The 288,358-nt window shown below is 39.6% G+C and overlaps 10 protein-coding genes, 1 long non-coding RNA gene and 1 pseudogene across 14 annotated transcripts; 6 read left to right on the forward strand and 6 right to left on the reverse strand.

The window, feature by feature from the left end:
• Nucleotides 1–1,758: 1,758 nt before the first annotated feature.
• Nucleotides 1,759–9,026, forward strand: mtdha (metadherin a). Its single transcript, XM_088328739.1, has 10 exons — nucleotides 1,759–2,169; nucleotides 3,671–3,778; nucleotides 3,837–3,948; nucleotides 4,040–4,180; nucleotides 5,372–5,566; nucleotides 5,641–5,706; nucleotides 5,934–6,052; nucleotides 6,123–6,203; nucleotides 7,138–7,213; nucleotides 7,292–9,026. The coding sequence occupies exons 1-10, from the start codon at nucleotides 1,843–1,845 to the stop codon at nucleotides 7,369–7,371; spliced, it is 1,305 nt and encodes a 434-aa protein (XP_088184865.1). The 5' UTR covers nucleotides 1,759–1,842; the 3' UTR covers nucleotides 7,372–9,026.
• Nucleotides 9,027–24,846: 15,820 nt separating this feature from the next.
• On the reverse strand, nucleotides 24,847–26,975 carry fabp4a (fatty acid binding protein 4a). Its single transcript, XM_088328741.1, has 4 exons — nucleotides 26,825–26,975; nucleotides 26,483–26,658; nucleotides 26,302–26,403; nucleotides 24,847–25,025 (listed from the first exon to the last, which is right to left on the reverse strand). Exons 1-4 carry the CDS (start codon nucleotides 26,895–26,897, stop codon nucleotides 24,972–24,974), a joined length of 405 nt encoding a protein of 134 aa, XP_088184867.1. The 5' UTR covers nucleotides 26,898–26,975; the 3' UTR covers nucleotides 24,847–24,971.
• Nucleotides 26,976–28,150: 1,175 nt separating this feature from the next.
• mrpl53 (mitochondrial ribosomal protein L53) lies at nucleotides 28,151–30,456 on the reverse strand. The gene is made up of 3 exons (XM_088328742.1): nucleotides 30,291–30,456; nucleotides 29,840–29,952; nucleotides 28,151–28,323 (listed from the first exon to the last, which is right to left on the reverse strand). The coding sequence occupies exons 1-3, from the start codon at nucleotides 30,383–30,385 to the stop codon at nucleotides 28,208–28,210; spliced, it is 324 nt and encodes a 107-aa protein (XP_088184868.1). The 5' UTR covers nucleotides 30,386–30,456; the 3' UTR covers nucleotides 28,151–28,207.
• A 6,282-nt stretch (nucleotides 30,457–36,738) lies between these two features.
• On the forward strand, nucleotides 36,739–86,304 carry pag1 (phosphoprotein membrane anchor with glycosphingolipid microdomains 1). The gene is made up of 7 exons (XM_088328743.1): nucleotides 36,739–36,948; nucleotides 66,214–66,471; nucleotides 66,538–66,595; nucleotides 69,108–69,204; nucleotides 69,270–69,442; nucleotides 69,583–69,990; nucleotides 83,790–86,304. Exons 2-7 carry the CDS (start codon nucleotides 66,251–66,253, stop codon nucleotides 84,108–84,110), a joined length of 1,278 nt encoding a protein of 425 aa, XP_088184869.1. The 5' UTR covers nucleotides 36,739–36,948; nucleotides 66,214–66,250; the 3' UTR covers nucleotides 84,111–86,304.
• A 4,467-nt stretch (nucleotides 86,305–90,771) lies between these two features.
• znf704 (zinc finger protein 704) lies at nucleotides 90,772–140,935 on the forward strand. The gene is made up of 9 exons (XM_088328744.1): nucleotides 90,772–91,367; nucleotides 95,836–96,005; nucleotides 131,415–131,518; nucleotides 131,599–131,867; nucleotides 133,235–133,335; nucleotides 133,403–133,670; nucleotides 134,570–134,701; nucleotides 136,132–136,223; nucleotides 136,284–140,935. The coding sequence occupies exons 1-9, from the start codon at nucleotides 91,086–91,088 to the stop codon at nucleotides 136,396–136,398; spliced, it is 1,533 nt and encodes a 510-aa protein (XP_088184870.1). The 5' UTR covers nucleotides 90,772–91,085; the 3' UTR covers nucleotides 136,399–140,935.
• On the reverse strand, nucleotides 134,444–138,731 carry LOC148370931 (uncharacterized). The gene is made up of 2 exons (XR_015849739.1): nucleotides 138,692–138,731; nucleotides 134,444–134,797 (listed from the first exon to the last, which is right to left on the reverse strand). It is a non-coding gene; the product is annotated as an uncharacterized LOC148370931 (long non-coding RNA).
• Nucleotides 140,936–144,658: 3,723 nt separating the features above from the next.
• tpd52 (tumor protein D52) lies at nucleotides 144,659–162,212 on the reverse strand. Of its 3 annotated transcripts, none has more exons than XM_088328749.1 (7): nucleotides 162,055–162,212; nucleotides 152,048–152,175; nucleotides 151,829–151,977; nucleotides 150,464–150,565; nucleotides 147,264–147,305; nucleotides 145,161–145,209; nucleotides 144,659–145,092 (listed from the first exon to the last, which is right to left on the reverse strand). In XM_088328749.1, exons 1-7 carry the CDS (start codon nucleotides 162,071–162,073, stop codon nucleotides 144,985–144,987), a joined length of 597 nt encoding a protein of 198 aa, XP_088184875.1. In that variant the 5' UTR covers nucleotides 162,074–162,212; the 3' UTR covers nucleotides 144,659–144,984. The 3 variants fall into 3 exon arrangements, with proteins under 3 accessions (XP_088184875.1, XP_088184873.1, XP_088184874.1); XM_088328747.1 differs by lacking the exon at nucleotides 162,055–162,212 and adding an exon at nucleotides 158,731–158,962; XM_088328748.1 differs by lacking the exons at nucleotides 147,264–147,305; nucleotides 162,055–162,212 and adding an exon at nucleotides 158,731–158,950.
• A 3,719-nt stretch (nucleotides 162,213–165,931) lies between these two features.
• On the forward strand, nucleotides 165,932–201,128 carry zbtb10 (zinc finger and BTB domain containing 10). 2 transcript variants are annotated; one of them, XM_088328745.1, is made up of 5 exons: nucleotides 165,935–166,621; nucleotides 185,087–186,068; nucleotides 189,695–189,751; nucleotides 195,092–195,267; nucleotides 196,350–201,128. In XM_088328745.1, the coding sequence occupies exons 1-5, from the start codon at nucleotides 166,001–166,003 to the stop codon at nucleotides 196,644–196,646; spliced, it is 2,133 nt and encodes a 710-aa protein (XP_088184871.1). In that variant the 5' UTR covers nucleotides 165,935–166,000; the 3' UTR covers nucleotides 196,647–201,128. The 2 variants fall into 2 exon arrangements, with proteins under 2 accessions (XP_088184872.1, XP_088184871.1); XM_088328746.1 differs by lacking the exon at nucleotides 189,695–189,751 and having other exon boundaries at nucleotides 165,932–166,621.
• A 36,805-nt stretch (nucleotides 201,129–237,933) lies between these two features.
• hey1 (hes-related family bHLH transcription factor with YRPW motif 1) lies at nucleotides 237,934–245,090 on the forward strand. The gene is made up of 5 exons (XM_088328750.1): nucleotides 237,934–238,189; nucleotides 240,524–240,599; nucleotides 240,672–240,755; nucleotides 240,835–240,916; nucleotides 242,194–245,090. The coding sequence occupies exons 1-5, from the start codon at nucleotides 237,966–237,968 to the stop codon at nucleotides 242,802–242,804; spliced, it is 1,077 nt and encodes a 358-aa protein (XP_088184876.1). The 5' UTR covers nucleotides 237,934–237,965; the 3' UTR covers nucleotides 242,805–245,090.
• A 2,613-nt stretch (nucleotides 245,091–247,703) lies between these two features.
• stmn2b (stathmin 2b) lies at nucleotides 247,704–265,153 on the reverse strand. The gene is made up of 6 exons (XM_088328754.1): nucleotides 265,133–265,153; nucleotides 258,146–258,277; nucleotides 253,639–253,734; nucleotides 253,397–253,569; nucleotides 251,696–251,887; nucleotides 247,704–248,454 (listed from the first exon to the last, which is right to left on the reverse strand). Exons 2-6 carry the CDS (start codon nucleotides 258,162–258,164, stop codon nucleotides 248,395–248,397), a joined length of 540 nt encoding a protein of 179 aa, XP_088184880.1. The 5' UTR covers nucleotides 258,165–258,277; nucleotides 265,133–265,153; the 3' UTR covers nucleotides 247,704–248,394.
• LOC148370936 (U2 spliceosomal RNA) lies at nucleotides 250,342–250,431 on the reverse strand (annotated as a pseudogene).
• On the forward strand, nucleotides 264,974–282,116 carry LOC148370937 (Y+L amino acid transporter 2). The gene is made up of 12 exons (XM_088328753.1): nucleotides 264,974–265,228; nucleotides 268,423–268,570; nucleotides 269,398–269,573; nucleotides 269,661–269,803; nucleotides 274,306–274,431; nucleotides 274,601–274,745; nucleotides 274,819–274,942; nucleotides 276,116–276,219; nucleotides 276,608–276,704; nucleotides 276,954–277,103; nucleotides 277,181–277,364; nucleotides 280,578–282,116. The coding sequence occupies exons 2-12, from the start codon at nucleotides 268,439–268,441 to the stop codon at nucleotides 280,670–280,672; spliced, it is 1,476 nt and encodes a 491-aa protein (XP_088184879.1). The 5' UTR covers nucleotides 264,974–265,228; nucleotides 268,423–268,438; the 3' UTR covers nucleotides 280,673–282,116.
• Nucleotides 282,117–288,358: the final 6,242 nt, after the last annotated feature.

A 288,358-nucleotide genomic window follows, 5' to 3' on the forward strand; every position in this document is an offset into this window, starting at 1 on the left:
CGCATCCTCAGTACAGGCGGCGCAGTGGTTAGCGCTTGTGCGGCATAGTTCATGTCATGGGAACCTGTCGTGGGTTCAAATCCAGCTCCAGACTTCCTGTGTGGAGTTTGTATGTTCTCCCCGTGCTTGCGTGGGTTTCCTCCGGGCACTCCGGTTTCCTCCCACGTTCCAAAAACATTGGCCGGTCCAAATTGTCCCTAGGTGTGACTGAGCGAGTGAGTTGTCTGTCCCTGTGTGCCCTGCGATTGGCTGGCAACCAGTTCAGGGTGTCCCCTGCCCACTGCCCGGAGATGGCTGGGACTGGCTCCAGTCCCCCCGCTACCCTAATGAGGATAAACGGTACGGCTAATGAGATGAGATATGTGTATGTATGTCATTATTACCACATTTTCTTTCTTAAAATTTAGTAAGATTTAATCAAAAGAAACTTACAAAATAAAATTTTGATCAAATATTTTTGGGAAAATTTTAGCTTATTTCAAAGGAAAACATTCAATTTCTTCCCCTCTTATCGAACCCAAATATAGTTTTTTTATTCTAAATAAATAAAATGAAAACTCCTTTTTTATATTATGAACACATTTTATTATTATTCTTATATAAATCTACAAATACTTAGTTTTTGAGTGTTTTTAGCAGCAGCAAGGGTAGGGGTGATTGTTACTGTGAAGCATGGGGTGGTAGCATATTGCTTCGGGGGTGTTTTTCTGCATGTGGAACAGGACAAGTGCACTGCATTAAAGAGAGGATGACTGGGGCTGTGTGTTGTGAGATTTTGGGGACCAATTTCCTTCCCTCAGTCAGTGCATTGAATATGGGTCGCGGCTGGGTCTTCCAACATGACAACAACCTGAAGCACACAGCCAGGAAAACCAAGGAGCAGCTCCGTAAGAAGCATATCAAGGTTCTAGCATGACCCAGCCAGTCTCCCGCCCTGAACCCAATCGAAAATCTTTGGAGGGAGCTCAAACTCTGTGTTGCTCAGCGACAGCCCAGAAACATTACTGATCTAGAGAGGATCTGTGTGGAGGAGTAGGCTAAGATCCCTCCTGCAGTGTGCGCAAACCTGGTGAAAGACTACAGGAAACGTTTGACCTCCGTAATAGCAAACATGGGCTACTGTACCAAATATTAACATTCATTTTCTCAAGTGTTCACATACTTTTTTTGCAGCTATATCTCACAAATACATTGTTAAAAAATCATGCATTGTGATTTCTGGATTTTTTTCTTTTTAGTTTATTTCTCTCACAATGGACATACAACTATGATGAAAGTATCAGACTCCTCCATGATTTCTAATTGGGAGAAATACTAGGTGGATGTACAGATACTTATTTTCTTCATCGTTTTTACTATTTTTCCAGAAAAAAATATTCCTAAAGATTTGAGTTGTTTTTGGCAGGGGCCAGCGTTCTTGAGCATATCGTTTTGTACAGCCTCCACTGTGAATATGCAGATATTGTGTTTATTTAATATGTTTTGTAACGCATTTATGATTTGTTGTTGTTTTTTTACCTGTTTGCTTTATTTGCACTTCAAGAAGAAGCCTTCAAATGTTGTTATACTTCTAGCATGACAACGAAAGGTGATCCATCCATTCTTTCATTCATTCATTTTTATGTATTGTTCCTTTTGAATTAAGTCATTTATGTGATGCCTCAAAAGTGCCATACAAATACATTTTGATTAAACATTTCAGTAACGCACACACTAATACCACAGAAGAAAAAAAGGAAGTAGGCAGAGTCCTGACGTCATCTTCCAGTTAGCATGCCGTTGCTAATGGGTTAGCCGCAAACTAGCTTAGCCTAGCCGCTCCGGTCCTCCGCTTCATTTGCCATGGCTGGAGGAGACTGGCAAGGCTTTATGTTGGAGGAAGCCGAGCTTCTTTCCGGCCGCCTGAAGCTCCTTCTTTCCTCCGGCCAAGCATACGTCCGGAGCCACCTAGGTTTGGCTTTGGGACTCGAACCGGAGCGGTACTCGACCTGGCTTATGCTGACGACGGTGGCCGTCGGCGTGCTGCTGCTGCTGCTGCTTGTTGTTGTCTCTTGGGTCGCCGTCGTCGGTAAGAGGAAGCGGAGCATCCCGGCGGGTACCCCCAGAAACAAACCCCCGCTGAATAAAGCTGTCAAGCCAGAAGAGACGAAGAAAAGAAATGCTAAAAAAGTGAGGGAGAAGGTTTCGACGTTTATTTATTTTATTTGCGGTATTTATTTTTCTTTGAGGTGTTTACAAGTTCAATTAAGATGGTAACAATACTGGGTCGCCATTTTGTCTTTATTAAGCCAATCGTTGAGCTAAGCTAATGACATGTCGTTTAGGGAGTTTTTTTTTAAATACCCGCAAAAATATTTGTAGATCCTCAACATAAGTGTTTTATATGACTTATCCCTGATACAAATCTTTTTCCTTGCTATGTATGACCAATAAACTCAAAACGTTATATAAACATGTACTGTATTGTTTTTTATTACTTTTGAATCGAAATCTTGATTTAACACGGACTAAAACACAATAAAACATCATACCAATACCAGCTAAGATTTTATCTGAATTCATTAAAAAAATTATCTTTTTTGTGTTTGCTTTTTCCTTTATTTAGAAATTAAAACATGACGTGGGTAGATCATTATGCTATTTTATATATTGTCCACATTGCAATAAGTTTAATTACAAAATGGAAGAGTGAATAAAATATTAATCCAATAAAAGCTGGTGATTTTGAAGCATATTTCTAATTTTACAATTCCAGTGTTTTATTTAAAGTTAAATTAGCAAAAGTTTCTGATAGCATAAATATAGTATTTTATAAATTGTTTATATAATATGGCAGCACGGCGGATGAGTGGTCCACAGCACAGTTCTGATTTCATGGGATCAAATTCAGCTACAAGCCTTCCCGTGCGGAGTTTGCATGTTCTCCCCACGCTTGCGTGGGTTTCCTCCGGGCACTCCGGCTTCCTCCCACATTTCAAAAATATGCATTTCAGGTTAATTGGCCAGTCGAAATTGTCCCTAGGTGTTAATGAGCGAGTGAGTTGTCTGGCTGGTTCCGGGTGTCCCCTGCCCACTGCCAGAAGATAGCTGGGATGGGCTCCAGCACCCCTGCGACCCTACTGAGGATAAGCGATGAAGAAAAGGAATGGATGGATGGAAGTCTCTGGAGTCATGATGAGTAATGTACCTGTTTAAGAAATATATGTTGAAATTATAAATAATTATACACATATTATTGATTAGATAATTAGTAGTTATTCTATTGAAAATAATATTATTTATTAAACGCTATAAATTATACACTCTGAGTATAATATCCAATGGATGCACAGTACAGTGCACACATTTTATTAAAACAATTAGATGTTTTAATAACTTTCAGATCATGTTAATATATTTACTAGTATTCAACTAATTAAAAACCTTGTTCATATATTTCAATTATTATCTAAAAATGTATTAGAAAGTAATAGGATTTTGAATATAATATTTGACCAGTGTACAGTTCGAATATTTTCTTGAAACAATAACATTATTTAATGATTTTTCTTTGTTGTAGCTTATTATGAAGGGTTTTTGTCTATTAAATTTGGTTTTCGTCTTTCAAGAACCATTATGAATAATACCGAACTGTTTACTGTTTATTTATTGTTAAATTATTATTTTACAGAAGTCTCAGCCCAACGGGCAACCTGCCGCTGCAGTGATTGTTCAAAAGGAAGCCAAAATCTCAGCGCTGCATTCTAAGCCACACTTGCCACCGGTCAAAACCCGGAAGGTACGTCTGCCTCATCCACTTTTGGTTCCCGGAATAAAAAAATCGTATTTTATTTTAGACGCCTGAAGCAAAGCCCCCAGTCCTAGTGAAAAAAGAAAAGAGGAAAGGCAATACCAGTGTCAGAGCGTCACAGTTTGTCATCACCAATGATGGCAAAGAACCTGATGAAGGTAATAACGTGGCGAGGTGTCCAGACTGTGGCCCAGGGACTGATGATAACGATGGGAAACCTACTAAGGTGCTGGTTATCTTGGTTTCCAGGCGCTTGGGAAACCAAAGTCAGTAACCGTGAGAAAAAGCAGCAGCGACGGAAGGATAAGGGCCCAGAATCCTCCAGTAGCCCAGACCCGTCCAAAGGTCACGCGGAGTCCAACATGAAGAAGAAAAACAGAGCTGCGAATGGTATGTTACAGGGTTCCTGCGGATCTTTGAAAAGTCTTAAAAGCCATTGAATTCATTATTCTAAAAATTTGGCAATAAGATGTCTAAAATCCAATTGCGAAAGCCTTAAAAATGTAAACACAATAATAAGCTTTACATTTGTTCAACTAAAATATTTTGTAATTTTTATCAATTGTCCTTTATATGAATTCATTCATTTACTTTGGTCGCAACAATTTGGACCATGGGAAAGTGTCAATATAAACGTTTTTCCCCATGGTTAACAGTGTTGCCAGGTAGTGTGTATTGTCTGCAATAAATATTTTTGTTTTTTTGTCGACGTGGTCTTGAATTTGATTTCAAAGGCATGAAATTTTATTTAAAAATTCTTAAATTAAACTTGCTTTAAGCTGTAGGAATGATATTAGCATTAGGATTGTGTATATTGGGAAGAATACACAATTAAACATTTTCCCATCTTTGCAAAATTGCAAAGATTAGCCCAATGCTGTCCCTGTCTGATGCCGAAATTGTAAAATATGCGTTTAGTACCTCCTGTCTCAATTACTGTACTTTGCCATTATTTGGTCTCCTAATGTCTAGCATCAAAAGTTTGCAGCTGGTTAAAAATGTTTTGGCTAGGTATTTAACTAAGACAAGAAAGGTTTGCTCACATTGCCCAAATTTTAGCTGCCCTGAATGGCTCCCTTTCGGTTTAAGATGCAAATTTAGGGTTATGGGGCTAACATACAACATTTTGCATGGACTTGCCCTCTCTTATCTTTCTAATTTAATTGCTCCCTATGTTCCTCCGCAGATCCCTTTCCACATGCTTAGTTTTTTGAGTATTTGATGCCCTCATGTAGGTTTCAGAACAGGGAATGTTGTTATGATGGTCTGTGCAGCCTCTTGAGACTTTTTGTGATTAAGGGCTATACAAATAAATATTACTTGACAAGGAAAAAAATACCCTTTTCTTTCTCAGCGTGTTCATTTGCATCCGGGTTGTGAGTCTCGTAAAAGCATTTAATAATTCTTATACTAGGAGGGCGGGCTAACTTATAGAGGTTAGATAGGTAATGGAATTATTACTGCACCACAGCCCTTTGTCTAAACTTGTACTGATAATACTCGAGACCGTCTTCAAACTGGAAACTAAAAACACCTATTGAATCAAGAGTAAGTTAACCTAACCCAATTTCCTTATTTCAGAATCTCAGAACTCCAAATCCAGCCAAGGAGGTGACAGTGCCAAAACCCCTACCACCCAGTTACCTGAGACAGGCAAGCGGGTTCCCCACCACCGCTCCCGGACCGAACCCCAGAGTCGGACCAAGGAGTCGCAAAGCCCCACCCAGACCCGCATGGGAAAAATGAAAGCGGACCTGGACACCGTCACGATCACAGGTAGGCGAGACCAATGTTTTTCATGGTTCCGGTCTTAAGTCTTCAGGGAGTTTAATGGGTTTTGCGTCCTCCAGAACTGACGTCCAAGTCGGCAGAACTGCACTGGACGAGCCAAGCAGAGGATGAATGGGGCGGAACAAGTGAGTGTCTTCTATTTGTCCTTGTGAAGGAGTGGTTGGTAATTATCGTGCAAAAGCTTTTGATATCCGGCACCAATTCAACCAATTAACTCGGTTTATTACTGTCTATAGTTAAGCGCAGACTCTGAGTATCAGTATCGGTCTGGAAAAAAGTGGTATCATACATGGCTACTTTTAATGAAATAAACAATTCAATGCTACTGATTTCAATTGTGTCTCCAACACAGACTGTGCAGACCACAGCTCCGACTGGAGCGCCCCAGCTGAGTTCTGGGGCAACTACGATGACACCCCTGAGGTCACTAGGCCATTGACTCAGCTAAAAGAGCAGACCCCCGCCAACAAGGTCCGTTACTCAGTTTTAATCATGCCTACCAGATTTTTTTTTAAATTAAAATTTCCTTGTGGTTTCGTAGGTGTCTGAGGGCGAGGACCCTCCAGGGGGGCCAGGAAAGTCGAAAAAAAAGAGGAAAAAGAAGACGACCACTGAAGAGGAGGTAAGACATATTTTGATAACTATATTTGAGATATTGGGAATAAAATTTCACTTACGTGCCAGATAAATTTGTCGAATCAATGATTCACATTAACTGCCATTGGTAACTATAGACCTCAAAGATCCAAATGAAATTCAGTGCCATTGATGGCTTTGGACGTCAATCTTCTTTTTTCCATTTGAGTAGACTGGCAATGGGCTCTGGGCTCATTCTTTGCCATTGACGGATAAACACATCAAATGAATGTTTCCCATTCTCTGTCTTTGGCAACTACAGATGTCAAAGTTTTCCATTGGAAGTTCTTTAAAAAATTAATTAACTGGTCCCATTCAGTGTTTTTGTTAGATAAACACGTCAAATTGGTGTCAACTGTCAAGGACGGCTATATCAAAGATCCAATTTAAATCAGTGCCATTAATTGGTTTTGACTTAAATTCTCAATTTTCAGTTTAATAAAGTTTGGTTATGATTGAATTAAATTGATAGATTAAATAAATTAATGAACCGGGCTCATTCGGTGCCTTAGATTAATAAACAGGTCAAATCAATGTTAACCTATTCATTACCAATGTCAACTGTTGGCGTCTAAATTCGGATTTAAATTCTGTGCTTTTGACAGCTTTGGATGACAATCTTCCGTTCTTTTTAAGTGCACTGACAATATGTTAACTGGGCTCATTGATTGCCATTGAGGGATAAACATTTTAAATTCTATCCCATTCACTGCCAATGACAACTATAGAGGTCAAAGATCTCTTTTAAATTTAGTGCCATTGGCAGCTTTAGACATATTTTTTTTGTATTCCATTTAAGTTGGCTAGCAGTGAATAAATCTTTCTTAAAAAAACAATTACATTAGGTTAAAGATTTTTTCCTTTTTTCAGTGAGGTCAATTTGAAAGAGAATGTGTATGTGTCTCTTTAACTCAAATCAGGACGCCATTTTGGTCCCCAAATTGGAAGATCTTCCAGTCGCTGCTTCCAAAAAGCCGAGCATATCATCATCTCGGAGTAAGTCAGATTTGTTTTTTTCCAAAAAAAAGGATAAAAAGTTTCCAATGAGCTTACTGTCCATGCGGTGCTTGGCAGAGCGACCCGAGCAGAACCCGGCGCCGCCAAACATCGAGCAAGCAAAAAAGGAGAAGAAAAAAACCCGAAGGGAAACTTAAGTCACCTAATGACTCATTTTTATGCAAAAAAAAATCGTGGTAATTTGTGGTTTATGCAATAATGAGCAGCTTCTGTCCGGAATACGTTTTTTATCCAATTACCCATCAAGACGGCGAGGGAATGTGGCGAGATCCGAAGGACTTGTGTCTAATTTGCACTATTTTTGCTGCACACTGGAATTTTTTTTTATCATTTCGGTTTCTTTTTCTTTGCACTTAATTGTTTACACTTCTTTGGTGTCCTTAATAGTCCCAAATTCATCATCTTAACTTTATTTGCAGGATATTATGTGAAGTCAATTCCACTAACGGCCACAAGAGGTCACTAACGTTTAACAGAACAATTACCGGTTAAACAGTTCTGCGGTTACATTTGAAAACTGTATTTTTAAGCCTTAATTTTATAGTTAAAAGAATCATTTGGGACAGTTAATTGTTTGAATTGTATTGTGTATTTCATTTTAAAAACGCTTTAATGTCAATTTTTTTAAATTTCAAATTAAATCCCAACTCAATACAGTACATAAAAAGGGTAACTGGTGAAAGGTAATCTGAAAAAGATAGAATTACATTTGAATACCTAAAGATTAACTAGTGGAGGGTAATATTTGAGTAAATAAACTAGTTACTAAAAAATATTAAATACATTTTAATACTTTAACCTAGTGGAGCTTATATTAAAAATATATAATTTGATTCAATTTGAATACATTAAAATAAAAGATGAACTGGGTGAGAGTAATTTAAAAAAATATTGACATTTAATTTTTTTTAATGTAAAATAAAGAAACTAGTAATGGGTTGAAATAATGATTAAATGTTTATACCTGAAATAAAGATAAATTCGTGGAGGGCAATTTAAAAAGCCCAATAATTATTAAACAATAATTATTTTTTTATTTTAGCTCATAAAAATCAACAAATGCAGGGTTAATATTTGCATATAAATATATATTAAATATCAAATTTTAATATCCCAAATAAGGATAAACTATTTGAGGGAAATTAAAAAATATATATATTTAATTTTTCTCCCTAAAATAAAGAAACTAGTGAAGGGTAGTATTAAAAAAAATAAAACTAAACGGCACTTGAAAAAATATATATTTTTTAAAATTTAGCTTACCTCATGGTGTACCATCGAGTGTTGAGATATTTTTGTTTTCTTTCCCTTATTTTCTTGATTATCTTTATTTTTCTTGTTTTGTGCGAATGTAGAATGCCACCAACTTTATTTGGAACATTAAAAAAAACAACCAACCGAAAGCGGGAATTTGATTCCGTTGCCTTATTCTGTCGTTCGTTGTAAATACCAGCGACCTCTTTCTATTTTTTTCTTTTATTTTTCGGTGTTTTCCATCCAATTGGAAATGTTGATGTCAACTGCATGACTTTGAGAAAAGAGAATTGTCAAACTTGTGAATTGGAAGCGGCAGCTTTACCTGTTTGGCCACCTAGTGTGTAGAATACGTTTTTAAATTAATAAAAAACATGAATATTGATAGGAGGGGGAATTTTTACTGATAATAAAATATTTGTATTTGAATAATTTAATATCGTGTCTCAGAGAATTGTGGATGAATTTGTTTATTCAGGTGACACAAAAATATGTTTGTATGTTGAAAAAAAATCTGAAAATAAATTGCTTGATTTTACGGGTGGTGGTTCAAAATTATTAATGTGGTTTTATTTTGGAAACATTTCCGGTAATTTGCAGGTTTTTTTGGTCCTGTTTTTCCAAACATCGGTTTTGTTTGGGTGTACTTCCCTTTGTTGCCGTTGAAGGGCAGCAGTGGCAAGATAAAGCCGGTTGTGTGAAACGAAAACAAGTGATAAAACTGTAAAAACATGACTTAATTTATTTTTTATTATTTTTCTTTTCTTTCTTTATTTTTGTGGCATTGATCTCAAATTTGCTCAACAATGAATAACCCCTTGCTCACTTTTATTTCAAGACACTGAAGCCCTAATGCCCCAGCTGCTTTCGGTGTGTGAGTGTGTGTGTGAAGCAAATTGTAAAGCGCTTTGGGAGGTCTTCATTGACTTGAAAAGCTTTATATAAATGCAGACCATTTAAATGTAATGTGTTGTTGCTGACTGGGCTAGCGTTGCATTCAAGTGCTCGGTATGTCGGTGGTAAAAAAGGAATTTGCCCGATCATCCGGTGAATGGAGGCAGCGAGTCGGGAAATGCTGACCTCCGTAGAAAACGACATTACAGTGCGTTTTTTTTTTCTCCCCGGGGTCATTGTGTTTGCAAAGGGGGTCTGAGTTCACTCACAGAAACGGAATTGATATTTGCATATTTGATGGAGAAGTTTGATTTTGATGGGTTATCTTGACATCAATGCTTATTTCCTGTCAGCATCTGAATATTGTTGTCTATTGACTAGCATTAGCGCTAGGCTAAAGGTGTTTTGAATATGGATTTCGATTTGATATCCACAACCCGAAAAATAAATCATTTTCTTTTTTTCATTTCGGGGTAAAAGTGTGTTGATACTGTCAATCCTATGTTATCATTTTTATTACAAGGTTATCAAGAGTGTCGCTAATGAATTAGCTTACTGTGTATGCCATGGATAACCCGGATTTGAAAAGTTTGTGAACCTTGAATAACCTGCAGTTGAGAGGAAAAAATAGTTAATAATAATAATCTTTTTTGTGTAAAGGCCTACCAGTTTGATATACTTTTCTGAAAATAAATTATCGTGTTACTGTATTGCTATGTCGTTTGTTATTTCTTGGTTATCTGGAGTACCGCCAAGGAATTGACTTTGAGGAAAATTAAGCTAGGTAGCCTAGATGGTAGGGCGTCCGCTCCGAGACTGGGAGGTTGCTAAGATTTACAACATTGGTACTCATTGCCTCCCTGCTTGGTGCTCGGTATTAAGGGTTGGAATTGGGGGGTTTGGTCACCTAATGACTCCCAACACAGCAGTTGGGTCTAAAATGACGGTGCCCTGTTTGGCTGCGGCTGCATCGGCTCGCTACAGTTTAACTGTACGGGTCAGGTGTATCGACATTTTGTTCTGTGTGCATGGTTACAAAGAATGACTATAAAAGTAAATTCTATTCTATTCTAATAATGCTAACCCTTTTGTGCAAAGGGCTACCAGATTCATATACAGTACAGTCTTGAAAAAACGAATCCTGCTATTACTATGTCATTACTATGTTGTTATCAGGTTATCCGAAGTACCGGTAAGGAATTAGCTCAATTTATTAGCTATGGATAACTCAGATTTGTGAGAAAATCGAAACTAATAATGCCTTTTTTGTGTGAAGGATTACCGGTTTATATACTTTTCCATGAAAAATAAAATGTTTGTCATTACTATGTTACTACTATGGTATCCAGAGTGACGCTGAGGAATTAGCTTGATTGGTAAGCTATGGATAACCTGAATTTGAGAGGAAAATTAAGCTATTAATGCTAATCTTTTTGTGTGAAGGGCTACTAGTATAATTTTTCCGGAATTATTTTGTTAAATTGTGTTGTTATTACGTCATTACTAGGTTACAAGGTTTATTTCTTTGTTTATTGCGCTGGTTACGTTTTGATTGTTTCTAGTCCGAGTTACGGTTATCTCCTCTGGACTTTTGTCTGTGTTGTGCAAGGGTTCACTGCGTCCTAGCAAAGATTGCTGTGTCTAGGACCTTTGTTAGGTCTAGTCCTTTCAGAGACGTATGCTACCTGGAACAAGGACGCTAATCATATCTATTTTGTCTTCGTTTCCTTTTTACCGCAAATTTCAGTCCTTGAACGCTTTTTGGGCGCAGGCGGGGAATAATATAACCGACACGTGTCTGCTTAGAACGAACGGTGAGTGTTTTTTTAATCCCTTTGAAGGGACTTGTCGATAATTCAAGTAAAATGTTGAAAGTATCTAACTCTATGAGTTAGAGAGGCTAGTGTGAAGCTTAGTCTTCCAAAATGGAGTCAAACAAGCTAGCCAGGGGGGGAGCTAGCCCAAAAAAAACAAGCTTTTAGCTATTAGGTAGTTTAAGGCCAAGTCTTCAAAAACGGAGTCAAACAAGATAGCCAGCAGGTGGCTAGCTTAAAAGCTAACTAACCTTTAGTTTTTAGTAACTAGTGAAAAGTTAAGTCTTCCAAAACAAAGTCAAACATGCTAGCCAAATAACAGCTAGCACCAAAACAGAATATGCTTTTAGCTACTACCAGCTAGTAGAACACAAAGTATTCAAACAAGCTAGTCAGCTAACGTTATTAGCTTTTAGGTATCTGCAGATAGTAAAATGCCAAGTCTTCAAGAACAAGATCAAACAATCTAACCAGCCAGCACCTAGCACCAAAAGCTAATTTGCTTTTATTTATTAGCTGCAACTGAAAAGCTAAGTCTTAAAAAATGGAGTCAAACAAGCCAGTCAGCTTATAGCAGCTAATTATTATTACACCATCCCCTGATCTGAAACCAACATGAGGGCAAGGAAAAACTCAAAAACCTCAACATGAGGAAAATGAAGAAACCTTGAGAAGGGACCGCACATGAAGTAACCCCCCTTCCAGGATAACCAGACTGCAACGGATGTTGCAATAACAAATAATACACAGATACTGTCAACGTGCAATATAGGTCATTCATAAGCTAGAGAATAGAAATGTTTTTTAAGCCTTGATTTCAACAGTTCCATTGAGGTTGCAGATCGAATCTCAGGGGAAGAGCATTCCACAGCACCGTGGCCCGAATGAAGAACGCTCTCGAACCTAGAGATCTCTTCTTGGCTCTTGGGATCACTAGTAGACCAGCATTTTCATAGCAAAGGCTTTGGACCAGAACATTGGCTGAAATTAAATCTCAAAGGTATGAGAGAGCAAGTCCATTCATGATTTTGTATAATGCCAAGATAACCTTAGAATCACATCTTAAGCTAACAGACAGCCAATGCAGGTTATCTAAAATTGGGGTAATGTGACCAATACCTAACATTTCGGTCTTTTCAAAGTTAAGGCGCAAGAAGTTGAGTGACATCCACTCTTTTATCTCAGTGAGGCAAGCCTCCAAATTTCCACAATTTAGTGTAGCAGATTCCTCCAACGGAAGATATAGTTGAGTGTCATCTGCGTAGCAATGAAAACTGATATTATACTTGCGAATAATATCACCTAATGGAAGCATCTAAATGCTAAAAAGAAGGGGGTCCAAGTACTAAACCCTGCGGAACACCACAGGTAACACTAAAGGGCTCAGATGTCCTTTCGCAGTATTTAACACAGTGCGTCTTATCTGAGAGGTAGGATTTGAACCATAAGAGGACGGTTCCTGAGAGACCAATCCGTTTTTCCAACCGTTCTAGTAAGATATTATGGTCCACAGTGTCAAAAGCAGCAGCAAGAGAGATGAAGCGCCGGAGTCCATTACCAGTAGAAGATCATTGGTTACCTAATCAGGGCTGTCTCAGTAGAATGGTTAGCCCTGAATCCTGATTGCATGGATTCAAAAAGATTGTTCTCGAAAATATAAAATAATTCAACTGCTGTGCCACAACTTTTTCAAGTACTTTAGAAAGAAACGGTAGGTTTGACACAGGTCTATAATTACATAAGCTTTCTGGATCAAGGTTGGGTCGTTTCAGTGTAGGTTTAATAACAGCGGACTTAAAAGCCGCTGGATCTACACCTGAGAAGAGTGATATGATTATAATATTTAGAACTGAAGGTCCAAGGACCCCAAAAAGGCCTTTAATAAGCGAACCCAGAAGCGGGTCAAACAGGCAAGTCGTCGGTTTGCCCGTATTCACCACCTGTTTAAGATTATCGAGTGACAGATCATTAAATTGGGAAAAATTCCCTGGACAGCCACCATGTTACTCATCTATAGATTTTAGCCCTTTAATATGTGATGTATTAACACTGTCTTTAGAAATTTTTTCCCATATGCGTTGAATCTTCTTATTAAAGAAGACCATAGAGTCATGGGCTGAATGGGTACAACTATCTGGAATATCTATCGTTACAGTACAGTGTCGAAAAAGATTTGGGGATTATTCTTTTGTGCCGCAATCACCTTCGAAAAATAGGCTGATTTTTCAGAGGCTAGGTCTGCTTTATACTTTAATAAGTTGTCACACCAGGTTTGATGGAAAACCTCAAGCTTGTTAGGGCGCCATTTTCTTTCAGATCTCCTGCATTCTTGTTTAAGCGAGCTAGTTTCATCAGTAAACTAAGGCGTGCGTCTTTTAGGTCGTGATTTGAGCCGTATAGGCGATACTGAATCCAAGACACTAGCCAGGGTAGCATTAAACTCATCCACTCATTCAGAAGTGTGTTTTAAGCTTAGATTTAAACATTTCCACTGAGGTTGCAGATTGAATCTCAGGGGGAAGAGCATTCCACAACACTGGGGCCCGAATGAAGTACGCTCCGGAACCTGCGGTTCTCTTCTTGGCTCTTGGGATCACGAGTAGACCAGCGTTTTCAGAGCGAAGGCTCCGGACTGGAACATAGGGGGAAATTAAATCTGAAAGATATGAGGGAGCAAGTCCATGTATGATTTTGTAGAATACCAACAGAACCTTGAAATCACATCTGAAGCTAACGGGGAGCCAATGCAGGTTAGCTAAAATCGGGGTAATGTGATCAAACTTTCTTGTCTTAGTTAAAAGCCTCGCTGTAGAATTTGTACCAGCTGAAGGCTGTTGATTTTGGACTTCGGGAGACCGGAGAGTAGAGCATTACAGTAATCGAGACGGGAAGTAACAAACACATGAATTATAATCCCCACATCCGACTGAGATAGCATTGTGCGAAATTTAGCAATATTGCGAAGAAGGATAAAAGCTGTTTTAGTAATAGTCTTCACGTGTGTTTGAAGGGACAGATCGAGGTCAAATTTGACACCTACATTTTTGACTAAGTCACTCTGGGTGATATTACATTTTCCAATGTTCAGAACAGTTTTTGAAAACAAGTCACGGAATTTGGATGGTCCACTAACTAACATTTCCGTCTTTTCAGAGTTAAGGCGCAAGAAGTTGAGTGACATCCATTCGTTTATCTCAGTGAGGCAGGCCTCCAAATTTCCACAGTTTAGTGGGGCAGATTCCTCCATCGGAAGATATAGTTGAGTGTCATCTGCTCACTGACCTTTAGGTTTTAGTGACAGTCCACATCAAATCTTTATCTTTTTAGAAAATGTAAGCACAAGTGCAAAGTGTGTGGTTGCCAATGCCAGATACTAACTCAATATTTTACATCTATCTGAGTTATTGAGCAGAATTCGATAGAATTTCCCGACAATTAAATGTTTTGCTCATTTTGTTTAATATTAATGTAGAAATGATAATCAATTTTCACCTTTATAAATCAAAAGAGGCCATTATAGTACTTAAATTAGCATCAAAGTTGCCCAGGCTCAAATCAAAACCAATCATGTTTCAGTTGTCTTTTGGAGCAGGGTTTTGATCGGTTGAACAACCTTTGCTTCGTCATCATTTAACATTTTCAAAATGTCTGACTGAAATTCATAAAACAGGTGGATTTTGATGTTTAATTTTTAAATCAAAATATCTCAATAGTATAAATTATAGGCGGGCATAGGGCGCTATTTTAAAGGGGAAAAAAATTGGTTTGGCTTCTGCTTTAAAAAATGGTCAAGAAAGGCCCTACATCTATAAAGCCCTTAACAGGAAGTTGAAAGCTAACAAAATAAAAGCAGATGAGGCAACATTCTTCAAATTTTCCGTAACCAGTTTATTTTGGCCTCTTGTAGAAACAAAAAAAATGATTTGGCTTCACCCCAGGCTGCTTTTCTTGCCTCAAGGAATGTTGAGGAAGGGGGGGTCGTCCCTCCCGAGAGGGTCATGTGATTGTTAAAATCCAAATTGTCTGAATTCTTTCCTGTCTCAAAAATAATCCCTAGATGTCGCACTGAGATGAAACAACTTAATTTTTTTCTTTCATTTTACTCTGTAGTCCACCTTTTCACTTGCTTTAAAGGGACAGTGAATTATATTTAATGAGTCCTAGTGGTACAAAAAACCTTCATTCAGTAAAATTAAAACATTGATTTGAATAATAGGCAAAACTACATAAACCATCCTACTAACATCAATTTCTATTAATATTCATTGGTCGAGGATTTTTTACAAAGAGGAATCCATACCTTGCGGTCGCCGTTTGCCATTTTGCTGCTACGCTGTGCTCATTTGGCACTGGTTCTTGTACACATTGGACACTACAGTGCCATCCAGTGGTCAAATATCAAACAACATACCTTTAACTCTTTTAGTGCCAAAGATGGTTAATGACATCCATACATCGGCAAGATGGCCTTTCTCAGATTTTCCGTTTGTTTTTGTAACCCTCAGCTTTGCTCTCTCGGCAGTGCAGCTGGACGACGTCCCGCCGATTTTCACACGGGCGTCTCCGTCTTTCCTGCGGACTCCCCGCACCCAAAACCTCTTTATAATTCCCGAAGACGGCGAGAACTCTTAAGCGCTTTTTACGCGTTCAAAAACGTGTTTACCAGAACAAACAATCGCTCATCCGGTGTCCTAATGGCTTCTTGGGCTGCTTGTTATCTCCGAGAATAAAAAAAAAATGTGCTAGAGGTCAACCATCCTGACTGGCTATTGTTCGTTCGGGGGTCAAGGTCGCAGAGTCGTCTGCTGCGGGAAAGTTTGCTTTGTTTTTCCTGAGCGTGCCCGACAAGTTTCACGTTGCAAACAAAAACGGCGGGAGATGGCGGCGTCCCTGGAGAGGAAACTGGACTCTAATTTTTTGTTTTTGACATGATAACAAAGAGTAGAACATGACGCCCTTGACCAATTCGCTAATGCAGACTGTAAAGCAGGGGTCGGGAACCTTTTTGACCCAAAGAGCCATAAAAGCAAAAATACCCCCCGCCCCCAAAAAAAAAAAAATTAAGAGTGCTGCACCATACATTTAAAAACAAAATTCAACTAAACTAAGCTCTCCAGACTTAAGCTAATTCTTCAGCGCATTTTATCTCCCTGTGTGACATTTGATGATTTCATACCTATCAACCTGTACGTTTTTGTCGTACAAAGTACGTTTATTATTCATTTTAAGACGTGTACGACGTACGAGAAAATCTGTACGGAAAAACGCAAATTTGTCAATTATGGGTACTATCCGGTATACACCGACTATCACAAAACGGCAAATCAATCAAGTCAAGCGAGTTCGCCGGGGTAGTCTCTATCTCGGTATCGTTTTTTTCGTTGCAAACGAAGCGAGCGGTGTGATGTAGTGAAAGGAAGTCCGTTTCTTTTTAGAGAAGCAGCTTTTTCGGCTCAACTCTTTAAGGAGAGCCGGCTCTCAAATTGAGAAAATGAAATAAGACAAGTTTGTGGTTATCCCTTTAAACAGTATATTACCAACAATAATTGAATGCAAAAAAAATGAATTAATAATTTGAATAAGAAATTGTATTATTCTACTTAAGTATATTTGCATGTATTTTTTCGTTCTACAGTGAACGTCCAAGCTACTTAATTTTTGAACTTTTTTTATAATAAACCTCATTCATGTCAATCAACTCAGGATCTCACAACAAAATGTTAATTGACAATATATATGATATAACGAAACATAACATGTTAAACTACATAAATAAACACGTTTGAAAACAAAATATGGTGTAAGATCATTTGGTATTTTGTAAGGGAAAATACGACAGTTTGTAAGGGCATGGAGCCGTGGAGGTTGACAGGTATGTGATTTGATTGTTCAGTTGTTCAGTTCAGAAAATGTATTGTCATTATTAAAAAACAACGAAACTTTGTTTGGAGCGTCCAGTCCTCCGTTCACAGTTGAGAGAAAATACAAAGATCCATAAATATTCAGAATAAATATAACTAAAACCCAATACCCATAGATAACCCAATATGCACATTAAATGTCAAAGCTCAGACATGGTACCATAAAAACTCAATTGCAGCATATATAAATGAGTCAACGTTCAAGTGCAATTGTGTCCGACCGTCATCATTGTTCACTCAGGAATTATTGTGGAAAGAAGTGGTGCGTAGTGATTGAGTACTGCAGTAGTGCAACCAGTTCAGTTATTGTCAGTTAGTGGGTGTGATTGATGTCCTAAGTGTGTGTGTGTGTGTGTGTGTGTTGGTTGGGGGGGGGACTTTGGGGCAAAGAGGGAGGGCAGAGTTCAATAGCAATACAGCCTGTGTATAAAGACTGTTGGCCAGTCTAGATGTTCTGGCCTGTATTGACTGGTAACTTCTCTCTGAGGGCAGCGGGTGAAAGAGGTGGTGAGCAGGGTGGTGCTGGTCCCGCAGGATGTTGTGATGAAATAAGTTCAAATTTAAAATATAATGCCAGAGCCTGTGTGCCGTATCAATATAATTATACCACTACAAATTGGTCTCCTGCAGTTACTTAAGAGTGTTGAGGCTCAATTTCATGTCAATTTTGTCTTAAATAATGGTTTCAAAACCAGGTGCAAGCAGTTCTTTCGTTAAAATGTCATGAAATACTGCAAACAACGATACCAACACATTTACCTTAGATTAAGACGGCGCTGGACAATAAGGAGTGCATGCATCCTGTCCTGTGTATAGTTCCGCCCATCATTTATGCTCACCCAATCAAATTGCTCTAGTGAACAGTGAACATAGAATGCTTAGTAAGCTTCCATATACAGGATTATTTAGCGATTTACAGCCAAAATGAGGTCTGTGTCCTATATATACTGGACTGAACCCATCACAATAGTACCTCTACCTTTGAATGTCTCTACATATGAAAGTTTTAGGTTACGAAGTACCGGAACAGGAAAAGATTTATCCTAGTTACGAAAAGGTTTCGGAATATCAAAGCCATTAATACAGAAGTAGCCCCTCCCAGAGTTTCTTAAACGTAACCACATTGGCTACCGCTTAAAATTTGCCTGGCAATCTCATGCACATGCGTGCTCCCAGTGTGCTTTCCGTGTCACCGTCTCAGTTCAGAGTTCATAGACGACCAGGAGGAGAGCTTCCGACAAGATAAACTACTGTGCAAGTCGAATTTGATCTCAGAGCCATATAATGTATGCGAGATGTAGGTTCCCGACCCCTGCTCTAATGTGAGGTACCACAATGCAAAATGAGGAAAGTAGCGGTGAAACTTTTTTCTCAGTTTACCATTAAAAGCTTAATGGAAATCCTTTAAAACATTTTGGGGGGTGACTCAAATGGGAAGGCTAAAGGAACCCCTCAAGTAGTCGGTTTGATAAAATCGGGGTACCAGGATTCAAAATGTGAATCACTCGCTTTAGCTTTAGAGGATCAGTGGAATTCATTTGAGACATTTCATTGGTGTTGGTGACTGAAGTGGTATAGCTAATGTATCCTCTAAAGTAGTCAAAAGTGATGGAAGAGGGGTGTCCGTGTTCAAATTGAGGAAAGACATCAAAAGTAGCTGCTCGGTAGCCTAGATGGTAGGTCGCCCGCTCCGAGACTGGGAGGTCGCTGGTTCGAGTCATACCTAAGACTTACAACATTGGTAATTTGCGCTCCCTCCTTGGCGCTCGGTATTAAGGGTTGGAATTGGGGGCTTTGGTCACTTAAGGACTAAAATGGCTGCGCCCTGTTTGGCTGCGGCTGCATCGGCTTGCTACAGTTTAACTGTACAGGTCAGGTGTATCGACATTTCGTTCTGTGTGCATGGTTACAAAGAATGACAATAAAAGTAAATTCTATTCTATTCTATTAAACTTTTCACCTAGTTTAGCATTAGAAGCACAGTGGAATTCATTTTAGACATTTTTGGTCTTGGTGACAGAAGTGTGATGGATAAAGTATCCTCTAAAGTAGTAAAGTTGGGTACTAGGATTCAAAATGATGAAAAAAATCCAAAGTAGTGTTTACATTTTTCACTCGAATTTAATTTAGACATGTTTTTGGGTGTTGGTAACAGAAGTGAGACAGCTAATGTAGCTTTTAAAGTAGTTGAGGTGATAAAAGTGGGTACCAGTATTCAAATAGGAAGAACATCAAAGTAAGAAAAATTAGTATTAGAAGCTTGATAGAATTCATTTTACACAGTTTTTTTGTGTTGGTGACAGAAGTGGGATAGCTAACGTAGCCTCCAAAGTAGTCATGGTGATAGAAGTGTGGGGTGCCAGGATTCAAAATGAGGAAAAACGTCTGAATTAGCGGTTAAACCTTTTACCCAGTTAAGCATTAAAAGTGTTGCGGAATTCAATTTAGACGTTTTTTGACAGAAGGGGGAAAGCTATCGTTGCCTCTAAAGAGTGGTAGAAGTGCGGTACCAGCATTCAAAATAATGGAGAACATCCAAGTGACTGTGATACTTTTCACTCAGTTAATAATTAGAAGCTCGATGGGACTAATTTTATATATTTCTTAGTGTTGGTAACAGAAGTGCCAAAACAGTGCTCCTTTGCACACTGCAATGAAAAATAACACGGTTCTGACTTTGTATCCTAACTACACGAATTTACGAGTTTCAGAAATAGAATCCACATTATTTGTTGACAACAGTTTTGGTACAATTTAGTGATAGAAGAGGGGTACGAGACAAAGGTTCACAATGAAGCAGAACATCTATGAAATTTTCAATCATTTTAGATACCTTTATGTGTAAGAAGTGCGGTCCATCTGTTGTCAGTGCCTCACATGATTCCCGCCCTAATTTGTCAGTCAAGCAAATCAATTGATGAAACAATTAGTGTTGGTGATAGAAGCAGGATACCAAAACAAAATAATATAGGGAAAATAATTATTTTCTTACTTCAAACTAGGATCTAGATGATTTTGTATATCCTGGAAAAATAAGCTAACATAGCCTTTCAAGTAGATGTAAATTCGGTGATGGAAGGGGGGAACTAAAAACCAACATACAATAAGTCAAACAACTAATTGGATTTTTAACAAGCGTTGAAAGCTTTCATTTTAGCATAACAACTCAGCAGATCATAATTCAAAACATTTCCTGGTGTGAGAAGTTGGATCCACCTTTTGGAAGTTCCTCTTCCAGAATGTACTTTTGTGCTAGCTCCCTAATTTCTGATGTTTGCTAATGTCGTGAATTGTAAAAATGGTTGTTTGCTAGTTTAGTGACAAGTGGGGTATCAAAATAGCGGAAAGTCATTCTGTTCAGAAGTCAGAGGAGAAGATGTTTTTTTTTCTTTTATGTGTAAGATCCTTACCAGCGGATGTCCCGTCCCCTTTCACGCTGTGTCCATACAATAAGGACAAATAATCATCCTCATTCAAAGTGTCCGATTTTTCTCGCAGACGTGAACAGAACCCAGGGGCTATTGTTTTGCTTTTGTTTTCGTAGCCTCACTTAAAAGATTTCTATCGTCCTGTAGCCGGACTCAGTAGGGGGACCGGGTGGGCAACGGGACGTATGAGAAGGGGGGACGTTTTAATCGAGTTGAGACAGGAAGACGGGAAGAATGTTATTTGTGGCTGTGTTTTTTTCAGTTTGTGGTATCGGTAAAACCGATGTTAGGTATCAACACTCTGTGTTGATAAGTAATGAGGATTCAATATTGCTATCGGAAATAAAAGTGTTATCGAACATCCCTGATTGGAGATAAGTGAGTAGCAATACTAGGTCTATGGTATCCGCGCCTCGGTATCGGCTGTCTTGATTGTCTCGTGGGAGTCGGGACTCGAACTTGAGGACAAGCGGAGGAAGGGCGTCCTCGCTCACGCCCAAGTGGAGATTTCCAGATGTGGTGCCGAGGACGTGACGGGGAAGCATTGAAACAAAAATAATTGTCAGGATGTATGGAAAATTAATTATCGGTCATCACGCTTTTCAAAATAAAATCCAGAGCAAAAATGCTTTTCTACGAGTGGAAGATGATTATGGAACGACCTTGATGAGGATTTGAATGTCTAAAGTCTTGATTAATCTTTGTAATTGGTTAGGGATCATGTTAAAAGTTGGTTTAAAGTTTCATCCTGTGAAAATTATTTGTGTCATTTAATTTTTTTTGGTCTCTGTATTCTTTTAATGTTTTCACATGTTTTTTTCTGACGATCGGGAAAAAAAAGGCGTTTTTTTTCTCTTGCCTGCTCGGTTATCGATTCAGTTTGTTCTCTTGGTCGTTTGTTCTACCGTTTGGTTGTTTATTTGTTCAGCCATTTTTTCATTTGTTTAGTCATTTGTTAATGTGGTAGGTCGTTCAGTTTTTGTTTGGTCATTTGTTTGGTTGTTTATTCATTTCTTTCGGCAGTTTTTTGAAATCATTTGGTCGCTTGTTCAGTCATTTATTTTTGTTGGTTTATGTGCTGAAGTTGTTCAATCATTATTTTTCAGTTGTTCATTCGGTAATTTGTTCTTTTGGTTGGTTTTATGGTTATTCGTTTTTTTGTATGTATCGTTGGTCATTTGGTCCTTCGTTTGGAGGGTTGTTGCACAATCATTCGTTGGGGCATTTGTTTATTTCGTTGATATTTGTTCCCTCGTTTTTTTCGGTTCTTTGATTTTTATTCTTTCATTTTTTTAGTCACTCGTTTGTGAATTTGGTTGGTCATTCATTCGGTCTTGGTTCATTTGGATGCTTGTTCCGTCGTTTGTTCCCTTGTTCGGTCTATAGTTCATTTTTTTGTAAGGTCGGGTTTTTTTCGTTTAGTCATTGTTTGTTTGTTTGGTAGCTTGTTTGAATGGTTGATGCCATTTGTTGATTCCTTCATTCGTTTTTTTTATTTTTTTTATTCAGTCATTTGTTCTCTTGTTGGTTTGGTTGTTGGTTGTTGAGGATTTTGTTTTTATTCATTTGTTCATTCTTTCATTTGTTTTCTCATTTGTTAATTTGTTTGTTCGCTCACTCGTTTGGTCATTTCTTCGTTTGACCGTTCGTTCGTTCATTGATCATTGGTTTGTTTGGTTGCTTTTTGATTTAGTCTTTGTTTATTTTGTATGGTCTTTTTTTTCTGTCACTTTTCATCCGTTCGTCTGTTCATTTGTATGTTCATTCTACACACATAATACATCTTTAGTAATAAATGTTTGAGTCTTATAGAAAGCTGAACTCTTAATAGTTGATTGTCGATTTGGTCTAAGGCAGGGGTGGCGAACACGTGGCTCTAGAGCCGCATGTGGCTCTTGGCCAATAAGAATGGTGCTCTTTGCCTCATCTTATTTTCTATATACTGTGGCTCTTTGCCTTGTTTCATTTTGTGTTTTTTTTTTGTGTGTATTGAGGGTGGACACTTTCCTTGAAATCAACACAAGAACAATACTTGTTGTATTGTAAGGAGAGGAGTGTGTTATGGGAAATAATATGTTTTTAATTGTGTGTGTCTGTCTGTCATGGCAGGTCAGTGCGTGGTGTGGCTCTTTGACTCTCACAGTTAAAAATTTCGGCTCTTTGTGTCAAACTTGTTCGCCACCCCTGATCTAAGGGGTGGAACGCATATGGATTCACATGCTCGTGATGAATCCTCATAGTTAAGTGTTATTTTGTAGTCAATTTACATTGTTTGGAAAAGAGTAAGCCAGTTCTAATTTTTTATTTCTTTAATCCCAGGAAGGGGAGAGTCATAAAAAAAAGTGGCCTAGCTTGACACGGATAACACGAAACAGCTGTGTCAATCGGAACCTTCTCGCTATCGCTCGGCTTCCTGTGCAGCTTCCCTGTTTGCGTATCCGAACTTCCCAGAAAGTTCAAACGTGGGAAGGAAAACAAAAGCCAAAACATTAAGAACACCGCCGAGTCGAGATGTCAGATTTTGATGGCCCCCAAACGACGGGACTCCCCGGAGGAGGTCTCGACTCCTGCTGCACCTGCGAGTCGACACCCCTGCAGATGTGAACATTTGGAATTTTTTTCTCAGAAAAAAAAGGAAGAACACTTAAATCATTTTTTACATTTTATTTTCCATATTTATTATAGTTTTCAACAAGGACAAAGATTTGGTCTTGGCATTGGTGGGGATTTTATTTTAAGTGACACATAATATTGGTGGGGCCATAACAATGATTTCTCAATATTAGTAGGGACACATCTTCTTGGTCCATACCAATACTACTGTCTTTATTTTGTATGTATTCATTTATTTATTTTTGGTAAGAGAAGAAAAATAAATCATTTAAATTATCCCAATTATATGGCAGATGGAGAATATTTTCTGCTCATTTGACTATCTATCCATCCATCCATTGTCTGCACCGTTTATCCTCAGTAGGGTTGCGGGGTGCTGTAGCCCATTTCAGCTATCCTCAAGCAGTGGGTAGGGGACACCCTCAGTCGCAGGGCACAGAAACAGACAACTCACTCGCTCATTCACACCTAGACAATTTGGACCAACCAATTAACCTGACATGCATGTTTTTGGAATGTGGGAGGAAACTGGAGTGTCCGGAGGAAACCCACGCAAGTACGGGGAGAACATGCAAACTCCACACAGGAAAGTTCCATCTCATGATGTCAGAACTGTGCCATACACGCGCTAACCACTCAGCAGCCCAACTTTAACTATACTCTTAAAAATAGATTTTAAAAATGGTAGACTCCATATCAACGATTAAAGTAAGACAATTATTAAGAATTTCTTTGACATTAATGAGAAAAACAAGGGATACGATACCATCAAAAACAATTTAGATTATTTAAAGGCTTGGTTTTCAGACTCATTAAATATAAATGCAGTAAAAGAAACTACTAAATATTTTTTTTCATAAAAAAAATATTGCTAAAAAATTAAAATAAACAAAGAATACATTGAATTATCACAAGTGTCTTCAACTGCGCATCAAAATTATTTTAGGACATCTTCATTGACTTGAAAAGCGCTATATAAATGCAGACCATTTACCATTTTTGTCTGTTTTTTTAATTTTTTAACTAAAATAAAAAAAATTAGAGCCTAAGATGATCACATTTATCCGCTACTAAAAAAAGAATTTAGATTAGTTAAGGGGTTTGATTTCAGTATTTGATGGATTTAATCAAGGTATAATGAAATTAAGAAATTGATACATATTTTTTTATATTTATATACAGAAAAAAAATAATCAAAAGGAAAATAATAATACTAAAATTAAAAAATACTAGTGGTAGTGAATAAGTCAAAGGTTGAAATTAGTATAAAAAAGTGCCAGGGAAAAAAAGGATTTAATTGTTGTTAGTTTTCCAAGTTTGCTAGAGAGCAAATCCAAATTCATCCTGACATCTGTTTTGTGCATCAGAACCAATCAGTGCAAGAAAACTGCTTGTGAAAAAAAATCTTTTTGACTGCTTGCCAGTGAAGGGGGCCTTAAGAGGTGGTCTTCAACTTGCTTAACAAGTGCTATGGGAAATGTTTGACCTCCTGTGAGGAAAAGAAAATCAAAACCTTTCCTCCCGGGTGGACATTCCTTTTGCCAGAAAGAATCGTACATCAAGCGGGTAACCTTAATTCTTTTGTCTACCCCCCCTCCTGAACACCAGATCAAGCACTCCGAATCAAAGGCAGGAAGCCATTTTGTCCCCATTAGCATTGATCGCTATCAAGGATCCCTGACGACAACTTTGACAAATGAGCTTTATTGAAATTTGCACCATTTTCAGGAGAACACAGTTAAAAAAAAAGAAAATGTTATCTTGGGACGCTCATTAAACTGAGCCTGTCTTCGGATCGGCAGCGATCACGTCATTACGCCTCCTTCACGTATGTCCTCACAGCCACTACGTCTCCCATGATGCACCTCTGCAGGGAACAAACGGTGGGTGACATTAATAGGTACACCTGCATGCCGTTTTCAATGTTCTGAGTGAACAAAAATATTCAAATATTATTGTTGAGATTTTATATATCATTACAAAATTATTTTACATTATACAAGATATAATAAAGTTTAGAAGGTTTATGATTGTATAACTGTAGGTAAAAATGCTAAATTATCTTAAAAATATATAATCACAATGAGCAAAATGTGTAAGCTTAAAAAATAATGTTGGAGAAAATACGAATAGTGGAGCAAAAGATAGTTAAGTAATGATTATCAAAAACATTTAAAAATCAAAATAGGTTCTGGTCCTTTCATAAACATTGATTTTAAGTTATAATTACATTTATTTCACATCTGAAAATTAACATTGGGAATAAAGTATTTTTTTTTCCCAGTTAGAAAAAAAAATAATTAATTGGTTATTTTATCACTTTTTATATCCTACGTCAGTTTGAACGAGACGTGCTTAAAATTAAGAATGCATTTTAAAAAAATGAAAGTTTTCCTCATTTTTCATTTTAAAAAAATATATAGAGATTTTTTTCTCAATTAAAAATTATGTTTATCTACTGTGTCGATAATTTTTCTAAAACGGGTTATCACATTTTATTTCATATCTTAATTTGTAAATTGCATGCTTGAAACTTAGATTGCATTTTTAAAAACTATATATTTTTCCCATTTTTTCTTAAAAGTAATTGGAGAATATTTATCCCAATACTAATAACATTATATATATATATATATATATATATATATATATATATATATACTACATTTTTTCCACTAGGAAATATTTTTGGGCTTTTATTTTATTTGTAATTTGATTCGAAAATTGTACATATATTTTTTCCAACATAAATCACTTGACTTAAAACAACAATTTTAATAAAACAAAATTATAAACAATATTTATACATTATATAATTTTTCAATAAAAACAATAATACTAATGGATTATTTATCCGTACATTTGAACTGTACATGCTTAAAACTAATAATATATTTTCAAAGTTGCAGATCATTAATATATATATATATATATATATATATATATATATATATATATATATATATAAACATTTTATCAATGTGTGCTTCGGTTAATCAGATTTATTTACGGCGGAACATACAAAATATAAAACTTTATTTGCACATAAACTTTAAAAATAATTTTAAGAATATATAGCCTTTTGTTGACCAGTGGTTTTTTTCCCCTAAAAATTGGAATAAGCCATTATGAAAAATACTAACCGCTATTAATTTTCCGTCGCTGATTTCCCTCTCGATGCTGGTTTCTTTTCCGTCCCAGGTTTGTTTTTGCACGAGTTTGCCATTTTCCAAACTGAAGACGGTCTGCACACAAGGACGCGCATGCGCATGACAAACATGGCAATTTAATAAGCAATATAGTATGGGAGAGTGGGATTCGAACCCGCGTCTTTCTGTCGTCGGCCGTGGTCTCTTCGAAGGCTTCGTTGAGTTTGAATTTAATTTCAGACGTTTTGAAGGTGCTTTGCGTCTTCATGATGACGGTTCCGTGCTCGTCCACGGAAACGATCAAGTTGGGTTTGGTACGGTTGCCCACCTGCCGGATGGCAAAGCCCACGCCTGCGCAGCACCACCGGGAAGCGTCAACATACATTTGTGTTATTAGAAAGGAAGAAAAAAATGCCAATATAAGAATAATTAAATAGTGTTTCAATACAAATAATCTAAATGAATAGTAAATAAATCTGAATAATTCTACTGTAAATAATAAAGAAAAAATCCCTACCAATTGCTTTCATATAGTCGTCAAAGTTCTCGCTGGAAATCATCTTCCAAGTCCCAACAAATTTCTCAACCATGTTTGCAAAAGTATGTTTTCTTTTTTATCTTGATATTCCAAACTAAAGTTTTCAAGTGCACCAGAAAAGAGAAAGCCCGGTATTTATTAAGAGTGGTCGGCCAATAAGGAGGCGCAACGTCATAGATGGGGACGGGGCAAAAATACCGGTACGCTCCTTTGCCACTTAGCCTGCTATTGCCAGCATCTCTGGCTACATGATTTTGTTAAATGGCGTAAGTAAATATATACTTATATCAATATTTTTTTTTTTTACTTGAACTGGAGAAGGGTGAAAAATTGTTGCAACAGTTTTTTTTACAAAAGTAAACCCATTTTGACTAAGGTGATCAACAAAAATCATTTTATAAGTTGTATTTTTTTTCCAATTTTTTTACTTGTATACTTTTCACATATTTCATTTTTTTGCATACGAAAACATTTTCCTGTTAATCTTTTAATCGAGCAAATATTTTTATATTTTTTATAGAACATGTTGAATATAAAAATGTATTTTTCAAAGAACATTGAAATTTAAAACATTAATTTTTTTAGACTACTAAAATTATGAATGACTATTAAAAATATGAAAGTAACCCCATTTTTTTTACTAAAAAAATAAACATATTGTAAAATGTTCATCCTCCAAAAACATTATATATTTTAACATTTTTGGCTTGTTCAAATAAAAGCTGTTCATAAAGTGCATATTTTATTAACAATTCTATTTTAAAAAGGAGATATTCATCAAAGTTATTCCATATAAATTACAGCCTTACTTATATATATATGCATTACAATTATTTTTAGAATTATTGCATTTATATTCTAGTGCTTATTGCTTTTATATTCTAGTGATTGTCAAAAAAATACAGGAATGTCTTAAGTATGTAGTTTTACACAAGTGTGGTTAAATTGGCTTCGGAAAATCTATTGACAGATTATTTTTCCACTTTACATGATAAAAAAGCCATTGATTAAATTTTCTTTTCACGTATTCATAATTAGTTCTACATTGAATGTCTTAGAATCAGCCATTGATGATTATTTGCATTGAGGAATAACACAAAATTGTAGATTCTAATACAGTAAACATTGTCTATTTAAAGTGCACACATAGACTAGAGCGTAAGTCTGGGTGAAAGGTTTGTTTGGTCAGCTTTTCTAGTACTTAAAAAGACCCGTGTGTAAAGGTCACTGCTTGCAGAATCTACTCAAATTATTTGCAATGACCTCTCGGATTTACCCACATTAGGTAACCATGAAATGACCATATTATAGGAAACAACTCATACACATTTTATTATAAACATCCACTTATGTACAAGAATTTTATTTGGCTGCAGTCTTGGCCTGAGGGTCTTTTGCTGCGCATCGAGCCTGGAAGGCGACTAGCATCTCGTCGCTCGTCAGGTTGGCCGCTTTCATCAGCAACCTTTCGCCGTCCACTGAGGAACGACACAAAATAGGGAGGACGATGACAAAACAATGGCCGGACAAAGTTAAGTGTGAGTACAAGTCAAGCGGCGCGCGCACACAATAGTTGACCTATGGCAGAGATGCATGTTGTTACGATAATAAAAATGACTAATTAGGTCAAGTGGCACTGCTGTTTGTGCAAAAACAAATCCACTACAAATAGCCGAAAAGCCGAGACAATGGTACTTAACTCTCACTAATACAACGTAACCAATGTTGCAAGAATCAAAGATACATATTTAATTTTATAATGTACATTTGCGCTAAAAAATACTTTGACTTGTTAGTTTCTTGACCATACAATTGAAGCATTTTTTTATATCTTCAGGTTTTTTAATAATTGTTTATTAGAAGTGCAAAAATGATTCGAGTAGAACATTTTAATGATTATTAAAAATGTTTATCAACCCAATCACTGCCAGCTTTTCAGAAGGTGATTTAAATATAAAAATATACTTCCAACATTCATAATATATTCATAAATATAAAATATAACTAATGGAAAAATAGTCAAACCTGTGAGGCCTGAAATAAAATGAAAACAATTATTACGCGATTGGGAAAAGAACAAAACCACCGGTCAAGGCACATTTATTTGTATAGCCCTGTCTCACTGCACAGGACACAATTACATGATCCCCTGATCTGAAACCGGCAGGCAGGAAAGATAAAACTCAAAAACCTCAGCATGACGAAAACAAGAAACCTTGAGAAGGGGCCACATAAGAGGTACTCCCTCTTCCAGGATTACAAGGCTACAATAGATGTCGCATTGGGTAACAATATATACAACATAGTCAACATCAACAATAAACATAGGTAATATGTAAAATTGTTCAAGAAGTCCAAGAAATTATCTTTTTACATAATTAAGTTAATAACCAATGATTGATAAATCGTTAACATAAATCTTGGGTTAGATCAGGGGTGTCAAACAGGTGGCCCGCGGGCCAGATCAGGGTTTAAATCCGGCCCGCGAGACAACGCTCAGAAAAGGGGAAGAGAAAAAAAGAGCTGCGGGTTGAAATATGTCCACTTGATGTTGCCAAAGCCAGGTGCCTCTCACAAATGCTGTACTTGTTATTCTTTTTCTCTCTATCTCTTCCTCCCTATCTCTTTCAGTTGCTCAGTCTCTCTTTTTCTTTGTTCGACTTTGTCTTTTTACCTTATTTTGCTCTCTCTTCCTTTTCTCTCTCTTTTGCTTTCCCGTTCTTCCATTTTCTCTTCCTCTATTGCTCTTTGGATTTTGTTCTCTTTCTTTTCCCCCTTCCTCGCTATTGGTCTTTTTGTCTCTTGTTTCTCACACTCTTCATCTCTGTGCTGCCATCTAGTGGCCTCTTGATACTAAGCAAACCATGCCAAACTGCTGAGGAGCTCCACTTAAATAAAAGTTGTGCTTTGTTGCCATCTTTTGTAATCATTTTCATGTTTCTTTTTTTTCTGCTCGAGTTGAAGAAATCGGTCATTTATATTATCCGCACTTACCATAAGTGACATCCACAAGAGGTTCCGATTTATTGTGTTTTACTGTGGATGTCACCTCGCAGTTTAAATTGGTCGATCTGGCCTTCTCGGAGCCTACCCAGAAAAGGAATTCCCTACGGGAGGAAATCAAAACATATTTCAGACTCAAGCACATGATAATAGCACATTTAAACAAACGCGGTGTTTGATAAATGATTAATAAAGGTTTTCAGGCGGTAACTAAGCTCAATAGTTAGCAGATATTCAGCCAAACAAATCGGCGAGAAGTTTACACCCATTTAAAACGATTTAGTTTGCATATGCACTAAAATAGTGATAGATCGTTGTTAGGATATATGCGGCTAATTAGCAACATGCTAACACAGCAACTCCTTGGCGAAACGTTAAAGTTATCACTTACAATATTGAAACACGGCACAAGACGCAGTCAGTCCACTCACACACGTCTTACCGCGTGGACCGGACGTTGGATTCGAATGGACAAAAACTAACGGCAATTTTCTTCACAGCTTTCAGCACCACCGTTGTTTTTCTGCGGGCCGCCATGTTTGTTATGACCTCTCTCCTAATCGACGGAAGTGACGCATGACACTGCAATATTCCCAACTGACCATTGGGGAGCAATAGACGACAAATTGGTAGAGATAATACAGATTATTCTAGTACTGTATAGTTTAAAAAATTGAAAATCAATGATCGCTGTTTTTTTTTATTATATTATACATCATTAATAACTTTTTTTCAAATTCTTGAAACGTTTTGTAAATGTTTAATACACAAAAAATGAACCTGGGCTATATTTTATACAATAATCAGGTTATAACTCCCCTAAAATATTTAAATGTAAATATATTGAGGCTTGCACCTAAAAGATCAAAAAAATGTATTATTTTCCTAAAATATAAAAAGAAGTTTAAAAAATTTGTTTTACTTTTAAAATGAATGCATCTGCACATTTGCATTTGACATTTTCATGAATTTTAATTAGAATTATCATTTTTTTAATTTAAATGTGATCTAACAGAGAAGTAGATTATTTAAAATAAATTTTAATAGTTCAACTGGTTTAAAAAGTTAAAATGTAAATGATTCTACCATTCTGTGAAAATACATAAAAACCAGATCAATTATTTATTTATTTGAAAAGAAAATGTAATGCATGCCTATCATATTTTTTATGAATTTAAATTACTAGTAAGGTGTAAATTTAAATACAAATACTAAAAATGACTTGATTTTTAATTTACTTTCTCAAAATTATGAACAATATTATAGTCATCATTTTTCCATAATGTACTTAAAGGGACAGTGAGTGTAATTTGACCACTAGACGTCGTTGTATTGTGTCGTGCAACCGAAAATTAGTTCTACAAAGCACAAGGAAAAATACAAACTCGGATACTCAGTGACCAAAACACACCATTTTCTTCTAATTTGTTGCCCAGCCTTTTGCAAGGTTTTTGTTTATTTAGGGTACCCGTAGCAGTAAGATGGCCCACAATGATTTCAGGTCACTCTAGGTGAGGCTCATGTTGTGCCAAATACACACAAATTTCTCGATATGCCAATATTTTATGAAATTTTTGTTTATATTATGGTTTATGTATTTTGCTTATTTCTTAAATCAAGAAAGTTTTTTTTCTTTTAACCAAGGAATAAACAATACACTCTGTCCCTTTGAATTTAACTGTTATTGTCTAAATCCTTTACATTGTCTTCCACCCACATTTGACATTTTCAAAAGTATTCTATTGTGTCAACAAGTACCAACAGTTTATAATCTTTCTTAACCCCCTTGTTTAATTGAACAACACATAATGACCGTAATTTACCCGCAATGCGCCACTAACCTTTTAATTGGCCTGTTAGTCGGGCGGATGTCTCGAGTGGCGTCTGCAAGGCACTTTGTTCAACTCAGCCCTGAAACGTGTAATAGAAATAACCTGCTTTGAAGAGGCGTAACGCCCAAGTTGAACTTGGCATTGATTATGCAAAATAGGTTGTTTGCCTCACAACAGAGACATTTGAATATAACAGAAAACGGGTGGGGACCTCCTATGATAAACAAATCATCATAAAAATTCACACAGTGTTTCTGAATGTGATTTTGGCATATTGTTTTATCCGCACCTTATTTGGCATTAATCAGTAAAAATGGTGCCTGATTCAAGCAGACAGGACAGAGAGTCATTGACACAGCCCAGGAAATCATGGGCTGCCAACTGCCCAGGCTTGAACACATCACCAACAGGAGAAGCTTAAAGAGAGTCATCCATACAGCCCAGGAATTCATCGGCTTCTCTCTGCTCAGTCTGCAGGTTCATTCTGAAGAGAGAACCATTCAGGGAGTCATCAACAAAGTCGATAAAATCATGGGTTCCTGTCTGCCCAGTCTGCAGAATATTGCCAACAGCAGAACCTTACATAAAATCATCAATATAATACAGAAAGTCATTAGCTGCTCTTTGTCAAGTCTGGAGAACATTGCCCGACAAGAGAACCTTACAGAGAGTTATCAAAACAGCCCAGAAAACCATAGGCTGCCATCTTTCCACTCTGAAGGACATTTACTGACAAAAGAACCTTGCAAAGTCATCAACACAGCCCAGAACACCATGGGCTGCTCTCTGCCCAGCCTGGGGGACATCAGTAGAACCTTACTGAGAGTCACAACACAGGAATCATCGGCTTCTCTCAGCCTACAGGGAGTGCAGAATTATTAGGCAAGTTGTATTTTTGAGGATGAATTTTATTATTGAACAACAACCATGTTCTTAATGAACCCAAAAGTCTCATTAATATCAAAGCTGAATATTTTGGAAGTTGGAGTGGGGCTTTTTTAGTTTTAGCTATTTTAGGAGGATATCTGTGTGTGCAGGTGACTATTACTGTGCATAATTATTAGGCAACTTAACAAAAAACAAATGTATACCCATTTCAATTATTTATTTTCATCAGGGAAACCAATATAACAGCTCAACATTCACAAATATACATTTCTGACATTCAAAAACAAAACAAAAACAAATCAGTGACCAATATAGCCACCTTTCTTTGCAAGGACACTCAAAAGCCTGCCATCCATGGATTCTGTCAGTGCTTTGATCTGTTCACGATCAACATTGCGTGCAGCAACAACCACAGCCTCCCAGACACTGTTCAGAGAGGTGTACTGTTTTCCCTCCTTGTAAATCTCACATTTGATGAGGGACCACAGGTTCTCTATGGGGTTCAGATCAGGTGAACAAGGAGGCCATGTCATTAGTTTTTCTTCTTTTAGACCCTTTCTTGCCAGCCACGCTGTGGAGTACTTGGATGCGTGTGATGGAGCGTTTTCCTGCATGAAAATCATGTTTTTCTTGAAGGATGCGGACTTCTTCCTGTACCACTGCTTGAAGAAGGTGTCTTCCAGAAACTGGCAGTAGGACTGGGAGTTGAGCTTGAGTCCATCCTCAACCCGAAAAGGCCCCACAAGCTCATCTTTGATGATACCAGCCCATACCAGTACCCCACCTCCACCTTGCTGGCGTCTGAGGCGGACTGGAGCTCTCTGCCCTTTACCGATCCAGCCACGGGCCCATCCATCTGGCCCATCAAGACTCACTCTCATTTCATCAGTCCATAAAACCTTAGAAAAATCCGTCTTGAGATTTTTCCTGGCCCAGTCTTGACGTTTCAGCTTGTGTGTCTTGTTCAGTGGTGGTCGTTTTTCAGCCTTTCTTACCTTGGCCATGTCTCTGAGTATTGCACACCTTGTGCTTTTGGGCACTCCAGTGATGTTGCAGCTCTGAAATATGGCAAAACTGGTGGCAAGTGGCATCTTGGCAGCTGTACGCTTGACTTTTCTCAGTTCACGGGCAGTTATTTTGCGCCTTGGTTTTTCTACACGCTTCTTGCGACCCTGTTGACTATTTTGAATGTAACGCTTGATTGTTCGATGATCACGCTTCAGAAGCTTGGCAATTTTAAGAGTGCTGCATCCCTCTGCAAGATATCTCACTATTTTTGACTTTTCAGAGCCTGTCAAGTCCCTCTTCTGACCCATTTTGCCAAAGGAAAGGAAGTTGCCTAATAATTATGCACACCTGATATAGGGTGTTGATGTCATTAGACCACACCCCTTCTCATTACAGAGATGCACATCACCTGATATGCTTAATTGGTAGTAGGCTTTCGAGCCTATACAGCTTGGAGTAAGACAACATGCATAAAGAGGATGATGTGGTCAAAATACTCATTTGCCTAATAATTCTGCACTCCCTGTAGTTTGTAGTACATTGCTGACAGGAGAACATTACAGAGAGTCATCAAACTAGCCTGGGAAATGATGGGCTGCTCTCTCCTTAGTCTGGAGGACTTTGTCGACAGAAGAACCTTACCCAGCGTCATCCATACAGTCCAGAATATCATCACCTACTCACTGCCCAGTCTGAAGGACATTCATGACAGAAGAACCTTAGAGAGAGTCATCAACAAAGCCCAACAAATCATGGTATTCTCTCTGCCCAGTCTGGAAGACATTGTAGACAGGTAAATCTTACAGAAATGTATGAGCACAGCCCAGAAAATCATCCGCTACTTTCTGCCCTTTATGTAGTACATTGGCAACAGGAGAACCTTACAAAGAGTCATCAACACATCCCAGAAAGCATGGGCTGCTCTCTGCCCATTCTGTAGTACATTGCCAACGGGAAAACCTTACACTGTAAGGCTTACAGAGAGTCATCAACAAAGGCCAGGAAATCAGTGAATGTTGTCTGCCCAGTTTACATTATATTGCCAACAGGAGAACATTGCAGAAAGTCATCAACACATTCCACAAAATCATGGGCTGCTCTCTTCCCAGTCTGGAGGACATTACTCACGTGAAACCTCCCAGTGAGTCATCAGCACAGCCCTTAAAATAATGGGCTGCTTTTTACAGCTTTTTTAATACTTAACAACACAAGTAAATTAGTTTAGAAGTGACTATTCTTTATGCTTTGACATTTTCTGTATTAGTCATATTGGAATCTGGTATCGATATCAAGAATGCAGGATCGTAATCGGCATTTGCTTTTTATTCAGCTTTTTTAAAATAAACAACTACGGAAATGAAGCCGTCTTCAAATTACATCTGTTTGTGCTGTTATTACAGTAAAAAGTGATTATGTTTCCCTTATTTTATCCTGTAAAAACAAAAAACAATAGCCAGTCCATTCTTTCAGGTCATCCCACCCTTTTTAGCATTCATTGTTCACCACTGTCGCCACTCTCTTACAGAACCATGATAAAAAAGTCTCAAATATGCAAGGAAATGCTGGAGTCTCCGTCTAAATTTAGCCCCACAACATTTGTGTGCAACTGTCAGAGGCGGCGGTCCCATTTGTGTTTCAGGAAAGAGTCCAGAGGCACGATAACAGCACTCGCTTAGGGGAATGTGAAAACCTGTTAAAAAATTAGATATTTGTTGTATATATCAAGGGTATCCAACCTTTTTCAAGCTAAGAGCTACTTTTTGTAATTGATTCGCGCAAAGAGGACCTAGTTTGATGTGACTTTCCTAAAAGCAACGCACTACGTTATCAATATGTTGTAGTACGCTATTACCAGAGGAAGTAGGGTTACAGTAAACGGACTCAGTCAACCACTAAAACTTATTTTACTAGAAAATCACAATGACCCTCACCCAGCACTGGTGATCTATTTTCACAATAGGTCCACTGGCACCTCAGCTGCGCACCACGTTGGAGACGTATTTTCACAACTATAGGGCGCACAGTGTTAAAAGAAGCAGTCTCTGGTTCTATTTTGTATTTAACGCATACATAGGGCACACCACACGTTAGGGCGCGCCGCACAATTTATAGAAAATCTGAGACTTACGCCTTATGGTCGTGAAGTTACGGTAGATGTTTTCTCCTCACTTCAATCAAGAACATTTCGTATCTCAGGAACCATACTCTTGTGGTTTGGGTCCTACGTCTCAGGAAGGATGCAATGTGTTAACTACGGCAATATGACCACTGAACATTTTTAAGTTACCGTTGGTGTTCCACAGGGCTCTGCACTTGGCCCCCTTCTTTTTAGTATTCATATGTCGAAGTGTCCTTGGGAAAGACACTGAATCCCTAATGCCCCCAATAAGCAGGTCGGCGCCTTGCATTGCTGCATAGCTACTATTGGTGTGTGAGTGTGTGTGTGAATGGGTAAGTGTAAAGCACATTGTGAAGTGCTTTGGAAGGTCTTCGTTGACTTGAAAAGCGCTAGATAAATGCAGATCATTGACCATTCACCATTTTAAAATATTAATTTCGAATATTTATTTGATAACAAAATAAGATTTTCTTTTGCAGTTTAGCTATTGTTTAACCGAAAATTCTGTTCATGCTCTTTCTTATTCAGTGCTTTTGTTTATCCCATAACGTGTTTAGATTATTTGTTATACTTGATAACATGAAACAATGCTAATACATCTTTGGTAGATTGATTATAATGAAATTATTTATCAAGACAAATTCTGTGCATTATTTTAATCGATAAATAACAATAATAAACAATAAATAATTGTTTATTTTTCCCCAAAAAAGGTTGATTATATATTGAATACATTAAATACAACTATAATAACTTACATTTGCTCAATGATCTGTTTACATGAATCTTCTTAAACAATTATATGTCATTTGTATTCAATTATCCTGAACAACAAAATAATACCGACATATCATTCCTCTAGAATGTGGTAAGAACTAAACACTTAAAATGTCTTATGCTTACGATTGAACCGGGAGACTTTTTTTAAACAATCTTCCATTACCAGGTTTCTATTTTGTCTCGAGACTCAATTACCCACAGGGCCTTGCTCAGCCAATTCCTTCCCTGATTGGCTGCTTTGCTCCCCGGTGGAGGCAGCGCGATGCTGGCAGGACAGCAGTGGATCCCTCGACAGAAGCATCGGCAGCGGTACCGGCGGTGGACGAGAGACATTTTCCCTCCCACTTACATAATATTCACTTTTTACAACACCCATAGCTTCAATTCCGATACCGCATCACCTCTAATTCACTCCGGGAGACGACAACGGAGCGACACGAACGACGCGTTTGAACGGCGGGAAGCTTCTTGAGGTAAATACTTTTCCTTCTTTTATTTTTTAAAGTTAAATTAAGTTAATGTGTAAATATTTAAGCGTTGTTATGGATTATTCTACTGTTATACCTTTGTGACGACTTTTTGCCCCTTTTCCTCATTATGAATGCGAAAAGCACTGTCAATTTCAAGGGACAGTGAACGCATCTGTTTACATTTGCGCATGTATGTAGATGGTGGACATGTCAATCACACTGGACACTTATACGGTACTCTTAATAGTGACAATACAGCTTGACATTGTAGTAGTATTTTATATGAATCATTGAATGCTCCTCTGAAATGTCCTCAAGTCCCCCCCTTGTCATTCCAATGCATAGAGACACCTCCCCCCTCCTTGCTTTTTGGCAGCACATTTCCCCCTGCAGCACTATTGCAAAAAAAAAGCAACTCAAGCGTACACAATTTGGACTTTGTTGTCTTGGTTGGGTCGAGCAACTGAGTTTCCTTGTCCTGGTCAAAGACAAGAACGTTTTGGGGAATGTTGCAGGACGGCAAGCTCGACGGAATCCGGAACATGCTGGAATGGAAATTAATGGTTATTATTGCAGCTGTTGTATGTTAACAGGGAGTAAAGTTCCACGAATGTTCTAGCGAGAAAATATTTTGGTTTGGTGAAGTTTTAACGTGTGCATGAGTTTCTTAGCATTCAGCACAGTGACATAATTTTCATTCTTACTAATTCACTGCCAATGACGCCGTTAGTCACCCAATGGCAGTGAGTAAGTGTATGTCAAACACGATTTTACCTGTCAATGTCAGTGTACGCATCAAAGGAAGGATTCCTGCTCCATTTACGTTTAAAATCATTCCCGTTTCAAGGACACGCAACTTGTCACCTGATGGGCTTCCCTCGTTGGAACCAGTTTGCCATGAAAATTTTGGCGTGTTGTTGATGCAACTTATCTACTGTGGTGTTGCTAATGATGTGTACTGTGAGGTATGTTGGGTTTGACATGTAATGGAAAGAAGAGAGAGACGAGTTTCATTTAAAAGAATATATACTGTTTCCTGTATGTTCTGCATTCTAAGGTGCACCGGATTCTAAGGCGTACCTCAAAAAATAGTCCTTTGTAAAATATTTGCTCATATATAAGGCACATGGAATTAAAACTACTGTAAGAGCAAGGGTTGGGTGGAAAAAAAGTAATTTAAAAATGATTTTAAAAGGAAGTATTTCATAGAAGATAAGGTAACATTATGAAATCTAGTTTTACCACTCAATTGAATTTCTTCATACGTAAATGGTTACAGGTTACATAGTAATGATGCATTTCTAACTTTATCCACGGTATTTTTCTGGTCTATAAGGCACACCAGATTACTAGGCGCTCCTTCAAATTTCCTACCTCAGTTTTAAGTCCAGAACGTAAATGAATCAGTTTAGACAAGGGGTCACCAACCTTTTTGAAGCTGAGAGCTGCTTTTTTGTCACTATTTAGCGAAAAGGGCCACCAATTTGCTATGTATTCCTTAAAATAAGTTATCATGTTTTTACCATGTTGTTACTCTGTTATTATTATATAACTGATCCATGCACATTTATTTTTAACAAAAAAAAAAGACAAAAAATACAACAAAACAGAAAGATAAAATGATCATCTTTAAAAGTATGTGTACATTTCCAAAATATTTGCTTCGTAATTGTGGGCGTATTTTTATCACGTTATATTCTGGTTTCTACAGAGCAGAAGTCAATGGAAGGAGACCAAGAGGAAGGCCGCGATTGACGTGGATGGATGGTGTTATGAGTGCACTGCAGGAAAGAGATCTAAATAAAATGGAAGCTCGAGCTCTTGTTGGTGATAGGAAGGAGTGGAGAGGTGTTGTGAAAGGATAGTGGGATTGTGTATGCGTTCTTAAGGATGGGCTAGGCACCCGTATGATGCGGCCGGGGTAAACCAGTGAAAGGTCTCGGGCCCTGGTGTTGAACAAAAGAGTGTGTTGTGTCATCCTGACCCGAGTGACATGGCCGCTTTCTGGTGTCCCATTTCATCTGGAGGGACGAAAGCATGACCAACTTAGGTGCCGAGGTGCCTAACTTGTTTGGGTGTTTGGGCAATTGGGATGGCCATGGTCCAAAAATTTTTTGTGTGTGTGTTTTTTTTTTGCTATTTTTTTCCCCCTTTATTTTCTTTGTTATTGTATGTGTTTGTCTTGCTGTCAGTCACCCCTCTTGAGGGATATGACCAAGGTAGATAGATAGATAGATAGATAGATAGATAGATAGATAGATAGATAGATAGATAGATAGATAGATAGATAGATAGATAGATAGATAGATAGATAGATAGATAGATAGATGATAGATAATATGGTTTATTTCTAGAATTATATTTCTTAAATTCAGAGTAGTATATATTTTTTTCTAGTAATATAGGAACATAAATAAGAAAAAGGAGTCAAATTATCTGCCAATAAAACAGAAGATTTATATTTTTCTCTGCAGTGTATATATTAAATTAATACCACCATTGTTAGTCCACTTTAGAGGTCATGCTCATAATCTGTTTTAAAAAAGATTTTAAACTCCAAGGGAGAAAAGTTATAGTGTCAGATAATTTTACACATTCTTTTATGTATTTTCAATTTTACTTGAAAACATATAGTAAATACATTTTCTCTTCTTATTCTAATAAAAATTGTTCTTCAAACAATTTAGAATATAGCTTAAAATCACACAATGCAATAAAAATACAGTTTAAAATACAACAAAAATATTTAAAACTTGTAAAAATATCTGCTCACTGTACAAGAAATCATAAAGAGGATTAATCATTCCCTCAATGGGGTTTCAATTATTATATTTTTGGTATTATTTTTAACCTATACTCGGAAAGTTATTTATTTTAAAATTTAAGTCATTATATATGTATGTATTTGTACTTACAATTTCCTAAAACAATCGTTATTTACTGTAATTCTTTGTCTAAAGTATATGAAAAACCCCCACTGGATGTAAAACATGACTGATGCGAGTGTAATAATAAAAAGTGGATATTGATCTTCATCACTGGAGCCCGCTGACCTTCTAAGAATTGATTGGTCGTTAGCAAAGCGCGGCGGAAAGACCACTTGGCAAGCTTTTCCCATTTTATACCCGCAACCAAACGATCAGGAAGCGCTCCCGGCTGTGAAGCTGAGCTGAACCTTAGCAGCGCAGATGGCGGCTAGCCAAACATCAAAAAGCTTGGGCGGTGACCATGTTACCTTATTAAAAGCAGACGAGTTTGTCCTTAAGAACGCTGGTTGCATTCTTCTAAGCCAGGGATGTGCAACTATTTGGAGTCACGGGCCGCATTGGGTTAATACATTTGGCCAGGTAGCCAATCTTGGAGAACTCAATAAATTTTTGCATTTATGAAATAATTTACATGCCGAAATCTACATGTCATAATCCTTGATTTTTTATTTAAATCAAATAGTTCGCAGAATTGCTTTTAAAACGCTCAAAATTACAGCAAAATAATATATTATGTCCGTGTTTTACTCGGCAAATTTGATATTTATTTTTGTAGTATTGATGTACTTGTATTTTTGGGTATTCGTGTGGTATGTATGTCGTATACTTCATAGTATTTCCATTGCAGATGATTTTGTAGTATACATGTAGTATTTTTTCAGTATTACAGTAGTTGTGTTTTTGAAGTATTTCTGTCTTAATATTTCTTTAGTAGCCTTTCCGTAGTATTTCTGGCGTAATAATTCTGTTGTAGTATTTTTGTAGTTTTCATGAAGTGTTTGGTAGTATTGCAATTGTAGAATTTGGTAGCTTACCTTTAGTATTTTTTTGGTATTGCTGTTTTTGTATTTTTGTAGTATTTCTGTTATAATATGTTTATAGTAGCTTTTTTATAGTAGTTCTGTCAGCACATTTATGTTGTAATGTTTTTGTGGTATAGTATTACTGTAGTGGTATTTTGTTGTATTTCCATAGAAGGAATTTTGTAGTATAAATGTAATATTTTTGTAGTATTACGGTAGTTGTATTTTTGTAGTATTGCTGTCATAATATTTCTTTAGCAGTATTTTCATAGTATTTCTGTCATAATATTTCCATTAGTATAGTATTGATGTAGTTGTGTTTTGTAGTGTTTATATAGTAGTATTTTTGTGGTATTTATTTAGTATTTTTATTTACTGTAGTTGTATTTTTTGTAGACAACCAAAGGGACAATTGTGACAAAATTGGCACCCAAAATGGTGAATGGTCTGCATTTATATAGCGCTTTTCAAGTCAATGAAGACTTTCTAAAGCGCTTTACAATGTGCTTCACACTTACCCATTCACACACACACACTCACACACAAATAGCGGCCATGCAGCCATGCAAGGCGCCAACCTGCTTATTGGGGGCATTAGGGATTCAGTGCCTGCCCAAGGACACTTCCCAAAAACTTTTTTTGACAAGTACTACTTTGTGTACTGTTATATACATTGTCATTGTTATCTTGACCTTTTTCTTTTGGCGGGCTGGATAAAAAAGCCTGAAAGGCAGCATGTGGCCTGCGGGCCATAGTTTGCCCATCTCTGCTCTAAGCGCATTTTCAGATTCATACATGAATTGGGTTGCTTTGGGAATGCTCTTACTGTGTTTCTGATTTTAAAGTAGTGAATCATTTTATTTTAACATCAGTGTTTAGCTTCACGTACACATTTGCTACCCTTAACAAATAGCATGAAGACTAACATTACCACCTTTCATTTATTTACAGCAATATATTGGTTATCCCCACGTAATAAAGTTGTTTTTTCTTAAACATCAATGATTAGCTTTATGTAAAAGGTCTGCATTTAAATAGCATGTTATAAGTCAATGAAGACCTCCCAATGCAGTGTGATTCTTGTCTTGCCCAAGAACACTTCGACATATAACATGGAGAAGCCAGGAATCGAACCTGCAACCTCTTGATCCAAAGATGAGTGCTCTACCTCCTGAGCTAATGCTGCTTTTTATAAGTCTTGGCTAGCTTTTGTTGCTACCATAAGAACTAGCAATGGCAGCTCGCGCGCTCCACTAGGTATATGGCAACAAACTGTATGTTGATTAATCCTATTAAAAAATCAAATTCTCTTAAAAAAAAAAAATGTTTTAAAATGTTTCTTTTTTGTTGTTTCTGTAGTGCAGTGGTTAGCACATTCTCCTAACACGCAAAAGGTTTGCGGTTCTAGACCGGGTGGAAACATTTGAGGGATGGGCGCCACCAGGTTGATCTTGCCCTAGACACACCCCAGGAAATTGTGCCCCTACAACCTGTGTGGTTAAGGGAAACCCAACACCCAACAACATAGCTTCACTGACATGTTTGTTAGCTTTAGTGACTACCATGAAGACTAGAATTAGCAGCTATCACCCTTCAGTAGGCACAACTCTACTGTTCTGATTTATAGTCATACTGTATATTGATTATCCCAGCTAAAAATATCTGCTATCCTTGCTATGTTTTGTTATCCTCATCAAAAAGCCTGAAGACAAGCTTTAGCAGCTAACAACCTTCAGTAGGTGCAAATTAACTGTGCTGATATATGGCAATAAATTGATTATGCCCTTATCAAAAACTTGTAAATATTTTCTTACATTAGCAATTAGCTTCATGGACGTGTTGGCTAGCTTTAGCAGGCAGCCTGAAGACTAGCAAAAGCAGCTAGGTACAACTCAAGTCTGCTGATTTATGGCAATATATTGATAATCACCTCTTCAGAAATAGTAACTCTTTTTAGATTTTGAGATATATATTTTTTAACATTAGCAGTTGTTTTTTAGGGACTAGCATGAAGAAAAATATTACCAGCAAGCGCCATTTAGTTAGTACAACTCAACTGTGCAATATATTGATTAACCCTTCCCCCCAACCCTCTTAAGGAAAGTGTAAATCTTTTTTTTATGAAGATTTTTTTAAACGATCCTCTTTTCAGGTTGATTTTCTCAATGTATTTGTCCCACTGCCCGACATATGACCAATTGTGGCATTAGTTACCATGACAACATGGTTACAAGGCGACTACCATCTTGTCATCATTTTGTAAATGGAAAGGGGGCGGTGAGGAGAGAAATAAGCCTTGATCAAGACGAATTCCGAAGGTATTTTCTTCACTGTAGACAGCAGGAGCTAATGCTTATAAGCTTTGATATGTTCTCCAATGTAGTCTGGACATTGTCCATGCTTAAAAATAGTGAATCTCCCCCCCAAGGCCTGAGAACAAATAACAAAAAAACGGCACATTTGAGAAAATGTTTTGTTCTTGAGCCAATAAAAAGATTAGTTTTTAAAACTCACATTGATAATGACATGGGGTTAATTGTCCTTCATCGTCTTTCTGTAAGGTTTTGTTAAGAAAGAGTTAATGTTAGAGCATTATATTTCATGGTCTTAGTCATATTTGATTTGTTGCTCTGTTCATGTGTGGGAGAGTCCGTTGTGTCGTCTTTCTTTTATGATTTGTTCTGTCAGCACTAGTCAATTGTCCAGCATTATACTTTATTTCCTTGACTTGTAGTCACGACCCTCTAGTTCATGCGTCTCCAACATTTTTTCAGGCTGAGAGCTACTTTTTATAACTAGTTAGAGCTAATAACACCCAGCTTGATCTAATGAAAATATATCATGTTAAAATGATGTTATTACTGTGTTGTCACCAGCTTAATTGTTGGAAGTAGGGTAAGATAGACTCAGTCAGCCACTTAGAAAATCATTTTACCAGAAAATCACAATGAACAAAACCATGGGCATATTATCTGTCCTTAGGGGGGACCCTAATGCCTGTGGCCACAAAGTTGGAGACCCTCTAGTTCAGATTCAGATTCAGATTCAGATCTACTTTATTGTCATTCTAGTACACGTGTATACAGAACGAAATGTCGATACATCTGACCCGCACAGTTTCCTCGTATGTACAGATATAAGTAAAAGTTGTATTGTATTATGGCTACGTATAGTATTTTACCATAATGCCGATAGTGCAAGAGGAGTAGCTAACCAGATGTGCAAAATGGGCAGTCAGGTTAACAAGTCAGGTAAACAGTAACAGTAACACTGTAACAATAACGCTGTAAGTACAATAGTGCAGAGAGCAAATGTGCAAGGAGTGCAAGGAGTGGCAAGCTATAAAGAACTGCCAGTAGTGCAAAAAGTCAGATTAGCAGCCGTTTAGATTTAGGTTAACTATATGTTAGATTGACCATTTAACAGTCTAATGGCCAGGGGGACTAGACTACTGCGGAACCTGGTGGTCCTGCACCGCACACAACACTAGTTGATTCTCTGTTCACATGTGGGAAGGTTTCCAGTGTCGCCTTCTTTTCATGTTTTGTCCATTTATAACTAGTTAGTATCCCAACATATCCTGCATTGTTTTCTTCATATTTTGTTCAGTTAGAACTGTGTTTCTACATAGCGTATGTACCAATATCAGTGCTGCATCAGCACCCTCAGCCCAATGAGGGAAAGGAATATTCTGCTTTGTCACCCCCTGCACAATCTCATTGCCCCTCCAGAACCCCCCCTCTGAATTTTTTTCAGCCGAAAAAGAACGAAGAGGCAAATGTGATAAAACGCGTATGAAGCGTTTCAGGCATCTACGGAATGTCAACTTTGGCCAATTGGCTCAGGAGTTTGTCAAAAAAGTCAAACAGTAATCCTTAAGATTAACAAGCAAGTTGAGAAATAACAATTATGAGCTCGAGCTGGCCCGCAAAGTTACCCGACTACAGCACAATTGATGAATCGCCTGGAAAAATTCCAAAGTGTAATAAATATGCAGCTTAAGCGCTTGGCAAAATCTTCTTACAAGCCGTCGTAATAACAAAAGAAAAAGACCAAATAAATCAATCTTTGAGTAATGCTCAATAAAAGCAAGGAATTGGGAACGTTGCCATTTTCTCGCAGAGCATGTGAAAATATTCAATGTTTTTGTTTTACATTTTTATAAGACTCTCCACTCAAAAAATAAGTTACATTAGTGACAAAGTTTCCCTGTCTGTTAAGCTTCCAGTTTTGGGATGGTATTAGTGCAAATTCATCCTTGCTCACGCAAAAAAATATAAAAGTAGGCTTCTGAATTTGGTAAAGTTCGATACGTCGACCTCTTGTGAGGAGTTATCACACACTGTCACTTTAAAATGGAATTGTAGAGAGTGGTCTAAGAGTTCAGTACTTCAAATGGCACTTTTTTCTCTATAATAAATTAAAAATTGAAATTTTAGACTGTTTTCCTGAAAGTTGGCATGCAAAATGATTCAAGGAGAAATCATTCAGTTAACAATTTAATTCAGTTCGACTCTGTGGGATTCCAGAGAGTCGATTTGACATTGTACGTTTAAATTTGCATGGCCCTGATGAAGTTATTATTTTCAAAAACAAGTTCATGAGAGTTCCTTGATCAAGGCCATTGTAGTCTTTGTATAATCCAACACAGTCATTCAAACATTACCTATTTACTCTTGGCGGAGCATCAAAAATGCAGGTAAAAAAATTAGGTCAGGTTTTGTCAGGAGAGAGCGCAAGTGGACTTTTATAAGCATAACTTGCTGCTTGAAAGAATCTCAGCGGACAGGAAATAAGGAGATTGGTCTGTTTTGAGAAACTTCCCGCTGAGTTGACATTTCCTCCTCCTTCTCCAGGGACAGGGAAAGTGTTGTCCACCATCCACACCACAAGTGTCACGATTCATATTTTGTCCTCCTTTTATAAGTTTTGGGTATTTCATCTTATAAAGAGCCTTATTTTTCTGCAACACGTGGTTCTCAACGCCAACTCCAGAAGACACAAGAAGCATTTAAAATGAAATTGTCTCTTAACATTTAGTACAGATTAAAAAACTTGTTTTACCCTAAAATAATTGATTTTTTTTACTAAAAATTGGACAATTAAATTAGACCAAATCTCTCAGGTAAATGCTCTGCATTTATATAGCGCTTTTCAAATCAATGAAGACCACTCAAAGCGCTTTACAATGTGCTTCACACTTTTCCCTTTTACACACTAACTAACCGATAGCAGCGTCAGTCATGCAAGGAAATTACCTGCTATCAGGGGCATTAGGGATTCAGTGTCTTGCCCAAGAACACTTCGACATCTAACCCAAGACGAGCGCTCTTAGTTGTAGGTTCTGCCAGGGCAGCACAATGTCCTCCAGACTGAGCAGATAGCAGCCGAGGATTTTCAGGGCTGTGTTGATGACCCCCTGAAAGGTTCTCCTGTCAGCTGTTTAGCTCTAAACTAAAAAAGCTAAATATAGGCTGGTTTGGTCTAAGCTTGTCTCGGTCTTTTGGAATTTACAGTCCCATATTTACCATCAATTCCGGACTATAGAGCGCACCTGATTATAAGCCGCACCCAACACATTTTAAGAGGAAAAACGATGTTGTACTTACACAAGCCGCACCTGTATATAAGCCGCATGCACCCACATAAAAAAAATGTAACACAAACACAAAATTAACCCAAACCCGACTTTAAGTCCCGCGATTGAAACTGAATGTCCTTCATTGAAGGACACAGTCCAAAAATTACGGCCGGCAAAATGAACGAAAAATGATACCGGTATTTAAGGTTTGATGCAGACCTGAAGAGTCTGGGTCCCGTTGAAAGTAAGACAAGGAAAAAAGTGTATATTTCAAAAGGTAAGGGTGGGAAAAATATATATCCAGTATTGTCCGCCGCGTCCACAAACAGGTCTCACCTTTACCCCACTTCCGTCACCCCGCGTTTGTTCCGCCCCTTCTTTTTTATTCGCCCATGCAAAACATATCAGAATAAGTGTCTAAAATAAATGCATTACAAAAATATACAGTTGCAAATACATATTATACATGGTTACACATATTTACAAAGAAAGACTTTACACCGAGAGAGTTTTCAAAGCTTTAATAATAATAATAATATAACTTTCATTCGGGCAGTTAATGGTAGCAACACGCTCGCAACCTAGTAAACGGGTCCGGTAAAAAAACATACTGTACTTGTAAAAATCACGGTAAACCGTCCTCATCTTCCTCCTTAGAATTGAAGCCATCAAATTCGTCTTCCTCGGTGTCGGAAAGAAACTTTGTCATATAGATAGATAGATAGATAGATAGATAGATAGATAGATACTTTGTTCATCCCCGAAGGGAAATTCACATTTCCAGCAGCTCCCATATAGACGTCGTCCCACGCTCCCATCCACTCCTGATTCTGTGCCCTCCTCTCCGTCACGCAGCAGACTGGCTTTTCGGAACCCGTTGGTGATGGTGGATTTTTTTTGATGAGCCTTTCTTGTTGCATTTTGCATGATGGGGGTATGTTTACGCTATTTTAATTCATGCACAAGCCAAGAAGTTGCAGTCTTCCTCGGCGCATATATTCCACCGGTCTAAATCTTACCTTTTGTACTCGAGCGCCGCTGGTGGCCGTTAGAAAAATTACATATATTGGCCGCATCACTGAATAAGCCGCAGGGTTGAACGTTTGGGGAAAAAGTAGCGGCTTATAGTCCGGAATTTACGGTACTTTTAGTCAAAACAGCTGACTTTTGTCATCTCATCTCATCTCATTAGCCGTACCGCTTATCCTCAGTAGGGTCGCGGGGGGGCTGGAGCCTATCCCAGCAATCATCGGGCAGTGGGCAGGGGACACCCTGAACTGGTTGCCAGCCAATCGCAGGGCACACAGGGACAGACAACTCATTCGCTCATTCACACCTAGGGACAATTTGGACCGGCCAATTCACTTGAAATGCATGTCTTTGGAATGTGGGAGGAAACCGGAGTGCCCGGAGGAAACCCACGCAAGCACGGGGAGAACATACAAACTCCGCACAGAAAGTCTGGAGCTGGATTTGAACCCACGACAGGTTCCCATGACATGAACTGTGCCGCACAAGCGCTAACCACTGCGCCACCGTGCTGCCCCTGACTTTTGTTTTTGTCCTTTTGTTGTATTTAGATTTTTTTGTGTGTGTGCCCACAAAACTATTTTTTTCCATGGGAAAAAAATATTAGGATTAGGACTGGACAATTTTGCCAGAAACAAAACAAAATATACAATTTACAATATTTTTCCCTGATTTCTTTGCTTCTAAAATTATAGAGAAACTATTTACTGTGAATAATCTTATTCTTCTCTGAAAAATTGTAAATGACTATACATGGTAAAGGAAACAAATGTACACAGCTGTTTTGATACTATATTGATAATGTATATTTCTGTTGGTGGTCTTCTGGTATTTTTTATACCAGCTCGGTGGATACCAGCTCGGTGGATACCAGTTCGGTGGCCTTGGGGGTATGGCGCCCGCCCCGAGACTGGGAGGTTGTGGTTCAAGCCTCGGCCGAGTCATACCTAAGACTTAAACATTGGTACCCATTGCCTCCCTGCTTGGCGTTCAGCATTAGGGGTTGGAATTGAGGGGTTTGGTCACCTAATGACTACCAACACCTCAGTTGGGTTGAGCGAGGGGGCTGGGAAACCCCTCCTCTGAATCAATCTCCCAAAAAGAGTCAGAAATGACTCTAGCCACCTCCTACTAGGGGGATATGCTATATATATATATATATATATATATATATATATATATATATATATATATATATATATATATATATATATATCAGACATGGGACCAAGTCACACATGTGCAAGTCTCAAGTAAGTCCCAAGTATTTTTTTCTTGGGCAAGTCAAGTCAAGTCAAGTCACAGGCTGTGTCAAGTCAAGTCAAGTCAAGTCCTGTAATAGGTCAAGTCAAGTCCAAGTCAAGTCACCTTTGGCGTACTGTTGTAATTTTAGCTTCAGAATCTGATCTTAATAAAGTGAAAGGCAATATATAAGAAATCAAGTAATCATCCTTGGCTAATGTGCCTAACCTGTAATAAAATATTTGTATCCTAAATACTCATGTTCAGTAAAATACATCATAGACTCAAACAAACAGTGATATCGTCAGTATTTGGTATTTATTGACAGAAAAAGTGATCTGTAGATCGAAACCCAAACTTTTACTTTTTTTTTACTTTTACAAAGTAACAATAACAGCTAAAACAAATACTAACTTACAGAGGATTAAACTGTCACATTTCTCTTGCTCTTTTCTTTGCAGATTTCTCTCTCACACGCTTTCTGTCACTCACTCAAACAGTATATCCATAAGTCAATCCCTTTTTATGAGGAAACAAATAACAGCTAAAACAAATAGCTTATTATTATTAAACTTTGTTACATTTCTCCTCTCTCTCTCACTCACACACTCACACACACTCACACACTCTCACTCACTCACTCACTCACTCACTCACTCACTCACTCACTCACTCACTCACTCACTCACTCACTCACTCACTCACTCACTCACTCACAATGACACAAATTAACTCACTCACTCAGTCACTGTATATCCATCAGTCATTCCCTTTTTACAAGGTATTGCATTTGCAAAATAGAAGATTAGACAGGGTCTTATCTGCAAGCCGAGCTCGATGGGGTCTCATAATGATTCCACCATGGCTGAAGACTCTTTCCACTGGGGAACTTGAGGCTGGCACTGACAAAGCTTTCATTGCAACAGGAAAAAGGGCAGGGAGGACAGCCCTGTTTGCGTCCCAGAAGGACAGACAAGGCTGCCCACAACAAAGAGAAAAATAGTTATTTAGTTGTGTCTCTGGGTTGGTGGTTGGGTCCTGCTTGCGGCGTTTTTTGTAGCCTGAGAATAGGCCAGTGCTGTCTTCTTGCTGGCTTTCGCTTTCCTCCTCTAGGAATTCAGGACTCTGGGATGTTGTGTGAGGTTGCACCTCACGTAGAATCAGATCTAATTAAAACAAAGAAAAAAAAGGGCAAGCGTAAGATCTCATGAGCATTATTCAAAATTGAACATCCACAGTTTGATACGCTTGCAAAATCATCTCTAAAATGGATTATAATACTCATATAACTGTTTTGAATTACATTTCCATAATTTGATAATGGTGACACGCCTAAGTGTACATCACGTTAAAAAAAAAAAATCCACTGACCTTTTACCATGTCAACAATGTTATTCTTGACATCATCGGTGACAAGCACATCATGCTGAAGCCACATCATGGAGAAAGCCGGGTCCAGGACAGCTGACCTGATGTAGACTGGGTCTGCAAATGGCAGCTCTTCCCCTGATGCAGCTGACAACATCTTCACATTAACGAAGATTCCCCGGAACCGTTTCTTCAAAGAGAATTGCAGGCTATGGATCATGCTTCCCAGGAAGCGCACTTGCGGCTTGAGTCTTTCCAAGTGGTGGTTAAGAGACAATACACAGGGGAGGACAGAGCTAATCGTCACAATCTTCTCTCCCTGAGTAAGATCAGTGGCCTCTGCAAATGGCTGTAGCACATCACAAAGTTCCTTCATCAAGTTCCACTCCCTAATTGAGAAGACCAGCTCACTGTGTCCCGTGTTCTGAACAACACTGCACAAGTCCTGGTGACTGAATGAGAGCACTGCCTTGACTTGTCGGAAAGTTGAATTCCACCGTGTGTTTACAGCAGCGGGTATCCCTCGCTGATCAAACTTCTCCTCAAACGCATCTTTAAAGGTGCTGGATGTATGCAAGAGAGAGCTAAGCTTGGAGCATTTTGCAAAGGAACTGTTCATGATCCGTGCATCCTTGAGACCATCACCAACAGCTAACTGCAGAGTATGCGCAAAGCATTGCTGACGTTTAGGGCTTCCTCTGTTGATTGTGCGGTCCACAGTCTCCCAGTCACCTCTGGAGAGGTCTTCCCACAATTCTTCATCATCCAGATTGTCATCATCGGTTACTTCGTCATCTTGATCCTTCGGAAAACAGACTGAAAATGCTCGCTTCATATTCGCAGCATTATCACAGATTATGAAGTCGAGTTTTTTCCGAATGCCATAATCCTCACACAGGGAATCAAAGGCTTCAGCAATGCGCTCTCCTGTGTGAGATCCCTTGAATCTGCTGCATGCCAGCAGGTATGACTTCAGCATGACTCCTTCTGAGGTTGTTAAGACATGGCCAGTGACTCCCAAAAAGCCGCGCATCCTCCTATCTGACCAAATGTCTATGGTAACCGACACATGGTCTACACCAGCAAGAATCACTTTGATCTTTTCTTGCATGTCTGCAACAAGTGATTCTATTGTTGAAGTTATTGTTCTGCGGCAGATAGGCTGGTATTTGGAGTCGACCACAGACATGAAGTGCCTGAAATGTTTATTTTCCGTCATTGAAAGGGGCATGCTACATCCAATCACAAGATCTGTAACAATAGCATTGGTTATGGACTTCTGTTTGGGATGATTTGCTGAATATGCTTCCAGAGGACGAGACTGGATGAACTGTGATATTGCAGGCTGTGTAGTATCAGTGCAGGCGTTTCTTGTCCTTTCATACTCTGCATATCTGTGAAGCAGATGCAAAAACAAGAATGAGATGTCCTGTATGGTTGGGCAGACATGAAATCATGACATATGGTTAAAAAAACAGTTGTTTGAAACTTTCTGTATTTTTTTTTATCTATCTTCTGGATGATATTACTTAATATCAAATCAACTGTAACTGAAGCTTTTACCACATTTTTTTACTTTTTTATGCTCATAAAGCTGGTATATCTTAACCATGTGATAGTTAATAAATAAAACAATTTATTTAACATTTCCAACCATGAAATCAAAATTTTTAAAGAAAATAATGAGCTAATATTTATTTTTATACTAAAAAGTTACTAAAAAAAAACTACAAAAAAAACTTCCATAATTGTCGACTTAGTGGTCTTAATTATAAGATTGGATTAACATTATTGTCACTATTTGATTTGGAGACTACTGGCATAACTTTTGATCTAGCCTGCACGATTGAGGCGGTTTTAGCGTGATGACGTTGTAGTCTGATTGGTTGTAGCATAGTCCAGTAGTACACAGAGGCATTTGATCAACGCAGCCTCTCGGATGGTTGGCCAGACTAAACTCGTGTGATGAGTTTATCACACGTTTATCACAGTTTATTAATAGTCGCGATAGCCAGGCTTTATTGTTGCACTTTTATTGCACTTTATTGTTGTCAATGTCTACGCATAGGACAGTGTGGAACGTAATTTCGATTCCGTTTTATGTCAAGTACATTTGAAGGAACTGGCAAATAAAACTGACTTTGACTTGACTATGTACGATCAGCATGCCTGTGAAAAAGAGCGGATCCCCCTGCAGCTGCCGCCAACCCCACACTCTCCCCAATCGTGGAAGGTGCCCTTTTGCCAACACTTCCAAATTATATGCAGATTGAGACTATAACATTAAGGCAAAGACACATTTTTCAGGGATGTGATTTTTCCGCTAATTCGCGGAATTCCGCTTTCGCTCCAAAAATAAAATTTTAAAATTTCCGATTCTTTTAAATGGTAAAAAAAACGATTTCGTCTCGACAGCGTTCCATTTTAGTGTTTCCGTAACTGAAATGAAACGTACTTGCGATTGGTTGAAGTCTCCGTGTTGACCAATAAACGCGCTCCTTATAAAGGCGTAGGAGTATGCCATTGTTCATTTCTCACACGTTTTTGCCGAGTGTTTAAAGAAAGATGTCCGAGATCGAACGCAAAGATGCTCCGCGAGTTAAAGAAATTGCTAAGATCGTAAAAAAACAAGTTTCGATCGGACTGGTTAGAGAAGGAATTATCTACAAATGTTGGTGACCCCGACGTGATCCAATGTAGCGAGCAGAGACGGGAGTCGTAAGCGGAGTGTCAAACAAAGGTGCCAACGAAAGCTGCTTTAATGACATTTAAACTGGCGATAACAAAACAAACACGAGAGTGGCTAGAACCGGCCGAATTAAGAGTCCCCCTAGGAACTCGCTAACTAAACAATGGTTCCGTGGGTGAATTATGTACAACCCACTACAGTACTTTCATTTATAGATAACATCTTCTTCTATAACAAAGACATTTATGGTATGTTCTAATATGAGTTACTTTTCATTTGGTCATGATACAATTATTTGTTCATGAAATTTGAACTCTTCAACATGATTTATGTGTTAACTTAGTAATCACATGAGTTAGATATGATGATATTCTCAGTGATAGTTTTTAATAGCAAAGGCAGTCCAATGTTTTTTAATGTGACTGATTTTGAGTTGACTTAAACTGTAATTTTATATGGGATAGTTCAAAATACATTGAAAATGTATGCTGTTGTTTTGTCTATTTCTTTGTCATCTGAGTGCATTGAAAGTACTTAAAAACACGGAAAACCCATGACCTCCGGGGGGCTTCGCCCCACTTCTCCCCCCACCAGGGCACTGCCCTGGACCTAGCTGGGTGCCCGCGGCCCCCAGACCCCCGCCTAATTTTCAGATAATTTCACTTTGGTCAAATCACATCCCTGATTTTTGATCATGTACAGTGCACGTGTCCTTCTCAACTTCACCGCTTAGCCTACCCTATTTTCTCAATTAGACAGCCCGTTTATCCGTAGCTCCTAGCTCAATATGCCTGGCTTGTCTTTTGCGTTACCCGTTGTAGGATAGACGAGGCACTATGAGCACAAATGCATTCGTTTTACTCAAACATACTGCAATGTTTATAAAAGTAAATGAATGAAGCATCATTGACGCAGGTTACGATAACCTCTCGTCTCTGCATAAGAATGTCACAATGATAAACTGAAACCCCCCTGTGCAGCGGCTAAATCGCCCTGCCGCTCACTCTTAGCTAACAACCAAAGAGTAAGCAACTGGACTTTTTAGAGATTGAGCTGTAGATGTTCCTCATGGAAGTTCCTCAAGCTCAAATTAGAAGTCCAGTTGCCTACAACTAAACTGTATGGATAAAATGACCTGGGTGAATGACAATATTCACAGACATTAGCCAACATCCAACTCACCAGATATTAACACATTGACAAACAGATATTAACACTGACAAACACTTACTGGGCAGAATGGCTCTTCAAATGTCGGATGAAATTTGAGGTGGTGGTCTGGCTGTCCGAAATTTTCCCGTTGCAAAATTTGCACTGCGCTGTTCGCCGTTTACCTTCTTCACAGAAGTTTTTGAAGCCAAAAGTTACTACCCTCGGAGCAGACATGCTGACTTCAGGTGGTTGCCGTGGAGGTGTGTGGCGCATGGGCAGAGTGGGCGTGACATGAGAGCGTTTCTCAGCCCGCATCCCGTACTGTAATTGTCAACATTATTTAAATAATGAAATATATATATATATATGAACACGCAAGTCATTCAAGTCATCGTGGCTCAAGTCAAGTCAAGTCCCGAGTCTTAGATTGCCAAGTCCAAGTCAAGTCACAAGTCATAAAAACAGCGACTCGAGTCGACTCGAGTCCAAGTCACTAAGTCTCAAGTCCCCATGTCTGATATATATATATGATTTTTCTGTTGGTGTTGTTCTGGTATTTTTTTAAGTGCTGTTGACTAACAATAACAATCAATAGAGTAGCTATCAGATTTTTTTATTATTATATACAGTGGAACCTCGGTTTTTGAACGCCTCTCAGTTCGAACAAATTGGTTCTCGACCAAAAATTTCGAGAAATTCTTGCTTCGCTTTTCGTTCAAAAAATCGGAGTTCGAACGCCGGTACGCTAGGGGGGATGCTGAGCGGCGTACGAGTGTAGAATGCCCCCACCCCTCGTGAAGAACTGTTGTCACGGCAATGCGCACTCCTTCTCTGCTTTCGTTTTTCAAAAGCGGTGAAGGGAGTGATTTAACTTCTAATTATGCCTCGGAAGAAGGTTGGTGCAAGCAGCAAAGTTGCTACAGGTGAAAAAAGAGGAGTAGTGCGTACAACTATTGCATTTAAGAAAGAAATAATAGCAAAATATGAAGAAGGTGTGCGAGTTTCCCTTCTTTCAGGAATACAGCATGGCTTCTGCAGACAACCGCCAAGGTAAGAAATCCTACTCATAATTCTTTTCTTTATCCTTTAACTGCTCACCACTTGTTGTGGAGACCCGGGTGCTAAATGACGTGTAAACGACCTGATTTTTTAATTTTTACACGTTCATGTTAGCGTAATCTTTTGTACGGAAGATTACGCTAAAGCGAACGTACGATTAGCCTGGGTCAGCTTCATGTTTACTTTCGTGGTAAACATTTAGGGTGTTGGAACGGATTAAAACAATTTTACATTACTTTTAATGGGAAAAAACGACTTCGGTGATCGTACAAATCGGTTTTCGTACAAAGAAATGGAACGGATTATGGTCGAGAACCGAGGTTCCACTGTATAATAATTTGTAAATACAGTGGAAGTGAATAATTCACTTGCAAACGATAAACCTACTGGGTTTCATTCTTTATAATCCTATCAATCAGTTAGCCATCAATGCGAGCATCAATGGCATTAACCTTAGGGACCTTAGCCTAAGCACCAATTATAGCTTAGGCTAAGGTCGCAAAAAGGTTGCCTTTCTATTTTTTTTAAGGTAAACACTGTCACAATTTTGGGTTGGACCCAATACCTGAGAAAGCAGGACCTGTGGCCTGCATGCTCAAAAAAGAATGTTTGGTACCAAAACCCAAGAACGGAGTGGTCTCAAAACAATTACCAAATTGTCACAAACCAAAAACAAACTAACAAAACGACCCGACAACCTCTGCTGTCAGTTACAGTCAAAAAAAGTAAAAGTCTGGTGAGGAATTAAGTGTGGTGAGCGCTCTCTAGCCACTTCCCCCAGGTTGGCGCCCTCTAGGGGGAGAAGGCTGTTCCAGATTCTGACAAAACATAACTACCATGTTCATATTTCCAAGTAATAGAGACTCTGGGGAAGAATATACCAACAATCCTTTCACGCTGCCTGCTCAGGCCTTAATTAAAAGGATTAATGCAGGAGTAAAAGTGTGCATTGAAACAATGATTTGCTTGTGTTAATCACCGTCTTAGAGGCTTTATTTAACAAAACTGTATGCTTTGCCTTGACCCTGACACCTTCTTCCCTCGCACATTGCTTTTCAATCGGCGGCAGCTTTTCTGCTTCATTGTTCCTTTTGATTTGAATAAATGAGAAAATGTCTGGCACCCGCCCACAAAAAATGCTTGCGACGATATTCTCTTCCTTTGCCCCAGGAAGAGATGTTTGGGGAATTCCATGAAGGGTTCCCTTCTGTTTACAAGATATATATATAATATAGACACAGCAGATGTCTTTGTGGTTATAAACACTCCCAAATTTTATTTAAAAATAGCAACGTGATATTTGGTTAGCATGACGTTTAGTCAACAAAATCCCATATTTCAAAAATCTGTAATTCAGTTTTGAAGCAACCCATTTGTGGTCAATCTGGCAAACATCGCCGAGTATGGATTCATTTTGATAAAAAATAATCTTCAAAATCCAGTTCCACCTAATAAAACAAAATTTGCGCCATCTAGAATGCTGTCGTTTAACAGCAATTTTCCTAATTTTCAAGTATTTTTATAGCAAGTGTCGTGCACCGATAGACATGAGGTAGTGCTATTCCCTTTGCCACAAAGTTGGATCGACCTAATAAAATGAAATTAGATGTGCGTTTCTATACTGAGGAGTTAGACTATGAAAAAAGGATTTTATCACCTTTACTGCAGTTTTCATAATTTCCAGAGATCTTTATAAGAATGTGGCGCTATAGCTTCGCCCTTTTGGCAAAAAACACACAAAGCAGTTCAATGACTGACAGTCTTTGAGAAATGTTTCACTTTTAACCTTTATGAATGAATCTGCCTTTTTATTTGAAATTTAAAATTTGTTCACATAACATGAAAAAAATTCAACATTTTGATCCGTTGTAAACCAGATTATTGGGTCTTTAAACGGTAAATGGTAAATGGTCTGCATTTATATAGCGCTTTTCCAAGTCAATGAAGACCTCCTAAAGCGCTTTATAATGTGCTTCACACTTACCCATTCTCACTCACACTCACACACCAATAGGGAGTCAGCCATGCAAGGCGCCTAACTGCTTATTGGGGGCATTCGGGATTCAGTGTCTTGCCCAAGGACACTTCGACATATAACACGGAGGAGCTGGGAATCTAAACTGCGACCTCTTGATCCCAAGACGAGCGCTCTACCTCCTGAACTAATGCCGCCCTTTAACTAATCAATTAAGATAAATAAAATTAAGATAAATCATATTTAACCTTTGATTAAAAGAGTAACAAATCCTAATTTTATCGGATTTTAATCGTGTTGCGGAAGTAAATAAACAATGCTGTATTTAATTATTTTATTTAATCAGTAGAAATAATAAATAAATAAAAACAATTGAAATAAAAAACAAGCAAATAAATGTATCCAATAAACCTCAATTCATACAAACAAAAATTAATATTCATTTTGCCTTCTCTCGTCAAAACTCAAATAACCCTTTGAAAAAATTATTAATCCAAATAAAAAAACTGCAAACTTAATTTTATTACGATATCACTGTTCCTTTATGTAAAGTCAATTTAGTCTAAATAAGCCATAGGGTATTTGGTAACCTTTTTGATAACTGCACACAAAAACCTAATCTTTATACAAACGATCACTTTGTGCTGTTAACACACACACGCACCGAGTTCCGTGCCAACAGACGTTCCCAGTTGTTTCCAGCTGTTCATTCCTTTCATTCGTGCTGAAAAACAGAAGCAAAGAGGTGATTGTAACCCGCAGACATAGTCAAAACACCCACCCCGTGCCCCCCGCACACTGGCGGCATTGTGCCGCATTTGTCTCCAATGTTGTGCAATGCTGTCGACTATTATAGTAACAAAATAGTAACAACACAGTAATGGCATATGTTTTAAATACTGTATGTGTAATTCAAGGGGGTGTTTTTGCACATTTAGGATTTAGAAGCTGAATGAGCTAACAATTGTGTATTTTCCCTTCTTGACATTTTTTTCATTTTTTTTAAATCGATACGATTACGGATACCCAAATATTGTGTTGTTGGATTAGGCGTCTCAATAATTGTGTATTAGATTTAAGGAGATAAGATATTTCTGTTTTGCTGTTGAAATTCTAGGCCCCAAATGTTTGATACCAGTTTTTCTAAATAAATACTAATACTGATACCCACATTTTGAAGCATCTTCAAAGCCTCTCAGTAATTACACAATAGATTTGTGGAGATGGTATTTTTCTTTTTTGTTGATGGAAATTCTAAACCTCATTTGTTTGATAGCATATTTTTCTCTAATTGATACTGACCAGCCAATTTCAGTTTAATTGGTCGGTCCAAATTGTCCCGAGGTGTGAATGAGTCCCTGTGTGCCCTGCGACTGGCTGGCAACCGGTTCAGGGTGTCCCCTGCCCACTGCCTGAAGATAGCTGGGATGGTCTCCAGCACCCACGCGACCCTACTGAGGATAAGCGGTACAGATAATGGATGGATGGATGGATGATACTGACCAGGGTTCATACAAGTACTATAAATCCTTAAGAATTCCTGAATTTGAATGTTGTGTTTTCAAATATTACAAAGTGCTTGAATCTTGGGAAGGGTGCCTGTAAATATTTGAAATTGTTTTTCTCAACAAGTCGGGTTAAAAATGACATAGGCACTGCTCTCTCGTGGCTATGCTTTGCCATTGCATTTCCCTCCCTTTGTGATTAACGGCAGTTGGCATTAGTTTGTATGGCGTTGCCCCATGAAGCGTTCTCCCACAAGAGGACAGCTACTCTTAAGCAAACCACAATGAAATGTGTGTTAGTGCAAATATTACGTACCAATAATGGGCAATGCACGAAATGAAGGTAGCCGAGCTTTAAATTATAATGGGAAGAACTTCCTGCACCATTTTTTACCCCAAATATATACAGGCAGAGATTTTTCTTAAAAATTTACTCACGTATTGTTTAGATCCACAAATATATTCCCGACTTACTCAAGATCTAAAAATCAAATCCCTTGATGAATGCACACGCAATGTTAAAATAACGTATGTAAATGACAGATATATTTGTGGCTCCGTAAAATGTTAGATTCACACCGGATTTCTTCTTTTAATGATACTAGATACATTAGAAAATTGGCATTCAAATTCCTTAAAATTGCTTGAATTTGACCATGAAAAATATTCATGAACCCAACTAAGTGCAGATACCGATGCCACATTCTCTTCTCTTTTTAAGATTAAAGATGATCTTTTGGTCTACATGTTAACTCCAAATTGACAAATTGGAGGTCTTGCTGTGCAGCCCGCATTGCCACCTGTTCGAAAAATAACTTTCTGGGTCGTTGGGGGATTAACGCAAACCGGGTGGAGGGGGTGTCGGATTTGGGGTCCACAAATGGGTCAGACTTCAAATCAAAGTGGTGCTGAAAGTTCGAAGAGCTAGCTAAACAAAAACACATGTCGCCAGTGTAAGGAAACAAAACCGGTTAGCATTTGGTTTGCTTCCTTTTGCTAAACCCCATAAGCTTCACTTAAAACAGATAAATACTGATCCAAAAATGGCTTTGTATGTCCAAAAACAGCCTAAAATAATTTGACAATATGAATAAATCTCTGTTATTGTGATTGCTGGTCAAATTAGCCGTCTCCTTGCCAAAATGTTGCTAACCGCTAAATGTTAAGCCTATAAAGACGAAGATAATCCCCGCATTTTATGCTAGGATTAGGTTTTTATAAATAAGTGGTTAATTGATCAAGTTAATATGATGCCATGATATCATTACTAATACCAGTTTGACATGCTTGTTATACACTACAGTCCTCAAAGTGGCCGACATTAGGACTCATGGTATCGATCCAATCCAAGTAAATGCAGGGTAATATTGGACGATACCGATCCAATACTGATATTTCTGCTTAAAAACACTATGATCATTGAATAATAGAAAAATCTTCCACTGCCCTAACCGTAACCCTGCGCAGGGCCTTTAGATTTTGTTTCCACAGTGACAACGCATTTACAGTTTTTTGTTCAGAACCAGTACCATGTTTACACCTTTTGTGGCAGCTCGTTGCTCTCTGCAAAGTGAGCTTTTTCATGTTTTCATGTCAATTTGTGGTGTTGACACAGTAGCAGACCAAATTACCACACAAATTACACCTAACATTGTCTTTTTGTGTTGAAAAAGAGTCCACACCGTGCTAAAACGGACGTTTCTAAATAACATGTCAGACCTTTTTTGTTATTTTATGATAGGTTATCGCTTGAAACGTTTTGTGGGCTGATTAGAAAAATCTGTTGGCTGTAGCGGTGGGCGGAATTATCCAAATATTGATATTATCAATACTAAGCAAGTACTTGGATCCGATTGTTACTAAATCCCTAAGATTGATTTTTTTGCTCTTCCACCAACTTTTTGAAGGTGCACTGTGTAGATAGTTCAGCCCTTCTCTCTCTCTCTCTCTCTCTCTCTCTCTCTCTCTCTCTCTCTCTCTCTCTCTCTCTCTCTCTCTCGCTCTCTCCCCATCTAAATCTATGCCTGAGTAGGTAACTGACAGGCACACTACTTTATGACTATTTGACCAGACCCTCCCTACCTGGCCACTGGCTGTTCTTCTGCATCAATGGACAAAAAATAGTCTGTAAAAGCATTGCCTCAATAGTTGGTTTGAAATTTTACATTTTCCTTTAGATGTTTCCCACGACTAATTGCGCCAGCAGCAGCTAAGACGCAGCATTTTTCTCAACAACAGGACGAGACAGACATCCATTCACGGGGATTAAACAAGAGGGGGCTTAAAAGAAGAGATTAGGATGCAAGGCGACACATGAGGATGAGAATACCATCCTCTTCCATTCCCCTAGCAACCCCGTAACCCTCGGCGACAGCTGCCCGACGATGCGCAGACACAGCATTGCACTGATTACGATGCTCGTCACGATGCTGTTGCCTTGGAGATTTTTGAGCTTTGTACTCCTCCGGTCGTGAAAAAAAAACAATCCCTTGCAAAATCTCGGGATTTGTTCTCCCAGCTTTCAAGGAAATCCGTCATGGGAGGATTATGATTGAGAAAAAAATATATGTATGGTATTTTGTCATGGAGGCCCCTGCTGGACTGAATTTGAATCGCAGCGATTAGGCCTCATGAATATGATTTTTTTCGTCAGAGATCTAAAACGTGACGATTATTATCAATTAATGTCGAAATAGCATTGTCAAAATGTTCCGAAGCAGTGTCATTTTATACTTTATGTTATGTTCACTTATTGGCCACTAGGGGAAATTATTGTGGACATTTACACTTAAGGAAAGAAAATTCTAACAAATAGGTAGTTAAAAAATTAGTAGTATTTTTATTGACTTCAGAATAAAAGCATAATACGTTTGAATAAGTCATAAGATGTTAAACCTTGACCACTAGGGGACAGTATTGTGAAGCTTTACATAGTATACAAATATTTTTGCATCTGGGTGGTTGGATAGTTAAAGTATGATGACCAACTTCAGAATAAACAGGATATGTATTTTGCTTTGTATTTGTTTTTTAAATCCTTTTTTCCTTTGTCACGTTCCATTTAGAGTCTGAAGTCATCTGACCCATGAGATTGGAAACATAATTTTCCAAAAATGTGTCGCCCTAATGAATAATTAATGTCCGAAAAGGTCTCGATATTGATCAATTGATTTATTAATGGCTTTGTCTGCTAATGCCATCCCATAATGTAATAAGATCGTGGCCGTTATTGAGTTTCTTTCTTTTGGGAGTACAGCTCCATTTGTGAAATCAACAAAGCGGCTGCAAGGGCGACGTTGCCATGACAACACATGTTCCCAGCCGCTAGTATGACATGTGTGATGTTTACATTAGCCGGCGTCCTATTCCGACCCGCCCCCGCCCTGCCAAATAGCTTGGGGGGGTCTCGGACACAAGATGGCGACCAGCATGCATGGATCTGTTTTTTTTCTGCCCTGCCAGATTGGCTAGACGGTTATTTGGCAGGAGCACGCTGCGTTCGGTGCATCAAAAGGAATGTGTTGTTATCCAACAGGACACTGTGGGCGGTCTAGTTTTAACCAAATTCCAAACGGGAATCTCCGAAAGCTGCTTTGAAGGCATTTATTTTAATAAGAACGAGATGAAATTCTGTGGTTGTTTCTTGTCGAATCGTAGAGGAGATTAAGGGCAATCTGTGAACAGGGCAAAGTTTACAGACACATTTGTACTTAGTGTATGCTGCAAACTACAAGACAAGTATGAGGGGGACTGGGCAACTTCATCCGCACTGAATTACACAAAAAACAGGAACAAAACATGCTATGAAACCTCTTGTTAGTACTTTTACTAGAATGGTTGCAAGGTGCAGCATAGCGCAGATTACAGAGCATAATGTTGCAGTAAACAAATCTGTTCTTGCAGCTTAATCCCAGGTGTTCTGTCGAAACGTCCTATCGAATTGTTGCCATGGCAATGTTGTGTCATACTAGACAGTTTCAAGATTTCGTGACAATTGGGGCTGCTTCAGATTGTGACGTGAGCAGGTTAGTCATGGCTATGTTGAGTGGATGTAATATAATGATTTGTTATCCAATTGGAGACTGCGGGCAGTATAGTTTGAAATGAAAATGGAAATTTATGAAGGCTGGTTTAAACGCGATTATTTATACGCGAAATACCTGGAATTTTGTGCTTGTTTCTTGTTGAATTTAGATAGATAGATAGACAGATAGACAGACAGACAGACAGACAGACAGACAGACAGACAGACAGACAGACAGATAGATAGATAGATAGATAGATAGATAGATAGATAGATAGATAGATAGATAGATAGATAGATAGATAGATAGATAGATAGATAGATAGATAGATAGATAGATAGATAGATAGATAGATAGATAGATAGATAGACAGACAAGTTTGACCACCGCAACTCGTCCTCACCCCAGAGTACTGCAGCTGTCCCTCCCTCTCTGGACACCAGCATGGAGGAGGACATCCCCCCACTCAAGATAACTGCAGCCCAGGTGTGTGGAGAGCTGAGGAGGCTGCGAACCAGCAAGGCAGCTGGTCCAGATGGAGTATCCCCCTGACTGCTGAAGGCCTGTGCGTTGGAGCTGGGAGACCCTCTACAGCGCATCTTCAACCTGAGCCTGGAACAGGGGAGGGTCCCTCAGCTGTGAAAAACAATCTGCATCATCCCAGTCCCAAAGAAATCAAGACCTGAGGAACTCAACGACTTCAGGCCAGTCGCCCTGACATCACATGTGATGAAAACCATGCAGCAGTTGCTGCTGCACCACCTGAGGCCAAAGGTCCGCCACTCCATCGACCCTCTGCAATTTCCTTACCAGGAGAAGGTGGGAGTGGAGGATGCTATAGTCTACATGCTACACCGATTCCTCTCTCACCTGGATAGGGCTAAGAGGGCTGTGAGGATTACATTTTTGGACTTCAATACCCAGCAGCCTCTGCTACTTAGGAAACTGACAGAAATGGGAGTTAGCCTACACCTTGTAGAATGGATTACGGACTACCTGACAGGCAGACCCCAGTATGTGAAACAGGGGGGCTGTACATCGGACACTGTGGTTAGCAGCACACGATCTCCGCAGGGGACCGTGCTCTCTCCGTTCCTATTCACCCTGTATACATCGGACTTTCAGTACAACTCTGAGTCCTGCCACGTGCAGAAGTTTGCTGATGACACTGCTATCGTGGGATGTATCAGAAGTGGGCAGGAGGAGGATTATAGGAAATTGATTCAGGACTTTGTCCAATGGAGCAATGCAAACCACCTGCACCTGAACACCACCAAGACCAGGGAGATGGTGGTGGACTTCAGGAGAACTAGAACTCCTGTAACTATCAAAGGAGAATGTGTAGAATTTGTCCAGACCTACAAATGCCTGGATGTGCAGCTGGACAATAAACTGGACTGGACTGCCTACACAGAAGCTCTATGCAGGAAAGGTCAAAGCCGACTTTACTTCCTCAGAAGGCTGGCGTCCTTTAACATCTGCAAAAAGCTCCTGAAAATTTTCTATGAGACTGTTGTGGCAAGCGCCCTCTTCTATGGGGCAGCGTGTTGGGGAGGCAGCGTCAAGAAGAAGGATGCCTCTCGTCTCAATAAACTGGTGAGGAAAGCGAGCTCTGTTGTGGGAACAGAGCTGGACAGCCTGACAACAGTAGCTGAGAGACGGGCACTGGAAAAGCTGCGGTCAATCATGGACAATTCATCACATCCACTACACAACATTATCTCCAGACAGAAGAGCAGCTTCAGCGACATACAGCTTTCACAGTCTTGTACCACGGACAGACTGAGGAGATCTTTTCTTCCTCATACCATGAGGCTCTTTAACTCTATCCAACGGTGTAAAGGCCCACATTAAACCACACCCCCCACATTGCATATTACGTATTTTTATTGCAGTGTGTATTCTGTGTAGCACTATCTAGATACTCTATATAACACGCTACATTGGGTATTAACACGTCACATTTGGGTATTTGTTCTTTTTGCTTTATTATTGTTTTGTTCTCCAGTGCAGGGATGCTGCTGGAAGTGTGAATTTCCCTGCAGGGATAAATAAAGTATCTATCTATCTATCTATCTATCTATCTGTCTATCTATCTATCTATCTATCTATCTATCTATCTATCTATCTATCTATCTATCTATCTATCTATCTATCTATCTATCTATCTATCTATCTATCTATCTATCTATCTATCTATCTATCTATCTATCTATCTATCTATCTATCTATCTATCTATCTATCTATCTATCTATATTGATACTTTAGAATATAATACATAAATACCCAATGTAACATGTTGATATAGAGCAGGGGTGTCAAACTCGTTTTAGCTCGGGGGCCACACGATAGAACAAACATTCTGTCGGGGCCGGACTAGTATATTAGAGAGAAAGAAAAAGAGAGAAAGAAATAAGACAAAGCGGAGAGAAAAAGAGAGTGGGTGGGACAATGAAAGAGAAAAAGAGAGAGAGAGAAAAATGGAGGAAAAGAGAGAGAGCGAAAAGGGAGGAAAAGAGAGAGAGAGGAAAAGGGAGAGCGAGAGAGAGAGGAAAAGGGATAGCGAGAGAGCCAGGAAAAGAGAGGAAAAGGGAGGAAGAGAGAGAGGGAGAGAAACACATACAAGTACAGTGTCTTTGTTCGAGGCACCTGGCTTTGGCAACATCAAGTGGACATATTTCGACCTGCAGCTCGTCTTTCTCTTGCGCTTCTCTGAGCGTTGTCTCGCGGGCCGGATTCAACCCCTTAGTGGGCCTGATCTGGCCCCCGGGCCGCATGTTTGACACCCCTGATATAGAGTATTTAAATAGTGCTGCGTAAAATACACACTGTAATAAAATTAGGGTAATATGCAATGTGGGGGTTTGGGTTAATATGGGCTTTTACTCCCCCGGGTGGAGTTAAAGAGCCTCATGGCATGAGGAAGAAATGATTTCCTCAGTCTGTCCGTGGAACAAGACTGTGAGGAGATTAAGGGCAGTAAATGAAAATCCTGCTAATGGACATGTTTGTAATTTGTCTGCATAGTACTGCAAACTGCAGCAACAACGTGCACATGACTATTTCCATCTAAGTTGAACCATGGGATAGCTCCACCCACTCAAAGAACCACTGTTAACTCCTTTCCTAAACAATTTCAAGGCGCAACAAATCGTGCAAAGCATAGTGTAAACACAACTGTAACTGCAGCTTAATCCCAGAAAGTTGCCATGGCAATTTCATGTCATTATTCTCAAGAAAACTTCAATTTTCAAGGTTCTGTGACATTACGGGCAGTGGGGATGTGAGTAGGTTGCTGGAGATGAAATCTTTCTTGAACTGTGCAGCACAATAAAAGTTAGGGCAACTGCAACTTGCTCTCTGCTGCCCCCTGCTGCATTAAACACCAGCATGTAAAATGTAGTTTTTGTAAATACCAAGACGTTGATATTGTGGCTTTGTTTTAAGATGGACGGTCTAAATAATATACACCGCTCCTTACACACACACACACACACACACACACACACATATATATATATATATATATATATATATATATATATATATATATATATATATATATATATATGTGTGTGTGTATTATATATATATATATATATATATATATATATATATATATATATATATATATATATATATATATATATATGTGTGTGTGTATTATATATATATATATATATATATATATATATATATATATATATATATATATGTATATATATGTATATATATATATGTATATATATATATATATATATATTATTTTTATTTTTTTCTAAATTATTATTATATATTTTTTTGTATTTTCTTTTTTTTTTAATGATATACAGTAATGATTTTTTTCCACAGCTGGCGCCTCCCCGATGTGCTCTCCTGCCCTGGTGTGATGGCCCCGGTGCTGAACAGCGTGTGGTGGGGGCCAGAGGCGGCCGTGTTCGGGGCAGGGGCCCTTTCTGGGGGCCGGGCAGCAACCTGGCTTGTTGACAGCAGCGCCGGTGTGGGTGCGGGCGAGGGCGGCGCCCAGCTGGCCCTGGTGGTCACCCTCAGCACCTTGGCCGCCCTGTTGCTTGTGTCCTTCTTATTTTTGTTGTGCACTGGATGCAGGGGGTGAGTCCAATGCATGGTGGGAGATAGAGTATTGGTCAAAATAATCGATTTTGTTTGATTGCGCAGGCAAAAAAAAGGAGCTATCGGCCATCCAGGAGGGGACAGGGTTGACCTCATGGATGGAGTGAGTATATAGTATCATGATACATACATCATTTGTTGTGATATATTATATTTTAATCCATACAAACACACATGACATCACATTGAAATTAGCTAAGGGGTCTTAAACCTCTGGCCCGCGGGCCATTTACAGCCCTTAAGACGATAGCTTGCATTTTTTTTTTTTCCCCTGTTTTTCGTTTGACCATTTTGTTATTTTGCGCCCACTTTTTTTTTCTTGGTTCCTTGTATTTCCACTGCCACGCCAGGTTTATTTTCATTTGTTAGTTTTTTGTATGGACAATTTGTTCGTAGTTTAGTGCCCACTTGTTATTTTGCGCCCAGCGTTTTATTTCTTTTTTTTTTCTTGCTTTTCCATTTAGTTTTTTCTTTTTTGTTTGTATCATGTCAAGTTGCGTTTTGTTTGTCCATTTAGTTGTTTTTTGACCCCTTTTTTGTTTGTTACTTTGTTCATTGCATTTGTATTGCAGTTTTGATTTTTGTTTCTGTTTTGGACTTTGTCGAGTTTGATTTTGTTTAGACATGTTATTTTTTGTTTTTGTATACCCCTTGTTTGTTTTTTACTGTGTTCCCATTCTTAAAATCTTTTTTTAAAATCAAATACCTACCTTATTTAAGCATGCCTGCCTCAGTTCGTGATACCCCTTATTTTTTTTACGATACCAACGTTATCACGACAACCCTGTATGTATCATCCCACATGCCGACATTTCTTGTGTAAATAACATGTAAATTATAACTATAGCCTTATCCCCCTTGTCTTATAACATTATCTTCTCTGTTCCTTTATCTTCTTGCTCATACCTCACTATGAATGTGTAAAACTGGAGTGTCATGCCCAATTTCGTTGTCACAATATGTTAGCCCATTTGTAACAATGACAATAAAGGTATATTCTATTCTATTCTATTTGGGTCTACCCAAAAAGCATAACACCCCTGCCACAATATTAAAGCTTAACGTTAGTGCAGCCCACGTGAGGTTACTATGGATTCTAACTAATTAGGCACGGCTCACAATTTGGACCCTAATGTTTGAGATTCGATTTACGTCCGCCACACAATATGATTGGCTAGCTACCTCTAGGTTTGTCCCATGGTTGTCCGTACACATCACAGACTATAAATTTAAACAAATTAGCTGATTGGAGTAACCTTCTATTTTTTTTGCAAACTAATCATTAAAGATTTTATTTGAGTTGAGATACTGCTTGAGGAGGCTACTGGAGTAATCAAAGTAGATTGTCACTGCTGTTGAACTAAGGCTTAAAGGACATAGGAAGCATCTTACATGTAACGTTTGGTGAGTTTCTACCTGCCCAACCTTACTCAGAATTGAGTTCCGGCGTCCCACCAAGTAAACTGAGTTTGAAACTCCTGCACTAGATTAACCCCAAAAATGTTGTTTACCTTTACTGCACCAAAATCATGACATCATCTAGAACAATGCTGCAATGACAGTGTGCCTCCACTGAGTGTCGCTTTTGCAACAGTTTCTCAGCCATAGCGCGTCTGCAGAAGGTAAACAAGGACCAAAAAAAAGATCTCCCTCTTCGTCCTCGCATGAACCCCATGACGTCTGCCTTTCTCGTTGATGATGAGGCGGAGGATGAGGAGGACGTGTTGTTCGATTTCTTTTTAAGTCTGCAGTGGCTGAGATTTCTCACCTGTTTTGTTGAAGATGGGGGAAAAAGGAGGATGTCTGCCCCTGAGTGTCAGGGACGTGGATTTAATGCAATGCAGATTTCCGCTTGAGACATTTTTGCACTCTAAAAAGTCAACATTAATTAGTGTGCTGTGCAAAAGTATCTGAATAAAATGAAGGTCATTCTTAAAATTGACAAAAGGATTTGCTGTCTGCTATATAAGACAATGTTGCACGTTATTGGTTGCAAATTATGTTTTGCTATGAAATAATCTGCTACTAGTGCGTACATTTGGTGAGTCGTTTTGTTTTAAGAGGACCTTTAAGCCTACACAAAAAACTATTATTAGTTATTTTATTCATTCAGATTTGTTCTATTATTTTAAAAACAAAGAATAATAATAAAAGAGAATATACAGACATATACATTTAATTTAATACTTTTAATAAAACAACTTTAATTAAATAAATAGGCAAATCATTTTGCTCATTCCCCCCCCCCACTGCTTCCTTCTCTAGCCACTCATGCTAGCAACCTGGCTGCAGACCATGGCTCGCCATTATTGTTATTGCTAGCTTCCCCTGCTTTGTCCTAAAGTGTCACTTTTTTGTAACTTTTCCTGCTAGCTGCTAAAGCTGTCCACTTGCACTAGCTCTGACAAACTCAAGCTATTGGTTCTTTTAAGCTTCTCCAGGTGTATTCAGCTAGCTCTGTCTTCTTTTTCTCTTCTTTTTTTTTGTGACTGGCACGGATTACCACAAGCTTTCACACACACTTTCACTTTACTAAGTAGTATACTTATTTTTAAGTTTGCCTTCCTACCTAAAAACGCATTCATATGTGCAAACAATGTCTCTGTCCTTTCCAGACATCGGAGAAAGAAACCGTCAGCCAGTCTGCCGATAGCCCAGTGACAGACGTTGGTGTTAGCCACTCCCACAATGGACCTCTCACTGGCAATATAAGTATGTCCCAGCTTTCTCAAGCTCGACCAATCAGTGAAGCCGCTAGCTTAATTGCGTCCTCACAGTCCTTACAGACACGCAAGCCAGCAGCCCCCACCTGTCGGAAGACACGCCCATCAGCCAATCGGAGCACAGGTCCTCCAAATGTCCGCAGGGACGCGAGCTGCCCAGCATCCCGCCCAGTAGCTCTCTGGTCAGGGGGGTGGCCCCGCCCACTTCGGGGGACAGCATGTACGAGGTCGGTGAAAAGAAGGAATTTAACTCAATTTATATTACTTTATATTACTAGAGATGTATTTTTCAAATGGCTTCGTAATTTCTCCAAAATAATTGACTACTTTCTGGAATCGTACATATTTCAAAGTTTTCGATTCACAGGTGGTTAAAGACATGATGACGTCATCCCGCGATGTCAGCATGGAGGATTCCCTCTACGAGACGGTCAAGGACCTCAAAGACCCCCCGAAGAAGCCGGGCCTACTTAACGGTACCCTTGTCTCGACCGCCCCTTCTCCACCCCTCGTCAATGGCCACGACCCCGCCCGAAGCCCGGAAACACCCGAGTACGCCTCGGTGAACCGCAACAAAAAAATCCGCTACAGCGCTGAGCTGGAGGCCAAGCGCTGGTCCAAAGACCCCGGCGGTGTGGGGACACCGTCTCCCTGGCTCAGAGAGGAACCTGAGGACCTGCCACCGCCGCTACCCGAAAAAGTCTTGGATGAAAACGAAAACCAGCCGGCGCTGATGAACGGGCATGCCGGCCGGCCGAAGCTGCACACTGGAAAGGTAGGCTGTTGGCCTTTTACAAGGTGACAACTTATTGCTTTTACGACGCACTTTCAAACGCAAATAAAGTTTGGGCCAGGTGTTTCCTGTCCACGCTTACAGAGCTACTTGGGCGAATTAAGTTCCTAACATCATAAGAGCTAAGTCATATTACTTTGGATAGATCCTTGCCCAGAATTAGAATTGTCTTACTGTCATTATTAACAATAAGTGAACATTGTACACGATTACACACGGCACTCCAGTGTAAACACATAATAAATACCGTATATTCCGCACTATAAGGCGCACCTAAAAGCCTTTATTTTTTTCAAAAGCTGACCATGCGCCTTATAATACAGTGCGCCTTATTTATGGATCAATTTTAAAATTGCAAAGTTTTCCAACTAACTTGCAGCCGCCGACTAGATTTTCCCCCAGACGCCAAGTAGTACGCGGTGTATGCTGGGATTTATTTACCGGCGTTTCATTGGCTAACCAATGTGTCAATCATCATTTGAATCGATCACTATTGGCTAAAGTTATTCGGAGGTCAAGGGGCGGATCCTTTTTATCATTTACAGGCTAGCATTGGCTTGAACGGCAAACAAAGCCTGCAATTGGCCGAAAAAGATGTGTCAATCATCATTTGAATCGATCACTATTGGCTAAAGTTATTCGGAGGTCAAGGGGCGGATCCTTTTTATCATTTACAGGCTGGCATTGGCTTAAACGGCGAAACAAAGCCGCAATTGGCCGAAAAAGATGAATTTGTATAGCATGTGGCTGACGGCATAGAGAAAGCATTTTTTTCTATTCTGTATTTGTAAATATTGTATTCTCCTGGATTTACTACCCTCACGGATATAAGAGGACATTGGCTGCACATTATTATGAACACAACAACTTCGGTGAGCTACTCCGGATTTTATATTGTCCCTGTATCTTGTTTCAGACTGAACTCGATGTTTCTGTGATAAGCGGTGCAGATAATGGATGGAATGGAGTGACTATTTTTAAATTCAACTCAATTCCAAGTGTTTATTGTCATTTGCACAGTAAAGTTGCGAGCGAAAAAGAAAATAGATATTAAGGAATGGTTGGCATTTCTTGAATCCCAAGACTTTAACCTTCCGAATGATGGAACGATGCATTTGAGTGACATCGTACGGACACCGCATCCGCACGTGTTCTCGACACGTATTTGCGTCTTTGCAAGCTTTCGGAATGTTAAGGGGGTAATAAGTTGGACTGAACTATCCGACTGTTTTGTCCACGTTCCCATTGTAGCGCCTTATAATCCGGTGCGTCTTATGTATGTCAAAAATAGGACCAAAAACTATTTTTTCATGCGCCTTATAGTGCGGAAAATACGGTACTTAAAAGAGAAAAATAAGACAAAAGAATGTCAGGATACATAGGTAAAAAGGTAGTCACTAACATGGTGCCCCAAGAACCTCAGAATTGCCCGGACAGGTTCTGAAAATAGCTCACCAGTGATTCGTCATTGTGATTTTCCAAGTAATTGGATTTCTAACTGGCATGACGCTTTTGTGGTTGACTGAGCCTATTTTAACTCAACTTCTAGTAATTAAAAGCTGGTAATAAAATAGTAACAAAATAGTAGAAACATTCAGATTCAGATTCAGATTCAGATCTACTTTATTGTCATTCTAGTACACGTGTATACAGGGAGTGCAGAATTATTAGGCAAGTTGTATTTTTGAGGATTAATTTTATTATTGAACAACAACCATGTTCTTAATGAACCCAAAAGTCTCATTAATATCAAAGCTGAATATTTTGGAAGTTGGAGTGGGGCTTTTTTGGTTTTAGCTATTTTAGGAGGATATCTGTGTGTGCAGGTGACTATTACTGTGCATAATTATTAGGCAACTTAACAAAAAACAAATGTATACCCATTTCAATTATTTATTTTCATCAGGGAAACCAATATAACAGCTCAACATTCACAAATATAAATTTCTGACATTCAAAAACAAAACAAAAACAAATCAGTGACCAATATAGCCACCTTTCTTTGCAAGGACACTCAAAAGCCTGCCATCCATGGATTCTGTCAGTGCTTTGATCTGTTCACGATCAACATTGCGTGCAGCAGCAACCACAGCCTCCCAGACACTGTTCAGAGAGGTGTACTGTTTTCCCTCCTTGTAAATCTCACATTTGATGAGGGACCATAGATTCTCTATGGGGTTCAGATAAGGTGAACAAGGAGGCCATGTCATTAGTTTTTCTTCTTTTAGACCCTTTCTTGCCAGCCACGCTGTGGAGTACTTGGATGCGTGTGATGGAGCGTTGTCCTGCATGAAAATCATGTTTTTCTTGAAGGATGCGGACTTCTTCCTGTACCACTGCTTGAAGAAGGTGTCTTCCAGAAACTGGCAGTAGGACTGGGAGTTGAGCTTGAGTCCATCCTCAACCCGAAAAGGCCCCACAAGCTCATCTTTGATGAAACCAGCCCATACCAGTACCCCACCTCCACCTTGCTGGCGTCTGAGGCGGACTGGAGCTCTCTGCCCTTTACCGATCCAGCCACGGGCCCATCCATCTTGCCCATCAAGACTCACTCTCATTTCATCAGTCCATAAAACCTTAGAAAAATCCGTCTTGAGATTTTTCTTGGCCCAGTCTTGACGTTTCAGCTTGTGTGTCTTGTTCAGTGGTGGTTGTTTTTCAGCCTTTCTTACCTTGGCCATGTCTCTGAGTATTGCACACCTTGTGCTTTTGGGCACTCCAGTGATGTTGCAGCTCTGAAATATGGCAAAACTGGTGGCAAGTGGCATCTTGGCAGCTGTACGCTTGACTTTTCTCAGTTCACGGGCAGTTATTTTGCGCCTTGGTTTTTCTACACGCTTCTTGCGACCCTGTTGACTATTTTGAATGTAACGCTTGATTGTTCGATGATCACGCTTCAGAAGCTTGGCAATTTTAAGAGTGCTGCATCCCTCTGCAAGATATCTCACTATTTTTGACTTTTCAGAGCCTGTCAAGTCCCTCTTCTGACCCATTTTGCCAAAGGAAAGGAAGTTGCCTAATAATTATGCACACCTGATATAGGGTGTTGATGTCATTAGACCACACCCCTTCTCATTACAGAGATGCACATCACCTGATATGCTTAATTGGTAGTAGGCTTTCGAGCCTATACAGCTTGGAGTAAGACAACATGCATAAAGAGGATGATGTGGTCAAAATACTCATTTGCCTAATAATTCTGCACTCCCTGTACAGAACGAAATGTCGATACATCTGACCCGCACAGTTTCCTTGAATGTACAGATATAAATAAAATGTTGTATTGAGTTGGAGTATTGAGTACTAATAATATACTAAATAATTATGGCTATGTATAGTATTTTACAGTAGTGCAAATAGTGCAAGAGGAGCAGCTAACCAGATGTGCAAAATGGGCAGTCGGGTAAACAAGTCAGGTAAACAGTAACAATAACACTGTAACAATAACACTGTAAGTACAATAGTGCAGAGAAACAGATGTGCAAGGAGTGGCTAGCTATAATGAACTGCCAGTAGTGCAAAAAGTCAAACAAAACCAACAGATGTACAGATTAGCAGCAGTTTAGATTTACTATGTGTTTGATTGACCATTTAACAGTCATGATGTCAATTTGGAAATGCATATCACACTGGTGCCAATCAGAAACAAAAAGTAGGTCTTAACTTAAGAGTTAGAGACTCCTGGCCAATGTTGTAATAATAAAGGGTTACATTAATGTATTCAAATTAAATTAAAAAATATTCTGGAGCCTTCGCTCTGAAAACGCTGGTCTTCTAGTGATCCCAAGAGCCAAGAAGAGATCCGCAGGTTCGGGAGCGTTCTCCATCCGGGCCCGGTGCTGTGGAATGCTCTTCCCCCTGAGATTCCATCTGCAACCTCAGTGGAAATGTTTAAATCTAAGCTTAAAACACACCTCTACTCTATAGCATATGAATAACCTATATTTCATTTTGATAATATGTGGTTTATTTGCCCTCATGTAGGTTTTAGATGAGTGGACGGTGTCATAATAGTCTGTAATTTGCAATATTCTTTGATCTGTGCAGCCCTTTGAGACTCTTTGTGATTAAGGGCTATACAAATAAACAAGACTTGACTTGACACTTTTCCCGCAGAAAGTTGTGACTGAAAGTGCTGTGTAAATACATTGAATGTACTATAAAAATATATATAATAAAAAATAAATAAAAATAGTTCATTACACGGGCAGCACGGTGACTGAGTGGTTATTGCGTCCTCGGCACAGTTCTGAGGTCATGAGATTGAACCATCTTGTGTGGAGTTTGCATGTTCTCCCCGTGTCAAGTCAAGTCACATTTATTTATATAGCCCTTAATCACAAAAATGTCTCAAAGGACTGCACAGGATTACAATTACAAAATTACACAATTACCTGATCTCAAACCAGCATGCGGGCAAGGAACAACTCAAAAACCTCAGTGTGAGGAGAAAAGGGAAACCTTGAGAAAGGACCTCACATGTGGCAATCCCCCTTCCAGGATTGACTGTGCTTGCTTAGGTTTCCTCCAGGCACTCTGGTTTTCTCCCACATTCCAAAAACATGCATGTCATGTTAATTGGCCAGTCCAAATTGTCCCTAGGTGAGAATGAGCACGTGAGTTGTCCATCTCTGTGAGCCCTGCGACTGGTTGGCAACCAGTTTAGGGTGTCACCCGCCCACTGCCCGAGGATAGCTGGGATGGGCTCCAGCACCCCGCGGCGCTACTGAGGATAAGCAGATAATGGATGGATGGATTTCGTTCCACTTTGTGAAAAATGATCTTATTTAGGTCGAGAGTGGACTGAACCACTACTTAAGTTAAAGCCCCAATGTGTAATATTTGACCAGTAGATGGCAGTGTGTTGTCTGGTACAAACGAGGGCCATTGTTACACAGCAGAGCATAGCAAGGATACCGAACAAACATGGCACCGACCTAAATGGGGATATCACGGTGTAAAAGAAATTCAAATGTCCCAACTTGTGATATTTTTTTATAAAAAATAAGATTGGTATAATAGTTCATGCATTTTTGCTGAGTTGTTCAAATCAATGTTTTTTTAACTGGATGAGAGTTTTTTTCTCTACCAATAGGAGGCACTAAATATTACACACTTTCCCCTTAATCTGGCCTAGTTTTGTCTGTTGTTTTGCAACAATTACAAAAAATACATTATTTTGTTTATTTCGTATTTATTTTAAATCCAAACCAGGTAGTATGTTTAAAACAAATCCCAAAATGGTTTGTTCAGGGATCTGCACAGATATTTTTAGGGTTCATGTGCTCACAGGAAAAACATTGTGTGTATTTCGTTATAAACTTTTATTTGAGTACATACATTTTAATATGCATGGATTTCAAGTTGCAATTGAATTAGTGTTTAAATAATCTCTAAACATCTTTTTCATGTTTTATAAATTCAGTTTAGTATAGACCAAGTTGGGGCAGCAAGGCGGCGCAGTGGTTAGCGCATGTGCGGGAGTTTGTATTTTCTTGCGTGGGTTTCCTCCGGGCACTCCAATTTCCTCCCACATTCCAAAAACATGCATTTCAGGTTAATTGGCCGGTCCAAATTGTCCCTAGGTGTGAATGAGCGAGTGAGTTGTCTGTCCCCGTGTGCCCTGCGATTGGCTGGCAACCAGTTCAGGGTGTCCTCTGCCCACTGCCTGATGATTGCTGGGATGGGCTCCAGCACCCCCGTGACCCTACTGAGGATAAGCGGTGTAGCTAATGAGATGAGATAAACCAAGTTGTTTTTTTATTCTTCTATTTGAGTGTTTTTCAACCTTTTTTGAGCCAGGGCACGTTTTTTTACATTGGAAAAAATTCGCAGCACACCGCTAACCAAAAATGACACTGAACAGTATGTTTAAATACAATATAATTTATAATACCCCCAGTTTTTACAGCATAGACACTTGCCAATGACATAATATTTGCAGAAAATTATTCATAAATGTTTTATAAAATTTAAAATTTCAAAAAGTGACATTGGATAATTTCTCAAGGCACATCTGACGATCTCTCACGGCACAGCGGTTGAAAATCACTGTTCTATGTGACAAAAAAGACAATGTAGACATTTTCCATTTTTAAAAAGGGAGGGAGCTTTAGCACTGTGCATTCCAGTGTTTCATCATAACAACGTCAAAAGAATAACATCTGATTTTACAAAATAATACACGCCAAAAACTGTTTTATATTTTTAAAACAATAAAACCATTTTTAGGGTCATTTTGTACAAAGTAACGCAGACATTTATTTTCATGCGTTTTGGGTTCTTTTGACCCAAGTTTAGAAAAGATCTTCGACAGTGAATTTGGTTTCTTTTCATTTTACCCGATATAAACTAATAATGCGTAACCCTCTTGTTGTCCTTGGGTGAGAATGACCGCCACTGTGTTGCAAAATAAACATAAAACAATCCCCTGAATTGTATTTTATTTAACTTTAAATATTGTGACTTTTCCTAGATTGGTCCAACAATAGAAAAAGGAAATGTTGTTTTTATTCACATTTCTATGTAAGCTGTATTAAAAAGTAGAATTATCGTCCTTAAAATGAGGACAACACAAGCCTTGTGTATATAATATCGTATTTCATCAATCTTCAAATAATTTGATTTATTAAAATTGGCCCTATGCTGTCTCAGTCGGATGCAGAGATTATAATTCATCCGTTTGTTACCTCCCGTCTCGATTACTGTAATGCACTACTCTCCGGTCTCCTGAAGTCCAAAATCATGAGCCTTCAGCTAGTACAAAATGTTGCAGCGAGACTTTTAACTAAGACAAGAAAGTTTGATCACATTACTCCGATTTTAGCTAACCTGCATTGGCTCCCTATTATCTTTAGATGTGATTTTAAGGTTCTGTTGGTATTATACAAAATCATGCATGGACTTGCTCCCTCATATCTTTCAGATAAAAATGTTCCCCTATGTCCGGAGCCTTCGCTCTGAAAATGCTGGTCTACTAGTGATCCCAATAGCCAAGAAGAGATCCGCAGGTTCGAGAGCGTTCTCCATTCGGGCCCCGGTGTTGTGGAATGCTCTTCCCCCTGAGATTCGATCTGCAACCTCATTGGAAACATTTTAAAGGCTTAAAACACACTTCTATTCTATATCTTATGAGTGACCAATATTTCATGTTGACAATATCCGTGTATTATTTGTTATTGCAACATCCATTGCAGCCTGGTCATCCTGGAAGGGGGATTACCTCATATGCAGTCCCTTCTCAAAGTTTCTTCATTTTTCTGATGTTGAGGTTTTTGAGTTTTTCCTTTCCCTCTTGTAGGTTATAGATCAGGGGATGGTGTATTAATAGTCTGTAGTTTGCAATAATCTGTGATCTGTGCAGCCCTACGAGAGTCCTTGTGATTAAGCTATACAAATAAACATGGCTTGACTTGACATGTTTGACACCAATCTTACTACTAGGAAAGCCTGAATGACCATTTTGCGTAGCTAGCTCTTACCGGTAGTGCTATGTTCCGGTCCGGAGCCTTTGCTCTGAAAATGCTGGTCTACTAGTGATCCCAAGAGCCAAGAAGAGATCCGCAATGCTCTGTGGAATGCTCTTCCCCCTGAGATTCGATCTGCAACTTCAGTGGAAATGTTTAAATCTAAGCTTAAAACACACTTCTGTTCTATAGCATATGAATAACCTATATTTTATGTTGACAATATCTATGTATCTGTGTATTTTTTGCCCTCATGTAAGTTTTAGATCAGGTGATGGTGTCATAATAGTCTGTGGTTTGCAATAACCTTTGAGACTATTTTGTGATTAAGAGCTATACAAATAAACATGACTTGACTTGACTATCCTGTATTATTTTATCGCACAGTCAGTTATTTACGTTACTAATTTTGGGCAAAGTCACTGATTAGAATTCCTCACCAAACAAGCTTAAGTCCCCAAATTTGCTTATTTGCCCGACTACTTATCGTCATCTCTTTGTTTGGGTGTTCCTAATACTACGGCCTTCGCCCTTTGCGCCTACTCAGCAGGAATTCTGGCACTATACCAGTTTGCATATTATTTTTGCTGCATGTAGACCCCTCGGGGCCTGATTTAAGATTAACCCCGAGTAGTTCCGGTTCCCTATGGTTTACACTGGCGCACAACCAGCAGGTGATTTGTCTTGTCACGTCATTTGTGTGTCTGTGTGCGTTTCTGTATGTTTGTTGAGCGACAGAGGCAGCTGCTAGCCATCCCGGTGACAGTCATTCCGCCACTATGATGGATGGCAGTGCGTCCTGAGCTTATATGGCCGCGCCGTATGTAAATGCCCCTCGGGCGGCTGTACAGTAAACACACGCGTGTTCTCCGAATGTCGACTGACATCGAGACCTGGTCGCCGGCGTCTCCTGATGAGCCCCGAGGCCTTTTAAGAGATAAGTTCGGCTGCCGTCACGGCACGTGCCTCCCGTGTTCAACAACAGCGTTGTCATTGGTATGCTACGCTAGGCCACACAAGCTAAACGGGAAGTTTAGATAAGGAGCGTCAGCACGGACGACACCTGACGGCTTGTCAAGGTCGGTACGTGTAATCAGATTAGCGTCGTTCGCAGGGTGTCAACATGCCGTAATCCTACAGCGTAATCTATGTGCATACGTAGCACGTCTGCAAGATATGAAATCCATTCTGCAAATAAAAGCCGGTTATTTTGTGTTTTGGAAGTACACATTAAACAGCGAAAGTAACTGATTTTCAGGCATGTAAGCGGGCAGCCATTTTGCTACTTAATGTCCACTGACAATGACATTACAGTTGATCATTAGGCAACTTAGATGTATGTTTTTTTTAATTGAAATGATTTGTTTTGAATTAGTAATATTGTAAAAAAATCCTTTGTGTTGCACTTTAAAAGGTGGGGTGTGTAGAATTGAGCACCATCCATTGGTGAATTAATCATTCTGAACCTCACTATTCAATTGTATTTTTTAATTTATTCAAGTAAAATAAGAAAAGTCATTAAGAAATGAGCAAAATCTATCTTTTTACTATTACTTTCTGCTAAGATTAGATCCATACCATAATGACACGTATTTGTTCATTTTGATTATTTATTCTTATTTTAAATTATTTACAATTATTTTTTCCTTTTTCCATTGTATTTTTAGTTCATTAAACTAGAAAATATCTTAGAATATATTGAGTAAAATAAAACGTATGATATTTCTTTCCATCCATCCATTATCTGCACCGCTTATCCTCAGTTGGGTCGCAGGGGGTGCTGGAGCCCATCCCAGCCATTTCCGGGCTGTGGGCAGGGGACTCCCTGAACTAGTTTTCCAGCCAGTAACAGGGCCCACAGAGACAGACAATTCACTCGCTCATTCACACCTAGGGACAATTTGGACCGGCCAATCCACCTGAAATGCATGTTTTTGGAATGTGGGAGGAAACCGGAGTGCCTGGAGGAAACCCACGCAAGCACGGGGAGAACATGCAAACTCCACACAGGAAGGTTTGATCTTGTGACCTCAGAACTGTGCCGCACGAGCGCTAACCACTGAGCTGCCATGCTGCCCTGATATTTTCATAAACCAGTTAATAATATATGGTAAAATAAGGAAAACAATTAAATCCATTATCTGCACCGCTTATACTAACTAGGGTGCTGGAGCCCATCCCAGTCATCTTTGGGCAGTGGGCAGGGGACACCCTGAACTTGTTGCCAGCGAGCTGGGAAACACAGTACAGACGACCATTCACACGCTCATTTATACCTAGCAACAATTGACCCGCCACATGTGTTTTTGAAATGTTGGTGCAGGGAGACCATGCAAACTACGCACAGGAAGGCTTGTAGCTGATTTTGAACCCATGGCCCCAGAAGTATGCTGTTGATGTGCTAACCACTCCGCTGTCTAATTTAAATAAGGAAATAAGTTAAAAATATATAATTAAAATAATACTTGGATGTTTTTACTAAAGATAACTATAAAACAAGTTAAAAAGATAATGTAAATCAAAATAAGATAAATATAATTCAATATTTTACTAAAATAAGATACATAGTTTTAATAAAATAAGCTACAAGTTGAAATATTGTATATAACAAAATAAGAAAAATAATACTTAAATATTTTTACAAAAATGAGCCAGAAAGCAAGTTAGAAATGTATGGTAAAACAAGAAAAGTAATACCTAAAATGACAGGGTTTAGTATTTAGTGCCTCCTAGTGGTACCAAAAACTTGTATTCAGTCAAAAAAAAAAAACAACCACATTTATTTCAATAGTAGGCAGAAATACATGAAGAATTATCTATCTATCTATCTATCTACCTTGGTCATATCCCTCAAGAGGGGTGACCGACAGCAAGACACACACATACAATAAAGAAAATAAAAGGGAAATAAATAACAAAAAAAAAAACACACACAAAATGTTTTGGACCATGGCCAACCCAATTGCCCTAACACCCAAACAAGTTAGGCACCTCGGCACCCAAGTTGGTCATGCTTTCGTCCCTCCAGATGAAACGGGACACCAGAAAGCGGCCATGTCACTCGGGTCAGGGTGACACAACACACTCTTTTGTTCAACAGCAGGGCCCGACAGCTTTCACTGGTTTACCCCTGCCGCATCATACGGGTGCCCAGCCCATCCTTAAGAACGCGTCCACAATCCCACTATCCTTTCACAACACCCCTCCGCTCCTTCCTATCACCAACAAGAGCTCGAGCTTCCATTTTATTTAGATCTCTTTCCTGCAGTGCACTCATAACACCATCCATCCACGTTCATCGCGGCCTTCCTCTTGGTCTCCTTCCATTGACTTCTGCTCTGTAGATCCTCTTCAACATTCGCTCCTCATCCATCCTCTCCATGTGTCCAAATACCAACCGAGTACTCTCTTATCAACACGCTTGCTCAGTTCCACGACTACTCCAGTTCTGTCTCTCACAATTTCATTTCTCAGTCTATCCAATCTTGTCACTCCTAACATAGTCCTCAAACACTTCATCTCAAAAACATTCAACTTCCTTCTTAAATCTGCGTTCAGGCTCCAAGTCTCTGCACCATACAACACAGTCGGCACAATCACACTCTCATACAGTCCCCTCTTAACATCCATACTCATACTCTTGAAGTATTATACCAATGTTAATTTTGATAAAAAATAGTAGATCGAGAAATTTGTATTTCTTTTACAAAGTGGAATCCCTACCGAGAGGTGGCCGCCATGTTTGTCTGGGATCTTGATGCTACACTCATTTATTTTATTTATTTTTACTAAAATGAGTTTGAAAAACAAGTTAAGAATATTGAGTAAAATCATAAAAATACTGAAATAAGCTAGAAATTCAAGATATATAGGAAAATAACATGAGTAATTAAATAATTAATAGATCCGACAGCCCTGTTTTCAGCCAATCAAAATGCGAGGCCGACCACATAAATCACTCATGGAAAATGAGCTTTAAAAAAACATCAGCGATGTATGGTTAAAATTAAAGAAACAATCAAAATTCGGATAGGAGTCTGCCTTCTTGATAAATTGGAAAAATTCCTTTCTTGATTTTACAATTTCAGCAAAAATCCCCTTCCAATAAATATACTCCCCTTCCTCATATCTCATCTCATCTCATCAGCTGTACCGCTTATCCTTATTAGGGTCGCGGGGGGGCTGGAGCCCATCCCAGCCATCTCCGGGCAGTGGGCAGGGGACACCCTGAACTGGTTGCCAGCCAATCGCAGGGCACAGGGGACAGACAACTCTCGTTCAGTCACACCTAGGGACAATTTGGACCAGCCAATTCACCTGAAATGCATGTCTTTGGAATGTTGGAGGAAACTGAAGTGCCCGGAGGAAACCCACGCAAGCACGGGGAGAACATACAAACTCCGCACAGTAAGGCCGGTAGCTGGATTTTAACCCACGCAGGAGGTTCCCAAGGACCTCAGAACTGTGCCGCACACGCGCTAACCACTGCGCCGGTGAAATTTCCAATTAGGGTTTGGGGTCCCCGGCCTGCTAAATTGTCATTTACGCCTCATGGGTACAAGCCGTGTAGGAGGAGGTCACTCTGCCTAATTGTCAGGCCAATTAAAGGCAAATGGAAAAGCCTTTAGGAGCCGCGGATCGTACGGCCGATCTATAAAAGTAATCATGTGACCATAAGTGTATCGATTCGATTCCCCGCCTGAAGATGCCTTGACGGATGAGCGCCGTCGCTCTCCTAAAATGCCGATAAAACTTGTCACTCTTCATCACCTTCTCGTCCACCAGTGCAGAGAACAAGACGGTTAATAGGACATATTTAGTGAGAATTGGTCCCTGGAGATCCTTTACAAAACCATCCCCGATTCCCAGAACTCATTTCCTAAGTCGCGAGCACTTTGCTCACGGCGAGAACCCAAAAATGAGAACATCAGATGCCAGAAGCTCCGAAGTGGGGGAACCCACCATGGGTCTGCAGCACCCTTTTTGGTTTAAGGGTTTTCAAATTTTATTTTATTCTAAACTTTGTGGAACTACTTAAAGGACTACTCTTATCCCTCGATACTTTCGCTTGGTGCTTTGTGGCCTCAGTGCAGAGAATTATCCTTACTGTACTTGCGCCAAAAATGAACGGCACTCGTGTCACTGCGATCCGTTTTTTCCAGTCCTATATTGCTGAGAGAAAGGACTGGCAAAAAGCACTTTTAATAGGAGGTGTGACGTTCTGGCCTCGCCTAAATTGAAATGCACAGTTTTGGCAGAGATCCATTATCCTCAGAACTACCTTGGTACTTCCCTGTATCAAATATTTGGCGATACCTGATGGCATATTTCTGCGAGCAGGCGCTGGCAGAGAACAATTTTGTCAGGCGTGGTGGCTCTTTTTGTAATTATTTTTGCCTAAAATGAACTGCACTCGTGCCGCTGCTATCCATTAGCCCCGATCCCATGTTGGTACAATCGGGGACAGGCAGAAGGAACTTTTCTTGGGAGGTGTACTGTTCTAGACTGTGTATAATGAAATGCACGATTGTGACCCTTATCCAGTATCCCTGGTCGAATCTTGCTGAGAGTCGGAGTCGGCAAGGCGTTTTTTTTTTTCCTGGTTCCGGCCACTGAAGCGTGTTATTGTCGTCCACTTATAATGAACTGCACCCGTGTGGCGGCGATCTGTTATCTCCAATCCCATTCGATAAATTCTGTTTTGGCTGGGCTAACTAAAATCAACCATTTTCCCTGATCAACAATTGCCATGATCCAAAGTCGGCGGAGAGCTTTTTTGTCCGGTTCAGGCCGCTGAAGCATGACTTTCTAGCCCACCTGCACTGCTTTGGCCACGATCCATTATCCATGGTCAACCATTGCTGAGAGCACATGGATTCATGCTGCCGTGATCTTTAATCTCTGGTCAATGATTGCTGTGAGCAGGGGGAAACAGCGCATATTGAAAAAATAAGGAGAGTGGGCTACTATGGGGGGACGCGGACGTTCTGGCCCCCATTTGCTCTGAGAGATTAAAATAATTGGCCATAAATTAAGCCAAGTTGGGTCAAAAGTCGACCAGTCCACTATTTGTTCAATCACACTTTTATGTGTTTTCTACACTTTAAAAATTCTTTGGGTTTAAACAAAAGGACCAACCTAAATACTTGGGCAGATCTGACCCTTATTTCTATGCATCATTACACAAAACAACCAAGAAATATTGTGTGACCCCATTCAAAACTACACGAAAAGTGGGATCATACAGACCCCCTTTTGGCCCAATTTGGGTCATTTATCACCCAGGAGAGGTATCAATTGTTTCCTGTGTTTCAGTCGTACAAGCACTCCAACATGGACAGAACAACACCAGAGGACGGCGAAGTGACCCCCGGGGAAAAGGAGCACGACTACAGCAGCATTGCCGAGCTCAAAGGTTTGATCCCGGCCGGCTCCAACGGTGACCTCTACGCCACCGTCAAGGACGTTTACGCACAGCCTGTCAGGGACGGCGCCGACCCAGGTTACGAGAGCATCCGCATCCCAAAAATCGGAAGCGGCTCGGACCAGGAGCGCCGGGAGGGCGCCGATGCCTCGGAACCGGACTACGAAAGCGTGGGAGAGTTGGGCCTTGGTCGGGAAATGTCTCGTCTTTGAGCTAACGTGGTTAGCGTCCTCTTGTCCGTTCTTGGGGGGGATTAGCGTCGGTACTAGCGCCCGCCTGGTAGGACCATATACATATCATCCCACACATGCTGCATTTTAAAGGTGAAGAATCTTGACCAACTATGAATGTTTCAAAGGCAAGCTTTCATATCGAGGGTCTGGATTCCTTCTCAGAATCAGAGGCCACACCCCCTGAGCCCTGTTGCGATCTGAGTACCCTTTGGACTTCTACATTTAGGTTTCTTTGCACCCACCTTGCTAATTACGTGACTTCCTCGCCTTTCACAAGATTTCCTAGACATGGTTCCAAATGCTAGGTGACTGTACGATACCAGGGTTGTGCTATCACAAACTAGTACTTTGATCAAAATTGCCCTAAAAATCCTTGGGCAAAAAAAAGACCAAATTTAGGTCAAAACCAGACCAGTAGTCTCTTTGAAAACACTTTTCGGGTTCCAGAATTTGCGACTTCCTCGCGGATACAAGACATTTCGTTCTGTGTACATTGTTACAAAGAATGACAATACAAAGGAAATTATTATTATTTCTCAGACGCGGTTCAAGATGCTAAATGGCTACATGCTAGCAAGGTTATATTATCAGTAATTGACATTTTTATTAAATGCGCTTTTAAAGTCCTTGGGCAAAACAATGACCCAGACTCGGTCAAAACTGAACCAATACACTAGACTTCATAGATTCCAAAAACGTGACTTTCTCGCCGCTTTTAAGATTTCCTAGATGTAGTTCAAGGTGCTAAGAGGATACATGATAGCAAGCTTGTGTTATCACTAACTGGCAATTTGATCGTATGAGTGCTAAAAATTCTTGGGGAAAAAATGATTCAAATTGGGTCAAAAGTGGACCAGTACATTTGTTTGATTATACTTTTTTGAGTTCCCGAATTTGCGACTTTCTCGTTTTTCTCAAGATTTCTTAGACGTGGTTCAAGATTCTAGATGGATACATGCTAGCAACGTTATACTGTCACTAACTGGCAATTTTAGCAAACCTGCCCAAAAATCCTTGAGCAGAAAAATGACCAAAATTTGGTCAAAAACGGAGCAATACACAATGCGATCTCACTTTTTAGGTTCGTAAATACATGACCTCCCCGCCTTTTGCGGGATTTCCTAGATGTGGTTCTAGATTCTAGGTTGCTACATGCTAGCACTGTTTTGCCATCTCTAACTGGCAATTGTATCATCTGCGCTCTTAAAAAAATAATTACCCAACTTAAGTCGGAAGCAGACCAGGCTAGACATGGTTAAAGGCGCTAGGTGGCAACATGCTAGCAAGGTCATGCTATACTAGCTAGCGATTTATCTTAGCACCATTTAGACCTCCGCTTCTATGTTTCTTTGCATTGACCCTCCTAAATACGTGACTTATTCGCCTTTCTTGAGATTTCCTAGCCGTGGTTAAAGATGCTAGGTGGCTACATGGTAGCAATGTATTTTAGCGCTTCAGTAGCGTCATAGCTGCCTTTACATAGTTGTCCCTAGCGCCCTCTTGTGGGTTTTTCCTGTGAATTTGTTATTTATTTCCAACAACGTGCCAATGTGAATGTGTGCCTGCCTGCCAGAAGGTTTCTATAGCGCGTTTATAAGCGGGAAAAACGTTCGGTACACTTTTTGAACTTTTTAATCGGCTTTTTGCAAACTATCATCTGAGACGATTTATCCATCAGCTTGTGGTACGTTATATAATCTTCACTTTCTCGACAGCATCGAAGCACAACGTCTAAAATCGTGGTACAGTATTTCTGTTTTCTGCACAATTTCATTACATTAAAGCTTATGTGTATAGTAGCACAACACAGTACTTACTAGAAAGCACTAGTTTAACACCGCTTTACTTGCGGGAATATCGTGTTTGCTTTGTTTTGTTATTATTATATGAGCACTGATGTACAGTATGTACGCGTGTGCGGCAATGTTTTTGGAGAGTATTCTTTGAGTCAGTAGCCAATCAGGTGCACGGGAAGAAAAAATAAAGGTACAGAATTAGGTACACTTTGTTTTTGTGGTACTTTTATTTAAAAAAATGAATGATATATATTTGTTTGTATAAGATTGTCATTCTTTTGTATGTAAATGTTACGCAATCCCTGGAATATGTGTTGTTGTTTTTTTTTAACTTGTGGTTATTCATGTGAATAAAAATACATGCAGCCTGAGAGTAATTTTTTGTTGTTTTTGGAGGGTTCTGTGTCACATTTTTAGACAAGAGTTGGAGGTTTTTAACTACTTTTTGGGGCCATAGCTAATCATTTTCACCCTTCCGATCATTAATATTCAAAAGTTTTTTATTTAAATATAATTAGCTCATTTTAAGTATTATTTATTATTCTTATTTTATGATGTTTCTGGTCAGTGTTAGACATTATCTAGTCCAAAATGGACATGTAAAACTAGGCTGTGTTTAGTCCATCCAATGTGGACTTTTCTTACTTCATCCAAAATTAGCCCCATAACAGACGTCTTTTAAATGTCTTGAAAAATACGTTGTTTTCATTGAGTGGGTTATGATAAAAAAAAAAAAATATGAGATGGAGGTTTGTGCAGTAAACCCACAACTATGAAAAAACAATTACTACTTTCTTATTTGACTATTATACAAAAAGCATAAATGTTGTCTGTTTCAGACATGATTTTGTCTCAAAATAGATGTCTAGAATTGACTATGTTCTGTCCATTCAAAGTGAACAACATTTACTCTAAAAACAGTTAATTTGGTTCACTTTGTCCAAAATTAGCCCACAAAAACACGTCCTTTCAATGTCGTTTTCAACCTAAATAAAGACGTTGTTTTTCTTAGCTGGGTTCTGATGGGAAATGGAAGTATGAGATTAAGAACTGTAGATGCATCCCCCGTTCACTTACTATCAGACATTGATTAGTAGGGGTGGGCGGAGCAATCTGAATATTGATATTATCGATACTAAGCGATTAATTGGCAAATTGTCCCTAGGTGTGAATGAGCGAGTGAATTGTCTGTCCCTCTGTGCCCTGCGACTGGCTGGCAACCAGTTCAGGGTCTCACCTGCCCACTGCCCGAGGATGGCTGAAAAGGGCTCCAGCACCCCCGCGACCCTACTGAGGATAAGCGGTGCAGATAATGGATTGATGGATACAAAGCGAGTACTTGGATCAGATCAATACATTTTTCCTGAGATCGATGCTTCGCTCCTCCATCGATTTTCTCAATTTTCTCTGCGCAGATAGCTACTGTGGCAACACTTCCAATTCACATAAAAACCCGGAAAAAAAGCTCACCGTACATGGAGCAATGGTCTGCAGCCAAAAATAGTTTCAGTTCCTGAATAAAAACCTGTTAATCCGTTGTCACTACAGTAACAGAGGCAAAGGGTCCCTTCCTTTATTTTTCGAATTATTGTGCAATCGAAAGTATTTCAGATATCTTTTTGACATTGTTAAGAAGTCTTTGTATTTTTGTTGCATCGCTGTTGTTTTCGGAGTTTGCTTCTCTTGACTTTTTTTGAAACCATAGTAATAGAAATGTCTAAACTAATTATTGTTTATACTGTTGACATTTGCACTGTAGATTTTTAAGATTTACTTCTGTCCTATTTAACTAATAGATTTAGTATGACTTTTGGAGTTTTATTACTATACAGAAAGAGCAAAGAGTTTGGCATTCCGGGAGGGAGATCAAATTTACAAGAATGAAACCATCATGAATCGTCTACTTTGTTTACGCTTACGAAAACAAGACGACCCGGGGGCCTGTTGGGGGTAGGGGGGTACATCCTACCATCTCCAACTTATTAACTAGCAATTTAGTGAATCCCGTGACACATTCAAAGTAGGCTACACGTCTCCAAACTGGGTTAAAGCATAAAGTGTGTCTGTCTTCTCCATTTTTTGCCTTTTTTCTTCCCTTGCGTCATTGTTTTGAATGGAGAGAGAACGACAGAAGGCGAAGAGAGCGAGCGGGGAAGAGAACCGCGAGGGGCGGGGAAGGAGAGGAGTTCTGAGGCGGGAGGAGGCCTTGTGGAGGCGTGTGCTCTCTCAGCCAATCATAGAGCGTCTCAACCGCGGGACCGCACATGTTTACGGGCAGCATTCCGCCGGTTGAGGCTGGAGCGCAGTACGGACTGGATTTTAACGCAACGGAGCTGTAGTCTTGGAAATTGGATGTTTTCAGCTAAATGTACTTTTGGTAGGACCACAACAAACGGATAACGGAGAGTGGGGTTTTAAAAAACGACATTCTAAGGAAAATCGTCGACGCAAAGGTTTATTTGACCAAGTGGTCGCCATTTCGTGCGTTGGTGGAAATCTAACATGGCGTCAAAACAGCTCCGTGTTTTACCCCCGACTTCTCTCCGTGGCGAAGTAGGCTAGTGACGGGAATTCCAGCTCCATTTCAAGAAATGGCTTTTACGGCATGACTCAATTAAAAGAGAAGCTGCCTCTTTCAGCTCCAAAAACGGCTCTTCTGGTTGTTGCCTTAAAATACAGGTTTGTCTTGATTTCACTTATCAGCCAAGAGTATTTTTTGATACTGATATCATCTGATATTAGCACCAATTAGACATTAAATGGACAATGTGGATTTGGACGAGTCTGGTACTTTGATTCATACAGCTCTGTGTAAAACCAAACGTTTTTAATAAATAATACCTTTGTACTACAAAGAAAAATCCATATATTACCAAATATAATGTAACATTTTGTTCGAATTGACATAAAAACAGAGGGAAAAAATACATAAATGAAAAACAAACCAAAATAAGAAAACAATAAAAGGAAGGGGAGAGCCAGGAAACAAAATTGAAAAGAAGGAATAAGATAGACAAAGCATGAAAAAGGAAGTATACATTTGGGCAAAAGAAAGAAAAAAATAAAAATAAAACGGGAGAAGAATAAAGTGGCAAAATAAGAAGCAAAAAACTTGAGGAAAACGGAAACAAAAGAAGAAGAAAAAATGAAAGAAAATTTGAGAAATAAAGAAAAAAATTATCAAAAAAGCTAGAAAAGAAGTCATGCTTATTTTTATAGTCTCAAATGGCTATTATAATTACACCTCCCCTGATGTAAAACCTACTTGAATGCAAGGAAAAACTCAAAATCTCAAACATAAACAAAACAAAAATAGAAAAAAGAATGAAAAAGAAAAAGCAATGAAAAGATATATAAAAAGGGAAAAAGCTAGGAAAATAAGAAACAAGGAGAAAAAATACATGTAAATTCATACAGCGTTTTTCAAGTCACTCCCAAAGCGCTTTACAATGTGCTTCACACTTACCCATTAACACACACTCACACACCGATAGCAGCGTCAGCCATGCAAGGCAACTAACTGCTTATCGGCGATTCAGCATCTTGCCCAAGGACACTTCAACATAAAACACAGAGGAGCCAGGAGTCGAACCTGTGACCTCTTGTTCCCAAGACGAGCGCTTTAACTTTAAAACCAAGCAACACGGAAACCCTAAAACAACAAAACGTACATGAAAAATATGTCATTTTAAGTGCACTGACACATAAACTATGAAATAAGAACCATAAACTGAATGAAACGCATGCGCCCTGAAAAACACAGAAAACGTCAAATTAAATATATACACATCCACAAAAAATCAAAATACAAAACAATTTCTAAGTTTTACATACAGTAGTCAACAAATTTAAAGTCAACAACACAGGATTTGGGGATGAATGCATAAAACCAATCACAAGGAGTGTTGGGAATAACACTGTACTTTTTTCAGTAACGGGGTAAGCCAACGAATTATTTTTTTCGCCGTTACCATTGCTGAGGGTGGGTTACTTTGAATAAATGCTATGTAGTTCTTATGTTATTACGCACATAACATCACACAGATAAGGTTTGGATGCATCTCTTTATATTGTTTTACTGTTTACTTTGTTGTGAACAAAATATTTGAAGTGCAGTAACCTATTTCTACTTGCCCAGTGTTTCAGGTTGTGAATTTGATTTTATTTTATTTTACCCCGCAGTCTTAAACGCACATTTTGTTGTAGAACTGTTTACTCTTGTTGTGTAAAAATACTACAATATGGTAGCAAATGTCTACTGGAGGAAGTTATTTATTTTATAGAGTGAAACTCACTTTATATTGTTTTACAGTTGACTTTTGTTCTCAACAAAACTCTTTAAGTACATTGGGCTATGTCGACTTGACCAGTTGTCTTAGGTTGTGAGAGTTGGATTTAATTTTATTAAACTCACTTTATATTGTTTACTGTTTATTTTTGGTGCACTTCAAGTGTAGTATATGCCTTTGGCTGGTGAAGTTCAATTAATATTATAAGGTTTTATAACACAGCTACCTGCCTGTTCTTCTCTATTCAACTGATCGAATACTGCTTAGAAAATTACAAATTCTTTGACATACAACTTATTTTTAAAGTAACGGAATTAGTTACCTTCCCTGGTAACTAGTTGCTTTTACTATAGAGTAATTCAGATACTAACTTGGTTTACTTTTGCAACAAGTAGTCGGTAACTATAACTACTTTTGTAAAGTAACGTGCCCAACACCGATCACAAGGAAAAAAAACACGTCTCGAGAGGAGCCGGCTCTTAATTGGAGAGCAGTCGGCTCCCTTCGTTCAGTTCAAATAACAGTCTCATAAAGCCGTTTCGTTCGCAAACGACACATCACTAAAGTAGGCAGCGAAAACAAACTGGGAGGGAAAAAAACAGAAGGAGCAAAGATTGGCAGCCGGTTTTCGGACGTGGGGAGAATTGTTTGTCGTGTTTTTTCGCCGTGGAATGTCCACGAAGACGACGAAGAGTGTGGACACGGTCGAGAATGGTCGCACTTCCGGACATTTTGTCAGGGCTGCCGCCCCTTGACGTTGTTTACCAGGCGAACGGCTTCATGCTGTAAGGAGGGGAAAAAGAAGAAGAATACCACCCCCTCTCGCTTATTTTTATTTTTTTTAATTCTCCGGTGAATTCGCTTCGGATATGCACACCCGTCGCCTGGTGAAGCGCTCCGTCCTCGGCAGCCGAGTGTACGCGCCGAGCCCCACCGACGACGGAGCTCCGGTGACCGGGGTAGTCCAGGCTGTCAAGCAGGAAAACGGCGCGGGGGACGAAGCGGCCTCGGCGGCCAGACGCAGTGGTAATACCGGCAACGTTTACACGGTTCTCCTACCGGACGGTAGCCTCAAGGAGTTCGCCGAGGAAGAGATAGCCGCCGCCGGCTTGAACCATCACGCCAGGGGGCCGCTCAAGTCCAGCTTGAAGGTGTGTGTGTCGTCGTTGCGTTTTAACGCGTTAATTGTCGAGGGAGTGTGATTAACGACTTTAAAAACGAAAATGCGGGCTGTCAGGACGTTTTTGGTTCTAGTTTGAAATATGGGACAAAGGGCAAGACTGCTTTGGCTCAGGCAAACAAACAAACAGCGGTTATCTGGATCTTATTGTGGGCCCCTACTTTCCATTTTTGCTTTAAAACATCCACCACTTTTCTTATTGCACAAATAAATCACTTCCTGGATTTACTACCACTGTTTGGAATCCTCTCTCCAATGATTGAACATCATATATAACCCAAGTGTGTCCATTTCTTGATTAATCAATTCTAATGCCTGTCAACTGATGGGTTTCCCCCGTAACTTGCACGTATTTCTATCGTTCCAAATAATGTACGCGGTATTGATTTTTGTCCAGACTTTTAAAATATTGTGCTACGAAGAAAAAACGACACTGAATTTACTGCAATTGAGGGAAATAGATGCTGGGATAATAATTCGTGTTTATTTGGTTGATAAAATAAACTTCTTTACATGCATTTTTCTTGTTTCTTCTACAAAGCCTGTCTTGCTGTGAGTAAATAGATGTAAGGTTTATCATTGCTTCATAATGGGAACTGCAATCATTAGTAGGGGAGCAATTAATTGGCTGAGGTTAACAGGCATGGATTCGTCTCATGAAAAAAATAACATCAAACTAAAACATTAGGAAGTATTTGTGCAAATTATATGCAAGATGGCGACGCATGCGCGTGTTGTTGTTGTCACATGGCAGAATGTAAACAGCACACAATGGCACGAATGGCATTCAAGCTCCCCTTTCATGCAAGTTTTCTTCCAACCAATCCTTGTATATTAATGTAAACGGGCACCATTTTTGCGGTCTTTTGTTGCCTAGCAGGAGGAAAACAAAGCATCGCATTTGAATCATCTCTGCAGGTTTTGCTCCGTTTTATCATTATTAGTCAAGCAAATTTCAAAATCAGAGAACTGGGTGTTGTTGTTTTGTGTTATATTCGCCGTGTGGGACGGTGTCAACATTACTTCAGGATTTATTAGTTTGCTTGTTTGATTAAATTGTCAGACAAGAACACTAGCAGAGGAAATTCTCCTTTCCGTTTTACAGTATTTTAAAAAGTTCAGCAAAAATAAGGTGCTGCAGCAATACTGACCTCTAGTGACAATTATTTTAAATTTGTTTATGAAATGCTCAAATTATTTTCTATTGCATTTCTAGCATGGTGCTAATATGTAGCAAAGATCCATATTTACTGTTAAATTAAATGCATTTGTGCGACCAGTCTTTTTTTAAGTTGCCACGAGATAAATGACTCTTTCAATTTCCTTCTCTATTGTTATCCCATACAATGCCGCTTGCTCTGCTGAGCGCTCATCAGTTTCTGACAGTGATGTGTAAATAAGGCGCATATTTTTTTGCACGAAACCGCTAAATGTTCAACTTTAGCCTCATTGTGTTTACGTTCGTAACCTCAAGATATTAAATAGTCTGCAAGTGTGTGCTTGTGTGGTGTCCAAAGGAGTGCACAATGCTTACGAGTGTCCCTCCGAGATCGAAAACAAGCCGTAAAATGAGAAAGAGGCGTGTGCACGTGTGTCTTGACATCATGGGGGTTTGTTGTGCAGAAGATTGGTGGTACCCCCTATATGCAGCTGCATTGGCCAACAAAGCGGGCACCCTGAGGTCTGCAGCGGGTGGCATCCTCCGAAGAATCTGAGAGTTTGGCATCATGCCTGCGGCGCCAAACAAACCGGGGAGGGTGTGTGCATGAATGTGCGTAAATGCGGGTGTGTTAGTAGCCACTTGTTGACAGCGCGTTTGTGATTTGGCAAGAGGACAAAAGAGGCGTGGCTGCAGAGATGGGTGGCGGGAGATTGCCTTTGTTCAGGAGCAGGCATTGCTGATTAGTCGGGTGCAGAATGGATGCAGCCTCTTAGCTTGTTTTTGCTTCCTAAAGCTCATTAGAATAATTAATATGATGGAAAAATAGCCAAAAGTTCAATGTTCAAGACATTGGAAGTGAGTTTTGCCATCAGAGTTTCTGAGGTTTTGCACGCTCTAGTAAAAAGAAAATGTTGCACACAAATGGCGTGAAATGTAATTTCCTGCATGTGGAATGTCACAAGCCCCATGGAACAAAGAAGCCTGAGAATAATCCATCTTGTTGCTGCTGCTGTTTTTTTTTAATAGATTTTTCTCATGTGTGTGTAAAAATGATGTCTGGCTGCAGCAGGTGTGTCAAATATATGGCATGCAGGCCCGATCCAACCCATCAGGGAGTCCTGTGTGGCCCGTGAAAACAGAACACTTAAACTTATACTGCTTAATTAATATTCTAAAATCTAGCTGTTAATCATAATTCGGTGCAAGAGTTTATTTTTGTTGTTTTTGATTACTTAGCAAGTCGGAATTTTTAGATAAGAATTTAAAATAAAGAAACGAATTACATTCATTTCATTTCTGATTAATAATAATATTTTTTTAAAAACCGTATTCCATGTCTGTACAGTAATACCTTGTTTTTTTGTGGGGGTTGTGTTTTGAAAAGGACACACTATAGTCAAAATCCGCTAAGTAGAAATCTTTATTCATTCATGTAAATACTACATTATATATTAGCACCAAAGAACAAACCCTACTCACAGGCATTTGTTTAACAACTAAAAGTACTGTACCAACAATTTTTTCCCCCACAAATAATTTCTCTACTGTGTCAAATCATCCATCTACCTATCTACCCTGGTCATATCCCTCGAGAAGGGTGACCATATTGAACTCCAGATTCTAGAAAGAAGTGGGAATAAATTCAGGATGCCACTTTAATTTCAGATGATATTTTGTAGCCATCATGTGGACGTAATTGGGGAACAAAAATGTGGCGTAGAAAAGTTAACGTGAATAGAATCCAAACATCAAATAAAAGTAATATAGTAATATTTTTTTAACAAATGACTATGGTACCGTCACATTATATTACTAAAAATAATTTTGCTTTTTTGCACTACAGATTCCAAAAAAGGGTGGAAATGATTTCATGATGTTTTTTCTTCAGATGATACTTGGTTGCCATCATGTGGACATTTTATGGAAAACAAAAATGTGGTGTAAAATGTATTAACCTTCCTTTAGCACAGGGGTAGGGAACCTATGGCTCTTTTCATGAGTACATATGGCTCGGGAGCCATATATGGCTCTTTTCATGAGTACATATGGCTCCGAAATAAAATGTAACTATTGCATATCTCTCTGTGGCGTTCCAAAGTCAAGTGATTTCATCCCGATTTTGGTCCATATAAAGCCGAAGCAACTTAATGCAGAAGTTCGAAAAGAAACCATTTAAACTGACGTCTTTCCTCGGGCAGTGGGCAGGTGAGACCCTGAACTGGTTGCCAGCCAGCCAGTCGCAGGGCACAGAGGGACAGACAATTCACTCGCTCATTCACACCTAGGGACAATTTGCCAATTAATCGCTTAGTATCGATAATATCAATATTCAGATTGCTCCGCCCACCCCTACTAATCAATGTCTGATAGTAAGTGAACGGGGGATGCATCTACAGTTCTTAATCTCATACTTCCATTTCCCATCAGAACCCAGCTAAGAAAAACAACGTCTTTATTTAGGTTGAAAACGACATTGAAAGGACGTGTTTTTGTGGGCTAATTTTGGACAAAGTGAACCAAATTAACTGTTTTTAGAGTAAATGTTGTTCACTTTGAATGGACAGAACATAGTCAATTCTAGACATCTATTTTGAGACAAAATCATGTCTGAAACAGACAACATTTATGCTTTTTGTATAATAGTCAAATAAGAAAGTAGTAATTGTTTTTTCATAGTTGTGGGTTTACTGCACAAACCTCCATCTCATATTTTTTTTTTTTATCATAACCCACTCAATGAAAACAACGTATTTTTCAAGACATTTAAAAGACGTCTGTTACTAGAAATTGTAGTCTCATATGCCCTAATTTCCATGGTCCTTTAGCTATCTCTTGTGGTCTGTGGAAGAATCACATTTTTTTACAGTAGCTCAGTTACTCTTTACTTGTGTAAGTAGTACTTTCAAAACACTTCTAAGAGGAGAAAAGTGATGTGAAGCGTTTATGCTCAAACTGCATTCATCTCAGAATCCTTGACGAAAAATGAATCGCCTCAATTATTAAGAATGTTTTTTTCCAGGTCCTTTAACTTTCTTTGCATCCCTCTTCCAACGGTTTGCTTCTCATGCCAACAATTTGGTTTTCGCCTACACAAAATGCTCATATACAGCCCATCATTGAAAATGCATGGATCTGCCTCCACTGTATAATACCCAAGCGACCTTTTAAATGTGAGGCAGAATAATTTATGACTATTTGCTTTTTGAATGTTTACAAGTCTCCGGGGCCTTTTGGAAATCATTTGGTTCCGACCTATCGTGTTTTTCGTACCACTCAGACGTCCGTTAACGGAGGCCCGGACGGGATCAAGACAGACGCCGAGAAGGTAATGGCGGAGGGTGAAAAAAGCGAGATCAACGGCAGACGAATGGATGGCTGTCGGTCCATTTCCCTTCTGGAGCAGAAGCGAAAGGTGGTCTCCTCAAGCATCGACGTCCCCCACGCTAGGTAGGTCATCAAAACATTTCTTGACAGCATTTCAGTGATAATTTGGGTCACTGGCGAAGGTGCCCCGAGCACAAGTTTTGACTTTAGAGGAAGTTACCAGAGTCTAGCGCAGGGGTTTCCAGCATTTTTCTAGCTGAGAGCTGTTTTTTGTTACTAATTGGAGCAAAAGGCACCCAATTTGATTTATATTTCTAAAACAATAACTTTTGTTATTACTATTTTTTTACTATGTTATTACCAGGAAAATTATTGGAAGTAGGGTTAAAAAGACTCAGTCGAGCACTGAAAAAAGAATCTTACTAGAAAATCACAATGACCCAGCACTGATAGGCTATTTTCAAGTCTGCGGGCATCTCAGCTGTCCATAGAGGGCACTGGTCTAGCGTATGTTGTTGGCCACGTTCGCTTACCCTGGTAGCACTGAAGTTGGTGCTTGTATTCTTCTGCTGTTAGTATAACAAGCTAACAAGGACACAGTGCTTTTTTTGTAAAGCAGGTATGTAACTATTTATCTGAGCTCCAGTTGCTGTATTTCCCTGAAAATAAGACGCACCTAAAAACCCCAAATTAGCGAAAAATTTGAAAGTCGGCCTTACAACACAATGTGCCTTATATACTGCAAAATACAGTAAAAAAGATTGGCAATATATACAATGTTTATACGTGTGCATTATTAGACAAAGGTGTATGATATATCATATTTGTGCAATGATTGATCAATTAAAATCAATTGCTGACTTAATTTATGCAATGGGATTCGAACCCAGGTTGTTCTAGCGAGAACACTGACCCGTAAGCACTGGAGTGTCATTTAGACAAATGACATATGAAAATGCATTAGATCTTATTTCATTTTTACACTATTTCACTTATGGTGCCAGGAACTGATGTTGGGAATGGAGACAGCAGACAGACAAATTCCAATTCATCATCAGAAACATAGAGTTTGTTTCCTTTCGTCATGTTTTTTTGCGTTAAATTATATCTTACAGTCCATTTCTCTGTTTTCTCGGAACATTCATCCCTGGTACTATGACTAAAAATTGTGTGATAACTAGGTAAAATCAAATTCCTTTTCATAGACTGCTGTCACTGTCTTGTACTACGGACAGACTGAAGAGATCTTTTCTTCCTCATGCCATGAGGCTCTTTAACTCCACCCGGCAGAGTAAAGGCCCACATTAAACCACACCACCTACATTGGATATTACCGAATCTTACTGCAATATGTATTCTGTGTAGCACTATTTAGTTACTCTATATAACACGCTACAGTGGGCATTTGCACGTCACACTGGGTATTTGTATATTGTATTCTTTTGGCTTTATTATTGTGCTGTTCTCAGGGATGCTGCTGGAAATGTGAATTTCCCTTAGGGGATGAATAAAGTATCTATCTATCTAGTGGTCTAGTGGTTAGGACTTGGCGCTCTCATTGCAAAAACCTGGGTTTGGTTCCCGTTGCAACTAATGTCTAAGTGCACACTAAATACAAATCAAAAAAGGTAAATTTTGTGTTGATTTTATTCAAATCAATTTTAAATCAATTAATGTAAAGTTCTTGTGTTTTCAGACAAGAGTGGTATGGCTTTTTCTTTACCAATAAACAGAAAGTTAAAAAGATGTTCACATTAGAACAACTAAACTTATAAAAATGAATATCTGCATTTTGTCACCAATACAAACAGTAACCTTTTGTAAAAAATCAAGTAAAAATAAATAGATAATATAATACTGTAAATTTTTTAAATCAGAAATAAATACACTATGTTGAAAAGTCTTATTTTGAAACATCAGTGCCAATTTAAAGCCATTTCAAAGGATTATAAAATGTTTTTTTTAATGATTTATTGTTACATCCCTATTGTGTAAATAATACAATCATTGAGGGATTTGGATGGCTTGTGTTTCAAAAACTACATTTACAAGGTTTTCAATTGTGAACCATATTTGCTTTTATTTCTCTAACACCGTTTCATACTGTATATTGTCTGTGTCTGACACCTTGTAACAATTTTCTATACATTGTCTGTACGATACAAGTGTATCTTTTCATGCTGTTTTAATCAAACATCCAAGCTTGTCGGCTTCTCACAACATTGTATCTCTGGGAATGGGCGTTACCCTTAATTTCCCCGGTCAACTCCCAACACAGGCACAGTAGTTCCGCCTATGTGCTTATACCGATATTCCCACAATTTATCTTTACCCGATAACAAATATGGTTATAAAATCGTATATTTATCCACCAAAAATGTATCATTGACCCGGAGTGTGTTTCTGTTGCGCGTGTGTATTTGTTTGTTTACCAGGGTTGACAGCAAGTGTGATTTCCCACCAGGGGGGGGTCGAAAGGGGAGTTTATGGGAGCAAAGTTCAACAAAGGTTTATGGCACAGTTGTGTCACTGCAGACTGAAGCAATAGCTCGTGACATTCACTTTCATCATCGTCTGCTCCTGGTGGCCACAGCCGTTTGATGTGTCGGCATCATGATGTCACTGTCCCTCGAATAAATAATCATATGCTCGGTTTTGATCCACACTGTTCATAAAATATACTCCCTACATAAGCCAGCTGATAACCCAGTCAGTCCCAAGTGTTAACTGTACACCAGCATTCCAAAGGCCCCGGATGAGACGCGTCAGGCAGAAATGCCCGGCAGGAACACCACCACCCTGTATTTCCAATTTGAGAGGCCATTTGCTAACCAAAACAGCAGCATCTACCAGAATACCAAAAGCGTAAGGCAATAGAGTGCACCTAAAATCTGCATTTGAAAATTTAGGGAAGAAACCCAACTTTGTTTTTGTACGAGGCGCACCAAATTTTTAAGCCGTAGGCCTTAACATCTATACAAAGGAATTCATTCACGTCCATTTCTTAAATTAAAAAAAAAAAATCAGCGGGGAAATGTCTAGTTCAGAAAAGTAACGCATTGGGCCGCAATTAAGACACTCATTTGCAGACTCTGTCCGCAACTGTCAATCTCAATCAACTAGCGCAGCACGTGATTGAGATTGACAGTTGAATTAAAATGAATTAAAATGGCATTAACATATGCACAGGAGTGCAACAAAAGTTTTTTCAACAAATTCAATTAATTGTATTGACCAAAATTTAGAAGCCCGATTTGATTTTTTTATGTAGCGTCACATGATCTTAGAGCTTCTTTTTGTTATCAATTAGTTTGAAATGCATTTCTAAAATAGCAACTTGTGTTTTTGCTATGTTGTCACATTATTATTATGTTTTCATCAGATTGTAATTATAGATGTAGGGTAAAAATAAATACAGTTAACCACTGAAACATTGTTTCTAAAAAAAAAAAAACCTGATCATGTCAATGATTTATCATGCCAGTTAGAAATCAAATTTCCTAGAAAATCACTATGACCCATTATTGGTGAACTATTTTCAGAACCAATCTGTGGCCTACTCAAGTGCTCTTAGTGGGCTCAGGTACCCCTGTCTTAAACTCTCCCCTCCCTTGCGCACATGACAAAACATTTGAGAGGAGACCAAGTATTGCTACTACATTAAAAAATAGGCCTCTGGATTTTAGTCAGTGCAGCACATTGAGTTTTGATTTGAGAATATTTTTGTCACACTCATGAGTATATGTTGCCACTTTATTTCATATCGACTGACGCATTTGTTTGATTGAGATCGACAGCTGCGGACACAGTCTGCCAGCTAGTGTCATGATCGAGACACTATGTGTTACTTTTCTGTTCTTGACCTCAGCCATACTGCCAAGATCACGATCCTTCTCCATAGGGACAGTGAGAATCTCATTCATCCATTAATGCGCGTACCGAACTGAGTTATAGTAACTCCCGCAGTTTACCTGTGCCTCATTGATTTTTTCCACTAACATTCAAAGGACTTGGCAGAAATTACTTCGCTTCATCACCCACGGTGAGTCGGTGGTGGGCACAGTTCTAAGAAAGCTGCTAGGCGTCAGGCGAGAAATAAATTAGTGGCTTGTTGTACAGAATTTACGGTAATTAAAAAGTCAGTCTGCGTGAACTCTTAATGACAAACGTATTTTGCGCTGTGATAATACCGTTGGCGCAATTAACATAGCATGTGGCTGTTCCACATTGCGTTCTTCATTAATTGGCTTCTTAAAGTCACGGTGACGTTTTAATATCTTAAATAAAGCACGGCAATTTCCCCCCACTTAACACGCCATCATTTTCAAGAATCCAGCACTTCAAAGACTGGCCGCAGTAAATCCTAAAAGATCCAAATTCTTAAAAGAAAAAAAACCTGGGGGATGGCCATGTGGGGAAGAGAACCTAGAGCGCGGCCATTATTGCCCCAAGATTAAAGAGCTTGGGATCTCCGTCTATAATAGAAGAGACCGGGAAAGAGAACGAAAGGGGGTTGTTAACACGAAAAAAGGGTGAATGACAGAGGGTGAAATGCCATGGGAGTTTTCTCCCTCTTGTCATTTTTCACCAGTAGATCCCCTCGAGGATTCTGACCTTGAGGTAGTTAATTGCGCTTTTCCAATAAAAGTTTCTTGGCGATAATTTGGCGAGAAAAAATGTCAGGCCCTCCAGCGCCTTTGTTAGCCACATGCTAACTGTGCCAGAAATTTACTGGAAAACTGAAGGTAACATCCATCATTTTTATGTTACACTAGAATATGAGGAAACAATCCGGGCCCCTTTCACAATTTTTTCATTGTGCTAATCCGATCACAATTTCTTTTTTGATGGATTCTAATTTTAGGGGGGGGGGGGAATGAAAATATATATATATATATATAAAATATATATATATATATATATATATATATAGGGGCTGGCCAGGCGGGGAAGACCGGGGAGATGTATATATGAATATATGTATATATAAATATATATGTATATATATGTATATATATATATATGTAAATATATATATAAATTGGGGTTCAGAACTTGTATTATAGGTTTCTATCCCCTGCTATACCGGAATTACACTTTGCCATCTCAACCTTTAAACAGATTAATGTATTATCCCGGCGGGTCTACTTTATTTTTTATTTTTTTAAAGACAAAGGTAGGACCATGTAGCTAGCTAACCTTGTCAGATAGATAGCTAGATAGATAGATACTTTATTCATCCCTGTAGGGAAATTCATACTTCCAGCAGTATCCTTTTGTTGTTTATTAACAGATTAACAGGATGGCTTCGTAGTGCTGTGTTGTAGTCTAGCAACAGTGGAGTGGATGACGTCACGCGCTAGGCCAAAAGTTCAACATCCCTGCAGCAGATGGAAATCTTTGTACCCAGGGTTACACCACCTCGTGTTCACGTAGATAGCGAGTCCACCTCTTCTCCGCTTCCCGCAGGCTTTTGTGTCTCTGTCTGCCCTAACAGCGCTGAAGCCTGTTAGCGTTAGCGTTCGGGATGCTAGACGTGAGCCACGTTTCCGTAAAACACTCCCTGTATGCTTTGATGTTTTTCACCAGCACAGCCAGTTGTCGGTCTTATTTGGTAAAGAGTTCACATTTACCATGATTACGGACGGTACCGATGTGTGTATATATATATAATGTGTATATGTATTTTTATATATATATATATATATATATATATATATATATTACTGTTACGCTGGAGTTAATCACAGATGTCAACATTTTATAAAACTGGTATTTATTTACGATATATATTTTTCAAAAATCTTGAAATTTACTAGCAAATTATCAAATGGGTTGATCCAATGAAGATTTTACAAGCTTTCACTCAAATATTAGGACGTATTTAAACCAACCAATTTAAGTTGAATACTTGTGTATATGCCAGAAGTGCAAAAAAATAAAATGAAATCAACTACCATTTAAGTCTGCACATGAAAAAAAACTGTCTACCTCAGCCTACCTGCATCAATAGGTCTCGTCCTTTTCGATTGATCTGTTTTTCCTAATGGAACTCCAACACTGACCTTTTAGAAACATTTGTATAAAAAGAGCTTGCCCTGGTCATGTGGAAATTGCTCAATGTGGCAGATTTCTAAATCGTTTACAACACATTTATCAGCGTCCTCTCACCCCTTCCTCTGTGCTTCACGGAGAAGGAGCTCACTGTGTTTTCCTGACGTGCAGGAAGCAGCCAATTGTAACTGGAGCTGAGTGCTCTAGCTTTTTGATAAATAGCATTGCGGCCGCTAATTGCTAAAAAGTGGGAGGGAAGATGAACTAACCTCAAGTTGTGCGGGTTCAAAACAAAGACATTTAGGAGTGTTCCGGAACTTACTGGGCCTTTGATGCTTTATGGAAATTCTCAGTCTGACTTCATCTGCCAAAGAAAACGTTGCCATCGCTAGCTCCTACGTTTAATTATCCATTTCAGTGACGAGCTTGTTTTTCTTTCCCCTGAACTATTTACTCCACTTTTTCTGCATCCGATACCATCGGAGTATAGCTAAAAATAACCACAATGTGTTTTTCATTTCCCATTTTGCTAACCAGCTACCTTAGCAGACTTACTTGGGTAGAATATATATTTGTTGAGGCATCTGCCAGGGAAAGTACCTCAAAGAGGGAAAATTAAATCATGGCTCCTTGGAAGCGTTTTGTAGTTCAAGGCTGGAAAAGCACAATGGTCGTTAGCTAGCCTGCCAAATAACCGTCCGTTGAAAATTTACCGCCGTGCTGTGTCCGAAATAGTCCAGCGTGGAGCATAAAGTAAAGCCAAAAGGCTCCGGGTTATATCCGATGAAACCCAAGCCTTAAAAATATTTTGTCTTGGGGACTCCTGGAAAGACTGTCATAAATCTGACGTCGTCAACACATTTTCATGCTCCTTCCAATAAACGTTGCTATGATAATATTTCATTTAGTTTAGTGTTTTGAAAGACATGCGGTGCATTTTATAATTATCAGTCAAGTTCATGGCTAGTCTCGTAACGTGTGAAACATTTGAATAAAAGTTGCTGCGTCTCTATTTCTTATTGATTATGTTTTTAGAATGGACAATAGCAACTGCCATTTTCCTTTCTTTTAATTTGTCAGGAGAGGGGTGAAAGTAAACAAACTTTTAATTACAAAAAATTGTTTCCCACTGTAAAAAAAGATATGTCTGTTCCAAACTCCACCCAGTAGTTATTATATTGTAAAATAACTAATCACCACTAGATGGCCTCGTGCTTACATCAGGTCTTTAGCTTACTTATGATTAGGATGATTCCGTTTGATTTTGTTGTGAATTCGGAATTGCATTTATACACATAAAATTTAGAACTAAAATGAGTTGAATTCTTAAAAAAATGTTTTCATTTATTTATGTATAAATTCTATTATTTATATGCAGGAACGTTTTAAAATCACATCTTTACTACATCTAAAATGGCATTTTCCTCCAATCTGTCAACATTTAAATTGGCTTTCCATGTTCCGCATTAAAAAAAATCAACAGTAATTGAGCTCAAATTTCAAAACTTACTGTGTAGCAAGGGTAGTGCAAGAGGCAGCGAAAGACATGAAAGGGGGGAAAGCGCTTGGGTTGGATGGTTGTACTACTTAATGCTTGAAAAAAAGGTGGCACGGCTATGATTGACTGGATAGTACGCTTGTTGGATGTATGCTTTTAAGTAGTGTGGTTCCTGTTGATTGGTGTAGTGCATGTGTGGTGCCGTTGTATAAGGGTGAAGGTGATAAGTACGAATGCAATAATTCGAGAGGTATCAGTTTGTTGTCTGTGCCGAGTAAGCTGTATGGAAGAGTTGATTAAGAGAGTGAGTGGCAAAACGAATGAGGTGGTAATGGAGGAGCAGAGTGATTTCAGGAAAGGAAGAGGATGTGTGGATCAGGTGTTTGCAGTATAACAGGTGTGTGAAAAATATTTTGCAATAGGTAAGGATGTTTATTTGGCTTTCATGGACTTGGAAAAGGCGTATGACAGAGTTGAAAGAAAGGCGTTGTGGCAAGTGATGGTAATGTATGGAGTGGGTGGAAAGTTGTTGGAAGCATTGAAGCGTTTTTATGTGAACAGCTGAGCATGTGCAAGAGTAGGGAGTGAGACAAGTGAGTGGTTCCCTGTGTTGACTGGTGTGAGACAGGGGTGTGTGATGCCACCATGGCTGTTTAATGTGTACTTGCAGTGTTCTCGTTTGCCCGTGTACCTGCGTCCTAGAAGCATCATTTTTGCTGGGAACGCATAGTGTCACGTCAACGTTCGTCCCCGGGACGCAACTTTTTTGACACCAAATTGTCATTTTTACCCGATTACATTTTTTTTAAACAAAGATTTACCGCACTCCAAACTTTTTGTCAGGCAGATCCGCCATTGTTGTTTTGGTCTCGCGGTTCGGGTTTTTGTCTGCACGCCGATCTCTGCAAACGAGATCTCGTTGTTTCGAGATTACGTCATTGTTGTGGTGATTGTCGTCGAGGGAAGGTGACGGCTAAGTATGCCTCCGAAAAAAGTTAGTATTAGGTGAAAATCAACACAAAATTGGTAATTTCTTCAGTGTCAGTAATAAGTCGAAACATAATGCAGAAAGTGATAACAATGGCAATAATTCCGGCACGAAAAAACGGTGGAGAAATTCTTCATTTTTCACCAGTAGAGCCCCTCGAGGATTCTGACCTTGAGGTAGTTAATTGCGCTTTTCCAATAAAAGTTTCTTGGCGATAATTTGGCGAGAAAAAATGTCAGGCCCTCCAGTGCCTTTGTTAGCCACATGCTAACTGTGCCAGAAATTTACTGGAAAACTGAAGGTAACATCCATCATTTTTATGTTACACTAGAATATGAGGAAATAATCCAGGCCCCTTTCACAATTTTTTCATTGTGCTAATCCGATTACAATTTCTTTTTTGATGGATTCTAATTTTAGGGGGGGGGGAATGAAAAAATATATGTGTGTGTATACCAGCTCAGTAGCCTAGATGGTAAGGCGCCCGCTTTGAGACTGGGAGGTCGGTGGTTCGCGCCCCGGCCGAGTCATTCCTAAGACTTAAAAAGTGGTCGGCGGCGCCCTCTGTTGGCTGCGGCTGCATCGGCTCGCTACAACGGGTCAGGTGCAATCGACATTTCGTTCTGTGTACATTGTTACACAGAATGACAATACAAGGAAATTATTATTATTATTATTATTATATATGTGTGTACTGGACTGTCTCAGAAAATTAGAATATTGTGATAAAGTTCTTTATTTTCTGTAATGCAATTAAAAAAACAAAAATGTCATACATTCTGGATTCATTACACATCAACTGAACTATTTCAAGCCTTTTATTATTTGAATATTGCTGATTTTGGCTTACAGCTGAAAAAAACTCAAAAATCCTATCTAAAAATATTAGAATACTTCCTCAGACCAAGTAAAAAAAAATAATTTTATAACAGCAAAACTAAATCAAACATTTGAAAATGTCCATTAATGCACTCAGTACTTGGTTGGGAGTCCTTTTGCACGGATTACTGCATCAATCCGGCGTGGCATGGAGGCAATCAGCCTGTGGCATTGCTGAGGTGTTATTGATGCCCAGGATGCTTCGATAGCGGCCTTCAGCTCATTTGCATTTGTAGGTCTGGTGTCTTTCATCTTCTTCTTAACTATACCCCACAAATTCTCGATGGGGTTCAGGTCCGGGGAATTAGCAGGCCAATCAAGGACAGTGATGCCATGGTCAGTGCACCAGTTACTGGTGGTTTTGGCACTGTGGGCAGGTGCCAGATCATGCTGGAAAATGAAATCCTCATCTCCATAGAGCTTTTCAGCAGATGGAAGCATGTAGTGCTTTAAAATCTCTTGGTACACAGTTGCATTTACTCTGGACTTGATGAAACACAGTGGACCAACACCAGCAGCTGACATGGCTCCCCAAACCATTGCTGACTGTGGGAACTTCACACTGGATTTCAAGCAACTTGGATTTTGCTCTTCTCCAGCCTTTCGCCAGACTCTGGCGCCTTGACTTCCAAATGAAATGCAAAACTTGCTTTCGTCTGAAAAGAGGACTTTGGACCACTCTGCAACTGTCCAGTGCTTCTTCTCCATAGCCCAAGTCAGACGCTTCTTCCGTTGTCTTGAGTTCAGAAGTGGCTTGACCATGGGAATACGGCTATTGTAGCCCATTTCCCGGACACGTCTGTGAACTGTGGCTTTTGATACCTGGACTCCAGCTTCAGCCCACTGTCTTTGAAGCTCCCTCAAATTCTGGAAGCGGCTCTTCTTCACAATTTTGTTAAGGCTGCGGTCATCTCTCTTGGTTGTGCAGCGTTTCCGGCCACATTTTTCCCTTCCAACAGACTTTTTGTGGATATGCTTTGAAACTGCACTCTGTGAACAGCCTGCTCTTTGAGAAATTTCTTTTTGTGTCTTACCCTCCTGATGGAGGGTATCAATGATGGTCCTCTGGACAGCAGTCAGATCAGCAGTCTTCCCCATACTTGTGATTTAGTTTACTAAACCAAGCTGAGTGTTTTTAAGGCTCAGGAATCCCTCGCAAGGTGTTTCGAGTTATACTTTTTCATGATATTCTAATATTTTGAGATAGGATTTTTGAGTTTTCTTAAGCTGTAAGCCAAATTCAGCAATATTAAAATAATAAAAGGCTTGAAATAGTTCAGTTGATGTGTAATGAATCCAGAATGTATGACATTTTTTTTTTAATTGCATTACAGAAAATAAAGAACTTTATAACAATATTCTAATTTTCTGAGACAGTCCAGTATATATATAAATTGGGGTTCAGAACTTGTATTATAGGTTTCTATCCCCTGCTTCTTCGGAAGATCGCGGAGGCAAGGAAAACACGTATGTTGAAGCGAACGATTCGATGAAAGAAAATTAAAAAAAGAATACTCCTAGCAAGAAAAGGGACTTTTCTGCCAAAATGGTCTAAATGATATTCCTGGTGACGCAGAGGATGATAATGGATTGGACCTTGAGAAGGCATTACAACTGTGGTGGGACAGAAGAATATATGAATTGGAAAATCTGAAGTGATGACTTGCTTTGTATTACCAATTAACTGTGATGATTAAAACTGCACAAATATATAGGCTAATATTTCAGCAAAATTATTTTGTATAATGTTCAATATTTTTGTGAAGTGAAAAATCTGAAGTGATAGCTGCTTTGTATTACCAATTAACTGTGATGATTAAAACTGCATGAATATATAGATTCATATTTCAGCAATATTATTTTGTATAATGTACGATATTGTTGTGAACTAAAAAATAATGAAGTGATAAATGATTTGTATTACCAATAAACTGTGTTGATTAAAACTGAATGAATATATGGATTTATATTATATATTTGTCGCCGATTTACAATTTCAACCCCGATAACACTAAATTTTGGGGACCCATAGATCTCTGTTGGGACCCATAGATTTTTGAGCATGCGAGTCCCCGGGACCCCTCACTTTTCACAGGTAAAATGAACACTGTACATGGATGGTGTGGTAAGAGAGGTGAATGCAAGAGTATTTGGCAGAGGTGTAGAAATGATCGATAACAGTGGAACAGTGTGGCAGGTGAGTCAGTTGTTGTTTGCAGGTGACACAGCGCTTGTGGCTGATTCTGAGGAACATTGAGAAGGTTGGTAATGGAGTTTGGAAGAGTGTTTGATAGGCGTAAGTTATGTGTGAATGTTGGGAAGAGTAAGGTGATGAAGTGTTCACATGATGGAGTGGGCATGGCGTTAGAAATAATGTTGAATGGACAGGTGCTGGTAGAAGTTGAAAGCTTTATATACTTGGGTTGTGATGTGGCTGCAGTCGGTGGAATGGAGTGCGAGGTATCGTACAGAGTGAATCAAGGAAGCAAGGTTTTGGGTGCTCTGAGGAGAGTGATGAGCAACAAGAGTATGAGTATGGATGTTAAGACGGGACTGTATGAGAGTGTGATTGTGCTGACTCTGTTGAATGGTGCAGAGACTTGGAGCCTGAACGCAGATTTGAGAAGGAAATTAAATGTTTTTGAAATGAAGTGAGGAGTATGTTAGGAGTGACAAGATTGGATAGATTGAGAAATGAAAATGTGAGACACAGAACTGGAGTAGTCGTGGAACAGAGCAAGCGTGTGGATAAGAGAGTACTCTGTTGGTTTGGATTCATGGAGAGGATGGATGAGGAGCAAATGTTGAAGAGGATCCACAGAGCAGAAGTAAATTGAAGGAGACCAAGAGGAAGGCCGCGATCAATGTGGATGGATGGTGTTATGAGTGCACTGCAGGAAAGAGGTGTAAATATAGTGGAAGCTAGAGCTCTTGTTGGTGATAGGAATGAGTGGAGATGTGTTGTAAAAGGATAGGGGGATGTTTGGACACGTTCTAAGGGATGGGCAGGGCACCTGTATTATGCGGCAGGGGTAAACCGGTGAAAGCTGTCGGGCCCTGCTGTTGAACAGAAGAGTATGTTGTTTCACCCTGACCCGAAAGAGATTGCCGCTTTCTTGTGTCCCGTTTCATCTGGAGGGACGAAAGCATGACCAACTTGGTGCTTAACGAGGTGCCTAATTTGTTGGGTGTTTGGGCAATTGGGTTGGCCATGGTCCAACATTTTTGGGTGTGTGTGTTTTTTTTGTTTTGTTTTGTTTTTTTTTGCCTTTTTTATTTTCTATGTTATTGTATGTGTTTGTCTTGCTGTCGGTCACCCCTCTTGAGGGATATGACCAAGGTAGATAGATAGACTGTGTAGCAATGTAGCCGGACCCAGACCCCTCTGTTTTCGGGTGGGCTGGATCAGTAAAAAAATTTTGTCTCTAAATCTTTGTCTTTAGCGTTCGTTTTCGGTATTATGCTTTGTCATTCAGACTACTTTAAGAGCCTACGTTACATGTTATAATCACGGATGGCAAGGGATCTTAACTGTCATTCACAAACAATGGGCAAAACATAATTTTTATGTTTGGCACGGAATGTGTTAAGTGGTTTATTTTAACAGTTAAGTGAATGCAGTTTTACACCTGAACCAACTCACCACGCTGTACACACTTAAGTGTTAGCTATGAAAAAAAAGTATCCTTTTTTGCATTGATTGTCGTACAGGTTCAAAATAAATACAAAAGAAATACGACGCAAACGTTTTAGTTGTGCATGGGCAAAAATATTAGACTACATGAGATCAAACTACAAGGCTGGGCCTTCTAAAGCTGAGAGTATATCCTTTACTGCGCTCTAGCGGCCAGAGAGAGCATTTAGTGTTCATTTTAGGATAAAAATCATAACTTGTGATAAAAATGACCTGAAGGGTTGCTCCTTTATTATCATACTCAGAAATATATGGCCGGCCAGATTTAATCATCCATCGGGCCACATCCGTCCCGCGGACCGTATGTTTGACAAGGAAGCTATATACCATCAATGAGAAAAAAACAACTTCCAGCAATACGCTCATTCAGTTGCGGTGTCTTCTAGCAACGACCGCCTGTGATGCTGCCAGAATAAAATTAGAGGTTCAAATTTATATGCAAATTGACACTTTTAATTTGGCGCCTTAATTCTTGGCCAGCAAGGATTCGCCTTGTGAACCATAGGTCGTGCAGGACGGTGCTCAACTTTGTGTTAAATTTACTTAAACGTACTTACAGGACACAAATCAGAACCATTGTTGTAGCTTTAGCGATTGTAGCCATGATTACACATCACGTGATTCCGGGGAGACTGCTTAACCCTGCTCTTTTCTTTCCTGCATTATTTGCGTCCTGTCAACAGCGGTGACATGAATCAATCCAAGAAGAAAAACATCACCGATATGCTAATTTGTCCTCCTTGTGTTTGTAAGGGAGGAACCGCCTGTAATCATTGCCTGCTCGCTATCTATGATGCATTGCACATCAGGGCCTGCATCGAAGCGATACCGGGCCCCCTTGCGCTAATCCATAGTCCCGGGTTTTAATGGACCGCATTCAAAGCGCCGAAAAGGCTTTAATTGATTCCATCGCCAGGCGTATATTTATTTACACGGCTCGGCTAATTGACGGGCACCGCTGTGTCGCTTTGTGGTCGAAACAAGTGCTCTAATGACTTGACCTGAACTCATCAATCAAAAAAGGTAACTGGAACAACAACTGTTTTTCATTTTAGTTTAGAGGAAGTTTATCTCTTATAAAAATTTATATCTACACCCGCTCTTCGGTCAATGAAATCAAAGAACCGCCAACTCGAGCGACTCTATAAGAAAACCGGCCTCACCATCCATAAGGACATGTACATTACCCATACTGCTAAATACAAGGACCAAATTGCACAAACCAAATCCAGCTACTACTCCGGCCTCATCCTTTCCAACGAAGGAAATTCAAGAACTCTCTTCTCTGTCATGAACAAAATCCTCCAGCCACCAAATTCTCTCCCCCTCCACCTGTACTCCACAGGAACCTGCAACTCCATAATGGAGTACTTCAATCACAAAATCCTTAAGATTCATCACCAACTCCATCAAAACCTGTCTGCTGCCTCCCCATCTGAATTTCCTTCTCCTTGTCACTTCTTCTCCAGTTTTGCTCCACCCACGACTGCTGAATTATCCAACCTCATACTCAAATCCAAGCCCACCACTTGCCAGCTCGATCCCCTCCCTTCATCCCTTGTTAAATCCTGCCTCCCTTCCCTGCTTCCTCTCATATCTGCCATTATCCACTCCTCACTCTCTTCTGGTATTGTCCCATCACTTTTCAAAACCGCTGCTGTTACCCCTACACTGAAAAACATGGTGCTGACCCCAAGAACTTTGACAACCTCCGCCCCATCTCCAACCTTCCATTTATTTCGAAAATCCTTGAAAAAACTGTTGCTGCTCAACTCCACTCGCACCTGTCTCTCCACTCTCTCTATGAGCCCTTTCAGTCTGGTTTCCGCCCCCGCCACAGCACAGAGACTGCCCTAATCCGTATTGTGAATGATCTCCTCATAGCATCTGACTCCGGTCTAGTCTCCATCCTCATCCTCCTAGACTTGAGCGCCGCCTTCGACACAATCTCTCACCCTATCCTCCTCAATAGACTCTCCTCCATTGGTCTCACCCATACTCCCCTCAGTTTGTCCACTTGAAATCCTTCACCTCAAAGCCCTCCATAGTCACCACAGGTGTACCCCAGGGATCTGTCTTACGTCCTCTTCACTTCATCGTCTACCTCTTGCCTCTTGGTCATATCCTCCGCAAATTTAATATCCACTTTCACTGCTTTGCTGATGACACCCAACCCTACCTCTCCTGCAAACCAAACTCCATACTCCCACCTCCCTCCCTCACCTCTTGCCTTTCCGAACTCAAAACATGGTTCACAACAAACTTTCTTAAATTAAATGCCAATAAAACAGAATTCCTCCTTCTTGGCACCAAATCCACTTTATCCAAAGTAAACAATTTCTCTCTCAACATCGACAGCTCCTTAGTGTCTCCCTCCCCCCAGGTCAAGAGTCTGGGTGTCAACCTGGATAGCATGCTTACCTTCCACTCACATATCAACACAATCACCCGCACTGCTTATTTCCACCTCCGCAATATTACCAGACTCCGCCCTTCCCTCACCCCCCGCACCACTGCTATTCTCGTCCACAGTCTTGTCACATCCCGCCTTGACTACTGCAATGCTCTCCTCTTCGGCCTTCTTCAAAAGTCCCTCCATAAAATTCAGCTGGTTCAAAACGCCTCTGCTCGCATCATCACAAAAACATCTTCCCAGCAGCACATCACCCCCGTTCTCCAACAGCTACACTGGCTTCCTGTTCAGCATGGCATCAGCTACAAACTGATCCTATATACATATATGGCCATTCACAACCTGGCTCCTCCTTACCTGTCCGACCTTCTCCAGCTGCACGTCCCCACTCGCTCCCTCAGATCCTCGTCCTCCCTCCGACTGTCAGTGCCCCCTGCCCACCTGAACACCATGGGAGCCAGAGCCTTCAGTCGCGCTGCTCCCAAGCTTTGGAACAATCTACCTCCGGACCTCCAAAACTGCACACCTCTCTCCACTTTTAAGTCCCGTCTAAAAACACACCTGTTCAGGACTGCCTACAACACATAGCTTCTCCATTTCCTATGTTTTTATGATTTTATGTCTTGTTTTTATTTATTATTTCGCTTACAACTTTTTAAATTGTATTTTTTCATTGTCTGTACAGTGTCCTTGGGTGGCCTGAAAGGCGCTTTTAAATAAAATGCATTATCTAGTTTGGTTGAAAAAAACGTCCAAAAATGGCTTATGACTGATTGAAAATACTTTTTGGGCGGTTCCAAAGTCAATAACCTGATTTATTCGTGTCTAACACACATTATTTTTACCTTAAAAACATTCAAACGTTTGGGTGTGTGTTATACAGGGTGGTTTACGGCATGTATTTGTGGAATGATCGATTAGTCAAATTATATCACTGACCACATTCGCTAACATCAGATGCAAGAGGAATCAAACCCAGGTCGCCCGGTGAAAGCAACTAATCCACTAAACTGCAGTGTTCATTTTACCTGTGAAAAGTGATGGGTCCCGGGGACTCGCATGCTCAAAAATCTATGGGTCCCAACAGAGATCTATGGGTCCCCAAAATTTAGTGTGCTCCATGCCCTTACAAACTGTCGTATTTTCCCTTACAAAATTAAAAAAAAAAAATCTTTTTTTCAAACATGTTTATTTGTGTAGTTTAACATGTTATATTGTACATGTGTTTCCTTATATCATATATATTGTTAATGAACAATTTGTTGTGAGACACTGAGTTGCTCGACATGAATGAGGTTTATTATAAAAAAAAAAGTTCAAAAATGAAGTCGCTTGGACGTTCACTGTAGAAGGAAAAAATACATGCAAATATAATTAAGTAGAATAGTACATTTTCTTATTCAAATTATTAATTCATTTTCTGTATTAAATTATTGTTGGTAATATACTGATTAAAAGGGATCACCACAAACCTGTGTTTTTTCATTTTCTCCTTTTATACTTCCTTTTTTTTCGTAACCTCTTTATACAACAATAATGATTCGTAATATAATGCATCAAAGCAAGGAGCTGTTTGAGAGCCGGCTCGATTTAATGAGTTGAGCCGAAAAAAGCCGGTTCTCTAAAAAGAAATGGACGTTCACTACACAACTCGAACTGGAGATCAGCGTGCAGAGAAAAACTCGAACTGCGAGACCAAAACAACAATGGCGGAAAAGTTTGGAGTGTGGTAAATCTTTGTTAAAAATTATAATGACAATTTCGTGTCAAAAAAGTTGCATCCCGGGGACGCACGTTGATTTGACACGATGCGTCCCCAGCAAAAATAATGTGTCTAAGCGCAGGGCAAACGAGAACGCTGAGACTGCCAGTGATATAGATGATATGTAAAAAGGCATTTGATTATATCTCATTAGCCGACTCTCTTTATTCACAGTACAAAAGGTGAATCCTAGAGAAAAGAGAATACAGAAGGTTGTCCTGGAAGATATAACTAAACGCAAAAAAGCATGACGAGGGAAATGACTCTTTGGTGTATTAGATTGTAGATTTGATGTTGGTATTGTGTTCATAGTTCACGTTGTCAATAAATGATTTTGACCATGGCCGCACGTTTATCACAATGCTCAGTTCTAGCCAAGAATATGGTGAAACAAAATTTTATACCGATCAAAAATTAGGGGTGCGGGTTATACACAAATCGCGCATGATACATGAATTAATATGGTATGGTGTTTTCAGCCTATTGAGATAGTTTGCATTTCGAAGACTAAGTGGATTGAAGACTGTTACGTTGCCAATGTTCATATTATTCCTTTGCTTGTGGTATTAAAATTGCTTGGAAATACATAGGAGTTTATTTTGCATATTTTTGGTAACTACGCCTGCATTAATTGTAAGTCAGACTGCTATCATGTTCGATACGCTTGTTGACAAGTTTTGAGACCAATACAAAATTCAATCTGGATTTTGAGTACATTTGTAAAGAAAGAACTGGAAAAAACTTTACTTTAATTGTTTTTACTGAAAAGCAGTACAAAAGATTAAATAAATATAGAAGGAATTATTTCAATCATTGTTAATAGCTAATATAACCCAATGGCGGAAACCTTCTTTCGGGTAAAAAAAAAATATATATCAAATTTAAATGTATATTTTGTATTTGAAAAGTTTATATATTTTTGAACACATTTTAAATGGTTGTTCCCAATCTTTTTATTGGTTTAATCTCCTGAATTCACCTTCCAAATTTCTTCTGACCTCTTAGTTTCGTCACGATCGCAGAATAATTGACGGGAGTCTGCCCGGCAGTGCATATTAATTATAACGATATACTAATTAACGGCACGGCGCAGGGTGTCATCATTCCGGGACGTTTTTTTTAATTGAAGCGCCGCTCTTTGACATTCATTTTATCACAGCTTAGCAGGACAGAGTGCTGTTAGCGCCAGAATCCTGCTAATGTCCATCATTAGCTAGCTCACTTTTGAAATGGAATGTTAATTGCTAACGCTTTTTTTGGGGTGTTTAGTCCCATATAATAAGATATGGGTTAGATATTCATTTTATTTCCTGTGATCTGTCCAGTCTTCAGAATTAGGAGCATTCGGTCTTCAATGGTGCATTTAATTTCACCTAAGCAAACAATAAGGGAAGCATCGGCCCTTTTCTGAATCATAATCGCATCAGGTTTAATAATCGGATTTTCACGACCAGCGGTGCATAACGTGGAGTTAAAAGCATGCAACAGATGTCCTGGCAAGTGATTAATTGAAAGTTTGCCATTTGTTTGAGTTCACATCGAATGAGCATCTGGTCTGCTTCTCATCTCCATGAATATTTCCCTGAGAAGACAAGAGCCAGAATCTCCATTTACGTGGCAATCCAATAAGAGGCCGTCTTGGGTGTCTTACACGGTGTTTTCTTCGTGAGTGGGCGACGGACCAGAAATGTAAATAAAAGAAGAACTTTGAGGCTAATCCGCAGACTCGTTGCGCAGGGGTACTGAATTACGATCTTCCGGTGGATCCTAGACATAATACTGGTCGATCACGAGAAACTGTATTCATTGCTTCCTATTTGTAGAGGTACAGTATGCAACCATCTACCGTAGCAGTCAAATGCAACAGGTGAGTGGTACCGTGTTACTTATTATTTCTTTGCAACATCTTCTGCCTTGAAAATAAAGCAGATTTGACTTTCATTACAATGTGATCGTTGTTATTTTTGAGTATAGACATTTGATTTGTTCAGGTTTGCATTGAGAAACATTTTCAGTATTTAATCACACAAATTAGGACTTTATATTGGGCAGCACGGCGGCGCAGTGGTTAGCGCATGTGCAGCACAGTTCTGAGGTCATGAGACCGAACCTCCTGTGTGGAGTTTGCATGTTTTCCCCGTGCTTGCGTGGGTTTCCTCCAAGCACTCCGGTTACCTCCCACATCCCGAAAACATGCATGTCAGGTTAATTGGCCCGTCCAAATTGTCCCTAGGTGTGAATGAGCAAGTGAGTTGGCCGTCTTTTTGTGCCCTGCGACTGGCTGGCAACCAGTTCAGGGACATCGTGAAGACGCGACTTTGTTTACCAACATTCCTATGGCCTGTTAAGGGGTTAAAATCATTAATGTGGTAGCGCCCACAATTTACAACTACTTGTGGCAAAACATTCATAAAAGGCTGAGGTAATAATCGTGTCAACTTGAACAAAGAGTTTACATTAGCAACAGCTGGCCCCATATCACTTTTGTTCTCCCTTCAGCGCCAAACCAAATGGTTGCCTTGATGCATTGGCGCTTCCATCCCATTAACGCTTCTTCTATTGTTCCTCGCAGACATCCGTCATTAGCCTCGTCACCTTTACCTCTACCGAAGATAACCAGAGGTTAATTCCTCTCCACTGACACTTTCTTTTGTTTAGAGTTTTGCTAAAACCTGCCGGTGTTTCAGCCGTTTTCACTGTGTTTTCCTGTTCGGAAATTGTCGAAGTACTATGTTGATACTACTTTATTGAGTCAACACGACCAATGTTATATGCTCTTTTTCACTGTAACAAAAAAAAAACTAGAATATGTTTACAGGGTGGCTCAATGAAGTGATTACATTAGAACCCTGGGTTATGGCATCCCTAGCGTAAGATATTTTCACGTTAAAATGAGGAATAAGATGTTTTTGGCCCCTCATTATGAAATTTTTCCTACCATAAGACATTAAAATCAAATTCTTTTGCGTGCCCTAAAACATCTAAATTCAAACTTTGTTGTGTTCATGCAGGTAACATCTCTGCGATGCCTGCCAATTGTTTGTCGACGTAAATTACAATGACGGTCCGTTATTGGTTTATGTCGTGGCATCATTAAGATAATGATATGCTATTGGCTAAACAATGCTCAATCTCTCACTTTGTTCAGTTCAAAATATTGTGTAACAAACTTAAATTTGTTTGGAGCTCACGGGAGAAGCAAGAAGACAATAACCATGGAAACGAAGCTTGAGATAAAAAAATGAATCTGAAAAAGGCACACGCATCATTACCCTCGCTAACGAATATGGTCGTAACTAATTGGCAATCAGAACAATTATTGAGAACAAAGAGTCAATCAAAGCAAAGAAGTCTTTTACGGGAATGAAGTTCCTCGCAAGTGCACATTTTAAAATCAGTTTTAATTTAGCCTGCTTTATCCTTCCCTCTGCATCCATCCTCTAACTCTGCTGTACCAACTCATGTGAAATGAAATGAAATGAAAATGAAATGATCTGCATTTATATAGCGCTTTTCAAGTCAATGACTTCCCAAAGCGCTTTACATTGTGCTTCACATTTCCCAATAGCGGCCGTGATCTGTGCAGCCATGTAAGGCTGCTAACCTGCTTATTGGGGGTATTGGGGTTTCAGTGTCTTACCCAAGGACACTTCGGCATGTAACACGGACAAGCCGGGATTCGAACTGGGATCCCTTAATCCTAAAACGATCGCTCTACCTCCTGAGCTACTGTCATTCAAAAGGTAGATCAAATGTACATTTTTCTTTAGGCCTATATTTATTTCTAATGTTATTTGTATATTACACACAAAGAGTACTGACCATATAATATTTCATTGCTAGAGTTTAATAGGTATGTACAATTTTATGTTTATACCTGCTGTACCAGGGGTTTGAAACGCATTAGCTAATTACCATAGGTTTCCTTTCCCCGCCATGTGACAATTTCACCTCAGAATGGTTTAATGTCGTATCCCGGGGGTCTACTGTATAGGTGGTTATTGTGAAGTTAATTGGCACCATCTGGTGGTGGAGCACTTATGCTCTCCTTGCATCATACCTAAGAAAAGCGTGCTTGTACGTAAATCAAAATATCACTCTCTTAATTTCCCAAAAAAAGCAAACTTTGTCGTGCCACATTTTTCTTTCCGTCGCCTTTCAGCTCCGAGACCCTGGTCGGCTAATCAGCCGCCGCCAGGTTTGTTTTTGTTTTGATTCAGGCCGGGCCCGTTGAACTTGACTCCAGTTGGATCGGAACTGAGAGGGCTGAATGTTTTTCGGGGTTTGGATCAGGGAGGGGTGCCGCATCCTGCCAAAAGCTAGCACTCGTATCCACATTCGGTGTTCTCCACACGTGCACGTGCTGGCTCCGACAGGACCCAAATGATGTGTTTTACCATCCCTCCCTCTCGGCCCATCAAAGAGGCCTCTGTTTTTTTCTTTTCAGAGACGGAACACCGCCGTTAGCGGTTTGCATGGTGGATTCTGTTATTTTCTTTCGACTTTGCGTGCAGAGACGCATGTTATATTATCTTTTGATAAATCTTGCTAATGCAGTAGTTAACTCCTAAACGTGTTATGTATTTGTACGTAAAACACTGTTACGTTCTAATAAAAGAAACTGTATTTATAAACATCAATGGATTTTAAACTTGCAAGAAGACCAGGGGAAGAAGCCTTCAGATAAGAGAGTTCCATTCCCCACTCTGACGCCCTACCCTGAGCCCCCTCTTTTTAATCTTCAAGGTTACAAAAAACACATCAACTCTAAGGGGTGCAGGATTCAAAGAACAGCAACACAATTGGCCAATAGCGACAATGATGTAAAAACTCAAAACAACAATTGTGCGCAATAATCAGAATAAGGAACTGGCATCCAATGAAATTTTCTTTACATTTGTCCAACAGAATAAACTTATCATTTGTACAGTGCAAAATATAAGATTTGGGAAAAACAATTAGCTTGACTTAACTAAAGATTTAAATAAATATATTACAATGTTTTGAATTCTCAACTCTTTCAACAGAATCTAATTTAATCCGCTTGTTTTTTAACATTTTCTCCTGTATTACTCGTTTATATTCTCAGATAATTTTAAGGATTGTATAGGCATGATCATGGTTTTATTTGGTCATGCAGTGGTGTCCAAACGGTGGCCCAAGAGCCATTTGTGTACAGCCACCCATATCCAGGGGCCTGTGGCAAATACTAAAACTTATAGTCACTGCTAAAAAAAAAACATATTAGATGAATAGATAGATATTTTATTCATCCCCGTAGGGAAATTCACACTTCCAGCAGTCTCCTTTGTTGTTTATTAACAGATTTACAGGATGCCCTCGGGCTGCTTTGTTGTAGTTTAGCCACAGTGGGGTGGATGACGTCACACGCTAGTCCAAAAGTTCGACGTCCTTGCAGCAGATGGAAATCTTTGTGCCCAGGGTTACACCACCTCATGTTCACCTAGATTGCGAGTCCACCTCCTCTCCGCGTCCCGCAGGCTTTTGTGTCTCTGTCTAACAGCGCTGAAGCCGGATAGCTCCAGGTAGCTACACGTTAGCGTCCGGGATGCTAGACGTGAGCCATGTTTCTGTAAAACACAAACTTTGATGTTTTTCACCAGCAGAGCTAGTTAGTCTGTCTTATTTGGTAGAGAGTTCACATTTACCGTGATTACGGACAGTACCGAAGACTTATAACTCCACTTAGCTAGCTCCGGCTCTCCATCCACGGTTTCTTCAGGCATAGAATTGACTCCTTGAATATACGCATTTTTGTCCGTTAAAACCCATCACGATAGGATAGAAAGTAATCCAAAGTGTAGTTGTCAAACGGGATGAAAAACACCGAAGATGGAAGCAGACATTTAAAACAATAAATCACAAAAAGTGCGAAATAATGCGGAGCTGCTGGAAAGGCTGCCGCTTATTATATGCAGTCTGCATTTTTTTTATATAAATACTTTGTACATCCATAAAAAATCGCATGTAAAATCAAAGTACAAAAAAAAACCATCTTTAAGTTTGTTATCCAACTTTATGGAAAAGTTTTTAAGGTTATTTTTCTTTCCTTTCAAAAAATGATTTTGGTGGGCTTCTATTACAGTAACTAAAATTAAAGTGACCTCCATATCATTTTGTTGACGTGTATTCGGACCTCAGAAAAAGTTTGGCTGCTGTCTTAATACTGCATTAAAAAATTGTGTCAAAACTTTAAAGCTTCAATACCTCAGGATCAGAGTTAAAGGGACACTTCGTATTTTTTACCACTAGATGTCGCTGTATGGTGTCGTGCAAATATCAGTACCTGTTTAAGCTCTCGTTGCATAATTCATCGTCCACATTTTTACAATCTTTGTTTGCATCAGGGGACAAAGAGCAACAACCTTCTCTTTCTTTGCCACATCTTCCCATTTTTGGTCCCTCTCAAAAGCTCTTTATCATTTCTCTCTTCCGAACGACAACATCTTCCACCTCTGCGTTTCTCTCTCGCCCTCTCCTTCAATCTTCTCATCGCCGCTGAATAGCACAACCACCCCCCAACCCCTTCTCGCTGTCTCCAGTTCTTTGTCCTGTCTGGTGCGGCGGCACAGCGCACGTGATGGCGTACAATCCCGGCCACCGCCGCATCTTTTGCATACAATAACGCGCCGGTTGATGCTATGCGTTTGCATGCATCAATCGCAACATGGTTCCTCCCACGTGAGATGGGTTGCCATCGGCCACGCAAACCTGTCGATCGGAACGACGAGCGGAGATATAACCAGGGTTCGGGCAGGAGCTTGAAATCCTTGAAAAAGCTTGAATTTTAATGATGTGTTTTCAAGGGTTGAAAGGTGCTTGAATTTTGGGTGAAGTGCTTGTAAATCCGTGAAATCGTTGCCATTTTTGTCAACAAGTGTGCCGTAAAATGACGCCGACACTGATCTCTTGTGGCGCTGCTTTGCCGTTGCATTTCTTCTTACCTCGTGATTAACAGCAGCTGCCATAAGTTTGTATGGAATTGGCCTGTGAAGCTTCAACGCCCCCTACGGGTTGTACTTCAATACATTTTTGAAAGATGGATTTCGTTTTGATTTAAAACATTTTTTGATTCAACTCACTCCAATATCGATTGGTTTGAGACTGGGAGGTCGGTGGTTCGCGCCCCGGCCGAGTCATTCCTAAGACTTAAAAAGTGGTCGGCGGCGCCCTCTGTTGGCTGCGGCTGCATCGGCTCGCTGCAACGGGTCAGGTGCAATCGACATTTCGTTCTGTGTGCATTGTTACACAGAATGACAATACAAGGAAATTATTATTATTATTATTATTATTAAAATATACGTGTGGAAAATCCGTACTAAAGAAATATTAAGAACATGGTAAAACCTTTAATTCCAACTTAAACTAAGTGAAAAGTCAAATGATTGTTAAGTTTATAAATAGCAATTTAATGATTGTTTTCTATAATTGAATTGAATTGTCTTTACTGTCATTAATATCAAACTTGTGAAACATTGTATGCAACAAGATTAGATATGGCACTCCAGAGTAAACATTTGATAAAGACTTTAAAGCGATAACAAGATGAGACTATGAGGATAAAATGCGTATATACATACATGCATATATATATATATATATATATATATGTGTGTGTATATATATATATATATATATATATATATATATATACATAAAATGTAGTGCTTAGAGACTGGCCTAAGTTAATAATAAAAGTGCAATATTTGTGAATGAAAAAGATGTGTGCATCATAACAATAGTGCAATGAATGCGATGACATTTAGCAGCAACAAAAAAACAAAAAAAGTTCAAATTTATGAATGCAAAAAAAGACATCTGAAAATACTCGATACAAGGTACAATGAATTGATATTGGATACGTTCAACAAGGGGTGGCAAAACTTTTCAGGGAGCAGGCCAGATTTTGTAAGCTGAAACTATGTGAGGGCGATCGGATTTTCTCGACCGTTTTATGACACAGTCTTTAATAAATTCACCCTCCATAAAAGGTTTGCAGTGCTTGGCGATCAGTGTCCCAACCTTGTAGTTTGCCTTTGTAGCATTCTCATTTGACAAGCTGTGTCTGTTTTTTGTTTACCCCCACCGGAAGAGGTGCCAAAGAAGCAAAATCAGTGTTACAACTCTTGCTGTAATTTCCTTTACTGGATCCACCAACAGCATTCAGTCATTCAGACAGTCAGGTAGGTTATAAAGCTACAATACAATAAACACAATTTACTTCACTTTCATTTCAAGTACCAAATAAACAATAACGCAATTAAATGGTATATATTTTAAAGAAACATTCACTATCCTCCCTCCAACACAAACCTTTCAACAGAACAACTACAATACCCATAAATCCCGGTACCACCAAAGTGCGGTCATGTGAACTTTTCGAACCAGAACACTCAATTGAAATTGCGATCACAAAGACCGCGATATTAAAACAAACAACACGTTCTAACAGAAATATTAGCAATAACAGTCAAAATGGAGCAAAATGAAGGACGACTTACTAGTGGCGTTTCGCTTCACTTGACGCACGCTAACCTTTTAAATTCTCTTGACTCAACTCCGATAAACATTAACGTGCGCGCTCCCTTTTTAGATTCTGGATCGCCGTTTGTTTCTGATTTTAGTGAAGAGATACTCAAATTTCCCCTTGTCCTTTTTGCGGCGGCACTCACAATCAACTTTTGTTTTTTTATTTACAGTTGCCATGTCAGAAATGGGGACGGTGGCCAAAGGAATTTTTGGGGGGGACAAATTTATTTTATGCTGTGATCAACATTACTGGTCGCATATTATTTATTACATTTCGACAGATGCCACAGGCTAGTAAAAGTTTGATCTCGGTCCGTATCTGAGATCGCACTTTGGACATGTTGTGTCAAACCAATGGTCGGCAACCCCAAATTTTGAAAGAGTCATAACGAACCGAAAAACAAATATGTCTGGAGCCATAAAAAATCAATAGCCTTATAAAAACCTAGTATTAAATAGAAAGAAAGGGTGATTCAGACATAAAGGTCCTTTAATATTCAATATTTATTCTAAAGAAAGTTGTCAGACAAAAAAATACATATATATTTCCCTCCCCCTTCGCTTTCCTTTTCCGAACATTTCTGAAATATCTCTAGTAAGCACTGCTAAAGAACCACATTTGGCTAAAGAAAAGTAGGGAGAAAGGAAATACCGAAAAAGGGGGAAAATGCAATTTTCTATCATTTCATTTTTAATTTTTCTCTTTTTTTCTTTTTCTTTTCATTTTTCAGTTTTACTTTTTTGGCTTTTTTTCCATTGTTGTCTTTCCTCTTTTTAATTTTCTATTCTTTTCTTTTTTTTATTAAATTGGCTTTGTATTATCTTATTTCTCTTTTCAAAAGTACTAAGGTGCGTTTTGATCTCTTTGAGTCTCCATATTTTGTCTTCTTCCGTTGTGCTTTTAGCACTTGCTTTCGGTAGCAGGACAGAATACAGTGAAATTGTGTGGGTAATTTATACACACTTTAACTTTCATATTAAGGCGGGGGCCTATAGCTATCATCCTGGTTCCGCAATCGGCCCACGGGCCCCAAGTTTCAGACCCCTGATTTAGTGTTACATTGATTCAACGCTCCAGTGAAAGATTTGGCTTTTGCTTTTTGGGATTCTAGGAACTACTTGGAAGTGAAGCCGAGGAGCTTCACTTACCCACGCCATCAAAAAATGTATTCCTAGTTTTTATTTTTTTACTTATTGTGTATAATCTGTGACACAAGATGGAAACGTGCTTCCACTGTACATTCACATAGTAAGGCTTGTTTTCAGTGACAAAGGGCAACGTAAAACCCGCGCGAAATGACGCATTAGCGGGCGAATAAAGGTTAATAACGGCACATAAACCGGGGAGGGAAAGTAAAGCGAGGTGAAAATGGGGGTCACGAAAAAAGGGGCGGGGGGCGGTGTTAAGTCAGGGGCCTTTAGGTAAATGTTGAAGTGGCGGCTGGTGGATCCTTTGTCCTGCCCGGAGGCGATTGGAAGCCCTGATAGGCCTTTTATAACGCTCTCTATCACCGAAGGCTTTTGCTGAGCGCCGTGGGCAAATACACACACATCAGGAAGTGTAATTGGGAAGGGAAAAACCTTCCCCTCCTCCAGTCCTGTCACGATTCTCCTGGGAGATGAGCTCCTGGACTCTCCTGTGCGACGCCACGCTTAGCGTACGGCTTAAGTGTTTAAAATTGAGAGCGGCGGCCATAAAAGACTGAGTGTGTGTGGGTTTTGGTTAGGCTAGCGCTTTTCTCCGTCACAATGAGCGGCAAAGTCAACAGTCACGTAACGACCCTTCCCACGCAGTCATTTGGACGACAAATCTATTCTATTTAGTCGTGTTTGATGCACACTTTCATGAAAAATCTGTATACAATTTAGTTTCACTTTTTTCAGCTCAAACTAAGCGTCGTAGATCACAAACCTTGTGTCTAGAACAATCACGATGAGATTCGATTGTGGGTTGTAGCAGTGAGAGTACCTGTTCTTAACCACTAGACCACTAGGGTTATAGATGACACACAAAAATGCACTTTTTTTTCTCACGTCACAATATTTTACAATACCATGTTGCTGAAAACATGGGTCCATTACTAAAATCATTTATTGACACTAGAGGTAAGATCTTAAGCTTGAATTATGGGTCAGGCCCATAATTTCGATCATTACGTTCGGGTCGTGCTGGGCTTCTCTCCTGCTGACTTTTTTTTCTCTTATTTTTTTCCACCCGTCATTGTTCTTTGTTTCTTTTTTTCTTTGTGTCACGTGTTGGAGCAACCGCGCGATGGATTCAGTCCCCCTCAGTCAGCAAGGGAAGCGTGGCCCTCACAAACAAATGTGAAAATTGGTGTTTTCTTCTGGCTTGATCCTGCAAATCTATTTGATTGGTCGGGCTCGAGGTGGGTCAGGCTTTAATATCCAGGGCTCAGATTGATTTGACTGGATGTTTGAGGCCCGATCTTACCTCTAATTTATAGATCCGCCAGAGAGCCCTATGCCACGATGTCCAAAAATAACAAGCAGAGCAAGTATGGCGTCCGAACAACAACGAGCGACTCTTTAGTCGACATTCCTGATAGCATAGCCCTATAATTTCTTCCTATTTTACGCAAACTTATCTGAAACGTTCGGAGAAAAGAGTCTCGGTTATTATATACAGAGCTATATTCAGGAAGTCCGCCCCGTACCAACTCCACATAGAAATAGATTCAGATTTCTCAGCTCTGACAGACTCTTACTGCAAATGTAAAGCATAGTATGTACACCACATTGTTTTCCCAATGAGTTTTATATATATCACCTCACTCCTATTTCTTGGCGCATCTAATGCTATAAAAGAAGCAACCTTTTCTTTAGGCTGTCTTTGCAGATAACTTATAAGTTCATAACTGATGACAGAAAGAACCCATTCCGGGCATTTTTAAGGCGTGTCCAGGTTTATATTTCGTGGTAATATACTGAATTAACGTGGCAGGGAGGAGCTGCACTTCATGCTGTGATGCTGATAGGGAGCTGTCCTACATGGAATTAGTTAAAATTGTAACCAACTAATTTTCCCAGCATTTTACCGTGAATGTAGGAGTTAAAACGGGGGTTGTATGTTTAGGTACTCTTCTTGATGGTTGATTTCAAATATGATGACAATTGCGACAGGTCATTTCTGAGACTTTATATGAAAATTCAACAGCCAGTCAATCATAGGTGAGGCGGGACATGCGTTCAAGCCCATTGTCTTTCAGGGAACTTTAGTTTTAAGTGGTCTACATTACAAATGCCCAGACACATCGGCGAACCATTTTGATACAAAACACTCTAACCTACAAATGTTTCAGGTTACAAAGCTACTGCCAGAACGAAATCAATTTGTAAGTAGAGGTTCCACTGTACAAGTGGGTGGATCACTCGTGATGCAGAGATGGCGGACCTAAATCGGCAGCCACCGGCTGTGGTTTGCTTCACGTTCTGATTGGCTGAGAGCAAGAGCTGTCGGATCTATAAATCGACACTGAATCAGACTTTGAAAGACTATAGATACATTTTACATTTCATTTTGGTGTTGTGTGCATAGTTCACGTTGTCAATAAATTAATTTAAATTAGTTGAATCATGGTCCCATGTATTCAAAAATAGTGTGATGATAAAGCCTTTTCATATGTGGTCTTTAAACCCAGAGGTCTTGTAGTTAGGAATCCATGCTCTCACTGCAGCAATCCGAGTTCGAATCCCGTTTTTTGAGCAATTGTGGTCAGTGATATTTTTCGACCGATTTACTGTAATACAATATAGACTACCGGAAAGTCTTGTGTATAAGGCGCACCCAAACTTTGTTTGCTTTTTTGGGGTACAAAAAAATCCGCATTACACACCAATAAATACGGTTACAAGAATAGCCTATTAAGATATTTATACATAGAAAAATCATAAGATACGCCAAAGAGTTTTTTTCCTCCTGCTTTCTTGTGTTGACCTACTCTCGTACTGATCATTCCTTTACATCGAGCCATCCAGGACAAAGGACGTGAGAAAGCGTCTCGGGGGGGGGGGGGGGGGGGGGGCACTTCCTCTCATATTTACCTCAGAAGCCGAGCACGTTTAGCCTCTTCATTTACTCGCTTGGCTGAACCTCTCCTCTTTGTTTAGCTCGCCGCCGCATCGTATAGATCGAGCGTGCCTCGCCCTAAATGAAAGCCCGTTTACAGCATTAGGCAGGAGATATGGCCCAAAGAGGCGGGGGGACGGGTTATTTACCAATGATTTGTGCTAAAGGTCGTCGTGATTGTCATCAAAATGACGCCCGCTTGAAATTTCGCCCGGATTTGCTTGTTTCTCCTTATCACCTGCTGCTCTGGTGGACAAAGAGTAAAGCCTCTTATGTAGGGCTACATTTACCGGCTATTTTAATTGTCAAAACGTCAACGACTATAGAAAAGATTCGTCGAATAATCGGATAATTCTTTTTTTTCCTCTTCAATTTAGAATGAAGTTGATTTCATTATGTGGACAATGTCCGTACAGGTGCATGAAATCCTTAAACATTTAATCATTTTGGATGAAGAACTTGTAAAAGCTTAAAATTTTTGCATTCTGGTGGCCTTTTTTGCCATTGCATTTCTTTTTCCCTCATGATTAACCATAGCTGACCTTAATTTGTATTTCATTGACGTATCAAGGGTCATACCCCCAATGGGCCGCGCTTAATAGGACAGGTGCATGCTACACCTAAACAGGGCACTATAAAATGAGCAAGGAATACGCATCAATTATGGTCGTTCATTATGGGCAATGCAAAAAAATTAAAGGAGCATTTCCCAGCGGTAAAATGTAATGAAAAGAACTTCCTGCAACTGAAAATGTAAGCTAAATTCTACTATCATTTTTACCCAACACCTACAACATATGGAGATTTTTTTCTCAAACAAATATATCAGAAATTTACTCAAGATCTAAAAATCATGTGTCTTGGTAAATTGCATACATAAATCGCAGATATATTTGTGGCAGATATATTTCCTTCTCATTTCTGTCATCAATTTTAATCGTTGCAGTCCTATATTCCTCATCACATGCTGCTCCAGTGGACAAAGAGAAAACCCTCTTGTGGTATTTGTGTGTGCCAGAGGCAAGCCACCAAGGAAGACCTCCAACACGGCACATTTAGGGCATCCATGTGCTTTCATTGCACCCCCATAGGAAGTAGCATAAAGGCACCCCAATGTATAGTGGGAAATGTAGGGCACACGCCACTTCAGACGAGTGTGTGGTGTGTCAATCATCTCAAGGTAGAGTGCAACCAAGAGAGCAGATGATCATTTTTTTCCCCTTATCTAGCTCGCTCAAGGAGGGGTTCTCGCTGTGTGTCATAATAAAAAAGGTCCTATATGCAGTGCTCTATATCAAACTGTCATACTCAGGCACACACAACTGTATATTTACTCCCCCCAAAAACACAATTTATTGTGACATCTATGCTACACTATTTGTCGAAAAAATGCAAACACAATGAAAATTGTAGCCCGGTGATTTAAATTATGTTTGAAATTCAGCCCTGAAAACTGTCTCTGAGTAAACAGCCTAGGAAAAAACATTGGAAGAAAGCCATGCTGGGAAAAAGACATGGGTCATTTTTTTGGGCATGGCTCAAGATTTTGATATTAGTTTCACTGAGCTGCGAAAAATGCTTGTTTACAAAGGCGATACCTACAAAGGCATTAGAAGAAAGTCGTGCATTAAGTTGACAGGTATGAGATCGAGAGACTGAATGTACACTTAAAATTAAAGTTACTGTAACTTTAAATTAGCGCACACACATTTCGCTTGTTGTCTCCTCCATATGCAAACTGGACTAGCTGATGCTGGCAGTGAGCAGTCACAAGCTGTTAGGGGTCTCTAGCGGTAGCTTCTGGAAATGCTTGCGAACTGGATTTTCTTCGTTATAGCGAGAACGTTTTTTTGTTGCAAATAAAATTGTATACTGAAAGTCTCATGTTTAGAGGTGCTTGTATAAAGAGGTACCTTGAATTCTAATGTTGGGTTTTCAAGGATTGAAAAGTGTTTGAATTTTATGTGAAGTGGCTTTAAATGCTTGAAATTGTTGCCATGTTTCTCAACAAGTCTGCTTAAAAATGATGCCGTCACTGCTCCCTGGTGACTTCGCTTTGTCATTGCATTCCTTCTTCCCTTGCGATTAACGGCAGCTGGCATCAGTGTGTATGTCATTCGAAGTGTCATCGCCCCCTATGGGTCGCACCCAAAAGGACAGATGCTACACATAAACTTGGCACTATGATTGTGGACATATATTATTGGTCCTCAGCACGGCGGAGCAGTGGTTAGCGCATGTGCGGGACAGTTCTGAGGTCATGAGATCGAACCTTCCTGTGTGGAGTTTGCATGTTCTCCCGGTGCTTGCATGGGTTTCCTCCGGGCACTCCGGTTTCCTACCACATTCCAAAAACATGCATGTCAGGTTAATTGGCCGGTTCAAATTGTCCCTAGGTGTGAATGAGCGAGTGAGTTGTCTCTCTGTGTGCCCTGCGACTGGCTGGCAACCAGTTCAGGGTGTCCCCTGCATACTGCCCAAGGAGGGCTGGGATGGTCTCCAGCATCCCCGCAACCCTACTGAGGATAAGCGGTGCAGATAATGGATGGATGGATAATTGGTCATGCAAAAAATGAATGTAGCTCTTCCCAGTGGTTATTTGTAACGGGAAGAATTTCCTGCTACTGAAAATGTAAGCAACCTATTATCCAACACCTATATGGGGAGAGATTTGTCTCATAAATCAAATATATTTGCAATTTACAATAAAATCACACACAAGATTAAAAAACGCATACATGTAAATTGCAGATCTATTTGTGGCTCTGCAAAATACATGATTCACACCAGTTTTCTTCATTTAATGGCACAGGAGGAATTGGACAAAACCGCTTTGATAGTCTTTGAATTTGGCCATGAAAAAGGTTTTCGAACCCTGTTAATAAGCCAATGCAGCCCGGACTCAAAAAGCCCACCTCTGCATTAGTCCCCAAGATGTTATATGATGGGCGAGAATGTTAGAAGATGTTTTGGTGTGTTTCAGAGGGGAGGGGTATGGAGATGCGGGGGTGAATTCCTGTAATCCAGTGCGGCGTTTAGCATCGGCCTTGGTCCGAAATGATTGATGAGCGTCAGGCCTACTTGGAAAGCAAAGACACCTGGCTTCCTTGTTCTGTACCGAGATCGACCCCACTATGTTAAGTTGGGGCCACTTTTGGGGGGGGGTTGGCGGGCGCGTCAGGGAGTGGGAGTGTTCTGTGCTGATTTTATACGAGGTAACTAAATACAGAGGCCGGGTGGATTTCCACGCATGCGGTACGCTTTATTGTGGTTGAGTGATGGAGTCCTTTCATGTGACGTCGAGCATGCATGTGAACATTTTAAGGATGACGTTTTGTTTTGCTCCGCAACAACAGTTAAGTATTTTTCCAGCAGAGCACCCAAAACTCCCACCACCCCAAACTGGAACAAAGTTTTCCCATCTGCGGTTTATTTCGCTCAATATGTTTGTATTATATTTGTTACATATATTTGATTGTATTTTTTTAAATATGTTTCTAGTAAAAGCAGGAGAAATGCTACTTGAAATGGCCATTCTACTCTGCAAAGAAATAAACAAAAATAGTCATAAACATGAGAATATATATCTGATTACATTACTAATTTTTAGGATTAATCTTGAACATTAGTATTTTTATATAAAATATATATATATATATATATATATATATATATATATATATATATATATATATATGAGATAACTTCTTCGTCATGCCATGAGGCTCTGTAACTCCACCCGGGGGAGTAAAAGCCCACATTAAACCCCACCCCCACATTTGCATATTACCCTATTTTTATTACAGTGTGTATTTTACGTAGCACTATTTAAATACTCACATGTTATATTGGGTATTTTTGTATTCTATTTCTTTTATTTTATTAACTTATTTTTCAACACAAGGATACTGTTAGAAGTGTGAATTTCCCTACGGGGATCAATAAAGTGTCTGTTTGTCTGTCTGTATATTATATATATGTATATATATGTATATATAAGATATTGTATTTATTTATTTTCTTGTAAAATAATAATACTTTTAACATTTGAAAGTATTTCTGTTCTTGCTAATTCTAAGGATTATTTTTCTTGACAGATGATTTAAAAAATATAGTTGTTTCTAAAATATATTTTATTGTATTTTTTCTTGTAACATGAGAAAAGTAATTCTTTGGCCATTTTACGCAATAAAAAAAATACACAAATTAACAAAATACTAACAGATTATTTCAGTCAAATTCTAAGTTTATGAAAAGTTTTATGTTTTTGTTTTTCAAACACATTTTGATGTTTCATAAATTTAAGTACTAAAATAAATAATAAAGGTGCCCTAGTACTTGAATATTTGTGTATGTGGTTCTCAGAGGACAAATGTCAGTACAGGCCACACATCCATCAAACAACTCCTTCACTTCCTGGTCACCTTGGGAGGTGTCGTCATGACAACAGTGAGCCATCATAACAGCTTGACAGGCGAATACTCGTAATTAAGACGCGATATACGAGCTCGGGAGTTAGCCTCGGAGGGCTTCATTAACGACCAACTGCCTAACGGATCGTCAATCAACCCTGGTCAATGTTTGTACGACCAATTGTTTGGAGTGACCCACCCCAGAAGTCCCAAAGTAGCTTACAAGCACAAAAGTCATAACTCCAGCTAGCTTGTTGGCGGCTATTTATAAATGCTAAGAGAGCTGGTTTTTGGAGGCTGATAATGTCACTTACCTCATTCAGTGCCATAACGTACAAATGTGTTTTCGGAAGCTTCATCCCTCAGTGTCAAAAATACGTAAAAATCCCTTTTTTAATATAACTATTATTAAGGGTTTGGCAGAGCTCATCAGTAAGTTTCGAGGCTCTGGGAATTATTTCAGTATGATAAATCACCACTAGTTGACAGTAGTGGATTTCATTTGATTTTTGTCTACACATCACGGAAGCCCACACTTCCAAATGTTTTTTTTCTCGTAACTAGCGATGGAAGTGTGTAGGCGGCCTCATTTGGCATGTAGTTAGTGAAGCTGTGTATGAAAGAAGGCAACACATGGATAAATATCGACCAGAGTTTTTTTCTTTCTAAAAAAGATGACTAAGGCCCCTAGTCATCGTTTGGGCCAAGAGGGATGCCGTTTTTTGTGTGTCCGCAGGAAGGCGGTTGCCATGGTAACCGAAATCGTGAGATCACGTCACAGGAAACATATGGTGCTGAAAAGTTCTTGCATAGTTCATGAATAAGTTTAGTGTTCTTGCAATAAAATGTTATTCTGCAAACAAAGTACTCTTGTGCTTATGGAAAGCATTGTTAAGATATTGGATGTATCACTAATGCAACAAAACAAAAACACAGAAGTAGTATTTTCAAGGACCTAAGCAATGTTCAACTGTTGTTAACTAAACAATGATACAAGTCGATGCTTTCTTTTGATATGTTCTATGCCTATATTGATATATAACTATATTTTCTGTTTGCCTTCAAAAACGAATAAAAATGGCAGAAAATGGCTGGCAGCAGCTCTTCCTATCTGAGAGAAACATCTGGAATTGAATGAGTGGATTGGGGAGTTAGCATTTTAGCTATTAGCTTCATCATTGTTGCGTTTACTCAGGCGGTCGGAGGAGGAAGTAGACATGGATAAAGTGACGGCCGCCATGGTACTCACCAGCCTGTCCACAAGCCCGTTGGTCAGGAGTCCGCCCGTCAAAGTCAGCGGTAAGCCAACTCTATTTTTTGCCAACCAAAACAGTAGCGCAGCAAAAAAAAACAAAAAACGCATTGTTCTTCTGCATCAGAGACCCTGAACGGCTCATGGAAGGAGAACGGCTCCTCGGCTCCCTTTACCCCATCCAGCAACAGCTCATCTGGCGGCTACTGGAGCTGGTCGGCGCCCAGCGACCAATCCAACCCGTCCACGCCGTCACCGCCCCTCTCGGCTGACAGTTTCAAGCCCTTCCGGGTCCCAGGCGGAGGGCCCCCCAACGCGGGGCCCGAGGATCCCAGTTTGGAGGAGACAGACGGCAGCAGCCTGCTCTTTGACGAGCCCATTCCACGAAAGCGCAAGGTCGAGTAATGAGTATTAACATTACGGCATGCAATTCTAAGATAAATGAGTTATTAGGTAATTAGCTTACCTTTTCATCATCTAAAGAGCATAGAATTACAAGTTACCGTATACGCTGCACTATAAGGGGCACCTAAATATTGGGCACATTCTCAAAAAGATTTTTTTTTTTTGTGATACATTTTTCATATATAAGTCGCACAGGACTATGACGCGTGGAATTAAAACTTCAGTAAAAGTTAGGGTTGCATAAAAGATAGATACATTTGCATTGAAATAATGTATTTTTTAGAACATTAATTAATATTATGACGTCTGGTTTCACCACTAAAATTATTCATTCCCTCATAAAAAGTTACTGTGCTGTCCTCACTCCGAAGTATCCCCCTTTTCGCCAGCTAGACAACGAGTGAACATCGTTCCTTAAAGGCAGACTTATTTTCTTTAGTTGCTGTTATTCTGCCAATGGCCTCAGCCATTACCCTTTTTTTTACTTTTAGCAACAAACAACATGCTGACCACAAGATGGCACTCGAAGACTGCTTAATGTGTTCCCAAAGACAGAACAGTTACCGTATATGCAGTATAATTTAACAACAACTCAAGTACGTACCATATTTGTTCGTTTATAAGGCACACCCCTGAATATTTCTTAAAATTCGGTCTTTGCTCAGCTCAAATTAAGCATTGTAAGTGACAAACATTGTGGAATATGTGCAACCACAATTAAAATCTTTTATTGAAAATGTAAATTTTGAACACAATACCAACATAAAATTTACAATGTATTTATTTCCCTTCAAAATCCAATTCATCATCAGATACACCAAAGAGTAGTGCCTTTTTACATTATTTCTGTTTTTTCCATACTCTAACATTTGTTTCTGGCACAGTGAGTAAAAAATAGTGGGATAAGGAGATCAAATACACTGCCTTTTCGTATGTCATGTACAGTATATCACTTGTGGTTCGGATTCTGCGCTTTTACTCCCACGACCGGGGTGCAATTTCCGTTCCATCTAATGCAATATTTTTCAACTGATCAATTATTGCACAAATGCGAAAATATACTACATTGTGTAAAACGTGCCGCAGACCTTGAGTTTTTAAGTTGAAAAAAAAACATTTGCGTTATACATGAACAAATATACCCATTTTTACCCACTGTATTTTCTTGTATATAAACCGCACCGGATTATAAGGCGCACGTTCGAATTTTTGGGTAATTTGGGTTTTCTAAGCGCAGTTACGGTAAGTCACAAAAGACCCATTGACCAGTTCCATCTTTTAAAAATGTCATATCTTAGTGTTAGCTCAGCCACCTAGATCTTTCCTAGCATGCTAACCAAGCTCTATTTTTACTGCAGAACTCCATGAAGGTGATGTTCAAGTGTCTGTGGAAGAACTGCGGCAAAGTCCTGAGTACAGCCGCCGGCATCCAGAGGCACATCCGCACCATCCACCTCGGGTACGGATCTATTTCCTGCTCGGTAAGATAACTTCCTACTCACGCTTTTGTCACTTCCTGCTTCCAGGCGCAATTGCGACTCTGACTGCAGCGACGGCGAGGAAGACTTTTACTACACGGAGATCAAGCTCAACACGGACACGGTAGCCGAGGGCCTGAGCAGCCTATCGCCCGTGACGCCTTCCGTCCTGGCCACGCCCCCGGATCCCCACGGGGCCACACCCCCTAACCTGCCCCCACCCTGCACCAAGGAGCCTCACTCTGGCAGCGCTACGCCGCTCAGCCGCTCTGCGCCCAGCGCACTCTACCTCATCCATGCCGACCACGCCTACCAGGTGAGGAGACCGAGCCTTAGCTGTGTTTGTACAGGTGCTTGAAACCCTTGAAAATGCTTGAATTTTAATGTTGTGTTTTCAAGGTTTGAAAAGTGCCTGAATTTTGGGTGAATTGCTCGTCACTGTGCAATCGTTGGCGTGTTTCTCGGCAGTCTGACTTGATTGATTACTTTAAATGAAGCAAAATAAAATAGGTCTGCTTAAAATGGTACAGACACTGCTCTTTTGTGGTTTTGCTTTGCCATTGCATTTCTTCTTCCCTCGTGATGAACTGTGGCCGGCATTAGTTTGTATGGTGTTGTCAGTGAGTCGACATTGCGCCCAAGTGGACAGGTGAAAATACAGGGATGTCTCTAGGCTGCTGTTTAAATGAACAACGGCTAGAAAACGGAAAATACAAACTATGGCTAAAATGTTGCAAAAAAAAGAGGCTATAGACCCCATTTTATGTTTGTAAATAAGTGTGAGTAGCCAAGCTGCGCAGACATTGTTGAGGCAGAACGGCGGAATTCATGTCAGTTTATACAAGCTTTTGCAAGCAAGTGATTGACAGAAAAAGATCTTAAATGAGCATAAAGAATGTGCAAGAAGCAAAATAGCAACTTTATTTGAGTGCTCAAAGTCGGTCAGCACTACACAGCTTGTGTGTGACTTGCGCGCCTCATATACAATCCCAGTCTATATTGGGTGAGTAAAGAGTAAAATGTCTTTTTATAAAAATAGTGGCTCAGATGAACCAGTTCATATTAACAGTAGCTTAGTACACACATTAGTTTAACTTGAGAAGAGTTTACTTGAGGAATTGGGAAATCTGCTTTGAAATCCTATAAAAGTGCCATGAAAAAGCTGTATGAACCGTGTCTCAGCCCCATTCTAAACCACACCTTCTTCCCAATCAGGCAACAGCACCAGTGTCCATCCCGTCCAACGGCGCCACCAACCTGGCAGCCTCCTACAGCTTCACGCCTACCAACGGCTCGGGCTTCAGCATCTCGTGGCAGTCGCCGCCCGTCGCTTTCACCGGCAGCACGGTCAGGAAACACACACTTGAACTCCAAAGCATAGTGGTACCTCTTCATACAAGCTTAATTCGTTCTTTGATTGCGCTCGCAGCTCAAATTGTTTATCTAAAAAACAAATTTTCCTTAAATATTAAATACACATCTTCCCGATCATTAAAACGCATTCAAATAGTAAATGAATGTCCAAAAATACAGTACAGTGATCTCTCGCTGTGGTTTACATATAGCGGTTTTGCTTCTTTGAGGGCTTTCATCGCGCATTGTGTTCGGCATTCTGGTTGGCTAAACAGTCGCCCCGCCCCTTTTCAGCTTGTGTCTGCCTGCGCCTCAATGAGGTTGCAGTACGAGTTGTACACATAAACTACATTACATACGCACAAATCTTTTTCAATCTTTTTCACTTCTTTTGGCGCTTCCTAGTGGCTCCCTGGCGTTTAAAAAAAAAAAAAAAGGTTTGACAATGGAAAAACATTTAGTTCCTTTAAAAAAACAAACAGGACACATTGTTAGCGTTTTCCAATGAATATAGATACAGTATTTCTTTTGTGCATAAATAGGCAAGGCACGTTTATTTGTATAGCACAATTTATACACAAGGCAATTCAAAGTGCTTTACAGAAATGGCAGACAGGTTAAAACACACACAATAAAAGACATTCAATATTTAAAATGTGGTTTTACAGTATGTTGCCTTCCTTATAAGGCTTATGTAAAGCTTTAGACTTTTTTGGGGGGGTCCAATATGGATCTTTCAACATTTTGGATTGCTGACCGGAAAGTAAATGAGTTTTCTGTAATGTACACATGGTGGCGACAAAGTATCATGTAAAGTAAAGTGGATCGTGTCCCTTATCAATACAATTATGCAATAAAGCAGGAAGATATTTTTTTAGAATTACAATATGATATCTGCGATTGGCTGGCAACCAGTTCAGGGTGTCCCCTGCCCACTGCCCGATGATTGCTGGGATGGGCTCCAGCACCCCCGCGACCCTACTGAGGATAAGCGGTGCAGCTAATGAGATGAGACAATATGATGTATAAGTTACAGAATTTTTTTTTTCAACGTCAATAAAGTACAGTACTTTGATATGCCTATAAATCGGGTTTGTTCTTTGGTTTCAATGTATATAATATAGTATTTTTAAAAGAAATAGACAAAGGTGTCAATGCAAAGCACATTTTGACTATCGCGTGACCTTTTTGGAACGCAGCCCCCACGAAAAACAAGGGATACTGTAAGAAGAAAAAAACGAGAAATTTCTAGTGGTAGCCTCTGGAACAGCTTGTGATCTGGATTTTTCTTTGTAGAGCGCGCAAGAACTTTGTTGGCAAAAGTACTCGTATACCGAAATTCTTGTGTTTCAGAGGTGCACGTATAAATGGGTACCACTGTAGCACAGCATTTAAACACCAAAACGCTTATGCGCCCCCTGCAGATATCTCCCAGTAAGAGCCAGGGCTCCGCCGAGCAGCGTTCCCAGACAATTGCCGTCCTCTCGTCGCCACCCAGAGCTACGGCAGCTCTCAGGTGAGGACCACAACCCCCCCGTAAAATGCTATTTGCTCATCTCTTGTTTTGTTTTTGTAGTCGCAAAGTACGCGGCGAAGGCAAAAAGTGCCGCAAAGTATACGGGATGGAGAACCGCGACATGTGGTGCACCGCCTGCCGCTGGAAGAAAGCTTGCCAGAGATTCACCGACTAGGCGGATGCCGGACACGCCCACAACTGGCCACCAGCCTTCTTCTGCTTGCCTTCTCTATACGGATCGCAACTGTCCGTCAAGTTAGGCTCCGCCCCCCACACTCCCTCCGATCCGGCGGGTGGCGCCGATCCAGTCATTCCCACTTTATGGGAAAGTGCAGCTAAAAAAATAACGTGTGAAGGAAAAACCACACGCTTTTGTTGAGGAAGGTTGGGGGGTTGTTTTTGTTTGTTTTCTATGTTTTATAATGTTTTTAACCGAAACGTCCCAGAAAAGAAACTTTCGAATATTCCAAAAGAAGAAGAAAAGATCCTTTACTTGCAGTTTTGAGTCTAGAAGAACGCCTCAATGGATTTTTTCCCCCTATTAAGATACCACATTACGTCCTCTTTGGTTGTTTTTTCCTATACGATATTCTTAAAAAAAAAAAAAACTCGGCCCAAAAAATTACTGTTAGCTATCGCAAAAGTTTGACTTTTTTAAAAGGAACCTCCTCCAAAATGGAAGAACATCACAATTTTTCAAATTTCACTTCAATTTTGTCGTTTCCGAAAATGACCAAATGAACAAAGAAAATTCTCCGATTGCATCTCGCGCAAAGGTGGTCACACAGACGTGGAGGATTTTGTCTTCTTCATCTCGATGTTTTTTTTCATTTGTGCATATTTTTCCATGCTTTGAAGATGGTTTCTAACAAATGTTGTAAAAACACCAACGAAAAACATTTGAGGACCGACCGGCTTCCGAACAAACTCTCCAGCAACAATCGTGTAACAAAAGTCGTCGAGGAGCGACGTTAAACTGGCGGTTAAGTTTCCTGGCAACATCGAAACTATAAACATGGAACTGGATGTTTATCTGTTTTGTTTTTTCGTGTATAAACGTGGAACAAGCATCATTTTTTGTGAAAACTTTGTAACCAAAACCTTTTCCCAGTTATTAGCATGACATATTTTTATTTGTGTCGATGTTCCTTCCTACGGTGAAACCGAAACCAGTCAATGAAAACGTATAAATGTTAAAAACTACCCAAGCTTTCCTCCCTAAAAGCTTTTTTGTTGTGGTGATTTTGTTTAGCATTCAAATGCTAAACCTGAGGAGGACCTAAAACCAAAATGGAGGCACTTAAACGCAGCACTTGCTAAATCTTTGTTAGCACCTTAGCGTCACTCTCGTGTAATAAATACGATATATGTAAATGTGACTAACGGGAAGATTTTTTAACATTTTGTAGGTAGCTAAGAAAAAAAGCACTTAATTGGGTCGCTGTAGTTTACAGATTTTTAGGTGATACATTTTATTTGCTACGTAACTAATACCTGTGTATCCCTCCATATATACTTTTGATCCCTGAGATTGCGTTTATTTGCATCATGTTGCTAACATACAAATATTACGGTTTTCTCGCGTACGATGTCCTTAAACGCGAATTCAAAGTCGCTTCCGATATATACAAATTGTTAAAATCGTTTCTTCCGTGCGATTCTGCCAAACTAAATATTAGCTGTTTTGTTAGCGAGACATTGATATATCAAAACAAAAATTTTAATGCTTTCCATATAAATCTATCCCATTTTATTGATTCTTTTGTTAGCTAGTTTTCATGTTTTTGCTAGCTTTGGTTGACATCTCGAAGAACTCTGTGCTGCATTGTCCGCTAATCAGTTTGCGGCTCTGATCCGATTCCAATTTTTAAAAAGGCAAAACAACTGGACGCCATCTTGTTAAGATGGAAGTGCTATTCCCGTCATTGGCTGCCATCTTGTACGAATTGTTTGTAGTAAAACTGGAAAATATAACAAACACGTGATCTCAAGTTTATCAAGTCAAAAAAGGTGGACACTATTCTGTAATTTTATTTTTGTTTAGTAAGCTTTTTGAGGGCTTATTACGGTCTGTTAGCATCTAGGCTAATGCAGTAAAATCTGCTACTTTTGGGTTTGTTTGGTTTTTTTTGCTCGATAGCTCACAGGGTTAGGCGAAAACTACCTATCAGTTTCATTGATTTAGTTTAGTGAAGTTTAGTTTTTGGATGCTAGCTACACAAGCTAGTCGTTTCTTTAAAATGCGAGTGCAAAGATTAAGTCATTAAGTACAATAATAGCAAAGTTGGTTGCTGAAAACACCAAATGGTGTCGCACTTTGACAGTTCTATAAGCCGATTGTTTGATGAGCCGACACGCGAAACAGTGCAGCTAAGCTAATGTGCGTCAACAAATAGATTTCACTAATTGAACGGATCAAGATTTCTCTTTTCAAGTTCGTTTTGTTTTCTTCCCAAAAAGTTACTTACGATGATAGCTATGCTCATCTCCTTGGCAACTATGTTGACAGACAGCAAGGGGGCGGGGCTTGAACCGTCCTTTTCTTCGTAACGTTAGCGATTTTAGCTGACGCTATTTTGGGATTTTCCGAATGTGCCTTGATCGAACTTCCGGAAAGCGGTGGGAATGTTTCCAGATTTGGGTTTTTATTTTACGAAAGACATCGTGAGGTTTTTCTACGAGTTTTTCCTGTGTTATTTTACCAAAAATCTTTTTTTCCTGTCTTTCCCTTCTTGAAAAGGGCTTGTAAATAATACCCATGTCCGTGTCGCGGTGCTTTTTTTCCTAGAATTGTTCGGAGAAATCACAGAAAGCCTCACAGTCAAACAGCCAATTAGATCGTCCGATATATATCGTGAATTTCTTTTCTTGTGAATATGCAACCCGGATGATCTTATTGGCCAACTCTACAATCACGACCTCAAGAGTTTAACACATGTGGTGTAAATACGATCTTGATTCTTTTATGAGAATTTCCTATGTCGCATGTGCATGCTAACGCGTTGAAATTAGTTCAAAGACGTTGTGATGTGTCGTCCATGTTTCAGATTTGGGGAACACAAAATGTCACTCGGTCTTCTTTGTAAAATGCTTGACACATAAAGAACTTCCTTTGCAACCAGATCGCATTCGTACAGTTATAAATAACAAAAAATCGTTACATGAAGTTGATCGTTTTCTAAAATTTCTCTCCGATTTTTTTTCAAATCCATAATAATAGACACGTTAGCTTAGCCTAGCATGGAAATGGTCTTTTTTCTGTATTGCACATGATGCCAAATCTTTCATTGTTATTCATAGATAAAAAAATGATCATCTATTGTAGTTCTTTTAGCCTAGAATTATTTTGTCCATTTGTTGGTAAATAAGCTATAAACTTCAATATTTCACAACAGTTTGCGAACATAGTGCTAGCACAGTTTCTGATCATAAACTAAATAGTAACATAGTTTCTTTTCATATTAATGTCAACATATACCAGCTTACAACGTTCCAATTTTTTTCTGACCTAAAAACCAATTTAAGTTTGAACACGGGTTAGCATAGCATAGTATTGACCAACTCAAATTATTTGACAGACATAATACCCTTATTTATGAATAGATCGCATGGCAACAAAATAGTATTTTCAAGTTGAGCGCTTCCCGAAATTTACAATATTGTAACTCAAACAATAATTTTACATAGTTTAGCATTGCATAGAAATAGTTTTATCTTTGGTAGTGAGACGTAAAATTCCACATGACGACAAAATGATCAGATAATCTAGTTCATGGTAAAATTCTTAATTTGTTGGCAGAAAATGTAGAAATTTCAACACATATAAACAGTTTCAACTAGCTAACATAATGTTACGCAGCATAGAAATTTTTTGTAGGTTTTTTGAGGGGTTCGGGGCCATAGCCAAAATGTAAAATTCTACATAACAAAGTTATTAAGGATTATTATAGTGAATTTTAGCGTTTAATTTTTATTTATTTATTGGTAAATAGGCTATTAACTTCAAAAAATACCAACATTTTCAACTAGATAATATAGCTTAGCTTTTTACCGTAACCCAAATAGTAAGGATATTTAACTTATTTTCAAATTAATGGCAACATTTACCAGCTTTCAACCTGTTCAATTTCAGATCGTAGGTTAGCATAACATCGACAAGCTTCTTTTTTTTTTTTACATAAAACTCCGTCAATGACATTCCGACCAGACAAGACCACCAGCATGTTACTCTTATTTAAAATTCATATTCTTTCGATGCGAATTTCCCACGAAACTCGGCGGCATAGCTGTCGCTAAGAAAGCTAACACATCGTAGTCGGTTCCGAAGTTTTTTTTGTCGTTACAAAACCATCCACTGAAAGCACTTGCAATATAAACACAAAAAGATGTATATATCAAAGTATATATGATGTATCTCAAATAGTACTCTATTGCACCATTTTTTCCCCTTAGATTCAATATAAAGTTCAAACACACTGACTGTTATTTCCTGTCACGCTTTTAATTTTATATAAAAGATATAGACACACACAAACAGATGCTAAATGGTATTCTCTCTATATAAATGTGTTTGCTGACAATTGCGTTGGTTCTGGTGCTGTTGTTGATGTTTGTAACATTTGTTTTCTCTCCATGTGATGTCACAACTGTGGGGATTTTTTTCTTTTTTACAAAATTAAAAAAAGTTGTTTTCTTTGCTGGCAGCTGGTAAATCATGTGTCATCATGTGATTTTTTTTTTTAAATGATCATTTGATGTATTAATATTATTTTAGATAGAACAGGAAATTGCGTCTATTCCAACCTAAGCACTGCAGCTTAATTTGTTCACTTGTTAGACAGCATGCTAATAAACTTTACATTCTTTTTACCTCTAAAGAAAGCAAATTAACTTTTTTTCCAAGCCCTTTTTTTCTTTGAAGGTGGTTAGTTTAATTGCAACAATAAGAAATTACACTTAGGCTAACCTACGTGCTGCAGATTTATTTTTTACCCTTAAAACGCAAACTTACGAACTTTACAAGTACTTTACCTATGAAAAAAATGATGTTCTTAACACTTTTTTTTCTTTTTAAGATCTGTAACTGAATTACGACAACAAGAGAATGACACTTATGCTAACCTATGCTCTGCATCTTAAATCGTTCCCCTGCTAGCCCAACAAACTTTCCACATACTTTACCTGTAAAAACAAAAAGCTAATTAACTACATTTTTTAAATATTTAGGCTTTGCAATTTAACTACAATAATCATGAACTCTTAAAATGCTCTAAAATTCAAAATCAAAACAAATACGAAGTTAGATAACACTCACCGCACCTCTAATGCTAAGCTAATACACGACATGTTCAATAATAAAAACAAGGTAAATAAATCGCATTTTCAAGTTTCAAAACACATTTATTGGTCTCAACACAATTTTTTTTTTCATTTAGGCTGTGCAATTGAACATCAATGACCATGGCCCTGTTTTTAGTAACACGATAAAATAAAACCATTAATGTGAAGTTAGCTAAACCTTACCACACACTATTATGCTAAGCTAATACCTAACACGTTAAATACTAAAAATAAGGTAGATACATTTCACCATGTGGATGGCGGATGGTGTTATGAGTGCACTGCAGGAAAGAGGTCTAAATCTAGTGGAAGCTAGAGCTCTTGTCGGCGATAGGAAGGAGTAAAGAGGTGTTGTAAAAGGATAGTGGGATGTTTAGACGTGTTCTAAGGGAGGGGCAGGGCACCTGTATGATGCGGCAGGGGTAAACCAATGAAAGCTGTCGGGCCCTGCTGTTGAACAAAAGAGTGTGTTGTGTCACCCCTGACCCGAGTGACATGGCTGCTTTCTTATGTCCCGTTTCATCTGGAGGGACGAAAGCATGACCAACTTGGGTGCTAGTTTGGGCGATTGGTCCAAGAAAATCTTGTGGGTTTTTTGCTACTTTTTACCTTCATTATTTTTTTTGTCTGTGTTTGTCTTGTCGGTCAGCCCTCTCGGGGGATATGACCAGGGTAGATACATTTCATATTCAAGTTTTAAAGCAGATTATTTTTTAACCCCTTTTCTTTTAAGTTGTGCAAATGAACTACATTAACACTGCCCCTCTTTGGAATGCAGTAACACGGGAAAAATAAAACAATAAACATGAAATTAACTTACTCTTACCAACGTTAACTAACTAGTCTAATACCTGACACGTTAAAAATAAAATCAAGGAAAATTATGTTATATTGATGTTTCAATGCAAATTAGTTATGTTATAAATACTTTCTCCTAAGATGTCCAATTGAACTGCAATAACAACGTACCTCTTTTTGGTAACACAAAAAAAATAAAACAATAAATATGAAGTTAGCGAACCCTTATCATGAGCTCTTATGCTAAGCTAATACATGACTTGGTAAAACGTAAAAGTAATGTAAATAAATCACATATTTCATTTTCCATTCATAATAAAACGTATCCATTGAACATGATAATATAATGATTTAAAATGTTCTTATAAACGTTTCTTGTGAAGTTGTCGCTGTCGTCAGCCGGGTGTGGGATTTGTTTTTCAACATACGAAGCAACCACAGGAGGGCGCGCTAACGCTAGATACACAGTTTCTGTGTGCACTCCAACATGACAGTTTTGGTTTCAATCTCTTATGTTAACGGACATTCTGAATATTTAACACTGAGTGTCACAAGTCCTATTTAAAAAAGGGGGGAAAAAGATAAAGACAAAGATAAATTCTTTATTGTCCAGCGCGCTTTAAAGCAGCTCATAACACATCTCAGCACGCCCTCTACGGGAATATTTTTGCCACCGTCACCTACACTATTATTTGGTTAAACTTTTTACTTACATGTTTTTATAATAGTTAAAAAATTCGAGATTTCACACATTTAGGATGAAAAAAAAACTAAATTAATATATAAGAGTTATTTGAACAACTGTGTTGGGTCATCACGTCATTTCTCCGTATGTTCGGGAAGCTTCGTTTTTTTGTTGACAGAAAATAAAATATATCAATATCCACATAAATGTCCTAAAAAAACGATGCCTTATATTTTAGTATTATTTCCTCTTTTTTGAGTTAAAAAAACGAAGGTAGAAACGTTTGGAAATTGAGACGTGAGTGACGTCAGTCCCAGGTAAGGATTCGGTCTCGGGCTTCGATAGATTAAAAATGTCGAAATTGAACTTTTTAGAATTATTTCTGTCGGCTGAGTTCATCTACAACGCGACACCAGGTAAGTTGACAATTCGAAAATAACAACAAGCTGTTTTTGCTTATTGAGAATCAAAATCCACCTGCTATATCCTTCAAAAAGGTGGCTTTTTGAAAGTTGGTGTCGAGGGATGATTACGTCATTGTTGCCAACATCGTCTTCACGCGTTAACATTCGCAACACGGCTTGTTAGACATGGGTTAAAAGCTTTATTCGTATTTTATACTCTCAAGAAATGCTGAATTATTATTGTATATCATTTTGGAATCATTTCTGTTGATGTTGAAATGTTTCAATTCAAACTTGTAGGGAGGCACAAATCACTTTTTACACCTCATTCCAAACCACAAGATTTGCGGGTAAACGGTCAAAATATTTCAATAAAATTACATTTTGCATCTGAAGCTGATCATCTGAAAATTACAGTAGACACCCGGGATATTATATTAATTAGTGTGCAAAATTGAATTTTATTGCCCAATGATATACCATATAAAAAACATTAAACTAACAAAGTAGCATTTACATTTAAGATGTGTAATTAATCTTAACTAAACAGGAACCCCTTTAATGTTGTAAAATAAAACATGTGTAATAAACTTGTATAAAGTTAAAGAACAAATTTATTTGCCTTTTTTGTGATGTGACTTAAGCTGGTACAGTGGAGAAGCAGGTTGATGCAGAAGGGAGAGAAGACTGCAGATTCTAATTAAACCTGATTTTAAATATCCTTTTGTAAAGATTTTCACACCCTTAGAAGATTTCCTTGCTTTAATCGCCTCATTTTTTTTAATAATAACCCTGATCGTCGATTGGTTACGGCCACGCTCTAAGATCTCAAACTTCCCAGAGTATTCATAATTGTTTTGGCTTAGTTTTTCAGTATGATGCTTTATCCTTCAGCCTACATTAGTAACCAACCCTATACATATTTTAATCACGGGTGTTAAGGGATCTAATCGAAACAACACATTTTTCACAAACCAGGGGTTAAAAAAATATTGAACGCGTTATGTACTTTATTCTTTAAGTTAAGTAAATGCAGTTTTTCACCCGAACCAACCTTATAATGCTCTTTCAGCGCGGGAAAAGGCTTTATAGTCCGCTTTATAGTCAGCTTCTATGACATTTTCTCAGAATTCACCGTTTGATTACTAAATAATATCAAAAAACTGCTGCATTTCTTTAAATTAAAATGATATTAAACACAAAAAATGTCGAGCACAAATCTTTATTTATTCCTTCAACAAAATCTTTCATGAAGTGAGAGACTTATTAAAAAAATATCTTTAAGCGCACTGAGGAAGGAGTATTCTACTTTGAAAGTCAGGCTTGCGCCTCTTTTAAACAGGAAGTCTAACTTTACGGTGTAGTTAGTGATGAAGAGTTCAAACATTCACTTTAGCTTAACTACTGTGTTAGGTTAGCATAAATAAAGCTTATTCCCCCTCCCAAAAAATAGATTTAGCATGGGGGTTAAGCCGAGTGTGCATTTACCGCCAAAATAAAACGGTGTGGAAGTTTAAAGGTCAAGGTTCGGGAGTTAGTGCAAAGGGGTGTCGAGGGTGGCGGGCGTATCCTGGTGCGGAGCTTCTGCTTCGGGATCGATCATTTGCTCGCCGGCTTCAGTCTCTGAAAGACCCGTCTTATTCTGAAACAGGAATTAGGACCTGAAAGTGGGCCTATGTCATGTTAAAAACTTGTTTTTTTTAAAAGTACCTTCCAGGTTCCCATTTTCTCTTCAAATGACTTGAATGTGGGAGCGTTTCTGTAAAAATAAAATCAGTAATTGTGTGAATATCCATCCATCCATCCATTGTCTTCCGCTTATCCGAGGTCGGGTCGCGGGGGCAGCAGCGTTAAAAGGGAAGCCAAGACGTCCCTATCCCCAGCCACCTCCTCCAGCTCATCCGACGGGACCCCGAGGCGTTCCCAAGCCAGCCGAGAGACATAGTCTCTCCAACGTGTCCTGGGCCGCCCCCGGGGCCTCCTGCCGGTGGGACATGCCCGGAACACCTCCCGAGAGAGGCGTCCAGGAGGCATCCTTATTAGATGCCCGAGCCACCTCAACTGGCTCCTCTCAACGCGGAGGAGCAGTGGCTCTACACCGAGTCCCTCCCGGATGACTGAGCTTCTCACCTTATCTCTAAGGGAGAACCCAGCAACCCTGCGGAGGAAACTCATTTCGGCCACTTGTATCCGGGATCGAGTTCTTTCGGTCATGACCCAAAGTTCATGACCATAGGTGAGGGTAGGAACGTAGATCGACCGGTAGATCGAGAGCTTTGCCTTTTGGCTCAGCTCCCTCTTCACCACGACAGACAGGGTCCGAATGACGGCAGACGCTGCACCGACCCGTCTGTCGATCTCCCGTTCCATCCTACCCTCACTCGTGAACAAGATCCCAAGATACTTGAACTCCTCCACTTGGGGCAAGACCTCCTCCCCGACCCGGAGGGAGCATACCACCCTTTTCCGACTGAGAACCATGGCCTCGGACTTGGAGGTGCTGATCCCCATCCCGGCCGCTTCACACTGGGCTGCGAATCGCTCCAGCGAGAGCTGAAGATCACGGCCTGAGGAAGCAAACAGCACCACGTCATCTGCAAAAAGCAGTGACGCAATGCTGAGGCCCCCAAACCGGACTCCATCCCTGCCAAGGCTGCGCCTAGAAATTCTGTCCATAAAAGTTATGAACAGAATCGGTGACAAAGGGCAGCCCTGGCGGAGTCCAACCCTCACCGGGAACGAATCCGACTTACTGCCGGCAATGCGGACCAGACTCTGGCACCGGGCATACAGGGACCGCACAGCCCGGATAAGACTGTGCGGTACCCCATACTCCCGAAGCACAGGAACACGGTCGAATGCCTTCTCCAAGTCCACAAAACACATGTAGACCGGACAGGCAAACTCCCATGCACCCTCAAAGACCCTGAAGAGTGTATAGAGCTGTTCCACGGCCAGGACGAAAACCACACTGTTCCTCCTGAATCCGAGATTTTGTGTGAATATATTTCAACTTAATAAAAAATAAAATAAGATAACAAAATAAAAAAAAAATCTTGAAATACACTTTTGGGGCTTTTTTTTTTCAAAAAGGATATTTAGTATCAAAGGGACAGTGTGTAATATTTACTACATCCTAGTGGTATAAAAACCCCATTAAGTTAAAAAAAAAACATTGATTTGAATACTACGTAAAATTACTATCATACCAATGTTATTTTTTATTTATTTATTTTTTTTAAATCACAAGTGGAAAAATTTGCAATCCCTACCTAAAGGTTACTGCTATATTTGTCTGGGATCTTGCTGCTATGCTCTGCTCTGTGGCACTGGTTTTCATTCGCGTTAGACAATACAGTGCCATCTGGTGGTCAAATATTACACACTGGGGCTTTAAAAAAAGATTATGAAAGTTACCCGACACTAAAAATCTATGAATACAAATTACTCAGAGAATGAGAAAATGTTTTAGGTGCAAAAGGACACTTGGTTTAAATTGGATACAATAATACAATATAATTAAATATGATGAAAAAAATACATCGTAATTTATTTATTAGTAAAAATACTGTTATTTTCTGAATGTATGACTCCAAGCACAACATAAAATAACAAAACCAAAACAACAACAGACAAACAAAATAAAACAACCGTTTCAAAATCAAAAATATTTATTGTAGAATTTCTTAAAACAGTTTCTTTAAATCATTCGCAAAAAGTTTGGGTCGATAGTGACACGTTAGCATGTTGCATTTTGGCATATCACTTTCAGACAAGCCTGGCTCGCCCGAAAAAAAAAAATATCCTTCTTACCTGATGACAGGCATGCTAGCAGAGTGCTGCAAAGAGCGCTTGCTAGTCCGCAGCGTTAAGAAAAGAGGAGGGGGCGCAAGGGGGGATTAGTACTCATTTCAGAATGCTATTCGGCACACATTAACCACACAAACAAGCTACTGCTTCCCATTAAGACTGAGTGTTGATTCTAGTGTTTTGATGGGGCGGAAGACCCTCCTTGACAAGGGTTCATTACATAACAAAGAATTTGCAAAAAAAGCAGAAAAATCACACGCAAAAAGTATGCATGTAAAATTATTTGCACGTGCCCCTATCAAAGACCTTCCCTCCCTCGCTTACAGCCCCCCGGCCGCTCACATGAGGTTGCATTTCAGAGTAATCATCAGCTTTGAGGAGTCGGTTAATCTTGTTTGCTGCTCGCTAATCCACGGAGGAAGGATGACAGCGGAGAACTTGGATTAACGTTCTTGCTAAATGGGGGGGAGATACTGGGGGGTGGGGGTGTCGTGGTCACCATTCTCAGGGTTCAGGTTGTTGGATTAAGACCGGAACAATTAGCTTTAACAAATAACAACGAGTCCACGACATCCCACTAATTAATAGATGCCGTTGTAGCTCAAGACTTCAGTTGCTAACCAAAACAGCAACACCCATTCATGATACACTGTATTTTTCTTTGTAAGAAATCCAAGTTTCCTAATCAACTACAGGACTGTCTCAGAAAATTAGAATATTGTGATAAAGTTCTTTATTTTCTCTAATGCAATTAAAAAAACAAAAATGTCATACATTCTGGATTCATTACACATCAACTGAACTATTTCAAGCCTTTTATTATTTTAATATTGCTGAATTTGGCTTACAGCTTAAGAAAACTCAAAAATCCTATCTCAAAATATTAGAATATCATGAAAAAGTATACAAGTAGGCTATTCAACTAATCACATGAATCATCTAATTAACTCGAAACACCTTGCGAGGGTTTCCTGAGCCTTAAAAACACTCAGCTTGGTTCAGTAAACTAAATCACAAGTATGGGGAAGACTGCTGATCTGACTGCTGTCCAGAGGACCATCATTGATACCCTCCTGATGGAGGGTAAGACACAAAAAGACATTTCTCAAAGAGCAGGCTGTTCACAGAGTGCAGTTTCAAAGCATATCCACAAAAAGTCTGTTGGAAGGGAAAATGTGGCCGGAAACGCTGCACAACCAAGAGAGATGACCGCAGCCTTAACAAAATTGTGAAGAAGAGCCGCTTCCAGAATTTGGGGGAGCTTCAAAGACAGTGGGCTGAAGCTGGAGTCCAGGTATCAAAAGCCACAGTTCACAGACGTGTCCGGGAAATGGGCTACAATAGCCGTATTCCCATGGTCAAGACACTTCTGAACTCAAGACAACGGAAGAAGCGTCTGACTTGGGCTATGGAGAAGAAGCACTGGACAGTTGCAGAGTGGTCCAAAGTCCTCTTATCAGACGAAAGCAAGTTTTGCATTTCATTTGGAAGTCAAGGCGCCAGAGTCTGGAGAAAGACTGGAGAGGAGCAAAATCCAAGTTGCTTGAAATCCAGTGTGAAGTTCCCACAGTCAGCAATGGTTTGGGGAGCCATGTCAGCTGCTGGTGTTGGTCCACTGTGTTTCATCAAGTCCAGAGTAAATGCAACTGTGTACCAAGAGATTTTAGAGCACTACATGCTTCCATCTGCTGAAAAGCTCTATGGAGATGAGGATTTCATTTTCCAGCATGATCTGGCACCTGCCCACAGTGCCCAAACCACCAGTAACTGGTGCACTGACCATGGCATCACTGTCCTTGATTGGCCTGCTAATATCCCTTACCTGAACCCCATTGAGAATTTGTGGGGTATAGTTAAGAAGAAGATGAAAGACACCAGACCTACAAATGCAAATGAGCTGAAGGCCGCTATCGAAGCATCCTGGGCATCAATAACACCTCAGCAATGCCACAGGCTGATTGCCTCCATGCCACGCCGGATTGATGCAGTAATCCGTGCAAAAGGATTCCCAACCAAGTACTGAGTGCATCAATGGACATTTTCAAATGTTTGATTTAGTTTTGCTGTTATAAAATTATTTTTTACTTGGTCTGAGGAAGTATTCTAATATTTTGAGATAGGATTTTTGAGTTTTTTTCAGCTGTAAGCCAAAATCAGCAATCTTCAAATAATAAAAGGCTTGAAATAGTTCAGTTGATGTGTAATGAATCCAGAATGTATGACATTTTTGTTTTTTTAATTGCATTACAGAAAATAAAGAACTTTATCACAATATTCTAATTTTCTGAGACAGTCCAGTATTGACAATTCAAACATGATTTTTCTTGCTCGTGTAAAATCCTAAACTAACATTAAGGAGACGTATTTGCATTTGTTGGGTTACAAACAAAACCCTCCCAAATAAATGAAGGGAAAACAAATTAAACAAACAAAAAAACACAAAGGACTTTAATAAAAAAATCACAAAACCAAAGCAGCATAAAAAACAAATGACAAAAACAAACAGAAATTTCACCTAAAAAATAATAAAAAAATCACAAAAATCAGAAAACCAAATTAATCGCAAAAGGACAACAAAATAGACACAAAAAAATCACTGAAAAACAACACTAAAACCAAATATAGGTCAAATGACCAAAATCTAACAAAAAATTACCAGTACCCAAAAAAACCCACAAAATCCAAACAAATCAAATCAAATTACAAAAAAAACAAGACCAAAACTAATCAAATGACCACAAAGAAATATATTAAAAAAAGAAATTAAAAAATGTACCATAAGAATTAACTAAAAACAAATAATACAAACATCTACACCAAACAAAATAGAAAACCACTAACAACACACAAAAATACAAAAAAGACAAGACACAAAAACAACAAAACACAGAACAAGAATAAAATAAGGAAAACAAAAAATGACTGAAAAATAAAACAAATTCAGAAAAAAAAGACAAAAACAAATATTGAAAAAAAAAAGAAAACTAACATTAGCTTTTGACTCTAATCCTTAGGCCCTAACCCTTCCCCTATCATACCAACCAACTACCTGGATGTTACTACATGCCCTTGTCCCCCTGCATATTTTACCAGGGGAAAAGTTTTGGACACAAAATTGGACCTTCCTACCATCTCCAAATCTCAAGAACTGAGTCCATACCCCTATATGCAAACTCGTATCTGAAACTGTGCTAGTAACTCACCTGACGTCTTCCAGCTTGCGGCTGATGGCCAGGCTCATGTTGGAGAAGGCCGCTGTGGCCTTCAAGCCGGCGTGGGACAAAGTCTCCGAGGTCCTCCTGTACCTGGAAACCACAAACAAAGTACGATGAGGGTCTGCTTTTCATTTTTCAGAGATGCCTTGGAGCGCCAGACGGACTGACGGACGCTCATTTCCTGTGGCGGACGCTGAACAGGAAGTTGGATCAAAGACACGGATTGGAGATGCCACCATAACCTTTTTCGGGGTTAGTCCAAGTCCGTCTGCAGAGTCACTTGGTCCGTTTGCTGGTTTAAAGGTTGACAGATATTTTGGGTTGAGTTAATAATAACAACTTAGTGATTAAAATAGTCAAAAAATTAAACGTAAATGTACTTTCTTTTACAAGAATCCCTTCGGTGTACCGAAGTGCTTTGCAGTGATAACAGAGAAACGATAACTAAAAACCAAAACAAAAAATCAAAAAAATAAAAGACAATAAAAACAAATACAACAGTATCAAATAAGATAAAATAAAAGTGTCCTCGAACCACGGAGTATTGAAATAAATAACTGTCAGAACAGTAATAACTGGAAATTTTCTGTATATTCTATTAATCATGCAAACACTCTGTCCTTTTTAAATGTTTTTTTTGTTTGGCCTTGTTTCAGCCCCACTCCTATTCATTACAATTCAGTAATAACTGATCATTTTTTAGTGTATCCAAATAAAACCAAAAACATTCTATACATCCAAATAGATATGTCATCGCCAGTCCTCTTTTTTTAAAAGCAAGGTTTTTATGGTTAACTGGGCCTATTTTACCCCCACTCCTAATAATGAAAACTTTATAATATAGCATCAACATAATAGTAACAACAGAACATTTTCAGTGTATTCTATAAAATACGTAATCGCCCAGTCCTCTTTTAAAAGGAAGTTGTTTTTGTGGTTCGCTGGGCTTATTTCAGCTCCACGTCTAATAATGACAACTTAGTAATAACATAGAAGTAACATAGTAATAACAGAAAATACTTAGTATATTCAATTCAATATGTTATCACACAGTCCCCTTTTTAAAATAAGTTTTTTTTGTGGTACATAGGGCCTATTTCAACTCCATTCATAATTACAACTTAGTCCTAGCTTAGTAGTAACAAATTAATAATGTCGTAATAACAAGCCTTTCTTATATGTGTATCAACCCAGTAGACCTGAATGTTAACAAAGAAGCCCATTTTCATGTGGTGAAAGCAGCTCCAAGGAGCTTCCTTCTGTCTGGGGGGAGGGCCACAAATTCCATTCTTTGATACATTTGGAATATATCGCGTGACGGGAGTAAAGCATCGGAATAAGCGTAGTACGTACGCGTTTGAGGTGGTGACCTCCTGCCAGGTTTTGCTGAAGTTCTGCTTGAGCTCGTTGAGAGGCGTCACCCCCAACTTCCTCTTGATGTCCGCCAGTTGTCTCTCCTTCACCGCCAGGACCTGGGACAATGTCTGGATCTCGTCTTCCACCTGGTAAAAACACACAGTACATTTTGAATTTAGGACTTGGAATTTCATTTCGCCGGCGAAGAGGGCTTACCCGCAGCAATTCCACTTGCAGCTCCTGCCGTTCTTCTTCCGTCAAGGCGGGTATTGGTGACGGGGGTCCAACACTCATGGCCGCGTCCTGTCCCACCTCGGCCATTGGGTCCAGATGCTGCTGCGAGCCTGCAACACACAAATACTCATGCAATTATGGCCTACAGGTGGCGCTAAAGAGAGTACAGTAACCCCTCACTTGTTTCATTATCGCTGCTACATAGTTTTTTTGTTCTGCATTCTGATTGGCTAAACCGTCTTTAAGGAAGTAGGTATTGGTAAAGGATAAATACACTAGACCCAGGATAGTTCAACCATATTTTATGCTATTTTCACTTTACAGTGTGGAATAAGATTTTTTCCAGCCCCTCTTTATAGATAGATAGATAGATAGATAGATAGATGGCATTGTCCCCAGTATCTAACATCATCACAAAATAACAAACAAAAAATATATATATATATATATTACATATAGACGCATACATACATACATAATAAATATACATGACCAAAAATAATCACAATTGAAAAAGAAGGTTAAATTTTAATAAATACAATTTAAAAAGCAACAAATTAATAAATTAAAAAAATAAATACATTTGAAAAAAGATTAATATTACATAAATAAATAAATGTTAACAAATATACAAATGGGATAAATAGAAACTAACAGAATACATTTTAAAGATATTATAAAGTTGAATAAATGAACAAAATTCAACTAAATTCAAACAACATCAACAACAAATTACTTCGCGTGCCCAAAAACGTATAACTTTGTCGTGTTCATGCGTATGAAGAGTCACGTATGTAAGATGCCTGTTATTAGTTAGTCATATACAATGCTGGTTTTCTATTGGTCTACCATTAGCTAAACTACCTGCCACAATACCCTTTCTCTTCATTCAATTCAGAATCTCCTACTATATTTATTTACAATGGTTCCCAAGACTTGCAGTGACACACGAGGGAGAAGCAAAAACATGATAACCTTGGAAATGAAGCTTGCAATGATCAAGAACTATAAAAAAGCCACACAAATAGCTACTTTCGCTAAGTGGCATGGCCATAACTAATCGGCGATTGGGGCTATCACTACATATAAGGCGGCAGTTAAAGCAAGGAAATCTAATCCTCGCATCCACCCGCCAATTCCACTGCAACAGCTCGAATCAACTCACACCAACGGTAAATAAATTGTCATCTTTACTATAGATGTATATTTTAAAAATGTAATCACACATAGGTCAAGTTCTATATTTTCATTTTCTCATCAAGGGGTTTGAAATGCATTAAGTACACATTACTACTTAACTTTACTTAGTACACAAGATTTACTTAATGGATTTCACCCAACACGGTATTTTGGGGAACGTAACCCCCACAATGAAGGAAGGTTCACAGTGCCCAGGTGGCTATCGACCAGCATAATGGAAGCGTAACATTAATGGTGCCAACGATGCTTTCTGCCGATGTGTCCAAGCACTCGAACACAAATTGACGGCATTGAGAGCAGTAGTGCATCAATAATACAACATGGAGAAGTCTCCACTCCATCAAAACAAGGAGTGGCAAGACAACAAGTATCGAGTCACAAAATGAGAACCGGAAGTCTTCCACAAGGCAGAAAACTTGACCAAAAAAATCAACAACAGAAAAATACGAGTTGTAAGGAATCGGAGTAAACGATTTTGATCATAATTAGTAGGCATGGGCCGGTGCCGATACCAGTCTTTTATGAGGTATCAGTACTCCAGATGGTAGCTGATACAGATATTTCCTAGTGGCTCCTCAACAATCTATTTTTGTTTGTTTGATGGGGAATTGCCATCAACTTCTTGAGACTGGAGATCGTTAACCCAAATTGTGATGTACGTACACACATGTGTATGCCAGGTCTTAAAGGTACATGATGTCACGTCTGACCACTAGGCAACAGTCAATCGTCATAGTACGACCAAAAACAAGTCCTACAATGCAGAAAGAAGAACTAACTACGGAGAGTCTGGTGACCAAACAGTAGCCTTTTCCACCATCTACCAGGCTAGCCTTGTTAGCCTAGTCTTGTCGGGATGTTCTCCAGCACGCTCGCCTAATGTCGCACACGACTTCCAGTATATTCTCAAGTATTAAGAAGTAAGTCTATCTTATTTGTTACACATTTGTTCAGTGCTCATTCATCCCTATAGAAAGCGAGTTATATACGTTTAGCCCATTTTGATTTCAAGAAAAACACTATTGTTTTTAGCAACCACTCAAGAAAATTGGGTTATTGGCTATTAATACATTTAAAAGCCATCATTCTGATTCAGATTTTTAAAATGATTTGACATCATATTGAACAATTTGGTTTCAAGTGAATTAAAAGACAAGTTTACAACTTTGTCAATTTTGTAAGCAAACTTTTTTTGGGTTGGAAGTTCAAAAACTTCACTTGTGATTTATTTTAAAGTGTTTATAAATGGCTATTAGATATTTTTATTTTTCCTCTTGTTATAGGCTTAGGTTTGTTTGCTAAATCTTCATACAATTACTTTCTGGTAGACTCACCGTGGAAAGGACATCGAATGAAAACAAGACCAGCTAATCAGGGAACCTACGAGTTTTTAATGCCCTAACACAGATTTTTTCTGACCAGAAACATGACAATGCAACATTTTTCAATCTCAACAGACGTGACAACAAACATTATGAATGAATGAATAAATGAATGTACTATATTGTCATGATACAAGTACAGCAAAATTGGAGGGCTTCTCTTTTTAGTCCAATTAAAACAAACTGGAAAGGTAAAAAAGTGCAAAAGGATTAAAAAACATTAAAGACACAATATATCAATGATAAATAATATTAAAAAGGATGTGTTTAGTCACAGTGTCAGTTGTGTAGTACATTAGAATTAGAATTGTCTTATTGTCATTAAAAACAACAGTGAAGCATTGTATGCAACGACATTAGACAAAATATGTAACATAGACTTTGAAGAGAGAAGAGATAAAAGACTAGAAAAATAAAAATATATAATTACAACATAGTGCTTAGAAAACTGTCCCGAGTTATAATTATAATAATGCAACTCCACATTTCACTCACCCTCCAATATTTTCTAGGCCAATCAAAGAAAGTTTGTGGGAAGTACCATACCAAGACCAATGTAGTCACTCCACTATTTCACCAAGTTTTTAGCAAAAAGGTTTCACTTTTACAAATGCACCACTGTTTGGAATGGCGTAGTTATGCGATTCTCCACCAGCGATTATTCTTGTGCATCAAAAGCTTGGAAAGGAGGGTGATGACTCCATGATTTCAGACGCCCGTTCAGCTGATCCTGGGAACAACAAGAAGTAATTGTTCAAGTAAACATTATGCATTGACCGGGTTTCCTACATAATTTTGATCAATATCGAAAATAAACAATTGTTACCAAACGCTTATAGAAAAGAGCTGCAGTCTCATTGATGTTTACGTTTCACAGATCCCTTAACCGCATGGGTCTTCAGCGCACCAATGAGGACGCAACTCAGGACAGCTTTCTCCACTGTTGATGGTTCCTGGCCTGTTCTTGGGTCAGGGCAAAGTTGTCGACCTAGTCCTTTTTCGGTCTTCCTCTTCTCCTGCCCCTTGGACTGTGCCCTGACGATCTCGTGACATGACCATAGCACTGAAGTTTCCATCTGTGCACAGCTGACAACGTAGGACAGTTCTTCGTAGGATCCAATGTGCTCTCTGATGGTGTTGCGCACTGTTACGTTTGACCCATGGGCTAAGTAGCTTATGCCTACAAGTTTCCTGTAGCATTGCATCTCCAGGATAGCTCGAACCACAGCCGCACTTGCCAGACTTAAACCCATCTGGAGGAAGTAGAACATAGCGGTGAAATCAGAGATCAGACTCATGCAAGCGCTGGTTACCTCCTCTACGCTTGCAAGACATGGACAGAGTGTATATATAATATCTAAAATTAAGAATGCAGTCCATGTCACCACATGCACATCTTTCACTTAACACACGCGAACGAATGTCATACAAAAGATAAAAATGACGAGATTACCTTGCCCGAGGTATTCTGTTCATATAAGACAAAAGCAATATCAAAGATGGCACATTAAGGGTAAAGCTAACAATTAGCTCGAATAGTTGTTCAAAAGGAACAACTATTACAGAGAAAAAAAAATTGACTCCGAATAAAGTTGTATAAACTTTTCTTCCAAAACGCAAACAGACTTTCTACCAGCCTAGTAAAAAATACAAGAGTGGCTGTGGGTCCCGTTTATTGGAAACACGAAGCTGATAACATGTAAAAACTCATCCGGTCTTAACCAGGTTTCACAAAGACCAATCAGGTTAAGTTTGTGATCACGAATAAGATCACAAGTAGAGCTTTAGGAGAAAGCGATCTATTAGTTTCAGGAGCGAGCAGCAGCAAGTCAACTGCAGGAGAGAGAGTGGGAAAGGTGAGATGGCACAACATTCATTTGGACAGGTAACTTAAAATTACTTTTACCTGGTTATTTCAGTATGAGAAATTATTTTCCCCCCATTTTCCACTTATTGAAACATAAATATTTTGTTTGATTGTTTGTACATGATTCAAATTGAATCGTTTCTTCCGGCGCCGTCACGAATGGCAGCCACTCCAGCAGCTCCCGTGTTATTTTCGATTGTTCTCGATTGTTTGTTCTCAGCTCAGGGATGCTGCTGGAAATGTGAATTTCCCTTCGGGGATGAACAAAGTATCTATCTATCTATCTATAGCTGGCAATAGAAGACAGAAAACAATGCTTAAAAAAGTGGCATTATCTCATCTTCAAAACACAAACACAAAATATTCTTACCAGTGCGGAGACTCAATGCTTTGAGCGAGACCCCAAATATTTCTTCGTGGTAGTATCTCCATTTATCAGGCAAATAGAGAGCTTCACCAAACACACAGAGAGTTTGGTCGCTTTGGGTACCCGTAGCAGCGAGACCTGAGACAAACATGGCAGCGACTTCTGGACAGGGATTCCACGACTTAAAAGAAATAAAAATTTCTTGACCTATGATCTTTCATGAAAATTAACATTGGTATGAAAGTTTGTGTATTTTTGCTATACTCTCGCACCAACTCTCGCGATATTCGTCGCCCTATTGTACAAGAATGACAGTAAAGTATATCTGAATCTGAACTAGTCTTTGCACATTTGTGTGAATCCTAGTTTAATTAAAATATGAAGTATAAAATATCTTTTAATAACCTATTTTCCTTCAATCACAGCATATCGTTTAGCTCCTCAGTGGCTTTGCTTTGCCATTGCATTTTTGCTTGCATTAGTTTTGTCTAGATCAGGGGATGGTGTCATAAGAGACGGCTCAGCTAAAAAGTCTCTGTAGTGCGAAGTGGAAGGAGAACAGGACGACGAGGTGAGCGGAGAAGATGAGGTAAAATTTTGGACTATTTGATAAAGTTTCAGGAGCGAGCAGAGAGAGTGGGAAAGGTGAGATGGCACAACATTCATTTGGACAGGTAACTTAAAATTAGTTTTACCTGGTTATATCAGTATCAGAAATTATTTTCCCCCCATTTTATTAACACTCCACTTATTGAAACATAAATATTTTGTTTGTTTGTTGTACATGATTCAATTGTTTGTTTGTTTGAACATGATTCAGATTGAATCGTTTCTTGTACATGATTCAATTGTTTGTTTGTTTGTACATGATTCAAATTGAATCGTTTCTCCGGCGCCGTCACGAATGGCAGCCACTCCAGCAGCTCCCGTGTTATTTTCGATTGTTCTCAGTTATTTTCGATTGTTCTCAGCTTAGGGATGCTGCTGGAAAAGTGAATTTCCCTTCGGGGATGAATAAAGTATCTATCTATCTATCTATCTATCTATCTAGTATTCAAAGCAATATTTTTTTTAATATCATGAAAGAAAGTTTTTTTGTACCACTAGGGGGCACAAAATAGTACATACTGTCCCTTAAGAATGGAAATATTATCTAGTAGTGGTAATGGTAATGATGACCACTCTAGATTTGGAAGTCCCTAGTTAACACACTTCATATGAAAAACATTTGGAGTACTTTGTAAATACTTAAAATGTGCATATTTTGTTTACCAGCCGGAAGGCAATTTCATGTGCTGATGGGATTGGTAAGTGGTATTTATAATGCTGGAAAAAATGCCATGATAAAACTGACAAAACACTAAACAAGAAAATAACTATATAAAAACAAAAATGAATGAGAAAAACATACAAAAAACAAAAATAAAATGACCAAAAGATTGATACAAAAAAAACATCAACATGACCAAACTCTAAGCAAATAAATGATACAAAGAATAAAGTAAAAATATTTTAAAATTTAAACGACAAACAAATTGAATGACCAATAACAAAACAAAAAACAACAAATGAAAAAAACATCAAAAAACAAAACAAAAGACACAGAAAACTAAAGAAATCAAAGTTCAAACGACAAAACCAACACAAAAAAAAAAAAGAAAAAAAACAAGGCACACACATACAAAAAAACAAAAGAAAAAACAACCACTAGTGCTTGCCTTTGTACTGTACATGACAAAATTAATGTGATTAACTGCTCAGCCCTTGGTATTAAAAAATGCTTAACAATTACTCACAAGTAAGAAATTGTAAATGAATTCAAATTCATGAATCGGTCTAAATTGTTTACCGGGCTGCACTGGCGAGCTTGGCGGCGTGTCACAAAAATGGGGCGCCAGGTAGAGGTATCGAACGTTGACGCCTTGCTCCAAGTCGAAGGGTGAGCAGTACTCATCCGGGCCCTCCATGGTGTACCGCGACTCCTATTTTTCCCAGGATGGCGTGACCCTTCGTCCCACCCCGCTCTCCATTCCGGAGGTCCCGTTCACGCGTCACGTGAGACCAGTCAAAAGCGTAATCTGTCGTGTCCCAGATTACGGCCCGGACGGCCATAATCCGGGACGGGGCCTGTCCATGCTGGGGGGTGGAACAGACGCAGGAGGGGGGTGACAAGGGAATCGTGTTTTTTCATATTCGGGAACAAGATTTGAGGAATCGCAAAATTGCCTAAAATTCATTGCAATTTAAAATAGAAAATATTAGATTAGGATTGGGCAGCACGACAGCGGAGTGGTTAGCGCGTGTGCGGCACAGTTCTGAGGTCATGAGATCCAACCTTCCTGTGTGGAGTTTGCATATTCTCCCCATGCTTGCGGAGGTTTCTTCCAGGCTCTCGGGTTTCCTCCCACATTCCAAAAACATGTGTTTCAGGTTAATTGGCTGGTCCAAATTGTCACTGGGTGTGAATGAACAAGTGAGTTGTCTGTCTCTGTGTGCCTTGTGACTGACTGGCAACCAGTTCAGGTTGTCCCCTGCCCACTGCCCGAAGAGATGGGCTCCAGCACCCCTCCGACCCTACTGAGGATAAGCAGTGCAGATAATGGATGGATAGATTAGGATTTAAAGGGTAACTCTTCAAAATGTCAGACTTTTTATAAAATCAATATAAAAGAGATATCAGTACATAGGATCAATATAGAAGACTACTCAAAGTTTGAAAATCTATCAATGTCGGGCAGAAAATTATGTATTTGACATCCCTAGCTTTATAATGACATACTGAAAATGTATGTTAATGTATCAACAAAGTAAAAAAAAGTTTGCAATCTATTACATTTGAAAAACAATTGGATAAATAAATAAAATTCAATAAAATAAAAGTATAAGTTTAATATATAGTTTAAAATAAATTTAAAAAATAATTACATTTGAAAAAATAATTACATTTGTATGAATAGTTTTTTTTTAAATATATAAAGTAAAAGTGCAGTAAATATATTAAATCAACAAAACAAAATTCTACAGAAAAAAAATTAAATAAAATTCAACAACAAAAAAAAAAGGTTATATTTATGTCTCTCAAACAGGACAGTGGCCAGCTGCATGGACAGAATTGCAAGTAATTATGCCGAGGAATGGAAACCTTCAACTATGTTCCAACTACAGAACCGTTAGTCCCATCATCCATGCAAGTAAAGTTATGCTAAAGGTCCTACTGAACACACTTAAACCACAAGCTTAAAATATCCTAGCCGAAGAACAGGCATGTTTCAGCCTGGTCATCCTGGAAGGGGGAATACCTCATGTGTGGTCCCTTCAAGGTTTCTTCATTTTCCTCATGTTGAGGTTTTTGAGTTTTTCCTTGCCCTCATGTAGGTTATGGATCAGCCGATGGTGTAATGATAGTCTGTGGTTTGCAATAATCCGATCAAATTCAACAAAATAGAAAAATAAAAATACAATAATACAGAAAACTATCCAAACTACATAAAAAAATACAAAAATAAATAATTTAAAAACATGAAAGCAAAATGCAATGAATAAAATCAACAATAATCCTTAGTTCTCCTATTCCTCAGGCTTTGAGTTTTTGTTTGCCCATATAAAGTTTTCAGATCAGGGGACGTTGTAATGGTGGTCTGTGCAGCCCTTTGAGACATTTTGTGATCAACGGCCATACAAATATATGACTTGACAGTATTGCATTAATAATTATTGCTTTAAAAATCAATAAAAGCATTCTACTGAATATAAATATTTGTATGTAAAAATATATGTCCCGCTCAAAAAGGACACTGCCAGTTACATCAGCTCCGACCAAAAGGGGAACAAGTGTCCATTTGAGCGTCTTGATGGGTCGCAGCATCAAATCAATTAGCGTAATATTTGCCGCATAGCCTGTCACATGATGGGTCCTTAAACCTAAATCATGGGACAAAAGAGGCGGGGGCATAGCTCCACTGTAACCTTCACATCCTATGAGAAAAGGGTATGGGGTCTGATGGATAACCATGATAGAAAACTGCGGAAAAACACACAATAAACTCGTCAAAAATGATGTTCTGCAGTCTCGAGATGTTTTTCAAAAGTGCTTCAGTGGAAATCAAATCACGGCCAGTCCTCATGTTGCTCATGATCAATTGCATCCGGAAGATGCTTGGAGGGGAAAAACAAAGCTGGCAGGCTCGGTTTCCATGACTGGAGGGGGAAGTCTGTTGCCATGACGAGAAAGCGCCCATAAAAAGGGGAATGTACACTACGGGACATATAATGTTGTGCTAAGAGTAATCATTATATGCAAGTAGAGAAAACTTCTGAAAATAATCTGCCTGCAAGGCATGAAAAAAATGGAATTATGAATTATATTATGAATATTTCGTCTTTGGGGAGTTTTGATAGGTTTGTGCTACAGTACACAAAACTTTAATAATAATAATAATAATACAAAATACACATAATAAACAGCGCTTAGTATGCTCTACATACCACAATATACAAACAACTCACAAATTATTTTAAATGACACAAAATAAACAACACTAAGTATGCTAAACAAACACAGAATTCTCTCGATGCCATTCTACAGTCTAATCACACCAGTCACTGTTTTTCTATTTTAAAAAAATAGGATATTGTAATAAAAACTCAATTTGTAAACTGTTGAATACAAATATGCAACAAACGTAAACACACTAAAAAGAAAAGAAACCAAGTGTACTAATCCAACATACATAGACAGACATAAAAATAATTCTTCATGCAGTTAATAATAAACAAAATACAAATTGATCACACTTCACATATTTCACTTCCTGCTTTTACTCACGGACATGCGCACTAAAGCCCCCGTGGAAACTCAATGATATAGAGTCGAAATGTATCGATAAAATTGATAAGTGTTGTACACGTGGCGTTTAAAAGTATTTTTTTGATACTTTTTGTGGTCGGTTGCGTCAAACGAGTTCCTCGTTCACACTCACACGTCTACTTCCGTGTTAAAATTATTTCGGGACATTTTAAAATTAAGTACGTTTGGGTCAAATTTAACACGGAAACAACATACGGGAGGTGTGCACTTGCTTTTAAATTGAGTTTTGCAATCTTTGTTGTTTTGTGTGGTTTTAAAACAACAGTGAACCTCGGAGTAAACAAGATACGAAAAACAATTGATTACCTTTGTCGTTTTCGTCCATTATTATTATACTTGACTTCTTTAATGGAGGGAGGGCAGTCAGTCGGTCGCTTTTTAGACGTTGAAGCCTTAACTTCTCTTTCTACGTCGTCCACTTCTTCTCTTCCTGGTCTCTCCCTCCTTGTCGTTGATAGGTTGCTGTCGCTGCGTGAAAGGCAGGGTCTGGCGCTTGACGTCATCGCGCACAAGTGTAAACAGAAGCAAGCACGTGGGTGTCAAGTCGGTGCTGTCAACACTGCGCATGTGCAGTATAAAAGCCAAGTACATTTTCTTTCTCCCTAGACTGGATACATTACTTTGATTCTTTATAAAAATACATCATAAATGTTAAGTCACGTATTCTCGTATATATTACAAATGTCTTAATCCACATGATTGTTCTATTCTATTAATAAAAACCATGTAGAGTAAATGTATTACAATGAAAAAATGTTTTAAAGCTATATTTACTGTTTAACCTAAGCTACTCATGAAAAAAAATAACTTTAGAAGTGGTCCAAATATGTAAATAACTCAAACTCTTAGTTAGGCAATATTTACAAAGTAGTGCTTAGAATTTAAATGCAGCAACTAATCCGAACAATACTGCAATGAAAAATTGTTCAATGACCATAATTCCAACAATTTTTCAAAACACGAGTAGAGAAATAAAATATGAATACATATTTGTTTATTTGAACCTAGTCTAGTTGTTGTGATGAGAGGAGTCCTTAATAATGCTGTTAGGTCTGCTGTAGTGGTGCGAGCCTGAAATGTATTGCGGACTTGGAAGAGCCCATGATTTTCTGGTCTTTGTTGATCTCTTAAAATGTATTTAATTGTCCATTTTCTCATTGATAACAACATAGTGAAAGATTGTATGCAACGATGTTAGACCAGGGTACACACTTAACTTAATAAAGACTTTAAAGGGGAAAATGAGATAAAAGGCTTTCAGGAGAAATAGGCAAAAAAAATATATAACTGGCCTAAGTTATAATAATAGTACAATGAAAAAAAGTGCATCTTAACAGTAGTGCAATGCAACAACTATATATATATATATATATATATATATATATATATATATATACAGGGTTGGGTAGGGTTACTTTAACTTGATTACTTTCAATTACTTTTGGATTACTCCAATACCAAATATGCTAATAAAAGACAAAAGAAACTAAATATGAATACAACTACTACATTTTGTGCAGGCTTAGGGAGTAACAGAATACATGGAACGGCAAAAATGATGTTGGCAAGCTATTTGGATTTATTTTCATTTTGTTTCTGTCGCATTTTATGTTAGTTTTGCCTTAGATCAAAGAAATCAAAGCCAGGAGAGAAAGCTTACCACGTGTTGTGAGTCATAATTTTATTCATATTTAGTTTCTTTTGTCTTTTATTAGCATATTTGGTATTGGAGTAATCCAAAAGTAATTGAAAGTAATCAAGCTAAAGTAACCCTACCCAACCCTGTGTATGTATATATATATATATATATATATATATATATATATATATTAGGATGGTGTTGGCTGTGGGGAAACAAGTAAATATATTCTACACAAAGAGTGGTTTACGATAGTATTCTGTGTGTTTCTATGAATGTAGGAGTGAGGTGTGCCTGGCCTGTCAGTTAGCCATTGCAGTAGTTCGACACGTCCCCCAACCAGCCAACTTAATGTTGTCCAAGGCTGGGTTATGCCGCCGCTGCTGTTCACACGCTGTCTGCAAAGCCCTTAATTGGAGCCCTGTGAAACTTTACACCCGACTATGCAAACTATCACAAATGCACAAACACAAGAACACTCACACATACACGAACACACTAAGGGAGGTTCTCATGAATGACCGCATCTTGCAGAGCCTGCATAGAACTAACTGCAGGGAAGGCAAAGTGGACATTCTGTTCTGCATACTGTACAGAACAAATTACTTTAGGGATGTAGGGTATGGTCTTGTTTAAAGACTTTGAACTAAAATTGCATAAAATACATTGTCGTCTGAAAGGACTTTGCGGGAGTGGACACGATGTACTGTTCAGAACAAGACATTATGGATGGATGCTTGGCAGAGCTACGTTATACTGTATACTGACATTGCCTATTCAATCTTTTGAATTTAAAAAAAAAAAACATTTTCTAGTTTTAAGTCACAGATGCACACAATTACAAAAAAATAAAAAAATAAAAAAAACATAATTTACAAAAATCATAGTCTTTTGAAAGGTTATTTATTTCACAAAATGATGTTGTATCATGGTAAATTAAGTTTTGGGGAAGAAAAGATATAGTATAATTGTATGATGACTAACATATCGCCAATGCAAGTAGAATAGCCCAAGTTATATACAACTTCAAAAAAAAATTAAAGAAATATGATGATTTACGACTATATTTTCTCACTAAAATACTTTCCCCATTACATTTTGAACGATAGCAAGAACCACCAAGTAGAGGAAATACAAAAAAACTGTATAATTAATCAACTGCTTTATTTGTATTTAGTAATTGTCAGAAAAGACAAGTAAAACATTAGAGAATATATCTTTTTTAAAAGATTCAAAAATATGTTTACATTCAAGTGAAAAATCAATGGACCTTTTATTGATTATATTAGAGTATAATTTAATTGAAAAAAAATAATTATCATTGTATTTAATAATTTAGCTTGGTGTGTAAAAGTATTTTTACATATATTGTGGCTACGAGGCATCAGCATTGTGCCAATACTAGCCTTTTTCAAGTTATCGGTAACCACCAGGAATGGGTATACGTTTACATTTAACAAAATGGAGTATTGTGGACAAGTGTTAAGTTATGATTTTAAGGTTTTTAGAGAAGAGAATTTCAGGTCATTATGGTAGCTTTATTTGGTATCGATGCCTACTCAAGATTTGTGTATTGGTATTGTAATTTACATGAAAATGTAATTATTTATTCTAATGTATTATCAGTTGAGGTGAGTTTGTAAACTATATTTACATATTTTGATAAATATCTGCAGTGAATACAAACCAACCAAAACAAACAAAAAAAAGAATCAAAAATATATATCACATATATAGCTTTGATGCTATTGGGAATCATAAAGGCAAGGGTCTCCCTAAGAACACTTTAGTAGCCTGGGGGCTGGTTCTGAAAAATAGATCACCAGTACTGGGTCATTGTTATTTTCTAAGAATTTGATTCCCAACAGGCATGTTTTCTAGTTGCTTATTTTAACCCTACTTCCCATAGTTTTAATCTGGTAATAACATGGTAACATCATAGTAATATCACAGTAATAGCATGATAAGTTACTTTAGCAGGACATATGAAACCTGTACCTATTCGTGCTATTCAGTAACAAAAAAAACTACCTCTCAGCTTTAAAAAGGGAAGATGACCCCCTGATATAAATCACTTGATATTACATTATAGTTTGTACACGTCATAAAATGATGACGTCAGGTGATCAGATCTCCCCGGATTTATGGGTCTTCAGAAAGTGCCTTCATGCACTCTGAGCGAAGCCTGAAAACGCTTCAAGAGATAACAAAATAAGAGAAAAAAACGAGAGACGGAGAGATATGAGAAGCATGCGGAAAATGGGTGCAGCCTCGCACACACAAAAGCCCCCATTGGCGATCCACGGCACCCCCATCTCCCCGCCCCTCCCTCCTATGCCTCCACCACCAGTCGAGGTGCATTGTGGGGAAGAAAGTCGTTGCCATTCGACCTCTGCGGGGCCTGCGCGGACGCAGCGAGAACCCTGAAAAAAATGTCAAGTATGCGATTAAAAAAGACATTTATTTCCGCGTAACCGACACACTCTCACCAGGGGGGAAAACGAGCAGCAACGGCGGGTGGGACACGGCGGGGAGACGGAAAGGAATATTTTTTTTACCGTGGCGGGAGGGAGGGGGGCTCCTGGTGAGACATTTGTCATAAGCGCAAGAAAAATGTCCGGCGAGAGGAACCGCAGGTCGCTGGCGTTCCGAGGCGGCAGACTAGCTGGGCTAACAGGCTCCGGAGGTCCTGCCGGGGGGGCGAGCACCAACAGCTGGGAGGCCCCGGCCTGCCAAGACAGACATTTTAACGGCAAACGGTCGGACCAAGACGAAGACGGGGACCTGAGAACGACGCGACCAACGCGGAAGCGACCGGAGGGCGCCGGCTCGGTGAGCGACAGCACGGAGCCCGACGCGGAGGAGGAAGAGGACCCGGAGGCGAGTGCAGAGAACCGCGGTGTGGATCATTGTGCCACTGTCGACTCGGCGGCCAACGGCTACAAGGAAACGGGCAGCCAAGACCCGGTCAGGAAATGCGGCGTGGAGATGAGACCGCAGACGTTGCTCCAGAAGCCCTCGCTCTTCCACGCGTCGTGGCTCCACGAGTTCCCGTGGTTGCGCTTCTGTCAGCAGACGGGGCTCATGTCTTGTTCGTGGTGCCGCGACGTAGCCAACCGAAGCGGTGGCAGCGGCGGGGACGAACTCACCAAGGGCACCCGGAGCTACAAGCGGGCCCTGCTCCTCCGACATCACCTGTCGTCCGAGCACGGCAGGAACGACCCCGGAAAACAGGTAACCGCTGCGGGAGCGACTCCCGCCCCTTCGCTGCTGTCAAACTGACTTGGACCCTTATAAAACAAACTTTTGTTACTTTTTATGTACTTTTACGCCATTCTAAGGTTAACTTTATTCATCTTCCTAACATTTCAAGCGGAAAGTGAGCTTTGAAACCCCGTTGTTCGCTTTGTCGCTAATTAGCTTAGGAGCTAGCTTGAGGCTAAACTAGCACGTAGCTTCTTCGGTTTTTAGCCGGGATTGGGCGACGACTAATGTGGTTAAAGCCTGGGTGGATATACTTAAAATCTCGCTAGTATAATTTAAAAAAAAATCAATCGTTCCATACCTCATCTTTCACTTACCTCGACAGGATACAATAAATTGTAAAATTAATGCTTCAAATCGCCAACAGAACAAGGTCTTGTAATTTGTTCTAAACGCAGACATCTTAACATATATTTAAAGAGAATAGCCTTATAAACAATGCTATAACAAAAATCATACATCTTGAATTAATATACTATTATAAGAAATATTGGCAAATGAGTTAGTAAAGAATCATCTTACAAAGTCATTTTGTTGACTTCAGTAAACACAATTTTATGCATTCAATTCTTATACAGTGGAATAACAGTATTTACAGACAATTGATGGTGGCAACAATAATTATCGAGGTACCATTTTTAAAAATTACATGGTTTATGTGGTTTGCACTCCAATGTTTAAAGAGTGCAAGCGGTTTAATTTAATTTGGAACTGTACATAAACCCAGTTTCTCATCTTCTTGTTTTCTTTGCATCAGCATCTGTCTTGATTGCTATCTAGCCAGAGGTCACAATGACAAGGGTAGCCACAATCCCCCCACCTTGGGCCCTCTCAAGGTTCGCACTCTCTGGTGACCTCTGCTGCTTTTTACTCAACCTTCCCCCTCCTCCTCCTCTTGGGAGCTAAATTAGAGGCGTTGTGCCAGAATGACCCCCCAAAAAATCCATACTGGACCAGAGAGAGAGAAAAAATGTGTGGAGGGGAAGCTTGGTGAAATGGATGCCCCTAATACAACAGGAACATGACAAAAAGTGCAGGAATCTCACCAAGAAGCCAGTGTTCATTCAGTATGTTCTTGATTAGGTTTATTTGTGCACATTAAGAGAACAAAATGCAAATTCTCAATTCAAACAAAGATAGTTGACCATTTTCCATCACTTTTAGTTGCATTTTGCTCAGATTTGCTTTATTATGAGGGATTGTTTGACAATATTTTATACTTTAACTAAATATAATAGTTCTGTATTTAAATGTTTATTTTTCCACAAAAAATGGTCAGTAATTTGTAGAAAATATAAAGTTGTAGAAAAATATGCCCATTAAATAATGTAGCGGGTCGGATCTGGCATGCAGACCTCGAGTCTGACACTTAATAGAATGACATGGCATCACCTGACCCCCACTCCCCCCTTGTCATCCACATTTTTGCGAATTAACTGGACCTTCTGTTCACCCTTTGGGGCACATTATATGATTAGGGCGTGTAGGTCTCAAGCTGAGAAGATCCTCCAACTTAGGTAAACTGTTTAAGTTTTCCTGAAATCACCAAAAACATACGATTATTTGTGGTAAATAATCCGAGTAATACAGTGGAAATTGGTCAGTTCCATGACTTTTGGGTGCTTCTAAATTACATTTTCTTCAGGATATAGGCATATTATTTAGTTCTGTTGATTAGTGTTGAATAATTTTATACTAGTTCTCATCAATAAAGCCCTGCCCCCATACCGCTTCCCACCTGTCAATGAAATGTAATCACGGCATGAACAGTAACAACAGAGCCGAGTCACGCCTCTCCCTACATTGCCAAATAATTTTCCTTAATTTTGTTCTATGTCTGTCCCTTACCGCCTGTTTTAGACAGTTTTCCAGGGAAACTTTAGTTCATATGGTATTGATAGACTTTATGTATTGCTATGCAGTACAATATACCCCGGGATACGACATTTTGTTATGTGGGGATTAGGGAAGTGAAATTGTTGTATGGCGAGGAAGAGAAACCTATGATAATTGGTACCAAACCCTGGTACTCTAAATAAAACCATACAAATAAAATATTATACAGTAAGTACTACTTGTGTGTAATATATATGTATATGATTAGCTGGCATGTACATGTAAAAGAAAAATCAAATTGATCAAGTGGATGCAGATGGGGGAAGACGACAACAGATTAAATTGTACCTGGTTTCTAAACTCCCACTTTAAAAGATTGTCATGCCCTTAGAAGATTTTCATGCTTCAATTTTCTCCTTATTTTAAAAAAAAAACGTCCAGATCGTCAATTGGTTACAGCCACGCAAATTCGCGAGGGTAGCGAAGCTTAGTTGCCTTGGTTATTATATTTTAGATAGATAGATGGATAATTTATTCATCCCCGCAGCACTCCTTTAAGCAGCACTCCTTTAAGCATCACTGCAAGCTTTAAGACCCAAAGCGATTAATACAGTACAAAAAATACAGTATTGCCAAAATGCAACATTTTCACGAATCACTCGAGATTCAGAATTCAATGTTGAGAATAAGGCTTTGTGGTAGTTTAGCTAATAGCATATTGGCATTTTCATGATGCGGTAATGCAAACCAATTTCAGACCAGCAAAATATGATATTGACCAATGACAGGCATTTTGGAGACAACTTCTCATACTTAAAGTTTGAAATCATTTGTAGTTGATGTAATAAATGCTGTAAAGAAGGGCCTCAAAAAATCTCTTATTCCACACTATAAGGTAAAAACTGGGACGCCGTATCCCAGGGGTCTCTTGTATATGAAAGCTTTATGGCTTCTTGTCTGAACCTACACTTTTTAGATATATACATTTCAAGGTACAGTACTACAATATCAATTAGTATTTTATAATTTAATTGCTGTTGTCTTTATTCCTGTATGATCCTTTTGGGGGGGTGCATCATGCCCTAATATTTGACAGCAACGTAACTGTAAAGACTACGTGCATTTTTATCTTTTTTTATGGGTCCGAGATTTGCACGGCAGTTCTCAGATGCCATAAAGCCAGGGCGTGTTTCGCCGCCGATCGCAGTCGATCTCAATTTGGTGTCAAAGAGCGTTTCCTGCCGACGTCGAGCGATCTGTCATGGCCGACTGGCGAAGACTGTTTGACTCGCAAGAGGATTGGACAACCGCATTTAGTTCCGTCCTTTGCCACACGCAACGGCTAATCAGAATGACTTAACGTGATCCACTAACTTGTACACACGTCTAATTGGGAAGGAGAGTGCTGCCGGTGGATTAGGGGGGCAGATTCTTCCCGGCAACAAGAACCCCTGCACGTACGCCACACATGGCAAAGTGGTGTCCTGCTATCATTTTAGCTTGTGATGCTAATACTTAGCTGCGGTTTACTACCAAAATGAAGTTCGTGGGTTCAAATGTGAAAGGACGGATATTTTTCTTTGCATTGACAGAGAAATTCACAATTTTTTATACACCTCATCTCTCATCTCATCTCATTAGCCGTACCGCTTATCCTCAGTAGGGTCGCGGGGGGCTGGAGCCCATCCCAGCAATCATCGGGCAGTGGGCAGGGGACACCCTGAACTGGTTGCCAGCCAATCGCAGGGCACACAGGGACAGACAACGCATTCGCTCATTCACACTTAGGGACAATTTGGACCGGCCAATTCACCTGAAATGCATGTCTTTGGAATGTGGGAGGAAACCGGAGTGCCCGGAGGAAACCCACGCAAGCACGGGGAGAACATACAAACTCCGCACAGAAAGTCTGGAGCTGGATTTGAACCCACGACAGGTTCCCATGACATGAACTGTGCCGCACAAGCGCTAACCACTGCGCCGCCGTGCTGTTTTTTATACACATTCAGCAATTTATTTATCTGCATTTTTAGAAATTTAAATACCTTTAAATGTTCCAACATATTGAGTAATTTCCATGCTAGTTTGCCAAACAAGAATTTTCAATGATCTTTGAAACATTTGAGGCGTACTTAAAAGTTGAAAGTGTAATATTTTCTCTATTATGTCTGTGTGCCCATCTGAGTTCAAAGATCCTTTATATGCCCATCTGCTTTTATCTTTTAGCAAAGCTAATATTCGCTTCAAAAATTGAACTTAAAAATACATTTTTAGACATGTTAATTGATAACCGATTTTCAGGGCTATGTCCCAAATTAAAAGGCACACCGCCAAAAATAGTCTTATGCGAAATGTTTTTCATATATCGTCTGGAAAATACTCTTTGGTTTCTGTTTTAAGCATTTTACGTTAAGACTTAGGGCCGCAACGATTAGTTGACAATGTTGACAAAAATCGATAAAAGAAATAGTCGACAATGAAATTCATTGTTGATTATTGTGAGTGGGACGTCTCTTGCTCAATAGCCAATAGCATCTCTGGAGCGGTACCATGCATACTTGGCTGCATCAACATAAACTATTCATATCAAAATCTCAAGTTTGGGAGCATTTTATCCTGGAACCGGTGCAAAAAAACACTTGCATAGCAGACCTTGCGGTAGATTGGTGATGCATAAAGATTTTAAGTGTCCCGGCTTTATGGAATTCTAGTAATGTTCTAGCCATTATGGTTATGATGAAATGCTTTGTACATTTTTTTACACGATATTTCACTATAAACTAGAGCTTAGCTCTACGCCAGACTGCCTGACAGACGTATTTGAAATTAAATGCATGCAGTCCGAAGAATTGCTTTAATTTCAGTTTTGAATAAATCCGGAGTATGTTTAATGAAAGATGCATTTTTCAATGTACGGATGTTTCTTGTGGTTATTATCATGTGCCACATAATTAAAAAGACTGCATAATTTAGGAAAAAAATATCTAGATATGAGAAATATTTTACAACAAAACACTTTAGGAAAGAAACTTTTTCTTAAAGAAGAAACTGCTGATGTGTTTTATTTCTTATTTCATTTCTTATCTTATTTATTTATTTAATTTCTTACCCGCGTGTTGGTTTAAGATCAGGTAATGGTGTGATTGTAATCCTGTGCTGCCCTTTGAGACATTTTTGTGATTAAGGGCTATATAAATAAATTTGACTTGATTTGAATTTCTATTGCATTTGTCATCGCAAAGAAAACCCACTATGCTGCTGTTTCTGTTTGCAGGAATTTAGTTTCAGTTTTGGTTTTCAACAGGCACACCAACCTTTGTCCGCTTTGCAGTGTAGGTTGAAAACCCCCATTTTTTTAATTGGGGAGGGGAGTTGGAAGGATGTATTTTACCAACTAGTAAGGAAACCTCATGTTCACTCCTCAAAGCCAAAGTTTAGTCTGGAGCTTTTGGGATAAAAAGGTACCCCTCCCTTAAGGTCCACTTTGATGCCCCGCCCGTCTGGGTCAAAGACCGGATAACCAAAGTGATCCCCAAGGGCTGAAAATTGAGGGGGTCGTTTCACCCCTTTATTGTCCCTTTGACAAAGACGAGGCCTTCCCAAGTTTTGGTGGGAGTGGCTGTTTGCGGTCTGGCTAGATAGCGCTGCCGACGGGATGTTTATTGGGGCCTGCCTGTCAGTAAAATAGGGTGGGATGACGCCAGAGGGAGGATTCTTGCTGAATTTGCGACTCTGTGGACCCCCCTACACACTGCTCCCTCCTTGTCTACTTCTTCTCTAGTGGGACATTGTTGAGAGGCCAGGAGACACTCGGCGGTCCTCCCACACCTTGGGCAACATGCACACAGCTGTATTGTTCAAGAATGTGGGGACCGGCTGGTTGGCTGCGAGTTGAGAGGTGGGGCCTCTAACTGACTTTTTTTCTTTGAATTCACCACCACTGGCCCCAGGGGTCCGGTCATGAGACTGTGTAGATTTTTGGGTGGGGGCTTTAATTCCTATATGGCGACACTGCTGGATTACCATTATAAAGGTGTGTCATGTTTGTTCCAAATCCGCTAGGCACTCGAGGGGGCGGAGTTTGGGTTTGTTTAGGTCCCGTTTTATTTGTGTTGTGGCAAGTTCAACCTCTCCCTCACTGTTTGTTGTTTTCCACCTGTCATCCATCTGTACGCCATAGTTTTCAAATCACAATTTAATTGAATTTAGAGCACGGGTCTCCAACGGGGGGCCAGCACCAGGGTGCCCCTTAAGCACAACTATGGGCACCTTTTCTGTGTTACTTGCACTAATTAGTAACAAAGTACTCTGAGCATGAAAAGGTTGGAAAACCCTGCCTTAAAGGGCCCTGCAAGTGTTTTTGTTAGTCATAGGCCATTAGCGTGCTGTGCATTTCACACCTAGACTCTCAGTTGGCTGAATCAATCCAACTCTTTTAACGATTTTATGGCTATCAAACATATAAGGCAGCTACAGCTGCAAAACATAAAAACATTAATAGTAACCTAATACATTTGCAATTATAATTTTGGAAGACTATCTATCTACCTACCCACCTACCCACCTAGGAAAGCGATGATTTGACAACTCACCATCTGATTGGCTAAACCAACAGCTTTATTGTCACTTTTCATTCTTTAGGGCCCACAGGGCTGCTTGTGAAGGCTTCCAGGTAGATTTCTCACCCTGGCGACAAGTAATTGCAGAAATGTCATTGGTTAAATGCTTTAATATGAAAGAACACCTCTGAAAGCAGCACAACCAGGGGGAAAGCAATCAAAGGAAACTGACAATTTGTAATTATTTAATCAACATTCATGGACAAAATATAAATAACATCACATGATTCAGATACATTTTTAACCAGCAGAGAAGGCCTTCCAGGCCCTGATGGCCCACCACTGTATTTGCTATGTGTCCTGACCACATATTCTTAAATGTTATTCATTATATCATCTTGGAAAGTTATCATCCTTTTTTTGTGTAATATGTAAAATCTAGAAAGGAATTGGGAATTACTTTGGCAAAATGTAAATTCTGTAATGTTAAAGATTGGAATTGTTACACAGGAGGTGGTGCCCCAACAACCCAAATAGTTAAGGGAATTGTGAACCGTAAAGGGTGAAGCAAAAATATAACCATGCAAAGGCAACTTTTGACTTTAAAGGAAAATGAAAAATGCACAGGAATCAATCGCTAAGTTGCACAGCTGTAACTAATTGATGATTTTTAAAAAGTAGAAGTATTTTTTTTCCCCGTTTGAAACCTTTGAGATTTTTTTTATTCCAGAGTCCTAACTGCCCCATCCGGAAAAAGGATGCCTTAGAATTCAACTAACAAACACGTCCTGAACTCGTACAAATTTTCTTCATAGACTGGAGTGCAAATGACTGACATGGCTGCCTTGAGCTGAGTGGGTTGACTAATCATTAACAGGTTCAACAAATTCTCAGTACACGGTGCAACCTTTTTAAGTCCGACACAGTCGGTTCTGCCACACATGTGGGTCAAAATATAAGGGCTACGTTTGTAAAATTATACCATCTCCAGGACAACCTTAAAGTAACACTTATAGTTTATTGATGTTTTCATGTCGAGACATTTTGTGTCGAATGTTTGTATCCGTGTGATATTGCCTTACACCTACTTAAAAGAAACCCTTTTGTATAAAGGTAATGCTTAGAAAAGGCTTTGTCAGAAATTAGTGTTTGATTCTTTGCCCCGCCCATATCCCACCCCCAACAGCAGTGATTTAGGAATTCTGCCCCATTGAGAGCACAGAACATATGTTTTATATACAGGATGACGCGCAAATTCGCGAAGCGTTCCTCATTTTTGTCAGATATAACAAAATTGTGAATATGCTTAACTGCTGTTAAAACTGTCGCGAAAAATTGTTCAAACCTCACATTGTTTATTTGCTGTTAATAGTGTCAATAAAATGGTTCAAACCAAAACCATATATATATATATATATATATATATATATATATACATTATCTTCATAACAATTTGAACATGAGCTCTGTTGTTCAAAATAGGGGCAGGACTTGAATATAATTGAAATAAAATACATTGCCAATTGAAAATAACGTTTGAAAATGATCTTTTCCAAGCACATTATGGCCAACTTATCAACAGAATCCAAATAAATATCCGTCGAGTCCATTTTTTTAGGGGTTGGTGCTAATTTAATCTGCAATGGTGACTGGATTTTCATAGTTTGGTGCACAATTTAGTCATATTAGTTTGTATTTTTTGCTAATTTGGTGACTGTTTTAACGTCTTTAGAGGTTTAATCAGCTTTCTTTTTCCCTCGTCGTGGCCTGACTGGCCTTGTCGGTGGCATGGGCGCACCCCCTGGCTCCGTACTGTGCAGTAGGAGGGAGAAGAAATGATTTCACAAAAGGCCCACAGTGAGTGGACAATGAGCCTGGGGAAAAACGCAGGCCATTGTGAAGGCCACTCAAAAATGGGGTGACCCGTCGACTTAGGCACTCGCTGGCGTTCCATCCTCCGCCCGCCTTGCTTTTTCTCTTGAGGTCTGGCTCCTATCAGCCATTTCTTATCTGGCCATTGTAACTTTTCCTCCATTATGAGCCTTCTTTTCAGCCATTATAGGGAGCGTGTCGTCCAGCCTGCAAAAGCTTGTTCCCATTCGCTCTCTCAATCCCTCGGAACTCGCTCGCTCTTCCTCCCTCCAGCTGTGTGGCCGGGGATGGATGATAAACCCCAGCCCACCACCCCACCCGCTCATCTCTCCCCTTTATATGCCATCCTGTGTGCCCGGGCTGCTGTGCAAGAGAGTGGGGGCTGGGTGGGGACCTCAGAGAAATGGATTTAATCGGCTGAAACCCCAGCTGTAGGGGTGGGGGGCCGGGGCGGTTTTTACTTTCTGGTGTTAGGCGGGGGGGCAAAAATGCCAGAGAAATGTGAATTATTCTGGATTAGGACATCTGCTGAGCAATTTTGTTACCCAAAAAAATCATTAAACACCTCAGTATGTAGGCGTCTTCTTTATGGTGTTAGTGTAGTTGTGTCTGTGTAATAAACACACTGGTATTATATGTGTATGCGCTGGATGCATACTGCCCTTGCTCTTTAGTTTGCTGGAGCGGCCGTGAGGGGTGGATATGGGGGCAGCCGTTACAGGGTCAACTATTCTGCCAGCTCCCCTTCCCGTCATTCATCTTGGGATGGCCCTCCTCCTAGTCTTACTCTTTGTTTCACTCTACAAAAATGTCCACCATTAGAGATGATATAACTATATAAGAGCACCTTCAAAAAGGTAAGGGGCTCAGTCGAAGGGAATCTTTTGTCCCTCATTTATTACTGGATGGCTATATTATAATGAGGGAAATTTTAAACTTTTTATTTTTTTTCTTAAATTGTAATATTGCAGTATTCACCTACCTTTTTTGAAGCTGACAGCTACTTTTTGTTACTGATTACCTTGAAGGGCTACCATTGTGTGTGTGTGTGTGCGTGTGTGTGTGTGTGTGTGTGTGTACACATACATACTATAATTTTCGGGACTAAAGAGCGCACCTGATTATAAGCCGCACCTAATATTTTGTTTGTTTGTTTGTACATGATTCAATTGTTTGTTTGTTTGTACATGATTCAAATTGAATCGTTTCTTGTACATGATTCAATTGTTTGTTTGTACATGATTCAAATTGAATCGTTTCTCCGGCGCCGTCACGAATGGCAGCCACTCCAGCAGCTCCCGTGTTATTTTCGATTGTTCTCAGCTTAGGGATGCTGCTGGAAAAGTGAATTTCCCTTCGGGGATGAATAAAGTATCTATCTATCTATCTATCTATCTAGTGCATTTTTAAAGGAAAAAACATACCAGCTCAGTAGCCTAGATGGTAAGGCGCCCGCTTTGAGACTGGGAGGTCGGTGGTTCGCGCCCCGGCCGAGTCATTCCTAAGACTTAAAAAGTGGTCGGCGGCGCCCTCTGTTGGCTGCGGCTGCATCGGCTCGCTACAACGGGTCAGGTGTAATCGACATTTCGTTCTGTGTACATTGTTACACAGAATGACAATACAAGGAAATTATTATTATTATTATTATCTTTGTGTTGAACCACACCTGACTAGTGAGATTGAGAGATTTTTACTAAGAAATATTGTACACTGAAAGAGTTTTAATAATATACAGTATATATGTTGGCCTGGAGAGGGATGGGCACGACCAGGCTGTACTTGCCTAAGACATCCAACCAACCTTAACGTTCTGACAGCCTGCCGATGGGCCACTAGACTTTTGATATACAAATACGTGTCTATACTATGTCACCAGTCACTGAAATATGACATGCCACATATAATTGGAATCTCCAGCGCGCTAAGAATTTTGACATTTTTATTGTTTATCTCCTGCATCCATTCAATATGGTTGGTGTAAAGTGTAAAAAGAGGCCAGTCGTTTCTTTTGAAATGAAAGTGGAATAAGAAAGCTTGATGCGGTAAAGAAAATGGTGGGATCGCTTTTTTTTTCGTCCACTCTAAACCATGGAGGAGGACCTCTTGAAGCCCATCTTCAAAATGTTTTTTTGTTTGTTTTTTTTAATGAAATGGGTTTTTTATGTACAAAACAATTCAGTTTACTTATACAAGCCTTAAACATACTTGTATAAACCTTAAGCATACAAAATATAGCACTGAAGCAACTTACGAACGATCGTCCGGTACCCATCTTGTTCATAAGTAGGGCAGAGTCTGTATATTCATCAGAGAAAAATCATTATCAGTCTGAAACAAGATACCTGAAAACTATCAAGCCGACGTAACTCCCATTACGTCCCCTGGCCGTCGTCGACTTCTCTGAATGTCCAAAAATGGCTGCGTACATCCAGGACAATCCATAGAATCCAACCATGTAAAATATTTATTCGAAATCACACAATAATGCTGACTGGAAAATAGAAATCCACCTTAAACATTTCTGCTTTGTTGAATGTTGCTTCTTGTAGTCCGTTTCTTATGCCACTTTATTTCCGTTTACAAATAGACTCGTCACTTGTTACCACAATGTGGTAGTTAGCCTTACTCTTACGATTGACACCTTTTCCATGATGAGAGTCTGTTCATGCTTGTTTTATTCATTCACAAAGCGCTAAGTTACATTAAACTTGCGTCTTCCACTACACATATATTCCACCTGTCTCACTCTTACTGATCGGGCACCCCGACGGCCATTAGAAAAAAAATTGATTAATTAGCCGCAGCATTGCATAAGCCACAGAGCTCATAGCTTGGGGAAAAGTCTTGGTAATAGTCAGAATTTTACAGTATTATATCCATCCATCCATTCATTATCTGCACCGCTTATCCTCAGTAGGGTCGCGGGGGTGCTGGAGCCCATCCCAGCTATCTTCGGGCAGTGGGCAGGGGTAACCCTGAATTGGTTGCTAGGCTGTCGCAGTGGTATTATCTCATATGATATATACTGGACTGTCTCAGAAAATTAGAATATTGTGATAAAGTTCTTTATTTTCTGTAATGCAATTAAAAAAACAAAAATGTCATACATTCTGGATTCATTACACATCAACTGAACTATTTCAAGCCTTTTATTATTTTAATATTGCTGAATTTGGCTTACAGCTTAAGAAAACTCAAAAATCCTATCTCAAAATATTAGAATATCATGAAAAAGTATACAAGTAGGCTATTCAACTAATCACCTGAATCATCTAATTAACTCGAAACACCTTGCGAGGGTTTCCTGAGCCTTAAAAACACTCAGCTTGGTTCAGTAAACTAAATCACTGCTGATCTGACTGCTGTCCAGAGGACCATCATTGATACCCTCCATCAGGAGGGTAAGACACAAAAAGAAATTTCTCAAAGAGCAGGCTGTTCACAGAGTGCAGTTTCAAAGCATATCCACAAAAAGTCTGTTGGAAGGGAAAAATGTGGCCGGAAACGCTGCACAACCAAGAGAGATGACTGCAGCCTTAACAAAATTGTGACGAAGAGCCGCTTCCAGAATATATAAAACAACTTTTGTTATTATTATGTATTACTATGTTAGTACCATGTTATAATTTTTAGAAGCTTACTTCAACTGATAAAACATCTTTAGAAATCAAATCTACCTAGGATATCGCAATTACGCATTACTGGTGAGCTTTATTCGGAACATGTTCGCGGTTATTCAGGTGTTCAAAGGGAGTTACCTGGTGTTCGCGGGCACCACGTTTGAGACCCCTGCATTGTTGTGTTCTGATATAAAATGAAGTTTTGTCTCATTTTTCACATGGCAACAAGTATCTGCAGCTTTTCTTTTTCAGTCCATATTTAAAGCTCAAATCCAGAGTTAAAATAAAAAGGTAGACATTGATATCTTAATTGCATGCTGATACTTAACCTGACAAAATGTTCTTTATTTGAGATTGAGCAGAACATTTTGTTGAAATTAGGGTTAGGGTTGAAATTAGTTGGGCGTATGGTGCATAAGTCTATGCCAGTAGTTCAATCTGACATTGCTATAGTAGACGGGATCTTTAGTGGTACCATACAAATTCCCCTAACTGCCACCAACAGAAAGCTAAGCACTGTGACCCATTTTCATTGTGAGACTCACTTGTGCTCTCCTTCATTCATGCAGCAAGCTCAAAAGTGTGTCACTACCCTATTTTATTTTATCAAAATGTCGTAAGAATCTTGTCAAGAAATAACTACTTAAAAAAAACATTAATGCCCAAACCTCCTAGCGGTTAAGTGGAAATGAAAACATCATAAAGTAGCCAACATCCCAGGACTGCGCTGTTTATGTTTTGGGTGCGATATTTGACTTGTGCGTTTAAGAAAGAAAGATTTCATTTGATTGTTTAGTTCTTGAGCTGTCTTTTCTTTCAGATGTAACTTTGGGGAAAATGCAATCCTGTGAACTGATATCACGTTTGGTTTTGGTTGTCCAGATAATGTCAGATTTGTTTTTATTCAGGGATCCATTCTAAGTATTAGGTAGACCGTTATTTAACTGGTGATGGCCAAATATGATGTCACTGTTATAGGTCCCATAGAAAAAAGTAAAAAAAGTCGACTTTACTTGTGTATATATACTTTTTTCATACACAGTTTATACTTTTCTTCAAAGGTAGTCTAATAACTTGATCGTGTCCCCTCTCTACTGCTTCATAATTTAAGCGGGTCACTGGAAATGTCCGCAGAAACAGACTCATGGTTTGGGATGGTCCTCCTTACAATATATTTAGATTTTGTATAGAGGTAATTTTTGGGTGCCCTATCTTCCTCTTTCTAGGGTGCTCGACCATCACATGGTCCAGACTGTTGAGTGTTCGAGCTTCTAAACTTTAGTGAATGAAGGTTTTTTTCCTAAGTTTTTATCGTGGCACTATTTTGTGCGTCTTTGCATGAAGCCCATTTTCGGGAACAGTCGTTGGTTAAGAGTGACAGCTGCGCCTACCAAGTCCATGATCAAGAATCTTACAACACGAGTGTTGTATTCTGTAATACCCTTACCCCAAGTTTTGTAAATATTTTCACGTTTTGTACTTCTTTAGTAAGCATATTTTTAAGTGTTTTTACTTTTTACAGCTACTAATGTGTACAGCAAAGACGATACCTCTTGAGAAGAATGATCTATTTTTCTTAGCCATGGCATGTGTGTGACTAAGTATTGGAGCACTTGTATAATGTTTAGTAGTGATGTATTTTCTCATTATAAATACACTTTCGGCCAGTCATTATATGGTGCTCATAAAAATATTCTCAATATAACTGACAACAAAGTTTTATTTGATTGGTTGATAAAGTTTTGATCTGTCCAACACTAGATTCTTAAAGGTATGGTTATCAGTGTTCAGCACGTTGCTTTAAAAAATATTTAGAGTTACTCTAAAAATTTCTTTCTTCCAAAAATTAACTGATTCAGTAGCTGAATTGCTCTATAGTAAAAGTAACTACTTACCAGGGAAAGTAACTATTGCCCTTACTTAAAAAAGAAGTTGAGAGTCAAAGAATTTGAAATGTTTTGAGCTGTATTTGAGTCAGTTGAATAGACAAGGAACAGACAGGTAGTTGTGTTATAGACACTCGTAATATTTATTGCACATCACCAGCAACAGATGTATCATACACTTAAAGTGCCACAAAGGGAAACAGTAAACAATAATTAATAACAATCAGCAGTAAACAATATAAAGTGAGTTACATAAATTAAATCTTGTAGAGATGGGTATTGTGGTTTTTTGTTTTTTTTGTTTTTTTCAGAGAAATGGCTTTATTGGCTTGGCTCACTTAAAAGAGCCAGCTTTTTCGGCTCCCAAATGGCTCTTCAGGTTATTTTTGTGTTGAAAATGGGGAAAATAAAGCAATATCAGCACTTAAACATTAACACTGAAAAACGCAAGAAACATAAATTAAAATATTTATAAATATACAAAGAAAAACATCAAACACAAAATGTTTAACCTTTTTTTTATACTGAACAAATTTGAGGTAACAGAACCTTTTTCCTGAAAAATGCATATAGACCGATCACAAGAGAAAAATAGGGTCTCTAAGGGGACAGGCTCTTGATTGGTGGGTAAACAGCTCCCACTCCAATAGACGGCTCATAGAGCAGTTTCGTTCACAAACGACACAAGTCGGTTGCAGCATTCACCATTTTTTTTCATTACAGTAGATACTATATTCGTAATCGCTATCTAACTATATTTGTAGTTGCTATTTTGAAAGGTTGGGCCATGATCCCAAAACACATGACGAAATGAACTCAGAGGAAAGCAAAAACTGCGCCGCTGAAAAGAGTCAGGTGTGCCAAGGGGGGGCATGCTGCCATTGGCGTTCTGCAGCCAAAATAGTGCACCGCTTTTGACCGCCAGGAACGGTGACGGCGGAAAAAGTAATCAGTTAAATTACCCGTCGTTATGGTATTATCAACACTGATGGTTACCCAAGCTGTATAATATTATTTTATTTGTAAACAAAAAAAAGACACACTTAAAATTGATTTTTAGTGTGTTTTTATCTCATCAGTTATCAGGATCTGTTGGGGAAAAGCATTATCATGCATGTCTTTATTTTATTAAAAGTTGATGCTTTAAAGGGCTTTCCAATGCTGGAAAAGACCGAAGTGTGTAATTTGGCGAACATATATATTTTCTGAGAGGGCAGCACGGCGGCACAGTGGTTAGCGCGTATGCGGCACATTTCTGATGTCATGAGATCGAATCTCCTGTTTTGATTTTGCATGTTCTTCCTGTGCTTTCATGGGTTTCCTCCGGGCACTCCGGTTTCCTCCCACATTCCAAAGACATGCATCTTAGGTGGATTGGCCGGTCCAAATTGTCCCTAGGTGTGAATGAGCGAGCGAGTTGTCTGTCCCTGTGTGCCCTGCGATTGACTGGCAACCAGTTCAGGGTGTCCCCTGCCCACTGTCCGATGATTGCTGGAATGGGCTCCAGCACCCCCGCAACCCTACTGAGGATAAGCGGTGCTGATAACGGATGGATGGATGGATATTTTCTGAGCACGATCATCCCCTCTGAAAATCCCACTCCACCGCCTGAAGGGTTACATAAAATTATCACGTGACACCACTTTCTCTGAGCAACGTCAAATTTCATTGGCATATCTCTCACGACAGGACGTACAAAAAGTCTCACAGAACGGCCTCAAACGAGATGGAAGTTAGTCATATTCATCCGAGACTAATGCAATCTTCTGATTTAGAAGCGACTATTCCACCTCAAAACCTCAGTCTATATAATTGCTTCTAGTCCAGGCAGCCTATCCTTCCATTGTACCTCATTTGTATCCCTGCTCCCCTTTTGGAAGCCTGTCAGACCAGTTTCTCCCCCTCCAGAGGGCGTGTCAGGAACCCACGGGGTGTTTGCTGACGCTTTGGTGTTTAGTAATGTGGAGGCAACAGCCAGGGAAATTTCCTATTTGTATAAACATACAATTGTGCTTTTATTTTGTACATGTTGTACTCAAAACGGCCTTCGGCTAAGTTTCCTACAACAACGTTGGTGCCCTCAACCTGGCATTTATCGTTGAAATAACGGACAAAAAAAAAAAACGTAAAACAGGACTCGCATTTCTTTTCCATTGTGTACTTAAATAAAATAATGCAAGCATTGAGAACTATTTGTATGTTTTAGTCATTGTTATATTTTATGAAAATGTGTTTTAGGATAGAGTAATAAATACAACTTTGGGATGGGAGTCAATTCAAAGTTTTTTTGTTGTTGTTTTGTTTACTAGAATAACAGGTTAAAATGTAGTACAACTAATTAATTGTTGTGACTCAAATACTGTGTGTGTATATAAATATATATATATATATTTATATATATATATATAGAACATGGTAGATAGTTGTACCCATTTTATTTTTCTTATTTTACTAAAAACTTTCTTTACTGAATTTAAGTACAAATGTAGTATAATGAAAAATACTTAAAAAAGCAACTTTTTTGCCAATGGTTTAAAAAACTATTTCTTAATTATACTATATTTTAAACTTTATATTAATATAGGTAAAATAATGGTTCTAATATTCAAAATGATCTGACGTAGAAGATGGCAGAAATTTGCACCAATACTACGTTGTATTTTTCAGATTTTGTTAACATATTACTAATTTGAAATTAGTCTTATCTAATCTTGGTAAAATATATTTCTAAAAAGTGAAATTGTGTATTACTAGCTCTTACCTAGTGGTAAAAATGTGCGTTTTCTGTGCAAATTTTTTGTGAGTACTTATTAATGTTGACATACTTTTAACCTTCAGAAAATCGCGCCCTCCACTTGGGGAGCTTTGTTACGGTCTTCTCACACGAGGGTCACGCCAGGCTTTTTGTGTGTCATACTTGTACAAGCTGCTTACAAACTTTGCCTCGTCTTTATTGGCTAGTGTTGTTAAATCTTGCCTCTAATTGGCCGGTGGTGTTTAAACCCAAACTTTGACAATTCTGTTTGGCAAAACACACCATCACTCACAAACATGGAGCTATAAATCCTTGAAAATAAACGCAATTTCTTGTGATTACACAATGGCGTTATGTTACATCTCAATATTGATTAGATTTCGGATCATCGTGCAGACCTAACTTGGAATAATTACATACCTGTCAACCTCCACGGCTCCATGCCCGTACAAACTCGTATTTTCCCCTACAAAATACAATATAATCGTACACCATATATATGTTTTTTTTGTTCGGAATGATGCATGATGGGAAATCCCCAGGCGGCAGACTCATGTGCACAGTAGCATCAAACCACTCGCTTTGTTTGCAACAAAAAAAAAAAAGATACAGAGATAGAGGCTTCCGCGGCGAACTCCTTTGACTTGATTCATTTGCCGTTTCGTGATAGTCTGTGTCTACCGGATGGTACCCATCATTGACAAATTTGCGTTTTTCCATACAGATTTCCTTGTACGTCGTACTCGTCTTAAAATGCATAAAAAAAAACAACCTGTACGGCAAAAACCGTACAGGTTGACAGGTATGTAATTAATTCGGGGACCAGTTGGCAAAAGCAGACAGGTATGAGATTAAAGGACTGTGATACGTAAGCACTTACTTTACACATAAAAATAAAGTTAACGTATTTTTACGACCATAAGGCACACTTGAAAGTCAGATTTTCTCCAATTTATGCGGCGCACCTTATAGTGCAGTGTTCACTATTTCTCATGCAGAGCAGCAGACGCAGACCAACTTGGTAGCCTTAGGGTCAGATTCCCACTCCCGAGACTGAGATGTAACTGGTTTGAGCCTTTGCTAAATCAAGATCTACAATATTTTTGACTGAAATCCCATGTTTTTGTGAGAGCATTCACATTACCAACCAAATGCTCCTTCTATGCACTTTGAAGCATTTTTTGTTTGATTGCCATTATACCTTGCTTGCACGGAAGAGTACGCGCGATGTTACACGCAATGTATTGTTAGCGAAAGTGCTCATACACCGTAGCGCATCTAGCAATTTGAAAGTTACTGTGCTACCTGAGGCTGGATGGAGGCTTTTCCTCCATTGAATGCTTTGTGTTTTCGTCCACCATGGTGTGTTGATTTGTACGCTACCCAGAAGAACATGGAAACCGAGCAGCCGCCAGAGAATTAAAGATTAGGAATCGTAGGTTCGCAAAAGGAAGAAGATAAGAAACGGCCAAAAGTTTGTTTTTACTTTGTAGTCAAAACCGAAAACCAAACTCAGTTTGGCTGTCTCATTAAATAGATGTACTTGTGTTATATCAAAAATTCCCCCATTTTGTTTTTATACCTGTAGCAGTTTGCATGCGTAAACTGGACTAGCTGATGCTTGCTGTAATCGTTCTTGAGCAGTCTCTGGTGGCAGCTTTTTGAACTACTCATGAACTGGATTTTCCTCAAATAGCGAGCAAGATTTTTATCAAAAAAACTTACTCGATCTCATGTGTACCGAACTTCTAACGTTCAGAGGCACTCGTTTAAAGAGGTTAAACTGTACAGTCAAAAAAAAGAACTAATTTTCGCCATTGGCTCCTATAATGAGTCTTTACGCTGTAAATTTTTATCATTTCCTTGCCCTTGATTTAACCGTGTTGTTTTTGTGCATCCCCACTAAGGAGTTAAGGAGGCCCTCAGACAACGCCAGCCCATCCACCAACTCCTCGGAGGACGACTGCCGCAACAAGCCCAACGAGAACTCGTACTGTTACCAACTGCTGCAGGAGCTGAACAAGCAGCGAAAGAGCGGCATCCTGTGCGACGTCAACATCGTGGTATCGGGCCAGGTCTTTCGCGCCCACAAGAACATCCTGGTAGCGGGCAGCCGCTACTTCAAGACCCTCTACTGCCTGACGCAGGGTGAGATGCAGGACCAGGCCACAGTCACCCACCTGGATGTGGCCGCCGTGCAGGGTTTCTCTGTCATTCTGGACTTCCTCTACTCGGGCAACTTGCTGCTCACCAGCCAGAATGCCATCGAGGTGATGTCGGTGGCCAGCTACCTGCAGATGACGGAGGTGGTGCAGTCGTGTCGCGCCTTCATCAAAGATGCGCTCAACATCAGCATCAAGCAGGAGGCACCCGACTCAGTGGTGGTGGACTACAACAAACGGCAGACGGTGGCCAAGGAGGGCCAGCGTGGGCGCCCCGACCGCAAGCCTAGCAACTTCTGGGCCACCAGCATACTCTCTAAGCTCTCTATTAAAGCCAGCGGCAACAACCAAGGGAATGAGGATGCCGAGGGCGGTGTGAAGGAAGAACCCAGCGATGTGGAGGTTACGCCCATGGGGGCCGGTCCCCCCGGTGGACCCCCGGGTAGCTGGAACCAGCACAACGACAACTCATCTGACTCGGCCGACAACAACGAGGCTCGCGCTCGGGTATTTGTCTGGAACGAGCCGGGTGCGGCAGCTGCCATAAAGCGTGAGGCCCCCGACGCCTCCGCTGCCGGCAGCGGGCGCCGGAAAAAACAGGCCACTACGCGAAGGTTCATCTACAACTTCCCGCCTGAGCCCGAGGAGGGCTTTGACGAGGGCATGTTCATCCAGCCATCCGCCTCCTACCCCCGGGAGGATTTCTCGGCGCTCTCGGAAAATGCCGGTATGTCGCAAAAATTCACATTTCCCCCCCTCATTGTTTGTTTTTATCCTGATGAGCCTTCTATCACAGGGTTTGGAAACTTTTTTTCATGCCTTGAGCCATTAAAGCAAAATATTTCGAGATATATATATATATATATATATATATATATATATATATATACAATTTTTTTTTTTTTTTAAAGCCTTACCATATATTTTAAGACTAAATTGACCAAACTGCCAAATCTGCTCTCCTAAGTCTTCTGCACATTTTATTTCACTGTGACAGTTGATGATTTGATAAGATTGATGAAATGATAACGCCAGAGCCTATGTCCCATATCAACATAAATATACCACTTAAAATGTGTCTGTCTCCCTCAGTTAATTAAGCAGTGTTGAGGCTCAATTTGATCATTTAATCCGTCTTTGTTGTCCTAAATAATGATTTCAAAAGAAGGTGCAAGCAAAGTTCTTTTGTAAAAATGTCACAAAACAATGCAAACGAGAAAGATCTCTTCATTTTGGACGGCGTGGTGCGCTGTGGGCATAGCTCCGTCAATCCTACCGCTCACCCAATGAAATTGCTGTGGTGCTTGGCTGGCGTTTTGGGTTTTCCAAAGTTTGTTCTCTGGGTTATCATCATAAAGTGTTTGAACAGGGAACATACTGTAAATTGTTTAATGAGCTTCCATGTTAAGTATTCCTTAGTTATAAACAGCAAAAAACAAGGACTGTTGGATGTGACATCCTTACTCTAAACTGCAGTTGAGACTGTGCCCTAAATATACACTGGACTGAAGCCCTATCATCAATGTTGCTTTGGCTTTGCATGAAAAAGCGTCAGCTTTGCGCTCACTTAAATTAAAACCCCACCGAAAAAGATTTGCACGAGCCTAATTTTATCTCCTAATGAGTCAATGGTTCCCGACCCCTGCCTTAACATGTTCCACCAAATAGAAATGTTGAAGATCTAAGGGGGTACCAATCTGAATTGAAACATTTGTAATTTTTAACCATCTTGAGATGACTGCACTCATCCTTGCCCCAGTTTCACATTTACTTAACCCATTTGAGGTCAAACTGACCTGCTGAAAAGAGAGAAATTTATTTTTTAAGGGACTTTTAGATAGAGTGGCACTAAAACATTATTATTTTCATTTGTAGTACAGTGATCCCTCATGTATCACCAGAATTAGGTTCCAAAATGAACCTTTATTTTTAAAAATGATTTAAATTCAAATACTCGATCAAATAACGATGCATAAAAACATTGGATTGTTTTCTATTTTTTTCAAATTTAATGGCAAATTTTATTTTTGCATTTATTTACATGCAATTAGGTAAAATATAGAGTGAGCAAATTGCCCAATAAATTGATTTTTTTTTTCCGTCTTAATTTGTCAAATGATTTTTTCATGTGACGCGACATAATAAGAGTTTATTTATTGGGGAAAAGACAGATCATGTTTTATGGAATATAACATTAATACGGAAAAAACATGATTAGATATTGATCGACGGATCATTTTTATTTAAATTGAAATAAAACCGTAGCCCCCTAAAAACTGAACCATTGATTTTAGCGCTTCGATTTTAAATGGCGTTCAAATGCTTCTTCATTATGTAATTCATAAATAACTGTAATCAATCGATGTTACCTAAAAAAATCCTGTGAGATGTACATTTCTAGAAAATAACAAAATAGACAAAAATTAGGAGTTTAATTATTGGGAAAAACAGGTGTTCGTGTTTTAAGGAATCTTTTTCACAATAATAAAGGAAAATTGATCAAGTATCGATTTACAGATGCATTTTGTTTAAATTCGTAGAACCGAATCCTCCCAAAAACCCAACCAAAAATTGATTTTCGAATGGCTTGAGCACGTCCCTGTTGGTCAGCATTTATCTGACTGGCTCAACCTGGTCTGGCCTTCCCTCACGATGATCCCCCCCGCTAATCGCTCGAGAGCCGGGCGTGAGGGGGGGTATGCGGAGAAGCTTATACCCACGTTAGCGAGCGCACAAGCCCACGCCACACACTCTTTCCCTCCCACTATAATAATACGCACAAAAAAAATGGACATGACTCTATTTGAAAATCCTCTTTGTGTCCTTCCTCCTATACATGTTGATTCCCACCCGAGGGTGTCCTTGAATAACCTTTTAATCTACACGCCGCCCTTTCTGCTAGGTCGTAATCTCTTCTTCGGCCATTAAAGCGCCGCTCCTCCACCGTAACGGAAGGCGGGACGCGTTTTTTCTTTTTTCTTTTCCGACATTTGGTTCCCTCCCTAATGCAGGATAATGAAGAAAGCGTTGGGGTGGGTAGGAGTGAGGGTGGGGGGGGTTTCCTCTCCCTCTAACCCCCCCACCCCACCCCCGCCCCTAAATGCGTGGCAATGCTCTTAGTGCCTGCAGCTCCTCTAATGCCCTCCACAAGTGATGCCTTAGGGGACAAGGGAGGGGGTGCGCATGCTAATGGTTCGCACCCGAGGGTGCGCCCTTCTCATGGGCCATGCCCGATTAGGCGCCGCACGGTGGGTTTTGTTGCGCCCGTAAAAAGCAAAACTTGATTTTGTGGGAATTTTGGCGACGCTAAAAAGATTTATAAGAAAGGCCAGCTGAAGTTAGAAGTCTCGATAAGTGAGTGTATGACACATTTTTGTGATTTTTTTTTTTTTTTTTTTACCTTTTTTTTCTGCAATTTGAACCTTTATAACTCCACCAATGCTATGTTTTTTAGTCTTGAATAGTGCTCGAATTTGGGTTGAAGTGCTTGTAAAACCTAAAAATTGATGCTATAATTCTCAAAACGTCTTCTTGAAAATAACGCCGACATTGCTCCCTGGTGGTTTTATTTTGCAAATGCATTTCTTCCTTCGTTGTGATTAACGGCAGCTGGCATTAGTTTGTATGCCACGTAAAGCGTCATCACCCCCACAGGTCGCGCCAGAATCATGCTACAGCTAAGCAGGGCACTATGAAATATGTCATAGTGCAAGGACGTATCAATTAGGGACATTAATTATGAGCCATGCAAAAATTAAGGAAGTGTTTCCCAGTGGTAAATATACTTTACTTATAAATGGGATGTGTTGCCCTGGTTATTGCAGACCATTTACATATCCTTGTAAAAGCTGTTATTTTTTGCATCTCCAAACATTTGTTTTTGCGTTGTCCTTTTTTTGTCCAATATTTTGGGTTGCCAACCCCAGGGTTAAGGTCACCTTTTCAAATTTATTTAATAATTTTGGGGTGGGGGGAGGCCTGGGCTTGTTGATATTCATCAGAGGTGTGCAATTAAAAATTGTGCAAATAAGCGGTGCAGCTGATGAGATGTGATTCTTAGGGTAGAAAATAATGTTATTGATTTACTTGGGGGCCGGTCTAAATATTGACCCAGGGAGTACGGCAGCCATGTTGTTAATGCGTCCAAACTCAACATGGAGGAACCGGGCACGCACGCTCGCAGGTGTGCCCCCGCCCCTTTCCCGTTTTCCCACCGTGCTACTTTGCATACAATAGAGTACACTGTGTATGTGTGTCAAGCTTGCATTGTTCCCTTTACCTCACTCCAACTTTTTTTTTGTCTCCCTCTCACTTTTTTTCCTCCAATCCCAAACCCCGCCCTCCTTTTCCCAGAACTGGCCAATCAGATCCAGTATAGCATCATCCCACCCGGGGAGTCATGGGAAAATGGTAAGAGTTTTTCACGGCTGTCGACATTGAAATATGTTTAAAAATATACTAATTTTAAAAAAAAACATGTATTAAGCAAACTGCAGCATTACATAATAACTGTATGTTGCCTGAGAAAAAACATTTTTGTATGATTTTTTTTTTCTCCATCCGTATCTCCCCATTTTTCTTTCTTTATCCCCCCTCTCTTTCACTCTTTATCTTTCTTCGTATCTCTCTCTAAGTCTCTCACTCCCTCTTTCTAAATCTGTCCATCTCTCCCTCTTCATTTCTCTCTCTTTCCATATCTCTACCTCTCATCTCTATCTCCACCTCTCCATTTCAGGATCTGGAAACTATCCTCAATGATAAAATGCTGTTGTTTATTTTTATATATATATATATATATATATAAAAACTTTTTTCAATATCTGGACGACAAAGTCATAATTTGGTAAATTTTGATTATTTTTCACTTGAATGTGGGGTAGGCTTACAATTATATGGACCAATCCCAAGAACGAAAAGTCATATACCGTATTTTCCGCACTATAGGGCGCACCGGGTTATAGGGCGCACCCCCAAAAAATAGTTTTTGGTCCTATATCTTCCATAGATAAGGCGCACCGGATTATAAGGCGCTACAATGGGAACGTCAACACAACAGTCAGATGATTCAGTCCAACTGATTACCCCCTTAACATTCCCAAAGCTTGCAAAGAAGCAAATACGTGTCGTAGACACGTGCGGATGCGGTGTCCGTACGATGTCACTTAAATGCGTCATTTCAAATATCATTCGGAAGGTTAAAGTCTTGGGATTCAAGAAATGCCAAACATTTCTATGTTTCTATTTTCTGTTTCGCTCACAACTTTACTGTGCCATATGCACAGTAAACACTTGGAATTGAGTTTAATTCACTCAACTCATCACAGCAACATCAAGATTGTTCTAAAACAAGATACCGGGAAAATATAAAGCCGCATAACTCACCTAAGTTCTCACGTTCAATAATGATACGCAATCATGGTCTTCTTACAACCGTGAGTGAAGTAAATCCAGGAGAGTAGAATATTTACAAATACAGACAAATGAAACATGTTTCTTTATGGCGTACTTTAGCAAGCTTGCTACGCCATTGCTAAACTCGGCCGATTGCAGGGTTTGTTTTGGCCATCTAGCCAATCCGAGGCTCCGAATAACTTAGGCCAATAGCGATCGATTTAACGGATCATTGACACATTTTTTTTGGCCAATTGCAGGGTTTGTTTTGGCCCTCTAGCCAATCTGAGGCTCCGAATTACTTCAGCCAATAGCGATCGATTTAACGTATGATTGACACATTGGTTAGCCAATGAAACGCCGGTATATAAATCCCAGCATACACCGCGGACTTGCTACGCCATTGCTAAACTCGGCCGATTGCAGGGTTTGTTTTGGCCATTTAGCCAACCCGAGGCTCCGAATAACTTCAGCCAATAGTGATCGATTCAAATGATGATTGACACATTGGTTAGCCAATTAAACGCCGGTATATAAATCCCAGCATACACCGCGGACTACTCCACGTTCGGGGTAAAATCGAGTCGGCGGCTGTTGAGTAAGTTGCGAGACCTTGCGAACTTAATATTGAGCCATATATAAGGCGCACTGTGTTATAAGGCGCATGGTCAGGTTTTGAAAAAAATTAAGACTTTTAGGTGCGCCTTATAGTGCGGAAAATACGGTAATATACTTATAGCCTATATTAAGATATTTTTGTGGACAAAACGTGAATAAAATTGATTATTCCTAGGTTCAAATCCAGCTCCCGGCCTTACTGTGCGGAGTTTGTATGTTCTCCCCGTGCTTGCGTGGGTTTCCTCCGGGCCCTCCGGTTTCCTCCCACATTCCAAAGACATGCATTTCAGGTGAATTGGCCGGTCCAAATTGTCCCTAGGTGTGACTGAGCGTGTGAGTTGTCTGTCCCCGTGTGCCCTGCGATTGGCTTGCAACCAGTTCAGGGTGTCCCCTGCCCGATGATTGCTGGGATGGGCTCCAGCACCCCCGCGACCCTACTGAGGATAAGCGGTGCAGCTGATGAGATGTGATTCTTAGGGTAGAAAATAATGTTATTGATTTACTTAGGGGCCGGTCACACAGACATTTACACTGAATCACGGCCAGAAATTTCTGCCTTCGAGGCGGACGCTATTGGACGCATTGAGATCGCCATTCAGACGAGATACAGCGGTGCTTAACACGAGGTCGGAAATTCGCGCGCGGGTGGCAGCGCGAAAGAGTTTTGCGCTGCTCAATTCATCAGAGCGCGGGTACACAACCTTTCACGAGCGTATCGAGGCTGAACCACGGCCAGAAATTTCTGGCCGTGAAGCAGATGCTGTTGGGCGCTGTTGGACGTATTGAGACCGCCATATAGACGAGATAGAGCAGTGCTTTACTCGCGGTCGGAAATTTTCACGTGGTTGGCCGCGCTCAAAACTTTTGAGCTGCTCAAAAATTTGAGCACGTGTTAAACCGCGTGCCGCACACGTGGTCAACACGAGGTAATGACACGGAAATTACGCGGAACGATGTGCTCTGGCCACGGCCAGGGCGTGGTTACACATGGGTAGGACGGGAAATTTCAGCGGGTAATCGTGGGTGGAGCATGGTAATAGCATGTTCTGCGCCTGTATCGCGGTGTTATTACGTGAAATTAGCGTGTTACGCGTGTGAAGGTCAAACGCCTTTCTCCGCGTATAAACAGCGCGAATGCCGAGCACACGTCAGTTGTGCTCGAGACGTCAAGGGGGTGAACATGGATCCCCGTCAGCGTAGTGACCTCGTCTTAATCCATTTTTATTTCTTGACATTTCTTTTCAAGATAATAAAATAAAAATGATGCCATAGCTTGAAATCTTGATCTTCACGGGACTGTGTCTTGTGAGGTTATGATTTCTACAGCCCGGTGCCGAGATTTGCATCCCCTCGCTACTACAACCACTTTTACCTCGTTTTATCTCACTTTTAGGGAATGTAATGGCGAACATATAACCAAAACCACTTCGTCTTGCATTTGTTGGAAATGTAATACAACTTAAACCATTCCGTCTTTGTTTTTGTTGTGAACGTAATCGAACGGTAAATCCTCCCCCCTCACGTGAACGCGCATTCTGCTGCACTTCCAACGAAAGCGATCGTATTCTATATAAAACGCTTATTAAAACTATAAAGCGAGCTAATTATAACAATTGGGAGATCCTAGTCTATATAACGCGTTTATTTAAACAATAAAGCGCGATCGTATTCTACAAATTGCGTTTGTTACCGCGGATGCAAAAGTCACCAATGTCAATGTACGCTTCCCACAAAAGCGATCGCAGCAGAATGTGCGTTCACGCGAGGGGGGGGGGGGGGGGGGGGGTTTATGTGTTGCGTAGGAGTCGGATTTGGGCACAACACCGGCTCGGGAGCTTTTATACCCGTGGTCCACACGAGAAAATGACGCAGAAATGACGCGATGAGGAAGCGGAACAGTCGCCGGCGTGTTTTGCGGGCATACCACCGATGAACAGCGGGTTGGCCAATTTTGCGCATTTTCCATCGCGGGCAACCACGGGCTAAAAAAAAAAATGCAAAATTTTAGCCGTGATTCAGCCGCAAACGTCTGTGTGACCGGCCCCTTAAATTGAGAATAATGATGAAATATAATCCAATTTTATTCTAGTATTTTTAATCTGGACAAAGATTGTTTTGTGAAACGGGGGTTACCATGTTTAAAGGCTGGACTGAAAATGTGTCATTACCTTGGCAACTATGTTTTGAATGCAAAATTGCTGGCTACATTTTTTTTTAAAAAAAGGTGCGCATTGTCACTTGAATGGAGCACGCCGGCCTAAACGTATGCATGTGACATGCACGCTTGCAGGTAACTCGGGATTTACAACACCCCCTCCTCCCCACCCTTACCTCCTCCTGCACCCCATAGTAACCTGCCTTGACGACGGCACTGTTGTGAGTCCCAACAAAAGGCCGTGACTCTTCACTTCCCTCTGACGCGCTCCATTTTCAAGCGCTTTCAAAAATCAATAGGCAACTAATTTACGCTCAAAACCATCTGTCCACGCAAGCTCGTTAGCATACGGGGGGAGGGGGTTGCGGGGGCAGCGGCGACGAAGCACAAAGCCGCTGCCCTCCTTCTCTTGGGCCTATTTTACCTGGTTGCAAAAAGGTCAGCCATCTTGGGAAGGGCCAGAAAATGGAACTTCGATGGTCCAAAGCCCCCAGAGTGAAAAGTACTTTTCGTTAAAATCAAATGCTGTTGATTTAAATGATAAGCAAACATATGTGTACTGTCTCGTAAACATGACTGGTAGGTTGAGAAATTCGTAGTGTTAGATTGCTGTGCTGGCTATCTGCCAAATTTTTCGCACGGGTTGCCCCGTGCAATGTTCTGAACTGCCAAATACTAAAATTTAAAAGAAAACAACTGAGTTATATCTTGCAATAAGAGGAAACTTGGTAATGAATTGCCCTTTGTAAGTAACAAAGTGATGCACCCTATTGTAATGGCAAATGAAGATCTGGTGGCATTGGTCAGAAATCGGCTGTTACTTGTAGTTCAAAAGATAACAAGCGTTCTCCATTTTTGTAAATAAAAAAGGAAACTTGACTGTGAGGGCCGCTGCTTCCAGGACAAGTTGAAATTAGAGGTTTTTTTTTTAACCGAAATCCCAAACCACTGCCTCTGCCTAATTAGCCAAGAGACCATGGCTGTTTTAAATTAAAGTAATATAAAGAGGCACTGCCAGACGAAACATGCTGACTACAAAAAGTTAACTGAAAACACCGTAAAAAGGTGAAGCCACAGCACAGCGGCGCTTTTTCACGAGGGTTAAACTAAAATGCTACAGAGGCGAGCTACGAGGTCGCGACGTTGATCGTCAAGCACTGCAACCCTTTCACACATGGTGAATTTATTTAAGACTGTTGAAAGAACGCTAGGCCCTCACACATTTTTAGGTTATCAAATCTGGCCCACTTTCTGAAAAGTGTTGATGCCTCTGCTTTAAAGCTTAAATGATCATGTTTACCTAATTGTTTGTATAAAGTTTTTCTTATCATTTGTGGCCACTTTCGTATTTTCCACTTTCTTGGCAGATTACTGGAAGTAACCAAAGAAACTAAAGAATAGCATGATTTTTTGCAAAGTTGACATTGGACAATTTCCTGCGGCACATGAGACGAGGTCTCACGGCACACAGTTTGAAAAAGGATGCTTTCAACCAGCTATGATGAGAACGAGCGATCTATATTTTCTTAGCCAAGGCATGTTTGACTTATGTATCCCCCAAACCTACCCCCCCCCCCCCCCACCAGGCGAGTCGTCTCTCCTGGCCGTCAACAAGCTGAAGTGTCCACACTGCAACTACATCGCCAAGCACCGGCGCACCCTCAAGAGGCATCTGGTCATCCACTCGGGGGTGCGCTCCTTCAGCTGCGACATCTGCGGCAAGCTCTTTACCCGACGCGAGCACGTCAAGAGACATTCCCTGGTTAGTATCTTTTTTCTTTTCTTTTCTTTGCCCTGGACTGTACCTGCTCGAATAAGCCCGAAAGGATGCTAGTATTTAGACGGATAGCATAGCATTTGGCGCTTGAATGTCATTTTAGGGCGACGTGCCTAGGAGTTAAAAAAGGTGGATACTTTGGTTTAAGTTATATTTATACCAATCGATATACAATGATAAACGATACTATTTTTTTATTACAGAGATTAGATTGAAAATTGAGAGATTGGCTATCGACGTGTAATTTACTTTAATACGTTACTATTTCCAAGGAGTTCTTTATTCGAAAAATGGTGATACTTGAATAAATAATGGATGAATCGAAATCAAAACTAAATAATTTCCGTTTCTATATTGAAACAGTAGAGATTCTTTTTAATAATTTATTAATTTATCTGCTACATAATTGAAGTAATGCAACAGAAATTTCAGTCTGCCTTTTATAGAAGATAAGAGATGCTGAATTCTTCAAATTTATCTTTTTCAACAAGGTAGTTGTCTCCTAACCTGTTCACTGCCAATGGCGTCTGCAAAGGATCTGTATAGAATTCAGTGCCATTGGTGGCTTTAAACATCAATCCTCTATTTTGCATTGAAGTATAGGTTGGCAAGAAGTTCGCCAGGCTGGCGCTGAATGAGATAATTAGATGATGTTTAAGCTGCATCAGGAATGCAAGCCGCAATAGTGCCACAACTTTATAGCGCCTGAGTGCTACTTGTCGCTAATGCTAACGATTACGTCAGCGATTCTAAAAGCATTTCCATTAGCTCTTTGCGCCAATTGAGCTGCAACTTTACAGCACCTGAGCGACACTTGTCGCTTATACTTGGGGATATAGTCAGCAATGCTAGCTGCATTAGCCTTAGCTCTCCTGACAATATAGCTGCAAATTTGCAGCACCTGAGCATTGCTTGTTGTTGATACTAGCCACTGTGTCTGCAATGCTTACTGCTTTAGCATCAGCACTTCCTCTGCTTTAGATTTTTTTTTTTTAATGATGCTAACCTCATATTAGCGGATGCAAAAAGGAATAAGGGGGTTTATCCCACCCGTCCCGTCCCGGCAGGTCCACAAGAAGGACAAGAAGTACAAGTGCATGGTGTGCAAGAAGATCTTCATGCTAGCGGCCAGCGTGGGTATCCGGCATGGCTCGCGGCGCTACGGCGTTTGCGTGGACTGCGCCGACTCGCACCAGGCGGGCCAGGAGGGCTTGGAGGCCATGGAGTTCCCGAGGGACGAAGACTTGGAGGGCGACGAAGACCTGCTGGAGGCCGACAACGACTCGGCCGACCACGAGCAAGCCACCTGGGCAACCCGGGGCACCTCCGCCCAGGCTCCACCGGAGGACCACAAAGAGTTTTAGCCTCCCCTTTTGAATATTTCTAAGCTGGTAAACAATCAACTCCAAAAGTGCTATCGAAACCTTGAGGTCGCTTAGTTAAACGAGTTTGACGACATAAAAAGCTATGGTAGCGTGGGAACCCGCCATGTACAGATTTATTCAATGTTATTATTATTATTATTATTATTATTGACGGCCACCAGAGAAAGATGGTATGAAATAATCAGGTTGTTAATGTGTGGCTGTATGTTTTGTTCCAAATAGGCGGGGGGAGGGCTAGCTAGACCAATCATCGGAGGTTTGAAAATGTTAATTATTTAATTTAAGATTTTATGGTCTTATCACAGATGATCTAAGTTTTATTGTTTTGTTTTTTACTTGCTGTGTAGACGGCGTTTAGTAGCGCTAAAATATTCTATATTATTCCGTTTTTTTCTTTCCTTTTTTTTCTTTCCCTGCGCAAATCTTGGAACCAAAATATCTGTTTGGTGACTTAATGTTATCGCAGCCATATTTATACGATAATTTAAATAAAAAACAACAAAAAAAGATAAGAGACGAGGGCTGTGACGACGACGACGTCGTGCCAAACGGACCGCACACCAAGAGGGAGCAGGGGGGAAAAAAAACTACTGAATACGCTTCAAAGAAAAGACCTTTCTTATTTGATTGTTTTTCTTTTAGAGTTTTAACTAAAAATTATTTAAATGTTTAAGAAGGTGGGTGGGGGGGCTGTTCTAGCTAGCTTTATACCAATCGCCGTATCACGCTAACACTTTACAAAGCATTTGACTTTCACTTAAAGCTTGAATCGTTTGTTGTTTTCCTCAGTGATTTTTTTTTTTTTTTTTTTTTGCCAAATGACGACGTTTGGTGCTTATGTCAGAGAATACTGGACCTATAAAAACAAGCGAGGCTTTAATTCTTCCGATGTCTTGTCGTCACGAAAGAAACAAATAAGCTTCACCTCCTCTCTACAACACTATAGCCTCTCTCACGCAAAGAAGCCACCCCCCAAAAAATACTCCAGCATTTTTCCCGGCATAAATTCCTATGTCATTTGAAGACGATTTTGGCGATACTGTAAAAATCTGAGCCATAACAGAAGACCTGCAATGTATCCAGTTTTACCTATTTTGGTTTGAAATTTCACCGTTGAATTACTATTTATAAGCAGGGCTTTAAACGTCATTTCTGTGGAAACCAAAAAATGTTTACCTCGCTCTCACAACCACTACAACCCAGGGATTCGCCCAAAAATTAGGGCCCGAGAATTTTACGATTTAATTTCACGTCTTTGCAAAATACTTGATTTGTATTGCGGCAGCATGGAATTTTTTTCTTTTATAATTGTTTTGAAAACCAAAAAAACACTTTCCTCCTTCTGACCTCGTTCTCGCAGGGATCTGCCAGAAAATAGGGCACCGGAATTTTTTATTTCCCTTCCATTTTTTGTGATTGTGAAATACTGGACCTAATAATTTCTAATCACTGTTCATGGATCCTTTAACCTTTTTTGTAAAATCCGAAAACCCTTTACCTCCTTCTGACAACCTCTTTCACGTAGAAATGCGCCCAGAACAGAGCGTGTGAATTTGATGATGTGATTTCACGTCATTGTGAAATATGGACCCCGCACTACAACAACCAGGATTTCGTTTTTAATCATTTATTTTCTGAAAACCTCAAAACGTTTACTTTCTTCTGATAAGCTCTTTGAGCGGGGATGTGTCCAAAAATAAGACGCGAGAATTTTTCTGTTTAATTTCCTGCCTTCCTTTGTAATTGTGAATTACTGAACCTAATTTTTTATAATTTTAGTGAAAACCCAAAACGTTAACCTCTTTATAAGACCAACCTCTTTCACGTAGGGATCTGCCCAAAAAATAGGGTGTGAGAATAAGACTATTTTCACGTCATTGTTTAATACTGGACCGTTACTCCAGCAGTATGGACTTCATTTTTATTATATCTACAAAAACCAAAAATGCTAACCTCCTTACAAATTATTTTATGTAAAGATCTGCTAAAGATAGGACGTGAGAATCGTCGTCATTGTTCTATACTGGACCTCGAGGCACTTGAGGGACTTGGATTTCAATTTCAATCGTTTTTGTGTCGGCCAAAAAGTTTACATATTTCTGACGAAGTCTACAATAAAAAATGAGAGTGTGAATTTGACTATTTACATTCCAGCCTCTTTTTCCATCATTGTGAAATACTGGACTTGCGCTCCAGTAGTATGGATTTAATGTTTATGATTTCGGCAAAACATTTACCTCATGAGGAGCTTTTTCAACGCAGGGATCTGCCCAGAAATAGGATGCGAGAATTTGACTATTTCGTTTTAAGCCCTTTTCGCCATTGTTAAATACCGGATGTGTACTTGAGCAGCTTGTATTTAACCTATTTCTGTGAAAAACAAAACAATTCCTATGATAACACCAACCTCAGGCAGGGGTCTGTGTTTCCAAAATGAGGATTAGCACGAGAACTAATTAATATTAGTACGACTAAAAGTTTTACGTCCCTGTTGATTTGTATCATTTCTGTGAAACCTAATAAACTTTAACCTTCCTTTTGATAACACCAACCTCGCTCATGCAGGGATTTACCCCGCTCCTCAAAATAAGGCCCCGTGCACGAGAATCGAACAATTTCATTTCACGTCTATGCCTCAATATTATTGAATGCTGCAGAATGGATTTTTGAAAAAAATCTCTAGTGAAAACCAAAAAAACTATTACCTCCTCCTAATAATACAAACCTCACTTACGGATTTGCAAAAAAAAATGGAGTGCGAGAATCTATCAATTTCATTTGATAGTTCTTTTCCATAATTGTGAAATACTGGACCTGTACTACACCAGAATGGACTTCATTCTCATCCTTTGTGTGAATGCTATAAACCTTTACCTCTTACCTCATTTCCCTCTTTCACGATAAAAAAAACACCCAAAAACTAGCTGAACATTTCCTTTTTTTGTGGAATAATGGACCTACGAACGTGCCGTTAACGCTTATGATTTATTTTTCGTCACAATACCAAAAAATTAGGGCGCGAGAATTGGACGATTCAATTTCACGCTCACGTTTATTTGCCTCGTCAACTAATGACGGTTATAAATGTTTTTCGCCAATTGTTGGACCCAAGTTTCTCTTTTTTTTATGATGTCGTAAAAATCGCGTGTCACATAATTGGTCTTCTGTTACGACTCTGATTTTAAAATAAAGAAGAAAAGCCGGGTCGTAGGGAAGAAAGCTAGAAAAATGCAGGAGTAAAACAGGCTTCTGTGGACTATCAGGTAATCTTAGCCATTTAAAAAAAAAAACACTTGTGCAAGATTATTTTTTTTGTTTTTATTTTTTTAACTTTTCCGTGTGAAACTTGCGTTACGAGGACCTAAAGAGGACGTCTTTGAGTTTTTGGTACAGAGTTCTAAACGCCGTTTTTTATATATTTGATTGTCCGAAGCGTTTTCTGTTTTTCTTTCGTTCTGCCAGGTAGTTTCAAAACTTTTGTTTCCACAAGACAAAAAAAATCAAGTGAAGCTCTATGGCGCCATCGTAGGCATGCACTTATTTTTGTGACTTTATTCGTTCCCGCGAAAAATCGGAACAGAACTTTTTCTTCTTTTCATTGTTATTTAATATATAAATATATATATATATATATATTGACTCCAAAAATGCAATCAAGACTGTTAATTTCTATCATGTCCAACCAAAATGATTATTGTTGTGGTTAATACTTAGTTTTAACATGCGGGAGGAGCTTGGTGACCTTTCTGATTGTTTCCTCCCATTTCTTAGGTTTTTTTCATGTGAGGCGGCAGTATAGAAATCGGAATATATACGAATCCAGTTTGTGTGTTCATATGCAGTTTGTACGGGACACCTCATTTTCCTCCTTATGTCACTTTTTTAGAAAAAAAAAATCACTGTGGGTAGGGCCTATGATAAAACAGATATATACGTATATATGTATACGTGGAGAGTTTATGAGAAAATATATGACAAAAAAAATGTATTTAAATCCTGCTTTGCCGTGTGCTGCTTGTCTGTCATTCTGTCTTTTTTTGTTTTTAATATATTTGATTCGCACCATCCTACTGATTTTTATCGTCTTTTTTTAAATAATGTATTTCTATAAATTAAAAACATTGCACCACACTACAGGTTTTTGTCAACACGCATCCATCCTTCATTTCCCGGCTGTATTTTTTTAAACGCTTTTATGGATATTTAAATGAAGAAAAATACACCAAAAAAATGGTATGCTCTCTTGACAGCGATGCAAAACCGGGTGCCCTCCGAACACACACGAAAGAAATGCGAAATTCAGGTTACTCTTTTTACGTTTTTACCAGAACTTTTCAACGATGGAACTTAACATTCTCCTGGTTTTGTTTCTCTTTGTTCTGTTTAAGAAAAACACATACAATTGTACTACTGTTCCTCTCTATACTACATTTTAAGAATAAAACTTTGATATTGCTTACATTTTGGTGGTGTTTGTGTTTTTTCTTGACTGGTCAAATTGTGATATTCAAGCTAGACGTTCTTGATGTATTTTTAATTTTTTTTTTAATTTTCTTTTTAATATTTTAAAATGAAGCATTCTTAACGATGAAATTCCCTCTTATGTCCATCACAGCAAAATAAGTTCACTCAAATTTCCTTATTATTTGTCAGGACTTAAATGAATATTTAATTTAATTTTTAAATGAAAAATCTACCTTCGACAGCAATGGTTATATTCCCTTTCATACAAAACAAAATTACAAAGATAATTCTCTTCCAAGAGTTGGTTACTAATATTCTTATTGTGCTACATTATTTGCTTATTTAGTTATAAATATAGAAAATATATATTTTGTTTTTAAAAAAATATTTGAAATAAAAATCCACTCTCGGTACTAACGTTAATATTCCCCTTAACGCAATACACAGAAAAACATTTTCCCCACAAAGTCTTAGTTCTTATCATTTTTATTTGTCACGATATAAAAACATAAAAATAGAATCCTATATTTCGGTCTTTATATCCCCCAAAAATAGGAAGTGAAAAGGACAGAATAGTGCTGCCACCTGATGGCCACACTTCACATTATAATTCTCTTATCTACCACCAGGTGACAGCATTTGCTCGTTTTTCTGCACCAACAGCAAGTTATTTCGACTTGGAAGCTAAAAAGGAGAAATATTTCATTTTATATATTTTAAACACAAATTTGAAAATTGTTATAATAGTACAATAACAAAAACAACTTTAAAGAAGTGAAAGACAATTTTAGTAATACTTTCAAAAAATTAGAGGAAAAGCATCTTCCGTTTAATGTTTTATTTTACCAGATAAATAAGAATATATATAGATATTTTTTAAAGTTTCTTTTAAACATTTATTTCCAATTTGGTAATATTTGTTCGCGTTATATTTAAAATGGATACATACAATACTACAAAATTAGGAATGACTGAGCACTGATACCAGTGTCGATATTGGTATATTTTTAAGTATCGGAACTGGAATTATTTTCTTATTGTATTAGAGTATTAACATAAGAACATAGTGCATATGGAATTAGGGTTGGAATTTAATTCATTAATCAAAAACACACAAAACTAAAAAATCAATGAGGAATGCGCGAGTACTTCCAATCATTCTTGCCTAAATATTTAGATTTTTAAGGTACCTCTTTGAAAATATCAGTCTTTTTGTGTATTATTTCAAGTATTAATGGAGTTGGATACTCAAGATTCGGTTATCGGTCTGCAAAGAATCATTCTACTGTTCAGGTCAGCACGTCTTTGAAAAGATGGCTGGGAATATCAGCGGCTCAGTAATTATCAACGCAGGGAAGGTATTCTATGGAATCGTGCTATTGGTATCGGTGGATATTTGAGTAAGGTCTAAAAAATGTGGGATCGTTTCCGTTTCATGTCACAGCTCAGGTAAACGGGTCCCTAAAAAAAGTTGGTTATAATCAGGGGCACCCTATTACTTGTTAATTTGCAATTCTACTAGAACTCATTCCATGTTTTACTCCAGGGGTGGGCAACTACTTGGAGGCAAGGGCCACATGTTATACTTCTTTTTCAATAGTTTTGAAACGACCACAATTAGAGCAAAATGGTATACTAGGTCCCTGTTTAAAGCACTTCATTTGTTATTTAGTTTTCAAGTATTACTGTGGTTTTTTTTTTAGTATTTCCATACCTGTCAACCTGTACGTTTTTGCTGTACAAAGTACGTTTATTATTCATTTTAAGACGTGTACGACGTACAGGAAAATCTGTACGGAAAAACACAAATTTGTCAATTATGGGTACCATCCGGTAGACACCGACTATCACCAAACGTCAAATCAAGTCAATCGAGTTTGCCGCGGTATCCTCTATCTCAGTATCGTTTTTTTTCCGTTGCAAACGAAGCAAGCGGTTTGATGCTACTGTGCGCATGCATATGCTGCCTGGGGATTTCCCATCATGCATCATTCTGTGGTAGTTGTGTAGTGAAAGGAAGTCCGTCTCTTTTTAGAGAACCGGCTTTTTGGGCTCATCTCATTAAAGAGAGCTGGCTCCCAAACGGCTCTCTTGTTTTGATGCATTACAATTATATTATAATGATAATAAGGACTTATGAAAGTTCCCGGATCTACAACTGAGACCGCTGTATGTGGGGGGGCTGCTACAGTGAACATCCAAGCTACTTAATTTTGGAACTTTTTTTTTTTATAATAAACCTCATTCATGTCGAGCAACTCAGTGTCTCACAATAAAATGTTCATTAACAATACATATGATATAACAAAACACATGTACAATATAACATGTTAAAGTACATAAATGAAAACGTTAAAAAAAAATGGTGTAAGATCATTTTGGAAGGGAAAATACGACAGTTTTTAAGGGCATGGAGCCGTGGAGGTTGACAGGTATGCGGTAGCCTCTATCTTGGTATCGTTTTTGATGCTTGTGCGCATGCGTCTGCCGCCTGGGCATTTCCCATCATGCATCATTCCGAAAAAAATGTATATGGTATAAGATTTTTTTGTATTTTGTAAGGGAAAAGACGACAGTTTGTACAGGCATGGAGCCGTGGAGGTTGACAGGTATGGTATTTTTGAAGTCGGATTTTTATTGAAGTTCTATAGTTTTTGTCGTGTTACTGTAGTACTATTTTTGTACTGTTCATGTAGTATTTCTGAAGTAATGTTTGTAGTATTTCCAGAGTAGTATTTTTTAAATATTTCTGTAGTACTTTTGTCATGTTTCAAAAGTTGATTTTTTTGGGGTTGTGTATCTGTAGTATTTTCATAGTCTCATCTCATCTCATCTCATTAGCCGTACCGCTTATCCTCATTAGGGTCGCGGGGGGGCTGGAGCCCATCCCAGCCATCTTCGGGCAGTGGGCAGGGGACACCCTGAACTGGTTGCCAGCCAATCGCAGGGCACACGGGGACAGACAACTCATTCGCTCATTCACACCTAGGGACAATTAGGACCGGCCAATTCACCTGAAATGCATGTTTTTTTTTTGGAATGTGGGAGGAAACCGGAGTGCCCGGAGGAAACCCACGCAAGCACGGGGAGAACATACAAACTCCGCACAGAAAGTCTGGAGCTGGATTTGAACCCACGACAGGTTCCCATGACATGAACTGTGCCGCACAAGCGCTAACCACTGCGCCGCCGTGCTGCCCCTATTTTCATAGTATTTTTGTATTATTACCGTAGTTTTATGATTATAGTATTTTTGTAGTATTCAAGCAGAATATTTTTTTGTACTATCGCTGTTGTATTTTGTAGTATTTCCATGTAAGAATGTTTGTGGTATATCTGTAGTAATTCTTGTTACTGTAGTTTTATTTTTGTAGTATTTTGGTAATATTTCCAGAAGCATTTTTTGTAGTATCTTTATAGGTGTCATTTGCAGTATTTCTGTTGTAAACCTATTGTGGTAGTATTTTTGGAGTGATATTTCTCTAATAGTTTTTTCATATTGTAGTATTATGTATTGGCAATTTTTTAGTATTTCAATAGAAGTATAATTGATGTATGGTCAATGCAGTATTTTAGTAGTATTTTTGTAGATTTATTGTAGTGTTTCTACAGTAGTGTTTTGGGAGTAAATCATTCAGTCGTAGTATTTTGTAGTCATTTTTTCTAGTTTTTATTTTCAGAAAGCAAAATGACATATGAGGTCCCTGTTTTTAAGCACTATATTTGATATTTGGGTTGGTATTTATTGGGTAGTATTTTTGTTGTATTTCTGCAGAAGTATTTTTAAATGGACACACAAAGTGACAATGGGGACAAGGGTTGCGGGGCCCTAAGCAGCCGCTTAGCTCAGAAAATCAAGAATGATGAGTAAGTATCGACTCGATAATTCTGGTGGTATACCGAAGCTCTTGTGCGTGTGGTTATTATCGGCTGTCAAGGCGGGAGAATGTGAAGCGTGTGCACACTACCGTAGGCGTCGTGTCCTCGAATGACAAAGTGCGCGTGCGCGGCGGTTCCCACAGTTCAGATCCGAATGGGCTGTAACCCGATCTCCGTGCGAGTGACGCTACTCTCATGTTTGTGCGTGCACGTGAGAGAGAGTCTGTGATATTAACACTCCCCTCCCATCCACCCTGTGGATCACTTTACATTGTCAACAGCAGGGCCTAGCTACAGCAGAAACCTTTTTCTTTCTGTCTCTCTTCTTTTTCTATCTTTCTCACTTACACTTTTTTCTCCCCCTCTTTATTCTCGCTTTCTCTGTCTCTCCCTTTTTCTTCTCTCTTTGTCTCTCACTCTTCTTTTTCTTGATTTCTTTCTTTCTTTGTTCCTGTCTTTCTTTCTTTATTTGTTTCTTTTTGTACCTCGCTCTATTTTTCTGTTTTTCTATTTTATTATCAATCTCCTCTGTCTTATTCTCTCACTTTTTCGCTCCCATCTTTCTTCCTCTCTTTTTCTTTCTTTGTCCGTCTTTCATTTTCTCTCTCTTCCTTTATACATTTCTCTCTGTATTACCTCTTTTTCTTTTTGTCTTTCTTTCTCTTTTGCTCCCTCTCTCTCTTTCTTTCTCTCACACACCTTTTCTTTCTGTCATTACCTCTATATCTTGTGCTGTTGTTCTTTCTCTCTCTTTCTTTTGTTCTTTCTTACTCTCTTACTTTTTACTCTGTTTTCTCTCTTTCTTTATTTCTCTCTCCTCTTTTTTCTTTCTTTCTCTCTATCTCTTCCTTGTCTGTCTGTCTGTCGCTCTCCCTCTTTCTTTCTCTCTCTCTCTTCTCTTTTGCTGTCTTTCTTTATTTTTTCTTAGTTTTCTTTGTTTATTTTCTTCTCACTCTCCTACCCCCTTACTGTTTTTCCTCTCTTTCTCTATTTTTTCCCTCTCTCTCTCTCTCTCTCTCCCTTTCTTTCTCTCTTCCTCATTACTCTTCTCTTTCCATTTGTCTTTCATTTCCTCTCCATGGGGGTCCCAACAGGCAGACTAAATGAAAGACTCCACACCTGTTGATCATTACCTGCACTTGACTCTAATCAGGAAAAGGATATTTAAGGACCGTGCTAACAGCAGAAGCTGTCATGTTGTTGCTTGTCTTTCGATGTTCCTGCTTCCGTATGCTTCTTGACCCCTGGATATATGTTTCTGATTGATCCTGGACTTCCTGAACTTTGCCAGCTGTGGGTTGGTTCCATATTGTGTTTTGCGTTTATTGTTTTCTCCTTACCTTCTATGTGCGGAGCGCTCTATGTTAATTATCTCTGCCCCCTCCAAACTCTCGTCGTGTGTTTTCGCTTTGGTCCACCTCCGAAAAACATAACACAGTGTCACAATTCCTAATCCATAATCTGAAGGATAACTGATTTTTTATCCATTTTATCTGTTGTTGTGATACTTCAACTTCTAAGGCCGATACTTAAAACCTTGACTGGGCATTGATAAAGGATAACGATGCCTTGAATATGAAACTCCCCTTCTACTGCAATACTTTGTCTTTTTTTCTTTTTACTTTTCATCTCATCTCATTAGCTGCACCGCTTATCCTCAGTAGGGTCGCGGGGGGTGCTGGAGCCCATCCCAGCAATCATCGGGCAGTGGGCAGGGGACACCCTGAACTGGTTGCCAGCCAATCGCAGGGCTTCTTTTTACATAATAGCTTCAAATGTAATCATATATTATTGCATTTAATAACTGCTCCTTCAATTTCAGATTTCTGATTATTATTTCTCAAATCTGTCCCTGAAGCCAAGGAGCTAAAGCTCAGGAGGTAGAGTGCTTGTCTTGGGACCGAGACGACACAGGTCCGATTCCCGTCTCCTCCTCCGGGTTAAATATCAAAGTGTCCTTGAGCAAAACACTGAACACCTAGTGCCCCCAATAAGCAGGTATGTGCCACGCATGCCCGACACCGATATCGGTGTGTGTGTGAATGGGTGAGTGTGAAGCACATTGTAAAGTGCATGGGAGGTCTTCAGTGATTTGAAATGCGCTGTATAAATGCATTTACCAGTATTGGTACTGATACCTGGTATCCGAAATCTATTTTTAAGCAACTTATGTGTGCTACTGTGGTCTTTTCGCGCGTCATTGTGTATTTGTGAGTGATGATTCCAGGAGTTTGTCGCACACGCGTCTTTATTCCTGTGTTTTTGTGTTTTTCGAGCGTTTACGAGCATCGGGGTTGTGTTTTGTGAAATCGTTGATGCACTATTGTGAAAGTGTTTCGTGTGATTTTGGCACACGTGATCCTTTTCTTCTCCGAATCTGTTTTTGTGTCCGTTGTTGTATTTCTTTGCACCTGTCAAGGAGTTAGTTGGCCTCACCGATCGATTCTTGAATTTTCCCAGCGTCCGGGTGGGAAAACAGCAGCCCCCGTGAGCGATGGTATACCTGTGTTTGCGCTGGCGGGGGTTGCGTGGGCGCACCCCGGCTATCGCGTGTCTGCGTATGCAAATGTGTAGGCGTGTTTATCAGCGGCTGTGAGGCCAGCTGGAGCCAGACAAACACTGGGAAAGATTTTTCTTGGCCTTCGGGGACGACCGGAGCCATTCCGATGTGGGTCGGAGTTCAGCGGCGGAGGGAGGAAATGAGAAGGGGTCCGCCGGCGTGCAGGTCGGCAGGTGGATCCGTCAATTGCAATTGTAATCGGTGGGTGTGTACATAAGGGATTCAACTCTATTAAGGTGCGCTAACCGTATGATATGGGTGTGCGTTGACCAGGTAAGAGTGTATATGTCTGTGTTTAGGGGGCGGGGTGTTAAAGAGCTTGTGCAGAACCGATAAAAAAGGAACTTACCTGCCAAAAATATTGTCTAAAACTGAAAGACAAAAGAACACAGGTTTTTTTATATAACTTTTTATTTCTCACGCACACTCTGACAGAGGGTTGATTCATCCATCATACAACAACATAAACAAAAAATATATACAATTGACATACCCATAAATAACAACAGAAATATCTACAAAAAATGTTAATAAAAGAAATAAGATGAGGTGAGGTGTTTAGACATCAAGTAAAAATTGTGTGATAAGCTTCCATCTTTTCTCGAATTCATCTAGTTTCAGTTGAAGTCTTGCAGTGATTTTTTGCATAATTTACATTTGCCTTAATTTTTCTCTCCATTGTTTTATGTCAGGAGGTTGTGGTTTCAGCCAGGAAGTTGGGATCATTTTCTTTGCTACCAGAAGCATAACCCTTAGTACATATGTATGTTCACCAGTCAATAATTCTTCTGGCAAAATTCCCAGTACATAGGTCTCTGGGTCCAACCGCAACTTCCAGCCAATAATTGATTTTATTTCTGTCTGAATACTTCTCCAGAAATGTAATATTACAGGTCAATTCCAGAATTTATGCGTGAAATCTCAGACCCTCTCACAGTTACGTCAACACGTGTTATTTTAATTCATAAATGGGAATGACTGCATATTAAAGCAGTGCACAGACCAGATACTAGTGTGGGGGTGGGGAAATGGGGTGCACAGACTAGGTAATAGTGGGAAGGAGGTGTGCAGACCTGTGTGGGGTTGCGCGGACCAGGCAAAAAGGTTTTCCAGATAGAAAATATCACCTAAAAGTAAACAACGAAAGAAAAATGATGATATTCAATTCCATTAAGGTGCTCCAACCACGCAATATGGAGGTGCGCAGACAAGGTAATACTGTGGAGGGGAAAAGTGGTTCGCAGACCAGGTTAAGGTTTTCATATGGAAATAATGGAGTCTAAAAATGAAAGATGCACTGACCAAATAAGAAAGTGATTCAAAGATTAATGTCCAAAAATGAAGTCCAAAAGGTAAAGAGGAATGAACAAACAGTAAATTTGTACTCCTTAGCAGTGCCCTAATAAACATGACAGTATTTTGGTTCTGTTTTAACTCTATTTGGTGTCCATTCCTGTGGTTGCATATAGAAACGTACTATAAATGATTGCAACTTTGGATCATTCACAACACATAATCCTCTTGCCCGGCTCCCCCTCAAAAGAGTTACAAGAAAGCCATTCGCAGTATTTTCATCTCAATCAACAATTCAAATTTAATTAGGTGGACTCACTTTTGCTTCACACGACCACTCAAAAATGTGGAACAAATCTGTAACAAAACTATTTTTATTACGATACATTCACTACCACCCTTCAAGATTTTCAATTTGATTTTTCTTTTGCACCACTAAAGCAGGGATCAGTACATCATTGTAGGTTTATCTACGACATTTCAAAGTCAAGGGAACGTGCAAAGCCAAAGCATCACAGATGAACTAATGGTTCAGTCCAGTATATTTAAGGCATTTTTCCAATACAGTTAATAGTCGAGGTGTTACACCAACATATCCCGTTTTGGCAGTAGGTCGCTAAGACACCCTTTAAATGGAAGCTCATTGAACCATGTATGTTCACTGCTGAGATACTTTCTAATGAAAACCCACAAACGTACTAAACCGGTAAAAACGCCAGAAAACCACTCAGAGCATTTTGATTGGGTGAGCTGTAGAGGTGGACGAATCTTATCACACACCACTCCCTTCGTTCTCTCGCTCAGTGCAGACTGCGCTGAAGGTAAATAAGACAATATCCTAATGATTTGCAGTATTTTGTCACATTTTTACAAAAATAACTTTGCTTGCACCTTGTTTTAAAACCATTATTTAGGACAGAGATGACAGTCAAAATGAGCTTCAACACTCTTCAGTAAATGAGGGAAGGAAACAAATTTTAGGTGCTACATTACTGATATGGGCTCTGGCATTATTATTATTTCATAGATTAGATCAAATCATCAATCTGTCACGAGGTGGAAGGGGTGACCGGACCAGAACGGAGGCAGGAGGCAGGAAGGGAGAACTCAATTGCGTACGATCAAAGCTTTTATTTACCAAAATAAAAGTTGTCAAAAACTCCGGGACAAAACAGAACAAAAGCATTCTTACACTCAGAATGGTCAGGTACAGGTTTCCTCCGACTTAAACTAAACAGGACAAGGCATAACAGAACAGAAAAGGTGTAATGAGCCAACACCCGCAATACCCACCACCCAACCTTAAATAGCAGCCACGCAATTAGCTGATCTGCTTAAGCTGGTGCCCAGGGGGCGGGGCAGACCGGTCGCCACGGCGACCATGACACAAACGACACACAGTGAAATAAAATGTGCTGAAGAATTAGCTTTTGTCTGGAGAGCAGGTTTGGTGGTGTTGTTGAGTTTTGCCTTAAAAGACAGTATAAGGTTTGGCTCTCTCATTTTTCTCTCTCTCTCTCTCTCTCTTTCTCACTTTCTCTCTTTCTCACTTTCTCTCTCATATATATATATATATATATATATATATATATATATATATATATATATATATAATCCCCTGTGGTAGAGTCTATAACAGGGGGCTCCAACCTGTGGACAGTTGAGGTGCCCGCTGACCTTTGCAAAGAAGGATGAAAAAAACTTTAAAAATGTTCTTTTATACCAATAATAAGGAGGTGCGCAGACGAGGTAATGTAGGACTAGTCTAAAAGTAAAAAAAAAAATCTATCTATCTATCTATCTATCTATCTATCTATCTATCTATCTATCTATCTATCTATCTATCTATCTATCTATCTATCTATCTATCTATCTATCTATATATATATATATATATATATATATATAATATTTATGCTTTTATGGCTCCTTGGGTCATAAATGTTCCCGACCCCTCTGGTAGAGTCTATAACAGGGGCCTCCAACCTGTGGACAGTTGAGGTGCCCGCTGACCTTTGCTGAAAATACCTGACCAATGCTGTGTCATTGTGATTTTGTAGTAAAATCATTTTTTTATTGGTTGACAAAGTCTGTCTAACCCTAATACCAATAATTAACTTCGCAATGACATAGTAACAACATAGTAATAACATAGTAAAAACATAAGTTAAATTTAGAAACGCTTATCAAACTGGGAGCCCTTCTCACTAATTAGTAACAAAAAGAACCTCCCAGCATGAAAAAGGGCAGAGAGACCCCTGGTCTATGGTATCAGACGTGCCTCATGTTTTTTCAGCCTTCAGAGCGCACTATGCATTTAATGCACCCACAAACCTTAAACACTTCTGTTACAAAGAATCGATTGTACATTTGAATATCAAGCACCTGATGAATCGTGATCGCGTACCCCAAGGGGCGCACAGTTGGGAAAATCCAAGTCCCGGGTGCAGCTTTCTTATCAGGCCCACCCCTCCTTGTTTTTATCACACAGCCCGAGGCCTGTCGTCTCGTTAGCGACTTGCTAACAATTAGCGGTGATTACGCTTCACATCAAATAGATGGTACGCTCTGATTTCAGTCCGACGTCTGTTCGCGCCACTTGAAAGATCAACGCACGGTGCGCCCCGGTGCCGGTTTTGTGGCCGCGTGACCGCCGCCTGGTGGGAACGCGGGGCCGCCGCCCGGCACATGACGTGGGAGCGGGGCCCGGGAGGCCAATGAGATGCTTTGCATTCCTGCTCTGGCTGGGGGACTGTGAGAAATATGTCTTCAAAAGTCCCCTGCACCACCCTGTGAACTGCCTCAAGACAGGGGTGCGCAGACACTTAATATGCTACATTAGAAGTGGAAAAGCCATTTGAAATCAAGCAAAATAACCAAATTTATGACATTTCCAGTTGCACCGACCACAAAAGATTGAGGTACGATAAAGGGGTGCGCAGATGATTAAGAAGGATTCAAATAATATACAGGCAAAAGCTGTGATGTGCTTCAAACTTTAAAATAATAAAAAAGGAAAAAACTATCAATTAGAATATAAAAAATATATATAAACATTGTGGCTGTGCATTTAATAGTTCCAACTAGAGATGTGCCAAACTGTTAGTGCGGAGGTGCGCTGATCTGTAAACAATGAACACTAAATATACCTCAAATGTAATCCATTATCCATTCATTATCTGCAACGCTTATCCTCAGTAGGGTTGCGGGGGTGCTGGAGCCCATCCCAGCTATCTTCAGGCAGTGGGCAGGGGACACCCTGAACTGGTTGCCAACCAGTCGCTCGGGACACAGAGACAGACAACTCACTCGCTCATTCACACCTAGGGACAATTCAAACCAGGCCAATTAACCTGATATGCATGTTTGGAATGTGGGGGGGAAACCGGAGTGCCTGGAGGAAACCACGCACAAGAAGGCTTGGAGCTGGATTTGAACCCCAGACCTCCACACCATAGGGCTCAAATGTAATACCTCAAACAAAACTACTGAATATATTTTGTGACGTGTTCAAACCACTAAATATGCTAATTAGCTATGTGTGTAGTGGTGCACTGTTATGAATATGGAGGTGTTAAAAGCAAATGAATATGGTACTTTAAAGGCCACAGATTTCTGAATGGGTGCAAAACAATGTGTGTTCAAGTAGAGGTGCGCAGAATCGTGACGCATCTTTATTTGGAGGTGCTCAAACCCTAAAATATGTCATGAGTGATGTGTGGATTTTTGCACTGCCCATGCATGATTTCAAATATAAAAAACTGAAGCTGCACCGGGCCAATAATATAGCTGTTTCGAGGCTCCAAATTGAGGGCATCAACTTAAAAAGAAAAAAAAGTTATTCAAGCAGTGTGATGGTATAAAAGGAGGTGAGAACACTTTAGGCTTTCATGTTAAAAAATACAGTCTAAAGGTGAAAGACATAGAGGTGCACTAACCACGTAATATGAAGCTGCACAGACCAGGTAATAGTGTGTTCGGGTAGAGAAGGGGGTATGAAGTTTAGGTAAAATAGGACTTGAGGTTTAATTTTGAGAAATATAATCTCTAAAAGGAGGATGAAAAAAACTATAAAAATGTTCTTTTATACCAATAATAAGGAGGTGCGCAGACGAGGTAATGTAGGACTAGTCTAAAAGTAAAAATAATAATAATAGAAAATACAGTGGCTTGCGAAACTATTTGGCCCCCTTGAACTTTGTGATCTTTTGCCACATTTCAGACTTCAAACATAAAGATATAAAACTGTAATTTCTTGTGAAGCATCAACAATAAGTGGGACACAATCATGAAGTGGAACACACTTTATTGGATGTTTTAAACTTTAAAAAAAACAATTAAAAGCGAAAAAGTGGGTTTGCAAAATCATTCAGCCCCATCGAGTTAATACTTGGTAGCACCACCTTTTGCTGCGAGTACAGCAGCAAGTCGCTTGGGATATGTCTATCAGTTTTGCACATCGAAAAACTGATATTTTTGCCCATTCCTCCTTGCAAAACAGCTCGAGCTCAGTGAGGTTGGACGGAAAGCGTTTGTGAACAGCAGTTTTCAGTTCTTTCTACAGATTCTCAATTAGATTGAGGTCTGGACTTTGACTTGGCTATTTCAACACCTTGATATGTTTTTTGGTAAACCATCCCATTGTAGCTTTTGCTTTAGGTTTTTATTCATTGTCTTGTTAGAAGACACATCTCCGTCCCAGTCTCTGGTCTTTTGCGGACTACTTTAGGTTTTCTTCCAGAATGGCCCTGTATTTGGCTCCATCCATCTTCCCATCAATTTTAACCATCATCCCTGTCCCTTCTGAAGAAAAGCAGGCCCAAACCATGATGCTGCCACCACCATGTTTGACTGTGGGGATGGTGTGTTGAGGGTGATGAGCTGTGCTGCTTTTACGCCAAACATAACGTCTTGCATTGTTGCCAAAAAGTTTGATATTGTTCTCATCTGACCAGAGCACCTTCTTCCACATGTTTGGTGTGTCTCCCAGGTGGCTTATGGCAAACTTTAAACCACACTTTATGAATATCTTTAAGAAATGGCTTCATTCTTGCCACTCTTCCATAAAGGCCAGATTTGTGCAGTATACGACTATTTGTTGTCCTATGGACAGATTCTCCCACCTCAGTTGTAAACCTCCGCAATTCATCCAGAGTGATCATGGGCCTCTTGGCTGAATCTCTGACCAGTTTTCTCCTTGTATGAGCTGAAGGTTTTAGGGGGACGGCCCGATCTTGGTAGATTTGCAGTGGTCTGATACTCCTTCCGTTACAATATTAGTGCTCCCACAGTGCAGCTTGGGATGTTTAAAGCTCGGGAAATCTTTCTGTATACAAATCCAGCTTTAAACTTCTCCACAACAGTATCTCAGACCTGCCTGGTGTGTTCCTCGTTCTTCATGATGCTCTCTGCGCTTTAAACAGACCACTGAGACTATCACAGTGCAGGTCCATTTATATAGAGACTTGATGACACACAGGTGGATCCCATTTATCATTGTTAGTCATTTACATAAACATTGAATCATTCAGAGATCCTCACTGAACATCCGGAGTTTAGTAAAGGGGCTGAATAATTTTGCACAGCCATTTTTTCGTTTTTTATTTGTTTAAAAAGTTTAAAATATCCAATAAAGTGTGTTCCACTTCATGATTGTGTCCCACTTATTGTTGATGCTTCACAAGAAATTACAGTTTTATATCTTGATGTTTGAAGTCTGAACTGTGGCAAAGGGTCATAAAGTTCAAGGGGGCCAAATAGTTTCGCAAGCCACTGTTTATGGTATTTCATTCCATGGAGGTCCGCCCACCGTGTAATATAGAGATGCGCAGACCAGGTAATACTGTGTAGGGGTAAAGGGGGTGCGCGGAACAAGTAAAAAAGAAACGTAGTGCAAAAGTGAAAGACAAAAGAACTGTTATTTGATTCCTTTAAGGGCCACCAACCACATATTTTAGAGGTGTGCAACAAGGAAATAAAGAGGTGTGTGGACCACGTAATATGGGACCTGGAGTTGGCCAATTAAATTGTACTGTGTAGAAGTCAAAGACCAAAGAACAATAAAACTTAATAACTCCATGGACTGGTCGGGGAACCACTTCCTGTGGTGTGTCTCGGGCAAGTACAGCCTGGCAGTGCCCATCCCTCCTCAGACCATTTTCTGGATATGGTTTTGTTCTTTACCGTTTAAAAATAAATATTGAAGTGGTGTCCGTAACTTCAAAATATTTTACACATAACCGCCATCTACTGGCTGAAATCAACAATGCGAAATACATAGGTCATGCAACATATCAATGGAAAGCTTAAACACATGGAATTCAAGATATAATATATACAGCTGAACACACCTACTTTCCCACACCTAGATATTATATATGAATATATAATATATTATATAAATATAAAAATATAATTTCCAAATGTACTCATAAATGTACTCATCAAAAAAACATTACGATCAGTCTGAAACAAGATACCTGAAACTGTAAAGTCCATGTAGCTTACCAATTATGTCCCCTTGCAGTCATCAAATGAGTTAAGTGTAAGCCAACATGGAGTAGTTTCTTCCAGTCCAGTCAATACAACCGTGGAAAATATTTACTCTAAAACACACAATAATGCAAACGGACGAAATAATTCCGCCTAAAAGCATGTCTGCTTCATTGGACGTTCCTAGTAGTAATCCATTCATTTCGCTCCAATACTGTCTTTTAAAAATAAACAGACTCGTAAAATGATTCCCAGTATGGCCGTTATCCTCTATCCGCTTGGTTGACACAATTCTCGACCAATAGCAGGCTTTTTTTCACGGTCCACAGCCAGTAGCCTATAAGGGTCTGTATTGATAAAAACAAGATTGTCTTTTTTCAGCTTTGAATATCTTTAGCCAGTAGTAACTTAAGGCGGCGCAGTGGTTAGCGCTTGTGCGGCACAGTTCATGTCATGGGAACCTGTCGTGGGTTCAAATCCAGCTCCAGACTTCCTGTGCGGAGTTTGTATGTTCTCCCCGTGCTTGCGTGGGTTTCCTCCGGGCACTCCGGTTTCCTCCGGGCACTCCGGTTTCCTCCCACGTTCCAAAAACATACATTTCAGGTGAATTGGCCGGTCCAAATTGTCCATAGGTGTGAATGAGCGAATGAGTTGTCTGTCCCTGTGTGCCCTGCGATTGGCTGGCAACCAGTTCAGGGTGTCCCCTGCCCACTGCCCGGAGATGGCTGGGATGGGCTCCAGCCCCCCCGCGACCCTAATGTGGATAAGCGGTACGGCTAATGAGATAAGATGAGAACTTAAGGGATCCATGAGCCGTAACTGTAAACCAGGTAATAGCGTGGGGGTGCAAAAAGGGATGCCCTGACCAGGAAAAAACAGGACTTGGGGTTTTCCTGGTTAAAAAGTATGATTTAAAATTGAAAAAAAGAATGAAGAAACAGTAAAAATAGATAGATAGATAGATAGATAGATAGATACTTTATGTTCAATTCCGTAGCAGAGCACCAACGGTGTAGTATGCCAAAAGCACAGTATGACATCATCGTAACTGCATTGTGGTTTTTGTGTTTGTGTGTGTTAATTGCTGCCAAGTGATTCTGATTGTTAGCGCGCGTGTGCACGGGAAACTCCTGACAGCTGAACACACCTACTTTCCCATGCTGTCACAGGTCAGGGGGCACAGTTGTCGCACAAACAGACACACACACAGACACACGAACGCACCTTCAATGGCATGCTCTGAAACAGGAGAGGCCGCCAGGGGGGATTCGGGTGCTCGTGGGGGCACTGGTGCGACAAAACAATAACCGAAATGAGCGTTTTTGTGTTTGTGTGTGTGCAAAAACGTCCTTGTGAGGCCTCCTGTTTGTTTAAATAGAATGATTGTGTGTGTTTGTTACGCGTTGACATTGACAATTCTAACACTTCCTGCTTTTCTTATAAGATGAAAAAACATAAAACACCTTGCCAGCCTTCCTTTTTAAGTTAGAGAGAAAAAAAATGACCCTGAGTATTTGCGCAGACCACAAAAAACATTACAGAAGTCAAGTCAAGTCAAGTCAAATTTATTTATAGAGCCCTTAATCACAAAAATGTCTCAAAGGACTGCACAGGATTACAATGACACAATTACCTGATCTTAAACCAACATGCGGGCAAGAAATAACTCAAAACCTCAGCGTGAGGAAAAAAAGAAACCTTGGGAAGGGACCTCACAAGTGGTAATCCCCCTTTCGGATGACCAGGTTGAATTAGAATTAGCATTACAGTACACAAACATAGTAAACACTAGGTAACATGTTGTCCGGAAAGTGCATGACAGCAACGACGCCCCCAGCCTGTAAACTAGTGCAGAAAGTCTATGACGGCCACGACGCAGCTTCCCATTTCTGCCAGCTGGTCCATGCAGGCGTTGACATGCTTCAGGTCAAACGCTGGTCCACTGACTTATCTCAAATCGTCCTTCTCCTTCGTATCACCACCAGGCAGGCATTCGGAAAAAGACAGGACAATACAGAATATGAGGTGGGCATCAATCATAAGCTTTGGAATAGAAGTGTGTCTTAAGCCTTGATTTAAAAACTTCCAAATGCAAGATTAGGCTACTTTGGATTTGGCGTGATTTGTCGAGGAATTTTTCCCACAGAAATAATGTACAAAATTGTTGTCCTGATACTGGGATTCTTGGTGCTGTGAGTATCGATACGTCAACACAAAGCCAAATATTGGATTTAGTAGTATGATACAGGACATTAGGCCTCATTCGTTTTTTTTTTTTTTTTAATCAATTCAACCGCTTGTATTAGTTGATGAAAAACTAAAAGTAGATCATTTTAGTAATGTTATTATCTGTTATTTTATTACAATTTTCAACCAATATAAGAACTCATTAGATAGATAGATAGATAGTTAGATAGATAGATAGATAGATAGATAGATAGATAGATACTTTGTTCATCCCCGAAGGGAAATTCACATTTCCAGCAGCATCCCTGAGCTGAGAACAAAATAACACGGGAGCTGCTGGAGTGGCTGCCATTCGTGACGGCGCCGGAAAAAAAGATTCAATTTGAATCATGTACAAACAAACAAACAATTGAATCATGTACAAACAAACAAACAAACAAAATATTCATGTTTCAATAAGTGGAGTGTTAATAAAATGAGGGGAAAATAATTTCTGATACTGATATAACCAGGTAAAACTAATTTTAAGTTACCTGTCCAAATGAATGTTGTGCCATCTCACCTTTCCCACTCTCTCTCCTCTCACCTTTCCCACTCTCTCTCCTGCAGTTGACTTGCTGCTGCTCGCTCCTGAAACTAATACTTACCTCTTTGTGTATTGTGCAGTCCCTTCTCAAGTTTCTTCATCTTCCGGACTTTCAATTGCCAATTCCCATTAGCATAGATATCAACGTAACGTGCGTTTTGTCCATTGAGCACACGGCTTGTGTTGGCTAGGCATGACTGTGTGCGTGGCTGCGATAGGCTGCTGTATGCCGTCAATCAAACAAAGGGCGGGCGCACAAGTGGCTGCCCTAAAAAACTGTGGAGCATAGTGACCGCTAGCTTTTAGCGGCCTGTTACATTGAAAGTAAATTCATCAATTAAATTGGAACTCTGAGGAAAGTCATTGCCAAATGATCAAACAATTTAATATGTCGACACAAATTCCCACAAAATAATAACAAATAAATGCTGAAAATGATCAAACTTAATCTGAATTTAACATTTTTTATGTTTTTTCATAAAAATGTATTTTTGTATCAATCTTCAGTAAAGACACAAGTGATGCAATGCATATTGTGATTTAGGATCTAGTACCAGTCCTGCATTGTCACACATACGCCACTGCCCGTAATGCCAAGATCCTACTAATTTCTGAAGAGCGGGATGACGCTTTACAACTAAAAATAACAGGGACCAGATGATGAATGTGCTGTATCTGAGTCAGATCAGGAGGTTTCTTCTGCTACTATCATGTTTCATGTTGGGGTGTACTTGCATGAGACAAAACCACAGACAAATGGTGGCCCTACGACCCAGGGCATCAAAAGATCCATTAACCGAGTAGAGAATTCAACGTTTGGTCAGAATTCCATTTTGTAATGTCAGAAAACGATTAAACAATGTCAAAACATGTGAAAAGAATACTGTGTCTTAAGTCAATCACATTCTATATGTTATCTGAATGATACTGCTGAAATGTGAGGTTGGGGACGGGTGCTATGGCTGCATTTTTGCATCAAAGGTCGCCATGACAACTCCACCACAGGGGGTCCGCCCCTCTCAGGTGACCGGAACCCACAGCTAGTACACGTCTCACCTCGCAAGGGATGTCCTAACAGGAAAAAGCTGGACCAAGGCCTCACAGGTCTCAGCTCAACAGGCAGCGAACAAGCCTTGCCAGATTGGCAGCCAAGCTTGATCAAGCTAGCGGCCAAACTAGTGGGACAAAGCCAGCGACCTCAGATAAGCCTCAAGCCACCAGAAGTTAACCTCTGCCTCAACACCCTGCCCCTGTGGTCCTCGTACCAGGCCTACCAGAATTCCTCATCGCTCTACAGTCGAGGACATAAACACTGAGCTGTCATTTTCATTGTTGCTAAGTATTGGTGTGATGTAAAAGGGGGAATTCAAGCCAACATTGTTGTTGATCCAAATGGTGCCAGTTTAAGGTCTCAACTTCTAGTTTTGTTTTTGTTTTATTTTCTTATTATTGTTTTGTGTTCTATTAAAGCTTGTTCAGTAGATGATTAGTAAACGAAAAGTCCATAAATCCAAGAGTGTGTGTGTCTTGATGAAAGTATATTGAACTATCAAAAACAGTAAAGAGAATTCACCTAAAGTGTCTGTAGCCATCCTTCAGAATACACAATCAAGGTTTTTCTTCCATTTTCCTGACATAATGGTCCAAAAACGTATGTGGTGCTCCAAAAAGGCGAGACGAGTTTTAATTCAATTGGTCAACAAACTGTTTTTAAGAATTTTACAACCGTAAAAAACATTTAACAATGATATTTTCAGGACACTTTGACATATAACACGGAGGAGCCGGGAATTAATCCCTAATGCCTCCAATAAGCAGGTAGGCGCCTTGCATAGCTGACTCCCGATTGTTGTGTGTGTGTGTGTTTGAATGGGTAAATGTGAAGCACATTGTAAAGCGCTTTGGGAGGTCTTCATTTACTTGAAAAGCGTTATATAAATGCAGACCATTTACCATATCATTATGAGGATTAAAAATGTTTGATTGTTAGTTATCAGTTGGGGCTGGCTTCGCATGGCACAACTCATTACCACGGCTCCATGCTAGCAAATCATGTTAAAAGCTACATGCTAACGAGTCATACTAACTGCTATATGCTCACGATATATGCTAATGGGTACAAGCTAGCTGCTACGTACTAACCATTTATGCCAAAGGGTTAATGCTTATGCATTATGCCAACAAGTTATGCTAATGACTTCATGTTAACGACTAATGCAAACGGCTACATGCTAACAGGTAGATGCTAACCATTTATGCTAACGTGTACATGCTTACAAATCAAGCTTATGACTACATGCTAATGAGTAATGCTAACGGTTACAAGTTAATGGCTACCTGCCGACGGTTATATGCTAACGAGTCATGTTAATATCTACATTCTAAAGGGTTATACCAACTGCTACATGCTAAGGGCCACATGCTTACTAGTAATGCTAATGGATACATGCTTACGGCTAAATGCTAAAAAATGAATTGCTCCATTCAAATTGAATTATTGTGTTAAGCTCCTCAACTGCTGGAGTCACTGATACCGTCATGATTACTGATGCGGGGCACCTGAGTCTGCTCCTTTGGTGCCAACTGCCTCGGACGCTGATTGGCTGCCCGTCACTTTTTAAACCCCCCGTCTTCCTGTCACCGGTCAGCTATGCTAGGCAAGCCTTCCGACCCTGACTCTCCCCTGTTCTGATTCCTGTATGATTCCTGGCTCCGACCCATTTTCTGAACTTGACTACGTTTTTGCTCCCCCCGTCCCGGCCACCAATCTGCTTTTTTTCCCGCTCTCGACACTGCCATCGCTCGCCACGGAAATGCCATGTCCGCGTCCGAGCAACCTGCTCCCCACGACCAGCGATCTACGGATCGTGTATACTATCCTTTCCACGCAAGTGGGTCCTGTCTTCGTTCTGATCCTGACAGATACTAATACTAATACTAGGTACCAATACAAAATGAAGCTCAATTTCTTCTAAAAAAAATGGCTAATATTTTTTTTTTAATCTAAAAGAATAAAGATTGTGCTTGTGCGGCACAGTTCATGTCATGGGAACCTGTCGTGGGTTCAAATCCAGCTCCAGACTTTCTGTGCGGAGTTTGTATGTTCTCCCCGTGCTTGCGTGGGTTTCCTCCGGGCACTCCGGTTTCCTCCCACATTCCAAAGACATGCATTTCAGGTGAATTGGCCGGTCCAAATTGTCCCTAGGTGTGAATGAGCGAATGAGTTGTCTGTCCCTGTGTGCCCTGCGATTGGCTGGCAACCAGTTCAGGGTGTCCCCTGCCCACTGCCCGATGATTGCTGGGATGGGCTCCAGCCCCCCCGCGACCCTACTGAGGATAAGCGGTACGGCTAATGAGATGAGATGAGATTTTTTTTAAAGAATATGTAATTGAATACTTAAAAAAAACTGAAAAAGTATTTTTTTTAGTTTTGGAGCCTGAGTTCGAATGTATTGATGTCAAACATGTCATGTGGATGGGAATGGGTTGAATTTAATGTAAAAGTAGAATAAGCAGCACGGTGATGCAGTGGTTAGCGCATGTGCGGCACAGTTCTGGGGTCATGAGATCGAACCTTCCTGTGTGGAGTTTGCATGTTCTCCCCGTGCTTGCGTGGGTTTCCTCCGGGCACTCTGGTTTCCTCCCACATTCCAAAGACATGCATTTCAGGTGGATTGGCCGCTCCAAATTGTCCCTAGGTGTGAATGAGCGATCAAATTGTCTGTCCCTGTGTGCCCTGCGACTGGCTGGTAACCAGTTCAGGGTGTCCCCTGCCCACTGCCTGAAGATAGCTGGGCTGGGCTCCAGCACCCCGCGACCCGACTGAGGATAAGCGGTGCAGATAATAGATGGAATCAGTGTTGTTCATCGGTCTCATCTCATCTCATCTCATTAGCTGCACCACTTATCCTCAGTGCTGGAGCCCATCCCAGCAATCATCGGGCAGTGGGCAGGGGACACCCTGAAATGGTTGCCAGCCAATCGCAGGACACACGGGGACAGACAACTCACTCGCTCATTCACACCTAGGGACAATTTGGACCGGCCAATTCACCTGACATGCATGTTTTTGGAATGTGGGAGAAAACCGGAGTGCCCGGAGGAAACCCACGCAAGCACGGGGAGAACATACAAACACCGCACAGGAAGTCTGGAGCTGGATTTGAACCCACGCAGGAGATTCCCATGACTTGAACTGTGCCGCACATGTGCTAACCACTGCGCCACCGTGCTGCCCGTTGTTCATCGGTATTGTTCTAAAAAAAAATATGTTGAGTCCCTAACTGAAACTATTCAAGATTTTGTTTTGAACTTCAGCTAGACCTCGCGGGAATTTTCTAGGAAAGGACACCAAAAAATGCCAGGTCGGGGATTTCAAAGTGAAATCGGGGCCCTGAGGCCGTTTCATTTCCCCTAGGCAGACCTCTCCCAAGGCACCAACGCCTCTTTTGGGCTTTCTCAACCACCCAAATAAGTCTCGCTCAGAAATAGCCGGTAGTATTTAGGCCGGCCGGCGCATTCTCGGTGGTGGCAAAGGCAGGAGGGGATTTCCAACCGCCGGTTAGACGGGAAAACACGCTCCGAAAGGACAGAAAACACAAATTGAGCTAGCTACAAAGTCCTGCTGGATGTGAATAAAAATAAAAGGGCCAACTCCAAAATTGCACCTTTTAAGACGATACATTGTGGATGAAAAGAAGGCGGGGCTACATTAAAAAGGCGGAGATAAAACAATCTTGCGAAGTCGTCTGCTCACAAAAACGCAAACTTAAGTAATTTACGATCCGTCAGCGGATCCCATAATTCTAGATACAAAATACGATTTTCGGAAATGATTTATTTACAGGAAAGGAATAGGTATCATAGAGTACAGGAATAAAACAACATATTTGGATCACGCCTTCAGAATTCAAAACCATCAAAGCTAGCAGAACCCAAACGACAGATCCCTGCTCCGTAATGTCAAAATGCTAACTAGATCTAAATGAACATAACATGAAAGAGTACCTCACGCTGAGGACGAAGGATATGTTGGAACATATCAACTACTTCTAACAAAACAAAACATGAAAATAAAAAAACGCAGGATATTTTGGAATGCAAACTAGTTCTAACAAAACAAGTCAGAACATGCAGGATATTTTGGAACACAACCTAGCAGTGCACTGAACAAAACATGAAGATTGGACAATGCAGGATACGTTACAATAACAACCAGTTATAGGAGAACAAAACATGAAAGACAAAATATGAAGGGTATTTTGGAACACAAACTGGCTGTAATTGAATATAAGATGAAAGGAGACGCAGGATGTGTTGGAACATAACGAGCTCAAACATCACAAAAAGTTCAAAAACACAGCATTAGTTGCAACAAAAACGAGTCCAAGCTGAAGAAAACATGAATGGCAGAAATACACAGTATATAATGAAATACCCAACAGTTCCAGCAAAACAAAAAGTGAGAAGACGCAGGATATGTTGGTGTACAAACTAGCTGTAACTGAACAACACATGAAAATAAGATAATACGGGGCATGTTGAAACACCAACTATCTCTAACTGAACAAAACATGAAAAGACGACAAGGCAGGATATGTCGAAATGCCAACTACTTGTAACAGAACAAAACGTGAAAGTAGAAAGTCACAGGTTATGTTAAAATACTAACTAGTTCTAACTAAATAAAACATGAAAGTAAGAAAAGGGTGGGGTGTGTTGGAATACCAACAAAAACAAAACAGGAAAAAAGTAAGCAGACGGAGGATATGTTTGAACACAAACTAACTCAAACCTAATAAAACATGAAATGTTGGAATACCAACGAGTTATAACAGAACAAAACATGAAAGTGAGAAAATGCAGGGTGTGTTGCAATACAAACTACTTCGGACAGAACAAAATATTTGCTGTATTTACTTTATTTTAATTAATACTTTTCATTTCAAAAAAGTTCAAGAAATAATTGAATACTGCATATTATATGGGATTTCTAAATATGCCACCTCCTCCAAATCCTGTTATTTATTTTATTTTATTTTTGGGGAGGGAGGGGCACCACAAACACATTGAGAATATTAAATAAAAAGTAACAATAAAAGACAAGGAATGTGACAATTCATGATACACAAAAGAATGGAAATATGGACCAAATTAATTGTTTTTTTTTCTTATTCAAGTATTTATTAATTATTATTATTATTAATATTATTATTATTATTATCATTCATGTTCCAAGCGAGTTTTGTATAAATATTTTTTTAATGTTTTTTTTTTATTTTGAAAGAATCCCACGCGAGAATGTTGTTTATTCCCAGTGGGTGGGCGTGGCCCTCTCATCCGGGGCGGCTGCAGATTGATGATCTCCCTGTGTGCATCTGGACACTTTGTTTCCCCTCGCGCACTCGTGTGCACGCGCTTGGCCACGGCGGTGCGCGTGTTGCGCAAGCACAAGGCGCCCCGAGTGCGCGTGCACGGCGAGACGTGCAAATTCCGCGCGCGAACAAAGCAAATATGTGCGGTCACGTCAAAGCGTTTTCTCGAATGTGCGTCACGTGACTTCCTGTCACTCGCCTCCACTTCAAAGGTGGGGTCGCAAATATCGAAAATATTCGATTTGGGAAGGCGAAAAACATAATCGGAAAAGCGATTCCGGTAAAACTCCGCAGAAAAAATGTGGGAGTCAATAAAAACACAAGTTGGAACTACCGTATTTTCCGCACTATAGGGCGCACCGGGTTATAGGGCGCACCACAAAAAAATAGTTTTTGGTCCTATATCTTCCATAGATAAGGCGCACCGGATTATAAGGCGCTACAATGGGAACGTCGACAAAACAGTCAGATGATTCAGTCAAACTGATTACCCCCTTAACATTCCCAAAGCTTGCAAAGAAGCAAATACGTGTCGTAGACACGTGCAGATGCGGTGTCCGTACGATGTCACTCAAATGCGTCATTTCAAATATCATTCGGAAGGTTAAAGTCTTGGGATTCAAAAAAATGCCAACCATTCCTTAGTTTCTATTTTCTTTTTCGCTCGCAACTTTACTGTGCATATGACAATAAACACTTGGAATTGAGTTTAATTCACTCAACTCATCACAGCAACATCAAGATCGTTCTAAAACAAGATACCGGGAAAATATAAAGCCGCATAGCTCACCTAAGTTCTCACGTTCAATAATGATACGCAATCATGGTCTTCTTACAACCGTGAGTGAAGTAAATCCAAGAGAGTAAATTATTTGCAAATACAGACTAATAAAACATGTTTCTTTATGGTGTACTTTAGCAAGCTTGCTAAACTCGGCCAATTGCAGGGTTTGTTTTGGCCATCTAGCCAATCCGAGGCTCCGAATAACTTCAGCCAATAGCGATCGATTTAACGGATGATTGACACAGCTTTTTCGGCCAATTGCAGGGTTTGTTTAGGCCCTCTAGCCAATCCGAGGCTCTGAATAACTTCAGCCAATAGCGATCGATTTAACGGATGATTGACACAGCTTTTTCGGCCAATTGCAGGGTTTGTTTAGGCCCTCTAGCCAATCCGAGGCTCTGAATAACTTCAGCCAATAGCGATCGATTCAACGGATGATTGATACATCTTTTTCGGCCAATTGCAGGGTTTGTTTCGGCGCTCTAGCCAATCCGAGGCTCCGAATAACTTCAGCCAATAGTGATCGGTTCAAATGATGATTGACACATTGGTTAGCCAATGAAACGCCTGTATATAAATCCCAGCGTACACCGCGGACTACTCCACGTTCGGGGGAAAATCGAGTCGGCGGCTGTTGCGTAAGTTGCGAGACCTTGTGATTCAATGTTGATCCATAAATAAGACGCACTGTATTATAAGGCGCATGGTCAGCTTTTGAAAAAAATTAAGACTTTTGGGTGCGCCTTATAGTGCGGAAAATACGGTAATTAAAATATTTTGTATATCACAAGTGGATCGTGGTTCGTCGTGAATCATAATTGGAACGTTATCATGTAATCAGGATTGTATCTTCATTTGATCGGAGTGGTTGCGAAAAAAACCTTTGAACTGGACTTGGTTCTGAAGGGGAGCCGGTCGAACTGAATCAAATCGTTCTACATTGATTGAAATCGTTCTGTGTCGTATCGTATTTTAACAATGGTCGCGTTGGAAGAGGAGTTAATCAAATAATGGGACTTGAATCCGATTTTATTTGACGTTTGATTCAGATTGGCTCAAATTGGAACCGAACATAGAATAGAATAGAATAGAATAGAATAGAATAGAATAGAATATACCTTCATTGTCATTGTTACAGAATGGGTTGAACATATTGTGACCAATGTTTCCTCTAATTTTCCACGAGTCTGAGCGTTCACACAAAGTCGATGGGCAATGCTTGAAACAACAGTGAGCAACGGCAATCCCAAGTGTGGAAACTGAGTCATTATCAAACATGTCCAAAACTTGACATCAAGTTACATTTTGCTGAGTTTCCGAAATGCAATTTTTTTTTCACTTTTGAATGAATTGACTAATGTATTATTGGTTGTACGGCCTACAAACGTCATTTGTTTTTACAACAATTCTTTCACAAGATTTTCATTTCTTTTTTTTCCTGGTATCCTTTAAAAAAATCTCATCGTGTTTATTTATTCCTAGCTGTTACTTTTTTCTTTTTGTTCTCTATTTACTGTTTTTTCCTTTGTTTCTTTCTTTTCTTTTTTTCTGGCTTTTTTTCTGAATTTTTCCTTCTTTTTTCTCTTACTCTTGTTTCTTTTTTCTCAGCTTTTCAATACTTTTTCATTTTGGTATTTTTTTCTTTTCTGTTCTATTCCCCCCCCTTGCTTTAAGTCATTGTGTGCACAATTTTACATATTTAGTCGTGTAGGGATTAAAGAAGCAAAAACAACCTGAAGAGCCGTTTGGGACCCGAAAGAGCCGGTTCTCTTTAGTGAGCCGAGCTGAAGAAACCGGTTCTCGAAAAACTCTACTGACTTTACTCAACTTCGTTCTACTTTGACCTTGACCTCCAAATACCGCATTTAGAACACAACGTCAGGGGAACCCTTGTATTTTTACCTTCATGCACTGTAACTTTGACTTAATTCGCTTCTTAATTATCAATTTCGAGCCCTGATTTTTGTGACCTGGCTAGATTTTCTTGTGCGCTGAGAATGTGCGGGCAGTGCGCGATTGCGCACGCGCAGCTTAGAGGAAACATTGATTGTGACAACGAAATTGGACGTGGCGCTCCAGTCTCACATTTAACAGTGAGGATAAGAGAAAACAAAGAAGATAAAGGAACAAAGAAGATAAAAGTTATAATTTACACAATATTTACACAAGAAATGTGGGCATGTAGGATGTTACATACAGTTTTGGGATCGTATTAGTGCAATACGTGGCAGTGCAAAAATAGGCAAAATTGTGCAAAGTGAGCATAGGTATGAATACAATTTTACATCTGTATGAGGAAGTGTGTTTGCAAGGGTTTCAGTTTTTTGTGCAGTGTGTGTTAAGGGTGGTAATGGTTCTGGGAAAAAAACTGTTTCTGAGTCTGTTTGTTTTTGTTTTGTGTGACCTGTAGCGTCTGCCATAAGGCAGCAGGTCAAAGAGGTGGTGGCCGGGGTGAGAAAAGTCTCTGATTAGGTTTTCTGCTCTGCTGAGGTAGCGAGAGCAGGCAATGTCCTCCAGACTGGGTAGAGAGCAACCAACGATTCTCTGGGCTGTGTAGATGACCCTCTGAAGCGTTTTCCTGTCTGCTGCCGTGCACCCAGCATGCCACTCCGTAATGCAGTATGTTAGAATTCTCTCCACTGGGGCTTTGTAGAAGGACACCAGCAGCTGCTGTTTCAGATAATTTTTCCTGAGCACTCTCAGGAAATGGAGTCACTGCTGGGCCTTCCCTACCACCACTCTGGTGTTTGCAGACCAGGAGAGGTCATCGGAGATGTGCACACTCAGGAATTTGAAAGAGTGGACTCTCTCTACACAGTCTCCTTTTATAATGAGTGGTGCTGGGTTCCTGCCTTTCCTCCTGAAGTCCAGTATGAGTTCTTTTGTTTTTGTGGTGTTCAGAATGAAAAAAAAACGAGCTTTATTGGTATTGTGTGGAGGGATTCGCACCTCTCGCATTGAATCATTCCCACAGCAAGTCTAGTCATTAAATAGTTTCTCATTTGTATTTGAATCTGATTTTATTTTCCATCAAATGGAGACACAGTGATTCAAATTCCTCTCTTTTTGTCTGAAATCGAAAACCATATTGGGTCAACCTATTCGCAGGGATTCACCCCTCTCGTAGCGGATAAGTGATTCATGTCATTTAATCGTTTCTTATTTGCATTTGGATCAGAATTATTCGCAATCTAACAGAATCAAACTGATTCAAATTGTTACAATTACGAATCCAAAAGCTCTAAAAATGAAAACTGCGTTGAATCATTTCTACAGTGATTCACGTCATTGAACTGTTCTCAATTGGATTTGAATCCGGTTTTGTTCGCCGTTCATTTGAGTCAAACGTATTTAAATGTTTCTGTTTTCTATTTGAACAGCTCTAGAATCAAAAGCTGAATGGAAGCAAATTATGTGGAGAGATGTACACGTTTCAGATTGAATCATTCCCAAGCGAGTCCCGTTTGTGAATCGTTTTTGAATTGGATTTGAGTCAGATTATATTGGTGACTAACAGATTCAAATTAGGTCTGATTGTTTCATTTTTTTCTTTTGACAGAAGTCAAATCCTATTTACCACAACATCTTATGAGTGAATCGAACATTAAATGATTCTGTGTCATGGTCGAAACGAATCGATTCATATCAGGAGTCACTTTTAACTTGGATCGATCCATGACGAAGTTTGTAGACACAAACACGCTACACGCTAGCTTCACGCACAAGCGTGTGGCGTGTTTGTGTGTGCGGTCAGCTGACGTCTGTGTACACAAGTGTGTGTGTGTGTGTGTGTGTGTGTGAGAGAGAGAGAGATGGTCTTTGTTTTCCTTCCATGGGAAACGGTCGTGGGGGGGCTCTCTCACAGACGCTCACTGTACTCCTACCAGAGCGTGTGTGCTAGCGCGTTTGCGTGTTAGCGTGCGTGTGATAAGCATGTTTGTGCGTAGCGGACAGCTGTGTCTATGGCCGGCATCCCACTTCCCCCAAAATTCTCACGAGTGTGTGTTCTGGTTTTCATGTAATTGTGAGAACACTGTGGAGTGTTAGCATGTTGGGTGTCTGCTCATCTTTCTTTCACGATTTCTCCTGTTATATCGAGTTTGTGCGCTTACGTTATACAGTAGTACCTCTACATACGAAAGTTTTAGGTTCCAAAGTACCTAAACAGGAAGATATTGCCTCTAGTTACAAAGTCAAAAATACAGTGCGGTCCGCGCTGCTATTTGCTGCTCCCAGAGTTCCCCAAACATAAACAAACTGGCTATCGCTTCAAATCTGCCTGTCACCCCAGGCGCATGTGTGCTCCCACCATGCTCTTCGTGTCACCATGACAGTTAAGAATTCAGAAACGAGGAGGAAGAGGGTTTCCGGCAAGATAGCGGGGAGGAGGACGCAGCCATCATTCAATTAGCCCAAAGTAAAGGAATTTTAGCAAAATTCCAGGAAGTCTCCGAATCCCATTCAGTCCATGTGCACCAAAGTTCCCCGGGTCATCTACTTATCATGTTTTGTTTTGTTTTGTTAGAGCTGGTTGGTGGTGGAGCATTGTGCAATGTATGTCCATCTGTGTTCTCTCACTTTCATGTTTTGTTCAGTTACAACCAGTCGGCCATCCGACATATCCCGCGCATTTTCCCCTTTCAAGTTTGGTTTAGTGCGAACTAGTTTCTCTTCCATATTTTTATCCTTACTTTCATGTTTTATTCAGTTAGTGCTAGTTAGTGTTGCAGCATTATATTCATGGTATCGTTGTCATTGCACTTTTGTTGTAGTTCTTCCATATGTGGGAATGTTTCTTGCGTCGTCTTTCTTTAATGCTTTGTTTCGTTAGAACCAGTTGGTTTTGACATATTCCGCATGTTCTTTTGTTTTTTTTTTTCATTTAGATCTAGTTCGTGTTTCAAGATTATGTAGCAGGGATGTGTCGTCAAAGCTATGTTGAAGTGACTTTGTTGTCTTTGAATTCTAAAGCTCCTAGTAAACATCTTTGTTCTCTTCCTGTACACTACCTGACACTAAATCTCATCTCATCAGCCGTACCGCTTATCCTCATTAGGGTCGCGGGGGGCTGGAGCCCATCCCAGCCATCTCCGGGCAGTGGGGACCCTGAACTGGTTGCCAGCCAATCGCAGGGCACACAGGGACAGACAACTCATTCGCTCATTCACACCTAGGGACAATTTGGACCGGCCAATTCACCTGAAATGCATGTTTTTGGAATGTGGGAGGAAACCGGAGTGCCTGGAGGAATCATTTTCTGATAACTTATTCAATGTCTACATTTTAGGGATCTGCTTCGCTGGTCACAATAGACCATGACAGCAGGCGACACAATCCTGCTTGTGTTAATTGATATTTGTGATCTTCACATGACCATATTTTGTGTTTAACATTCTTTGTAGGGATTAATGGTTCATTTTAGGATATTTCTGTGATCTGTATTCAACTAAACCCCGTTTGGGGGGTTGTAACTTGGTCTTAGAGTTCAGGTTTGAGTTAGATTTGGGTTAAATGCAAGGTTTTTGCACTCAATTCTGGTAGTTAAGGTTAAGGAAGTGCATAGTGTCAACGCAATGAAAAGAAATCTGTGCGTGTGTTAATGTGTTTGTCCTTGCAAGTGTCGGGACACAAAACATGGACACCCTGGCTTTTTTGTGGGTAAATGTTCAGGACTGTCATGGTTTTGTTTGCCCATATGGGGAGCACATGTCGTTTCAAGAGAAGCCAAACGCGCTTCAACTGGGTCGCTTGTCGTTGCACACAAATCAGACTGGATTTTTGTTTCTTTTTTTTTGCATAGAAGCCTTTTCCGCAGAAGGCCCCCAAGGAGAGGGGGTTGTGAGGAAGGGTCGGGGACAAAAGTGGCAGGATCAGACATCACAAGCCACCGCTAATAGTTGGGATTGTTGAGAAATGTCGTGAAAAGCAATGGGAACAAGATGGGGGGGGGGGGTGTCTGTGGTGGGCTAAGGCTTTTTAATGTTTGGAAGAAGAAGAAAAAGGCACGCCGGGTCCTCGTGTGCAGCCTCCTCCTCGAAATCTACTTCAAAGAATCTTTCAAGCCAACAGCCAGCGTGCAAAGAAACATTAAAAGTCATGTGTTGACTATTCCATATTTCATTATTGCTTATGATAAAACCACAAAGCACTTTAAAACAGTGGTGGGAAAATGACAGCACGTGGGCCACTTGTGGCATTTTAAACGGATACATTTGTATGATTTCACGGGGTGGAGAGCGCTGACGGTTCCCGTCACAGCAGCTGACCCCCGACCCGCCGCCATTAGCGAGGTCACAACCCCTTCCACTTCGCCCCCGTTGCCGCAGGGTGGGCAATTTTTTTTTCATACTGCTCCCCCAACACCGACCGACAAACCCCTCCCCCCCTTTTTATCCCGTTGAGTCTCGCTGCGGCTGTCGGGCCAAGTGTTAAATGCTAAAAGCTGTTGGCCGCATTTCAGGCTGGTTACGGAATTAGCAGCACAAGGTGACAGATTAGGCACGTGCCCTGGAGAGGGATGGGCGCAACAAGGCTGTACTTGCCCAAGACACCGCAGGAAATTGTTAAGGGATCCAATCAACCAACCAATGTTTGATTCAATAATTAAATTATGAATTGATTCCTGTCAACGACAAAAAAAAAACCCAAATCATTTGTGTGGGGTTAAACGTAAAACCCACAAACACCGCCGCCACTGCTGATTAGTATTAGCCTCATTTGGACAATGTTTTCACTAAAAGGGACAGTGTGTAATATTCAGTTCCTCCTAGTGGCAGTGTTCTTGTTTGCCTGCGTCCCTGCGTCCTAGACGCATCATTTTTGCTGGGGACGCATCGTCTCAAATCAACGAGCGTCCCCTTTTCTTTTTACAAAGATTTACCGCACTCCAAAATTTTTGTCAGGCAGATCCGCCATTGTTGTTTTGGTCTCGCGGTTCGAGTTTTCGTCTGCACGCCGATCTCAGCAAACGAGATCTCGTTGCTTCGAGATTATGTCATTGTTGTGGTGCTTGTCGGCGAGGGAAGGTGAAAATCAACACAAAATTGCTCATTTCTTCAGTGTCAGTAATAAGTCGAAACATAATGCAGAAAGTGATAACAATGGCAATAATTCCGGCTTGAAAAAACTGCGGAGAAATTCTTCGGAAGATCACGGAGGCAGGAAAACACGTGTGTTGAAGTGGTTTAAGATCAGGTAATTGTGTCATTGTAATCCTGTGCAGTCCTTTGAGACATTTTTGTGATTAAGGGCTATATGAATACATTTGACTTGACTTGAACGATTCGACGAAAGAAAATAAACAAAAGAATACTCCTAGCAAGAAAAGGACTTTTCTGCCAAAATGGACTAAATTATATTCCTGGTTACGCTATGAGGAGGATGATAATGGATTGGACCATGAGAAGGCATTACAAATGTGGCGGGACAGCAAACCACGAAGAATATATGAACTGCAAAATCAGAAGTGATAACTTGCTTTGTATTACCAATTAACTGTGATGATTAAAACTGCATGAATATATAGATTCATATTTCAGCAATATTATTTTGTATAATGTACGATATTGTTGTGAACTAAAAAATAATGAAGTGATAAATGATTTGTATTACCAATAAACTGTGTTGATTAAAACTGAATGAATATATGGATTTATATTATATATTTGTCGCCGATTTACAATTTCAACCCCGATAACACTAAATTTTGGGGACCCATAGATCTCTGTTGGGACCCATAGATTTTTGAGCATGCGAGTCCCCGGGACCCATCACTTTTCTCAGGTAAAATGAACACTGTAGTGGTATACAAAACTTTCAATTCGGAAAAATAAAAACATTAATTTGAGAGTAAAAGTACCTGACCCATAAACTTTATTTTTATAAGAAATTGATTGCTTGATTGATTAATTGATTGATAATAAATCCTAGGTTGAAAGATTTGTATTTCTGTTACATAGTGGAATCCCTACCTAAGGGTGCCACCATGTTTCTCCATCAGCTTGCTGCCACGCTGTGCTCTGTGGCACTGGATTTCATTCGCATTAGACAATACAGCGCCATCTAGTGGTCAAATATTACACCCCGGGGCTTTGAACGGTTAATAGAAAACACGAATTTAAGGGAATAAACTAATAACTTGGGCTGCACAAAAACAGCTGTCATCATAGAAACACAGAGTTAGCATCAGACTGCTGTTATCATGTTAGCATTAGTCTTGTCCAGACGTTTTTTTAACTGGAATGATTTAGCGCCAATAAAACAAATTTAAAGAAAAATAGACTCTTTTGATTTTTAGGACTCATGCCTGCTACTTCATTTAAACTCGCCTTGGGAACACATTGTCAGCATCATTTTTCTCACTTAAGCAGTTCATATTTATTACCAGGAATTAAAGGGAATAACTATTAAATTGGGCCCGTGAGAGCAGCTGGAAACACAACGTTAACGTCCGACTGCTGGCAGATAGCATTAGCATCTTAGCATTAGTCGCATTCCGCCATTTTTCTTACTATAAGGAAATACATTTTCTTTCTTTTTTTAGGAATTATGCCTCTTCCCCAATCAGGCCCCTTTAGAGCATCTGTCGCCATGGAAGCACAAAGTTAGCGTCAGACGTAGGGCTTTCCTGACGCGAGACTCCCCAGAAAAGCATTAGCCGTCGCCACTCAATTAGCGTTAGCCCTTTTGAAGGTTGGGGCGACTTCCCGATCGTCTGTCAGCGGGCCAGAATCAGAACCTTGACGCTTTGCAATAGGCAGGCCAAAGCAAAACAAACAAAATACAAAAAAAAACATTATCTTTAGTGTATGTGTTTTACTTCAAAACTAGCTAGCGAGGGGAAAGAGAGAGAGTTCAATATTATGTCATTAAAAAGCATACAAATGGTCAATAAGCACTAGAATGATGCTAACACCTCATTATTTGTTCATTGCTGTCGATACATTCTACTTCAGAACTAGCTAGCAAAAAATTAAAGATGAACGTTATGTAATTAAGAAGCATTTAAATGGTCAAGACCTTAATTTAAATAGTAATAGAGAAGCTAACAGAAATGAGCAATAATGCTCTGCATTTTTTTCAGATTGCTCGATAGTTTTACCTTTTAATTTAATAATGGAGCGTTATGGACTTTGAAAGCTGTCAAAAAAACAAGCATCTAGAAAACATAGCTAAAAAGAAAAAGTTAGTCATTTTGATTTGAAGCAAGACCCAAAACAACACGGAAATCCTGACGTTCTAAATTTATCAGTAATTTATTCTATTATTTTCTATTAATATTTAACATATCACAAAGTTGTGACAAAAAAGTTATTTATTTCCCTAATAAGTTAGGTTATCGTCACTTCAAATGTTAACACATCTGCCCCTTTCTTATACATTTACACATGCAAACAAACCATAATGTTATACGTTTTTGAGATATAATTTAGTTTTTGTCACACAAAATAAATCAAGAAGCTTTGAAAACAATTATTTGAATTAAGATATATTTTAGTTTTAGGCCCATCAAAACATATCAAGAATTTGTGGCTACAACAGTTTTAAATGCGTTTTGTGACACTGTCACTTTAAATGTTGTACTTTCTCATACAGTGACATAAACAGAATAATAGTTGTATTTATTGCGAAACCATAAACAGTAAAAATGTTATCAATTTTCTAATTTTCCCCCTTCTATTGATATTTTTCTTCTGATCCTATTTTACTTGCTTTGTTGAAAACGGACAGTAGCGAAGAACACTGTGACACATAGCACAATCCTTTCAAAATAAAAGACCTTCAAGTGTTTAGTGTAGCATTGAAACTCACAAAATAAAGGGAAAAAACGCCCAAGATTAGATCCAGACGTCAGCGAAACCGCCATTGTTTGGAGTGCAATCCATGTTGGTGGCTTGATTTTCAGACAGAGGCTGGGAGGGGGGTCACTGTGTATGGGGGCTCACCTTCAAAGGTTTGGCCCCCAGAAAGGGCGGGCCCCTACTAATCACAACATGTGATGAGACGCCAGAACAAAGAGTGGAGGGGGAGAAAATAACAGCGTGGGAACTCTGGCCGAACTTGAAATACAACAAATGACCCAAACCCCCACCCCCCACCCCCACCCAAACAACAATTTTACTACCCCCACCCCCCACTCATGCAGATGCACACCTGTGTTTATTATGACAAAGGATTCAAGTTGCATCGAGATTCGCGATTTGAACACTTTTAACGGACGCCTGAAATTTGGGGGTTACTTAAAAAAATCAGACTCCCTTACAAATATTTTTTTCTTAACAAATTGATCTGTAATCAAAATGACTAGTTGAGGTAGCAAAAACGTTTGAAAATAAATAAAAACGAATGAAACAAAACAAAAACAATAAGGAAACAAAATGACAAATAACTAAAACAAAAGAGAACTAAACAAAACCGAACAAAATTCCCCAAATACCGAACAAGAACACAAACAAAATGAAGACATACCAAAACACCAAACCAAATCCAAAACAAACCAAAACTAAAATAAAACAAACCAATCAAAAACAACAATAATACAGGAAGTCATCTGGGTTTCATATATTTCATATATTTCCCTTCGCTTATGAGGGTCCAGGGTCCAATTGTATAATACCAAGTGCGGAGGCTCTATTTCTGTTTCTGAAAATATATCATGGGTCTTGTGATTTTCTAGGAAATCTTATTTTTAAACTGGCCTGAGGTCTAGTGGGTGACTGAGCCCATTTTAACCTCTAATAGTTATAAATCAATAATAACATAGTAATAACATATGTTATTTACGAAATGCACATCCAACTATAGGCCTTTTTGGTAAAATAGGGATAAAAAAAATAGCTCTCAGTTTAAAAAAAAGGTTGGAGACCACTAATCTAGGTGGTACGTACCTATGAAGTGATGAGTGTTTATATAATTGTGTCATCAAAATTAGAATCCCCCCATGTGGTAACACGAGACCCCTGTTGTATACAAACACTGAAAACCGGGCTGTCAAACCACAATCAGAAGGGGGGGTGTTGGTGCAGGAAGAGAGGCGGCCTGCTGGGGGCTTCCTCCGGCCTGCTAGCATATGTACGTGTACGTGCGTGTGCGTGTATTGGATTACATGTTCACACGCTGGCTCGCAGACCGCCCGTCGCCCCCGCCGGCCTCAGACAAGACGGCCGCGCCGCCGCCGGCCTCTGATTGGTTATCAGCGCCGGCCGGGGGGAACTTTCCCACGGACAAGCGCGTGCTGACAGCCCGCCAACCAACGTCCACACAAAACACGTGGGGAGGGGGGCACACACGCACAACAGGTCTATTGGACCGCTGTCAAACTTTTAGAGGAAGATTGTCTATTTCATGCAGATGCTTTCGTTGAATTTTACTGTAGAGGAGGGGTCTCTCAAAACTTTTTCAAGCCGAGAGATACATTTTGTTATTCATCTCATCTCATCTCATTAGCCGTACCGCTTATCCTCATTAAGGTCGCGGGGGGCTGGAGCCCATCCCAGCCATCTCCGGGCAGTGGGCAGGGGACACCCTGAACTGGTTAATTAGTGCAAAGAGGACCCAGCTTGATATGAATTTCTAAACTTGCAAAATAGCTAAATGGCTTGCTAAATGGCTTGCTAAATGGCTAAAACATTTACCATTTATCTAAAACAGTAGTTTGGTAGTTAGCTCGAAAGGTAAACAGGTAAAGAAGACAAAAAGGCAGCTAGATAGCTAGCTAAAAGAGTAAAAAATCAATCTGAACAGCCAGTTAGAAAGCTAAAAAAAAGCTAGGCAGATAGAAAGGAGGCCACAATTTAGCTTGATAACTGGCAAAAAACATATCAGTTATGAGTTAAATGGTTTAAATCAAGTATTGTTTTGCTGTAGGGCTTTTTGATAAAATTTTTTATTTCCAAGTAATGAAATCAAATTGACATTTACAGTAATTTATAGATGTAAGATGTAATCATTTAACTTTTTGGGACTAAAAACACGTGTTTAAGAATATATATATATATATATATATATATATATATATATATATATATATATATATATATATATACATATACAGATGGGCAGCACGGCAGCGCAGTGGTTAGCGTGTGTGCGGCACAGTTCTGAGGTCGTGAGATCAAACCTCCTGTGTGGAGTTTGCATGTTCTCCTTGCATGTATTTCCTCCGAGCACTCCGGTTCCCTCCCACATTCAAAAAACATGCATGTCAGGTTAATTGTCCGGTTCAAATTAGCCCTAGGTGTGAATGGGCGAGCGAATTGTCTGTCCCTGTCTGCCCTCCGATTGGCTGGCAACCAGTTCAGGGTGTCCCCTGCCCACTGCCCGAAGATAGCTGGGATGGGCTCCAGCGCCCCTGCCACCCCTACTGAGGATAAGCGGTGCAGATTAATGATAGAACGAGTGGATTTTTTTACTCCGTTAAAAAAGAAAAACAATTTTGGTCAGTGCAGGTGGATTATTTGTTTTTGCATCGTCATGATATAAACAAAATATGTAATAATACAAATACTAGACTAAAGAAAATGTGTGCTGCCTATCGACTTCCCATAATCGTCTCTTCTGTGATCCCACCCGCCTCTTTATCCAACCTCCCCCGTCACTCAAAACCTAAACTCACTCCCTGATTGGTTGCTTCGAGGTAAGGCCCCGCCCTCGCGCTCAGTCCATTCCCTCTTGCCTTCAAATGTCACCGTGGGAACGCCGGGCCAGCCACACTTGTGGATGCACAGGCAGAAATCACGCCGGCAGAGATTTAACGCAATTTGTGACTCTTATTTTGTATTTAATATTTGATCTATCACCATTTGTGACGACAAACGTCATGAAGAGAGGCAACGACTTCAGCTCGTCCGACAGCGAGTTGGACGACGCCATCGAGGTGGAGAAGGAAAGCGGCGACGAGTTGGGGTGCGTTTGATTTTGTCACTTCGGTCAGATTAACGTTTTTTTTAATTTCTAGTACATCTTGATTTCTCCCCTTCTCTATGTTCTTTGCATTGAACCTTTGGCACAAATGTTAAGAAAAGATAGATTTGTCGAAGGCATCAATATCCCAGGAAGTGGGGGACAAATTACCAAGTGTGTTTTGTACATGGATGATTTTAATATTTTGTGTACTGACCGCGCATCTGTTGAAAGAGCCCCTGACTTGACTGACCTGTTTGGGAGGGCGTCTGGCTCAAGGCTAAATAGAGAAAAATCGCAAGTGAAGTTTTATGGAATGTGGAAAGAGACAGAAAAGGCAGGACTCCCGCTGACGGTGTTAAAGACAGACCAGAAAATCCTAGGGGTAAAATTCAATGCGGATGGAGGAGGCGAGACCAACTGGGATGACGTGACAAGGAAAGTTAAGCAAAAACTTGTTTTTTGGTCACTAAGAAAAATGACAATAGAGGGGAAGGTCCTAATCATCAAAGCGATCATCCTCCCAATGCTTTTGTCAATCAGTTTAATTTTTATGCCTAAAAGAAACGTGCTGTTACAAATGGACCGAGCCATCTTTCGCTTTGTCTGGGGCTCAAAGTGGGAAAGGATAAAAAGAGATACAATGAAAAAGAAAAAGGAAAAAGGGGGGAAAGGAGTGCCTGACCTCCAGCTTTTCCTGGGAAGCAAATATGTCTCTCTCCACTTCCAAAACGCTGTGGGCCCACCCAACAACCCGAAAAGTCAAGCAATGACCCGTTTTTGGATGGGCTCATATTTGCGGAAGCTAAAGCTTGTACCAAACAATCGTTTGATTCCAGTTTCGTTTAACTTGCCACCAACACATCTCTTTATTCGGGCTTTTTTGAAGAAGTTTGATTTGGAAACACAAGAATGTCACACTTTACAAAACCACAGGGCCCTTATTTCTATTGTGCAAGAGCGAGCTACAGTAAGCCCTGTGCGGGGGCTTGCGTTTGGCGATTCCACAACGGTTTGGAGCAATGTCAATCATCCTGCCCTCCCAAACAGACTACGAGACTTGTCATGGATGGTGGCTCATGAAGTTCTCCCAGTCAGAGCTGTAATGCACCACCGAGGAATGTCAGCGACTTCGACTTGCCCTCGACCTGGCTGTGGCGCCCAGGAGTCGGTGAGGCACCTTTTTTGTGAGTGCAGCGCTGCCAAGGTCTTGTGGACAATGGCCGAACAACTAGGAAAGTTCCCGGACTTGCCAGCAGGAGAGGTCCCTGATGCACAGTACGTGCTTTACGGGGTGAGTCGGTCGAGGAGACATCGGAACGACTTTGCCAGGGACTGGCTCACTCTCGCCGCCATCAAGGACGCCATCTGGACCTCCAGAAACCTGCTGGTATGGAGGTGCAGGCAGATCCCCCCCGTGGCTGTGCTCCAAATGGCTGCAGATACCATACAATCTGCGAGCGGCGGGCCTAGGACGCAGCCATAAAGAAGACTCGTCTGTACCCACCCGGAGGGGGGAGCCGGAGCTACGCTGTGGGAGTCCCGGCAGCAACGGCCTGGGTTGTGGAACCCAGAAGGGAGAGGACCCACGCAGAAGGGAAAGGACCCACACAGAGGACTGGAAGAATGCTGCTTGGGAGGGTAGGATGGCAGAGCTATGCCCTTGCACAATAGTATTGCCTTTTACACGCTGGTTAACTACTGTTAAAAGAAAATAACTCTGAAATTGTTTAATTGATGTTGGAAATGTCAGGAAAAAATGTTAAAACGTCATATCGTCACGTCATATTGTCAAATATAAAAAATTGTGAATATGCTTGATGGCTGTGTTTTGCTGCTGTTGGTGTCGGTGGATTTGTTCAGACCGAGAACAATCGACTTTGGCCTGGACGGATCTATTGACACTAACAAAGATGTTATATAATGAAATTGTGAATATGATAGATTTTCGAGAAGGTTTGTTCAAACCTCACTTTATGTTTGCTGTTTAAAACGTAATATTGGAATATAATATCGTGAATGTGCTTAATTGCTGTTGAGATTGTCATGATTGTTTTCTGTTTTTAGTGTCAATAAATTTGTTCAAACCAAAAAAAAAAAAAAATCTATTGATTGCTAATAAGATTTTCGAGAAGGTTTGTTCAAACCTCACTTTGTGTTTGCTGTTAAAAACGTAATATTGGAATATAATATTGTGAATGTGCTTAATTGCTGTTGAGATTGTCATGATTGTTTTCTGTTTTTAGTGTCAATAAATTTGTTCAAACCAAAAAAAAAACATCTTGATTTCTGACATTATAGTATTTGGATTAATTTTTGTATTTATTATTCACACAGGAATATTCGCTCTCCTCTGTGTTCGGCATCTCCGAGCGCTTCAGTTCAAGTTCAGGCGAGGAAAAGGAGGCGGGGAGTGAGTGCAGTTGGTAATATTTTAAAAGAGAAAAAAATTGACATTCTGGTTTAATTTCGTTCTTCTTCTTAGATCATTGAGAAACGTCGTCGTGATCGAATCAACAACAGCTTGAGTGAGCTTCGAAGGCTGGTTCCGAGCGCCTTTGAGAAGCAGGTGTGTTTTCTTTTTCCCCGCTATTTATTCCACTCATATTCAATTGATAGACCGTGTCTTCTACGCATGCGCACTGAAGGGGTCGGCCAAGTTAGAGAAAGCAGAAATATTGCAGATGACGGTGGACCACCTGAGGATGCTTCACGCCGCTGGTGGCAAAGGTAATATTTTTAATTCAATTAATTTATTTATTTTTAACCAGATTTATATGCACAAATATTTAGATTATCATTTAAAAGTGAAGTTACTCTGCATTTTAATAACTTACTCCATCCACGTCTCAATTATCCAAATTGGGGGGGGGTCACTAGCTCAGGAGATAGAGCGCTCGTCTGGGGATCAAGAGATCGCAGGTTCGAATCCCGGCTTCTCCGTGTTACATGTCGAAGTGTCCTTGGGTAAGACACTGAACCCCTAATGCCCCCAATAAGCAGGTTAGCGCCTACATGGCTGCACGGCCGCTATTGGTAAATGTAAAGCACATTGTAAAGCGCTTTGGGAAGTCTTCATTGACTTGAAAAACGCTACTTAAATACAGATCATTTTACTTCTTTCTTCCTCCAAAATCTTCGATATAGAATTTAGATCGATGTGGTAATATTTTATTATTGCTGGCTAAAAATGTTTTTGTATTAATATTGTTAGTAAGTGTTTGATTTGTAGAGGTGGTACTAAACCCACCTAGATAGATTTAGTTGACCCATTTAAGTTGGGTACAATAAATTGTGGCAAAAAAGTGCTTTCTGTATTGGCATGTTTTAATTGTGCGTACAGTAGAATGATAATATTAATGATAAAAACGGTATAGGTTAAGCACTACTTGTGTGTAAAATATTAATATGAATATATAGCAGCATAAGTACATATACATGTAAAGGAAAAATGAAATGTTCTCTAAATGTGTGATGTGACTTGAGCTGGTCAAGTGGAGTAGCAGGTGGATGCAGAGGTTTGTAGGGGACGGCAAATAAAATATTAAACATCCTCTTGCATAGGTTGCCATGCCCTTTCGATGCCTCAATTGCCTCCTTATTTTTTAGCAATAGTCCCGTTTGTCAATTGGTTACATCAAAGCAACTTGGTTAGGGTAGCAATTTTTGTGATTTCTTGTTCAGGTAATCGCACATCAGCATTTTCATGATGCTGTGTCTTAAACCAATAGCATACCAGTATTTCAAATGCTGTCGACCAATAGCAGTCAGGCATAATGGAGGTATAATTCATCATACGCAGGAACACCACGACTCTGAAATAATTTGTTGCATATCTCATATAGTGGGGAAAATGTCAACACGTATCTTATTCCAAAATGTAAAGTGGAAATGTACTAAGGCGGTTGGTATCTAGGTCGTCTATGGTACAGGTATATTTGTGGTTTGGCCTGAAGGTTGAACATCACGTAGAATATCGGAATTAACCGTCGCACCTCCCCCTTCAGGTTTCTTTGACGCACATGCTTTGGCAATGGACTACCGCGGTTTGGGTTTCCGGGAGTGTCTAGCGGAGACGGCACGCTACCTGAGTGTCGTGGAAGGTCTGGACAACACTGACCCCCTAAGGATCCGGCTGGTGTCGCACCTGAACAACTACGCCAGCCAGCGGGAGGCCCAATCGGGTCTGGGACAACTTGCGGCTTGGGGTTCTGCTTACATCTCGCCGGCCGCACCCCTTAACCACATGCCCCAGTCACTAATTGTCACGGGGCTGCCCCGGAGCGGTCGCAGTAGTCCACGTTCTTCGTCCTCTTCCGCTTCCTCGTCCCCATCCACCGAGGCGCACCGTCCCGGGAGGCGTTGCAGCACCAGCACCAACACCTCACAATCGGAACAATTGTCTCTGGGAGTTCGTGGGGCTCCCACAACCGTCCTTCACCCGGCTTTGGTATCCTCACCGACAACTAAGCATCTTGTCTCTGCGTTTCCGTTCCCCTTCGGAGCTTTTCCCCTCATCTCCCCTGCAGCTGCCGCCACCCTCAGTCCCCCCACCCAGACGGTACCTACTTCGGGCAAACCTTACAGACCTTGGGGGATGGAAATTGGAGCTTTTTGACTGGCACGGAAAGAATCATAATGAGCTGGACTCATCTTAGATTTGATCTTTGTGGTTTTATCATTAGTTCTTATTGTAATGTTTTTGTGAGACTGACCCAAGGACAGACACACGAGCTAAAGGACAATGGTTTATTTGAGGGAATATGCGATGCACAAAAACAAAGTCCCAAAAACACTCACAGCTGGCAAAGTTCAGGATATCTCCACACAGGAACATTAAGGGTAAACAACACTCCGACAGCTTCTGGTGTGGGTCCGGGCCTTATATACAGGGTTTCTGATTAGAGTCAAGTGTGGGCAATCGGCAACAAGAATGGGGTCCTCTCGTTCCCCCTATGGAGGACAGTGGTGTAACGGATCCTAAAACTGTGATCTCTCTACCATGGAACTTTTCGTCACCTGTTTGGTATCCTCTACCCAATTAGCTGTCTTCTGTAATCATCTCTGGTATCCGTCATTGCTGCCAATCACCCATTCAACTACTGTTTATTTTGAATCTACCCTTTAACCTTCATCTCCATGTCAACATAGACTAATAATCAGAAATTGTTATCCCAACACGTATTTTCAATCTTTCTCTTTATGATAATACTCCACAGCTTAACCATTGGACGAACTAGGCCCCAACCGATTCTAATATTTTAACTACACTCATTACTCATCTTCCTAACTCAAGATCTCTATCAGTTCCCTATTCACTCTTCCGTCGCTGCTAGTCTTAAGCAAACGTCTTTTTCACCTTCAACTCTTTGCCGCTATGTTTTACTGAGCTCCCATTTTCAACCCGTGTACCTTTCTCTTTGCCGACCATACTCTGCCCCTCAAACATGGGTCTAAGCAGACCCCAACCATTCCCTCCATTCAACACTCATCCTCTTAACTAAAACCTCCATCCATTTTTTTATTCTGTCCCTGCTACACCTCTTTAAGTCAACTCCCTATCAGTAACCTTTGCCAATCCCATTCCATACCCATTATTTTGGCTCCATTTACCATTTTACCTTTAGAAACCACCTACTGTTCCCCTGAACCATTTCACCAACTAGCCCCCTAACCATTTGGGCCTGAACTTTGTCACCTGTGCTCTGTAATACAACTGTCTATCAATAGCTGTTCAACCAGTTCCCTCTACAACACTTCTAGCACGCTCCAATGCTTGATCCGCCACTACTACCTTTCTGCCATACATGACAAAAAAAATCAACCCTACCTGTGACAACTACCTGTTTCTTTCTAGATGCTTTACGTCCTATCCCCTCTAATCATCATCTGTGAGGAACGTTGGTCTTTGAAAACCATAGTCCTCCCTGTTTTCAAAGTCTCCCTGGTCCATCACAGCTGATTCATTTAATCCAGATTTTCATCAGACATCTACAGATTTTGCTGATGAGCTGCTGCTATGTTCAGGAAAGGGCCATTGTAATCAGGCAGGAATATGGTTCTTTTGGACCAAAGATACCCAAAATCAGGACTATGGTTTTCTAGTACCAAGTCCCCCGCCCCTTCCCTTCATGACCATTTTTCCATCCTGATTTGCTATACTTGACTTGCACAAAAACTGAGTTACACTCTTCAAGCGTTTATTTCACTATAAAGCCTTTCTAGAAGATTCTAGTGTGTGCAGAAGGAGGTGCACAAAAAAGATGGATTTACTGAATTGATTGATCTCTGTGCTTAACTTCTTTTCAAAAGAAGTTTCTCCCTCCTCCAAAGGCCAATCAGGAATTACTTTTCCAGATGGTCAAGCGGTCATCCGTCAAGTTCCCATGCAAGAAACTTGCCATAAACAAACCCAGCCCCCACCGTTCTCACCCTGAAGGTCATTGTTTTGACGTAACATCCACCAACACTGGGCATGTGTAGATCCTGCTCCTTTAGAAGACAGTTTATGGGCTGGAATAAGCCAAACCAGGTGTTTTGTTTTGACGCCAGAGACATACAACATGAGTGAAGTGACCGGTGGGACACACACCCACAACTTTTCTCCCTAAAATAAATTCTGATCCTGTTCGGACCAAGTCTGTTGTCTGAAAATAACTCGTAAAACATGTTTTACTTTGTATTTTTCACTTTTTCAAACGGTGCACCACCCCTCCCCATTCTGTACACCCCTTACGAAATTCCGACAAAGGTGGCGCCCTGGCCTCCTGCCCTCCTTACAATTACATTTCAAAAACACTGTCACATTTCTAATGTTTTGTCAGGGGTGCACACTCCTGTTTTGAAGTTACATAAACAAACTAATCAATCTCATTAAAAATGTTTGCATTTACTGCATGTTTTATCCAGACTTTGGTGTATTTCTTTATTTTTTTCAGCTTTGTATTTTTGCACACACCGTCTCTTGCACACAACCTATGAATATATTTAAGGAAAGAAACTGGATTAAAACAGCATAAACAAAATAAACTGAAACAAATAATCCCATTTTCAGGCGCACGACGCTCGGAAACCGCACGTCATGAACACATTTCATAAAAAAGCTCTGATGTGAAGAGCACATCGGTTTGTGTGTTGTTGGGCTTTTTGCACGCAGGAAGTCTGCCAAGATCTCATCCACCTTAAAAAAATCCCTGACGCATCCCCAAAAAATGCCTCTTGAGAATTAATTGAAGAGATGTCATTTAGCATACCGGCACCATACACATTAATTCTTACTCTATTGGGATATTTAAAAAAAAAAATATGAAGTTGACACCAAAGTATATTAAGAAATGTATTATTAAAACTGTAAAGAAACGTTAAAAAGTGAGCTAGATAATTGAGTTAATAATATTTTCTTATACATTATATATATATATATATCTCATCTCATCTCATTAGCCGTACCGCTTATCCTCATTAGGGTCGCGGGGGGGCTGGAGCCCATCCCAGCCATCTTCGGGCAGTAGGCAGGGGACACCCTGAACTGGTTGCCAGCCAATCGCAGGGCACAAAGGGACAGACAACTCATTCGCTCATTCACACCTAAGACAATTTGGACCGGCCAATTCACCTGAAATGCATGTTTTTGGAATGTGGGAGGAAACCGGAGTGCCCGGAGGAAACCCACGCAAGCACGGGGAGAACATACAAACTCCGCACAGAAAGTCTGGAGCTGGATTTGAACCCACGACAGGTTCCCATGACATGAACTGTGCCGCACAAGCGCTAACCACTGCGCCGCCGTGCTGCCCTATATATATATATATATATATATATATATATATATATATATATATATATATATATATATATATATATATATATATATATATATATATATATATATATATATATATATATATATATATATATATATATATATATATATATATATATATATATATATATATATATATATATATATATATATATATATATATATATAGGGTGTGTGTGTATCATGGAACTTAAACTGCGGACTGGTTTTAATTCATCATTCTCTACTGTAGTAACTGAGCACTTGAACGAATGTGTCACATTTAATACATGACTTGACTGACATGACCTTGTCGAAACCGTGTGGCTTAAACCAGTATTGCAGCCAAGTGAAGAGGTTGGACAGAAGTTAATACTAAACTATGTACATGTTTGATAAAAAGAGAAATTAAAAAACATAAAAAGGAGCTCAATATTACGTTCATAACTTTTTGAATTATTTTATAATGTAAATTATATGATTTAAAGAGCGAACTCGCTTAACTTGTGTTTGACCACTTTTATGAAGGCGCTACGTTGAATACTTGACTTTGTCGTCATCGTGTGGCACAAAATAGTACTCCTAACAGTTAAAACAGTGTCTTTCAATCTTTTGAGTAAAATAGTCATGTTTATTTGTGACGCCCTTAATCACAAGGACTCTCAAAGGGCTGCACAGACAACAGACTACTGAAAGCTACAGACTATTATTACTCCATATGATCTAAAACCTACATGGGTAAGGAAAGACTCAAAAACATCAGCATGAGGAAAATGAAGAAACCTTGAGAAGGGAACGAACATGAAATAATCCCCCTTCCAGGATGACCAGGCTGCAGTGGATGTTTGATTAACAATCAATATATTTACCCATCCATCCATTTTCTGCGCTGCTTATCCTCAGTAGGGTCGCGGGGATGCTGTAGCCCATCCCAGCCATCTTCAGGCAGTGGGCAGGGGAAACCCTGAACTGGTTGCCAGCCGGTCACAGGGCACACAACTCACGCGCTTATTCACACCTAGGGACAATTTGGATCAGCCAATTAACCTGACATGCTTGGTTTTGGAAAGTGGAGGGAAACCAGAGTGTCCAGAGGAAATCCACGCAAGCATAGGGAGAACATGCAAACTCCACACATGAAGGTTTGATCCCATGACCTAAGAACTATGCCGCACAGGCACTAAACACTGTGCTGCCTTCAATATTTTAAATTAAGTATTATATAGCGGTAGGCATTTTTAATAAAGAATATTCATTTTAAAATAATGAAATTAGATTGACTTTCACAGTAATGTATAGCTTTAAGAGCTTTATTTGTATGTTAATCATTTAACTATTTGGGACTAAAAATGCGTTGTTGTTTTTTAATATCGATCAAGTTTTGTACAAATAAAAGATAATGTTGCTGGTACATATTCTTAAGAACAGCAAATGTCTGTTGAAATAGAAATGATAGCTTTCTAGTACTTTAATTTTATGTAACTGTTTTATTGATAAAGCAATGGCACGGTTTCTTTCAATGTTTGATTGATTATTTTTGTTTGTTTTCTGATTGACTATATTAGCAATTTATCATTGCTCTAATTTCAAAATTTCATGAAATGTCCACTAGAGAGCCGCAGTTCCTCGTTTACACCAATATAAAGATTAAGATAAATAAATATTTGAAAACTGACCCATTTAATATTGAATCATCAATAAAAGAAAGCCACAGAGTCGTTTGAACCTCAAATCTTTATTAACCACAGCTTGCTTGACAAAGATGAAGAAAAATGAAGAGAAACTTTCTATTACTCACACACCCCACTCACACACAAATGAGGAAAAAGTCACGTGACACGGCACCAACCAATGGGGGTTCAACCTCAGGCGTGGCTTCTCCCTGCTAAAAGTGTTATACGAACATCCGGTTATTTGTCTTCCTCTGCGTCACTAAATGCTAGTTAGCTGTGTGCTATGCTAAATGCGTGATGCTAATCGTTAGCTTAGCTTCGAACGTTAATGAGTGTAATTAATTTTAAAAAATAAAAAGAGGTGTGAAGGGTTGCGAATGCATCACTAAAGCGACACGGCAACAACTGAAAAAAGTATGAAAAATGTCACACGGCGATCAATACATTTTTAAATTGACTATATAAGAAACAAAAAAAGTATTTACATCACCACTGTCGCATTTTCGCAGATTCAATTTTTCTTGTTGTAAAGATTGGTTGGTTTTATTTAATGAGTAATTAATGAGACCCCACGCCCACTCAACCCTCACATGTGCCACTATTTTGGATGGATGCAAAAGGAAGAAGTAATTGCGTTTGTTGTTGTTGTTTTTTTTTTTATCTCGGAGGACGGATTGGAGTGGACACTAGGACCCTGGGGAGGAGGAAGTGGAGGTGGGGGCAGCGAAAACTTTTCACGCTGTCACTTCTTCTTTCAACTCCTTGTTCCTGCGCACCTCCTGCGCGTGCATCTCCTGCAAAAACAAAATGGAAAAAAAGAAACGGGAAAGTCAGAAGGGATTAATACAACTTGAAGTGATTTTCTTTCCTGTTTTCGCTTTGCCTCAGCGTCAAAGTGAATTAGTTCACTCTAAGGTCAAACTGGGTCCTCAATAACTTTACATACATATTAGGTACTGTACTGCAATTAGGTCAAATTCATTCAATTTGTCAATCTGAATTTCTTTATAGCGTTGTTTCCAATATATTAATATAGATTACAAGTGTGTAAATGTTTTTCTTTGTGGTCTATCTACATAAAATATATGCGGTTTTCACAGGTATTAGTGCTGATATCAGCCTTTTTGAAGGTATTTAAAATGGTAACAGCTTCTTCCTATTAATGAAAGGAATCACCATGAAATATGTGAAAACATTTAAGAAACTTGATACCAATTATTGGTATCAGTGATGCTATCAACCACGTTCATGGTACAGTGGTACCCCTATTTATGAATGTCTACATACAAAGGTTTCAGGTTACAAAGTACCTGAACGGACAAATATTGCCTCTAGTTACAGGCTACAAAGTCAAAAGTACAGTACAGTAAGCTCTGCCATTCGCCGCTCCCAGAGTTCTACCTGGCAACCTTGTGTGCATGCATGAATCCCTGCATGCTCTTCATTTCCCCTTCCCGCAGTGTGAACAGTCCACTGTATGATCATTCACAATGGCGCCCACAAAAGTCATGCAGAAACATGGACAAGGAGAAAAGAAGACCAAGATACTTTTTCTGGCCATCGAAAAGAAAGGTACTAGAACTGCCTTCTTCCATCTTCGCAACATTGCTAAAATCCGTTCAATACTGTCTCAGTCTGATGCGGAAACAATAATTCATGCATTTGTTACCTCCCGTCTCGATTACTGCAATGCACTACTCTCCGGTCTCCCGAAGTCCAGAATCAAGTCTCTTCAGCTAGTACAAAATGCCGCAGCGAGGCTTTTAACTAGGACAAAAAAGTACGATCACATAACACCGATTTTGGCTAACCTGCATTGGCTCCCAGTTAGCCAAAGATGTGACTTCAAAGTTCTCTTAGTATTGTACAAAATCATACATGGACTTGCTCCCTCTTATCTTTCAGATCTGATCTGCCACTATGTCCCGGTCCGAAGCCTACGATCTGAGAGTGCTGGTCTTCTGATGATCCCGAGAGCAAAGAAGTCTTCTGCTGGTTCGAGAGCGTTCTCCATCCGGGCACCGGTGCTGTGGAATGCTCTTCCCCCTGAGATTCGATCTGCAACCTCAGTGGAAATGTTTAAATCTAAACTTAAAACTCACTTCTACTCCATTGCATACGAATAACCTACTCCTCTTGTCGGTTGAAAATAGTTTGTGTAATATAGTGTAACAATCTGTGAAGCCCTTTGAGACTCTTCGTGATTTAGGGCTATACAAATAAAAATGACTTGACTTGACTTGACTTGAAAACACACACCGCTGTGCAGGATGAGTTCAGAGACGACAAGGAGGACGATGCAGCCATCATTACATCAGCCCAAATCAAAGACATTTTGGCAAAATTGCATGACGTCTCAGAATTGGTGGGAAGAAATCACCCAGAAAAAGTGTTGACAGGTCAGGCTATCGCTAATTATGATGACGTCTCCTTTGTTTACTCACATCATCTGCCTCTCATTTCAGTTTATTGTGCTGTAATCCAAATTTAATATGTATTTGTTTCATGTTCTGATGGGGGTTTTTTAAGGGTTATTGTTCTATCTTCATTATTCATTATCCATTATCCGTTATCGGTCAGTTCATAATACGCTACAAAGCCTAGGAGCCGGGACACTTACTCTCAGCCAAAAGGCCAAGCTGAGGTCCTATCCCTAAAGCCTTGCTGCGATCATTGCGAATGCACCGTTCCCGGAGGTACTGCAATACCGGGCCGATGCGTGGAGTGGACAGAGCAAGCTCTTATTCCATCTCCGGATTGCAAAAATCAAAGATCATGGCAAGAAAAGTTCCTCATTTAATTCAGAACCGCAGTTGACGCTCTTTTGTGATTTGTTAATATATATATATATATATATATATATATATCCATCCATCCATTATCAGCTCCGCTTATCCTCAGTGGGGTCGCGGGGATGCTGGAGCCCATCCCAGCTATCTTCGGGCAGTGGGCAGGGGACACCCTGAACTGGTTGCCAGCCAGTCGCATGGCACACAGGGACAGACAATTTGCTCGCTCATTCATACCTAGGGACAATTCGGACCGGCCAATTAACCTGACATGCATGTTTTTGGAATGTGGGAGGAAACCGGAGTGCCCAGAGGAAACCCACGCAAGCACGGGGAGAACATACAAACTCCACACAGGGGGATTGATCTCATGACCTCAGAACTGTGCCGCAATGCGCTAACCACTGCGACGCCGTGCTGCCCATATATATATATATATATATATATATTATACAGTACTTTTGCAGGGCTTGGAACAGATTAGTGCATTTACATTAAAAAAGCGTCTCTACTTACAAATGTTTCAGGTCACAAAGCTACTCCCAGAATAAGCTAAATTGTAGACCTTTGAGACTCCTTGTGATTAAGGGCTATACAAATAAACATGACTTGACTTAAATTCATAAGTAGAGGTACCACTGTAATAACATTGGTATTGTCTTAAAGTATTAGCGGAGTGTTAAATTACCATCAAATAGATGCAAAAAATAAAAGAAAATTGTCAAGTACAAATGTGAAGCATCAATATCAGTGCTGTTATTTCAGGTTTTCAGTGGTATTGGCTGCTATCTATTGATTAAAACGAGGCTAAGTTACCATCAGTTACATGCAAAAATTGCCAACTACCTATACCAGGTATAAATATCAGTGCTGATGTTAGCCTTTGTAAGGTACAGTGGAACCCCGGCATTCGAACTCCGATTTTTTGTCTGAACAGTGAAGCAAGAATTTCTCGAAATTTTTGGTCGAACACCGATTTGTCTGAACTGAGAGGCGTTCGAAAACCGAGGTTCCACTGTATTTGTAATAGTATCAGGTGCTTTCTATCGATTAACACAATAGTAAATTACAAAATCAAATACATACAAAAATTAAAGAAGAACGGCCAAGTAACCAGGGCAGTTTTCCTAAGGTTAAATTAAATTAAAAAAATAAGTAAAAATGTAATACAAAAATGAAAATAAATAACATCAACATTTTATGTAAATGAGGGGGCGGTCCTGGCCATGATTGGCAGTCAGCTCACCCTCTGGTGCAGGCGGTCCATGAGTGCGTGGAGGTAGGCCTGGCGGTTCTCTTGGATCTGTTCCATTTTCAGCTGCAGCTTCTCTTCAGCCATGCGGCTGAAGTTGCTGTTCTCCTCCATGGCCTTCAGAAGCACGTCACGCTCGTGCTCGCGCTTCTCAGCCAGAGCCCGCAGCACCTGCGCCTCCTGGGACTACAAAGCGCTACGTTAAGCTAGGAGATATGCTAACCAAAGTCCCAGTCGGGAAAGGGTTTGCCGTGCTATTATTTAGCCACAAACCTCACTTTGTGTTTGCTGTTAAAAACGTAATATTGGAATATAATATTGTGAATGTGCTTAATTGCTGTTGAGATTGTCATGATTGTTTTCTGTTTTTAGTGTCAATAAATTTGTTCAAACCAAACCACAATAACTGTTAAGTACTGTAATCCAAAGCTACTTAGCAGCCCTAATGCATCACAGGTTGAAAATTATTCCGCAATCCGTTATCCTCTATCGCTGCAAGCGGGGGCAGGATGAGCAGATTTTTGTCGATCCTGATGGCTTTTTTTGCTGTTCTGTCTACCAAACAGTTTACTGTATACATGCGGCTGCGATCCATTATCTCAATCACATTATTGCTAGCTAGACCAGCACAGCGCAATTTTGTCAGGACTAGCGGCTCCTTTTTTGCCATTACTGTAATTCCGCTTCACATTAATTGCACTTGTGCAGCCACGATCATTATTCCCAATCCAATATTGAGGCCAGAGGGGACTTTGGTCAGAAGGCATTGTGGTCCTGGCCTGCCTCAAATAAAATGCATGGTTGTGGCCGTGATCCTTTATCCCCGGGAGAGCACATTATCTTTTTCGGTTCCAGCTGATGAAGAGTGCCATTGTGGCCAAACTAAAACAAACTGCACGGTTTTGACCTCATTCTATTATCCCCAGATAATCATTGCTGAGATCCAGGGCTGACAGAGCAAATTTGCATAACGGCAGTTTTTTAGCACCTGAAATGAACAACACCTATGCAGGCGATATCCATAATCACCGGTCGACAATTGCTGAGAGCAGGGGCTGGCATAACACTAGTTTTCAGTCTGAGGTGCTGAAGTGTGCCATTGTGGCTTGTCTAAAATGACCCTCACTCTTTTGGCTACAATCTCTTATCCCCATAGTCGACTATTTGAAAGCAGGGCCCAAGAGAGCAAATTTATGTAATGCGTGGCGGCTCTTTTTTCCCTTCATTGCACCTAAAATGAATAGTACCCAATCGGCTGCCTAGAAAAGTGGTTGTTAAAAGCTAAATTGAGTTTGTGGTTCTGCAGCATGCCATTGTGGCCTGCCTTAAAGAAACTGCACTGTTTTGGCCGCAATGTATTAGTCCTAGTTGTCCTTTGCTGAAAGCAAAGACCAAAAGAACAAATCTGTGTCATCCATAGGGGCTGTTTTTTTCCACTCTTTCCACCTAAAATAAAAATGACCTGTGGGGCTGTGATCCATTGTCCCCGTTTGACTATTGCTGTGAGCGCATGTTAAAACTGGGCCGGGATACATTGCAGATCTTCGCATTTTCCAGGGGTTCAGGTCCTTATTAACCGTAATTACTGTTATGAATAAGAAAAGCCAAATGGGCATGAATTCTAGCATCCCCTAGTGACTATCTGTGCACACCATGTGTCCCCCAAAAATAGGTAAAGGGAACATGCTCGCTTACCCTCCTGCGGTCTTCAGCGGCCTCCAGCTTCTTCTGGATGTCGTCAAGGGAGATGTCCCTTTTGGGGGGCGTGGTCACACAGTGGGCGGAGTCAGACACCGGCGACGTCGGCTTCAATAGGATCTCGAAGGCCTGGCCTGATGCACGCTTGTTGATAGGCTTGATGTCCAGCTCTAGGAAACAATTCAGAAATTCTCACTATATATTTTTTTCCATTTTTTTTGAGTTATTTCAAAAATTACCTTCAAAATCTCCTAGGTTGTTCTTGCGGCTTTCAGGGTACAGGCAGGAGCAGATGAGAGAAAAGACGGAAATCTCCTTCATCTTCTCCTTGTATGCTGCCAGAAAAAAATAGTGTGACAGACGGGAAGGACAGAATCTCATTAACCTACTTTTCTCAACACTTTGATGCTGCTCGTCATCACACGTCAAAAAATATAACAAAACTTGCATAAAAACCCTGAAAAATATCTTATGCATATTAGTCACCTTTTTATCTCCAAATAAGGATGAAAATTAGCTCGATCATAAACAGCTGTATTCACATTTCAAAAGCATGCTTAGTAGTCAGCCGGCCACTAAGGGGGAATGCATATTCACGATTTTATTAAAGTAGATAAATAAGGGAACCGATTTCCTTTGGGCTCCTTAAGAACTTTTTTACGTTTCCCTCTAAGGGTCACGGGAAAAAGTACGATAACATAAATATTTATTCTCTCATAGCGCGAGAAGCGGCAGCTTAAATGTCTTTGCCTGCTTTTGAAAAACAGTTCCTTTGTTGTTACAGTCGCTCGGCGGGCAGGATTAAATGCATTGCCCCCTGCCGTACGCAAAGTATGGAAAAAAAAGTCAGATACCTGAACTTATTCGGCATCTGGATTTCACCCCATGACCACTAAAAGGAACTATACGATTATCCTTAAACCTTATTTAGGAATAAATGTAATATAAAAATAAAAAAATTTATATGAGTACATGGTTAATGCAATTAAACAATCATTAAAGCTCCAATGTGTAATATTTGACCTCTACATGGCACTGTTGTCTCATCTAAATGAAAACCAGTGCCACAGCAAGCAGAACAGAATGGCGGACAAACATAGTGGCAACTTAAGTAGGGGTTCTACTATGTAAAAGAAGTACAATTTTCTTAACCTATGATTTTTTAAAAAAAAAATTAACACTGGTATGACAATACAGGGAAGTGATTTCTCCTAGTATTCAAATCAATGTTTTTTACACAATGAAAGCTTATTGTACCACTAGAAGGCACTAAGTATTACACACTGTCACTTTAATATAAATTCAACAGTTTTTCAGCACTTTAAAACTGGAAAGTATGCGGCATGTCTATGTTTAAAATGGTAAGGATTTGCACATTGTTAATAATAAATAATAAGTGGCAATCGAAGCAAGAACCTAAGCACCACCCAGTGTGTATCTGTACACACCATTACCTTTAGTGGTATAAATGTAAGAGTATAGCATTTTGTTCCAAAGAATTTTGAGGGCAAGTGTAGAGAGGCAGAAGTTCTAGCACCACAGAGTGTCTACCTGTGCACGCCACAAAAAAATTACTACCTCTTTGAAAAAATACAGCTGCATCTCCTATTATTGGCCCAAGCTCTATTAATAAATCATAAAATGCCAGAGAGGAATTCTAGCACCATCCAGCGTCCATCTGTGCACCTTTAGTGGCATGAATGCAAAGGGATTGTATGTTTTTCCATTTCCAAAGCAGGATTTTGTCAGGACCAGAACAGGAAACAGGACCCACTTGCCTAACGTTACTTACAGTTTTATTGGGGAAAGGAGAAAGGAGCGCACACTCGATCCGGAGATCGTTGGTTGCGGGGAGTAGGTTGCTCAGCCGCGGAAGTGGGACTTCCGCGGCGAGCGATGGCGGTGTTGGGTAACGAAAAAAAACGTTGAAATCAAACAGAACGTCGTGGGAGAAAAACAGGGGCAAAACACAGGACAAGTGGAAAAAGGGCTTGATGTGTAAAATCGGAGATTCGCAGACGCGCCGACAAAAAACGACTGACAGGACAACGTTTAATTACTGACAGGGAGCTATTCTGTCAACGAGCTTAAGCAACTGTGACAGAAGCTGGCGTCACACCAAACGTGACAGATTTGGGAGGAGAGACAAAAGCTTTAGCACCTTACAGAAGCTACCAGTGCACGGCCTTGAAAAAGAACCATTTCTGACTCCTAAAAAAATCTGCAGCTTTTGTCATAAGACAAGACCCTATAAATAATTTGTAAGAGACTAGAGGGGCAAAAATGTCTATCTGTGTACAATGTCGCCTTTGGTGTCATAAATGATTTTTTTTTTCAAAAGATGCTTTTAGGGGAGAGGGTAGAGAGGCAGAATCTGTAGCACCACACAGTGTCTACCTGTGCATACAACGTGAAAGGCCCGTTAATTACTCTTCATAACATTGCATTTGCAGCTTTGGTTATTAGGCAAGGGGCCTAATAATAAATCTTAAGCAGCCATAGGTTCTAGGACCACATAGTGTCTATCCAGGCACATAATTGCAGTTATTGGCCCAAATCAAAATGGAGCGTATTTTTTTTCCAAAGGGAGATTTTGGTGTCTAATTGTGCATGCAGCCCCTGCTCAATTTTTGATTTCCACAGAACTCATGACGATGAAAACAAGCACCAGATTTCCGGTCATAAGGTAACTCAGTTTTCATTCTCATCACTGATGTCATCTCTTCCTCTCAGCCTGCTTTTAAAGAACAATCATCACTGGACCCCATAATGGGCGTGTCCACCATCGATTAATGCACCTCGCTAAAAAATGCACGGTCGCAACAAAAGGGACCAAAAGAGGAGCTCAAGATGCTGTGTCACACCTAAAGTGGACCTCGAAGAAGAAAACCAAAGCGGTGCTTTCTATGTAAAAGTCTGTTGTGGCGATGGAGATAATTAAAGGAGAATCTGACTGAAGCTCAGGGAAATGTTTGTCTTAAGGCGAGGTCATGTACAGTATTGACGTGCATCAAGAGGGAATAATCTGCCTTAACCAGAGACATCTTGCTTTGTCTGAGAGGAAAAATACGATACGTTATCAGGGAGACAAAAAGGAACAGACTGACTCATAAGATTAGAAAAGGTCATACAATAGATTTTTTTTAAACAGGGAGTTGGACACATCGTTATTTTATGTCAAAGGGGCTGCGCTCTGGTGCAGATTATTATCAAGATAAACGCATCTTTTGATATTAGAAAGGGGTGTGTGGCGTTTTTCTTCAGGCTGGAAAGGTTGCGCGTGTATATAGTAGTTTGTTTAAGGGGGTCCACAGCGATTTCTAAAGGGGATGTTCGATACTACATTTTTTCCAGATTTTCAGTGATCATCCTTAAAGATGCCACATACTGAACTGATACATTAGTACCCATATTTTTGTTTCCTGTAAGAAAAACATTTTTTTTTAAATACTTTAGGTTGTGAATTGTTTTTACCTTAATATTGCATTTATTTATCATTCGTTTAATTTCAGGTTCTTTTAAAGGCAGCTGGTACTTCTATCAGTTACCATCATGAGTACTAATAACTTAAAAAGGCTGGTATTGGCCCAATATTAATACCCGGTATCTGTACTTGCCCATCCCTACCTTCTGCAAGATGGATGGACTGATTTTTGGTCTTGTAAAGTGGAAAGGGTGTGCTCGGTTTATAGACACACCACTCTAGAGCTAGCAAGATACCGGGATTTATTATTATAGTTGTACTATGTTGTTAGCGAGAATTTGCAGGGATTTATTAAGCCGATGAATACACAGATCTGCAATTTACATTTTTTTCCTGATATTAAAAGAGGTGTGCGTGTTATATCATAGCCATTTCTTATTTCTAGAGACTGATTCCATGTTAATTAAAAAAAAAATCACAACAATCTGTCCAGGAAGTTAGCGCAGCTTTACAGTCGCACCACTTCAAAATCAACCCATTTTACTTAAAAATTAGGGAGAAAAAGCACTCAGACAAGGTCTGGGGAAGAATAGAGGGCGGCGGCAAATGAATATCAAAACGTTCAGGGACGCCGGCGCCCCCTCTTTGCCGTCTGTCTGCACGCACCCCCCATCCATCAATTGCCTCTTCAAGCAGAACAAGACCCTAAAAAAGTGAATTAGTGTTGCTATTACAATGGGATTTTTCAGGTTTTTATACACTAGAGAAATATGTGATTGCATTTTTGGAAGCATACTACCATGCATGCTTGCAAAAAAAAGGAAAAAAAAGGAAATAAGCATTTTGGGGTGGCAGGGGCTGCTGAGCTCAGGGGAGGATAAAGAAGGTGGGGAGTGGAGAGTAAGGGGGGACACCGACGATTTTGGGTGGGGTCGCTGGCTCTGCATTATGCTGCTCAGCAGTGACTCAGGGATACAGGGCAGGTGGCGTTGGTGCAACACCCAAATACTGGCAAAAATAATAATGTGAAAATCAATCATCTTGTTTGATGAAATCATAAAATGTGGGTCACACTAGTTTATTTTATAATCCAGGTGAGGATACAAAGTTAATCACAAAAAGGTTTAAATGTAGGTGAGGGATGTGGATTGCTTATTTTTTCATTTTTTTTTAAAGAAAATCAATTCCTACTGAAGCTCTCCTCAGCATCCTTTTGTGTCATGGGTGTTGCCGCATCCCTTCCCAGCATCCTCAAGCAAACAAGGCAATGTTCATCCAAATAATCATGAAATGATAATGAAAAATATGCACAAAAAACTCACCGATTGCGGTTTTGGCCATTTCTGCAGTGCTGGGCGGAGGATGCTTCTGCTCCTGCTTGCTTCTCGGGAGGGGCTGGACTGCTGCTAAGGCACTGAGTCAGCAGAGAGAAAGGGGGGCTGCCGATACGCCTGCTGCACCGTTATGAGCGACGGGAAGCAGGTGGCAGGGGCGTGGGAGGGGCTCTTCAAAATAAAAGCTAGCACTTCCTTTCTTTGTGTACGCTATATAAATTATCAGTTATGCGTCCAACTACTATGTTACAGCTTGTAACTGCTTACAGTGGGTCATCAACACACCTACCCTCTCCCCAGTCCGGAGGACATAACCGTTAGACAGTTTCTTACGCAGAGCCATCAATACCCGAAATAAGAATACAAAACTGTCAAAAAACATCTTGACTACTGTTGTAATAATAAAATGTATCACTATATATATATATATATATATATATATATATATATATATATATATTTATACAGCCATGATTGCATGATTTTTTAATTTAAAACATCTTTATCTATTTAGTCACCGTTACGTAACTATTTTATTTATTCAATAGTAATTATTCAGCTTTTCTATAATTTCAGTTGTATTTTATTTTGTAGCCAGAAGTGCCCTTAAACATTATCATGTTGTGCAGAGGAAATTTCCACCTCAGCTCCACTTTAAATATCGTTTTCCTCATTTTAGGTTTGGTTTAAACTTATTGACTTCCCTTCTAGAATAAGAGTGATCATAAGTCATTTTGATTTGCAGTTGTGAAATCATACAGCCAATTATTTGAGTTCGGAATATTCTGTGAATAAAACTTTTGAAGAAACTGCTCATCAACTCCAGCCTTTATTTTGAAAACCTAAATTCTTACTACTTGAAATAAAAACAAATAATTGTTGAGAGAAATGTACACTATGTTGTAATCAATGACAATAAATATGTATAATTATAATTGTAAATAATATTCGACCACAATCACTTTTTGGAAGGGTTTTACACTGTGACGAAGATAGGTATTTGAACACCGTGATATTTTGCTATTTCTCCCACTTAGAAATCATGGAGGGGTCTGAAATTTTCATCGTAGGTCCATGTCCACCGTGCGAGAAATAAACTAAAAAGAAAAATTCTGAAATCACAATGCATGATTTTTTTAAACAATTTATTTGTGTGATATCGCTGCAAATAAGTATTTGAACACCTGAGAACATGAATGTTAATTATTGGATACAATAGCCTTTGTTTGCTATTACAGAGGTCAAACGCTCCCTGTATTATTTTCACCAGGTTTCCACACACTCTAGGAGGGATCTTGGCCCACTCCTCCACAGAGGTCTCCTCTAGATCAATCAGGTTTCTGGTCTGTAGCTGAGAAACAAGGAGTTTGAGCTCCCTCCAAGGGTTTTAGATTGGGTTTAGGTCTGGAGACTGGCTGGGCCATACTATAACCTTGATATGCTTATTATGGAGCCACTCCTTGGTTTTCCTGGCTGTGTGCTTCGGGTCGTCATTGTGTTGGAAGACCCATCCATGACCCATCTTCAATGCTCTGAATTAGGGAAGGAGATTGTTCCCCAAAATCTCACAATACACAGCCCCAGTTATCCTCTCTTTAATGTAGTGCACTCATCCTGTCCCATGTGCAGAAAACACCCCCAAAACAGGATGCTACCTCCCCCATGCTTCACTGTAGGGATGGTGTTCTTCAGATTGTACTCTTCATTCTTCTTCGTCCAAAAACGCTTTGTGGAATTATTACATCTGACCCAAAAACTTTCTCCCATGACTCCTCAGTATCATCCAAATGGTCATACGCAAGCTTAAGAGGTTGGTTTAAGCAGCGGAACCTTTCGTGCAATGCATGATTTCAAACCATGACGTCTTCAGATTCAGATATACTTTATTGTCATTCTTGTACACGTGTATACAGAACGAAACGTCGATACATCTGACCCGCACAGTTTCCTTGAATGTACAGATATAAATAAAATGTTGTATTGTGGAGTATTGAAGTACAAATAATATACTAAATAATTATAGCTATGTATAGTATTATACAGTAGTGCAAAGAGTGCAAGAGGAGCAGATAACCTAATGTGCAAAATGGGCAGTCGGGTAAACAAGTCACTATACAATAACAATAACACTGGAGTACGATAGTGCAGAGGAGAACAGATGTGCAAAGGATTGGCTAGGTATAAGAGAACTGCCAGTAGTGCAAGGACAAAAAAAACAAACAAACAAACAGATGTACAGATTAGCAGCTGTGTAGGCTTACTATGTGTGTGATTGCCCATTTGACCATTTAACAGTCTAATGGTCAGGGGGACAAAGCTGTTGCAGAACCTGGTGGTCCTGCACCGCACACTGCAGTACCTCTTCCCAGAGGCTAGCAGAGTGAACAGTCCATGATGAGGGTAAGAGGGGTCCCTATTGATGTTCTTGGCTCGGGATAGGCAGCGCTTCTGGCCAATGTCCTGAATGGAGGGGAGAGAAGTCCCGATGATTTTCTCTGCTGTCCTCATCACCCTCCTCACAGTACCCCAGTCGGAGGCACTGCAGCGTCCACACCACACAAAGATACAGCTAGTCAGGATGCTCTCTATGGTGCCCCTGTAGAAGGTAATGAGGGTGGGTGGGGGCAGGTGGGCTCTCCTCATCCTCTGCAGGAAGTACAGGCGCTGCTGTGCCCTTTTCACCAGTGATGCAGAGTTCACGGACCAGGTGAGTTTGTCTGTGATGTGCACCCCTAGGAACTTGGTGCTGCTGACAACCTCCACAACCTTGTTGTTGATGAGAATTGGGGCATGGTTGGGCTGGTTTTTCCTGAAGTCGATAATGATCTCTTTAGTTTTGTCAGCATTCAGGACCAGGCAGTTGACTCTGCACCAGCCCACCATCTGCTCCCCTTCCTCTTTGTAGGCCAGGTCGTTGTAGTCCCTGATGAGGCCCACCACTGTTGTGTCATCCGCAAACTTCACGATGTGGTTTGTGGCTGACCTAGGGACGCAGTCGTGTGTCATCAGGATGAACAGCGGGGGGCTCAGGACACAGCCTTGGGGGGTGCCCGTGCTGAGGGTGATGACATCGGAGATGTTCTGATCAAGCCGCACTAACTGGGGTCTGTCAGTGAGGAAGTCCAGCAGCCAGTTCAGCAGGGGGGTGTTGAAGCCCAGGAGTCTCAGTTTTTCTACCAGTTGTTGTGGGATGATGGTGTTGAATGCTGAACTGAAGTCCAGAAACAGCATCCGCACATGGGTGTTCTTCTCCTCTAGGTGTGTCAGGCTCAGGTGAAGAGCAGAGGAGATGGCATCCCCGGTGGAGCGGTTTGTCTGGTAGGCAAATTGAAAGGGGTTGAGTGAGGAGGGGAGACTGGAGGTGATGTGCTCTTTAACCAGTCTCTCAAGGCACTTCATTATGATAGGAGTCAGTGCAACGGGCCGGTAGTCGTTCAGTGATGAGATCTGAGGATTCATTTGGCACTGGGATGATGGTGGCAATCTTGAAACATGATGGTACCGTGGCTTGGTCTAGAGGTGTTGAAAATGTCTGTTAGGGCACAAGCCAGCTGATCGGCGCACTCCCTAAGGACCCGCCCTGGAATGTTGTCAGGGCCTGGAGCCTTCCGTGTGTTGACCCTTTTCAGGGTCTTCCTCACGTCAGTTGAGTCCAGGAGGAGTGCTCTTTCGTCCTGATGTGGAACCACTTTCACTGCAGTGGTGCCATTTTGTGCCTCAAACCTCCCAAAGAAGTTGTTGAGGTCATTCAGGAAGTCCATGCTAGTATCCCCCACTGGGGCAGTGGTTGGCTTGTATCTGGTGATGGCCTGAATGCCTTTACACATATCCCTGGTGTTGGTTGTGCTGAGGAAAAAGTCCTGGATTTTTTGACTGTGCGATCGCTTTGCTAGTCTGATAGCACGGTTCAGGTTGGCCCTCGCAGATCTCAGTGCCTCCTCATCACCAGATTTAAAGGCAAGGTTCCGTGCCTTTAGCAATTTGCGTATCTCAGCAGTCATCCAGGGCTTCTGATTGGCACGGGTGCAGATGGTTTTGGTGTTGCTGACGTTCTCTGAGCATTTACTGATGTAGGCTGACACAGACATGGCGTACTCATCTATGTTTATTTTGTTGTTGTAAGTGGCAGCCGATTTAAACATTTCCCAATCTGTGCATTCAAAGCAGTCCTGTAGTGCCTCCATTGCCCCCTCAGTCCACACCCTCACCTGCTTCACTGTAGGTTTTTCTCTGGTCAGCAGGGGCTTGTATGCGGAAATTAGCATAATAGAAAGGTGATCTGATGAGCCATGGTGGGGGCGGGGGGCTGCTCCGTATGCTCCACTGATATTTGTATAGGCCAAGTCCAATGTGTTCCTACTTCTTGTAGCAAAGTCGACATGCTGGTGGAAAAGTGGGAGAACTGTTTTAATGTTGCCTGGTTAAAGTCCCCAGCAGCAATAAAAATGCATTCAGTGTAATTACCTACACTAACATTGAAAACGATGGTCCCAGCTCTTTTCAGGTCATGACCAACTCCTGTCGTGTAGTTCCGGGGCTGATTACCCGCCTTTCTTCATTGAGACCCCACAAGGTGATATCTTGCATGGGGCTCCACTCCGATTGAGAATGACCATCATGTTTAGCTTCTTCTATTTTCTAATGATTGCTCCAACAGTGGACCTTTTGTCACCAAGCTACTTTGCAATTGCTCTGTAGTTCTTTCCAGCCTTGTGGAGGTGTACAATTTTGTCTCTGGTGTCTTTGGACAGCTCTTTTGTCTTTGCCATGTTACAAGTTAAAGTCTTACTGATTATATGGGGTGTACAGATGTCTTTATGCAGTTATCGACCTGAAACAGGTGCATCTGATTCAGGATTATACATGGAGTGCAGGTGGACCTCTAATGAGGCGGACTAACAGGTCTTTTAGGGTCAGAATTCTAGATGATACACAGGTGTACAAATACTTATTTGCAGCTGTATCACAAAAATACATTGTTAAAAAATCATGCATTATGATTTCTGGATTTTTCTTTTAGCTTATCTCTCTCACAGTGGACATGCACCTATGATGAAAATTTTAGACCCCTCCATAATTTCTAAGGGGGAGGAATAGCAAAACAGCAGTGTTCAAATACTTATTTTCTTCACTGCATAAACTTGTATTAAGTACTTTTAAATTGTAAAGCTTTCAGGATAAGACATAATACATTTTTTGCATACTATAAAAGTTATTTGATAGTGGTGGTATTAAAGTCCATTACGTTGCCATGATGGCTCAATTCCCAAAAGCACGGCATGTCATTTCTAAAAATATCACAGCTATGAGTGTACAGTAATTTAATTATTGGTGCTGTATTATATTTGGATTTCTGAATTATTTTGTGAGTATTTTAAAACCTTCTTTTCGAAACTCAAAAAAAGGACAAAATGTGTATTTGTTTTCTTATATTAGTCCCATGAGCAATTTTCTTGAAAACTTTATCACTCTCTAAAAAAAAAAGAAAATCCTAAAATTCTGATCCGGCCATTTGGATCCCATTTATACTTATGATAAATCCAGATGTTGATGGCTTCTATAAGGATAATTATATATGTATTATGATACATACGTACTTTATAGTGTTGTGGTTCTAAACATTTTTTCCTGAAATATTTTTTCAGTTAGGCACCCTTAACTATCACAAAGGTTTTTATATTTGGGTTGGAAATATTAAAAAAATAAAAACAACAGAAAGATTCTAAAAATATTTATTCAACTTTAGTTTTTTTTTAATGGGATTCCCCCAAAGACACATGTACACATGAAATCAATATAATTCTTTTTTTACCCTGTAAAATACAAAGTAAACTAATTTGCAGTTTGAAAAAAAAAAGGCTATTTATGTTTGTTTTTTCGTTTTAGTGTTTTGTAACTATTTTATTTTCATAAAATAAGAAGAATAATGAACTAGACATAGAGTGTAACGTTTTTTTCTTATAAAATAGAAATCTTAATCCTTACATTGAGCAAAGTCGTCTGTTGTATATTTTTTGGGTGTTTTCTCATGTGAGTTGAAAAATATTACAGTAAAATAAATGTTAATTTTAGTGTCATTTGCCAAAAAATAGTTCCTAAAATACAAAATTTTAAAAAAGTGAAAATGATGAAAAATAAATTAAAGTATCCGTGTGAGTAGAAAATAATTATAGTAAAACATAAATAATTAAGTGGCATGTCTGAAAAGTAGTTATGTGTAGTTTGAGTTTCCCTTAGAAAGTTTAAAATTAAATATTTTCTCTATTAAGTATGTGTTAACAATGCCAACTGAGTTCAAAGAGCTTTTATATATTGTATTCCACGCGCCTATCTGCTTTTATCTTTCTTTTACCCCCGGTGTTACGGCCACGCAGCGCACTATGCTGGAGGAAAAAAGGCGGGTGAATAGGAGGAGGAGTGGGATTTCACGCTCGTGCTCGCGGTTTTCTTTTATTCTCGGATGAAAATGGTGTTATGCAGTCCAAATGCCCACCCAAAACCCCCAAAAGATGAAAAAGGAAGAGTTTATTCGAGCACATCTAAGAATTTCACATACTTGCCCACGCAACCAAAAGAGCTTTACAGAGGCTGCAAGTAGAATATTTTGAAGTTACTGACACACCTTTAAATATCAGATGTTTTTACTTAATTTTAATATATGTATATATTATTTACAAAACAAAATAGTAAAATAATATTCTAAAATAAGCATAATTCTATATAAAGTATAATGTAAAAAATAGCGTTATAAAACAATTACTTCCAATACCTATGGTAAGGACCTAACTCACCTTTGGCGGATGAGATTAACATATCCCTCCGCCACGTAGCATTTCCTACTTGTCATTTCTAACGGTTCTATTTTAAAGCCCCCAAAATGTCAATTTCTGTGATTTTGACAGGTAGAATATATCAAGATTAACAATGGAAGCATCCTACTCGTAACTTTGGGATTTTAGGGAGGATTTAACCTACCATCTCACGCCGTCTTGAAGAAGAAGAAAAAAAAAAGTCGTCCGGGGCACAACACCGGCTTCGGTCACGTTTTTTCATCCTCGTGGTCAAGCGCCGGTATGTATCCTTTATATCCCCGCGACTGAACTCTCTCTTTATTTTCTCTCCCTTAAACCCTCACATCCTTATCTATATATTGCTTTACTATCTGTAATTTCTCAGGCCAGCCCAAGAAAAAGAATGAAAGCGGAAGGCGCAGGAAAACATTTCGCGAGCTAGCAACCACGGCATCCTCTCGCAATGGCATATGTCGTCATTCCATGCTAACAGTTAGCATCGTTAAAATAACTCCGCTCTTGGGGAGGATGTGTTTCCCTTTAATGGCCGCTTAAATGTCTTGTCTATTGCTAGTTATAAGCAAATGCGCCTGTTGTAAATCAAGTCGGGTACATTTCAGACAAGATTTAGACCTCAAATAGACGTCTTAAATTGGGTTGTGTTCGCCTCATCAAAGTAGACCGAGTTTGTATAATTTGGCCAAAATTCAGCACCCTGAAAAGTCGTTTATTTCAAAATTTTATAATGTTGAATTACTTGTATTCTTAACGTCTCTTCAATCCATTTGTGCTTGGATGGCGAGCAACCGTGCTTTCATTATTATCATTTTCAATTACTTTTGATTCAGAAAATAGCTGCGAGTAGCATTCGATATTGATAACATAAAATAGAAATTCTCCTCTGAAAAAATGTCAAAAATACTTTTCAAAAACAATAGCTCAGGAGGTAGAGCGCTCGTCTTGGGATCAAGAGATCGCAGTTCGAATCCTGGCTCCTCCGTGTTACATGTCGAAGTGTCCTTGGGTAAGACACTGAACCCCTAATGCCCCCAATAAGCAGGTTAGCGCCTTACATGGCTGCACGGCCGCTATTTGGGAATATGAAGCACACTGTAAAGCGCTTTGGGAAGTCTTGACTTGAAAAACAATATATAAATGCAGATCATTTAATTTAATTAATTCACTGGAAATTTACACAGCCATAGATAGGTTTGGATACTGCTACCATCTACCATTTCTAGTGGTTATACCTTTTTATGAAAGCTTATCTCATCATTATATATCTTTTTATGCCTTTTATCGGTATGATCTGGCCCTTATTTGAAATATCATCTGCCAATCACGATCTATGCATTTCAGCTATCTTAAAATACATATGTATTTGTAAAATATATTTTGGCCCTTTCCAAATAATTGGGTTCTACAAAACTTATATCTGTCACCCTTATCCTTTCTTATGTTTCAGCATTTGAATAAAAAACAAAGACACCTATTCAACTCGAGCTTTTCTAACAAATGGCATCATGTGCCCATTGTGGTTTAATCCAGCCGTCTGTAACCCCCTCAGGAATGTGACTGTATGGAAATTACCCGCCACTGTATGATCCTTCATTTGATCTTTTTTAACCAAGACCACCGGCATGCCCTTCATGGGTCATTTGTTGCTTTAATGTGTTATTTGCTCGCAAGTGTACACAAATTTGCACTCCACGCCCTGAGGACTTCTCGTCTTGTTGCAAACCCCAACATGTCAACACGGAAGTAGTACTAAGAACTTTGCTAAGGAAATGTTAAATAAAATAATGACTAAGGCTTCATTGAATGTAATGTATACAGTAAACCCCTAGGATATGACATTAAACCATTTTGAGGTGGGATTCGTAAAGTGAATTGGTCCAATGAGGGGTTTTAAAACCTAAATGAATTAGCAAATGTGTTCCAAACCACGAGTGCACCATCTAAAAACATTAAAATTGTATGCATTTCTAAACAGTGTTATCAAAATGGTGTATAGTTAGCACTACTCGAAATTAATACATTTGTATACGATTGAATAATATAGAAATAAATATACATGAAAAGGAAAAATGGGATTTTATTTACCTCTTACTCTGAGGTGAATTAAAACTTCCTCTAGCAATTATTGTGATCCCCCTTGGAAGACTTTAATCTAAATGCCTCATAATTTTTTATAATAGTCCTGATCGTCAATTGGTTACGACCATGCAACTTGGTGAGGTTGGCAATTTGTGTGCCTTCTTTGTATTTCTTGATAATTACAAGCTTCATTTCCATGGTTATCATTATTTTGCTCCTTTTAGCACCCCACCACTGCAAGTCTTGGTGTTATAGATATTAAAGTTTATACTCTAGATTCTGAATCAAATAAAGAGAAATTGAGCATTATAGAAGGAAGTTAGCCAATAGCATATCAGCATTCCCATGAAGTCGTGACACAAACCAAAAGCAAACGAGCATCTTACATGACCGTAACTGTCATAAACAAGGTAAAGTTTGACATTGTAAGTTTTTGGTCATGTGAAATCAATTGTTGATGTAGCTTGATAGGCAAAATGCTGTAACACGGGTTGAAAAAAAACATCGTATTACACAACATAACGTGAAAATATTGTAAACTGGGAATGCCATGAACCAGGGGCCAACTGTAAATGCTAGGGCTGCACGATTTTGGAAGAAAAGCTAATTGCAATTTTTCAAACCAGACTTGCAATTTTGATGCAATTTTCAAATTTAAAAGAAAAGTGCATTTTCGGTGCTAGTTTTTTGTGAGTACTAAATCATAGTCATGCTTTAACTTCAAGAAGACAACGCCCTCTTCTGGGGAGTTTTGTTAGTATTTCTTTCTGCTGAGTAATGGTGGGTGGGTGCCGTAGTATTCTGCTTGAGAAGTTTGCCTCGCCTTTATTGGTTAGTGCTGCTAAAACTTGGCTCTGCTAGGCCAGGGCTGTTAAAACCCAAACTGTGACAAAAAAAAAAAACACGATAAAGGAACTAAAAATTATTGAAAAAAATGCAAGGTCTTTCGATTACACATCTGCAGTTGTCACATCGCAAAATCAATTAGATTTTGGTTATTCGTGCAGCCATAGCAAATACGAAATGTTCAATACATTTTTCTACATTGTTTTGGAGGGGCCATTTTTAGTTATTTCCTTTTTATTTAATAAAAAACAAATCAATATTAATACTGGACAAGTGACTCACTAAATTGAGATAAATTATAGTCGTGGTCTTTGTATGTAGGTGGAGCTTAGCTGCCGAGTCAAATGACTTGTAACCCCACAACTTACTCGTAAGGGCAATTCCTGCTAACAGCCATTATTTATTGGCCTCCCTCACGTGTTTTCTCTCTTCCCGCCCTCTTTCTTTCTCACATTCTCAAACACCCTCTTTAATCCCCACCTACTATTCTTCTCCCCCTGCTGCATTACTCTTGTTTGCTGGACGAGGTAGTCTGCAGTCCGTCAGAATGGTGGCGGAAGCAGCCGACACGGCGTCCCAAGGCAGCGGCGTGCGCCTGAAGCAAGAAATCTCCCTGCTGCATGGCGTCTGCCTCATCGTGGGGAACATGATCGGTTCCGGTATTTTTGTGTCACCTAAGGTAAATTAAGGATAGCCGCAGAACCTAAAGATTTTATTAAACTTCTTACGTCAGAAGCGCTCGGGGTAACTGGAAGGCAAGCGTGGCTTTGTCCGTAACAAAAGAACATGATTGATTAGCTAATAATGTAAGTAAATGTAATCCTAAGAATAATTTGCTTTCAATTAGTGAATTGTAACTTCCCCAATTTTTAAACAAAAAAAAAATAATCCAATCAGATTAAAAACAGACAGCAGCAAACACTAATTGAAATGGGGCTCAGAAACTCATTTTTCATTTCCTATGCCTCTCAGCTGCTGGTTTAAAATTTGGTTTAGGATTTGTCAAATTTTCATCCACTGATGTCAAACAGCAGGGCTATGGATTGATTCACATTGGATTTCTTTTTTTAAGGGCACTGGAGAAATTTGAAAATTGCATTTTAGAGTCCTGAACCCTGGAGAACCCAAGAATGCTTTTCCGCTATGGAAAATTATGACCAGCCGGTTTTCCAGAGTTTAAAAGTGGTTGAATTTGGCCCTGAAAAGGTGTATGAACCCTGCTTCTAATTCTTTAAAAAAATGGGGAAAATGTTTTCACTTTCTAGCAAATAGGATGACACAAAGCCAAAATGTTTCACCCAAATTTATTTAAAGATTGTTTTGTAATTTTTGTGACTTTTACCAAATATAATTTAAATGAATGATGACAAAAGCTGGCTCTATTTTGAATAGTATTTAAGTTTTAAAACGATTCTATATTACATCAAATCATAAATGAAAATGAAAATGTGTAGCATGTCTGCTTGTAATTCCAATATTTTTTGTCCGTGTTACCCGACACAACAGGGGGTATTGTTTTACACTGGCTCCTTTGGATTATCGCTGGTCATCTGGGCAATCGGCGGGATCTTTTCCGTTTTCGGCGCCTTGTGTTACGCTGAACTCGGCACCACCATCCGTAAATCGGGTGCGTCCTACGCCTACATCTTGGAGGCGTTTGGTAGCTTCTTGGCTTTCATTAGGTATGCAGCACTAACGTGTCTGTCCACTTCAGCAACGCATACCTGTTGTCATTCCCTCATCCGGTTTTTCTTCTTTTACTTGGAAAGGCTTTGGACTTCATTGTTGATCGTTGAGCCAGCTTGCCAGGCCGTAATTGCCTTGACGTTCTCCAGCTACCTGGTCCAGCCCTTCTTCACGACATGCCCTGCCCCCTATTACGCGGTGCGACTCATTGCTGCTGCTATTATTTGTAAGTTTCCATAGATGTTGAAATATGTTGCACTTTTCCTACCTGGATCAAACTGTCATGCATGGGTATTTATAACTCTATTTTTTTCCAATACTGTATTTTCTAGACTATACAGAGCACCTAAAAAAGACCAAATTTGCCAGATATTTGAAAATGTGCTTTATAATCAGGTACGCCTTTAGACCGAAAATATGGTAAATACAGGATTCGTACGGGTGCATGAAGTCATTGAAATTGATCAAATTTTATTTTGTGTTTTCAAGGATTGAATAGTGCTTGAACTTTGGTTGAGGTGTTTACATTTGTTCCCATGTTTCACAACAAGTCTGCTTAAAAATAAGGCCGACACTGCTCTCTGCTTGTTTTTCTCTGCCATTGCTTTTCATCCCTCGTAATTCACAGCACCTGTCATTAGTTTTTATGCCCCCCCTTACAAGTCACGCTCTAGAAGACGGGTGCATTCTACATCTAAACAGGGCACTATGAAATGTGTGTTTGTGCAAGGATTACGTATCAATTATGGACATTTTTTATGGGCCATGCAAAAATCTTAGGGAGCGTTTCCCAGCAGTTAATTGTCATGGTAAGAACTCCCTGCAACTCAAAGTGTAAGCTAAATATGGCTGTCATTTTACTCAACACCTATATGGGCAGAGATTTATATAAAAATATTTCCACATTTCTTGTTTACATCTACAAATAAATTTGCTTAATATTAAAAAATTAAATGTCTTGATGAATGCACAAGCAAGGTTAAAATCACATATAAAAATTGCAGAAATATTTGTGGATTTGTAAAATATAGGATTCACACCAGATTTTTTTAATGGTAGTGGAAAAATTGGCTTTGAAAGTCCTTAAAAAGTACTTGAATTTGGCCATGAAAAAGTTGTACAAACCCTGTAAATAAAATCGGAAATGCATAATTATGATGAAATGCTTCTCCATTAGGTAACTCTATAAAGGAATCAAGTTAATTAAGATGTTAAATATGATTTCACAATATTTACATTCTATGAAAAACTTTTTTTTGTTTAAAATTTAAGTTATTGATTTTTTTAATGCAAACTTCACTTTCTTAGTATGTTTAATTCAATGCGCCTTTTAAATGAAAAAAAAAAAAGCTCACAGAGGAATTATTTTAAAGGTGCGTCCTATAATCAGATAATTGCTCCTCAAAAATGTAGAGAAGTTATCTCATTCATTTGATATTATCAACCAAAAATACCACAATTCTAAGACTTAAGGAAATATAATTTCCAAGTTTATTAGCTGTGTTGGTTATTATTTTATTAATTCATTTTTTCCGAAACCATAGTAATTGTTTAAAAAAGTCTTAACTCGTATTGTTTTCGTTGGAATTAAAAGAAAAAAACTCAGTTCAATTAAATTTAAAGGAACCGTCAAACAAAATCTTAACACTATGTCCTGCATTTTTTCTTTAGCTTTTTTAACCAGTCCCACTGAAAATTTTTACATTTTCTATTTATACTTCTACTAGTAATAATTGATTGTTTTAAAAAAATGTCTGTAAAAGAATGCTCATATTTATGAAGTCTCCATTGTAAGTCTTCAAAGTTAGCCTAAATGGTACTGTTCATTCTAATATTAATTGAAAAATAAACAAACATTATATTGTAATCACATTATCATGAGAACAAAAACAATTGAAATGATATCGATTTACAGAGTGAATGTTTTTCTATTCAGAAGAAAACACTGCTGCATTCATTTTCACCATCCTCTCAAGTGACACAAAACTATTTCTTCATCACGTCTGTGTTTTCTTGTGTTAAGACCGAAGCCATGTTTGCTCAGAGCTGATAACGCTTGCAACCAGGCGGGTCGGTGGTTATAAAACATAAGTTGTCATTGTGAAATATTTAAGAGTTAACAAGCCCAATAAGCGCAATTGTGTAGTAAATCCAGCGTGCCAGGATTTGCCTGTGCCTTCAGATTGTCATAGTTGTGGGCCCTTAAGGCACCCTGTAGCTTCACTAGTTAAACATTTTGATCAATTTTGATGCAAAAATTGTGACTTGACTGCTGCCTTTCGTCGCATTTTACTTGCCTTTACATGCCATGCAAGCTACGTTTTGAAGGAACAAGTTCCAACTTGAATACAACTTTAAGAACCAAAAAAGAGATGTGTACATTTTATGACTGTCTTAGAACTACAAAGAACGTTCATGTTTCATGCAAAGCAACCCTCTTTTAAAAAACACATTTTTATGTTTTCACTTATTTGGATTTAAAAATGCATGTTTTGAAACAAAAACGCAGGATAAAATAATTGTAAAGCAATTTCACAGTTCATTCAAATTGTGTAATCTTAAAAAATGCTCCCCAAAAACGTCTCGTAAATTGTTTTAAATTTCTACATATTGTTTATGTTTACAGAGTAAAAAAACCCAAATAATTTATATATATATATATCTCATCTCATTAGCCGTACCGCTTATCCTCATTAGGGTCGCGGGGGGGCTGGAGCCCATCCCAGCTATCTCCCGGCAGTGGGCAGGGGACACCCTGAACTGGTTGCCCGCCAATCGCAGGGCACACGGGGACAGACAACTCACTCGCTTATTCACACCTAGGGACAATTTGGACCAGCCAATTCACCTGAGATGCATGTTTTTGGAATGTGGGAGGAAACCGGAGTTTCCGGAGGAAACCCACGCAAGCACGGGGAGAACATACAAACTCCGCACAGGAAGTCTGGAGCTGGATTTGAACCCACGCAGGAGGTTCCCATGACATGAACTGTGCCGCACAAGCGCTAACCACTGCACCGCCGTGCTGCCCATATATATATATATATATATATATATATCAAATTTGTATTTTAACAATTTTTAGAGGAATGTATTCAGTGATTCACAATTTCCCACACAGTTTTCATGCTCATTCAAATTTCTACTTTTTAAATAATCATTCAAATTCATGACATTTTATTAGAATTATTTTTTTAATACCATGACTTAAACCGTATAACTTCTCTGAATTTAGGCTTTACTTCTGTTTTGTTATCTTTTGTGTACCCATAAAATACAATAATCTAGAAAATTTCCCGTAAAAAAAAAAATCAACATTTTATGTATAAAGGGACACGGTGTAAAATTTGACTGCAACAGCAAACAAGTGTTAAAAAAGCACAAGGTAGACTACAAACTACAGAGACTCAAAGTGACAGAATTGCACCATTTTCCCAAATTTTTTCCCCAACTTTTTGCAAGGTTTTTTGTTAAAGAAAATTTACTCCATTTTCCAGACTATAATGCCCCTTTTCCCTTACTTGCTTCTGGCCTTCCTCGCCCGACCTCTTTTGGTTTTCCGTTTTGAAAAAGGAACCGGTTCTTAGTCCATGGGAGCCTGGCCTTAGGTACCCTCTCTGTTGAGGTTCTATACCCCGGACCGGGGACTCGAAATGTCATGTGTCACTGCCGACCACTTATTGGTGCACTTCGTAGGGGCACTGCTGACCAATGATTGTTCAGAGAGGGTAGTAGAGAAAGGAAGGTTCAGTTTGTCCTCTCCGCCATTTTATAACCACGTTGCGTGTTTGTATTTTGCTGCTTGATTTCCGCAACTGTAATCTTGTTGCCTACGCGTTTCGTCTTGCTGCTTCAAAATTAATACGCCGCTCATCTCTCTACCAAAAACAGCAACACACATATTACCAAGTACATTAACCGCTCCGCTGCCCGCTCATCAATTATCGCAATTCTGAGTATGAGTGTACTTCTGGTTCGCGCTGAAGATTTGAGCCGAAGATTCATGCTAAATATGGCGCTGAAATTACATCAATACGCAGCACCAACCTATTATAGAAAAGGTTCTGGGGAAAGGCGAGGCAAAGAAGGCCAGAACAGTGTAGTGGAAAAGGGGCTTGAGTTGCAGTTTTTTTCATAGTTTAGCCCAGGGTGACATATAATCTGGTGAGACTTGTACGTGAAATTATTTACACATTATTATATCATTGAGTTAAAATTTTCTATTACCTGTACTGTATATCACTTCACATTTTATTATCACACTAAACCACAAGAGGACGCTCTTGGTCCATGTTGATAATTTCAACCTTGACTGCAACATAGAAGATAGAGCAGGAAGCAGCCTCCCGACTGTGGGGAGTTGTTCACCCATAAAAGTGACACAGATGCAAGGGTGACCTGAAACACTCCTGATATGATGCCTTGTTTCTGTTGTATATGAGCTTGTCTGAGAAATGTACATACGTGTAACGTTAGTATACCGTGGTCCCCAATTTATTTTATTTAAACTGCCTTTGAAGATGACATGTATGTTTTGGGTTTTGGAATTGATTAAATACATTTCCCCCCAAAATGCAACTCCAAGTGTGCGTTGTACATGTTTCTTTTCCTTTTTTATTATGCATGTTTTTACTGGTTCCTATCAATCTCTGCTATTTGAAATATGCATAATTTTAAGTCAGTTGTTTGTGCCTCCAGCAACAATGCAGCTTCTTTCGCTTTCCTCAGGTTTGTTGACGGCAGTGAACTGTTTGAAAGTAAAGTGGGGAGCTATTCTTCAAGTCATCTCCACCGTGGCCAAAGTGCTGGCGCTAATCGTCATCATCATCACCGGACTCGTCAAGCTAGGGCAAGGTACGACTCGTTAAACGGGTCAATGTAACTTGCTTAACTCTTTAACTGTTACTGTGGCAATAGAGAGTAAAAAATGTTTCTAGCTTTTTGTAATCTCCTTGTATAGGTATGTTTCTCCTACATCCTAATTTCTTGCAATGTTATGCAAATTTCATTGGTTTAACAACAGGTTTTAATAAGAACTTCGAGGACTCGTTCCAAGGTTCCAAGTTGAACCCCGGCGACATGGCGCTAGCACTCTATTCTGCATTGTACTCTTATTCCGGCTGGGATACGCTCAACTTTATCACTGAGGAAATTAAGAACCCAGAGAGGTAAAAATAAGTCATCTCAACAGCCATTTTAACCATATCAAGAATGATAAGCAACTTGACTTTGTTGTTGAAGGAATCTACCCTTGAGCATAGCTATTTCAATGCCCATCGTCACAGTCATCTACATCTTGACTAACGTGGCCTATTATGTGGTAATGGATTCCGAGCAGGTGCTCATGAGTGAAGCTGTTGCCGTGGTAAGTGCTAGAGATGCATTCTAAACCCTGCATACCCCCAGGCAAAAACATGGTGATGTCAAATACATATTAAACATTAGTAACATAATGAATCTTATGTAGTAAGTCCTACTTGTATTTAATCACATGCATGTATATTACATATAAAACATTATATTATATATATATGTGTATATATGTATATGTATGTATGTATGTATGTATGTATGTGTGTATGTGTATATGTCTAAAATTTCATCATATGGGTAATTGCACTGCTTTCAAATTCAATGTTTTCAATTCTATGTATATATGTGCTTTATATTGGGCAGCTTTAAATTTCTTTGACACCTCGTGTGATGGCAATAAAAGGAATTATATTCTACATGTAAAGGCAAGATAATTTTATTTTTGTACCTTTGGAGATCTTAGTCAGAACTTTGATTGAATTGAGGATTTCATGTATTTGGAAGACTCATTTGCTTCGATCGCCTTCTTATACTTGATAATCGTCTTGATCGTCTATTGGTTACGGCCATATTCTTTAGCTAGGGTAACAATGAATGTGCCATATTTTTTTATATTCGCAACGTTCTTTTACATGGTTGTCATGTTTTTGCTTCTCCCTTCAGAATCATTGCAAGTCTTGGGACCCATACCAAATAAATATAATATAAATAATACAGTATTGTATTGCACTAACTTGCAAAGTCTTAAAGTACTCGAGATTCTGGGGGAAAATGGGGAAAAAAATGACTTAAATTACAGAAAATTAATTACATTAAAACCAGTAGGACTTTGTGGCGACTTGTTGGGCCCTCGATTAAAATCTTCTAGTGTGAGGTAGTATTTTTGAGAAGACAAGGAACTTTCTGGTTCGACTTACTAAGTACTTTTAACTTTTTATCTGTCAATGTAATGTCTAAATGTAGTTCCAGGTGCAGTGTCCTTGATTGTCTCGATCAAAACTGATTTTGATCGCGCAAGTCCACTAAATATGCAGCCGTGTACATGACTTCCAGACAGTCCGCCCGCTAGCGCATCTGCATTTATGGGTAGCGGAAAGCCTGTCTGTCGAGTTAAACAGTTTAGTGCTAGGGCCATGCGATTAGAGGGTTGTAATTATCTGCACATGGCCTTCAGGTTTGATCCCTGTTGGACTGTTCCTATGAATGACGCCAAATTTCTTTGCAGACGTTTGCAGATGAGGTTCTGGGCTGGGGACGCTGGCTGATCCCTCTATCTGTGGCCATTTCCTGTTACGGTGGCCTCAACTCCTCTATCATTGCCGCCTCCAGGTCATACTTTGTTTTTCCCTACCCTGGTCTTTTTGATTATTAAAAAAAGGTCCCAACTAAACTATAGTCAGAGTTTTTTTTAATTGTGTATCTTTGGTACAGTAGAGCCAATATTCATAGGCTTGTAATGCTTAAACCCTACTTAATTTTGCCCAACATTTGTTATGGTTACCAACAAATGTCTGTCTTATACTGGCCCCTAGTTTGGCAAAGTGTCACAAGACCTTTTGGATAAGATGCAACATTTTAAAACGTACCTTTCTGGTTTTTTGAATATCCTGTTCTTTTATTGTCCATGACAGAATAAATTGATGGCATTTCAATTAAGTTAGTAGTCTATGCTGTATAAAAAACCTGCAACAAAGTAAACGTTAATGTTTTTCCTCAGGTTGTTTTTCGTTGGTTCAAGAGAAGGCCATCTCCCAAATGTCTTGTCCATGATTCATGTGGAGCGCTATACCCCCATTCCTGCTCTGCTTTTTAATGTTAGTATCCCCATCACTATTTCCATCAAGCACTTAAAGACTACGTTATGTTATATTTGGTTATTTTTATGTGTGTCTGTGATAAATTCATATTAAGAAAAAAAAAGACGGAAAATAATGAGACTGGAGTGAAATAGCATGCCCCATGCACATAATTATTCTGAATCAGGCAAATTGATCAGTTTTGGTCGTTTTGATCAAGTTTTCCATCAATTTTAGTCAGCACTATTTTGTATTTTTTTAAATCAGGGCGCCATGTCTTTGGTGTATCTGTCTGTGCCCGACGTATTTCGCTTAATCAACTACTTCAGCTTCAACTACTGGCTCTTCATTGGATTGTCCATTGTCAGCCTCATCTACCTACGCTTCAAGGCGCCGGACATGCACCGACCCATCAAGGTTAATTTATTTGCCTGCGTCATTTTTTTACTTATATCTTTTTAATTGACTTATAGATCAATTAATTTCCTCCACAGCTTTCCTTGTTCTTCCCCATAGTCTACAGCCTGTGTAGCCTCTTCTTGGTAGTAGTGCCACTCTACAGCGACACCATCAACTCACTGGTTGGCATCGGAGTGGCGCTGTCTGGCGTGCCTGTCTACTTCCTCTGCCTCCACCTGCCGCGCCAGTCTCGACCCGCTTTCTTCGGCAAAATTCTGTGTAAGAGAATCTTGTATTTCATAATTGTCTTGAGAAAATAACTTTTTTTCTTCACTGAACCCCGACATAACTAGCTAAAGCCGTTCACCAACTCGGTGCCCACATGAAATGGGTAGCCTCCTAAGAACACTTTGAGTAAGACCGATTTTGAAAAAGGTTCGCCAGTGATGGGTCATTGTGATTTTCTAGGAAGTTTTATTTCTAACGGGCTTTAAAGACCATTAGCATGATCAGTGTCTTTAAAATAGATGATTAATTTTTCAAAAATGTTTTTTTTTTTTTTTTTGTTTGGTTTTTTTTTCAAAATTAGACATATATATGTAAATCTCTCAGTTCCCTTGCACAGGATATATTTTTTTTAACACTCGTGACATGGTTATAGTGAGATGAAGGGAGAAGGATGATCTGTAGGTGCGGGTTAGTGTGGCAATGTGAAGGAGGTCAGAGAGGTAGAGAGGGGCAAGGGTATAATTGGCCATGTAGGTGTAGAGGCGGATTTTGTAGTTGATTATATGGTTGATAGGGAGCCAGAGGTGTTGCTGAAGGACAGGGGTAATATGATGGCGAGAGGGGGTTTTGGTTATGATGTGTGCAGCAGAGTTATGGACCAGCTGAAGTTTATTGAGGGAGTTTTAGGGTAAACCCTAGAGGAGGAAATTGCAGTAATCGAGGCGTGAGGTGACAAGGCTATGGACGAGAATGGCATTGGTGTGGGGGGTCGGGGAGGGAAAAAACTGTTGAAAATAAGCTGACCAGGTGATGTTATTTAAATAAAAGTTGAAGGAGATTGTACTGTCGAGGATGACACCCAGACTCTTGACCAGAGGGAGGGATTAACTGATAAATTGTCACCAAAAAGAGAGGAGTCAACTTTAGAGAAGGTTGATTTGGTGCCTCTGAGTTCAGTTTTATTGCTGTTTAGTTTTAGAAAGTTGACAGTGAACCATGATTTTATTTCAGAAATGTAGGAGTTGAGGTCAGGTGGTGGGAGTGTCGAGTTGGTTTTGCAGGAAAGGTAAACTTTGGTGTCATCCGCGAAGCAGTGGAAGAAAATCTTGAATTTCTGAGAATATGTCCTAAGGGAGGACAGCACGGCGGTGCTGTGGTTAGCGCGTGTGTGGCACAGTCTGAGGTCATGAGGTCGAACCCCCTGTGTGGAGTTTGCGTGTTCTCCCCGTGCTTGCGTGGGTTTCCTCCCACATTCCAAAAACATGCATGTCAGGTTAATTGGCCGGTCCAAATTGTCCCTAGTTGTGTATGAGCGAGTGAGTTGTCGGTCCCTGTGTGCCCTGCGACTGGCTGGCAACCAGTTCAGGGTGTCCCCTGCCTATGCCTGAAGATAGCTGGGATGGGCTGCAACACCCCGCGACCCTACTGAGGATAAGCGGTGCGGATAATTGATGGATGTCCTGGGGGGGGACTAGGTTTGTTATAAAGAGGAGGGGCCCCAAGGACAGAGCCCTGGGGCTCACCTGTGGAGACTGGAAAGTGGTCAGAAGAGAAGGACTTGAGTTGAATGGATTGAGTGCGGCCAGTGAGGTACCAGTGTAACCATTGGAGGGTGGTGTGGGTTAGGCCAAGTAAAGAGTCTGCTAAGAAGAATGGAAGGGTAAATGGTGTCAAAGGCGGCACTTAGGCCAAGGAGGATGAGAATGGATAATAAACCAGAATAAGCGACAATGAGGAGGTCATTAGGGATCTTGATAAGTGCAGTTTCAGTGCTGTGGTGCAGACAGAAACCGATCTGAAAGGGTTCAAATAAACAATGGGTAGTGAGATGAGCATGAAGTTCGAAGGAAACTACTTATTTGAGGATTTTTGATATGAATGGTAAGTCAGAGATAGGGCGGAGATTGTTGAAGGTGTTGGGGTCCGAACCGGGCTTTTTGTGAGTGTGCTTTGGGAGGTCTTCATTGACTTGAAAAGTGCTATATAAATGCAGACCATTTACCATTTTAGGAATGGGCATGACAGTGGTTGTTTTAAGGGCAGAGGGGACAATATCAGTGGAAAGCGAAGAATGGATAATGGCAGAAATGAGGAGAAACTAGATGGCGGCAATAGCAGTGGGAGAGGAACTAGGCAGCTTGAAAACATTGCATTTAAATGAGCAGAATGGAACTGGCATGGGCAGACCTTTCCAGATCTTGCGGTGTATTATCGCGAGGCCACCACCGCAAAATTTGCCACAGGGACGGCAGATGAAAAAAGTAATTAGTTATAGTTACTCACTACTTTTTGGAAGAAGTAGTAACTGTGTTAGTAACGTAATTACTCTATAGTAAAAATAACTAGTTACCAGGGAAAGTAACTATTTCCGTTACTTCAAAAATAAGTTGTATGTCAAAGAATTCGAAATGTTCTGAGCAAATACGAAAAACATCAGTGTTTACTTGAAGAGATGAAAATTCAAAATATTTTTAGGGATTTTTTTTTTTTTTAACCTGGCTTTACTTGTCCCAATTTGCTCTTCAGGTAGGTTTTTTGCTTTGATCCCTACATTACCAACGATTATGTGACATGCGTAGAATGACTTAAAAAGGGTGAACAACAAGAGAAAAAGACTAACACTGAAAAAAAGAAACAAAAGGAAAAAGAGATAAAAGTAGAAAGAAAGAATGAACATTGGATTCTTATACAAACACGGAAAATATAAAATCTTTATAGATCTACAAAAAAAACACAAAACAAGTTTAACCTATTTATGCTCAAAAAAATTCAAAGTCAACAACACAGTTACCAAAAAATGCGTATTGACCAAGAGAAAAGGGCTTTTCTGAGGGAACCAACGGTTGATTGGTAGGGATCTGACTCACTTCGTTCACTTCCATAGTTTCATGTTTCATGTTTCGTCCGCTAATGACACGAGACATAACTCAGCCTTATTCGCCTTTTCTTCCAGCACATAAGTAAATACTGTATTTGTAATCTCTATCTACCTGTATGATCGTGGCTATTTTGAATAGTGACACAATCAGACACACGTGACTTAAAACAAAATCGGCACCGCTGAAATCAGCGTCAGGTGTGCTAAGGGGGACAACGCTGTTGGTTTTCAGCCGCCAAAGTAACGAGAGTTAATGATTGACTTGGTTGCCGTTTAGCGAAAAGCATCTACTGTATAAAAAACCTTGAGCTTTGTAATTATTGCAGAGTGGGGAAAAAAAGTTATATACGTTCTTTCCTTTAACTATGTGTATCTTTTTTTCACAGATGCGCTTTCGTCTTTCACCCAAAAGTTATGTTACTGCTGTGTGGCCTCTCCTGACATTGACTTGGACAACATTGACCCCAACAAAATGGAATGAAAGTAAAACAGAGGAGAAAAAAAGCGGTACAGCACACTACACATGATCACGTGTTGCCTCTGCACAGAGCTTGCCACCATTTTTTCTATACACAAGAAAGCTGCATGTATTGTTCTATTTTAGGAACATTCTATGGTCAGTTTGTTTCACTAAGGTTGGAATTTATTTAACTTTTTCACACTTCATTTGGTTTTTGCTATTTGGTCATGCACACCAATGGATTGTAGCCCACGTTTGGATTGTGGTTTCCCTTCGTGAAAGCTTAAAGCTTTACATCAGGTTTCTTTTCATGATTGTACTGACTTCGTTTGATCACGTTTTATACGTTTTATTTTTTAAACCAGACTTGAAGTATCTTGTGTACTGTTTCAAATGGTGTGTCTAAACTTTGTGCTGCTGGTTATTTAAAGATGTACAATTACTATATAAGCCCAAGTACTAAAGATGCTGTAAAAGTGGAGGGATCTGTAATTTAAATAGGAAAATGCCGGTAATGAAGGTAATTTTTGTGCACAAAATGTACAAATTAAGGTAAGCTCATAGAAGTATTGCCCTTTTTTTTTTTATCAAATTCTAAAAAACTAAATAAAAATTCTTCCATCGGATTGCATCCGTTTTTGATAGTCAAACTTGGGACTTTTTTTCCCGAAAACTTGAAATTACCCTATTTGTCAAATAATACTTTTAATATCGCACATGTAAAACTTTTCTTCAAAAAACGAATTAATCAAATATTTCAATTTTTAATGCTCAAAACTTTTTTATTTTTTTATTTTAATGCTTTCTTACCAAATAATAAACGTATTTGTCCAAATAATTTATTTCTCTCCTTTTCCATAATACAAACCCTCCTAGTGCATTTGGATTACGTGTATACTTCACTTGCACGGACCTTTTTATTCACGCTCTACAGCCCTCACTTTTTGTGCCAATAGGGGGCGCCAGAACACAAGCTTTAAGCACTGTAAACCCCCTTCACGAGTCGACTAGTGTGCCTTCTGTGCAAGTTTCCTCCCAACGTTTATGCGCCTTTTAAATATTTATTAAATACTCTCAGTTGATAAATATCAGAAGTCTCAAAATTTGGTGACTCAATCACAGAAAAGTTATTAGTTGTCGAATCCTATCCAAGTGCCACTCGCTAGAAAGAGCTCGCAAGTTGAAATGTAGCTGATAGCGTGAATGCTAGTTGTCATATATATATATATGTATATATATATATATATATATATATATATATATATCGTGAGTCTCTTCCGTTGAGAATTTTTGGCGTTACAGTATAATGTTGTATTGTTTTTGTTGATGCCAAAAGTGTTTTTTGTAAAGTTGGGGTTGTGTGTGCCAAATGCTTTTGTATTTATTATATCAAGAACAAACCAACTTTGTTTTTTATATATATACAAATATATAAATGTGAATAAAGTTATTTTTCCAATGGGTACAGACGCATGCTCTTTGTTTTCTTTGTGTTTTTTTTTCTATTTTAATGATGCAATTTTCTCAATTTATATCTGATTTTATTTACTTATAAATTGATTCCCCTTCATCATTACTGTACTGAAAGGCCCTTAAGGTTCCCGATAGAGTGGGCATCATATTACAACATGCCACAATCTGCATCCTGATTGGCTCTCTCTTAGGAGCAGGCAAGTATAGCACGCACAGGAGTTTGGTTGCATTGAGTCACGCTTGAATAAAATATGAAGCAAGCACTATGCAATGTTTCACTGCAGAAGCTGTCGTAACTCTTGAAGTGGGTGGTTGTCCCTGCTGTCTCTCCACCCCCCCCCCCCCCTTGCCAAATGATGATTACCAAAAGTATTGATTAGGGCTGATGTTTTTCGGTCAGAGATGGAGTTGCATGGACGTCTGAACTGGTTAAGGAAACGATCCAGAAGGCCTCACAATCGGCATAGAGAGTTTAACCGTAAGTGTGCTGCTGTTCGTGCCTGATGGAGTTTAGTGCTGATGAGCTTTTGCTTATAATTTAACCTTTGGATCTAACTTAAATTTCAAGATCTCTATTTTATATACATTGTTTCATGTTTACTGTATATATTTACCTAATTTTCTATTTGGTATAGTCACAAGCGGCGCCAATTGTCGCATGTGCGAAGCAGAGACAACACGTGTTTATTTGGTACTCGGGGTTGACAATGAGGCACACGAAAGTAGTCACACGAGTGAAGATACTCCCCACTCGCTTGCTGTCAAGCCTGATCTAAAAAATTAAATGGTCTTATCATCGTGTGCTTCAGTCTGTGGTCTAGTACACATTCTTTGTGTTTGTTTAATGCTTTCAATAAAAAAAAAACATCTTTATTTTAATTGGGAAAAAACTCACTAAAATTATTTTCAAACCGTTCAAATATCATTCACATCAGCATTGTTATTAAAATGTTTAAATATGGCAATGAAAAGGTAAACTAGGTAATATCTAAATTATTACTTTATATATTCTATTAGTTATATCATATTTTTTGGCACAAACTTTGTTCCCTTATTTATTCAATTAAAATTGTAAATTATTTGTGGTTAGAAAAATTGAAAAATGTTTTTTGCAAGCTTTTTGCTTTGAATTGTGATGATCTTGTTTTAAATGTAATGAATATAATATATATGAAATAATACAACGATTATTTATTGTTTGTATGTTATTTTATTTATTTTTATTAATATGCAACAACCCTGGTTTCACTTTTTAATCTTTCTAACAACTCTGATTCATTTAAAAGACAACACATTTGTTTACAAAACTTAACTGCGTTTTTTTCTTTACCACTTCTGACCAGCAGAGGTCTCCCTAAACTTAATAATACATGCCTGGCACTATCTCTTCACGTGTACAATGTTATCTTTACCAGTGTTACATTTCATATATCCGTTTACTTTTATTACTACACACTCCATTCTCAACTCTTGGCTCGCAGCCTGGCAATATCAACTCCAATATGCACGTGACTACTTCTCACTCCATGGCAACGGGAAAATTACACTCTGCCTCGTCTCTTAATTTTCTGGCACTGCTGGAGGCTTTCTGGGATAAAAGGCTGCTTGCGTGGGTTAGTGCATGCTGCTGGTGGGTGGAAAAAAAACCCATTGTGAGAGCTTTCGATTTTGTGCCTGACAGGCTATAAAAATTTCAATTTTGTGGCAGTTCCCTTGTAACAGGTAGAGCATGACCTTTTTGATTACAAAAAGAACGTTCAAAGTGTGAGTAAAGCACGTATCAGAACCTAGTGCAAATATATTTTCTACTGTATTTCTTTGTCTATAGCTGTTAATGGGAACTCTAACTCGCTGCAATATGCGAAAATTCGTGAAGAAGTCCCCCATCTTTGAAATGCCCTCTTCCGGCGTCTGGAACAGGGATAATGAAACGCGGCTGCATGGGTTCTGTTGTTTTGGGGGGGAAATAATGGAAAGAAGAGCTGCCACGCACATTATACATTTGCTCTCTCGGCAATAGTCGACTGGGCATAATGGATTTTGTAGCATTACTAGAGTTTAATGTAGCTTCTCTGAAGTTGATTATTGTAGTTTTTCTGTAGATTTTTTTTTTAGTATTTCTGTTTCAGTAATTCCTTAGTGGTATTTTTATTATAGCATTACTGTATGGTATTATTTTTTTAGTAGTTCTGCAGAAGTACAGACGCAGCCCTACTTATGAACGATATAGGTTCATAAGTTGAATTTGCTCGTAAGTTGTTCCAGTGCTCGATTTTGTATGGAATATGTTTAAGGTTTATATAAGTATGCTTAAGGCTTGTATAAGTAACCTGTATTATTTTGAAACTAAAAAAATAAACGTTTGATAAAGCAATATTCTCTATAACATTACAAAGCAGGCTGAATAATAAAGCATAGTACTGAAAAACAAAGCTACACAATTGGCGTTGACATTCTGTGGTCTGTAAAGCCCTTTGGGACTCCTTGTGATTAAGGGCGTCACAAATAAACATGACTTGCTTTCAGCAAGATTCAACCGTGGATAAATGATCGCTATCACAACCGTCCATTTCATTTTAGACTAGAACGTCAAGCCCCCCGATAAAAGAGCCTTCTGCCCTTTCCCGCTCGAAACAACATTGGCTTGAGGATAGTGGATTGATATTGCATAAGTGCAGTTCATTTTAAGCTGGAATACAGTAACGGCAAAAAAAACCACCAGGCCTGCAGGACAAGTGCTCTCTGCCGGTCCTTGTTAGCAGCAATATGTGATTAAGGATAATGGATCCCGGCAGTATGCGTGCACTTCATTTTTGGTGGACAGAATAGCCTAAATGAGGTTTCGTCTAAACCCCAGTCTTTAATACTTGACCCCTAAATGGGCCTTTATTGTCTAATGTAGACAAAAAACAGTTCTCCAGACACACATTGCAGCTTAGGTAGGGATTTCACTACGTAAAAAGGATTTTTTTCTAAATTAAAAATTGACAGTATGATAGTTTCAAATCAATATTTTTTCCTGAAAGTTTTTTGTACTACTAAGCCCTAAATATTACACTGTCCCTTTAAATCAGGCATCCTCCAAATGCACGTGCTTCCACTGAGTTCTATTATATCACCACTAGGTGGCTCATATTTTTACACACTGTATCATTAATGTCTAATGTTCCCAATGTCTTGATTTAATTGTATTGGCTGTAGCACTGATTATATTACTGGAAAAAAACAATGAATGGCCTTTATTGTCATTCTACAACTATAGCGAAATTGCAAGGATTCTCCTGTTCAGTGCAAAAGAAAAGCCTTCCAATTTTTTTTTGTTTAAGATTATTTTTTTCCATTCACAAAATATGTATTTATTCAATTACGTGTTCGATTTCTTTTGAATAAATGAGCCATTTAAGCCAAATTTCCCTAAGGCCTTTGTTTTAAAGAGTGTTCGAGGAGGTATATGTCATCACAAACGAAAAGTACAATAAAATATCCTCTCAGTTGCCAATTGGTTACCAAAAAAAGTCTGCCATCGTGTCATGCTCGAATGAAATTGAATCAGACCATTGGCTAAGCAGATTAGCTCTTTTTCCTGCAAGTGTTGTGTCTGTAAAAGGCAGCTCTGTGTGTTTCACTCATTCACTGTCACCCCTTGTGAAGAAAAAGAGCATTGGTGTCGATAGTCATAAAAAAGGCATAGATATTAAGCAGCTAACATGCTAGCATTGAAGGTTTCCAAGGAAGCAACTGCTGAATCAGCTTTTTAAAGACCAATGCTGGTTCCCACGTCACCCATGCCAGTGTTTGCCCCTTTGTGTGGTCGCCCCGGTGGTCTGGAAGTCTCTTGCAAGGGTCTTTGTGTGTGTCATCCGGCAGGAGAGAAAAGAAAAACGCTGGATCAAGCTCATGCCGGCATGCTCAGTTGACCCAGAAAAGAACATCACAATAGTGGGGGGAGAAAAGCTCGGTCTAAGAGTTCTCAGCTGGCGCAAATCGGGCATGAATCAATATAAAATTAGTTTTGTCATTTGTGAATCGGTCTAAGAACGAGCAGTTTGTGATAATGCGCCAGGGTGGGGCTAGGAAGCAAACTACTTCCTGTGTGGCGCCACCCGTCACCTGCTGAAAGAGGAAGTGGCATTTTTCGAAAGGGAGATGTTCTTATAACTGTTATTTAATAATCATGCAACTATCAGCTTTTATCACTGCAATCCCTTGATACTTCTTCCTTTGCACTTTGGGGCCTCAGTGCATCATGGGTTGAAAAATATTCCTCAATCCATTATTCCCGATTGCATATTACTGTGAGAGAAGGCTGGCAAAGCGCATTCTTCTCCAGCCTGGCGTTTCTGTTACTGCGGTGCCCAAAAAGTGAACTGCAGTCGTGCTGCCACCCAGGATCCCCAATCCCATATTGCTGCAAGGCTGATTGCACTCGTGAGGTCTTTCAGTGGCTATTTAACAATATAAACCTGAACTCAACGGAATACTAAATTGCCATTACAAAAATGTAATGTTAAGGAAAAAAGTACGTTTTTCATTTTCCTATTTATTTCTGGCAGGGGAAAGGAAATTTTATGGACTAATTATACTGTATGTAATATCGATAACTACTGAAGATTTGGGTATCAGTCTAAAAGAAAATATGTTTCAAACATTCCCAATTTCAATGATCCATTCATTTTTTGAATTGACACTTAACTATCTAATTTATCATCTGATTATGTGACCCAACTGGACACACCCTTTAAGAGTCTGACAATTTTGGCCGCCACCTTACTACTACAAAAGTCTGAATGAGGATTTTGCGAAAGTAGCTTATGATTGTAGGTGAGTCCAGTGATGAGGGGATCTTCAACTTTGCCCTTCTGTTTCCTTCACTAGCCAGTCATGCTGCAAGCTATGGCTCGTTGATAGCAGCTATTGTGAGTTTTTTTTTTTTTTAAAGACTGGGACAGGGTAATGAGTTCCACACTCACCGAGGTTAAATGTTATTAGAATAGAGCCCGACTGAGCAATGTTTTCAACACTGTTTGAGGAAGGCTGCATCGGTATTTCTTGCCAAGATTTGAATATTCATCAATCAATCGACTGGTAATCCTTGTGCGTGGTGCCTGTCGCCATTGTCTCATGCCCTCTGAGCCCTCCTCAGAGACAAGACCATAATTGTGGAGGCTAAAAGAAGACAATAGCCACTAGGAAAAAGAGCGCCCATTGAAAAATCCGTTTCAGGCGACAAACGGTGTTCGGCGTTCTTCATAATGGATCTCCGTGTGAAGACCTTAAACCGTTTATGGATAAAACAATATGGCTACTACAGTATGTATTTTTTCCTATTATTAATCTATTTATTTGATTGTTCTAATTTTAGTAAACTTTATTCATTCTAAAAACTGACATTATTATTTTGAGAAATGCACATATTTTTTACGGTGAACATATTTTTATTATCTTGGTGTCAATATTTAGTTGCAACAACCTGGCATTTCATTAGCAGAGTTCAAACTTTTGATGCCATAGAACATGATTGCCCTCGGCTCGCAGTTTTTATTGCGCTGCCGAGCGGCGTGACAAATGCGATTAAGCATGCCATGTCCTCGTTATTGTTGCTACGGTAAGCAGGCAACCTTAGCAATGGGATGCCATTGGCTTACCGAGATGAGAATGAGAGTTGAGTTGGCTAGACTGGGACAAGAAAGGGCCTCAAAAATGTTATGCAAAACGATTAAAAAATAAATAACAGTAACAAAGTACTCGGTGAACATGATTGGGGGGGTCAAAACATTTTGAAAAGCTCCCAAAAGCAGGATAGCCAAACCATTAGTTTTTGACGAATAGTTTGGCAAGAAAACTTAGTCGAGCAGGGATAATGGATCACAAATGCAAGGGTCCTATTCATTTTAGAATGAGAAAATAAGAGCCGCCTTGTATGACAACTAATTTGCTCTCTCGGCCCATGCTCTCAGCAATAGTTGGCTGGGGATTATACATTGAGGCTAAAACAGTGCAGTTCATTTTAGGCGGACCACTATGGCACGCTTTGGCTGCTTGAATTGAAAAAAAAGGAAGAGCGCTGTTTTTCTTAGCGTTAGTTGACAGGGGATAATGAATCACGGCCACCTTTCATTTTAGCCAGTATGGCAGGCTTCCCGACAAAAGTGCCTTCTGCTGGTCCCCGCTCGCAACTTTATGAGATCAGGGATAATGAATTGCAGTTAAATCCAAGCAGAAAACAGTAATGGT

This window comes from Urocampus carinirostris, chromosome 2 (assembly GCF_059441175.1).
Source record: "Urocampus carinirostris isolate Australia breed hairy pipefish chromosome 2, RoL_Ucar_1.0, whole genome shotgun sequence".
NCBI lineage: Eukaryota > Metazoa > Chordata > Actinopteri > Syngnathiformes > Syngnathidae > Urocampus > Urocampus carinirostris.

Coding starts and splice junctions, on each gene's coding strand:
- zbtb10 (XM_088328745.1), top strand. CDS start 166,001: ATGTCCGGCGAGAGGAACCGCAGGTCGCTGGCGTTCCGAGGCGGCAGA. Junction 186,069..189,694: donor GGCGCTCTCGGAAAATGCCG/GTATGTCGCAAA, acceptor TCCTTTTCCCAG/AACTGGCCAATCAGATCCAG. Junction 189,752..195,091: donor CGGGGAGTCATGGGAAAATG/GTAAGAGTTTTT, acceptor CCCCCCCACCAG/GCGAGTCGTCTCTCCTGGCC.
- mtdha (XM_088328739.1), top strand. CDS start 1,843: ATGGCTGGAGGAGACTGGCAAGGCTTTATGTTGGAGGAAGCCGAGCTT. Junction 4,181..5,371: donor GAAAAACAGAGCTGCGAATG/GTATGTTACAGG, acceptor TCCTTATTTCAG/AATCTCAGAACTCCAAATCC. Junction 6,204..7,137: donor AGACGACCACTGAAGAGGAG/GTAAGACATATT, acceptor AACTCAAATCAG/GACGCCATTTTGGTCCCCAA.
- mrpl53 (XM_088328742.1), bottom strand. CDS start 30,385: ATGGCGGCCCGCAGAAAAACAACGGTGGTGCTGAAAGCTGTGAAGAAA. Junction 29,953..30,290: donor TCCAACGTCCGGTCCACGCG/GTAAGACGTGTG, acceptor TTCCTCCCGTAG/GGAATTCCTTTTCTGGGTAG. Junction 28,324..29,839: donor TCTTGTGGATGTCACTTATG/GTAAGTGCGGAT, acceptor GTCGTTCCTCAG/TGGACGGCGAAAGGTTGCTG.
- fabp4a (XM_088328741.1), bottom strand. CDS start 26,897: ATGGTTGAGAAATTTGTTGGGACTTGGAAGATGATTTCCAGCGAGAAC. Junction 26,404..26,482: donor CCGACGACAGAAAGACGCGG/GTTCGAATCCCA, acceptor CCTTGTGTGCAG/ACCGTCTTCAGTTTGGAAAA. Junction 25,026..26,301: donor GCGACGGAAAATTAATAGCG/GTTAGTATTTTT, acceptor TGTTCCCTGCAG/AGGTGCATCATGGGAGACGT.
- znf704 (XM_088328744.1), top strand. CDS start 91,086: ATGCACACCCGTCGCCTGGTGAAGCGCTCCGTCCTCGGCAGCCGAGTG. Junction 91,368..95,835: donor CGCTCAAGTCCAGCTTGAAG/GTGTGTGTGTCG, acceptor CGTACCACTCAG/ACGTCCGTTAACGGAGGCCC. Junction 133,671..134,569: donor ATGCCGACCACGCCTACCAG/GTGAGGAGACCG, acceptor CTTCCCAATCAG/GCAACAGCACCAGTGTCCAT.
- tpd52 (XM_088328747.1), bottom strand. CDS start 158,848: ATGGAGGGCCCGGATGAGTACTGCTCACCCTTCGACTTGGAGCAAGGC. Junction 151,978..152,047: donor TGCAAGTGGAATTGCTGCGG/GTAAGCCCTCTT, acceptor TGTTTTTACCAG/GTGGAAGACGAGATCCAGAC. Junction 150,566..151,828: donor GAGGTCACCACCTCAAACGC/GTACGTACTACG, acceptor TGTGGTTTCCAG/GTACAGGAGGACCTCGGAGA.
- hey1 (XM_088328750.1), top strand. CDS start 237,966: ATGTCACCGTGGGAACGCCGGGCCAGCCACACTTGTGGATGCACAGGC. Junction 240,600..240,671: donor CGAGGAAAAGGAGGCGGGGA/GTGAGTGCAGTT, acceptor TCTTCTTCTTAG/ATCATTGAGAAACGTCGTCG. Junction 240,756..240,834: donor CGAGCGCCTTTGAGAAGCAG/GTGTGTTTTCTT, acceptor TGCGCACTGAAG/GGGTCGGCCAAGTTAGAGAA.
- LOC148370937 (XM_088328753.1), top strand. CDS start 268,439: ATGGTGGCGGAAGCAGCCGACACGGCGTCCCAAGGCAGCGGCGTGCGC. Junction 276,220..276,607: donor TCTATCATTGCCGCCTCCAG/GTCATACTTTGT, acceptor GTTTTTCCTCAG/GTTGTTTTTCGTTGGTTCAA. Junction 277,365..280,577: donor TTTCTTCGGCAAAATTCTGT/GTAAGAGAATCT, acceptor TTTTTTTCACAG/ATGCGCTTTCGTCTTTCACC.
- pag1 (XM_088328743.1), top strand. CDS start 66,251: ATGGCCCCGGTGCTGAACAGCGTGTGGTGGGGGCCAGAGGCGGCCGTG. Junction 66,472..66,537: donor TTGTGCACTGGATGCAGGGG/GTGAGTCCAATG, acceptor TTGATTGCGCAG/GCAAAAAAAAGGAGCTATCG. Junction 69,443..69,582: donor CGGGGGACAGCATGTACGAG/GTCGGTGAAAAG, acceptor TTCGATTCACAG/GTGGTTAAAGACATGATGAC.
- stmn2b (XM_088328754.1), bottom strand. Junction 253,570..253,638: donor CAACCTAGGAGATTTTGAAG/GTAATTTTTGAA, acceptor ATTGTTTCCTAG/AGCTGGACATCAAGCCTATC. Junction 251,888..253,396: donor CCGCTGAAGACCGCAGGAGG/GTAAGCGAGCAT, acceptor AGCGCTTTGTAG/TCCCAGGAGGCGCAGGTGCT.